We start from the raw sequence: 257,500 nt of genomic DNA on the forward strand, positions 1-257,500 counted from the left end.
CTTCACTACATGAACATCTCACGGATTATGACTTTAAGAGGCAAAACTGGAGTAAATTGCAGTTCGTTTCACAGTAAAGTCCCTCGTGATGTTCACTTCCTCCTCCGTCTAACAGCGTCCACGTTCACAGTCTTAATTAAACGCGGCTCAGGGAGGAAATGCGTTGCGGAGAAAAGAGGATGCGGAGAAGAAAAGGAGACGCAGGAGAGAATTTGAGACATATCTACACCTGACTGCACGGAAACAAGAGGCTCAGCAGAGGAAGACACTTTGGTTAATTGAGCTGAGGAGATCTGACGTCCCAGAGATCCACTCTTCGGGCCGAGGCCGTTACTGTCTGGCCCGGCTCCAGGGCTCCGCGGACGGATGATTTACAGCCGTAAGCGACACGATCGGAGGAGACAAACGGCCCTTTCACCTACTTTCTCCTGTCGCGGAGATTAAGCATCTATTAAGACGACACACCCGTCTCTTGGTTACGTCTGTCTGCGTCCCTCGCTCACAAAACCATGACGCAGGTGTTACAGAAGAGATTTCATCCATGCTAGAGCAGCCGTCCTGATATTTTGTGCGGACGTTCATGGTCCCCGGAGGCTGAATCCTCCTGACTTTAATGATACTCTGACTTCCCCTCTGGATACATTTTAAGGCCGCACTCCCACTGTGCCTCCGTCCCGTGCCCCGTGCTTTAGGGTCCTTGTCCCCCCCTCCAGGCCCGTTTGTACTCACACTACCTGGGCCTCGGAGAATGCTTCTTGCTGCCTATACGTCATCACGCCGTAACACGTCACACGCATTGATGACGTCATGGCGATGCGTGGCTTTGTTTCCAGATCTTTCCGTAGACCTCTGAGTTTTTGTGCGTCTTGTCGACTGTTTTTGAATCTTTTCATCGACCAAATCTGCAGTAAACACTCCACCTCCGCATCACACCAACGTGAACCTTTCACCGCCATTGTTTGAAATGTCCGCGCATGGTCCCTCCTTCTTTTTTCTACGTCCCAACAGGCGCACAGGAAATGACCTCAGAACCGCCGTAGGCCTCATGCTCGTACACGTGCGCACGCTCGTGCTCGTACACGTGCAAACGTGCTTTACAAAAGCCCACCTCTCCCAAACGGGCCGTGGACGGCAAGTGGACGGCTCCTAGACGAAGTAGACTTTAGCTGTGAAACGTGCTTGGGCGCGGTACGGATGGACAGTGTGAGTGCGCCCAAAATGACTCTGGTGATGCCGTAAAGTCATAATCTGTCAGATTTGAGAGACGTCGACGGCCTCTTTGGCGGTAAAATGTAACTGCTGAAAATAACAGTAAACCTCTGCAGCAGCATGAGAAGAGTCCCTACACACAAATCAAAGCAGCAACAGCGTAGTTAGTGAACACAGAGTTTATTAAAAGAGTGTTTTAAAGACTTACCTACTGGCCCCTGTACCAGCTCCTCTCATAGTAAAGTCCATTACAGTGGATTACCAAAGTCAATCCCAAAGGAAGGAGCCCGTTGCTGCTTTGTTGTGTGTGTAGGGACTCTTCTCATGCTGCTGCAGAGGTTTGCTGTTATTTTCAGCAGCATTAGTGGTTAAAAAAGACCTTTGAATGCCTTCACTGTACTGCCCCGAGCTAATCACTGTTAGCCACGTCCGGTTGTTAGCGACTCTCCATGATGTGATGTATGTAAGTGCCAAAAAAGACCATTGGATGATTTTACGCTGGAATGACACTTTAAACAGAGCGCCTACGGAGACCGGCTCACTTGTGGAACCGGCCTCCAGTGGCCTTTGGAGGAACTGCAGTTTTCGCCGCTTGGTGCTGATGATCATGGTGTTAGCATTCCAGCACGCTAAACTGAGATGGCGAACATGTTGAAGAAAAGCCTTTTGAAAGCACGAGAGCGCGCCGGTGTGAGCTCAGAGCGCCACAGTCTGAGCTCAGAGGACGCGGACGCACAGAGATAACTTTTAACTAACGGAGTGACGCTCTAAGTGTCAGATAAGCCGGGCGCCGTGGCTCATCCATACCCCTGAACATGTGTGTGTGTGTGTGTGTGTGTGCGTCTGAATATTTGATGAGGACACAACGCCTCACTGGACCCGAACAAAGCCTGGGGATTGTTAATTAGAGTAAGTGCTCAAAGACGCCGCGTGAGCACCGCAAACGTGGCCAAACGTGACAGCTTTAGATTCCCAGGACAATCCCCCCCCCCGCGGAGCTGCCGGGGGCGTCCCGTAGGTATGGATCTATATTTAAAGCGCTCCTGCAAGGGCGCCATCTGACCGCCCGTCCTAAACCCTGACAATGTGAGTCTATATGCGGCGTGTTGTGTGCACATCAGAGGTGGGAGAAGTGCACGGCCGTCACTTTAGTGAGAAAGTATAAAAAGTAAAAGCTCAAATGTTTCTTAAAAGTACAGAATATTCTCAGCAAAGTGAACTTTAAGTATAAAAGCGTGAACTGTGTGTATGCGTGAGTGCGTATCACACGTATCGCATGTTCACCTTTGACCTCTTGTGGTATAATTTGATTTAATTGAATGACTTTTGTGGGGTTTTGTTTGTGTTTTTGCTGTTGTGAAGCACTTTGTACCTTTATTCTGAAAGGTGCTGAACTCCTCTGAGTGAGCGGCACGAATACAAAACAAACTTTACAGGAAAACACGGAATATTTCCAGGATATTTAACGTTTTCAATCATTTTCCAGGTGTTTCCAGGACGCACAGGAACCCCGTATGTGCAGAAAAGACTTTACGTTAAAGCACATTTGTAAAGTAAACAGCACACGAGTCAGTCATTCAAAGTGCTTAAAACACATAAAACATATGAAAGATTTAAAACACATTAAAGGTCGTTTAAAACATTTAAGTTCAGTGTTTATTTATTTTAAGTGCAAAATTGTTTCATTATTAGTTTGATGTCATTGATGTGGTATGACTTTTTACAGCATCATTTTATTGTTGTTGCACAAATAAAGTTATTATTATTATTATTATTATTATTTTTCAAATTACTATTATTCAAATTATTATCACAAATTATTAAGATCATTATTTGAATTATTAATATTTTTATTGTTATAATTATTTGGATTTTTATTATTATTATTTTTACAATTATTATTTTAATTATTATTATTATTATTATTAATTTTATAATTGAATTATTATTATTATTTAAATTATTATTATTGTTATGAAATTATTATTATTAGTATATTTGAATTATTATTATTATTTAAATTATTATTATTATTATTTAAATTATTATTTTTATTATTATTATTATTATATTATTTTTATTATTATTATTATTTTAATTATTATTATTATTTAAATTATTATTATTATTACTATTAGAATATTATAATTATTATTATTATTATTATTATTATTCCGTGGTGTAAAGTAACTAAGTACATTTACTTTTCTTTATTTGAGTAATTCCATTTTAATCTCTTTGATAATTTTACTCCTCTACATTAATGTGATAACTTTAATTAATATAATTATAATATTAATACAGAATATTATAATAACATGAACACAGTTCGACTACACAGCAGAATATGAAGTAAACCAGCCTCACCTTCATCAGCTGCAACGTTAAATATTTACATTAATCTGTTCATAATTATAATCTAATAATCTGAAACAAGCCTTTTGCTTAACGAGCACTTTTACTTTTGTACATTTTGATGCAGAAACGTTTGAACTTTGACTTCAGTCACACTTTGAATGCTGGTAACAGAGTATTTTCTACATTTACTGGAGTAAAATAGAGCATTTCTTCCGTCACTGTTGTTCTTTACGGTCACCTTCCTCCTCTGGCATGCTCCAGTTTGAGAGACGAGCATATGTGTTTGCATGTGAAGCACAGTGAGGAGGAGGAGGAGGAGGAGGAGGAGGAGGAGGAGGGGGAGAGCGTCAGACGGGGCTATTTGTGGCGCATGGTTCCTCCCTGAGGGGCGGAGGCGGTGGGAGGAGGAGGAGAGGGGAGTGACGGAGGAGGCAGACGGTCCGGACCAAACGCTGCTCGTTCACATGCGAGCGCGTCTGCAGCCTCCTGCACCGCCCTGACTGTGGAGCCGCCATCAGGGGGCTGGAATCCCTCTGTTTACGCTGCTAAAAATAGATTCCACACACTGGGATGACGTAGCAGCTCGTGACAAGACCCCCACCCCCACCACCACCACCACCACCTCCACCTCCACCCATCCCCCTCATCCACCCATCCTCCTCTCTCCTCCTCCCCCTCCTCCTCTCTGGTCCAGACTGTGCCGTTATATTGGTATGCAACGCTCACGCTCACGCTCGCCTCTTCTCCTCCCGTCTGACGGAGGGGGAAAAAACTGTGCCGGTGAGATGGAGAGAATTTCAAAAGGGTGAGATGAAGGAGAAGAGGAGGATGGATGAGGGTGGAGAGGAGAGAGAGAGAGAGAGAGAGAGAGAGAGAGAGAGATGGAGGGGAAGGCAATCAATACCATGACTCATTCTTTCTGCGGTGGCCACTTCCTGACAGCATTCATTAAAGCAAACCTAATCATTTTGGCTCCATGATCACATCCTGCGAGGCTGCGTCTTAGTTTAGGTCCAGTGTTGCACGCACGCGGTGCACGCCTTACACTCGTGCACACACGCCTTACACTCGTGCACACGCGTCTTACACTCGTGCACGCCTTACACTGGTGCACGCACACGGTATACTCGTGCACGCACTCCTTACACTCGTGCACACGGTACACTCGTGCACACAGGCCTTACACTGGTGCACACACGCCTTACACTGGTGCACACACGCCTTACACTCGTGCACACGTGCCTAACACTCGTGCACGCACGCCTTACACTGGTGCACACATGCCTAACACTCGTGCACGCACGCCTTACACTGGTGCACGCGCGCCTTACACTGGTGCACGCACGGCTTACACTGGTGCACGCGGTACACTCGTGCACACGCTTTACACTCTTGCCAGCACGCGTCACACCCGTGCGCACACGCCTTACACTCGTGCACGCACGCCTTACACTGGTGCACACACTTTACACTGGTGCACACACGCCTGACACTAAAGATATCAAAAATAAAAATATAAATATATAATATATAAAGTTGAGCAGAGTTAAGGAACGTTACGCTGAAAGGCGAGTTCGTTACTTGTGATATTCAGCCGTAAAATGTACTTTAAGAGATGAAGTGCAAAGGATTTTATTAAGTTAATCCAAAAGGTTAATTTTGTCATAATTAAGTGTCATTTTCTGCTCCTCTGTCAGTAAAACACAGAGTTCATGTTCACGTCCTTGCTGCACGTCCTGCGAACAATGCCGCAGCTATTCTCAGCCCCTGAAACACTAAAGAGGCGCCGCTGTGCGTGTGATCCACACCCACGCTGTAACTCATTCAGACGGATGCTGCAGCGGAGCCACAACTTTCTAGGAAGAGCGATTTAAACCTGGACAGAGTTTCTCAGCCGGCCTGAAGCCAGAGAGCTTTAAATGCTCAGCGTCAGCGTCCGGCTCGTGTGCAGATCAGGAGCTGGAAACACATCAGGGTCAGGGCGCGACCAACGCAGAGTCATCCAAGAGTCTGTTTCTGCACTTACACACATCAGATAATCCATGAGACAGTTTGTTTTCATGTAACAACTATTAACAGAGAAATCCCGGAGAGTCGCTAACAGCCGGACGTGGCTAACAGTGATTAGCTCGGGGCAGCACGGTGAAGGCATTCAAAGGTCTTTTTTAACCACTAATGCTGCTGAAAATAACAGCAAACCTCTGCAGCAGCATGAGAAGAGTCCCTACACACAAAACAAAGCACCAATGGGCTCCTTCCTTTGGGATTGACTTTGGTAATCCACTGTAATGGACTTTACTATGAGAGGAGCTGGTACAGGGGCCAGTAGGTAAGTCTTTAAAACACTCTTTAATAAACTCTGGCTTCACTAACTACGCTGTTGCTGCTTTGTTTTGTGTGTAGGGACTCTTCTCATGCTGCTGCAGAGGTTTGCTGTTATTTTCAGCAGCATTAGTGGTTAAAAAAGACCTTTGAATGCCTTCATTGTTTTAATCTGGAGAATGAGCAGAACACCGCCATCTAGTATCTCAAGACCGTCGTTGCAACAACAAAATATAACTCCAGCAGTCGGGTTGCCAGGTTGGTCAGACCCGGCCCAGTAGCTGTTTGAACCCGTCCCCTCCAGAAAATCACAGCATCAAAACAAGGTTTAGAGGAGTTTGACTGACAGTTAGCGTTAGCCGTTAACATTAGCCGTTCCAGCTAAGTGCAGATGAAAGTGATGTTAGCATCAGGGAGCAGCGTAGCCATGTGGGCGTGCGTTTGAATGGCGTTTCTCTCCTTTCTCTCAGTCCATGGAGTGAATGCTCGGCCTATAGTGACTCTGGTTGTTGCCCGTCTCCGCTCACTCAGCTGCTGGGACAAAGAACCATCTCACTTAGTGCCAGCCTACAGTAGCTGCACCCGACAACAGACAACCCTTGCAACCAGCAACGCCCAACGCTATTGGCTGCTACCATGGAATACTTTCATTCTGCACCCTTCAAAACACACCGTGGGTGCATTTTTGTTATGTTTTAAACATTTTTGGCAGTTTTTCAAGCCTTTATTATGAAGGACGGACAGGAAATGGGGTGAGAGAGAGAGAGAGAGGGGGAGACATGCACCAAAGGGCTGCGGGTTTGACTCCGACCTGCCTCGAAGACCTTCAGCCTCTTAAAGCTTTCAATAAAGATACTATTAAATATTTCTAATTTGCATAAATAAACACATTTTGCAGCATAAACTGCATTAAAAAAGTGTTTGATGCTCAACATTTTCTTTGGGGAGGAGCCCCAGGTTATAACTAACACACACACACACACACACACACACACACACACACACACACACACACACACAGGTATTGATCAGATGTTGTGATGGTAAAAAAAGGAAATGGACGCCTCCTGACCTCTGCAGCTCATTCAAACACCAGGATTAAAGGTGGGAATATTATTAAAATGTGCATTTTCCCTAATTTACTAACAACACTTAATGGCACGTGAGGGGTTATGAGTGGCGACACCTGCCTGGTGTCCTCGTGCACCATCACCGGAGACTCACCTGCGGCTGTGAGGGGGTGATTCAGCGGGATCTCCTCCGCATTAGACCGGTCAAAGGTGCATTTCCCCCGCGTCGGTGCTGCAGAGGAGGCTCCGTCCTGCTGCTGCTGCTGTTGTTGTTGTTGTTGTTGTTGCTGTTGTTGTTGTTGTTGTTGTTGTTGTCTCCCCCCATAACCCTCCGTGCGTCCCCCGGTGTGTCCGCCTGGTCACGGCCGCTGCACCTGCATCCTCCGGCGGCTCCTGTCAGGTGCTGCAGCCGCGGAGTGGAGCCGAGATCCAGGTTAACGCGGTTACATCAGAGCCCAGGAGGAGCTCCTTCTGCCGGGCACAGCAGCGAGGAAGGGCGCCCCCCAGCGGCGGAGCACGGCCCTGCAGGAGGTCAAGAGCTTCCCTCTTTATTTATTTATTTATTTATATTTAATTAGCTATTTATTTATTAGTCACACAAAGGAGAAGTTTCCTGCAGAGTGCAAACATATAAGAAACAATACATTTAAAAAATATATAAAAATATAATTAAAAACAATTAATTTCATAATAAATTAATGGTGAAATATTATTTTAAGCACTGGTGGAAGAAATAAATCTGCATCAGTTAATAACAATAAATTGTAGAAAAATATAAAAGATATAATAAAAAATAAAGAATTAGAAACAATAAATTGTAAAAAATATATTTTTTTATTTTTCAGGAAATGTATTTCAGCATTAATTTCATAATAAATTAATCTTTTTTTATTTTATTTTATTAGAAATACTCTGCATTATTAGAAACAAACTGTAGAAAAACATAAAAGAATATATATTTCCCTATATTTTAGGGGGAAAAATTAATAATAATAAAAAAATAATGTCATAATAAATTAATGCAGAAATAAAACTTTAATCAGTGGTGAAGAAATGCTCTGTTTCAAAGTCTATTACACCTGTTTTATTTAGTTTATTTGTTTATTTATTCATGTATTTGTTTGCTATTGTTTATTTATTTATGTATTTATTTGTTTATGTATGTATTAGTCCCACAAAGGAGAAATATTCCTTTTTACAGCAGCAAAGTGCAAAGCAAACATATAATAAACAATAAATTGTACAAAAACATAAAAATCTAATAAAAAGAAACATTGATTAGAAACTGGAAATGTATTAAATTAATGTTTTTTTATTTTATTTTATTAGAAACACTCTGCATTAATTGGAAACAATAATCTGTAGAAAAATATAAAAATATGTATTTATTTTTTTAAGAAAATGTATTTCTTAATAAATTAATTCAAAAATTTAACTTTAATCACTTGTGGAAGAAATAATCTGCATTTATTAGAAACAATAAATTATAACAAACAATAAAACCTCAATAATATAAAATCCGAGCATCAAAAATATATTTAAAGTACCAAAAAAGTGGATTATTAGAATATTTGTTTATTTATCTATGAATTTCTTTATTTATTGAACTTTAATTCGTATTTAATCTCCATAAATGATGATTTTAAAGAACCTCCCAGTTAAATTAGGTTATTTTCATCAGTGCCACAGAGATTTAATTTATGAAAACGATAATTAATTACATTTTAAATGAACCGTATAATTAAAGGTGTAGTGCTGCCACCTGGTGCCGTCCTGTGGGTCACAAAGGTGCAGAGCTGCAGTCCCACCGAGCTCCAGACGAGTGAACAGGAGGCGAGTGTCGACGTTTAACAGATTATCTAAAGACACAAACCTGAAGTTTATCATTTATGAATCATCTTGTTTGAGTTTTGCCTCCTTTGTTTATTAAAGACCTGTTTTTTTTGTCTCTAATGTTTAAAGAGGGAAGAATAAACGACACGCTGGCGTCTGAATCTGTTACTGCACAAAATATCCACATTTACAAACGTGGTTCAGGACGTGTTTGATGGGCAGGGGCACACGTTTTGACTCCTAGAGGGCACTTTAACAAACATATTTGGCTCCTAGAGAACACTTTAGCACATGTTTTGGCTCCTAGAGGACACTTTAGCACACATTTTGGCTCCTAGAGGACACTTTAGCACATGTTTTGGCTCCTAGAGGACACTTTAGCACACGTTTTGGCTCCTAGAGGGCACTTTAACACACGTTTTGGCTCCTAGAGGGCACTTTAGCACATGTTTAGGCTCCTAGAGGACACTTTAGCACACGTTTTGGCTCCAAGAGGACACTTTAGCACACGTTTTGGCTCCTAGAGGGCACTTTAGCACACGTTTATGCTCCTAGAGGACACTTTAACACATGTTTAGGCTTCTAGAGGGCACTTTAGCACATGTTTTGGCTCCTAGAGGACACTTTAGCACATGTTTAGGCTCCTAGAGGACACTTAAGCACACGTTTAGGCTTCTAGAGGACACTTTAGCACATGTTTTGGCTCCTAGAGGACACTTTAGCACACATTTTGGCTCCTAGAGGACACTTTAGCACATGTTTTGGCTCCTAGAGGACACTTTAGCACACGTTTTGGCTCCTAGAGGGCACTTTAACACATGTTTTGGCTCCAAGAGGACACTTTAGCACACGTTTTGGCTCCTAGAGGGCACTTTAGCACACGTTTATGCTCCTAGAGGACACTTTAACACATGTTTAGGCTTCTAGAGGGCACTTTAGCACATGTTTTGGCTCCTAGAGGACACTTTAGCACATGTTTAGGCTCCTAGAGGACACTTAAGCACACGTTTAGGCTTCTAGAGGACACTTTAGCACATGTTTTGGCTCCTAGAGGGCACTTTAGCACACGTTTAGGCTTCTAGAGGACACTTTAACACACGTTTAGGCTCCTAGAGGACACTTAAGCACACGTTTAGGCTCCTAGAGGGCACTTTAGCACACGTTTATGCTCCTAGAGGACACTTTAGCACACGTTTAGGCTTCTAGAGGACACTTTAACACACGTTTAGGCTTCTAGAGGACACTTTAACACACGTTTAGGCTCCTAGAGGACACTTAAGCACACGTTTAGACTCTTAGAGGGCACTTTAGCACACGTTTATGCTCCTAGAGGACACTTAAGCACACGTTTAGGCTTCTAGAGGACACTTTAGCACATGTTTAGGCTTCTAGAGGGCACTTTAGCACATGTTTTGGCTCCTAGAGGACACTTTAGCACATGTTTTGGCTCCTAGAGGACACTTTAGCACATGTTTTGGCTCCTAGAGGACACTTTAGCACATGTTTTGGCTTCTAGAGGGCACTTTAGCACATGTTTTGGCTCCTAGAGGACACTTTAGCACACAGTTGGCTCCTAGAGGACACTTTAGCACACAGTTGGCTCCTAGAGGACACTTTAGCACACGTTTTGGCTCCTAAAGGACACTTTAGCACACGTTTATGCTCCTAGAGGACACTTTAGCACATGTTTTGGCTCCTAGAGGACACTTTAGCACATGTTGTGGCTCCTAGAGGACACTTCCAACACTTGGGCCACCCCCCCGTGCACGCCACTGTTGATGGGACCAGTGCAGCTTTCTTTTAATTATATAAAAAGTATATGCAATTACTTGTCTTGTGTGAACATTGCATTTATACTTTTGATTATTTGTTTGTGTTTTACTACGGGAAAAATTAACTCGTCATTCATAAAAAAGGAGCAGAAAAACAAAAAAAGCTTCATTTATTGTGCAACAACAATTTTATAGTTCCAGTGACGTTCAGGTAGAAAAACTGCATGGCAAAAGGAGCAGTGCAAGAATGTCCATGCACAAAGAGTGTGTGTGTGTGTGTGTGTGTGTGCGTGTGTGCATGTGTGTGTGTGTGTGGACTGTAAAAGTGTAGCAGAGCAGAAAGTGACGGCGTTGATGGAAAGTAAACAAAAGAAAAAAAGGCGATTTCATTCAAGTAAACAAACATTTTCCTTCAAGTTCGACACGTTTGGCAACAAACAGGAAACAAATACTTAAATAAAAGGAACAAACGAGTAAAAAACGTATAAAAACATAAATTAATGCGTCAAAAAAAGATAAAAATGGCAGTGATCTTCCCCAAGTGGATGAATGTCTCTGCGGTAAAAGTTCACGTCGCAGATTTAAAAACCTGAATATGGCGAGAAAAACACATCGTTTTAATTTTTCCGTGGCTAAAAAAGTAACTTTACAAATCTGTGAATTACTAAAAATATATCTTTCAAGACATGTAAGAAAATATCCCAGAGTAACACGTATAAAAACAGACGCTGTACAGATGAAGGAGCGGTGCAGGGTATAAACCCAGGACACACGTCGCAGCGTCTACGCTGTCACGCAAAGAGACGTTAAGACGCTAAATGTTGGCGGAGGAGCGGAGCACGTGGAACCTCTTCAGAGTCATGCGGATGGATCCCAGCTCACGGTTCAGACGCTCCAGACGACTCTCTAAGGCCACCTGAGGAGGAGGAGGAGGAGGAGGAGGAGGAGGAGGAGGAAGAAGAGGAGGAGGGAGAGGGGGAGAAGGAGGAGGAAGAAGAGGAGGAGGAGGAGGTGGTGAGGAGGAGGGGGAGGAGGAGGGGGAGGAGGAATAGGGGGAGAAGGAGGAGGAGGAGGAAGAGGAGGAGGAGGTGGTGAGGAGGAGGGGGAGGAGGAGGTGGAGGAGGAAGAGGAGGAGGAGGTGGTGAGGAGGAGGAAGTGGGGGAGGAGGAGGAGGAGGAGGGGGAGGAGGAGGAAGAGAGGGAGGAGGATGAAGAGGGAGGAGGAGGAGGAAGAGGGGGAGAAGGAGGAGGAGGAAGAGGAGGAGGAGGTGGTGAGGAGGAGGGGGAGGAGGAGGTGGAGGAGGAAGAGGAGGAGGAGGGGGAGAAGGAGGAGGAGGAAGAGGAGGAGGAATAGGAAGAGGGGGAGAAGGAGGAGGAGGAGGAAGAGGGGGAGGAAGAGGAGGAGGAGGAAGAGGGGGAGGAGGAGGAAGAGGGGGAGGAGGAGGAAGAGGGGGAGGAGGAGGAGGAAGAGGAGGAGGAGGAGGGGGAGAAGGAGGAAGAGGGGGAGAAGGAGGAGGAGGAGGAGGAAGAGGGGGAGGAGGAGGAGAAGGAGGAGGAAGAGGCGATGTTATTACAGGACGATAGTAAGTGATGAGTGATGACGTCTGGATGCTGCGTCATCACGTACGATAATTCGGTTCTTACCTCGTCTAACCGGGTCTGGAGCGTCACTCTGCCGCCTGAGCCGGGCATCCGGCTCAACGCTGCCTCAATCTACACACACACACACACGAAGAGATACACACACAAAGAGACACACACACAAAGAGATACACATACACACATAAAAGGTTAAATATTTATTGACATAAACAAATCACATAGATGAAAAAACCTGCAAGCAAACACTTTGACTGGACTCATCAGTGTGTGTGTCAGAGGTCAGGCTAGGATCAGAGTCGTCCCGTTCAGATCTCACACACACACACACACACACACACACACACACACACACACACACACACACACACACACACACACACACACACACACACACACACACACACACACACACACACACACACACACACACACACACACACACACACACACACACACACACACACACACACACACACACACACACACACACACACACACACACACACACACACACACACACACACACACACACACACACCTGCAGCTTCTCCTGCGTCAGCTCGTCGAACAGTTTCTCCGCCTCAGCCAGCGAGTAGAGTCTGTCCAGGAGAAGTGGAGCCGAGTCCTCGCCGCCGTCCTGCGGGTCCGATCCGCCGCAGACGCCCTGCTCCTCCCAGGCCAGCTGGGAGTTCCCCTCGGGTGGGTTGGCGCCGCCGGAGGACTCTGGCTGCTGGAGGTCTGAGGGAGAAGCAGCTCAACATTTAGATGCACCTTCACTTCTCCACCTCTGTCACTTTGGTTTCTGTCAGAGCGTGAATGTAAACACTACCGTCGTCTCTGTCCACGGATGGGAACTGGAGTCTCTTCCTGGGGCTGCTGCTGTGGAATGAATGGCGCCTCTGGTCGACTTCTCCTTCAAATCTGTGGAAGCACACAGTCGTTTACAGTCACATCAGTAACCCGTACAATGGTCTTTCCCCAGCTAAGGGAATATTGAAGTTCCCCTCGTAGGCATGAAAGAGGGTAACGCTCTATTGTTTTGTGTTTTCACGGTGTTTTCTGCGCAGTTGCTTCCTGGTTTGTTCTGTTTCCCTCACTCTATACAGTTCAGTTCATGCTCAGACTACAGCCACACGATCTCCGTCCTCACCAGTGTTTTAGCAAAGTTTTAAGCCCTTTTCAAACGGTTTTGGTTTAACGATGGGTAAAATAAAACCCCAGGACGTCTGTAATTTAATTGGCCAATTGAGAAATCCCTGTATTCTACCAGAAGTGTCGCCATGTGCGTGCTACTCACTTCCTGTGAGTAACAGAGTGCTTCTTCAAGCACCTCCACGCTAAAAAAAAACGCGGAAACTAAGTTTTAAAAAGTTATAACCATAGATTGAATAAAAAATGGACGTAGCGTCTCCTTCGAGGTCCGTTCTCTCTACTTGATCCAGTCGTCCTCGCCTACAGGAGTCGCCATCTTGTCAGACTTTGACTCCGCCTCATTTCCTCTGACCAAAAAAGGGCATGTATGTGACGTTGGGGGGAGGGGCGTACGTCCATCTGGCTGACGTTTACCTCCGAGGAGAAGTGAGGCCCAGAGGCTAGCTGTCACTCAAGAGGCCACGCCCCTAATTATTCATAAACTTTAACCTCCAGTAAAATAAAAACTAGCCCCTCCCCCTCAGTGTTGTCATGGAGATCTGAGCTAAACACACAGACTAGAATGTTCTTTTGTCCTTAAACAGGTTTAATGATGCTGTGTAAACGGCCTGTTTAACATGAATTGCTGCAAATCTCGTCTCTAACAGCTGACGTCCTCGTGCATGACGGCAGTAGCAGCATTATAAAGCCCACAGTTTAACTTAAGAGTCTTAGCGTCTTTCAATGAGAACTGTACCTTTAACGCTGGTCCTGGTTCAGAGGACACGTTCGTGGCTCACCTGTTGTGCAGGTGTGCCTCTCTGGGCATCAGGTGACCAAAGGCGGTGGAGTAGTTCTCCGTGGGGCAGCGTTTGGGGCTGGACTTTGCCGACATGGGCGTGATTAAAGTTCCTCTCTTGGCTGGAGGGAGCAGAAAAGCACACCATTCATTAACAACCACATTTTCTCTAAGTTAGAATCACATCAGGGTTATACAAAAATATATATATCAAGTAAACACTCCTCCCCATCTTTGGACTGTGGGAGGAAACCGGAGAACCCGGAGAAAACCCACGCAGACACGGGGACAACATGCAGACACCACACAGGGAGTATGAGGGGAGTGTGATGAGTCGGGGGGACGTACTCGGTGTAGTCGCGGGTTTGTTTCGATGTTCTGGAGGAGGCAGTGAGGAGGATCTGTGTCCCTCTGGAGACAAACTCCTCTGAGCTTTCAGCAGGGCCGCAGCTCTTTGCCCTCCTCCTCCTCCTCCTCCTCCGCCTCCTCCTCCTCCTCCTCGCTCAGCTCTGGTCACGACTCCTCCGGGTTTGACCACCTCCCAGTCCGCCTGAAGCCCGACTCGCTCTTGAATCACCTCTTTGTGTCGCCGCTCCACGAACCCGACGGTGGTCCTCTGATTGCCGACCCCTGTGGAGAGAAACCACACGGATGTGATTAGGTCCAATTCAAGAACACGTGCGGTGCTTTCAGCACGAGGGCGGAGGTGTTTCAAACGCAGATGTTCAGATCCGGGAGTTTGAGCAGCGCATCATTAACTCACAAAATCATTTAAAGCAGAAAGGAACGGTCGATTGATTACAGAATTTTGAATTTCTGTGTTTTGGACGGTTTAAAAGACGTAATTTTCAGATTTTTTTGACACTTTCAACAAATATTCTGACATCTAAAGAACCGAGAAAGTAACTGGAGGATTAACTGATAATGAAAATAAACTATGTAGTATATTTAGTTGAGTTTTGTTGTTTAATTCAAGGTCTTGGTCGCCCGTCACATCCTCTTTGTGCATGTGTCAGCGTTGTGCGTCTGCCAGAAGCTTCCTGAATGTTCTTTTATGCAGTTTTAAGCCCCTTTGAAACCACACACTTTAGATCTTGGTAGTTTTTAACACTATATTTGAAGGATTTCAGTCATCAGACGTCTGGATCTTCAGCTCAGCCTGCCGCCCCTTCACCAACGAGCCCAACAGCGTCAGACAAACACTCCTTTTTAACGTGAAACTGCTTTATTTTAACACCCTTTCTTCATCTATACTGAGAAAAAAGTCAGTTATTGCTGCGAGCGACCGCTGTGAGCGCGGAGAATAGTGTCCTGATTGAGACTTCACATCAGTCACACACTGTAGAAGTGATTGCAGCCATTGTTCGCTTCTTCTCCTGCTGGTGTTGCAGCCAGTTACTCACTTCACAGTTTCCTCTCCTGTACACTTTCACATCGTAGTCCTGCAACGACTTCAGCAGAGTTTGTCTCAAAAGGTTGTCAAACTTTGTAGTGAGTTTAATTTAAATATCAAAATCATCCCATGGTCTTTTTCAGGTCTTACATTCATCAAATACGGCATCAAGTTTTCTTCGTGTAACAACTATTAACTGAGAAATCCAGAGAGTCGCTAACAGCCGGACAGTGATTAGCTCGGGGCAGCACGGTGAAGGCATTCAAAGGTCTTTTTTAACCACTAATGCTGCTGAAAATAACAGCAAACCTCTGCAGCAGCATGAGAAGAGTCCCTACACACACAACAAAGCACCAACAGCGTAGTTAGTGAAGCCAGAGTTTATTAAAAGAGTGTTTTAAAGAATTACCTACTGGCCCCTGTACCAGCTCCTCTCATAGTCAAGTCCATTACAGTGGATTACCAAAGTCAATCCCAAAGGAAGGAGCCCATTTATTCAAGCAAAACTTGCAAATGTGGTAGTTTGTGGCAGTTTGATGAAATTTAAGTTAATAATACATGTAAAAGGTTCGGAAAAGTCCCAGACAGCAACTTTACCTGCAGCACCGAAGTGTCACATAAGGGCCTGCAGGTGGGGCTAGCATCAGACAGAGCATCAGTCTCGGTGTGCGGGGATTTTTTGGTGAGCCTCTGGGTACTGTGAGCACAACGGCACCGAACAAGAATGTTAATGGTGCCAAAAGAGGGAGATTTTTCACCGTGGCCTGGAATCATTGAATGACGCAATACGCTGTGTGACTGCTCTGGAGGATTCCCCATCCCTCATCAACCGCACCGTACTGGACACAGTTTCCCATGTCCCCAGAACAAAGCACCAATGGGCTCCTTCCTTTGGGATTGACTTTGGTAATCCACTGTGATGGACTTTACTATGAGAGGAGCTGGTACAGGGGCCAGTAGGTAAGTCTTTAAAACACTCTTTAATAAACTCTGGGTTCACTAACTACGCTGTTGCTGCTTTGTTTTGTGTGTAGGGACTCTTCTCATGCTGCTGCAGAGGTTTGCTATTATTTTCAGCAGCATTAGTGGTTAAAAAAGACCTTTGAATGCCTTCATCGTGCTGCCCCGAGCTAATCACTGTTAGCTACATCCGGCTGTTAGTCTCGATGGCTTATTTGAAGAATGTAAGTGCAGAAAAAGACCATGTAATGAGTTTGTGCCTGAATAACACTTTGACGCTCCCCTGTGTGTAAGAGTACAGTCTCTTGATATTTGAGGTGTTTGCTCTGTTATTATGCATGAAATCAGGTAATTCATCATGTTGGTCACGTCTGGTGGGTGAGTGAGAGTCATACTGTGGGTGGTGGGGCTGTTCTTACAGGGGGCCCGGCTCTCCGTCGCTCTGGTCTCCTCCAGCTCTATCAGGGCTCTCATCATGGGGGTCATGGCACACGACCCCTCCCTGCGTCCGGCCTCCCGCTGGCTCTGCTCCTGGTGTCTGTGCTGAGGCGGAGACTGCTCACACTCCGGGGGAGACGCACACCTGCAGAAAAGGAGCTCAGTTTTTTTAAATCACCTAAAATCTTCACTACCCTAAACATCCACAACATTTAAAAACAACCACCTCCAGCTCCCTCTAACTGAAGAAGTGTCCACAGAGCTTCCAGTTCCTGACGACTGATCGTTTAATGGATGATGTGACTTCTTGTGGAAACTCGATTGATTGGTTTGAGGGAACGGGGATTTTCTGCCGCCGTTCAGCTGGTCAGACTTCCTGCGGGTGACGTCCGGCTCCGCTCTGCATTGACTGGGTGACAGCAGCAGGTCAGGATGGTGGAAGAGACTGTGGACGTGATCAGAGGAAACGTAGAAATAATTCAGTCAGAATTAAACAGCCACAGATACAATCAGCCTATTCAGCTATTAAGTCGTGACATAACACCCTTTCAAAATAAGATTTCCAGGTCAGAGCCTCGTAGTTCTCCAACGCAGCAGTGCCGTGTTCCCCGTTGTTTGAAAAGGTTTAAAAAAACAACGTAATCGTCATTTCACCTCTTTCTTATCGATGAAAAAGCATCTAACTGATAAAAGAGGTGATTGTAATTGTTCATGTTCGGCCGTTGTTGGACACAGAAATCTTTTTGAAAGGGTGTCACGTCAGCCTGAACAGCCAGATTAAAGCCGCTGTAGAGACGGCGGAGACACAGATCATCAGTGCTTACCCAGCCCCGGAGGGTTGTGTGTTATTGTGGGAAGAATAACGCGCCCTGGCCTGGTTCTCGTGCTCCAGCTGCTTCACCTGAGACTCCAGTTTGGAGATCACTCTGAAGGAGGACAGACAGAGAGATTCAAAGACACAGAGAGAGACGGGCGACTTCACGTGACAGACGGAGAAAAGAGATCTCTGAAGCCTCTGACTGGTGAACGTTACGTCAGTGGTCTCGAAGTATCCCGCGGTACTCTTTCTCTCTGCACTTGTAGAGCAGTACCATGACCCAAAGCGGACCTTTATCCCAACACTTTGTCTCCTGAGGAGGATTTAAATTCTCTCCGCGGTCATGATCTGACTTTAATATGAGCCTCCTGTGTTGGTGACAGGCCTCCGTAACCATCTTTGAACATCTCCTGCAGCTTCTGTGGCTCCATCACAGTAAGATGTGCGTGAACCTTTCCTGCTCCAGGCTGCGTTTTACACCCTTTTTTCCATTTCGATGGTCTAATATCGACTTTGTGCTCTGGCATTTTTGACTGATAGCACCTCACGTCTCAACCCAAGTGTTTTCTGTGTTGGGTCCTAGTTGTAGGCCGGTGCAGGTTTCGTGGCTTTCCCTTCCAGGTAAGTGTCAGTGCTAACGCCCTTGTCTGACACAGACATTGATGTTCTGCGAGCTGCACTTTACTCTCCGCTGAATCGACTCGACACACTTCATCAGTGCAGGGTCCATGTCGCTGCCTCTATTGGTGCCAATTTGCAGGCAGCGCTGAAGCTGTAATGGAAAAGTTTCTGCGCGGTGTCATCCAACGCAATGATCTATTTTGTTCCGACCGCACAGAGACCATCATTAGGCTCTATCGATTGATCCTCTCCCTCTCTCTCTCCCCGCTGTCTTGCCCCGCTGCAGCTGCTCTTTTACAAAATTGCTGGAGCCGGCCAACGACGACGTGACAGAGCTGAAGCAAATAACCTCACGACAGCTGTGATGTCACATCTCTGCTATGCGTTTGCTTGTGTTTTGTGACCAAAGATACGTGAAGAGACGGGTTGAAACTTCATGTCCGTAACCTGCCAGTTTACACCAAAGCGAAGAGACGAGAAGGCGGATAACAACGACTCTCTGTACATCCGTTTTTCCGTAGCTGGATGTAATTTGTAGCATCATAAAATATAAATGAGGACGGAGAAGGGGAGATACTTGCTACAGCTGCATTTTAAAAGCGATGAAACTCCGTAGGTAAAGTTTTATGTCTCTGATTAACTGCTTTGTTCTCTATGACAGCGCTCCCTTCCTCATTTATCCTCTTGCTCCCTCAACCCTCTTTCCCTTTCTCTCTCACGCTTGTTGACTCTCCGTCCAAAACGCTGCCATTTCAACCACCTGACAGTCTGTACCTGACTCAACCAGGGGACTTTACTATGAGCTGAGTCGCTGTTCCTCTAGCCTCCTCTGTACCTCAGGTCTCGCTGCTCCGGCCATGTCTCTGTAGTGACAGCTAGTGTTTGTCTAGGTGTGAGTGTGTGTGTCTGTGTGTCAGCGTGGCTGTGTGTATGTGTGAATGTGTGTATGAACGTATACATATGTGTGTGTGTCTCTGTGCATGACTGTGGGAGGGTTGGGTTCTTTTTACTTGTTTCTCTTTTTCTGTACGTCTCTGTAACTCGGCACTTTGCGATACTTTCTGTATGAAAAGCGCCGTAAAGATAAAGGTTGATTTGATTTGATTTGATTTGTTGAAACAGGTGACGTTGGGTTTGAAAAGCAGCTGCTGCTCATTGGTCTGTGTTTTCTGTTTGCTTTGTCAAACTGCTCAGAAACTGCATAAACCTAACGGAGGGTCAAATGATGCATCACATAACAGGTATTTGAGATTTACCAGAATAACAAGAGCTGGAAATTAAGAGTTTTAAGAACCTCAACTGATGCAAAAAGTAGAATTTATGAAATTCATACAACACCCAACTGCCAGTTGGTGTTGTTACACCGGATCAGTGCACTCACCTCTTCAGGTCTGATATCTGATCGGTGGCATCGACGAGCTTGTTCTCCGTTGACACCGCGTTGTTCTGTAGATGTAGAAGAATGAAGACAGGACATGAAGGACTTTGTTTGTCCCTGCGGAAACATGTTTTGACAATGATGAAAATATATCTGTTCCAGTTAAGAGCGATTACCTTCAGCGCCTCGTGCTCCTTCACCAGAGAGTCGTATTCTCCGAGCAGCTGGGGAAAGAAAACAGAAGTCAGTCGTGAAGACCTTCAGTGTCGACAGAGAGATACGTAAACGGGAATAAGGATGCACCTATCGACCTTTTCTCTCCTGATAAGATCCGAGTATCTCCAAACACAGTCTCTTTCCCTACTTTAACATCTGAATAACGGTTCCTCGCTGTGGGCTTGTGATGGTCTCAGGTCTTAATGGTATAAAACAGTGAATGGGGCAGCACGGTAGTGGGGTGGTTAGCACTGTGGCCTCACAGCAAGGGGGTTCCTGGTTCGAATCTTTCTGTATGGGGTTTGCATGTTCTCCCCGTGTCTGCGTGGGTTTTCTCCGGGTTCTCCGGTTTCCTCCCACAGTCCAAAGACGTGCAGGTGTTCGGTTCATTGATGACTCTGAATCACCCGTAGGTGTGAATGGTTGTCTGTCTCTGTTTGTCTCTATGTGTCCTGTGATAGACTGGCGTCCTGTCCAGGGTGGACCCCGCCTCACGCCCGATGTCAGCTGGGATTGGCTCCAGCCCCCCGCGAGGGACTAGAGGTTGAAGATGAATGAATGAATATTAAAAATGTATTTCTAAATATGACTTTGGCCTGTTCTTTAAGCATGTACTGCTCTATAACACGGTTATCTCAATGAAAAGTACTGAAACAGACGGATATGCAACAAAATGAGGCAATTCTTCCATCCTTTCATCTTCCCAGGTGAGACAGAAAGTTGGTTCACAGCCCTGATCGGGGTTATTTTCTACACACGGACCGTCCTGGGATCTGTAATAATGATGTGAGACGAGCATATCGCCAAACGCACTGCATCAAACACTAAATAAAGTCAACAAATGTGCATTATGAGATTGTCACCTGATCAAAAAGGCCTTGAATATTGCATATATCAGCAGAATGATGCAATCAGGCTCAGACTGACACTCTGACACTCTGACACTCTGACACTCACGTCCTGCAGCATCTTGTACTCTCTCTCCCTCCTCGCCTCCCTCTCGTCCGCCTCCCTGCAGGCTTTCTGCGCCGACTCCTCCAGCTGCCGCACGTGGGTCTTCAACCGCGCTGCCAGGGCGTCCTTCTCTTTGCCCGAGCGTTTGCTCTCCTCAAGTCGCTGCTGCAGGGATTTCACAGTAGCGCCCGCTACAGCGTACCGCTCCGGCCATTCTGCCTAAAAAGGGAAAAGTCAAGGTACTGGTAAAAGTATTTCATTTCATATAGACTCTCCCGCTGCGTCCGCTCTCTTCCCCCCGAGCTGCGACACACTGTCCGGCCCCACTGACGTGCTGTCACCATAAAAACGGACAACAGTCATTCTTGTTAGTTCAAAAACCCCGACGACAACCGTACGTTTTCATGACTTTACAACAAAGACTGACCGCGCACTTCCTGACTCAGAACACACAAAACATTCGCTCATGCGCGGGGGGAAAAGTAGCACAACACAAGCGTTTTCTTTCGTACTCGTCACATAACCACTGAAAACAGTTCGATGTCCTTCCATTGTCTAGAGAGAAGTTCCACACTTCAGACTTGATGACGTCCCCAATTCAAGATTTAGCGCGAGAGTCAATGTTTACTAATGTTTTTGGACTGTCTGCAGGGTTCGTGCACCTTTTACGGGGTCAAATTCAAGCTCAAGGTCCATTTTCAAGCTTTTCCAGGACCTTATAATTGTGGTAAATTACATATTTCTACATTGAAAGTTATTATTTCACTCTGTTGTTTTACTAACATCAAATTAGAATAGATGGTATTACGCTATAAACAACTAAAATTGATCATAGTACCAGAAGGATAAGATATTAAATTAAATTTCTATTCTAAAACTATTTGTTGTGAAACAATTTCAAGCATTTTCAAGTAGTTTATCCAAAATTCAAGCACCTGTACGAGCCCTGTGTGTTGAACCACGTGAATAACATGAATGCATTTTAAAAATGGGTGTAGTTCCCCTTTAATTGCAGAGTTTGTTTAATGGAGCCACAACATGAGAGGGGAGCAAACGTATACATAAATATAAGTACTTGTTCAAGTATAACTGCTTCTATCTGCCCAACAACAATGTCTACGTTGAAATTCAGACTTTATAAATTAAAACCTGACGATAAAAGATGATTTTTTTCTTAAATATTAATTAAACAAAGTCAATTTAAGGCGCTGAACGCTCTTAAGACACTGTGTAGTAAGAAAACGATCACTAACTGACCACGTGAAGCCGCTCTGGGTTTTATATTTTTTGACTTCCCCTTTAAAAAAGTAATTTTTAAATCTCATCTCTTCACAGATTTACACGCAAACACAACATTTACTGTTTGCTACGTTAAGACGAACGACTCATCAGGAGGATTTATGTAAAAAAAATCAAATAAATCTGAGGAATTGTACCAGTTTCTTCTCCAGCGAGCTGTTTGTTGCCTCCAGTCCTTGAACGTGACTGTTGGCCTCAGCCAGAGCTTCCTCCAGGTGCAGACACCTGCGCACAAACAAGGAAATCACAATAACACGGATTTAGAAAACATTATAAAATGGACCCAAAGTGAAGTCTGATGTCATGCTGGGGAAATCAATCAAACAGGACAGAATGTGAATCATCTGTATCCTAAAAAACACAGAAATAACTGTTCTGTTTAAAGGGTTTGGACACAAATTTAAGCAATTTTCAGGCACTTTTAGGTGCATTTGCAAGCTTTTCAGCACCTCACAGTTGTGCTAAATCTAAATAAATGTAAACTGCACCTCTCTGTGAGGACCTGGTTGCTCTTCTCTAGATCCTGGGGCAGATCTCGGACTCTCAGTTTGTCTCTCAGTGTGTGGATCTCGGCCTCGTAATAAGCTTTCAGGTCAGCTACGTGTCGGGAGTGCTTCTCTCTCAGGTTCTGCCTCAGGCTGAGGAGGAAAAGAAGGAAAGATGAAGAATGAAAGTGCTGAAAGGGGATGGATTTTTTAGCTTAGGACTTTTTTCCCCCTTTTTTCCGTGGTATCGGCATCACATCAAAGTTTAAAATTGTGGTGTTGTGATAACCTTGCTAACACCAGGACCGGCTCTATGTAACACTCACAGAGACACGACGACAGGATCCTCCAGTGATGAAGCTCTCTCCATGTGCGGACTGACTGCAGGCCGCGGCGTGGCACCAGAGGCTGAACAAGGCTTCAGGGTGCTGGTGTGGGTGTGACTGCCCTCCTCCTCGCTGGCTAACGGGGCGCTGGCTCTGCGTTGCTGGCTGGATGTGTGGGAGCAGGGCTGGGTCTTATTCTGGGAGGTAAACAGGACAGCCTGGTTTTCCCACGAGCTTTGCACCTTAGAGGGAGAAGGTCCGGCGGCTGACACACTGGAGCCGTCAGAGATGGCGCTGCACTCCACCATGCTGTCGGGCGTTACAGGCGTCCCCACTCTGGGGTAGAGGTGGGGCTGAGCGGCGAACGAAGGGCTGCTGAAGTGAGAAGGCGAAGTGAAGCCAGAGGTACGATCGGACTGCCGCTGGTGAGCTGCTGGGTCCAAGGTCAACACCTAGAGCAAAACAATATGGGTTAGAGGCTCAGCAGAGGACTGGATTGATCGCAGACGAGCCGCGTGACGTACCTGCGGTGACGGAGGACCGGACGCGACAGAGCCTTCCCAGTCTGTTCTTTGCTTGTTCTGATAGATCTCTCTGAGAGACAGACGAGGCTCCTGAGATGGAGTCTGCAAGAGACGAAGATCAGACATTTAACCAGAAACGCCAGGCGGTTCTGACCATAACCAGTTGATGACCTGATGTATACAGGTAGTCGGCCCCGTCTCAGGAGTCTTTTTCCAACCCGGGACCTGGTTCTAGTGCTGGGCTGGTGCCGGTTCACCGTCCTTGGAACCTGTTTTATTACGTCCTTACGTCACTGTATACGTCTGAGATTTCCACAGAAATGCTAACACCAACATCGAGCATCATAACAACAACAACAACAACAACAACGGTGGACTACAACACACTTGTACTGCTCGTCTGGATGGAGATTTCGTTTGAGAAGAAAGGTAATTATCGAACACGTTTTGAGTCTTATTAACACTGACTGTAAGATGCTAATGTTAGCCTTTGTTGGAAGCTAATGTTAGCTAGCCTTACCTAGCACAGATTACCTGGTATTAATGATCCATTTATGGTTTTACAGGCACTGAAGCTGGAGGTGCGTTCAGTGAAAACTGCTGTTACACCAGACATGTAAATGTAACGTTTGCTGAGTTGTTAATAGTTCTTTGATTTTCTGAAAGGAGCTGTGTATAAGTATTGTGCAGAACTGTGGAACTTAAACCCTGTTTTTCTGTTGATTAAGCAAACTAAAGACGACACGTCTCTCTAGAAAAGTTGTTAATTTGACGAAAAAAAAAAAAATGAAATACACAAATTGTAAAATGGAAACGTTTTTTAAAGCAGACTTTGTTGGGGAAAGATTTGGTGCCGCTCTGGAACCAGTTTTCCTGACCCAGAGTCAGTTCTTTGTATCAGGAGTTGAAATAAACAGTCAGAGCGGTCACAGGTGACACGGTGAACTGTAGTTGTTACTCACGAGACTCATGGATGCCTCTTGCAGGAGAAGGTAAGCGCCACTGTCAAAGCTGTCGGGTAGGGGGTGATACAGTTCACTCTCATTCAGACGCCAGTAAGTGAGGCCTAGGACGGAGAGAAGAAACTGGTGTGAGTTAATCTACTAACACACTAACACGTCTTTGTGACAGCCGCAGTGACGGCCACTTTAATAAACTCCATTTTAAAGGAAAAGTCTGGTGATTTTCCAGATTTTTCTCACAGTCAAAAAATGTGAAACAGTGAATGTATCGACTTATGAGGATGAACAGGGGCGTGACATTTCAGGTGACACCCATTAAAGTTGGTACTCACACACACACACACACACACACACACACACACACACACACACACACACACACACACACACACACACACACACACACACACACACACACACACACACACACACACACACACACACACACACACACACACACACACACACACACACACACACACACACACACACACACACACACACACACACACACACACACACACACACACACACACACACACACACACACACACACACACACACACACACATATATAGTTGTGAAAAGAAGAATAAAACATGTAACTGATTTTATTCCTCATAATAAAGCAGTCGGTGGTGCAACAGTGCCATCCTACTGTCAGCTGTGGTAACTGCAACAGAGCTCCGTCTTCCATAAAACCATGTGTGTGTAGTTTATTCTATGAAAGTAAAAATAGCTCGCACATCCAAGAAGATACGCAAGAAGTGGGTGCTGGACTAAAAAGCAGCACAAGGTATAAACAGCGAGTCCGCACACCAGACTCTGCTCCTAACAGCGTCTCATGATATATCACACCATGTTGTATGCTGATGATTTGCTTGTTATCAAGCAGCTGAAGCTTGTCACAGTGTGATCACTGTTAGACTCAGGTGTGTTAGAGCAGGGAGAAACCTAAGACCTGCAGGACAGTGGCCCTCCAGGACCGGAATTGCCCACCCCTGTAACGTTTCAGGCCCCAGCCCTTCACCAGACACGGAACAAAAGGGAGACACACCTCCTTATGAGCACTCATGACAGGTGATCAATCATCTTAAAATGTAAATATGAAGTATATGTGCTTTATCAGAATTATCATATAGGTAAGAAAAGACCCGCAGAGCCTAAAGCCTGACCTAAACATCTCATCTCATCTCATCTTCAGCCTCTTGTCCGGGGTCAGGTCTCAGGGGCAGCAGCTTTAGCAGGGGACCCCAAACTTCCCTTTCCCGGGCCACATTAACCAGCTCTAACTGGGGGATCCTGAGGCGTTCCCAGGCCAGTGTGGAGATCTAATCTCTCCACCTGGTCCTGGGTCTTCCCCGAGGCCTCCTCCCAGCTAAACATCTTGAATATAAATGTCTGGAACATCACGTAAACCGTCATAATGAGATGCAATATCAAGGAGAACCTCTTTAATATAGAGGCGCCCCTACTACTATAAAAAGAAATCCTAATAAATACTAAACAATGAAATATTAACACAGAAAAAAAGACATAAGAGCCTACCACAGAGGTGTGTTTCCCTAGTCTAAGAAGAAGAAGAAGAAGAAGAAGAATTACGGGGAAATTGAATTTTTTCACTCTCTTATTATTAATCATGTTACACACACAGGCCCGAAATACACACATGCACAAACAGGACCTATATACATGCAATTGAGGAGAGATGTCAGAGCGAGGGGGCTGCCAGTGACCAGCGCCCCGAGCAGTTGGGGGTTCGGTGCCTTGCTCAACAGCACCTCGGCAGTGCCCAGGAGATAACCTGGCACCTCTCCCGCCACCAGTCCACGCTCCATTCATGGTCCACACAGGAACTTGAACCAGCGACTCTACGGTTCCCAGCCAAGTCACCTATGGACTGAGCTACTGCCAACCCCCCTAGAGTAACATTTATAGTGGTAGGGGCGCTTTTGTACTGGTTTTTGTACTTTTGATGTCTTGGTATGATAACATTTTACATTTTTTATACATGTACTTATATTTGTATTTTTGTATTTGCACTTTAAGATGATTGATCACCTGTCAGGGATGCTCATAAGGAGGCGTCTCCCTATTTTTTTCATGTCCCGGGCCTGACACGTTACAACATGGTGTGAGAGATCATTGAACTGGTGCGCGGACTCGCTGTTTATACCTCATAGTTCATTCTATCACAGTCACACAGTCGGGGATTTGTTCATACTGTCTAAGCCTTCCTCTTCTTCTTTTGTCTGAGTCAGTGAATTGTTACCTGATGCCTCGGACATCAGGCTGTCGCTCCTCCTCAGGGGGAACGAGCTGGACGACGGCCCGGCCGGTCGCTGCTGGAACCCGATAAGAGATAAGAGCGGATTAGACTCAGCAGAGCGGAGGGAGTGTAATCAACCACAACAGACACGGAGAAAACAAAAACACCACGGATGCAGAGCAGCATTTGCGATCTGTTAACGCTCGGTGAGTGAGTCGTACCTGGTCCTGGAAGTCTGAGCTCTCCGCGGGGTTCTGTCCGTGGGAGTCTCTGCCTGGCTGCTCCTGGTACTCGGGGATTTGGGACGAAGCGAGTCCTGCTTTGCTCTTCTTAGCTCGGAGTTTCTGCCTCTGGGCCCAGGAGGTCAACAGCTGGCTGGTGCTGCCAACAGAACAGGTCCTTTTGAGCAATAGCATTTCTCAAATGGAAGAAATGGATGAGAAATACTGATGGACCAACTGATGAATACAACTTTTGTACGCATCTTTCTTCAGGGTTCGTACACCTTTCATATACCGTGTCCGAGGTCAAATTCAAGCGTTTCCAGCAACTTACAGTTGTGGTAAATTACATATTTCTACGAATACAGACTTGGCGAAAACACAAGCGCATTACTTGGAGCCTGATGAGAGGGATTTCCGTGTGATATGTGAACTTGATTCTCGTGTGATCTCGTGTTATCGCGAGAATCCGACTTCTGCGCAGCGTAAGCAATCAGTGGCAGCCACTTTTTAACACTTTTTTATAAATGTAGGAACACCAAAAGTGCAAAAATAAATACATTTTTACTTTAAAGCAGACGCTCTGACGCAGTGTGCAATTGTAGTACCTTTCTCTGCCTGTCTGCAAAAGTTCAATAAAGAAATTTGGAATAAGAAAAATAAGAAATACATACGTTTTTCTCACTTCTTTGTGATTGGCGCTACATTCAGAGCCAGAACAAGAACCAAAAAGGACTGTATATAGACGTAGACACGCAAACGATGCATCCTGTCTTGATGGGTTAAAAGAGATCCTTGGTCTCAACGGGACAAACCAGGTTAAATAAATTAATTAATTAATTACCCCGTCTTTAAGGTTGTGGAGACTTACCCAGAAGTTATCTGCTGGTAGACTGACGGGTTACTTTCATCCACCCCGATGGTCCTCTCATGAGAAAAATCCCGCTGGCACCCAATCCCGGTTGTCTCTGCGTCTTCCTGGAAGTTAGGGGACCAGCGATGCTTCTCCCTCCGGTGACCCCCATCCTCATCCTGCCCCGGAGACCCAGCAGGTTCCAGACCTGTTTCCCAGGCAGACAGAGTCCCGTACCCACTGCTGAGCACTGTGGTCGCACGCTCCTCCCCCTGGTTCGCGGGCTCGGATCTCTGCAGCGGAGGTGAAGGGGAGCTAAACGGGGTATGGGCCGGGGCTGCCAGGCTGTCATTGTCGCAGGCCGCGTTTTTGGAGAGCGTGCAGTCACTGGAGATGAGGGGGAAGATATAGTCCTTTGTGTTTGGGGTAGATTTGGTCGCCGAGGTTGGAGAGAACTCTGTGTGTGGCTGGGCGCTGGCCTGGCGGTTCTGGAGCTGAACCAGGGCCTTAATTTCATCCTGAATCAACTGGGGGGAAAGCAAATCATTGTTTTACTGCGTGATAAAACAGATTTTATCGCCGTGACAACACTAATAGCAGACTTACCTGTATTTGGCACTGGTATTGTTCTTGCTGTGCGAGTATTTGCTCTTGGTATTGCTTCTCAACCAGCTGAAACAGATGCAACCATCGACCCTGACGCAGAGAAAAAGCAAATCAAGTGTCATGTAGCACCCCTACTACCATGCTAAATTCTTTAATTACAGTATTACATCATTCCTCATCTGCCTTTGACTTGTCTTTTTCATCTTTACGCTGCAGTGTGAAGTGAAAACACAGCGTCTGGTTACCATTTTAATTTCTAATCATCATTAAAAGCGTGTGTGATTAGACGCACTTTGAAAAACTCGTGGGAGATACTGTTCAGCATCACCTAAAGCTGACAACAGTCTCCCAGACGCAGGTGCAGCAACGTGGGTTTGTTGTACGTCAATGAAAACATGATTTTTCAATGAGAGTGAAGGAGTATGTGCCATTTAAGAGTGCTTTTGTGTCCTGGAGGGGATATTTTAACTGCTGTAGTGATATAATACGCTGCTCTGTCCAGACAGGCATTTCATTATCTACCCACAGCCCCGGGGATCCGTCTCGTGTGCAGTCCAACGTGTGCGAACAGGTTTTTGTTCGCAGAGGAAAAATGCAGAACCGTGTTCGTCAACTACATCCTCTCTATTACTCCTGAACTTCTCCAGAAGCAATCTACAGTAGATGGTAATTCTCTAATCTCATGGTCGATTACAGTCACCGGTTTTCTACCTTAAATAACATTTAAGAATCAAATTACTGCAGAAATCCCAAATCTGACTCGGTTGCTTAAAGTGTAATTAAGGCGCAAAATCATCCCACGGTCTTCTTTCACATTTACACACATCAAATAATCCATCGAGACAGTTTTTTTATGCAACAACTATTAACAGAGAAATCCCGGAGACTCGCTAACAGCCGGACGTGGCTAACAGTGATTAGCTCGGGGCAGTACCGTGAAGGCATTCAAAGGTCTTTTTTTAACCACTAATGCTGCTGAAAATAACAGCAACCCTCTGCAGCAGCATGAGAAGAGTCCCTACACACACAACAAAGCACCAATGGGCTCCTTCCACTGTAATGGACTTTACTATGAGAGGAGCTGGTACAGGGGCCAGTAGGTAAGTCTTTAAAACACTCTTGTGCTCGTACACGTGCAAACGTGCTTTACTAAAGCCCACCTCTCCCAAACGGGCTGTGGCCGGCAACCGTGCCGTGCCTAGAGGCGGTACGGTTGCACTCACACTGGTCAAAGGAACCAGACTTTACCCGTGAAACCTGTTTGGGCACGGTACGGATGGACAGTGTGAGTGCGTCCTAACATGCCTCAAGTCTAGTGAACCGTGCAGTGATGTGTCTCTGTGTTGTAGCACTTCCCAGTTGTCTGTTCCCTGTAAATCACATCCTGTGTCTGAAAGGATCAGCTGCAGTGTGGTGCTGTGTTTGTGCCTGTGTGTGTGTGTGTGTGTGTGTGTGTGTGTGTGTGTGTGTGTGTTTTACTGTCAGGTGTGATCTGCACAAAAAAATAAAAGTGACAGCTCAGAAACGAGGCTGCCAGCTGCCAAATGCAGAAGCACAAGAACTGTCACAGCAGCTGACCCCAACTTCCCTTCCAACATCATCGGCGTACACGTGCGCTCTCCTTTCCACACTCTACAATAACGGGCGCCTCTCGGGCTCTGTGGCGTTTCCCCACCTCGCAATCCTTCCAGATCTCAGGGTCGGTCTCTCCGCTGCTCTGGATCTCCTGCACCAGAGCCCTGAGGGTCTCAAGGGAGCTCGGGTTGATGAACGGGAGGCTCTTTCCTTGTTCAAACGCTTCATCTGTGCTCAAACACAGGCTCCTGCAATACAATCACATAATGTGTTAATTCACATGCAGTAACTACTGTGATATATGTACAGGGTATAAGTAATATACATGGCATACAATAGGCTGAATCCACACAGACTCAGGTGGATCCAGCAAATTGCTGCAGGGTGTCACAAATGCCCGTTTGTGTTTTTTATCCCCCTGTGAAGCACAAGTAGACTCAGGGTTCGTCCACACGATCAAAAACAACCTTTTTTTCTACGTTGTTAAAAACGGAGAAAAAAGACCACTCGGCCTCGACTCCTAAATCTCTGCGTCCACAGGAAACCAGGTGCAGCGACTCCAAACGCTGCAGTAGCCTTGCCAGGCCTGGAGGTGGCGCTGTAACTGCCACAGAAATACACCAACAACGGAGAAGAAGAGACGGGGAGACGCTGTGGAGAATCCAAACACCGGAGAGTTCCTCTCCAAATCCTCCTCCATCCTAGAGACAAACGTGTCCCTGGTTCTGGTCTTAGTGGAGACTTTGGTGCTGTTCTGGACTCTGATGCACCCATCACTCTGCAGTTAGTGTCCTCACTGAGCAGAGGGGGCTGCTGGGAGCCCCTTCACTCTGCAGTTAGTGTCCTCACTGAGCAGAGGGTGCTGCTGGGAGCCCCTTCACTCTGCAGTTAGTGTCCTCACTGAGCAGAGGGTGCTGCTGGGAGCCCCTTCACTCTGCAGTTAGTGTCCTCACTGAGCAGAGGGTGCTGCTGGGAGCCCCTTCACTCTGCAGTTAGTGTCCTCACTGAGCAGAGGGTGCTGCTGGGAGCCCCATCACTCTGCAGTTAGTGTCCTCACTGAGCAGAGAGGGCTGCTGGGAGCCCCTTCACTCTGCAGTTAGTGTCCTCACTGAGCAGAGGGGGCTGCTGGGAGCCCCTTCACTCTGCAGTTAGTGTCCTCACTGAGCAGAGGGTGCTGCTGGGAGCCCCTTCACTCTGCAGTTAGTGTCCTCACTGAGCAGAGGGTGCTGCTGGGAGCCCCATCACTCTGCAGTTAGTGTCCTCACTGAGCAGAGGGGGCTGCTGGGAGCCCCTTCCCCGTCCCAAAGCGCTCCCAGGCGCCACTTTCTCTCTACATTTAGAGACTTTTCACACCTTCTTAGAACTGGATTTAGAAACAGAGCCTAGAGCAGTTGAGCTCCTTATTCAGAGCATCAGGGAAAAGGGAGACATCTGTGCTGGGCCTCATTCAGTCCCATGCATGTGGCTGTGGTCCTGGTCCCAGTCCTGGATCCTAAATCTGTGCTGGGCCTCATTCAGTCCCATGCATGTGGCTCGGAGTCCAGTTCAGTAAACAGTCTCTGGGTCCGTCTCTGTCCTCTCACGCAGCAGCACTGTTGTTGCAATGTGACGGAGCAGGGTTAGAGGTCAGAGGTGGGGCCGTGACGTCGTCCTTTAACAAAGTCTGAAGTTTCACCGTCCAGACCACAACGCCATGGGGGGTGGTTTCAAATCTTCGTTTTCCCCGGATTCTAAAGATCCTGTTTTCAGGCTCCGATAACGCCGGCTGCTGTGGGTGGTCGACTAAACTCTCAATCTCCTAATTTGGTCTGAATGAAGCCTAAAACATCCTTTAAATGAGGACAGCACAACAGTAACTACAGTCTTTTAGTTTCTATAAACAGTAGTGTGTCTACGGTTGTGATCCTACTTCTTATATATAGCCTGCTTGTTACTAATTTGTACTTTTATAGTATTACTGTATGTAAAGAGTCTTTGGGTACCTTTGAAAAGCGCTACACTAATAAAATGTATTATTATGATTATTATTATAGTGTGTCACTGCACCTGATCTTGTTGCACGCTGGTGTGATGTCCACGGGCCGGCTCTCCACAGTGCCTCCTGTTGTTTGGGAGGTTGTGCGTCTGTCCTCTGAGACCGCCAGCCCCGAGGCCGATGTCCCCTCAGAGGACACCAAAGAGGTCTCGCTCTCCTTACCCACATCCCCGTCAGCGCTGGCATGACAATGGCTCAAAGCCCCCGAGCTGGACACGTCCTCAGAGATACTGTCATCTGTGGACATGTTTATGGGCCCGTGCAGAGGGGGTCGGTCTGACGGCTGCAAACCAGGAGAGGGGAGAGAGGCTGTCAGACAGGTGGAAATCTCCGGGTAAAACATAAGGAAGTTTAGCAAAACAAATCATTAAAAAAATGAATTATTCAAAAACAAATCTTGTGACACATGAGGAATATTAGTCTTTACGTTGCACACGTGGTTTGACATAATTCAATTAAATGGTTTAAATGCAGAATAGAAAAATCATTAAAAAATAATATCATTTTAAAACAAGCCTTGTGATACATGAGGAATATTAATATTTAAGATGCACAAATGGTTTTACATCTTCAGGTAAAAAGATAAGGAAGCATAATAGATTTAAGTTTTCCAAAAAATCATAATAAACCATTAAAATGATTGTATTCAAAAACAATGTGACACATGAGGATTATTAGTCTTTGTATTACACATGTGATTTGACATAATTCACTAAAATGGTTTAAATGCATAATAAAAAAATCATTAAAATATATATTTTATTCAAAAACGAGCCTTGTGATACATGAGGAATATTATTATTATATAAAAACATAAGGAAGCATAATAGATTAAAATATTCCAACAAATCATAATAAATCATAAAAATATAATATTCAAAAACAATGTGATACATGAGGGATATTAGTCTTTATGTTGCAAAAGTGGTTTGATAAGATAAGGAAGCATAATAGATTAAAGTTTGTAAAAACAAATCCCATTTTATTTGGTAAATGATAAAAAATATATATATTTTATCCTTTTTATAAAAAACAAGCCTTGTGATACATGAGGAATATATATATTTAAGATGCACAAGTGGTTTGACATCTCCAGGTCAAAAGATAAGGAAGCATAATAGATTTAATATTAGCCAAAAATCATAATGAATCATTAAAAATATATTATTCAAAAACAATGTGACACGAGGAATATTAGTCTTTATGTTGCAAAAGTAGTTTGAGATAATTCAATGAAATGGTTTAAAAGCATAGTAAAAAAAATCATTAAAAATCAAAAAATTATATATATATTTTTCAAAAACAAACCTTGTTATGCATGAGGAATATTAGTCTTTATGTTGCACAAGTAGTTTGACATCTCCAGGTCAAAAGATAAGGAAGCTTAATAGATTTAAGTTTTCCATAAAAATCATAATAAACCATGACATATATAATATTCTAAAACAATGTGACACATGAGGAATATTAGTCTTTATGTTGCAAAAGTGGTTTGACATCTCCAGGTAAAAAGATAAGGACGCATAATAGATTTTATTTTAGCCAAAAATCATGGTTTGACATAATTCAATGAGATGGTTTAAATGCATAATAGTTTTTTTAATCTTAATATTAAATAAATGTTGAATATGAACCAGACTCAACACTGCTTGTTTCCTGGGAGCCTGACAGCTTGTCTGAACTGTCCCTGTTTGACTGAAAAAGCTAATTCACCATCACCTTTAGCAGCAAAGCACAACCAGCAAAGCACAACACAGACAGCAGTGAATTATTAAATCAAAATGCATGAATTAGCAGCAGCTACATTAGCATCTTTAGCCGCTGCAGCCCGTTGAAGTTCCTGTCAGTTAGGCTAAGCTAACGTGCTAGCTACAACTACCTCACACTGACAAGCCGTTGGTCGAGCTAAGTTGTGTTATAACAGGTTTGTACACACAGCGGGTGAGTTTATAACACCCATATAAACAGTTATAAAGGATTAATAATGTCGCAGATACGTCACGTAACCGTTAACGTACCGGTTGAGTTGGTTCATGGTCCCGTCCATATTTGTGTTTAGCAGACGGTTCACTGCAGTGATCAACGGCTGCTCCAACGTTCGCAGCGCCGCAACGCTATTGGACGAGCTGGGAATCAAAAATACTCACCTGTGATTGGTCCTTACGCTCGCTCCGCGTTTCTATTGGCTGTTCAGGGGGAAAGGGGCGTGTACTTCGGAGGACTATACCGAGGTCTCGATAAATAAATAAATAAATAAATAAATGTATAAATAAATACAGGAATAAATATATATATATATATAAATAAATAAATACAGGAATAAATAAATAAATGTATAAATAAATACAGGAATAAATAAATAAAAGAATAAAAAATAAATAAAAGAATAAAAGAATAAATACATAAATATAAATAAATACAGGAATTAATAAATAAATCTATGAAAAAATACAGGAACAAATAAATAAATGAATAAATAAATAAATGCTGAAATAAATACAAAAACAAATAAATAAATGCACGAGTACCTAGATAAATAAATACAGGAATAAATAAATGAATATATACATAAATAAAGGAATTCATTAATAAATAAATACAGGAATAAATAACTAAATGCTGAAATTAATACAGGAATAAATAGAAGAATAAATATATAAATAAATACAGGAATAAAATAAACAAATGCTGAAATAAATACAGGAATAAATAAATGCATGAGTAAATAAATAAATGCATGAGTAAATAGATAAATACAGGAATAAATAAACAAATAAATGTATAAATACAGGAATAAATAAATAAACGTATAAATAAATACAGGAATAAATTAATTAATTAATGTATAAATACAGGAATAAATAAATAAATGTATGTATGAATAAATACAGGAATAAACAAATAAATGGATAATTCATAATAGAAACATTTGCTTTTCCACCTGGAAATAAAGTGCAGTATCTGGTAAACAATCTGTCACTACATGGCGTTTCATAAACCCAAACGTGACGAGCATACCAAACATTATCATGTGCACTGCAAATTCAAATCATTCACCACAGCAGAGCCATAGTATAGGTCATGTGCTTTGCATGCATGTCCTTTTTATAGATTGTTCCATTTTCAATTGTAGTGGTTTATAGAGAACTACTTTCCCAAAATCACCGCACAAGTTCAGCATCCGTGAGGAACTCAGAGTAGAGCCGCTGCTCCTTTGTGTTGAAAGGAGCCAGTTGAGGTGGTTCAGGATCATCTGGTAAGGATGAACCCTGGGCGCCTCCCTAGGGAGGAGTTCCAGGCACGTCCAGCTGGGAGGAGGCCTCGGGGAAGACCCAGGACCAGGTGGAGAGATTAGATCTCCACACTGGCCTGGGAACGCCTCAGGATCCCCCAGTTAGAGCTGGTTAATGTGGCCCGGGAAAGGGAAGTTTGTGGTCCCCTGCTAAAGCTGCTGCCCCCGAGACCTGACCCCGGATAAGAGGCTGAAGATGAGATGCCTCCACTCCAAGTTCAGTATCTTCACATAAATCACACGGTGACAACTATATTGAAAATACAATTTATTACACTGAGTAATAAATACATACAAAGATGAAAGTAACAGCATTTTCCTTTTCTTTTTTTTTTTTTTTTAATACCAAAACCAACCTCAACACGAATGAACTGATGCCTCTCTGCCCCTCTCTCACTCAGTCATGTGTGTTTAAGGGTCTGAAAAACAGACCGAATACTATCAAAAACAAGTCGTCTCCATCTAAACCCTGTACAAGCCATGCACTGTCTACAATTAACCCCCGGGCCCGTCCGCATGCAAAAATCAATGTTTTTAAATATGAAGTCGAAACTAAGATCCCAAAAAGTGGGGCGTAAAAACACATGATTCTCATCCTTTCATATGAATTCAAGTCACCCACGCGTGATTTAAATGATCGTCCAGGAGTCATGAATTCTGTTACGGTATTTTTTTTTTCCTCTCTAGGAGCTCGCTCGTCCCCCGTCCTTTTGTTCATTTACTTCCTCTTCTCAGAGGAAATGCCATGCAAGTTGTTTTTTTTTTGTTTGTTTGTTTTTAGACGCACACTGGTGGTTCTTCTTGCAGGGAGGAATGTGTGTTTGGAGCTAGGACCTGGCGTTCCTCTCCGTCTCGGCCAAACATTCACGCACCAGCCCTCGGGCGTGGATTATCCCTTTGGAGAGAAACAAATGAAAAATCACATTAACACACTTTGCTGTAGAGACGAACAGAGACAGACAACCATTCACACCTACGGGTGATTTAGAGTCATCAATGAACCGAACACCTGCACGTCTTTGGACTGTGGGAGGAAACCGGAGAACCCGGAGAAAACCCACGCAGACACGGGGACAACATGCAAACTCCACACAGAAGGACCCCAGCTGGGATTCGAACCTGGAACCTTCGCGCTGTGTGCTAATCACTACACCACCGTGTAGCCTGTTGCGTGTAGCGCATTGTCTGTCTCTGTTTGTCTCTATGTGTCTTGTGATAGACTGGCGTCCTGTCCAGGGTGGACCCCGCCTCACGCCCGATGTCAGCTGGGATCGGCTCCAGCCCCCCCGCGACTTCGACAGGGACAAGAGGCTGAAGATGAATGAATGAAACTTTTCTGTAGTGTTTGCACTTGAATTTTTCTGCGTATCCAGCGGTGGAAGAAGGATTCATATCATTTACTTAAGGGAAAAAATACTCAAACACAAGTGAAAGTCCTGCAACCTTAGTTAAGTACTTAAGTATCATCATCAGTGTGTAGATTTGCTGGAGTGTGCGGCTGAGCGACTGGGTGGAGCTTTTACTTTTTAATGAGATGGAGTTACACCCATCTCTAAAAAGTCAAATATATTCATGATGTCAGGAAAAAAAATACGCTTCTCAACACTCCAAGGAACATTTCATCCTTCATCACAAACATTCAACATCAACACATCCGGGTGTACGTGGTGGTGCCTGCTGCCGTGGTCCTGCATGACGCTTCCTGCTGCTGTTATAATCTATCACCTTAGCTGTGCTTGCTTCTACTATTCTGCTGTATTAATGAGTCATATTCACATTACTATAGATATTATTATAGTTACTGGAAGTGTGTCTGTCTCTGTCTTTGTGTCTGTCTCTGTCTCTCTCTGTCCATCTGTCCGTCTTTTCTCTCTCTCTCTCTCTCTCCTTCTCTTCCTCTCTCCGGTGCAGACAGATGTCCGTCCTCCACAGAGCTGGGTCTGTCTGACGTTCCTGTCTGTTATAGTGAAGGTTTTCAACGCCACCGTACTCTACGGGGGAATTGTTGGGTCTCTGTAAATCATAAATAAGTCATAGAGTGTGGTCTTTACCTACTCTGTAAAGTGTCCTGAGATAACTTTTGTTAGGATTTGGCACTGTAAATAAAACTGAATTGAATTGTACGAGGGCACCGGCCGGGTGAAGTCTGGTCCGACTGAATCAGATATTTGCGTTCTCACACGTCGGTTAATATCTGGATCATTTCAGGTTTTCCGTGCATGTGTGAAAGGGGCTTTGGCTGCACATCAAGTGTTCACTGTTACCTCTTTTCAGTCTCTCCATCGCGCTCTTACTTCCAGCGTACGTGGGCCTGATCTCCTTCCCGAGCTCTTCGATGATGGCCAGCAGCTCTGCGTATTTGTTCTGAGGCACTTGGCTGCCGCTGGAGCCCTGACGTTCAGAGCAAACAGAACAAGATTAAACAACACATCTCACATCGTTACAATGTTATTTCAGAGAATTTTACAGTGAAAGAGAGAAAAAGAGCAACGTTCAACTGTTCAAGGCTGAAAGGGATAGAGTGGTTATTTTGAAGTGTGGTTGTACGAGGTTCAAATCGAGGGTCAGTGTATTATTATTATTATTATAGCACGCCGCTAATGTGGAGACGCAGACATTGGTCCCGACACAGAGGGTAAGAAATGCTGCTGTGGACGGTTAAACACAGTTTGTAGCTGCCGCTGAAATACTGCAATGTGTTACCGTGGCAACACTGGAAGTTAGTGAAGTTATCATATTGATTTCTAATTGTTTTTTTTATTATGTTTACGTAAATTTGTGATGAAACCTAAATTAAGTTTAATTAATTTAGTTCTGCTGTAAAAATGTATCGAAATGTTTCAATTAAAATAGTGTGTGAGGTCACTTCCTGGCCAAGTGATGTCAGACGTGAGCCTTAGGGCGCACTCCCACTGTCCATCCGTACCGTGCCCGAACAGGTTCCACGGCTAAAGTCTGGTTCCTTTGACCAGTGAGAGTGCAACGGTTGCCGTCCACGGCCCGTTTGGGAGAGGTGGGCTTTTGTAAAGAGCGTTTGCACATGTACGAGCACGAGCGTGCGCACGTGTACGAGCACGAGGCCTACGGCGGTTCTGAGGTCATTTCCTGTGCGCCTGTTGGGACATAGAAAAAAGAAGGAGGGGCCATGCGCGGACATTTCAAACAATGGCGGTGAAAGGTTCACGTTGGTGTGATGCGGAGGTGGAGTGTTTACTGCAGATTTGGTCGATGAAAAGATTCAAAAACAGTCGACAAGACGCACAAAAACTCCGAGGTCTACGGAAAGATCTGGAAACAAAGCCACGCATCGCCATGACGTCATCAATGCGTGTGACGTGTTACGGCGTGATGACGTATAGGCAGCTAGAAGCATTCTCCGAGGCCCAGGTAGTGTGAGTACAAACGGGCCTGGAGGGGGGGACAAGGACCCTAAAGCCCGGGGCACGGGACGGAGGCACAGTGGGAGGGCGCCTTAAAGTTGTGCGGTTACAGGGAAACGCATCTCCGTGTGGATGAACACTTATTCTGTCTCTTGCAAGTCTCCCCTGCACTTTATGGAAGTACGACACATCCATTCAAACAGAAATAAGCTTGTTTACCTGTGAGAATCCCAAAGACGGAGGTCCATAGTCGCTCAGCAGAGGCCTGTAGGACTGCAACGTGGCCAGGTTGGCTGCTGAGGGAGACTGGAGGCTTCCAACTGTTCAGAAATCACAAGCACAGCAGGAAAACAGTCACATGGACAGTCTGTCAGTGTCTGTCAGTGTCTGTCAGTGGAGAATAATTAACTTTACGACTCCCTGGAACCCAGGTTAAGAGCTTCACATCGCTTGTTTTGTCTAAAATCCAAGAATATTTCATTTGCAACACAAGAATAATTAAAATGATCATATTTGAGAAGCTGCATGCTGAGCTTTTGTTGCGTGATAGATGATTAAAACGAGAACGTGATTAGAAAAACTGATGCAGATTCAGTTTCTGTCGATTAACAAGTCGATAAATTGATGCAGTTGTAATTTATTTCTTTAGTTTGTTGAACTAAAAATGTTTCATGATTCGGTCCAAAAATAAACAAATACTGGAATCGTCCAAAGATTCAAGTGTTTTTTCCCTTTAAATAAAAAGTGACGAAGCACGTTTACATTTAATACAACACTGATATTTTTACATTTCCTCTGTAAAACTGATTTTACATTAATTAGACTTTTAATACAGGAGTTTTCCTTCAAACAGAGTATTTTTAAACTGCAGTATTAGTACTTTTACTCATAATTAAAGTACTTTAACATCACTTAAATAAAAGACCATAACACTACAACTGATAGTGAATACTTTTACTCAAGTAAGATTTTGAATGCAGAAGTTTTACTCTTAAATTTTTTTAAATTACTATATTTACTCCCAACGCAAGTATATTTTTCCCTTTCACTTCAACAATCATCATTTATTTTGACAAAGTATTTTTAAATTGTGATATTAGCCTAATATAGTCATTTTAAATTGTTAAAAACTACCATCTTATTTTGAAATTGTTAAATTAAAATGATTTTGAAAAAAAATGCTTTAACCCCACTTTAGTATTTTTTTAAATATTATAGTATTGTTTAAAAATACTATAATATTATAAAAATAGTACAGTATTTTTAAATTGTGTTATTAGCTAAATTAAAAGTATGTTTACATTTTCTTCATAATAATAACAATAATAATAATAATAATAATGATAATACAGACTTTTTAAACGCAGGAGTTTATATTTAACGGAATATTTTCAAAATAAGGCAGCTACGGTTTTTTTTAACACATGAGATTTAGTCGTCACCGAGTAGATATTTAAAATAAAAATTATATATTTATATTATTTTAAAAAATTGTAGTAAAAAATGTATAAAACTAAAGCTCCGTGAACAGTGAACCGTCGCAAATTAAGGTAGCTACTTCTTTATTTTAAATACTGTTATATTAAAAAAATTAATCATTTTAAATTACTCCTTAAAAGTACTTTTTTGATTGTTAAAAATATAATTCATTTTTAAAAAAAAAAAATAATAATATTTTAAAAAGTACTACAGTATTTTTAAATGGTGTTATTAGATAAGTTAAAAGTACGTTTACATTTTTTTAAATAATAATAAAAATAATAACAGACTTTTTGAATGCAGGAATATTTTCAAAATAAGGCAGCTACTGTTATTTTATTTTTTTAACACAGCAGATTTGGTCGTCACCGAGTGTATTTATAATAAAAATTATATATATATATTATTTAAAAAATTGTAGTAAAAAAAGTATAAAACTAAAACTCAGTGAACAGTGAACCGTCGCAAATTAAGGTAGCTACTTCTTTATTTTAAATACTGTTATATTAAAGAAAAAATCATTTTAAATTACTCCTTAAAAGTACTTTTTTGATTGTTAAAAATATTAAAAAAAAATAAAAAAATACTATAATATTTTAAAAAGTACTTTAGGATTTTTAAATGGTGTTATTAGATAAGTTAAAAGTACGTTTACATTTTTTTTAATAATAATAATAATAATAATACAGACTTTTTGAATCGGGCATATTTTCAAATTAAGGTAGCTACTGTCATTTTTTTAAAAATACTGTTATATTAAAAAAATTAAATCATTTTAAATTACTCCTTAAAAGTACTTTTTTGATTGTTAAAAATGTAATATATAATATATATAATTTTTAAAAAATACTATAATATTAAAAAAGTACTATAGTATTTTTAAATGGTGTTATTAGATAAGTTAAAAGTACGTTTACATTTTCTTAATAATAATAATAATAATAATAATAATAATAATAATAATAATACAGACTTTTTAAACGCAGGAGTTTTATATTTAACGGGATATTTTCAAAATAAGGCAGCTACTGTTATTTTTATTTTGTAACACAGCAGATTTAGTCGTCACCGAGTGTGTATTTATAATAAAAATTATATATATTATTTTATAAAAGTATAATTCGTCCAAAACCAAAACTCCGTGAACAACAGTGCACCGCCCCGGTGTCCGTCCTCCACCCTCGCCGCTCCCCTGCTGCCTCTGCTCGGCTGCAATGTTCCCGCTCCGTCGCGAGATGTCCTCGAAGAGCCGTTGAAACACCCAGAGGCAGATCAATCAGCAGCTCCGACCGAGGAGCATCATGGAGGAAACGGAACACGGCTCAAGAAGAAGAAGACACACACAAGTGATACAATTTTCCCGTCCCGGTGTTAACGGCTCCCGACCGGCGGCACCGGGACGCCCTCGCGACGGATAACCACGTTCGAAGAACCGTTACCTTCACGTTCGAAATCCTAACCGTCGTTCTCCACCAACGGTTATCGCGGATGGCGCTCTTTTACATTAGTAATAATGGCGGATATGAATTAGCCTAGCTCCCAGGATCTGACCCTATATATATAACTGGACAAAAACTACAGACGCGGTTCTTTCTCCAGGTATTCTCCGAGACCCCGAATTTAACACTCGATTTACCGCGCGGATACTCTGATTTTCCGCCGTTTTTCTTCCTTACCCTGGTTCCCAGAAGTTCCCGGAATGTGCTGATGGACATTGGGTTTATAAGACATTCCCAGAGACATTGTAAATGAAAGAAATAAAAATGACCCGAAATTCAGTGAAGCGTCTGTCTCTCACTTTTTGTTTACAACAGCGGCACCGGCAAATATGGCCGTCACTTTATATTGACACCCACTGTGCTTTGGAACAGGGCTCCTAACCGTTACGGCTCAGCAACGGCACAACGGTTAGAAACGGTTAAAAACGGTTATTAACGGCTTTAGACGGTCAAAGCACCGGATTAACTCCCGGTTTTTACACGTTTGACGCGTTTACTCGACACCAGCGTGATGCTTTAACCGCTTTTTACACACTTTGGTTCAAAAAGGTGGTTTCAAAGTGAACAGCTTTTTATGCTTTTTACATATTTATCCAACAAAGATGATACTTTTTACACACTTTGCTGCTTTTTTTTCAAAAAGGTGATTAAAAAGTGAACAGCTTTTTATGCTTTTTACATATTTACTCAACACGAATCTGATACTTTTTAAACACTTTGTTGCTTTTTTTTCAAAAATGTGAATAAAAAGTCAACATCTTTTTAGACTTTTTACATATTTACTCAACATGAATCTCATATTTTAACCTTTTTAAACACTTTTTTTCAAAAAGGTGAATAAAAAGTGAACATGTTTTTAGACTTTTTACATATTTACTCAACATGAATCTGATACTTTTTACACACTTTGCTGCTTTTTTTTCAAAAAGGTGATTTAAAAGTGAACAGCTTTTTATGCTTTTTACATATTTACTGAACACAAACATGATACTTTTACCTTTTTAAACACTTTTTTTCAAAAATGTGATTTAAAAGTGAACAGCTTTTTATGCTTTTTACATATTTACTCAACACGAATCTGATACTTTTACCTTTTTAAACACTTTGTTGTTGTTTTTTTCAAAAAGTTCTTTAAAAAGTGAACGTTTTTACACTTTTTCGACATATTTTTGAACCCAAATATGAAACTTTAACCTTTTTTAACACTTTGTTGTTGTTTTTTATTCAGAAGTGATAACATTTGTGTCCTGTTTTTAAAAAGTCAACATGTTTTTATAATTTGTAACATTTATTGAACACGAATCTGATACTTTTTACTCTTTTTAAACACTTCAAAAAGGTGTTTAAAAAGTGAACATGTTAAAGTGTTTATACTTTTTCCTTACTTTGACATTTTTAACCACATTAAAAGACAAAAACCTCAAATTTAAAAGCTGTATTTCTAATTTAGTGTTTGTATAATGAACCAAACTTTAAATATAACACTAACTCACACGAGTTAAGAGGAAAAAGCTTAAGTTTCAGTTAAACAGAAACACTTTAACACTCATAAAGAGACAAAATGAATATTTGCAAATACCTGTCTTTGTCTGTGGGGGAGCGTCCATTGTGAGAAGTCACATTAATCCCAAAAATAAGGAAAATTAGAGTTTATAAAAAGGAGCCACTGTTGTTTGGGAGGCATGTGTTTCTGCTCCTCTTCCTTTCAAAGTGAGCAGCTAAAGCCTCCTGGGGCCCATGAGGCCTCCTCTTCACCACATGGTTGGACAACACAGGCACAGTTTGGCCCAATCCTGGCCCAGAGTCGTGACCTGTGACCTGGGTAAAGGAGTGGGATGACCCCCCACCCCCAACTCTCTCTCTCTCTCTCTCTCTCACACACACACATTCTCTCACTCTCTCACTCTCTCACACACACACACACACACACACACACACACACACACACACACACACACACACACACACACACACACACACACACACTAAATTTACTGCTTTGTTTCAAAGGATTTTGATGTGAAAATACTTTTATTTAATTAGATTAATTATGCAAAAGTATAAGTACTGATCTATTGTTTACTTTATTTCTCTGTTTCCATTATTCTGTCACTTTACTTTTTTATGATATTTCAGATTTTCTTGTGTTAAAATATAATATATATGAAAATATACTTGTTTTTGGGGCGGCAGTCGCTCAGTCCATAGGTGACTTGGCTGGGAACCGGAGGGTTGTAGGTTCGAGTCCCTGTGTGGACCATGAATGGAGCGTGGACTGGTGGCTGGAGAGGTGCCAGTTCATCTCCTGGGCACTGCCGAGGTGCTGTTGAGCAAGGCAAACCCCCACCTTTTTGGGGCGCTGGTCACTGTCAGCCCCCTCGCTCTGAGTGAAAATTGAGTTTCCCCATTTTGGGACAAATAAAGGAATTTTTCTTATTTTGTCTTTTTCAAAAATGTTTTTATGTTTTCTGCAAATGAAGCTGCTTCTCAAAATACTCTGGAGTTTAAATAAAGGTTATAAATATATTGAATCTTATGTTTTATTTTATATTTTTGCTATTTAAAAAATATTGAAAGCTGATTTCGTTGTCCTTTAAAACAATGACAATATATATTGTTTTAATTCTAATAAGTAGTCGTTTAATACGTATGTGTGAATGTGCGACAAAAACACTAAATATAATCAATAAATACATTATGACGTATTATTATGCATAAAGATAAGAGTTGTTTACATTCACAGCAGTATAAAAAAACATGAACGCAATGTAGATGAATGCACCAGTAATTTTAATTTAATAAAATAAAATGAGCCACTCTGCATGTGTTGTTTCCTTTATTTCCTGTACTTTGACTTTTCATTTATAAATATATATAAAATAAAACAAACGTTACATAGAGGCAACCGGGACTTCATCACTTTAATGCTGCAGCTGGGAAACGTCGCAGCTCGGTTTAATTATTTTATATACTTCAGTTAGTTTAATTTACAATAATGCATCATTGTTTTTTAGTGGATTATATTTGTTTTAATGTGAAATGTGGAGAAATGAAAGACAATATTTCTCTCTGAGATGTCGTAACTAGACGAATATTTCCATTTTACATGAATTTAAACAAGTATTGTTCCAAAAATTGATTATTTAGTGTTTAAATTCTACTTTTTCTTACATAAAAGGACTGAAAATCCTTCCACCACTGCAGAAAACCCTAAAACTTCACTGGAGAAAGCTTCAAAGTGACTTTTTTTATTTCTAAAACAGGAATCTGAGCTCGGGTTTTGTTAATTAAGTGCCAAAAACCTGTAAAAATAAATCAGAAATGGGTCCTGATTGATGCAAATGAGCAGTGTTTTGTGGATTATTTGTCCCAAATCTTAAAATACGTTTATAATCGTGTGTTTCCCAGCAGGATGTCGGTGTGTTGGGTAATCAGCAGACAAATATTTCAATTTCACATGAATTTATACAAGTATTGTTCCAAAAAAGGGATTATTTAGTGTTTAAATGCTACTTTTTCTTACGTAAAAGGACTGAAAATCCTTCCACCACTGCAAGAAAACCCTAAAACTTCACTAGAGAAAGCTTCAAAGTGACTTTTTTATTTATAAAACAGGAATCTGAGCTTTGATTTTGTTAAAAAAGTGACAAAAAGTCCCAAAAACCTGTAAAAATAAGTCAGAAATGGATCAAAATTGATGAAAATGATCTGAGTTTTGTCCCAAATCTGTTTCCCAGCAGGATGTCAGTGTGTTGGGTAATCAGCAGCACCTGGAGGTAGAAGTATACCAAGCTTTATTAAGCATCACACTCATTCATGTACACGTCAGGTTCAATGTTTGTACAGCTCTGTCAGTAGTGCAACTCGTGCAGTGATGAAAGGAGGAGAAACAAAAAGTCCTTCAAGTGTTTTTAAGCTTCAGAAGAGTCAAAAACAACGTTACCGAGTCAGCATCCCGCATATACGTGTGTGTGTGTGTGTGTGTGTGTAACATCTCAAAAAGACTCAATGAAAACAGGAGTTGTTGATTTTTATAACGCAGGACATTCAATTCATCGATTTCCAATTAGAGAGCAGACTTCCTGTCCGTGTCCCTGCGTCCAGATTTGCTTTTAATCCTTTTACAAAGTGTAATAAACGCACGTTGGTATGACTCAAAGACCTCTTCCTTCCCGTTTCACGTGTTTCTAAATGCAACAGAAAAGCAAACACAGGTATAACGTCAGCTGATCCACAGGTAAACGATGGGTCTGAGCGTACGGAGTCGGATATTTGGTGCGTCCCCTCCAGTGCAGAGATGTGGGACTGAGGTGCAGCAGCCGTGTGTTTAAATCACGAGAGAGAGAGAGAGAGAGAGAGAGAGAGAGAGAGAGAGAGAGAGAGAGAGAGAGAGAGAGAGAGAGAGAGAGAGAGAGAGAGAGAGAGAGAGAGAGAGAGAGAGAGAGAGAGAGAGAGAGAGAGAGAGAGAGAGAGAGAGAGAGAGAGACACGTGTTTGAGACAAGTACGTCTCCTCCGTGACGTCGCCGAGGAGACGACCGTCACCGAGGAGACGGGTGCTGAAGGAGCATTTGGAGTTACGGTCGTGCGTGTCATCGACTCTGGAAGAAGTCCGTTTAAAAGAGGAAACTAAATTAAAATAATAAAATAACGCGTTTGAAAACGTTTACGCTTACGTTTCTCACAACTCCTCGACGGTTTGACATTAATGTGGATGTGAGGGACGCACCGGTTTATCGGCCGACTACGGTTTAGAGGTGAAGTCGAATTCCGCGGAACTTTATTCTGGAAAAAATACGTACGTTAGTAAACGAGAGACAAATTAGGTTTTGATCCTGTTTGAATAGTACCATGAATTAAACACACATGATATATTTAAACATAAAAGATCATTTTGCAGGTCAATAAAGTCACGATTTGTCGTAAGACTGTTTCAGTGTAAGACTGAAAACGCGTAATTAGAAATGACTTCGCACTCGAGCAAAAAGGTCTCGATGTTTTGGTAGAAAGCAAAAAAAAAAACAGTGTTGATCGAACACATTAGGGAAGATAATTTAGTTAGCTAGCGAGGTGCCGCTTGTGTGTGTGTGTGTGTTCAAGAGACACGAGCGTTTTCACACAAAACTAAGTGGTGCTGCGATAAAAAACCGCGACTTGACTTGCAAACTTATCTCATATTTAGACAAACGTGTGAAACTCACGGCACGATTCAAATGATCTCAAAGAAATGAATCGTCTCTCGTCGTTCACCAACATATCCTCCGTATACCCATCAGTTTTTAACGCAACACGCCTGTCGACAAACAAGATTCACAGTTTGCAGTGTTCGTAGTTTATCTGTTGAGTTGCATTGATGTTGTGTAAAATGTTAAAAAGGCTTTGAAGCAGATCTTTCCCCCAAAATCAAACATATCTTTTTAACGGTTGTTTGTACGATTAAGGGGCGCTGAATGCCTTTAAAGCTGTTTCTTAATTAATGTTTATGGTTTGTTTCCCTGGCACAAAAGAAACAAGATGAAATAAACACCAACACATCGGTGTCGGTGCATCCGTCACACGCTTCCTGTCCTTTGAGTCGGCTGAGATTTGACTCGGACGTAAGTCGAGGGAACGACCGAAGGTGGGTTTGAACCTGCAACAGTAGAAGTAGTTTCTTTAACAGGGGAAGAGGGAGAAGTGGAGTCTCTAATGAGCATTTAGAGGCAGTAACTAAACATTCAACACGTGTTTGTAACGTACTATAAACCCCCTGCAGGCGCTCGCTGCTGCAGGCTCCTGTACAAACACGTGTTGATGTCTTGATGGTTCAACGGCACAGAGGGGAGTTTTGTTTATATGTTTCAATTTAGCAGAAAAGTGCGTTAAAGTGGGCTTTACATATTTTGCATATGTTGAATAGTTCAATTCTGTGTAGAAGTGGCACCTTTATAGTGTTATAAACCATTTAAAAAGGTTTAACTCTGCGTATGAATGCTGAATAAGGGACTTGATATAGAGTTTAACCACCGTTTCATTTGTGATAAAACTGCGCTGAAGTCTGACAAAAAGCCGGTTTGTCAATAATGCAAAGTTGATTCACTCGTCAGGGTGTTTTTGCCGTTTCAAAGACGTCTCTGGGAAACATTTTCTCTCTCATGTGCTATAAATAGAAGTCACCAGACCAGCTGACACCAAAATAACCAAATCTTTCACAAGTCAGAGTCTGACTGCGACTGTCTGCGTGGATACGAAGGCTCGTTCTCCTGCTGTTAAAGGAGCGATTCACAGTTTTCCAAGTCTCCACCGACGTCAGGCGCCTGTTTGAACACTGAAACAGGTTTAAGTCGCTTTAATCCTTCCTCCTGTTTAGTGAGAGGTGCCAATTTAAAGTGTCTTTCAAAGTAAGAGACGAGGGACGTGATCACAGTCCTTACTCTGTGCAGAGACGTGTTTAAAGTTTAGCTGAAACCACACGTTCTTTGGGACTGACGGGTAATTCACAGGCTGTCGTATTAAAGAATAAATAAGTACAATTAGAGAAGTGTGTGTTTGATCTGTACCTCAAGAGACGTGTGGCACAGATCAGAGAAGAGGTGGATGCAGAACCAACAACAACCAGTTGCAGAGACTGAAAGTTTGACATAAGGTGGACTTGAGGTGTTCAACAAAGTAAGAGAGTCCCATCGAAAAAGGACTTTACGTTCATCTGTAAATGATCTTTTATTGATGACGTTCTGCGTCAGGAAAGAATTTAAATAAAAAGCTAAATTAAAAGGTTTAATTAGAGGCTCCAGGCGTCTTAGTGAGGCTGCGTTCAGGCAGGTTTTAGGTGCTCTCACGTCAGACAGATGCAACTTTTGCAGTGAGAAGTTCCCTCTGAAGCCTCAAATTACCTTCAGATAAACATTTGGGCACTAAAAGCAGATTTTGTCCTCTATCACTTCCACCGAGAGCACGTCAGGGAGCGATCTCTGAAAGTCCAGTAGGAACGGGAGGAATCACAACAAGAAAAACCTGTTTTAATGACAGCGTGTGCGCCTGACGACGGTTTAGAGACTGTGAAACAACCGTGCACCTGTGTTTTAATGTCAGCGCGTGGACAAAGAGGAACAAAGGGATGAAAACAAAACAAGGAACGTTGATTTATTTGAGACTCAACGTGCAAAACAAACAGGTCTGCGACACCATGACGGTGAATCTGACAATGACTCTTTGTTTTATTGTCTAGAGCAGGGGTGTCAAAGTGATCCAGTAAAGAGTCGCTGTGGCTGCAGGTTTTCATTCAAACCAAGCAAAAACACACCTGACTCGACTCATTCAATCACCTGAACTGTCTTCACACAGTTGATTTGTTGGCGCAGGTGTGTTTTTGATTGGTTTGAATGAAAACCTGCAGCCACAGCGACTCTTTACTGGATCAGTTTGACACCCTTTATCTAGAGGACCAGAAGTTGATCAGCACATGTCAGGTTTCCTTAACTAGGACTCTCCCTGCACCACTTTTCCTACTTTTCAAACTACTCATCATCTCTCTGCATCATGTCTGAGGAGCGATATACTCAATGTTAACATGGGGTCGTAGTTTCGCATTTAATGCTCTTTTCTTTCTTTGTGAATGACTCAGACTTTAAAAGACGTGGCGGTCTTTGTCTCATTCACCTTTGGTCTGAACCGAGGAAAAAGTCTTTGCTTCATACCAGGTAGTCCGCGCTGAACGTAAGCGTAAATCACGGGACGAGGAGCGGAGGGGGAAACTCAACAGCCACGGCGCCAACACGCCCTCTAAGTTTCAACTCTGTCGCGTTGAATATATCACAAATCTTTTCACTCTGAATGTCAGAGGACGAAAAACATCACCCATCAAAATCTCTCGAGGTGAAAACAAGAGTCTCTGGAGATTTAAAAAAAAAAAAAAGAAGAACCCTGAAATCTTTTCTCTGTACAACCGCCGCTTTACATCGGAGGATCATCACAGCTTGGCGCGACACCGCTGACCCCTCACAGACAACAGGGGAGGGAGGGAGGGTGCAGGGCGAGGAACAGCGGTCCTGGAGCCTGCAGTGCAGAGATAGACACTGATGGTTCAGATCCCCGTAGGTCGGGACGTGAACTCGAGAGGGTGGAGACGGGCTTTAAACGTGGTCCACCTCAAACTATGTGTTGGGTGCGTGACTGAGACTTTGGGGGTGGAGCTGCTGCCGTTTCTGCAGCTCCTGCACAGCGAGCTGCTGGCACTGGTCCGACGTCGAGAGCTTGTGACTTAATGGAGACACGCAGTTCGCTGGAATGATCAGCCCTGTGGAAGAGAGAGAGAGGGTTGGTCATGAGCGGTGAGCCTTTACGGAGCCTGTAAGATCAGTGACGTCAGCATTTATAAAAGTATACTCAGAGAGATATACGTCGCCACGACAGCGACCTGGACTCAAATGTGTAATGTGGGCTTTGTGTTCAGTGGAACGCTGTTTGGTCTGTCTCTATCAGGCTGTTCAGTCTGACGTAACACCCTTTCAAAATAAGATTTCTGGGTCCAAAGGCTACGTTAAAAACAGACAACGGCCGAACATGAACAATTAGGATCACCTCTTTCGTCAGTTAGATGCTTTTTCATCCGTAAGAAAGAGGTAAAATGACAATTATGTTGTTTTTTAAAAACTAAGATGTGTTCAAGGAACTATGAACAAGGCACTGCTTTCAGCTTGGAGCGGAAATCGTATTTTGAAAGGGCGTTACGTCACGACTTAACAGAAGCATTAGCGAAATCCATCCGCGGGGACTTCTGCCATAGAGACGGACCAAACAGCGTTCACATGAACACAGCGCCAACATGACGCTGGCACAGACGAGGTACTGAAATGTGTAAAAAGGAAAAACGTTTTGACACTTTTGGAAATCTGGTAAAACTTTCTTGCAAGAGTTCGATGAGAAGATCTGAACCACTCATGTCTGTTCAGTTTATATGAAGCTGGAGACACAACGAGCCAAGACATAGTTAGTTAGTCCACAGCCAGTGTCTTCAGTGGCTATGGGCATGTAAATTCATGGGTCTGGAGCGCCCAGAAGTTCAAACAAAGGGCGTTCAACGCGGCCTTGTGTCTGAAAGAGGACTATAAGGACGTTCCGTCTACTTACCAACTATCCTCTGTCCGTCTTCCGTCCTGAGGCGGACGATCTGCACCTTCACATTGGTTCCACTGACCGGAGTGAGCACTTCCTCCAGCTCGTTCCACACGCTGAGCACCGAGCCGCACAGAACGTAGTACGTCCGACACCGCAGACCGACTTCACACTGAAGACCCACCATCGCTTTCTTACAGTTACCGCGCCTGTGGGCAGAAACAAGCGTATCCGCAGTGGACTGATCAGCTCACATTTAAGCATTAAATGGATAAACGCAGGTGATATTTGGCATTTTTGATATTGTAAATAAACCCTGTGACATTCTGACTTCCTCCTTTGTGACTTTGAACCACACCTGGGACTTTTAGCCTTTGTGTATGTGGCGCCCGCTCTACCAGCGGAGCTACAGGGCGCCAGTTTAAAGTAAAAATGAGATCCACAGCGGACGTACCAATAAGCATGAGAGCAGATCCTTGCTGACAACTTGTGCTGGTCCGTCCAGTGCTGCTTCGCATCTTCTGACAAAACCTAACAAGGAAAAGAAAGATGGAGGATTTAGGTCGTGGAATATGAAAGGCTTCCACAAAGTGATGGATCTTTATGAAGATGGAGTTTTGCTTTTCCTTTGATCAGGTGTGTCTGAGATAAACACCCAAAACAAACACGTCTTAAAAAAGTCAAAACAACCTGAGCAGATAATGTTTGTACCACTTGTAGACTTGCAAATTTAGGAGGGAAAGGACTTATGTTCAGATATTACAACATCATCATCTCATCTCATCTTCAGCCGCTCGGTCGGGTCTCGGGGGCAGCAGCTTTAGCAGGGGACCCCAAACTTCCCTTTCCCGGGCCACATTAACCAGCTCTAACTGGGGGATCCTGAGGCGTTCCCAGGCCAGTGTGGAGATCTAATCTCTCCACCTGGTCCTGGGTCTTCCCCGAGGCCTTGCAAATAGTCCTGAATCAGCACACGACAAATTGAACGCTTGAAAGCTGGAGATAAAGGAAGATAAAGACGAATTTGGTGCGGTGGCGTCTCCCTCCAGTACACGCACGATTGAATGGGAGCTTTCATTAAAAGTGCACCTTTTCTACAACCTTCGATAACTTTTACCTCAGGCTGAGCTTGTAATTATTTACCTCCATCACTGATGAACTCAGATACTCGACGTTTACATTGTGCTCATTAGGTTGCCCTAGTTACAGCAACTTACGTCATATTTCACAATAACAGCACATTGAGTTACTGTGTGCGACCACGGCAGCCTTGATAGAGGCGTCTAACGTGAGCTTATTGCGCTGTGCTGGAAGTACGGAGGCAGCATCACTACGGATGTAGATAAAGGAACGATCCCAGCACTTTGTTTGGCTTCAGGAAACATAAATTAACATAATTAAAGATGGAAAGTTGGGCTCCACCTGACAGAAAATTGTAAATGATGGAAAATGTGTGTCTGGGTAATGTGACTGTGTGTAGCTTTAAATCATATTGTTTCTGTACGTTTCACTGTTGGGTTGATGTAAGAAAATGAAAAACAATAATAATAAAGCATTAAGTGTTATTATAATAAAGCAGAAGGACGCGTGACCTTCTTAAACTTCTTCTTGATGTCCGTGTACGTCTCCAGTTTCAGCTGTCGGCCGGTGTTCGGCCTGTAAACCAGGAAGAGCCTCTTCTTGGTGTTCACCTCTTTGACCAGAATGGCCGTTTTCTTGTTGTTCCTCATCTGGAAACAAAAACACACTTTGTATTTTAAAAAAAAAAGGGGAACGCCACCGGTTTTACAAATGCAGATCTGTTTACTCGTCACGAGCAGTTCAGTTAAAACAGTCGAATGATGTCGCTTATTAAAGTCTGACAAATATTAATTTTAACCTGGAGATTTTGTTCCTGCATCGCAAACTGAGGACAAGAGACGCACCAAACTATCAGCTGGTATTGTTGACCGTAGTGACCGATGTTTACCCGTCGTGTTAAAAGGTTAAAAATAATCTCTTTGAAACGTGAAGGAAGGTTTTATTAAAGGTTGTTTGGAGGAGTGACTGTGCTCCTTCAAAGATGACGTGATGAAAGACTTTAAAACTGTTCAGTTATCTTATTATTATTATTATTATTATTATTGAGATGATTCGTTTCCTCGGCACACACAGGGGATTAAACAATAAAGACGAAATAAACAACAACAAAAGCATCAACAATTGGCCAGATTATACTATAACTGTACTCGCATAACGCAAATCTAAGATGTGTGTATTAAGAAAACGTACATGGTGTTTTGTTATTCTTATTAGTAGCAGTAGTAGTTAGTAGTAGTGGTAGTAGTTACTCTGATTGCTCTGTACCGCTGCTACGATGACCTAATTTCCCCTCAGGGATAAATAAAGTTATCTATCTAGTAATTAAGCATTTAGCTTGTTGGTTCTTTAATATCACAGAGAAATATGTTCCACGACAGCTGGGCAGATGACAATATTAAATGTTGACTGTGTATATTTTCTATATTGTTTCTATTGCAGTGTTGATAAAAGCAGAATCCAAACAGTGTTAAAGTAACATTACCTTCATTTGGAAGAAGCTTTACGTTCTGATCCTTGCATTTAATGATTATTTTGCACTAAAGTTCTTAGTAAAATGAGTGAATTTTTGCATGCAAATGAGTTTCTAATCCACACTAAATATTTATAAATCTTATGGATGACTCCATTAAGGCTTCTGCTAAAAAGCAAAGTTATGTTGACCAAAGTTTACGGAGCTGTTCCAGTTTCATACCTGGACATAGAAACCGTCATCTGGTCCATTCTGATCGGCCCAAACATGCGTGGCTTCCTCCCACGACATCCCCCGCTCCACACTCACCTGTGGAGAGAGACACACAATAGATGTTTTCACAAATAAACTCGGAACAATGTCAGAAGATCCAGGTGCGGAGTTTGTCTTTCACACATGCAGCAACGCAACAGGAGAGTTTAGGTTTAGGCTTAGGGTGCAGCCTGGGGAGAGCGTGCTGAAGGGAGGACATGGCACAAACTGCACAGCGCCGACGGAGCTGATTCTTAATCTGACCAACAGAAGATCCTGAATCTTGTCGTCCGCCGGGTAATAAATAAAAAGCAACTACGTCATTTTAGGTTTTCAGTGCATGTGAAAGAAACTTAAAGTGTAATTCTGGCGTAAAATCATTCCACGGTCTTCTTTCACACTTACATTCATCTAATTAACCATCAAGACAGTTTTTTTTTCGTGTATGAACTGTTAATCCAGGAGAGTCGCTAACAGGCGGATGTGGCTAACAGTGATTAGCTCGGGGCAGTACGGTGAAGGCATTCAAAGGTCTTTTTTAACCACTAATGCTGCTGAAAATAACAGCAAACCTCTGCAGCAGCATGAGAAGAGTCCCTACACACACAACAAAGCAGCAATGGGCTCCTTCCTTTGGGGTTGACTTTGGTAATCCATTGTAATGGACTTACCTACTGTACAGGGGCCAGTAGGTAAGTCTTTAAAACACTCTTTAATAAACTCTGGCTTCACTAACTACGCTGTTGGTGCTTTGTTTTGTGTGTAGGGACTCTTCTCATGCTGCTGCAGAGGTTTGCTGTTATTTTCAGCAGCATTAGTGGTTAAAAAAGACCTTTGAATGCCTTCACCGTACTGCCCCGAGCTAATCACTGTTAGCCACGTCCGGCTGTTAGCGACTCTCCCTTTCTCTGGGTTATTTGATGAATGTATTTGTTTATTCGCCGGAGTTACACTTTAAGTCAGATAATGTTAATGCATTGGAGCCATTTCCTTAAGGACGAGCGAGGAAAGCGTGGCAAATAGACATAAATACAAATATATGAACATACGGTGAAGAGCTCCACGTGTCCTGATGTGGTGTAGCCCGGTGTTAGGAATTTCCTGCAGTCCACCTTCTTCACCTTCTCATCACCAGAGCCCAGATCTAATAAAAGACAGGCAGGGAATGATTTTACCTTAAAGGGTAAACAGATAATTAAAACTCCTCTGATTTTCTCCTGGAGGAAAGCGCCTTGAATAATTTAACACAGTAAAATTGTTTCTGTCCCAGTTTTGCTTCTGTGTTTGTGAAAGCGGTTGAAAGGTAACCCTCTTACCAAGAATGCCCATGTCGTATCTGCCGTTCTTCTTGGCCTCCTGAATAACTGCGGCCAGCGTGTCAGAGAAATACTGGAACAAGGCGTTTTGCTGCTGGACCTCCATGCCCAAAATACGGTTCAGGAATTTCCCCATGTTGTTGTAGTCTGCAGCAGAAACAGAGGAGATGCATTACATTACTGTGGATATTCAAACAAAAGTGTGCCTGCAGAGTGTTTCCTTCAATTTGTGAAGAAATTTTGTTGCATGCAATATTTACTTTATTGTTCACCAGCCAAATGGCTACTGAATGTTCAAATTTTACCAGCCACTAAACAGATGACCATTGTTTTTGTGGCTGGTGAGTGAAGCAAATGTAACTAAACTAAATGGTGCAAATGTTGTTTCCTGTGCCACAATGAACAGAGAATTCAAAAAACAGAAGAAATTAAATGAAGGTCCACGTTAAACTCCAAATTTATATTAAACCATCTGTTTACAAACTCAAACCCAACTTGTGCAGTATGATCCAAGTCTCATTTACCCATAAAAACCTCACTTTTTACAACATTTAGGGCGCACACACACTGCTCATCCGTACCGTGTCCAAACAGGGTAAAGTCTAGTTCGTTTGACCAGTGTGAGTGCAAGCGTACCGCTCCTAGCTGTAGCACGTTTGCCGTCCACAGCCCGTTTGGGAGAGGTGGGCTTTTGTAAAGCACGTTTGCAGATGTACGAGCACGAGCACGAGGCCTACGGCTATTCTGACGTCCTTATGTGCGCCTGTTCGGACATAGAAAAAAGAAAGAGGGACCATGCGCGGACATTTAAAACAAGTCGTCGCCTTGCAACGTTGACTAAACGGGGTCGCGCTGCATCACAACGAGTCCAAAAAAAACACAAAGCTAAAAACGTTGGTGTGATGCGGAGGTGGAGTGTTTACTGCAGATTTGGTCGATGAAAAGATTCAAAAACAGTCGACAAGACGCACAAAAACTCTGAGGTCTACGGAAAGATCTGGAAACAAAGCCACGCATCGCCATGACGTCATCAATGCGTGTGACGTGTTACGGCGTGATGACGTATAGGCAGCAAGAAGCATTCTCCGAGGCCCAGGTAGTGTGAGTACAAACGGGCCTGGAGGGGGGGACAAGGACCCTAAAGCACGGGGCACGGGACGGAGGCACAGTGGGAGGGCGCCCTTAGAGTCTCCTCTTGTGAAGGCAGTAGTGGGAAGTTTTGTAAACAGCAAAGTCTAAGAGGAAATGTGTGTTCAGGAAGTACCGAGCATACGACTATATTTGGATTAAAGTACAGAAGTTGTGTGTGAGTTTGTAAACTGATGTTTCGACAGCTTTGCTGTTAACGTGGGGGCATGCAATGTTCAGTATTCAAGGAGACACTTGGTGAGTTACTCGTTAGAATAGTTGTTTCTCCTTTCAACAACTTTAAAATTACCTTTGTCCAGTGACATCGTTCCACATCTGTCCTCCACATTTATGAGGCCCACACCTATTAATCCACTTTGAATTTCTGCAGAATGAAAACAGTGTTGTCAGACGAGAACCATCAATTAAAACAGAAGATGCATAAATCAATAAGGTATTCAGTAATTACACAGACATCTACAGGGCCAACCGGTTGTAATACATACAATACAAACAACACTGTGGGAGTGCTGGTGCGTGAGGCAAACAGAAAGTACCTTTGAAGAAATCTCCCTTAAAGTGAGAGGGTGGAGACACTAACGGAGAATCCAGCTTCACGATCGACTTCATCACAATTTCCAGAGCGTTTCTTCCGTACTGTGGAGCAGATAACAAGTGATTCACTGGCAAACAAAGACAACAATGACAACTTCTGAGGCAAACACGGTTTTTCTTACTTTGTTGTCAAAATTAAACCTGCTGAGATCTCGAGTCTCTGTCGCTCTTCTGTCTCCGTGAGTGAGCGCCCCCTGTTACAAAGATGAAACACAGACCGTTGTTATTTACCTTAAAACGTTCCTTAAAGTACGTACGTTCTTGATTACACGTTCATCCGCCATTACCAGGCTTTCTAGTCTTTTGGCAACGATGGATGCAAATCTCTGCTCTCCTGCGAGCTCCGATATGAGGAAGACGTATTCTGGGGCTGTGACCTGGTTTGACCGGTGAGTTCTCCCTGTGACCAAACAAACAGAGCAGAGCTTTAAAACACATTGTTATTGCGTGAAGGTCAGGCGTCAGGTCCAAATTCTGAATAACCGCCCTTAGGTCTGGTTGTGCCTTCATAGGGAGATGAATATCCACTGACCGAACTGCTGTATAGCTCTGTCTGCGCTCCACGGCAGCTCCAGCGTCATGTGGACTCTCCGCCGCTGGTTCTTCACCCGACGGTCGGCCTGCAGGGATATTCCTGAGCTGGCAGCTTCTGAGATGATGGCGATGTTCTGATGCAAAGAAAGACAAATAATATTACTGCTCACGTTAGGGCGGCAATTAACGAATATTTGCATTGTTGATTAATCTGTCGACTCTTTTCTCGATTGATCAATTAGTTGTTTGGACGAAACGATGTCAGATGACGTCCTCAAATGTCTTGTTTTGTCCACAACTCAAAAAATATTCAGTTTACAGTCACAGAGGAAAGAAACCAGGAAATATTCACATTTAAAAAGCTGCAATCAGAGAAATTTCTTCTTAAAAAAACTGACGATTGAAGCGATTTTCAAAATAAGTGGCGGTTAATTTAATAATGCAGCTCTAAGGGTCTACTCACATTCGGCCTAGATGATGATCGTCCCCAATGCTTAAGCACGGTACTGTCGCTCTAACACCAGTCAAACAAACTACACTTTAGCTGTGAAACGTGCTTGGGCGCTGTACAAATGGTAAGTGTGAGTAGACCCCAAGTCACATACAAAAGTGGAATTAGCAGCGGTTAGTCTTTATTATTTATGAAAGTCAGTCAGTCTTCTCTAAAGTTTTAGATTTACTACATCAAATTAAATCACTCGCTTGACTGGTGCCCAATTTTTTTTAAATTGTACATGTAACACTGCATGAGTAAAGAAAACTGAAGTTGTTCTTTTTTACTACTGCTGCAAAATCAAACACTGGAGCCATTAGTTTGTTGTGTGAAAGAAAAGGTGACCCACCACAGGGTGTTTTGAGATGTGAGATGCAAACATGAATCAAAAAGTTAAATTACTACCTATGTTTGCTTCCTCAGTCCAGACCACATGCATCTTAAATCATGGTTTAAGTAATTAGTGTTTACCTTCTCTCCGTCCATGAACCTCTGCTTCTCTGTGAGATTGAGGATTTCCACCGGGACGTCCAGCTCAGAGCGAGACTCGTATGTGATGGTGCCATCGTCGTTGCTAACCACGCGACCTTTGCGGCCAGTCATCTGAAGAACAGTTGAAGAAACATGGAAGGGATTTAAGACATAAATCAAATACTGATCCATCTTTAAAAACACTTAGAGGCCGTGTTTATACCTCAGCTACGTTCTCGGGTCCTCCCAGTTCATCGATTAGCTCGTCCAGAGTGTTGGGAGGGAGATCCTCAGCGAGATCCTCCAGTTGTTCCAGCAGATCTTTCTTCATTTTCTGGGCGTGTTCCACTGCGTCCTGACTTGTTAGGCAGCTATCCTGACTCTCTGCCTTGACTTATGTTTGAACAAGTGAAAACAAGGAATTCATTAACCCTCTAAAGGCCGAATCAGAGTGCTGTGTTCCTGCTTCGCCGTGTTTATTGTTCTTACCTATGGCAGGTGTGCTGGGGGGGTTAACTGGGGCAGTGAAAGCCGGCCTGGTGGAGCCCAGCCCCGAGGCTAACAAGGCACTTTGAATCGAGTCTGGATCGATACCCTTCCTTCTCTTTTTCTTCTTCTTCTCTTTCCCCTTCTTTGGTTCCTTTCTGATGAGCCACGGATCTTAAAACAAATGGAAGGAATAGAGATTTCCTGTAAGCAGTGATTTGGATGTAGAAACCTTAACCTTAACCTCTCAGAAGTCTCACCATCTTCGTCGTCGTCATCGGACTCGTCTCTGAACGGGTTGAAATCGTCGTCTTCGTCCCCCGAGCTGATGGATTTGAAGCTGTCGTCGCTGTCTTTACCGGACTCTGCGTCCGACTCATCCGACTGGCTCTCCTCCGAGCTGGTACCCGACAGACCACCGTGCTTGCGAGGCTTCTTTTTCGGCTGCTTTTTAACCTCTGAACCTGGAGAGTTGATCGGAGAATAACATCAAGTTTAACCTGTTCTTCCCTGAGTCCCTTTTTGAGGTTCCTGCTCGAAAATGACATGCTCAGAATAAATAGGATATATCTCTGTAATTACAAGCTTTATGTGCATTATCACAGGTTAACAGCCTATAATCCATAAAACTGAGCTCAGACAGTCGCCACTAAATCGTAATCTCGATTCGGGCACGTAGGCAATCTCATTTCTGACAGACAACGTTTCTGCATCGTTTCGTTGCAGAAAGAAATAGGACAGGATGAAAACTGATTTGGTACAGGAGTTAAAAAGAAGAAACTCTGCTTTAGGGTTAGGGTTAGCGACAAAATGAAACCTACTGCACGTTCAACATCAGCACAGACGTGTGAAAGCAGACGCTGGTATTAACCGTCAGAGTGATGTTCAAACGGCAACAGTGTCCCGTGGAGGGAGACTACTTTTTAACATTACATTTGCGTTCCTACATAGAGCCCCGTCGGGTAATATCCAAATAGTTTCAGTGCAGTGCGTGTGTGAAAGAGGCTGGAGGGTGAATACAGGTAAATTCAGACAAACTGTGAGAAAAATATATTTTTTTAACATGAAAGCATGGAGACATGTTCTAGCAGAAACTCAAAATATGCGTATGAACCTGAAAACGAGCGCCATACTGAAGTATTCTGGAAAAGGCAAGTTCTGTTTTAATAAGTATTAATGTAACGTATTTATTACCTTTCCTTTTCTTGCCCTTCTGTTCCTGTTGTGTTGCAGTCTCACTGGGAGAGGGGGTCTTTTTAGCTGGGAGGTCGAGACCTAGCAGGCTGTAGAGCTTCTGTCGATCAGGAGCTGGAAAGTGCTTCTCAACCAGGGACTGCAGCACACCTCTACAACAAAAACAGTTTGTTACAGCGACACAGATGCATCATCCAGTTTAAAACAGCGTGAGGAAAAAAAACATTTTAGTCGGACCGTACTTTGCAGTTGAGACAAAGTCGTTGAGCTCTCCTCCTCCTTCCTCCAAGGCCTCGAGTGTTCTCGCTTCTCCGGTGGACTGAAGACCGATCACCACGCACTGCAGAGGAAGAGTGAATAACGTTAGAGCAGGAAGCACAACGTGAACTTTTTCAGGACAGCGGGTTAAGCCTAACATCAAGTAGCTTTTATCTTGCAAAAACAATCCCTTGTTGACCGGTGTCATAAAGGCAAAAGACGCACTGCGGTCGAGTCGTGTGCACGGAGATGAAGGGCTGCTGTCTGCTGGGGAGGCAGTGTGACTGAGAGGGACACCAGAGGGCTGGATAAACTGATCCGGAAAGCAGGCTCAGTGCTGGGTAGGTGCCTAGACACACTGGGGGCCATGGTGGAGAGGAGGATGTGGACTAAGTCGTCTTACATCATGGACAATACCAACCACCCCCTCCACCACACCCTGATGGAGCAGAGCCACAGCGGGCGGCTAACTGCGCTGCGCTCGAGGACTGAGCGCCACAGGAGGTCCTTCGTCCCTGACCTTGGCTCTGGTGCCAGGCCCAACCCAATCCACCCTCCACCTCCTCACTTCTTTTATTACTGTATCATTCTTTATTTATATTGTTATTTATTCATATTTCTTTTATTGTTGAATGACTGCCTTTATAAGGTGTACGTATTATGGGTACTGTGAGCTATGGGACACACAGAATTTCCCTGAGGGGATGAATAAAGTATCTATCTCTATATATATATAAAACTCTTCTTCCATGCTTGTGGGCATTGTTCTTCTTTAGCGTTTAACAGCAAACAACAACACTTGTAGGTGTTCATGTTTTCCCCCCGTAAGAAAACAAGTACAGTCACGTTTTCATAATTTTGGCATTGACTTGTCCACTACTACGATAATATTTCAAGTTTAATCTCACCTTTCCGTTTTGGACCTCCTCTCGGGCCAGCTGGACAACCCTGCGCACTTTGGAGGCAATGCAGAGGTATTTGAAGAACCTCTGGTGAGCGGACCAGAACTGGCCCCACATGGACTTCTTCATGCGTTGCTCCGCGTCCATCAGGTTTGCAGCCTGCTGAAACTTTTCACGCGCTTTCACCCACTGGGAGAAGCAGGAGCGCACAATGACTCGTTATTAAACAGCAAGGACAAGTAAAAGAACCGCAGCGATGAGTTTAAGTTCATTTCTACACACGTGTTCTTGTACTCACCAGCCTCACGGATTTGTTGTACATGTGGATGTATTTCTGAGTCAGGGGAACCTCCTCGATCTTAAACGTCACACCTGTAAAACTCAACTGCCTTGCGATGTACATCCCCCTCAGCTTCATGTCCATAGCTACAATCTCCATGGCGCCAACACCTCTGAAATTCACGGCAAAGAAACCCTGTCAGGACATTTTCCAACCACCGGCCAAGCCTTTTAACATTTGTTTGTCTTTTGTCACCTGCAGAAATAGAAACTTACCGGCGCTCGACGGCTTGGATAAAGTTGCCAAACTCTCTGAAGGGTGTTTTATGTCCCCAGATGCCCAGACGATTCATATACGCCATATTTCGCGGTTCAGATGCACCTAATCAGAAAAAGTACATTGTCAGTATTCACGGTGTTTGACTAGTGAGATTCAACGCCTTCACCTGAGTTTACATGCCAATCCATTCAAACAGCAAACTTCCTCTGATTGTGTCTACTAACCTGTAGCACTGGCATACACAACCCGAGCCTTGGGGAGTTTGTTCTGCAGCTCCAACACTGCAAGCCCCGTTTTTGTAGGTTTGGATGATCCGATCGGACACACGTTCTTGGCTTTGTGACACTCGTCGTACACAATCTAAAGACATTCGGTTAAGGAACGCTACACGTGGAAAAGACAAAGTAACATCCATTCTACCACCTGATAGTTAAAAAGGATACAGCTCCATCAAAGTCCTCCCCACACCAGTGGAGAAGCTGCTGAAATCTGGTCTTGTACTTCCCCCCTGATTGGCTCTCTCCTATCAAGGAAGAGTAGGTGGCGAATATCACACCTTTCTTCACGCTCCCGTTGTGTTTTGAGGAGATTTTTCCATATTTGAACTGAAAAGATAAAACATGCAATTGACACACTTTGACAGCATCAAACCAGGAAACACTTCTCGCCGTTTTCACCTTTTTCTATGTTCACATTACAGGGTTTAACGCTCAATTCTGATTATTTTTCCTGTTCACGTTCATATTTGATGTGACCCATGTCTGATATTAGTGCGTCTACGCTGTGAACTGATCTCTGCCCTGAAACACCGCACATGCAACCAATAATGTCACGGGCACGTGGCAGGTAAAGCACAGATGTAAACTGAAAGTCCATCTCCTCTCTCCGGGAGCTGCCGCCCGTCCACTCTCCGCCCAGCGAAGGAGGTGGAGGCACCGGTGCTTCCGCTGGCCAACAGCTAGCTACCTCGCCAGCTGCTAACTGAGCCAAATTTAACAATGTAATGCTTCATCCACAAACGCTTGTCTTAGATTAGAAAGCACATTACTGTCGCCTGAAGAGTGACAGTTTTGACGCAAGGCTAGTGTTTGGATGTGCAGCGGATTTAGGGCCATATGTGCAAGTTAATCAGATCTGAGTGGGAAACAAATATCTGATTGTTGCGTCTACATTTCTCTCTAGACAACAAAAAAGGATTTTAGCCACATTTGCTTGTAATGTGAACGTAGCCACGCATCATACAAGTATCTTACCTTGTTCAGTGAGTGAACCTGGATGTTTTTCGCTCCGATGTCCCTTAAATCCCTTTCAGCGTCGTACTTTAAGTCGTTCGAGACACTAAACCTGAACAAAAACGAGGAGAATGTATCAGAAGAGGTCATGCTGTTTGTTAATCTGTGTTAATTATATAATGTTAAAGGTTTGGGGGCATTTACCAAAGTGATCTCTTTCTGCCTAAAAGGTAATTCTCGTAGATGATCCCTGCAATGGTGCGGCCTTTTCCCACACCAGCTCCGTCTCCAATCAAATAGGCAGCTCGATCGCCGCTGGGGAGGAATGTCTCGTGTTGCTGTGATACAAAAAAATGCAGAATTAAAACTTTTGAAGTCTAACAAAGAGTATTTTAGTTTTTATCACATTTTAGCGATTTGATTATTGACGGTTTGTCAATAAATCACTTATAGAGAACTTAAATCCATTCAAAACGAACCATAAAAGTGCAGAGTAATGCAGGAAATGTGGTTAAATATAATATATAGTGTGATTTTTCAGTTCTTTACACAGTAATTTAATTTTTGTGTGTTGTAACATTTCATTATAGTTGTCATTTTCATAGACTACTTTTATTGTTTGAATTAATTTGTTGCTCTCTCACTGCGCGTACCTGAGCTGCGTATGTTATGGCCTCCAGCTGCAGGGCAGACAGGCAGCCGCGGTCGATGGTTTCTTCTGGGATGGACAGTCTGTACCACACATCTGGAGGGTTAACACTGGACAGGGAACTGGTCTCCACAACAGGATCGGGATGCCGCAGGCCGATCTTTACTGCAGACAAACAGTGCATGATGTGTTTGTATGTTTGGTTTGAGTTGGTGCCATCAAACGAGGGTGACACAGTGCACGGCTGTTGTCACTCAATTAGGGATGCAAAGTCCCAGTTCACCGTTGCATGTTCGAGACGCCATGTTTTTTCTCTTCCTGGCTCTCGTGACCGTTTGCTGGGAAGGGAAGTGTGGTTGCACGTCCCCCCCTGAGTATTGATATTTTATTTATAAATAATATATCTTTTTAAGTGTTAAACTGATAAAAATCAGTCGAAATGATTTGTCGGTTAATGGTTAAACGGTCAAAAACCGGTGTAACGATGCACGTATTCACATCGAACCGTCACGATACGGGCACTTCTGGACGGGTACAGAGATGGATCGCGTTCCGTAAATATTGGAGACATAGTGTTAATATGGCAAACGTAAAGTCTTGCTTTGTGGTGCGGAGCTTAAAACTTGAAGTCGAAGTTCCCTCTGGACCGTTTGGCCTCCTGTTCAGCTCGCACGTGTGCAGTAGCAGAGAGCAAGTGAGAGTAGCAGAGCAGGCAGCTGCAGCACAGGACGCCCCACGCCCCCGAGAGTGCAGCTGTGTAGATGGAAGGCGAGCGAAAAGAGAGCGAACTGCCGAACGACAACATGAAACCGGAGCTTGCAGACGACGTCCTGTCATTCAAATCCCAAGTGTGGGAAAACTTTAGCCTCCAGGTTAATTATGAACATGCACACGCATTTAAAGGGCTCCATCCAGGTGTTACTATGGTTACGGTCACCGAAAAAACAGCTCCAGACCCTATTTCAAAAACCCAAACCTGGGAATTCAGAACAGGCAAATGCCAAAACCCAAGTTAATGCTGCAGTTATACTTTTATTTAAGAAGTATTTCATTTATTGGATAATTGCAGTAGTATGTTTTTTATATTTGTTTGTTTCATACTGACCGCTAAAACTGTTTAACTGTTTCAATATGCTGCTAAACTCTACGGTGCGTATTGTTGGATATTGTATATACCTACGTTAGCTTATTGTTACTCGGACCCTTTCCCATCGTTGTATTGAAACCGTTGCACAATCATTTCCCTCGGGATAAATAAAGCTTCTTGAATCTTGAACCTTGTGTTTAATTGTTTACTAATAAACTTATGTTCGTTCTGTCAAACAAGCAGTTTTTTTCCATTTCCCCCGTAACTATGAACCGTACCGTCTTGTACCGTACCGTGACTTTGGTGCATCGTTCGGCTACACAATCGATTCATATACTTGGAATGATCCTGACAAGCCGTTATCCAGATCTTTGTTGTTGTGCCTTCATGTTATTAGGAAACAAAGTATTCTTCAATATAATGATGATGTTGCGAACCAACACAACAGTCATACTTACATTTCATTGGCATGTACTCTGCATACGTCTCCGCATGACCCAAGATGTCTTCCTCTTCCTCCTCAGGCTCATCCTCCTCCTTCATCCCTGGGATTTTCTGTCGACAGATTGACGTGAGCGTAAATACTAACTCGCCAATCGTGCCTTTAACAGATCGACACATTTATCAGCATTCAGCAGCTGCCTAAAAATCTGTGGTTTAATACTTACCAGAGAATGTGAGAAGGTTTGCACTTTAATGTCGTCATTAATCCAGATCCTGGCCGGATCTTTGCCCAATACTTCCTTTTTGATCCCATTGTTCATTTCACCTGAAGCACCAACAGAAACAACAGGCGTTACCGACATTAGCTATACACATATTACCTATATTACCTTTATTTTAAAGTAATACTATTAGGATTAACTATGCTGTTGACATTAATTATTGTGTTTCTTCTTAAGTGTAAGAACGTGATGCTTTTCTTTGAGTTATGTGAATAATTGGCCTTTATTTCTCCGTCTTTCAGACCAAACTATAAATGGATTTAATAGGTTTGCAATGATAATAATAGTAAGTTGCAGGTTTAGTACATAAAATTCTCATTTATGTTTTAAACCAATAATGAAATGTGGATGAGAGTCAGCTTCTGAGATCATAAAAAGTTCTGACATTAGTCGGAGTTGTCACACAGAGAGACAAGCGGAGGTGTGAGACATAAATTTCTCTTTATTTCGTGGTAATTTTGTAGTGTTTTGCTCGAACTAAACACAGACAGCAAGTCCCAGATGCTCTCTGCAATGATGTAAACCTACATTAAAACTATTTTTTTTAGATTTAACACCAAACTCCACAGCTTTTAGCAGATTAATTTGAGCTTTTCTGAACTCTGTGTTCTTATAACTTCTTTAAATGGGGATGATTAAAACCGTACATCACTATTGTTTGCTAATTGTTAATAACTGTAAAGACATTGCTAATCCCCAACAGGTAAAAAAAAAAAAAAACACCAGTCTAATACGTACATTTAAATAATAATAATGTGAAGTACCTGTGGCTGTGGCTGTCGCTACTGGTGGAGCGATGTTGGGTGGAGGCTTGAGCTTCATGAGCTCCATCAGACTGTTGCCCTTTAGACCAGTGGTCTTCACATTTCCAGTCCTAAGGAGGTCTTTCAACTGAATCTGCTAAAGGAAAATATATAAAATCAGCAAAACCAAGGGAAACGTTCTTTCTGTGTGTCATAAAACATACTGAACCCCCGACAGACTACATCAAATACAGCCTCAGTACTTCCAGTTTTGCCCAAGATGCAAATCAGGAGTAGCATTGTTGGTAAAAATGTTTTGGACTTTGTCTCAAAGTGCTTAATGATGTTAACGGATGAAGGCAACGTCATGATTCTGTCACTTTCTGACCAAACAGCTTAATGCTAATTATATATTCATATTCTTAATTTAACAAACTAAAGAAATTATTTAAAACAAGTCATTTGGTGCCTTTAACGTCCAGATATAAATATATGGCAAGTTCCTGTTGATATGAGTCACCTGCAGACAGAAGCACCTCTCTCTCTTTTATTATTACTCTCATCTTCCCTCTGAACTCTACGATGGCTCGGTGTTTGCAGTTATTCATCAGTTCGTTTTGTGCTTTTAAAGTGATTTCAGAAGCGCTGTGGGGAGCGAGCAGAGAGGATCAACACGGTCTCTCACAGAGATGAGAGAGGACACGGTCCACCTCTACGGCCACGAAGAACCTCCTGTTTTTTGCTGTTAACTTTTGAATCAACCTCCTGTTTTTTGCTGCTGTTACGTTTTGTGGAAGGTGAAGGCTTCAGCGAGCGGATTACTTTTATGGAGCCTGAGTTCAAGCCACCGTCACGGCAAACAACACCAACAAGGGTGGAGAAAATGCATCATGACGGAGCGGAAACACTGAGGGCTAATTTTGAACATGTGTGAAAAGGAAACAGCAGCTCCTCACCGCTGTGGAGAGAATGGATTCAAGCAGCGTTGTCCCCGCGTATCATGCATAGGGGGACTCCCTCTTTTATAGCATACGCAGCGCAAATAATGACAAATTACTCGAATAGTGACGTCAACAACGGGCATTCGGGTACTCGTGCCCTTCCCTAGTGTTTACTCTAACTCATTTGACTTGGTACACACTGCAGGAATGTATGGGCGGACCTGTAGGGGTGCGTTGAGTGGGAGTCTGGGATGGGCTGAGCTGGTGCCTACTTGATATATTTTTGTAGCTTATCATTTCATTTGGTGGTTATGTAAAAAAGTCCAATAAAGATAGTGTTAAAAAAATAAAGAATGTTTCAATTTGGAGCAGGGAAAACATTATTTCAACCCAACGTACCTGATCTCTGTTAGAAGGCACGACTGTGGACGCTGAAGGAGGAAAACTTGTGGATGAGGGGCTCGAAGATCCTCGCAGGGCTGATTTAGTGACATGGACCACTTTGGTGACGGTTATCGTGTGTTTGATAGGGTTTGTAACTGATTGTTTGGTCACAGAAGCTCCGAGTGACGGCAACTGATTCAGCTGATTTAAGACAAACGTGGTGGTTGATGGCTGAGGTTTGTGCTGTTGGAGACGAGCAGAGAGAAAATTGATTTGAATTCATACACCAAAAACAAAACGTCAGCTGAAACATCACATTATGTCTTCAATAATTAATGAAGGGAACGTAATGCTCTGTAATCTCACCCTGATAGTAACTATAGGGACTGGAGCTGGAGGTTCAGCACGAACAACATCCACCGACTCCGTCCCCACACCAACATCCAGGGCACTGATAGAGATAGACTGGAACAAAGCACAACATCAATGTAGTTAGGGAAACATTGAGGGCGCACTCACACTGTCCATCCGTACCGTGCCCAAGCACGTTTCACAGGTAAAGTCTAGTTCCTTTGACCAGTGCAAGTGCAACTGTACCGCGCCTAAGAGCGGCACGCTTGCCGTCCACTGCCCGTTTGGGAGAGGTGGGCTTTTGTAAAGCATGTTTGGACGTGTACGAGCACGAGGCCTACGGTGGTTCTGAGGTCATTTCCTGTGCGCCTGTTGGGACGTAGAAAAAAGAAGGAGGGACCATGCGCGGACATTTAAAACAATGGCGGCGAAAGGTTCACGTTGGTGTGATGCGGAGGTGGAGTGTTTACTGCAGATTTGGTCGATGAAAAGATTCAAAAACAGTCGACAAGACGCACAAAAACTCAGAGGTCTACGGAAAGATTTGTAAACAAAGCCACGCATCGCCATGACGTCATCAATGCGTGTGACGTGTTGCGGCGTGATGACGTATAGGCAGCAAGAAGCATTCTCCGAGGCCCAGGTAGTGTGAGTACAAACGGGCCTGGAGGGGGGGACAAGGACCCTAAAGCACGGGGCACGGGACGGAGGCACAGTGGGAGTGCGCCCTAAGAAGTTGACGTCTATTCCATAAGAAGAAATATGGTCTTACTTGCTGGGTTGTAGAGGGCTGTGCAACATCCTGAGAATCAACATCAAATATGCCAATGTCGTTTGGACAAATGCCACTCTCGCTCAGGGCAGCGAGGAGTAAATCCTGTCCAGGATCCATCTGCAACACAAACACAAACATATTAAATTAAAAATATATTCTCTCAAGTGTGAGGATTTACAGCTTCGTACACCTTTTCCATGGTCATATTTAAGCACTTTCAGGGTCAATTTTCAAGCTTTTCCAGCATCTTACAGCTGCGGTAAAATCACATTTTTCTATGAATACACACTCAAAACAAGTATTTCATGTTTTCATTTCAGGCTCTCTTCTTGTGAAATAAAATGCAGATACAATTTCAAGCATCTTTAACCACTTTATCAAAAATTCAAGCACTTTTAAAATCTTGAAAAATCAACATTGAAAGCATTTTTAAGGATTTCACGCACCCGTACGCACCATTTTTAACATATGTGACATTAAATTTAGTCTCTCGTGGAAAAAAAGGAGAGAAAGGTCTGGCTTTAAAATAAAATGTTGGCTTTAAAAGCACATTTACACATCGACAGAGGTGTTCACTCACACACACACACACCCACCCACCCACACACACGCTACTCTCACAACATAATGTAAAACTTGGGAGCTCAAGATTTAACGCAGAGACAAAAACACTCATCTCTTCCTGCCCTTCTGAACGGACTGGACACAGCTAACGATCATAAGCACATAACTATAGTCTAATTTCTTTCTGGGGAGTTGATTAGCAAACAGATGACACTGCTTTACCACAAAAAGACACAAAGACGGAAATGTTGGGCTGGGAGATTAATCAAATTTTATTTTTAATAACATTTTTTTCTTTTAAATATTATAAAAAAATAGATGATCGAGATAAAAATTAGTATGATGCAACATTTAAGAATGAAGCTACTGATTTGTCTTGTATTATAAACGCAGTGCAACCAAAACCAGTGATAGACCGAGACATCAACGTCCGATGTTTGCATTTTTACGTGTATCGTATCGGCTGCTGCGCTCAACGATAGTTTTCCCCCGGCATCATTTACAGACAGGCGTCCACAAACAGCTCTGTGTTGCTGGAGACGGCGTTTTAAATTCAATTAATATTTCTTTATTTTAAAGATTGAGACTCATTTGTTTTCATCATTGTGTTTAATTTTTATGAAGTTAATTGAGGAAGCAAAAGTAGAAAAACGGCAGTTTATATGGAAAAAAAATGCACAATGGTCGACACCTAAAAAAAACCCTAATTTGGTTTTCAGTAGGTAACAAATAATAAATTAATAAATGAATTGATCTAGTTTATTTTGGTCCCATTTATTAATTTCATATGAATCATTTAAAGGCATATATATACAAACACATTTATATTATTATGTATCTAATTTTTGTCGGTTTAATTATATTTTAAGTTCAAGAAAACCCAGTTAAAAACATTTTCCAAAGAGTTTTTTTAAGTTTTAACGTCAATGAGTGACCACACTGAATAATCCTTACCTGTATATTAACCTAAAATAATCGTGTTTATGTTAAATGTTGAAATAATCGGACAGCTCTGGAGGAATGTGACCCGAAACAAAAAAGCATGAAGCACAAATGTGGGATATTAGCACCCACATGGATCGCACACACGCATGGGCTCAAACACGGCGAGTGAAACGTGAAATATCCAGATAAAAACAAAAACACAAACCCTGCAAAACATTAAAACTGTCTGTGTAAAAAGCCCAAACATCTGTAGTTCAACTGCAACACACAAGTCAGTGAAATCCAACATGAGCAGCATAATCCACCCAGTTACGACCTCGTTACACAGCGAAAAAACCCAAAACACAGACTGGATTTAGCGTAATTTACCTACATTTACTCGTAATCAAGAGCTCCGATATAAGAAGGAGAAGGTGACATTTCTCCCGGGGGCGCAGGCACACGCAGGTCGGGTCCGAGGCTGGCTCCAAAGTGACCCAAAACAAGACACGTGTTTGCAGTGCCCTGCTTCGGTGCGTGCAACTTCCTGGTCCCTCCGACTCAAACGTAGCTTCCCCCCCTCCCTCCTCTCCGCGTTTAGCTCCCAAGTTAATGTTTAAACAAACAAGCGGAGGTTGTAATGAAGTTTGAAGGGAGCAGACAGGTCGATTTAAGTGTTTAGCACGGGTAAAAGCCTCCTGACACACATGCATCTGGCCCCGGTTGAAGCAGCAGGGTGACGCGGCTCAACCGTGCTAAGCGAAAGCTAGCAGCTCCAAAGACAGTTTCACATTCACTTCAAAGGCACCGCAGCGAAAACACACTTTTTATTTAATAAATTATGTTAAAATAACGTGCACATAACTTACTTTAGCTTATATAATGTTTGATTTAAGTCACATGTATTTAAACAAACATGTAAACAGGAAATAATACATAACTAGAAAGCAGAGAAACACTTATTTAACACTTATATAATATTTAATATCTCCACTTCTCCGTGTTGTATTGCTACTTAACAGCTTCTTCTAATATATTTAATTTATTTTTGTTGCCAAACTCAAACAAATGGTTTTTAACTTGCATGTGTAATTTATTGTATTTATTTTATTTAAAATTATAAACTTATTGATATCATTTTGTTTCCAAAATACACACTAATTCAGAATATTAAAATAATATATAAACAAACAAATAATATCAGTTATCTATAAACGTAAGATATGAATTGTATTTATACTGAGGGGGAATTGTTGATGCTGCATAAAAATATGATATAATATAATTAAAATGGTGCAAAGGTGCTGCAACTTTTTGTTGTTTTCATCTGTTAAATTGTAAATAATTCGTTTTTTCATATTTCTTATGGTATTTTTTCTAATACATTCTTGACTGCAGTACTTTGTTTTATTTTTAATTTATTTTTAATTATTGTTCGCATTTTTTGAGACGTCCAAAAAGTTGTTGGAATAAGTAAACACTTATATTTAATATCAACACTTCTCCATATTGTATTGTTGGTTAACAGCTTCCTCTGTCTTACATTTATTATTATTATTTTTCAAACTCAACCTAGTTGTTTTTTTTTACTGTACGTAGCAAGTATCTTACCATATATTATTTATTTCTAATATGTTGTTATCACACAGACTGTAAATAAATATAAAAATAATATATACGTTTGTATATTTTAACAAAAATTAGTTTCCAGAATATATAAAAATAAACAAATTACAAAATATCAGTTAGCTTCGAACATTAGGCTAAATTAAATGTAAGATAATTGTTTTTATAGTGAGGGGAAATTGGTTATGCAGCATTAAAAATATGATATAATATAATAAAAATGTTGCAAAGGTGCTGCAACTTTTTCTTGTTTTTATCTGTTAAATTGTACATAATGCTTTTTCCATATTTCTTCTATGATATTCTTGACTGCAGTACTTATTTTTATTTTTAATTTATTTTTAATTATTCTACGCATTTTTTGAGACGTCCAAAAAGTAGTTGGAATAAGTAAACACTTTTATTTAATATCACCACTTCTCCATATTGTATTGTTAGTTAACAGCTTCCTCTGTCTCACATTTATTAGGCTAAATTAAATGTAAGATGATGTTTTTTATACTGAGGGAAAATTGTTGATGCAGCATTAAAAATATGATATAATATAATAAAAATGGTGCAAAGGTGCTGCAACTTTTTCTTGATTTTATCTGTTAAATTGTACATAATTTGTTTATTTTTTTATATTTTTTACGGTATTTTTTCTATGATATTCTCGACTGCAGTACTTTGTTTAATTGTTTATTTATTTTTAATTATTCTACGTAATTTCCTTACATGTGGAAATGTGCAGTAAACGCATTTCTGACTCACAAAGACAGAAACGCAGTCAGATTAACGTCAAGTGTCGTTTATACATAAACCCGGTAACGGTGAGTTAACGTGCCCTCAGTTGGGCAAATAAATAAAACAGGTTGATCCAGAGCTAGCTTGTTTTAGCTAACGTTACACTAGCTTGGTGCGCTGGTCAAGAAGTAGCTGTTAAATGACGTTAGCCGGATTAAAAAGCCCCAAACAGTGAGTTTAAAACAGAAACACGTAATTAACCTTTACTCTCAGCGGTGTCCTTCCCCCAACCTTTCCACCTGGACTCCGCGGCGGGGTTTCAGCTAACCGCAGCCTCGCATTGTTGTGATGTTGTTGACGGTGTCATTGCTGTCGCTAAGCTAATGTGTCAACAGTCGGACGCCGTTAGCTGGTGTTACCCCTAACCGGACGGATCCGGTCTGCCGCAGTTTCCGGTATTTTTGTAATGTGTGCAAGTAGAATTAATTTACACACTTCTAAGAATCTACAAGTGAAGTTTCATATTTGTGATTTAACATTTTCATTCCAAATTAGTAAATTAAAGTGACGCATTTTATTTTGGAGCTGTTGAAGCATGTGATTTTATTGTGAAGGAGCTGTTGCAGCATGTCATTTTATTGTGAAGGGCTGAAGTATGGTCCCGGGTGTTTTGACAGCATTGATGTCAATGTGGACGACCAGCAGCTTCAAGTGTTAGTGTTATTTTAACCACTTTTATTTTAAAACAATAAGATAAATTAACAGATGTGTGTCTCCAGTCGGACAGTTTGTTTAAATTAGATCAAACTTTCTGTTGAACCTACAAATATAAATGATAGTGTGATGTTTAGAGTTAATTTAATGGTGTTAAACTAAAGTCTAACTTCTTATTTTTGTCACCAAATATCATTTTAAAAGCCTCATTTATCCTTGTGTTTACAAGAGTCCTTGAAAGGATGCTAATACCGGTGAATAAGTAGCACTGACAGTGGGAGCTGCTGGTCGTCCACATTAACTTCAATGCTTTCAAAACATCCGGGCCCATAATCCAGTCCTTCACAATAAAAGTCCATGCTTTAACAGCTTCAAAATAAACCTTAAAGTCATTTAAATGTCCATTTTTAATGTTAACCACCACCTGAGCGTCACCCAGAACGATCCCACTGTTGTGTCATATCAACGTCACTTCCCTTTAATAATTTAACACGTAAATGTTAAAGTAAAAATATGAAATTTCACTTGTAGTTTCTTAAAAGTGTGTAAATTAATTCTATTACGAGTAAAAGCACCACGAAAAGACCGGAAACTGCGGCAGACCGGATCCGTCCTAATAGGGATAACACCAGCCAACGGCGTCCGACCGGTGATGTAGTTACGTTAAGCTGTTAAAACGATATTTAGTTACAAAAATAAGAAGTTGGATTATAATTTTACACCTTTGAATTGGCTCTAAACATCACACCTTTAGTTATATTTGTAGATTAAACAGAAAGTTTGACAGAATTTAGACAAAAACTGTCCGACGGGTGACACAGTTCCGTACCTAACGGCTGTTAAAGCCTGAAAAACAATTAAAACACCTTAATTTAAGTGTAACAACGCAACGGCCGGTTTGTGTTTTGATTAACGGTTAAACCGACAGATTTAAACGTCTGAAATTAACTTACTTGACGGTTCAAACGGCCGCTGTCGTCGCTCCCGGTCGTCGGTTCGGCGGTTGGTCGTCCTGTTCGCTCTTTTTTTTTAACAGACGCTCGAGCCGCATGCTGGTCACGTGACGTGCAGGCCCGTTTTTTCGCAGTCAAACGTCTCCTCCGGTGTCGGTAAAAACGGGGCTCCGAGCGGCACCGGGGCGTCCCACCGGCCGCGAAACACCGACAAAAGCGACAAAGTTAACATTTCATAAAAAACGGTAAAAACACAAACGACAAAACAAAGCAAGAGTCAGCGAGAGCTAATGCAGAGTCACGTGATCCCGCGAGATCTTGGGAGGAAGTGACGAGACAACATTTCTTCTTCGTTTGTTGGTCTCTTCCTTTTTTTACTTCTTCTGTTTTCTAAATAAATGCATGAATAAAAGTACATTTATTAATAAATACAGGAATAAATCATTAAATGCATGAATAAAAGTACATTTATTAATAAATACATGCATGAATAAAAGTACATTTATAAATAAATACAGGAATTAATAATTAAATGCATTAATAATTCTAAAGGTATTAATACATACAGGAATAAATAAATACAGGAATAAATAAATACAGAAATTAATAAATAAATGCATGAATACAAGCACATTTATTAATTAATACAGGAATAAATAATTAAATGCATGAATAAAAGTACATTTATTAATAAATACAGGAATAAATAAATGCATGGATGAATCTAAATCTATTAATAAATACAGAAATTATGAAATTAATTTATCAATAAATACAGAAATGAATAAATAAATAAATACAGGAATAAATCAATCAACAAATACAGAAATTAATACATTAATACAGATATTAATAGATGAATGTAGAAATGTATAAATACATGCTGAAATCAATAAATAAAATCATCAATAAATACAAAAATTAATAAATCAATAAATAAAATTAATAAATAAATTACAGAAGGGAATGAAATAAATGCTGGAATGAATGGATGAATAAATAATGAATAAAGAAACGCTTAAATAAATAAATAAATAATAAATGGGACATTAGAAACTTTCTACTTTGTTGTTTCTGTATGTTTTATATGTTTCTGCATTTATTTATTTACTAATTCATATGTTTATTTACAGGAATAAATAAATGTAGAAATTAATAAATAAATAAATAAATACAGGAATAAATAAATAAATGCTGAAATAAATAAATAAATGGGACCCCTAGATCATTAACATATAGACACATAAATAAATAAATGAAAAATGTATTTATTTACAGGAATACATGTCTCAATAAATAAATGCAGAAATTAATAAATAAACGCTGAAATTAATGAATGACTAAATGTATAAATAAAAACAGGTATTCATTCAATTAAATAACCCTCCATAAAGTAACATGTTTTTAGTTATATTTTTATTTTATTGTAATATTATTATTATTATTAAACTATAACCCTCCATGAATAAACTTATATATTTTTTAATTATATATATATATATTATTATTATTATTATCATTAATAAAATATAACCCTCCATAAAGGAATACATATATTTTAATGATATATATTTATTATTATTATTATTATTATTATTATTATTATTATGAATAATAAACTATAACCCTCCATAAAGGAACACATATATTTTAATGATATATATTTATTATTATTATTATTATTATTATTATTATTATTATGAATAATAAACTATAACCCTCCATAAAGGAACACATATATTTTAATGATATATATTTATTATTATTATTATTATTATTATTATTATGAATAATAAGCTATAACCCTCCATAAAGTAACACATATATTTTAATGATATATATTTATTATTATTATAATTATTATTATAAATATTATTTATATTATTATTATTATTATTAATATTATTATTATTATTAATAAACTGTAACCCTCCATAAAGTAACATGTTTTTTAAATAATATTTTTATTTTTATGTATTAATATTAGTATTATTATTATTAATAATATTAAACTATAACCCTCCATAAAGTAACATGTTTTTTTTTAAATAATATTTTTATTTTATTGTATTAATATTATTATTATTATATATTATTATTATTATTAATATTATTATTGTTAACCCTCCATAAAGTAACACGGTGGCTGTGCTGCGCTGCTGCCGTCCGCCTGCAGGGGGCGCCGTTGCTTCGCGTCCGTCTCCTTCATTGCCGTGAAGAAAGATGGCGGCGCGGAGCTGTGGAGGCTGCATCGGTTGAGCTGCTGGCAGTTTAAAACAACAACAGACGGGCTCTCAGTCACCGGGGAAGGGGCCTGAGGACCGGGGAGGACACCGCCGAATGAACGGGACGGACTCGATCAGTGAACCGGGGGAAACGTTAATTTACCGTCCGTCCTCGAAACGAGCGGGAGCCACGAAAACACGTCGGACATGAACGGGGTAACGTTAAGTTTGGGTCCGCTTTGCACGCGCTTTAACGGGCCTCACCATGGTAACCGCCGGTAATAACACCCAGGAAAGACGTTTAATTTATTTTAAGGTTGTTTAATAGTCTTAAAAAGCAGCTGCTTCCGTTAGTTTGTGATTTAAGAGTGTTTTTAGAGGTGGAGGCGGGGACTGAGTGGTGAGGCCTGCGGGGTTAAAGGGACTGGAGAGTGGGTGTGGAGCCAGCATGGTCCCCTCCCACACCGCCGTCTGTTTTTATTTTTTATTATAAATATTCAGTATAAATATTAACTTTCTAACATGTTTTAGAGTTTTACACAATATCAGGAATTAATTTTATTAAAAAGGAATTAAGAAAAATAAAATATACCCTTTCATTTATTTTATTATGATTTTATTTTGATTTTTAATGTAAATATTCAGTATAAATATTAGTTTTCTGACATGTTTTAGAGTTTTACACAATACCAGGAATTTATTTTATTATAAAGGAATTAAGAAAAACAAAAATATACCCTTTATTTTGATTTTATTTTTATTTTTATTATAATTATTCAGTATAAATATTAACTTTCTAACATGTTTTAGAGTTTTACACAAAACCAAGAATTTTTTATTATAAAGGAATTAAGAAAAACTAAAATATACCCTTTAATTTATTTTTATTTATATTGTAAATATTCAGTATAAATATTGCTTTACTAACATGTTTTAGAGTTTTACACAATATCAGGAATTTATTTTATTAAAAAGGAATTAAGAAAAACAAAAATATACCCTTTATTTTATTTAGATTTTTACTGAAAACGTTATTTTACAAAAAAACAAGAACATGACCTTTATTTTTTTTATTATTTGATTTTGAAATTATTTTGATTTTTTATTGTAATATAAACATTACTTTTCTAACATGTCTTAGAGTTTTACACAATACCAGACATTTATTTCTAAATGTAGAAATAATAAAAACATAAATTAAAATGTACAAAGAAGGTAGGACATTAAAAACAAAATTGAAGAATAACAAAAAATACCCTTATTTTATTTCTTATTGTAAAACATTTCTAAATTCCAAATAGTGCAGAGAAATAGAAAACACTAAAAACAGAAGAGTGCAGAGAAATTAAAAAAAACAGAAGATGAAAATGTGCAATGTAATGGACAAACTGTGCAATATAAGAACTATATAAAATAAAATAATAAAACTGAAACAACAGTTAAAGGCACTTACGCCGCTAAGAGAAACACCTGCGTTTAAAGATTCATTGTCCGTCTTCTAGGAAAACTAAAGACCCAGAAGCACATGAAAATACGTTTGTGCGGAGGTGAATGTGACTAAAAAGGTGGATTTTTCCGTCTGCATTTACAGGAGGTCGTGTGCAGCAGCCATTCGGTCACTGTCTTGCGGTGCACCAAGTCCATGTCACCGGTCCGCGGTGAAATCACGCTGACGCAGGAGGGACGGTGCTCTCCAGTGTGCTTCCAGCTGAACGATGCTCAGAGGCAGGGAGAGGGTGAGTCCAGTGTCCAGACTTTTTATCTTAATATCGCAGTGGATTATGTCATATATCGAGTAAATGGACTTTTACTTAGGGCGCACTCACACTGTCCATCCGTACCGTGCCCGAGCACGTTTCACGGCTAAAGTCTGGTTCCTTTGACCAGTTTGAGTGCAACCGTACCGCGTCTAGAGCGGTACGCTTGCCGTCCACGGCCCGTTTGGGAGAGGTGGGCTTTAGTAAAGAATGTTTGCACATGTACGAGCACGAGCGTGTGCACGTGTACGCGCACGAGGCCTACGGCGGTTCTGAGGTCATTTCCTGTGCGCCTGTTGGGACGTAGAAAAAAGAAGGAGGGACCATGCACGGACATTTAAAACAATGGCGGTGAAAGGTTCACGTTGGTGTGATGCGGAGGTGGAGTGTTTACTGCAGATTTGGTCGATGAAAAGATTCAAAAACAGTCGACAAGACGCACAAAAACTCTGAGGTCTACGGAAAGATCTGGAAACAAAGCCACGCATCGCCATGACGTCATCAATGCGTGTGACGTGTTATGGCGTGATGACGTATAGGCAGCAAGAAGCATTCTCCGAGGCCCAGGTAGTGTGAGTACAAACGGGCCTGGCTGTAGAATAGAAATTTTATTTAATTTCTCATCCTTCTGGTGTTACGCAACACAATTTTAGTTGTTTATAGCATAATGACATCTCTCTCAATGGGTTAAAAGGTGAAATAATCATTAAATATGTATTTGTTGGAATATTTAATCCATCACAGCCGTAAGGTGCAGCAAAAGCTTCAAAATGGACCTGAAACGTGCCTGAAAGTGATTGAATTTGATCTTGGAAAAGGTGCACGAACTGTGAAAGCAGGTCAACTTACTTGTATTAATTAATGTCCTGCAGAGAAATAATAACTATAATAATAATAATAATGTGTTTTTTTCCTCTCAGGCAGGAGAACAAACACCATCAGCACGACCCCAAAAGACTCAAAGACAGATTTCCCGGCGATGGAGAGCAGCTACAGCCAGTGTTCACCCTGCTGGTCAGATGAACAGCCGTCGCCTCCGCGGCTCCACTGCGCTCAGACCTGCCGTCGCTCCCCCACCGAGCTCCCCCTGCCTCTGGGGAACAGCTTCTCTCACGCCCCCCTCCACTCCAACAACAACAACAACAGCAGCGGCGGCAGCAGCAGCAGCAGCGGCGGCGCTCTCCACAGCCTGCAGAGGAGAGGAGTCCGCCTCAAGGTCAAAGGAAAGAAGTCCGCGCTGAGACTGTACGTGCACTTTTCTGGTTGTTCCTGCTTTCTTTTAGGAGGAAATCTCATCAAACAACATGACATCGTGATAATTATTCATGAGGTTGTAATAGTTCGTTGTTGTTGATTCTGTTTTTTTTTCGCTACAGTGCAGCCGGGAAAAACTCCCAAAATCGGAAAGTTACCGACTACTTTCCAATAAGAAGAAGCTCCAGAAAAAGCGAGACTGAGCTGAAGGTAGGACAAAATCACCACAGCATATATAAACTACAGCATGTTATATATTCATACATATACGGATGGCTCGAATCAAGCAATCTGATTGGTTGTTAGCCGGGGTATAAATCCCGTAAACCGTGACGTCCAGTTCCTTTGACTCAGGAGCTGAATCTGTCCACAGAGAAATGATCTTCTTCTGCAGATATCTTTCAGAGTCGTGTTTATGTTAGGGCTGGGACTTTAACACCTTAATTACGAACGTTGCTCATTGCACGAGTTCCCGCCCGGCCCGTAATCCTGACGCACAGGACGCAACACGAGAGAAATGAAACGATGAGAAGCAGACGATGAGTTGTTGCGTTGTTGCGTTCAGTCGCATTTGAGTTCTGAGAAACGTCCGAGTGGAAACACGGACAAGAGCACGGCTGAACACGCTGCAGCTAACGTTAGCACAGACGACACTGAACATGCTGCAGCTAACGTTAGCACAGACGACGCTGAACATGCTGCAGCTAACGTTGGCACAGACGACACTGAACATGCTGCAGCTCACGTTGGCACAGACGACACTGAACACGCTGCAGCTAACATTGGCACAGACAACACTGAACATGCTGCAGCTAACGTTAGTACAGACGACGCTGAACACGCTGCAGCTAACGTTAGCTAACAGGGCAGCAACAGGCTAAGTTAGATCCGATAGGGAGGAGCGCCTCTTTCTTTGTAAGAACAATAATTTATCAATGATTTTTGTTACTAAAACGGTTTCACTTAAAATACGTCCATCACTTTAATATTCTGCCACATTGAACTTTTATCAAACAGCAGGTGTTGAAGGTACTCGTGTAATCCAGGATATTAGAACTGTGATTGCTCTGATTCTGCCTGTGTGGAAGTCTGTGTTTTTGTGTCTGATGTGAGAGAGAGAGAGAGAGAGAGAAAGGCAACTCTCCGTCGGTAACGCCGTCTCTCACGTTTGTTTTTGTTCCAGTGTGAAGAAAAGAAACTCATCGATGAGCTCATCACAAAGGGAATAGAAGAAGGAATGGAGGTTTGTTTTCCCGCTCCTTTGATCAGGTTCACCGAGCGCTTTGGTTAAAATGAACGGTTGTTAATCAGCTTCACACACGCTCTCACTTTAAACAACGTGCAAATTCAATTAAGAAATGAAAGTTTGTCTGCGTTAGAGGAACATTTGAGTGCACGATTAATCACATTTATAGTTTTGACAGAGTCATTTGATTGGACTTTGTTCTGCAGATCAACATCACTCTGCTTTAGGACGCACTTACACTGTTCCTCCGTACCGCGCCCAAACAGGTTCCACGGGTAAAGTCTGGTTCCTTTGACCAGTGTGAGTGCAACCGTACCACGTCTAGGAGTGCCCGCTTGCCGTCCACGGCCTGTTTGAGAGAGGTGGGCTTTTGTAAAGCATGTTTCTTGTTTTTGTAGGTGCGGCACATAGAAGGAAAGGGGAGAGCGGTGTTCGCCACCCGGTGTTTCCAGAAAGGCGAGTACGTGGTGGAGTACCACGGAGACCTGCTGCAGATCACCGACGCCAAAAAGAGGGAGGCCGAGTACGCGCAAAACCCCGCCACCGGCTGCTACATGTACTACTTCCAGCACCTCTGCAAAACGTACTGGTACGACAACCCGGCGCACGTCTGCTTTTCTAATGAATCACCACAACGTTTAAATCTGTTGCTGCTGCGGAGATGTTTAGTGTTTAACAGTGTTCACTGAAGACTTACAGAGACGGACGAAGCTGCCGTGACGTCACCCGTCGGTGTGTTGACGATAGTCTTGTTGTTGTTTTTATCTTTAGCTTTTATTCTGCCTGTCATCGTCGCTCCGTTGCACTTGCGCTGACATGGGAAGTCTAAAGTTTCGGACCTCCAACTAGGCAAAGTGCACCGGGATTCCTGTCAAAGCGGAACCTCCTTACTTACTCACTTGCAACAGGAACTCAAATCTCCACTGGTTAAACAGAGGAATGCAGGAGAGCATCTGTGAACGCACAACACCACCGACTTTCTACAGAGAGGGAACAGCAGCAGAAAACCACACTGACTCTTTATTAAGCAGCAGGTGTGCCTAATAAAGTGGCCGCTGAGTGTAGTCCAGCAACAGAGCACTTGCAAGTCTGGAAATTAAAGTGAGGTGGGGGGGTCAAGGGAGAACTCCTCGTTCGACATTGACACCAACCGTTGTTCCCATCTTGCATAGTAGAAGTCTCTTTAGTCTGAGTGTGAAGGTTCGGTCCATGTGGTGAATTTCTTTTATGACATCTCACCAGTTGGAGGTAGAGCGTGAGTCCGACTGCAGCCACTGACAGGTGATTGCTTCTTGTGCTGCTGCTGCCATTCTTTTGAAGAGATATCTTTCATTTGCTTCCATCCCTTCTGGTAAATCACCAAGATAAAGCGTTTTAAATGATAAAGGAACCTGTTGTCTCAGTATTCACTGTAGCTTCCACAATATCGTTCCAAAATGGCCGCCGTCCGGGGCAGCTCCGAATACGCTGCTGTACTTTAACACTGGTCTCTGTGGTGGTACTCGAGAGCTTGGTAGTTTCTGAGGTGGTACGTCATGAACAAAGTTTGAGAACCACTGGATGTTTTCCTCCAGTGGTGTTTGAGGAGAGCGGGAATCGTGTAAGAAGAAGAATAATAATAATAAGTCTCGGCTCATTTAAGGAAGATTAAACTTTGAATGAGTGAATGAACAGGAGCTGCGCGCTGATGCACAAAGACTGACTGTGTTTGTTTTTGTGTTTCCACAGCGTGGACGCCACGAGAGAGAGCGGCCGAATGGGTAGGTTGATCAATCACAGTAAAAACGGAAACTGCCAAACCAAACTCCACGACATCGACGGGGTCCCCCACCTCATCCTCGTCGCGTCCCGAGACATCGACGGGGGCGAGGAGCTGCTCTACGACTACGGCGACCGCAGCAAAGCCTCCATCGCAGCTCACCCGTGGCTCAAATATTAAAAACACGACAAAAAGAAAAGGGAAGCGCACGGTGACGCCTGTGTTTCTCACTCGCTAGTGTACAAAATGCCTTAGAAACAGAATGTGAACCCTCTTCGTTCCAAGATGGAGGAGCGGGGGTCGGGTTACGTGTCGACCGGGTACTTATCACATTTGGATTTGCGTCTGCCTGCCTCGTCAGAAGACACCTGTACTTTTATTTATGTGTAACATTCTGGTTGTTTTGCAGCACATTTCTTTTGTACATTTTGTATTCCCTCTAGACCCGTGCTCCTACAGCGCGCAGGTGGTGATTAGTGCTCTGCATTTTTATACTGCGGTTTTTCTTAATTACGACTTAGATACTTAGCAATACGTACACGCCCTTTTTGGATCAGCGACAACGATGAGATGCAAACTACAGAAATAGGTTCTGTTGGAGATGAATTTGATTTCAAACCATCGAAACACACAGTCTACTCATTAGTGGAGGTGTAATCGTTCACCAAACTCATGCTTCAGTCGGTGTTTCGGGATGTTTATGACAAGAAAACACGACTTGACACTGGATCAAAGTGTTCCTGTTGGACATGCGGACTTTAAGGATTATATAGGAATAAAGAATTCAATATTTTCCTCTTTTTTTAAACATCTATTGTATTTTTTAATATGTAAGACGCACAAACATTGGGATTACCATGTAAAGCTTTCTGCAGATACCTTCAGTGTATCCTTTTTCAATAGAGATGTACATTAGTTTAATAGTAAAGATTATAAATAGACTAATAATGATTAAAAGACAGTTTCAGCTTCTGGCTTTTTATCACGTAGCGTCCCTTTTTTCACCTAAATCTTCCAACTCTGTAAATTTCTGCTCTGTGTAAATATATTTATTGGCTCCGTTGCAAAGTTGAGGTCGGTTTAAGGAATAGTTTTGACGCTTTTGGGGAATAAGTTTAACTTTCTGGAGAAGATTGATGTGAGCGAGTGATTAAAACATGTTTTCTTTTACATTTTACATCTTAAACTCAGTGTAACTAACGAACCCCGTCGTGTTCTGTGGATGAATCACTTGAGAAAAGAGGGAAAATTAAGCGTTTGGTCCAAAAATCCAAACAAAAAACGGCAAATTTAATGAACTGATGAAAGATATCACGAGGGTTTAATCACAAAACAATAACAAACTGATAATTTGACTTAAAATGTTCCAGCGTCGTCGTAATGACCTGAAATGTCACCAGTTTGATGGTCGTTTATTGCATTTCAAACTCACCAAACTGAGGCTACATCCGCGCTACGTAACGCACAACCTGTGATACATTTACGCCTCTCGTCCGCGTTTCCGAGCCTCTAAAACGGAGATGTTTGTAAACGCTGCTGAGCTCGTTTATCTCCACTCCCAATCTGTCTTTTCCACCGCCATTAACCGCCTTATACTCGTGTAATTTTTGAGTAAAGCTAATCTCCATCTTTACTCTTTTGTTTCCGTTCTTCTGCCAAATTATTTTGAACTATTCTTGATTTTTTTAACCGCAGCGTCACATAAGACAATCTTCTTCCTGTTTTCACCGGCACCCATGTGCGTTTTGACGCGTGTTAATATGTATGCAGGTTATGAAACCCATTTCACGTTCTCTTCTTATTCGTCCCATTTGTATTATTGCTTAAATTATAATCGATTTTTATACATTTTATTATAGGTTTGGTATATTTGTCCATCTAAAAGGAACAGTTGGACGTTTGCTTTCTTGTCGAGAGTTTGCTGAGAAGATCGAGCCCACACACGTATACTTTTGTTGGATATGAAGCTACAGCTACAACATGGTTAGCTTAGCTGAGCTTAGCTTAGCATAAAGACTGGAAATCGGGGGAAACAGCTAGCCTGGCTGTGTCCAAACAACAACAACAGACATCACCACCTCTGATACTCTCTGATTTACACGTTATATGTCGTGTTTATTATTTTAAGGATGTTTTTTAAAGAAGTCTAATGCTAGCCCGTTTTCCAGTCGCTATGCTAAGCTAAGCTAATTACTACCTGGCTGTTAGCAAATTCAACAGGCAGATATGAAAGTAGTGTCAATCTTCTCATCTAATGCTCGACAAGAACCCAAAGAAATACAGAATTATTTCTTTGAGCCTTTTATATCAATTGTTTTTTTAATTTATTTACTTAATGTTTCAAAATTATGCTAACCGCTAGGCTCAAACGTTATACCTCATCTCAAGAAATCTCTCTGTGGCGGGCTAGGTCGTACAGATTTTCCAGAACACTTCTCGGACGCAGATTATTTCTGATATGGAGCTAAAAGCGATTGCGTGGGCGGAGATCGTGTTTGGATTTGAAACGCCGTTGTAGAAGGCCAATGTCGTAGCTTCAGTCGCGTTGTCATTGTAGGACAGTGGACGCAGAAACAAGGTCCAAAAGGCCCCAAACGGAAACTGAAACTGAACCAAATGAAATAGAAAAGGAGCTCAGTCTGGTGCCTGACATTACTGATAGATTGTTGTTATCCTCTGACGGAGCCAGGCTAGCTGTTTCCAGTCTTTATGCTAAGCTAAGCTAAGCTAATAGTCATAGCTAATAATGTTTATTATTTATATTGTAGCATCGATCTTCTCGTTTCACTCTCAACAGGCCATGAATTAATGTATTTCCTAACTCTTCCTTTAAAATACAAACAAAAAAACACCAGATTAAAGCGTCTGCGGGGAAATTATCCCGTATTTTCTGTTTTTTACACACACACACACACACACACACACACACACACACACACACACACACACACACACACACACACACACACACACACACACACACACACACACACACACACACACACACACACACACACACACACACACACACACACACACACACACACACACACACACACACACACACACACACACACACACACACACACACACACACACACACACCAGCCTGGACCGTGTCTTTGGTGAACTGGTTACACTCCTGCTGTTTATCGTAGATCTTTGCAGGTTTTCTACACGTCCGTTCTTCCCGCTCATTAAAATATTGTTCATATTGTGAAAGTGTTCAACAGCTGAAACGCCAACAGGTCATTTTTTTACTTCTTGTTTTAGCAGCTTTTTCTTTATCAAATGTGTGTTTTTTTTATTCATGAATTGAAATATACTCCAACAATGCTCCTGTTTATCTCTATTTGTGTTAATTAATCCTCATCTAGACGCAATATTATTAATATTCCTGTAGATAATTGGTCTTAAGTATATACAGTAGTTTTAAATTCTGAGCATTTTATGTTTTTTCCATACAAATAAATCACATTTGCAAACCTTATATCTAATTAAAAATACAGAATTGTTGTCATAATCACACTACTTTGGTTAAATCACTAATTATAATTTAAAGGTACCACAAAAACAACAATTCAGGCAACAATTTAATTTGTTAGATGTTATATTGTACTGTTATATTTTTGTTGCTTTCAACGATTTTGCATGAAATACACCACGACCAATGATGATAACGCTTCAAAAACATACATAGTTATGACTATTTACTGTCTTGCCGAGAGTTTGCTGAGAAGATCGAGACCTCACACGTATACTTTTGTTGGATATGAAGCTACAGCTACAACATGGTTAGCTTAGCTTAGCTTAGCATAAAGACTGGAAACGGGGAACAGCTAGCCTTGCTGTGTCCAAAGTTAACAAACATCACCACCTCTGACGCGCTCTGATTTACACGTTATATGTCGTGTTAATTACTTAAAGGATGTTTTTTTATTTTAACAAAGCCTAATACTAGCCCGTTTTCCAGTCGCTATGCTAAGCTAAGCTAATTGCTGCCTGGCTGTTAGCATCAAATTCAACAGGCAGATACGAGTGGTGTCGATATTCACGTCTAATGCTCGACAAGAACAATAATGAGCATTTTTTCCCTCATAGAAATGTTGAATTATTTCTTTTAAGCCTTTTGAATCAATTGTTTTTCTAACTTATTATTTTCTTATTGTTTCAGAATGATGCTAACCGCTAGGCTCAAACGTTACACCTCATCTCACGAAATCTCTTTTTGGCTGTTTAGGTTTTACAGATTTTCCAGAAAAGTTTGTAAAGTTTCCAAAATATTCAGTATATTATTGAGTCCCAGGATTCTTTTGATTCCCTGTTTTATTGTTATTCAAATACCAAGGAAACAAAAACATCAGTGTTGACACTTAAGAGCCCAGAGTCGCGTATACGTGTGATTAAAGTGCGTTTCAGGAAACACGTTCACATTTGACCTTCCCCTTCCACCACAGTAGCATTGTGTCACGTCTGCCTAAACTTAAACACGTTACATTTTGGATATTCCATTTTTTTAATACTTAAAGTGGCGAAAGTGACCTGTTGGCCATTTTTAGGACTTAAAGATCTTTGCTGTTGTAGCGTTGAATAAATCTGAGTGCTGGGGTTTAGGCATCGATCAATAAAGATGTAATATGCAAGGAGCAGGAGTCGGCATCTGATTTTGTTCTGTTAAAAAGGAATTCTTACTTTTGTTGGTTTTGGAGTAAAAAAGTTGCATGAAAGTGTCATTTATTATGAATAAAGAGTCAAGCACCATTCATTTTGTCATTTGTGCATCGTTAGTTGGATAAAACATGCTGAATTATTAAAGTAGAGACTGAAAAGGATATTTATATCTCTCTCTATATCCAGTAGTATATCTAGATATCCAGGAAAAGTCATGCATTCAAAATTTTAGTTAAGTTAAAGTACAAATGTATGAAAATGTACTAAATTAAAAATGAGTAAATACACTAGAGACTCTAAATGAAACACAAAGAGACACAAAACATTCACATACTGACTACAGAAGACCCAAAATGACCACAAGGGGACGGTAAAAGACAAAAAAAATAGATGCAAACCGACAACAGGAGACCATTAAATGACCACAAACAAACTTTAAATGACCAGAAAGAGACTCTAAATATCTAAAGCAATCATCCAAAAGGACCACGGCGACTTAAAATGACCACAAACATACACACAATGATGCCTAATGATGTAAAATAGATGCAAAATGACCACAAAGACACTAAATTACTAAAACAATCATCCAAAAGGACTACAAAGACCCAAAATGACCACAAGGAGACGCTAAATGAATTAAAATAGATGCAAAACAACTACAAAAGAACCAAAAAGTGACACAAAACAAGCCAAAACTATACAAATGCATTATAGGAAATGCTAAATGACAAAAATAGATGCAAAACGACCACAAAGAGACTTTAAATGACCACAAAGAGACACTAAATTACTAAAACAATCATCCAAAAGGACTACAAAGACCCAAAATGACCACAAAGAGACTTTAAACGACTACAAACACACAGTTAACGGCTGCTCCTGTCATTCAGCATTCCTGAAAATGATTTCTTATAATATGAATGTGTCCGTGAAACATTTGTATTTGTTGAAACGTTTCTTATTTTATTGTTTGTTTAAAAAAAAGGTGCAAACCTGACAGTGTTGACTCTTTAAGTTTGGTTATTTCTTCCACAGACGAAGAAACTTTCAACAAAAACACAGATTTTAGTGTGAAAAGGAGAGAAAAGTTCAATATTTACCTCTGAAACGCGGTGAAACAGACGTAGAAAGCAGCAGAAATGTACAGAACTTCCACACAAACACCACATGAACACGACAGACGTTTAATTATTGAGGAGTCGTTTTAATAAAAGCACTGATCCATTCATTATATCTTTAAATAAATCTGCTTTAATCAGGGAAACACATCAACACACAGCTTCGTTTTCACCACATCCCCCTTTTTAAATGTGTCTGCGTCTAAAATGCTCAGACTTCAGGACATAATCCAGAGTATGAAGCCGTGTCATTATAGTTTTACATTCATTTAATCCAGAATAAATAAGAGATGAACAAGCGACGCTGCCGTTAAAACACGCGGATCACACCGCAAACAAACAATCTGAGGAATATTCTTAATGTTTTTAAGAGACGACATGATTTTACACGTTTCATTCTACTGTGCAACTTTGAAAAACGCGTTTATATTTGAGGCTTTTGCATAAATGACGCATAAAAACTCGTTATTTTCCATAGGTTTTTACACTTTACTGCATTTTGCATGATGTATATTATAAATAAAAGCATTTGTAAGTGTTTTTTCTGTATATATCTTCCCGCAGACGTCTTTTAAACTGTGTTTCTATGCAACGTTTGACACAAGAAGCCCTGAAAACTCTTTAAATCTGCGGCTCTGCTGACGGACCAATGAGCCGCTCACACGAACAAGGGAGAGAGATTTAAAACAAATGAAAGTGTTGCTCTGCGGGGATCATACGGTGTTTTTCTGCAGGTTTACGGTGAGTACGTAAAGAATCCAGGCGTCCTTAAATGCATCACTCTTTGTTCATTTGCAGCCATTTACTAAAACCATTTAACTTGAATTTTTACGTCTTTAAAGTGAAATTCAAGCGCAAAATCATCCCCGGGCTTTTTCCATTCATCAAATAATCAAACACGACAGTTTTTTGTGCATTTAAAGGTCTTTTTTAACCACTAATGCTGCTGAAAATAACAGCAAACCTCTGCAGCAGCATGAGAAGAGTCCCTACACACACAACAAAGCAGCAACAGCGTAGTTAGTGAAGCCAGAGTTTATTAAAAGAGTGTTTTAAAGACTTACCTACTGGCCCCTGTACCAGCTCCTCTCATAGTGAAGTCCATTACAGTGGAAGGAGCCCATTGGTGCTTTGTTTTGTGTGTGTGTGTGTGTGTGTGTGTGTGTGTGTGTGTGTGTGTGTGTGTGTGTGTGCATCATTTCTGTCTGAACTCATGATGCTCCTTTGCTCTGGCTGCACTGTGGTGTTTGCTTTCCCTAATCGAGTCCAATCAGTTTGATTAAACGCAGCTGGACTCCAGTAAAGGTAGAAGAACCATCTCAGGGACGATCAGAAGAAATGGACACAGCTGAGTGTGTGCGCGTGTGTGTGTGTGTGCATGTGTGTGTGTGTGTGTGTGTGTGTGTGTGTGTGTGTCGTTTTAAATGTGTCTTTTAAAGGTGTACTGTAAATGTCGTCGTACTGGAGCAACGACATTAAAGACGATTCTGCAAAAAATCAACTTAAATGATTTGAGCAAACGAACAAAGAGTGAAACTCTAAGGACCTCTGAATGCGCTCCGTACACGCCGCGTCCTGGAAGACCTCGGTAAACCTTCACCGACACTCAAACATCTGGGACGCAGCTGGAGTCTGCAGCACTTTCGAGTCCCAAACCTTCGTCTTTGTCGTCTTTTCCACCAACAAACGAACCAACTTTCCACTTCCCATCTCAAAACTCCCCCTCTTCCTCTTCCTCTCCCTCTTCCTCTCCCTCCTCCTCTCCCTCTTCCTCTCCCTCTCCCTCTCCCTCCTCCTCTTCCTCTCCCTCTCCCTCTTCCTCTCCCTCCTCCTCTCCCTCTTCCTCTCCCTCTTCCTCTCCCTCTCCCTCTCCCTCCTCCTCTTCCTCTCCCTCTTCCTCTCCCTCCTCCTCTCCCTCCTCCTCTCCCTCTTCCTCCCCCTCTCCCTCCTCCTCTCCCTCTTCCTCTCCCTCTTCCTCTCCCTCCTCCTCTTCCTCTCCCTCTTCCTCTTCCTCTCCCTCCTCCTCTCCCTCTCCCTCTTCCTCTCCCTCTTCCTCTCCCTCTCCCTCTTCCTCCTCCTCTCCCTCTCCCTCTTCCTCTCCCTCCTCCTCTCCCTCTTCCTCCTCCTCTCCCTCTTCCTCTCCCTCTTCCTCTCCCTCTTCCTCTCCCTCCTCCTCTCCCTCCTCCTCTCCCTCTTCCTCTCCCTCTTCCTCTTCCTCTCCCTCCTCCTCTCCCTCTTCCTCTTCCTCTCCCTCCTCCTCTCCCTCTTCCTCTTCCTCTCCCTCCTCCTCTCCCTCTTCCTCTCCCTCTTCCTCTTCCTCTCCCTCTCCACGTCCGACTTCCTCTCTCACCTCTGTATTGCTCGTTGAGTCATACGCTCTGCATGTAGAAGCATCCTCAGGTGATAAATCGACCTCCCTCTCTTCCTTCTCTCTCACCTCAAGCGCTCGGTACATTTTCAGTGTCTAGCGGTGGCTTTGGTGCGGGCGCTTCCTCCGCGCCGGCCTCGAGTGATGGACACGGGAGTGATGAAGGAGTGTTCGGGTAGTGTCCTCCTCTCCCTACTGGTGCTGGAACGCCTCCTGCGCCTGTTCCGTGTACACGTCGTCCTTCCCCGTCCACGAGCCGAGGCCGGCGTCGAACTGGCCGCTCCGCTGCGAGCTCCGCTGCTTATCCCGGGAGAAGAAACTAAACCTGAGGGACGAGAGGGAGGAGAGGGGGGGGAGGAGACAGGAGGCTTTAATGTGACGGTGCGCGTGACGGCGTCAGCATCTGTCCTCTGTGAAGAAGCGTTAGCGGCTTCACACTGTGTTATTGTTTTATGGGAGGAAACGGTTTAAGAGAGAAATTCACTTTATCAAAGAATATTTAATAATGTTATAAATGCAATAAATAAATAAAATAAAGACTACACGATTAGCTTTATCTCAAGCATCGTTGTATCTGCGTTATATTCTGTTAAAAAGGTTTGTCTGCACTTTATTTTTGCAGTTTTGCACGAACGTCTCATACTGTTAGTTTAGCTTTTTATAATAAACAAAATTATACAAATAAAATGAATAAGAATAACAACAGGAAAAAAAAATAAAAAAATAAAATAAATAATAACAAAAAATAAAAAATGAAGAATGACAACAGACAAATAATAAAAATTAAATTAAATTAATTAAAAAAAATTAAAATAAAATAAATAAGAATAACAAAAATAAATAAATGTAAATAAAATAAACAAAAATAACAACAAAAAATAAATAATGTAAATAAAAATAACAACAAAAAATAAATAATGTAAATAAAAATAACAACAAAAAATAAATAATGTAAATAAAAATAACAAAAAATAAATAATGTAAATAAAATAAATAATAACAACAACAAAATATAAAAATAAAATAAATAAGAATAACAGGAAAATAATAAAAATAAAATAAAATAAATAAGAATAACAAAAAATAAATAATGTAAATAAAATAAACAAAAATAACAACAAAAAATAAATAATGTAAAAAAAATAACTAAGAAAAACTTTTTTTGCAAAGAATAAAACAACAAACAAAATAAACCAAAAACAATATTTAATCAGTTTAATCACTCAAACTAAACTTCAGGACGGATTTTACAGGAAGCAAAACTGTATTTTGCATTTGTAGCGTTTTCTATTTCTGGAGATTTGACATGTTTGGCTTTTGTACATGTTGTTTCCCAGCGTGCAGAGCGTGACCACAGATCTGATCAGTGCAGTGAAGGTGAATTGAACATGATGAGTTCACTGTTACAGGACTAACTACTGCAAAAAGAGCTGAAAGCACTTTAGAGTTCATTAAAACTAAACCAGAGGTGTGAGTTTAGAGGTGCAGACGTTACTGTGTTACTGTGTTACTGTGGTCAGGAGACGAGACGACGACACACGACATGGAGATTCTGACTGGCTGATTGTTTTATTATACGCAATCATCCCATTGGACAGCGATGACACAGACAGCCCCACCATCAGCCAATCAGAATGCTTCAAAAGGTGGAAAATAAAGCGTGGAGAGAGCGAGCCGGCACATGCAAAGGGAGGGAGGCTGTTAGCGGAGAGAGAAGTCGAGTCATACAAGCGACACGAGACGTCTGATTGGCTGTAAAGTGGGGTCATCTGAGATCAGACCAGCCGCCACCATCGGCATAATGGCTGTGAAGATCCTGTCACACAGAAGGTAGAAGACACCAAAGGCACAAACAGGAAGAGATGTGCAGAGGAAGGGGAGGAGGGGGGAGACGGACAGGGGGGAGACGGAGAGGGGGGAGACAGGGACCACATCAACCTCTGTTTTACCCAAAAATGTGTGTGTGTGTGTGTGTGTGTGTGTGTGTGTGTGTGTGTGTGTGTGTGTGTGTGTGTGGTTAGAGCGGGCGCCCCATGTACCAGCGTTAGAAGTCCTCACTGCAGCAGCCCAGCATCGAATACTACCTGCGGCCCTTTGCTGCACGTCGCCCCCCCCCCCTGTTTCCTGTTATTCTCCGAGCCGTCCCGCCCAATAAAGGCGTGAAAAAGCCCCAAAAAATAAATCTTTCTGGTCTCAGGAGCCCACAACTGCGGTTCCGTGTGGATGAAAGTCCAAACCGTGCTGAGAAACACGCAGTTTACCGCCGTGCAGTGCGTGAAAAAGCCTCAAAGCGATGCTGCAAATTCTGCTGGAAGGATCTGATCAGTGCAGTGAAGAAGAATAAAACGTGACGTTATTACGCTGTTTTAATCACTAACTACTGATTAAGGGCGCACTCCCACTGTGCCTCCGTCCCGTGCCCCGTGCTTTAGGGTCCTTGTCCCCCCCTCCAGGCCCGTTTGTACTCACACTACCTGGGCCTCGGAGAATGCTTCTTGCTGCCTATACGTCATCACGCCGTAACACGTCACACGCATTGATGACGTCATGGCGATGCGTGGCTTTGTTTCCAGATCTTTCCGTAGACCTCTGAGTTTTTGTGCGTCTTGTCGACTGTTTTTGAATCTTTTCATCGACCAAATCTGCAGTAAACACTCCACCTCCGCATCACACCAACGTGAACCTTTCACCGCCATTGTTTTAGATGTCCGCGCATGGTCCCTCCTTCTTTTCTCTATGTCCCAACAGGCGCACAGGAAATGACCTCAGAACCGCCGTAGGCCTCGTGCGCACGCTCGTGCACGTGCGCACGCTCGTGCTCGTACATGTGCAAACGTGCTTTACAAAAGCCCACCTCTCTCAGACGGGCCGTGGACGGCAATCTGGCCGCAGTTATGCGCGGAGCGGTTGCACTCACACTGGTTAAAGCAACTAGACTTTACCCGTAAAACCTGTTTTGGCGCGGTGCGGAAGGACAGTGTGAGTGCGCCCTTAGATTGTAAATGAAAATAAAAACACCCGAGTTCGTGTGGTCGGAGTCTTAATTGTGAGTTCGTGGAACATGAAACGAGAGTATAACGTGTCCCCATTAAGAGAAATGTTTGCGCATGCAGGGACCAGTTTAACAGGCGTTTCCTCAGCACATGCGAAGCAATCAGAGGGTTTTTCTCTGACTAATCTTAAGTCGGAGTGTGATATGTGAGGGTAACATACAGGCGTTTGATTCCTGACTCCGGCTGGGCAGAAGAACGGGAGCGACTCCTCAGTTCAGGTGAAGGAGACGGAGACGGAGTAACGATCTCATCTTCTGTCTCGTCACTGCGAAAACAAACAACATGACTTTACTGATGAAGCGCCGAGACGCACCCTCCTCACGCCGACACTCGTGTCCCTGTGAGCACCTTTTGTAGTAGGCCAGCTCCTCCTGCAGCAGGAAGACTTTGGCCTTCAGCTCGTTCCTCTCGTGGAGGACGTCCCTCAGCTCCTGCAGGGTGAAACGGGGCCTGTTGGGGTCCTTCGGGTCCAGGCCGCCCGTCTCCTCCTCGCACAGCGCCTCCTGCGAGAGAGACAAACGCATCACAGGAAGGAAACGCAAAGGAAGGAAGGAAGGAAGGCGGCAAGGAAGTGAGGATACCTTTGTAAAGTATTGGAACACAGCAGGCATGTCCTCATCGCACATCGCCTCCTGGTGGCAAACGGTGAACGCTAAGTCAGACATCGGGCCTTGTTCCAATACGTTTGATCGCCCTTCCCTCCTCCCTTTCAGCTAAAACGCTTTTGTTTTTAAACTCAGCAGCATTCACCGTCACTGTTACCAACACATGCAGCTGACAGAGGACGTCATGCACTGAGCAAAACCAAAAACAGACCCTAATTCTTATTAATGTGTTTTCTAAAGTCCAACTGAAATCACGCTTAGTTTCCTCTTTTCGCAGTCGAACATAAAAGCACTTCCTGTTTCAACTGTTTCAACTGTTTTAACTGTTTTGTTTCAAAAGGGAGATTCAAAGGTTCCTTGGGAAAATATCGGAAAAGCTGCTTTTCCTCTCGGCCTTCGGGAATAAATAGAGTAAACAAACTGCAGCCTCCTACAGATCATATCTGATATCTGACCAGACCGAAGAGACGCTGTTTAACACTCGACAGCACATTTCCACATCATCCCAACCTTTTCAAAATGCTCTCATCCATAAAGTGACGGCACCACGTGAACGTTAACATAATCCTGAACAGAAGATTTTCCAGGACATTTGACATTTTCTCTCGTTTCCCACGACTGGAAAATTGTCCCGCTGTCTTCCAGGTTTCCCAGGACACGTGGGGACCCTGTGATGTCGTAGGCAGGTTTGAGGAAACAGAAGTCTGTTTTTAGTCGTAGCTGAGAGATTTCTCCCTGCTAACGAAATAACAGCAGCGATCAAAGCCCAACTCTGAGGGGGAGTTTGATGAAGACGTGCTGCAACGTTGGCGGATTCTGAATCTTGCTGGAGTTGTTTTGCTGGTCCGGCTCGCTTGAAATCAAATAATGTGTCCCAGCAACTAAAATGACTTTAAAGTGCAATTACGGCGCAAAATCATCCTGTGGTCTTCTTCGGCTCGTACGTCAAATGAGCCAGAGACAGTTTTTTTAGTGTAACAACTATTAACGGAAAAATCCAGGAGAGACGCTAACAGGCGGATGTAGCTAACAGTGATTAGCTCGGGGCAGTACTGTGAAGGCATTCAAAGGTCTTTTTTAACCACTAATACTGCTGAAAATAACAGCAAACCTCTGCAGCAGCATGAGAAGAGTCCCTACACACACAACAAAGCAGCAACAACGTAGTTAGTGAACCCGGAGTTTATTAAAAGAGTGTTTTAAAGACTTACCTACTGGCCCCTGTACCAGCTCCTCTCATAGTAAAGTCCATTCAAGTGGATTACCAAAGTCAATCCCAAAGGAAGGAGCCCATTGCTGCTTTGTTGTGTGTGTAGGGACTCTTCTCATGCTGCTGCAGAGGTTTGCTGTTATTTTCAGCAGCATTAGTGGTTAAAAAAGACCTTTGAATGCCTTCACCGTACTGCCCCGAGCTAATCAGTGTTAGCCACGTCCGGCTGTTAGCATCTCTCCTGGATTTCTCAGTTAATAGTTGTGAAAAAAAACTGTCTCTTGGGATTATTTGATGTTTGTAAGTGCAGAAAAAGACCATGGGATGATTTTACACCAGAATTCCACTTTAAATTATTAACGACTCACACAAACATTGCGTGCAGCAGTCGCCCGAAAGACCAAGGGATGATACTGCGCCTGTATTACACTTCCACAAACCTCTGAGAAATGACAGGATTTTTACGAATGAATGCAAAGATCCATCCTGAAACCAGGAAATATGAATGTCTCCCCTCTGAAAACACATGGGACATTACTCACAGAGCAGATACGTTCTGTGTGATGGAAGATTTAATTTCAGTTGGACTCTAAACTACCACTTCTACCACTTCTACTCAGAGTTTCAGGATCACGGTGCATTAAAGGACAACTTCAAGTGCCGTTAGAAGCCGAGCTGTCGAGGCGATCTATATTTAGAAAGGTCGACCCCAAAGTCTCACCCAGTTGGCCGAGGAGCCACAAATCCTCCTGACACACTCGGTTAGTTTCAGCGCTCCTCGTGGGCCGCGCTGATGTTAGTCTGCTAGCTTTAATTGTGTTTCTACTGATGCTTGTTCCTCAGGGGGGGGGGGGTGCAGGTTTGGAGTTAGTGTCGGGTACAAACACACCACCAGCACTCTGGTTCTCTAAACTAGCACTTCTGTATTACCCAGAGCAACACCGCCTCGTCTTCAGCCTCCTCGTCCCCGTCCTCGTGTCCCTCTGGGCTGAGGGAACCGGGCAGGGGGCGGAGGGGAAGGTCAAACCCCCCCGACATCAGCTCAGAGGGGTCAGGCGTGTCTGACCCGCCCTCAGCCCCCAACACCAGTGTAGCAGCTTTACCAAGCTGGTGGAGTAAAACACACTCAATTATACGTTTACAAACCAATCCTTGTTGTTATTGTCTCGTTTTGTCAGACGGTTTTAATTAATTATGCACCTGCAATTTGGGTTAAAGCCAAATAACTTTGGTGGAATATCATTAGTTATCATTCATGTTGCGTAAGGCCCTGTTTAGACGTAAAGGTAACGCAAAAGTGGCGTTGTGTTCCCACTTTTTATTCCACGTTTAGACGAGTGTCTTTGGGGGAAGTCTGCGTGGACACGGTGATGCAAAAGTGTGTAAACTGGATGTAGTGTGCACGTCAGGTGTGTAGGTGGAGCTGTGAAGCGCTGCCACACAACAGCACCCAGAGCTGGTGCATGCTGGGAAACGTCCTTCTCCTCCTCTCCCCAACAGCGGAGAAGCAGGACGCCGTACAGTGTGACAGGGATCTGCAGCACGGTCTGCAGCCTCCCACCGCCTCGGCTCCACCCAGGACACTTGAACGTCCCACTGATGCAAACAGTCCCACATGTTTGTTGTTGTTTACCTGAACTCTGCACACGGATGTTACAGAAACACACACGCCACGTGAGCCAGCGTGAGCCAGCGTGAGCAGACCAGAGCTCACTTTAGTGTTTTTACCTTTACACGCAAACACAACGCTGGAGCAGATCAGAGCTCACTTTAGTGTTTTTACCTTTACACGCAAACGCGACGCCGGAGCAGATCAGAGCTCACTTTAGTGTTTTTACCTTTACACGCACACACAACGCCGGAGCAGATCAGAGCTCACTTTAGTGTTTTTACTTCTTTACACAGAAACATAACGGTGGAGCGTTATTAGGCATTCCACTCTGAAGGGTTAAGCCTCAAAAACACTGTCGCTGTTTAAACGAAAGTCTCACTCGCGAGCGTTATCGTGTAAACAGGGCCTAAAAGTGATAAGACCTCTTTAAAACGTCCTGTTTTTAAGACTTTTTTTGGCGGTTTAACCTTTTTAGAGAAGAAACAATGAAGAAAGATTAGGGGAGAAGGGAGATAAATGTACAACAGACCGGATTTGAACATTGTACTCGATGCATTTAAAGTCCACATGTGAAGAAAATGATCTATTATCTATTAAAAAAAACATTTCCATATTAAAGTCTGACGTGACGTTGTAGCTGCGTACCTCTGCAGGTGAGGGGGGCTGAGGAGGGGGTTCCTCGGGGTTCCTCAGGTCTCCTTGAAGCCGTTCCCTTAAGCGTGTGACTTCCTGCCGCAGGGCGCCGACTTCCTGCCCCCGCGCCTGAGCCCCGGCCTCCAGTTCCACCTTCTGTTCGATCAGAGCTTTGCCTTGAGCCTCCACCACGGAGATCTTGTGGCGCAGGTCGTGGTTGATTTTCATGAGGCGAGACTGCTGCTGCTGGAGCTGCACAAACACACAGAATTGTGGGTAAATTATAAAAAATAAGTCCAGAGTATGAGAAGACAGGGATGAGAGGAAACACCCGAGGAGCTCAAGACTAAATATCGACCTTAAATATAAACTCTATTCATAAATAAAGCCGTGTTAAGGATGTTTTTTGGGATTTAACTCCTGTTTCGCGCCGAAAAGAGAGCTGAGGAAGGCAAAGCTCTGGATCTACCGGTCAATCTTGGTTCCTACCCTCACCTGTGGTCATGAAAGCTGGGTCAGGACCCAAAGAACCAGGTCGAGGGTACAAGCGGCCGAATTGGGTTTCCTCAGGAGGGGGGCTGGAGTCTCCCTTAGGGCGTACCCACACTGTCCTACTGCACCGGCCCAAACCCGGTTTTTCGGGTAAAGCCTAGTGCGTTTGAGCAGTGTGAGTGCAACCGCTCTGCGCATAACTGCGGCCAGCTGGCCGTCCACGGCCTGTCTGAGAGAGGTGGGCTTTTGTAAAGCACGTTTGCACATGTGTGTGCGTGTACGAGCACAAGTACCCTAAAGCCCGGGGCGCGGTGCGGAAGGAAAGTGTGAGTGCGCCCTTAGAGAGAGGGGGAGAAGTTCAGCATCCGTGAGGAACTCGGAGTAGAGCCGCTGCTCCTTTGTGTTGAAAGGAGCCAGTTGAGGTGGTTCAGGATCATCTGGTAAGGATGAACCCTGGGCGCCTCCCTAGGGAGGTGTTCCAGGCACGTCCAGCTGGGAGGAGGCCGCGGGGAAGACCCAGGACCAGGTGGAGAGATTAGATCTCCACACTGGCCTGGGAACGCCTCGGGATCCCCCAGTTAGAGCTGGTTAATGTGGCCCGGGAAAGGGAAGTTTGGGGTCCCCTGCTGGAGCTGCTGCCCCCGCGACCTGACCCCGGATAAGAGGCTGAAGATGAGATGAGATCTTACGTGCACGTGTTGTGCCCAGATTTCAACTCATCCATTAAGCTGTGACATCTCTGTGAACTGATCAGAAAGCATCAGTGTGCGCTGCTGCATGTCGCCTTACTGCTTCTATGTCCTCGTTCTTCAGTGTGAGCTCACGGTCCTTGGCACGAATCTCGTCCCTCTGCTTGTCCACCACTTCTTTCAGCTTCTTCATCACCTGCCTCTCCCGCTCCGTCATACCTGGAGACGGAGACGGACAAAACAGAAACAACCAAGGAAAAGAGGAGTTAGAGCAGAAAAGGTCTGAATTAATTTATATTCTTTTGTTTTTTATTAGGAGAGAATATTCAAGAAAACAGAGGGAACCCTGATTCATATGCAAGCATGCGTCTGTGTGTGTGTGTGTGTGTGCGTGTGTGTGTGTGTCTCTAGCAGGTGTGCTCGTACACTGAGGCTGGTCTGTCCCCAGTGTGTCAGAGTGACTGTGTCCTCTGTGTGAAACCTCGAAAGAGCCTCTGATGCAGAGACGAGACTGGCTCGCCGTCAGACACAAGAGAAGGCCTCCTTTGTGTGTGTGTGTGTGTGTGTGTGTGTGTGTGTGTGTGTGTGTGTGTGTGTGTGTGTGTGTGTGTGTGTGTGTGTGTGTGTGTGTGTGTGTGTGTGACTGACTGTGTGTATAACGTAGAGAGAGAGAGACGGGGGATGAGACACAGTCAGTATCAGTGAAACACAAACAGCAGGTGTACCCTTCTCTAAGCCCCAATACGTTGTTTTCCGCAGTATCGGTGTGTGTGTGTGTGTGTGTGTGTGTGTGTGTGTGTGTGTGTGTGTGTGTGTGTGTGTGTGTGTGTGTGTGTGTGTGTTTTGTGCGCGCGCTCACCCTCGTGCCTCTGCAGGTCCTCCTCACTCATGGGGTCTTTGTTGGACATGTTGGTGAGGAGGGACTGGTTCTCCTCCTGCAGCTGAGCGATCTGGGTGAGCAGGTCCTGAGCTTCTCCTCTCCACACGTCCTCCACCAGCTCCAGCTCCTGGACTCAAACACAAACGTTACTCCATCAGGGACCCGTTTATTATTATTATTTATTATTGTGGATAAAACGCGTCAGCTGCTGTCTCTGTAAAACATTCAGGGTGAACCTCGTAGAACTGGAGTCACATCCAGGTCACGACTACACGTCCGCACCAGATGGAGGCGATTGTCTCCAACACGTCACCTTTGGTTTTGGTCACAATCTCAAAATATTACCACTTTTTTTAAACAATCCAATTCCAACGTTTTTAGTCAAAATATTACGACTTTTTGGTAACAATCGTCCGACGTTTTTCTCTAAAATATTACGACTTTTTTTCGAAATCGTCAGACTTTTTCAGTAAATTTTACGACTCATAAAATTGTCACAATCTCATAATATTATGTCTCTTTTGTCAAAATCTTCCAACTTTTTTTTCGCAAAAATATTACGATTTTTCCGACCTTTTTGTCAAAATATTGAAACGTTTTTAGTAAAATTTTGCAACTTTTTTTGTCACAATCTTCTCTTTTTTTTCTCAAAATATCACAAGTTTTAGACTTTGTTTGTAACAATCATCCAACTTTTTTCTCTAAATATTACAATTTTTTGACACAATCTTCCCCTTTTACCTTAAGATATTACAAGTTCTATTCTCAAAGTATTACGACTTTTTTCATAACAATCATCCGACTTTTTTCTCTAAATATTTCAACTTCTTTGTCACGCTCTTGCGACTTTTGTAGTGAAAATATTGCGACTTTGTCTCACAATCTTCCAACTTTTTTCCCTCAAAATATTTACGATTTGTTTGACACAGTCTCTTTTACTTCTCCAACAGCTCCCTGCTCATTTTGGACACACACTAAATGCTCCACGCTGCAGATTTAGGGAGCTTTAAGGCGACATAAGGCTAAATGTCAGTTCTTTCTGACATTTCTACAGCTATTCTTTTTCTTCTTCAGCTGAATGAACTCTTTAAAAAGATCAGATGTGAAAAATCATCGTCACAAACCTGAAAACATGAACTTTTTTAGAGATACGTGGCCAGTGACGCCTGTTGTGTGTGTGTGTGTGTGTGTGTGTGTGTGTGTGTGTGTGTGTGTTTATTTTCTGGTTTAATCCGAGTTTTTCCTTTTAATGCGCCACCCCTCTGCGCGTGGAGAAAAGCTCGACTGTGCTCTTGAATGTGTCACTTTGACGATGTTACATGCCTGCTGACCATTCTGCGGAGAAACCTGTTTACATGCGGTGTTCATAAAAAAACAAGCAGAAAAACAGGTGAAGTCCACGGGTCTAACGCTGGAAACGTTGCATTATTGACCAAATAATTGATATTAAGTTGTGTTGTGATGAAACGGACGAAGAAAGAAGGTGTTTCCTGTGTTGATGTGTCATTTTTTCCCGTGTCAAAGTCGTGAAACCTGCAGAAACGTCCGCGTGGTCACACTCACGAGTCCCAGTTAATCAGTGACCCGGTGACCGCGCTTCACTCACCGTCACATGGAAACTTACACATGCACGTTGTTTTTATGAGTCTGAGCTTTAATCCTGGTTTAAAACCACCGTAATTTCCCTCCTGTGTGATTCTGGAAGTTTAAAGGTTTATAAAAACACACGTTAAAGATTAAACCTGTGTGAGCTTAAAAACAGCGTCTTAACGTCCGTGTGGTGTCGATATAATGTCCTGAGAAACGCCCTAAATACATCAGTTATAACTGTTTTTAATATGTTTATTTAATCAATATAATGTTATATATATAAATATATATATATATGTATGTGTATCTGTGTGAATGCACGCATGTGTGTACTGAATATCCAGGGTTCTACTGTCGTCAACGTTGTTTTTAATTAATAATTTATGTATTTATTGTTCTATTTCTATTCTATTTTTTATTGTTTTAACACCTTTAGATAAGTTTGCTTTGTGCAGCGTTCATTCACCTTTTCCACGGTCAAATTCAAGCACTTTAAAGCATTTTTAAGCACTTTTAAATACTTTTAAGGTCCATTTTAAAGCTTTTCCAGCACCTTAGGGTTGTGATAAATTACATATCTCTACGAATACACTTTAAAAATAATTATTTCACCTTTTTTTATCCCATTAAAAGAGATCGTTTCACGCTATAAACAACGAAAATTGTGATTTGTGACCCCAGAAAAATAAGAAATTAAACTAAATTTCTAATCTAAAGCTATTTGTTGTGAAAAAAATGCAATAAAAACACAATTTCAAGCACGTTTCATGTCTTGAAAACACGTTAAATTCAAGCATTTTTAAGGATTTCAAGCACCTGCACGAGCCGTTATTATCATTACTCATTTATACTATGATTAGTTTAATAAATTATATAATTTATAGCCATAAAAACATTATCAGTCATATTTTCTCCTTTTGTTAGCACACCACGACTCATTATTGATCACATTTACCACCATATTTATTATTATTGTCATGTTCTGTCTCCTCAGCTGTGCTTGTTTCTACTGTTCTGCTGTTTTAACTGTTATAACATATACGTTTTATTCACATTAATTTAATTATTATTATAGATACTGTTACTTTTGTGGTTATTTTACAGTAGTTTTGTAGCTTTTTACAGTGGTATTAAGTAAGTAGCATGTAAATAAAAAACTCAAGTAAAGAAAAAGCGCCTCAAACTTTGACTTTAGTCCAATAATTAATAATAATTATTTAACAAGGATTGTTTTTGACAAGCTTGTTGCACTTTGAGGCCTATGACTAATATTTGTGTTGATAAAATAAAGGCAATATACTGCATGTACTCCTATCCCACATTAAATGAATGGCCCTGCTGTATATAATAACTATAATTATAAATATCATTGTTATTAACACTAGTGTGACTTGTTGCTGCTCAAGGGGGAATTGTTGTGTCTCTGTAAATCATGAATACATGGTGTGTTCTTTACCGTCTCTTTATGTAAAATGCCGTAAAATAGAACTTTTGCCACTGTAAATAAAATAAAATTGAACGTAATCGTGACTTTCTGTTTGATTTGCGAACAAAAACTAAGAAGAGCGTGTGAGCGGCTGCGTCTGCTGAGCTGCTGCGTCTCCTCGTCGTGTTTCACATGTTCATGGATCGACTCATGGAAGAGACTTTGCTGACTAACTGGAAACTCATCACACATTCGACACATCTGACAAATATAACAGAGCGTGCAGAGTTTCCTGCTGAGTCAGAGACAAAGTTACGTCCATTAACCAGGTAGTTTAAGGGTTTTAGGCTTCCTGATGTGACCGTATGCTGCTTTTTATTGTCTTAAATGAAAGAAAACTGGATCATTTGAAGGTTGAGAGGGTTTGAGCAGACAAAACAAGATGAAGGTGTCACTCTGAGGTACCTGTGATGTTTCTCACTATTAATGTATTTCTCTTGTTTAATATAAAACAATTATGCTGCTTAAACATTAATGCAGGAGTAACAATAAGCTGATGGTGTACAGTGTATCATCGGATATGCCCTCACGTCAGACGTTACCCTGCATTAGTATAATAATGAATATTTCAGATAATAACTGACTTTTTTAATGTTAAATGTTGTATTCAGGTCGTTTACTTGTATTTATAAAGGTCGTATCATTGCTACCGTAACTTAAAATGGTGGTCTTCTTCTTGTAATGGAGGGTTTTTACAGTAATACAGGTGCTTTTACTAGAGTAACAGTTTAATTGCGGACTTTTGCATTTTAATGGAGTATTTTTACAGCAGTATTAATAATTTAACTATTTAGTTTGGTAGTTTTTTACAGTGGTATTTGTATTTTTACTTTAGTACATTTTTAAATTCAGGACTTTTACTTGTAATGGAGCATTTTTTCAGTAATATTGATTAATTTTACCCTTTTCCAGGACTTTAACTTGTATATTTACAGTAGTATAAATACTTTTACTTGAGTAATATTTTCAATTGAGGACCTGTAACAGTGTAAGTAAGAGTATTTCCGCAATAACATTGATAATTTTACTATTTTGGACTATCCTGGACTTTGATACCACTGTAAATATAAAGTTAATGTGTTTACTTGAGTAATAGTTTCAATTATGGACCTGTAACAGAGTATTTCTACAATAATATTGATAATTTTACTACTTTTCAGCACATTTACTTGTATTTTAACAGTGGTATTAATACTTTTACTCTAGTACATTTTTAAATTCAGGACTTTTACTTGTAATGTAGCATTTTTACAGTAATATTGATGAGTTTACTCTTTTTCAGGACTTTAACTTGTATATTTAAAGTTGTATTAATACGTTTACTTATGTAATACTTTCAATTGATGACCCCTAACAGAGTATTTCTACAATAATACTGATAATTTTACTCTTAACTTGTATTTTAACATTAGTATTAATACTTTGATTTGGGTATATTATTTAATTCAGTATTTTTTCAGTAATATTGATGAGTTTACCCTTTATCAGGAATTTAACTTGTATATTTACAGTGGTATTAATGTGTTTACTTAAGTAATACTTTATATTGAGTACCTGTAATGGAGTATTTTTACAATAATATTGATAATTTTACTCTTTTTCAGGACATTTACTTGTACTTTAACAGTAGTTTTTTATTTTACTTTAGTACATTTTTAAATTCAGGACTTTTACTTATAATGGAGCATTTTTACAGTAATATTGATTAATTTTACTCTTTTTCAGAACACTTACTTGTATATTAACAGTGGTATTCATGTGTTTACTTGAGTAATACTGTCAATTGAGGACCTGTAATGGAGTATTTCTTCAATAACATTGATAATTTTACTCTTTACTTTTATTTTAACAGTAGTATTAATACTTTTACATTAGTACATTTTTAAATTCAGTATTTTTACAGTAACAATGATAATTTTACTCTTTTTCAGAACACTTACTTGTATTTTAACAGTGGTATTGATACTTTTATTTGGGTATATTTTTAAATTCAGTATTTCTACAGTAATATTGATGATTTCACTCTTTTTCAGGACATTTACTTGTATTTTAACAGTGGTATTGATACTTTTATTAGGGTACATGTTTAAATTCAGTATTTTTACAGTAATATTGATCATTTTAACCTTTTTCAGGACATTTACTTGTATTTTAACAGTGTTATTAATACTTTTATCTTGGTATATTATATAATTCAGTATTTTTACAGTAAAACTTTTGCTTTAACTTGAGTAAAATGTGAATATCCTCGGGTTAAACCACAGTAACTTAGTGGGCCTGTCACATTTAGTCTGTTTGTTTGTTTATTAATAATAAAATAATAATAAAAAACATAATCAGTGTCATATCGAGACCTTCCGGTGCTTCTTCTCCTTCTCCAGCCGCTCCATCCGCTCCAGCCGCAGCTTGTCCAGCTCCAGCCGCAGCTCCTCGGTCTCGGGGCCGATGCTGTTGCGGCTCACCATCACCTCCAGGATCTCCAGCACCCGCACCACCTTGGGCATCAGCCGGGACAGAGCCTCGCAGCCGTACTGGTCTATGATCCGCTCGAACTCCTGACCCACCACGGCGGCGATGTCGTACACGTCCATCACCGTGAGGTCGGCGACGTTCTTCTCCAGGGCCGAGCCGGAGTCCTCCATGATGACCGGGGCAGTCCGGGGCAGTCCGGGACGGTTCGGCCCTCTCCCCGGTTTCCTCTTATCTCTCCTCCGCCACAGCAAACTTCCTCCCGTTGGTGAAACAACCGTGTCAAGTTATCTAAATTACCGCTACACTTTTATAAACTAACCTAAAACACCGTGAAACACCGTAAAAACACCGTGACTACCGTTCACCCATCACTAACGGCTGAGTCCGGCCGTTAGTTCGGGTTGTTCGGGGTAAATGTCGGCTGTGGCCCATCGCTGCTCCTAGGTTCTGTCCCTTCTGTTCGCTCCCGGCCACCGTAATCAAGGCAGCCATTTTGTAGCATACTGCATCCGGTTACGTGTTTCAAAATAAGAGCAGTGTTGACGAATGTGTTGTAACGGTTTTTTTATTTTAATATTCAAATGTTTTTGTTTGTGGAGGATTATAAGGGCCAGGCTTAAGGTAAAACATGTGAAAATAGGAGCGTTAACTGTTAATTTGTTTTTTTTTACTGTGTACATAAACAAAACCAATGCTAAAGTGCCCTCTACGAACCAAAACATGCGCTTAAGTGCCCTCTTGGAGCAAAAAAGTGTGCTAAAGTGCCCTCTAGGAGCTAAAACATGTGCTAAAGTGCCCTCTTGGAAGCCAAAGCGTGTGCTAAAGTGTCCTCTAGGAGCCAAAATATGTGCTAAAGTGCACGCTTGAACCAAAATGTGTGCTAAAGTGCCCTCTAGGAGCCAAAACGTGTGGTAAAGTGCCTTCTAGAAACCAAAATGTGTGCTAAAGTGCCCCCTGAGAGCCAAAACATGTGCTTAAGTGTCCTCTAGGAGCCAAAACATGTGCTAAAGTGCCCTCTAGGAGCTAAAAACGTGTGCTAAAGTGCCCTCTTGGAAGCCAAAACATGTGCTAAAGTGCCCTCTAAAAGCCAAAACGCGTGCTCAAGTGCCCTATATGAACTACATTGTGTGCTAAAGTGCTCTCTAGGAGCCAAAACAAGTGCTTAAGTGTCTTCTAGGAGCCAAAACGTGTGCTAAAATGCCCTCTGAGATCCAAAACGTGTGCTAAAGTTTCCTCTAGGATCCAAAAAGTGTCCTTAAGTGCCCTCTAGGAGCCAAAACATGTGCTAACATCTTCTCTAGGAGTCAAAACGTGTGCTAAAGTACCTTCTACGAACCAAAATGCATCCTAAAGTGCCCTCTTGGAAGCCAAAATGTTTGCTAAAGTGCCCTCTACGACCCAAAACATGGCTAAAGTGTTCTCTTGGAAGCCAAAAGTGTGCTAAAGTGAAAGATGTAACATACTAACAGACTAAAGATTAATATCACACTTTTCTTTTTTTTAACATCTACAAACTTGCATTGTGCTTTTAATTTGAAAGCAATTGAGATGTAAATCCGGTCTGACCTTGTTGAAACTGGACCCTCCTCTGGTCCCCTGAGGGGGAACCACAGCTTTGACCACAGTGGTGAGACTGCAGTTTGTAGTGCGCATGACATAAATAACAGACTGATGAGGTCGCTGTGAGAATATATTATCATATATTATAATAATAAATTATAATATATTATAATATATTATTATTATATTATAATATATTACAGCTTAAAGAGCCCTCAACACAAACACACACTGCAAAACACTGCAGTACAAAGAAAACCCCATATTCAGGGTTCATACAGCTTTTCCATGGTCAAATTCAAGCACTTTTTAAGCATTTTCAAGCACTTTCAAGCACTTTTCGAGCACTTTTAAGCACTTTACAGCACTTTTCAGCACTATTCAAGCACTTTTCAAGCACTTTTCAAGCACTTTAAAGCACTTTTCAAGCACTATTTGAGCACTTTCAAGCACATTTAAGCACTTTTAAGCGCTTTCAAGCACTTTTAAGCACTTTTCAAGCATTTAAAAACACTTTTCAAGTACTTCAAAGCACTTTCAAGCACTAGTCAAGCACTTTCAAGCACTTTCAAGCACTTTCAAGTACTATTCGAGCACTTTTAAGCACTTTTCAAGCACTTTTAAGGACTTTAAAGCACTTTTCAAGCACTATTTGAGCACTTTCAAGCACTTTAGAGCACTTTTAAGGTGCATTTTCAAGCTTTTCCAGCACCTCACAGCTGTGGTAAATTACATACTTCTACATAGTACATACAGGTGTTGAAAATGATTATTTATTTTTCCATTAAAACAACATGAAAGAGACGGTGTTACGCTATAAACACCAAGCATGTTTTGTAAAGCAGACGGATAAAATATAAATCAAATGGTATTTCTGTTTGTTGTGAAAGAAATGAGGAAACATTTTCAACCATTTTCAGGCACTTTATCCAAAATTCAAGCACTTTTTAAACCTGCTTTTCCAGGACAAACCCTGCAGTCTCAGGATTTTTGACTAACCTTTAAATAAGGACGGGAGGAAAGAAAGACAGGAAGCAAAGAAGGAAGGAAATGAAGCGACTGGACCCAGAATAGATTCTTTCCACAGTTGTTGAACCAAAGAAAGCTGGAAAATAAACACATGCTCGGGACTTTTCTCCACTTAAATAAAAAACTAAAACATTTACGCGCTGTGGCTCCACGGGACTGACATCCTGTCCCATAACTCAGAGACATTATAATTAAAACAATGTGGATAATGTGACAAATATGTTCCTTTTATTCTGCCTCAAGATGATTTTATTACTTATAATAAATCAACTTGATACACAAGAGCAGTTAGTAACATATCAAACGCTTCAGTACTGTTAAAAAATAACCTTTAAATGAGAAAAAATAGATTAAACGCAGTGTTTTAAAGTTAAACTTCCAGTGATTTTAAAATAAAATGTCAGATTCTTCTTCAGTCCGGCTTCACGACTCCCCCGTTCCAGTTTCACCTCGTTTGAACTGTAATTAAAAACAGAAAAGACTCGTTTATACACCATTCAGTTCATTATTCGCATTCTGTGAGGTAAAATTACTCGCCCCCTTTCACGCGGTCTGTTCATTACGGCAACGAATGTGGTCGCAGAGCTGCACCCGGGTCGTCTGTGTGAACACGATTTGACCCACAGGAGGGTTTAATAAGTGACAAAGCAGCGTTTAAGTGTAAGTCCTGCGCAAAATCATCCTATGGTCTTTTTCAGCACTTACATACATCAAATAATCCATTGTGTAACAACTTTTAACGGAAAAATCCAGGAGAGTCGCTAACAGCCGGACGGGGCTAACAGTGGTTAGCTCGGGGCAGCACGGTGAAGGCATTCAAAGGTCTTTTTTAACCACTAATGCTGCTGAAAATAACAGCAAACCTCTGCAGCAGCATGAGAAGAGTCCCTACACACACAACAAAGCACCAATGGGCTCCTTCCTTTGGGATTGACTTTGGTAATCCACTGTAATGGACTTTACTATGAGAGGAGCTGGTACAGGGGCCAGTAGGTAAGTCTTTAAAACACTCTTTTAATAAACTCTGGCTTCACTAACTACGCTGTTGCTGCTTTGTTTTCTAAAACGCGTTTAGCTGTTGCCCTCGTTCCATCTCTTATTCTCTGTGTCTGTTACTACGGTGTCTAATGTGAATAAGGGTGCCCTCCCACTGTGCCTCCGTCCCGTGCCCCGTGCTTTAGGGTCCTTGTCCCCCCCCTCCAGGCCCGTTTGTACTCACACTCCCTGGGCCTCGGAGAATGCTTCTTGCTGCCTATACGTCATCACGTCGTAACACGTCACACGCATTGATGACGTCATGGCGATGCGTGGCTTTGTTTCCAGATCTTTCCGTAGACCTGGGAGTTTTTGTGCGTCTTGTCGACTGTTTTTGAATCTTTTCATCGACCAAATCTGCAGTAAACACTCCACCTCCGCATCACACCAACGTGAACCTTTCACCGCCATTGTTTGAAATGTCCGCGCATGGTCCCTCCTTCTTTTTTCTATGTCCCAACAGGCGCACAGGAAATGACCTCAGAACCGCCGTAGGCCTTGTGCTCGTACACGTGCGCACGCTCGTGCTCGTGCTCGTACATGTGCAAACGTGCTTTACTAAAGCCCACCTCTCCCAAACGGGCCGTGGACGGCAACCCGCTCCTAGGCGTGGTACGGTTGCACTCACACTGGTCAAACGAACCAGACTTGAATCTAGCTTGGGCACGGTACGGAGGCACAGTGTGAGTGGGCCATAACACACTGACTACATTGAAGTACATCACACTTTTCTTCTTCTTCAAAAAAAACTCCCCCTTTAAGCATCTATGATGATGAATACTCAGCTCTAACACTTACCGCGTTCTTCAGCAAGTTTCCAGATTTGGTAAAAATGTTGGGTTTCCTCTGGGCCGGTTTGGCGGGCTCTGAGTTGTTCTGCGGCGCCGCCCGGGACAGAGAAGGCGACTGACGCGGGGAGAGGCCGGGGGTGTGTGACGAGGGCAGCTGTGACAGTGAGTGGGACTGAGGTTGTAAGTAAGTTTGGGTTGGGTTTGCTGTGTAGGGCTGAGATGGGATGAAAGGCAGAGACGGGGAGTAGGTTTGGGACGGGGTGGGAGTTTGAGACGGCGTGTAGGTTTGAGACGGGGTGTAGGTCTGAGACGGGGTGTAGGTTTGGGACGGGGTGTAGGTTTGGGAGGGGGTGTAGGTTTGGGACGGGGTGTAGGTTTGGGACGGGGTGTAGGTTTGGGAGGGGGTGTACGTCTGCGTCGGTGTTGCCGCCGGTGCAAACGGGTTGTTCGGTGCAAAGCTCTGGGTGTGCAGGTAAGGCTGCGTCTGCGAGAAGGACTGAGGTGATGCCGCGGAGTCCAGAAGATTCGGCGGCGGCGGAGGAGGGAAGCTGTCGGCTCCGTCCTCCGCGTCGACCCCGGGGGCGTCGAGCTCGTAGTGCCTCTTCCTCAGCTCGCCCAGGCGGACTCGCTCCCGCTCCAGCTCGCTCTCCAGCTGCAGCACCTTCACCTGAGACGTCCAGAGAGACAACGTCCTCGTCAGATAAAATACCAGCGGTATTCAGATGTTTACTTTAGTAAAAGTCATAATACCACACAGGAAAAAGGGTCAAAAACACGCTAAAGTCCTGCACTGAAGTGCGTAAGTGTCTCCTGTGGCTGTTAAACTATTATATATTCAGTCATCAGATTATTTTCTCTCATGCTCATGGATTTCGTTGTTGTAGTGGGTTGAGGTGGAGCTCATTTTGAATTATTAGTTCATTATTATTATTATTATCGATACATTATTGTGTTTTTTAACATGCACTGATATAAACAGAACAAGTAATGCAGAGAATCATTTAGAAACTGTGTCATTATTTGATCTATGCTTATTGTTACTCTGATTCTTTCCCACCTTTGTATTGAAACTGTTGCACAATCATTTCCCTCGGGAAAAATAAAGCTTCTTGAATCTTGAACTTCTTTACGTGTCTGACGGGGAACTGAAAAGACTGTGAAGACTCCTTCGTCAAATGCGGTTATTTGACCTCTCTAAACACGGGAGTTGCTGCTCTAACCAGAAAGATAACCCTTTAAAACACCAAAGACATAATAACACCAAAAAACACCGGTGGTAGTCGAGCAACTCCCGTATCCTGTGAGGTAAAATTACTCGCCCCCTTTCACACGCTCTGTTCATTACGGCAACGATTGTGGTCGCAGAGCTGCACCCGGGTCGTCTGTGTGAACACGATTTGACCCACAGGAGGGTTTAATAAGTGACAAAGCAGCGTTTAAATGTAATTCAGGCGCAAAATCATTCCATGGTCTTTTTCTGCACTTACATACATCAATTAAACGATCGTTTAACAACTTTTAACCTACAAATGCTGCTGAAAATAACAGCGAACCTCTGCAGCAGCATGAGAAGAGTCCCTACACACACAACAAAGCACCAATGGGCTCCTTCCACTGTAATGGACTTTACTATGAGAGGAGCTGGTACAGGGGCCAGTAGGTAAGTCTTTAAAACACTCTTTAATAAACTCTGGCTTCACTAACTACGCTGTTGATGCTTTGTTACTCTGTATTTTCTCAGAGTTCATTTCTAGAATTAGTCGACAATGTTGTCTGTTGTTCAGCCGCCTTCTGAGTACTTTTGCAGAGTCATATATCTCAAAAACTGATTTTCATTTTGATAATTTTCTCCGTTAATCATTTGCAAAAAGAGTTAAAATACTGAGAAATGGCGTCACAATTACCCCAGAGCCTAAAGTGACACCTTCACAACGCTCCAAACATCAACATCATTAGTAAAACATTAACTTTAACAACAATAATAAAGAGGAAAAGCACCAAATCTCCACATTCATGACACGTTTTTACATGAAAATGCCTATAAACATGAATTTTCAATATAATAAACTAAGTACGAGCATCTTAAATGTGTACCTAAGTGCAGTACTGGTAAGATGACAAACGTTGGGAGTTGACAGACTCACCTGAGCTTCCATCTCCTCTGTTTTCAGTTTGATCAGAGAGAGTCCAGAGAAGTCCATCGCACCTGCAAAGACACCGCAGAGTTAAAGACGGAAGCAATTGTTTTGTTTATTGCTGAGGAGTTTTATTGCAGACGTTCATTATTGTCTATTGTCTGTGTTGATCCGCGGAGCTTTTTTCTCTAGCACCACCACTTTAAATAGTTTTTATGTGCGTTGATGGCAAATATACATTAAAATGGTATAAATAAAAACCAGTTACTGTGAAAACAATCATGTTATGAGTTATAACTTTAAGCCTTTCTCTTTTTCTCTTCTGGTTTTAAAACTCCCAGAAAAATCTCTCCACATGTTTTAGTTGTTGTCCTAACTAACGTTAACTTCACTACGCTGGGCGCGTAGCAGGTGGTTGTATGACACGTAACGACACAGTGTTCATGGGAAATGTAGGATTAGTTCTACAGACGGTGTCGTAAAGATTACGTAAGAGTCCCAGACATAAACACACAAAACTGCTCCAGTTTCTTGGTGGAAAACAGGTCAGGAAGCACGTGGCATCGTTTCTGCAGCCTGCCGATTCTGCTGGTCACTTTAAATTTAAAGCAGTGGTCACAACCGTTAAATGGGTTTGCACGAAACAAGAGCTTCAGGCTAGTTAGCGGTGAAAGACAGCATGTTAGGAAAATGCATAAAAGATACAGATCCGGTGGACGGGGGAAAAAGTTGCAAATGTACGAGAAAAAAAGTAAAAAAATGTGTGTTTCGTGGAGAAAAAGGTGGCGAATCTACGAAAACAAAGTAGCAGATTTATGAAGAAAAAATGTTGAAATAAATGGTAAATATACAAAAAAAAAGTGGAAGATTCATGAGGAAAAAAGTGGCAAATCTAGGAAATCAAAGTAGCAGATTTATGAGGAAAAAAAGTCGAAACAATTGTGTTTAGTGGATAAAAAATTGACAAAGTGACGAGGAAAAAGAAGCAAATTTATGAGGAAAAAATGTCGAAAAAATAAGCGTTTTGTGGAGAAAAAAATGGCGAATCTACAAGAAAAAAAACATCAGATGCATGAGAAAATGTGGCACATCTACGAAAACAAAGGAGCAGATTTATGAGGAAAAAAAGTCGGAGCAATAGCGTTTTGTGGATTAAAAAAGTGTCAAATCTACGAGAAAAAGTAGCAAATTTATGAGGAAAGAAATTCGAAAAAATAAATGTTTTGTGGAGAGAAAAAGTGGCAGATTCATGATAAAAAAGTGGCAGATTTATGATAAAAAAAGGAGAAAATTTATGAGGAGAAAAGTGGAATAAATAGGTGTTTTGTGGATAAAAAAAGTGGCTAACTACAAAAACAAAGTAGCAAATTTATGAGGAAAAAAAGTGGAATAAATAGGTGATTTGTGGCAAATCAACGAGAAAAAAGTGGCAGATTTATAAGGAAAAATGGCGTATCTATGAGAACAAAGTAGCAGATTCATGAGAAAAAAAGTCGGAACAATAGTGTTTTGTGGATCACCACAGACGTGCGTGCATGCCGTGTGACATGTCTTCAGCAAACTCTGCAAAAACACTGTTTTGAAGTTTAGAAAGAACGAAAAACGCGGGTGTCGATTTAAATCAGTGCTCTCAACCGTTGAGCAAACGCGTTCCCCTCCAGCGTCTCTCACCTTGATCAGAGATCTTCAGCTGCCCGTGTTTGGTGGAGGTGACGACCACGGCGGCCATGTCGTTGACGTGCCGTGACGCCTGCTTCAGGGTGTGCAGCTTCTTGTTGTTGCGGTCGGCCTTCACCTGCAAGAACACGGACACTGTAACTAACGGCGTCGCTTTCTTTTCCACCGCTACGCCTACCTGCTGGAAGATGTGTCTTCAGCGTAATGTGGTTGTTTTTTATTTCTAAACATCATAAAAAAGTATTTATGACGTCACAGAACCCACTGAGAGCGAATCTGGTGTCACAGGTGTCACTTTCATGCTGTCGGCGGCGTCGTGTTCTCTTACTGTGTTCCTGCTCTGATCACCGGATGTCTGGAGCGCAGCGGGCCGCCGTCTTCCGGTAAAAGGTTGTGACGTCGACACCGAGGTCCACCGCTCGACAATAACCTTATTTTAAGTTTCATAAAATGTGCGCAAATTCACGAATATGTGGGATATAACATCAGACATTCCTTGTTCTTGCGCCGCCGCCGCCGCTGCTGCTGAACTTAAAAGGCGGTAAACCCGAGGAGCGGGTGCAAAACAGCACACAAACATTTAATTTCCTACAGAAACTTCACAATAAAAGTCCTCAAAGCAATTTCAGTCCAAAGCAACTGGACTTGGTTATTTGTCAGGAAGACGTTTCACCTCTCATCCAAGAGGCTTCATCAGTTCATGTACGTATCTGACCAGGACCAGGACCAGGACCAGGACCAGGACCAGGACCAGGACCAGGCTGGGACTGGACCAGGACCAGGACCAGGACCAGGCTGGGGCTGGGACTGGACCAGGACCAGGACCAGCCTGGGACTGGTCCAACTAACTGGTGTGAGATCCAGGTATTTAACCTCTCACAAGGCCGATGATGTCACTGACACCCTTTGTGCTCCAAGTGTCAACGAGCCGTTGGTGGGAAGTAGGTTTGGACTTTGTTAGTGCTCTATTGAGTCTTAATGACTTTCATGCTGTCCAATGCAACGAGGAACGCAAAGATCTCTACATTGGAGAAACAAAATAACCACTGCATAAACGCACGGCCCAACACAGGAGAGCTAACTCCTCAGGCCTGGACTCTGCTGCCCACTCACACCTCAAGGAGAAAGCCCACTCCTTTGATGACAACAACGTCCAAATCCTGGACAGAGAGGACAGATGGTTTGAAAGAGGAGGAAAAGAAGCATCTATGCAAAAGTAGAGAAACCATCGCTAAACAGAGGAGGGGGTCTGAGACACCACTTATCTCCAATTTACAATGCTGCCCTTTCATCCCTTCATCCAACGATCCAACTTTAAAGAATGACTGTTCACAAACGTCCTCCTGTGACTCCAACGACTGTCGTTAAGACTCAACAGAGCACTAACCAAGTCCAGACCTACTTCCCAAAAGCTTCCCACCAACAACTGGACCAGGACCAGGACCAGGACCAGGCTGGGACTGGACCAGCACCAACGAAGTCCAAACCAACTTCCCACCAACGACTGTCATTGGCACTTGGAGCACAAAGGGTTTCAGTGACATTATCAGTCTGTGAGAGGTTAAATACCAGGATCTCACACCAGTTAGTTGGACCAGTCCCAGCCTGGTCCTGGTCCTGGTCCTTGTCCAGTCCCAACCTGGTCCTGGTCAGATGCGTACATGGATGAGAGGTGAAACGTCTTCCTGACAAAGAAACAAGTCCAGTTGCTTTGGACTGAAATGGCTTTGAGGAGAACGACGACCTGGACACATGAGAACATTCACAGGCCACAATAAAAGTCCTCTGTTGTTTGTGAGTGTGCACTTAAACTGACATTGAGTTTTTTAAAGTGTGTAAAATCAGTTTAGCTGCTGCCCTCGTCCACAGCAGTGCATTTCTCAGCTTCTGCGTCAGTGCACACTTCTATAAAGCGGGGGCGTGCCGACCATCATCTCCTGCAGGAAACACGCTCACTGTGCATAACAGCCTCACACGACCGCACTTCAAAACACCTGGAAACATCCCTTTAACATCATCATCACACTTTAGCATCATCAGACAGCGTCACAAGCCCACAGGAGGATGATCTGACTTGAGTTTGTACCTTTGAGGCGGCGACGAGCTGAGCGGTGCTCGCAGCGATCTCATGCGAGGAGGCGATGAGCTCCTCGTACGTCCCGTTGTCGCCCACCACGCGGTCGGCTGAGTCTCTGACAGCAAAGAGAGGAGGTCATTTTAGTGTTTGATATTCAAGAACGTGCATCAAATAGTCCCGTAAATGCTCAAACAGTGGGCGACGCACTTAATGCAAACATGTCTATGGAGGCAGGAGGTCTTTCAACTTTTAAATTATTAATTTCTCGCTGAATTTTCAAGAGATTTTCCAGCCGTTTGTTTCGTTATAAATGTCAGACATGTGTTTATGATACAGGATCTCATCTCATCTTCAGCCTCTTATCTGGGGTTGGGTCTCGGGGGCAGCAGCTCCAGCAGGGGACCCCAAACTTCCCTTTCCCGGGCCACATTAACCAGCTCTAACTGGGGGATCCTGAGGCGTTCCCAGGCCAGTGTGGAGATCTAATCTCTCCACCTGGTCCTGGGTCTTCCCCGAGGCCTCCTCCCAGCTGGACGTGCCTGGAACACCTCCCTAGGGAGGCGCCCAGGGTTCATCCTTACCAGATGATCCTGAACCACCTCAACTGGCTCCTTTCAACACAAAGGAGCAGCGGCTCTACTCCGAGTTCCTCACGGATGCTGAACTTCTCACCCTCTCTCTAAGGGAGACTCCAGACCCCCTCCTGAGGAAACACATTTCGGCCGCTTGTACCTGCGACCTCGTTCTTTGGGTCATGACCCAGCATGATACAGGACATTTGGTTAAATCAAAATAGCCCATCTTTGGTTGAGAGTAATCTAAGGTAAAAATGTAGCTCCAGTGCAGTTATCGTGTATTCATGAACGGGGAAATCTCCAGAAACCAACATTTCTTTTGTATAAATGTTCATTTCTGCTGTAAAGTTGGTCATTATAACACAGTCTCTATTGGGACTGATGTGTGTTTGCGCTGATGTCTGGATACTCACAGCAGCTGCGTGGCGCCCCAGCCCACGGCTTTGGAGGCGGAGATGAGGCCGTTTGTCCAGCGAGAGTTTTTGGCATAAAATTCAGTGACAGACGCTGCCCCCTGCAGGAAGGACGGTTACAAACACGTCAGCACACGATACAACAGTTAACTGTGTTCTTTCAAAGGGTTTAATCCAGGGCTGCTGCAGTGTTCATTTATGACCACATAGAAAACAATTTAATACTTCTTTTACTGTCATACTGGTCAAAGAGTGAAGGAACACCTGAACAGGGCATAGATATGTATATATATATATATTTATACGTCTTTGTCAGCGCCTTCAAGCAACAATATTCCTAATTAATCAATTAACTGACACCGTTGGATTGACTTTAATTAACTCCAACAACTTTCACATCTAAATTAAAAACTCTGTTCTTCTCCTTCGCCTCTGACCGACTAAACCTTTATTTTCCTTTGTTGCATTTGGGTCGATTTACATCTTATTCCTGCACATTAACTGTGTTTCTAACTATAACATTTGTATTTTATTATATTTTATTTGAGTTATTTTAGTTTTTAAAATAAATGGATGTTCAAAATGTGCTGCCATGATTTAACAACAATTTATTAATGAAAGTAAATTTTAAGTTTTGCAAAAATGAACACTTTATGATAGATGATGAGCTTCAGGATCGTTTGTATTAAAGCAGTTTACGACATAATATTAGGACCAATATAGATAATTTTTTTTTAATCACGGACCCGGTGGACAGGGTCAAAATGTCAAATCTGTGAGGAAACAGTTGTATATTTATGAGAAAAAGTCCGAAAAATAGTGTTTTTTGGAGAAAATGTCGCAGATTTATGAAAAAAAAGTTAAAATCGTGTATTGTGGAGAAAAAAGTGGCAAAAATCTATACGAAAAAGTTGCAAATCTACAAAAAAAAGTGGCAAATCTAGTCATAAAAATAGCGTTTTGTGGATCACCACACATGAATACAGAAAAACTCTGTGTTTTGACGTCTAGAGAGAACGAAGAACACGTAAAAAGGTCCGTTATCGTCGTGCATAATAAGTAACCACGTGGATTTTTCTTTGGTAGAGACGGCTGGTTGAACAGATACAGACAGCTTTCGTTTTAACTTGTTTCTATAATTCGCTAATTAAGTCGGAGCGTCTCGGAAAGTTGAGGAAACTTTTATATTAATTCACGTGCTGCATATAAATTCTTTGCTCACATGTAATTTGTAGCATTGTTTGTAACTATAAGTTTCTGTCCACGCACAGTGACCTGGATAAGTCAGAGAAGTTCTTTTTCAGCATTAACCCTGATAATAATAAGGAACTTCAGGTGACTCACCCTTCCTCCTTCCACGATGTCTTTCTGCAGGTCCGTAGAAGCCGTCACCAGCATGTGCACCGCCTGCAGAGAAGCAGAGCAGAAGAGGAGAGGGTGAAAAACGAGTCACGGACGTTCACACTAATGTATCTGAAGAGTGGACAGACTTCTCACCTTCATCAGGTCCGAACAGGAGCCCAGGATACTGCGATGAGACGGAGAAAAGGTCACACACACACACACACACACACAAACATCGCAGGTGAGAAAGTGACGCAGAGAAGCTTAAAAAAACAAATCTGTGATATTCATCTCACCTCTGGTTGACCTCCAGCTTGACCCCAGATGTGTCTCTCTTTGCCTGATTCAGTATCTCCTGAAAAGAAAAGAAGATAAAATAGTGTTTTTGAGAAAAAAGAGGCAAATCTACAAGAGAAAAGAGGTAAATCCATGAGAAAAAGTTGCAAATCCATGAGAAAAAGTGGCAAATCTATGAGAAAAAGTTGCAAATCCATGAGAAAAAGTGGCAAATCTATGAGAAAAAGTTGCAAATCCATGAGAAAAAGAGGCAAAACTACGAGAAAAGTTGCAAATCTATGAGAAAAAGTTGCAAATCCATGAGAAAAAGAGGCAAAACTACGAGAAAAGTTGCAAATCCATGAGAAAAAGAGGCAAAACTACGAGAAAAGTTGCAAATCTATGAGAAAAAGTTGCAAATCCATGAGAAAAAGTGGCAAAACTACGAGAAAATGGCAAAACTATGAGAAAAAGTTGTAGATTCATGAGAAAAAGTCAGAAAAATAGTGTTTTGTGGAGAAAATGTTGCAGAGCTATGAAAAAGAAGTTAGAAAATTGTGTTTTGTGGAGGGAAAAGTATGAAAATCTATAAGAAAAAGTTGGAAATCTACAAGAAAATGTCGCAGATTTATGAAAACAAATTTAAAATAGTGTGTTTTTGAGGAAAAAGTAGCAAATATACAAGAAAAAAGAGGCAAAACTATGAGGAAAAGTTGCAAATCTATGAAAAAAAGTAGTAGATTTGTGAGAAAAAAGTCAGAAAATAGTGTTTTGTGGAGAATAAAGTGGCAAATTTATGAGGAAAAGTTAGTATCTCCTAAAAAAATGGAAACATTTGAAATATTAAGCATCAGCAGGTGTGTGTGTGTGTGTGTGTGTGTGTGTGTGTGTGTGTGTGTGTGTGTGTGTGTGTGTGTGTGTGTGTGTGTGTGTGTGTGTGTGCGCGTGTGCATGCATGTGTGCGTGTGCGTGTGTGTGTGTTCCTCACGTCCATCCGCAGCACAGCCTCCTCGATGGCGGTGGACGTGGCGATCATCTCTTTGTCCACCATGTGTCCCAGCTCCTCCGCCTGCACGTCCTGACCTTTGGGACGCAGATCCTGAACACGCAGCGTGAAAAACACAAATTCAGAACGACAGCAGACGTTACCGAGCGCAAACACCTGCAAACAACGATGTTACACGTGAATAAATGCATAAATTTACAGTTTTTCCTCTTCACTTTTATCCCCTTAATTTCCTTCCTGTTTAAAGGTGAAGGTAAAGGTAAAGGTGCGCCTCACCTGCCCCAGAGCGAGGATGCGTTGGACGGTGTAACGCACGGCGGAGGGATCTGCTCTCGGTAAACTGGCCTGAAGCTTCAGATCCTTTAAGTACTGCAGGCAGTGATTCGCACAATCCCGACAGCTGTCCGTCAAACCTGCACAAAGAGGAGGAGAATAACGTCTTCAGTTTGTGTGTGTGTGTGTGTGTGTGTGTGTGCGTGTGTGTGTGTGTGTGTGTGTGTGTGTGTGTGTGTGTGAACAGTTACAGTGAGAGTATGTGTGACGTGTGAGCAGTGACAGTGAGAGTGTGTGTGTGACGTGTGAACAGTGACAGTGAGAGTGTGTGTGTGACGTGTGAACAGTGACAGTGAGAGTGTGTGTGTGACGTGTGAACAGTTACAGTGAGAGTGTGTGTGACGTGTGAACAGTGACAGTGAGAGTGTGTGTGACGTGTGAACAGTGACAGTGTGTGTGAACAGTTACAGTGAGAGTGTGTGTGAACAGTTACAGTGAGAGTGTGTGTGAACAGTTACAGTGAGAGTGTGTGACGAGTGAACAGTGACAGTGAGAGTGTGTGTGAACAGTTACAGTGAGTGTGTGTGTGACGTGTGAACAGTTACAGTGTGTGTGTGACGTGTGAACAGTTACAGTGAGAGTGTGTGACGAGTGAACAGTGACAATGAGAGTGTGTGTGAACAGTTACAGTGAGAGTGTGTGTGACGTGTGAACAGTTACAGTGAGAGTGTGTGTGAACAGTTACAGTGAGAGTGTGTGACGAGTGAACAGTGACAGTGAGAGTGTGTGTGAACAGTGACAGTGAGAGTGTGTGTGACGTGTGAACAGTTACAGTGTGTGTGTGACGTGTGAACAGTTACAGTGAGAGTGTGTGACGAGTGAACAGTTACAGTGAGAGTGTGTGTGACGTGTGAACAGTGACAGTGAGAGTGTGTGTGTGACGTGTGAACAGTGACAGTGAGAGTGTGTGTGAACAGTGACAGTGAGATTGTGTGTGAACAGTGACAGTGAGTGTGTGTGTGAACAGTGACAGTGAGAGTGTGTGTGAACAGTGACAGTGAGAGTGTGTGTGAACAGTGACAGTGAGATTGTGTGTGAACAGTGACAGTGAGTGTGTGTGTGAACAGTGACAGTGAGAGTGTGTGTGAACAGTGACAGTGAGAGTGTGTGTGTGACGTGTGAACAGTGACAGTGAGAATGTGTGTGTGTGACGTGTGAACAGTGACAGTGAGAATGTGTGTGTGTGACGTGTGAACAGTGACAGTGAGAATGTGTGTGTGTGACGTGTGAACAGTGACAGTGAGAGTGTGTGTGAACAGTGACAGTGAGAGTGTGTGAACAGTTACAGTGAGAGTGTGTGTGTGACGTGTGAACAGTGACAGTGAGAGTGTGTGTGTGACGTGTGAACAGTTACAGTGAGAGTGTGTGTGTGACGTGTGAACAGTTACAGTGAGAGTGTGTGTGTGTGACGTGTGAACAGTTACAGTGAGAGTGTGTGTGAACAGTGACAGTGAGATTGTGTGTGAACAGTGACAGTGAGAGTGTGTGTGAACAGTGACAGTGAGAGTGTGTGTGTGACGTGTGAACCGTTACAGTGTGTGTGTGTGTGTGTGTGTGTGTGTGTGTGTGTGTGTGTGTCTTACGGTCGGCCTGGTCCGTGGGAGCAGAGTGAGACGTCGCTGCTCCGTTGACGATGGTGTCGGCGGCGAGGTGAGAGAACTGTGTGACCGCCCTCAACAAACCACTGGCGTCTAAACACAGGAGGAGGAGGAAAATGAACATTTTACTGCATAATCAGTAACAATCAACGTATATGCTGATGTTGAGATGAGCACCACACTCATCATCTAAACACAATCTCCACACACACACACACACACACACACACACACACACACACACACACACACACATACAGACACACGCCTGACTCACCGTTCCTGTCTCCCAGGTAGACGACGTGACTCTGCTGCATTTTGTCGATGGAGCTCAGCGTGATTTCAGCTCGATTCACCAAATAATCTGAGAAACAGCACGAAACAAGCAGAATAACAACACTTTAGTTCAACCTTCCCTTCGTACTGGACCATTTAAAACAGGGATGTCAAAGTCAAACACATCAGAGGGACAAAAAAACTAATCTGCTACAAGCCGAGGGCCGGACTGGTTCAATGTTTATTAAAACATATTGAAATGATGAATATAACCTGTTGAACCAAGATCTAACACAGTGTACCGTATTTTATTTAATGATTAAATGAACAATCCAATATTTTTGTACGGCTCCGTCCTTCAAAAATAAAACGTGTTCCTTAACAGCAAGATAAAGACACAGCGTTGTGAACATGTGCTTGAAACACCCTGTTCTCGTTGTCCACCTTCCCTTTAGCCGTTATTGGGGGGGGGGCTGAAAGTTGACTTCTGCCCTGAATGCTGATGAATAATGAAACCCATCTGCGGCGCTGCAGTGAGTTCACGGACTACCGTTGCATTGTGGGTAATGTAGTTTTGATGCGTGGAAAACACCAGCAGGCGGCTGTGGCGTGCAAGCCAGTTCGAATCCTAACCAATTATCATCCTGGGGGCCAAGATCATTCATTCGCGGGCCGGATCTGGCCCGCGGGCCTTGACTTTGACACCCATGATTTAAAAGCAGTTTATAAACAATGCATACATGTTTTTAATGCACTATAATGTAGCTGTAAGAAAACATATTTGTAGGTGTTTATAAAAGGCTGTCAACACCAAGAACTTATATTATTATGATCACAGGAGCACGGGATAATAACTCAACGTTTAGCGCCTGTGTAAGACGTTAACCTGGCATTTCTCAGTATTTTCTGACAGTTTTCTGACTGATAATGGAAAATAATCATTCCTTAAAGCCCTCGTATTAAAGTAAATCCCATGTAATGGATGTGTTTTTGTGAGGGGGGGTTAATGACAGAGGTCTTACCAGGTGAGCTGATGCAGCTGACGTGTATGGGGTCGTCCAGTTTGGCCACAGCGTCCAGTATGATGCCCTCGGCCTCCACCACGGCGCACTGCAGCAGACAGAACTGCTCCTCCTGCAGCTTCTTGGCCAGCTCGCCTTCACGACACGCCTGGTGTCACGCAGACGCACGTAAACTCATCAGCAAAATGAAGTCATAGCAGCTTCCCTGTGCATTTAGTGTGTGTGTGTGTGTGTGTGTGTGTGTGTTACCTGTTGCTGCAACTGAGCGTGGAGGTTTCCCAGCTCCATGCTGCTGCGCTGCCGCTCCTGCTCCAGGGAGCTCTGGTGGAGCTGATTCTGCTGCCTGAGGGAGTTCAGCTCGGCCTCCTGGTCCCTCGCAGAGCGCAGCAGCACCTCCCTCTCCGCCTGCAGCCCCGCCAGCGAGCTGCTCAGCTGGGAACCACTCTGAGGGACCGGAAAAACATGCATCAATGAGTGTTTTCTACTTCTACTACGATGCGAGAAAAGCTACTGGAACTATTCCGACCATCTCTTTGCTCTGCAGGGCGCTGTTTGCACGATTCAGCTCCGCCCGCGTCGAGTCCAGCTCTCGTCTCAGCCTGTCCATCTCCAGCTTCTGCTCCGCGTTGATGGCGAGCTTTGGAAAGGCAAGTTTAGTTGTTTAGCAACAAGGACATTCAAAGGGCTTTACAGAAGACTTCACAGATACAACAGTACTGGACCTGCTGTGCGTATTAAATGTGAGAAGGAAAAACATTTTTCCATTGTTTTTGGTACAAATGTAAAGAAATACAAAAGTTCTGGCAGGAAATCAAACTATGTATTCAAAATATTTTACAGATTAAATCACCCTTAGCCCCACAGTTGATTATATTAGGTCTATATCCAGAAAATGTGTTTGTTCAAGGAAGTTAATTGTATTTCTTTGTGTTTGTGTCATGTTGTAAACACAATGAAAAGAATGCATTGGTGCCTGACAGTGAGAAATATCGTCTCAAATGTATTTTAAAAAGGAAGATATCAAAAGGGCGCACTCCCACTGTCCGCCCTGCACCGTGCCCCGTGCTTTAGGGTCCTTGTCCCCCCCTCCAGGCCCGTTTGTACTCACTCTACCTGGGCCTCGGAGAATGCTTCTTGCTGCCTATACGTCATCACGCCGTAACACGTCACACGCATTGATGACGTCATGGCGATGCGTGGCTTTGTTTCCAGATCTTTCCGTAGACCTCAGAGTTTTTGTGTGTTTTGTCGACTGTTTTTGAATCTTTTCATCGACCAAATCTGCAGTAAACACTCCACCTCCGCATCACACCAACGTGAACCTTTCACCGCCATTGTTTGAAATGTCCGCGCATGGTCCCTCCTTCTTTTTTCTATGTCCCAACAGGCGCACAGGAAATGACCTCAGAAACCGCCGTAGGCCTCGTGCTCGTACACGTGCGCACGCTCGTGCTCGTACACGTGCAGACGTGCTTTACAAAAGCCCACCTCTCCCAAATGGACCGTGGACGGCCAGCGTGCCGCTCCTAGGCGTGGTACGGTTGCACTCACACTGGTCAAAGGGACCAGACTCTAGCCGTGAAACGTGCTTGGGCACAGTACGGATGGACAGTGTGAGTGCGACCAAAAATATAACCAAGTAGTATTGTGCTCTAGATGATTTCAGAGATTCATGATGGAGCTCAGAGCGTCTCTGTGTGCACGTTGCTCCGTCATGAGTGCGTACCTGCTGCTGCAGCTGAGCCCTCAGGGACTCCAGCTCTCGTAGGAGCCGGTCTCTCTCCAGGTCCAGCGAGCCCTGCTGCTGCTGGGCCTGTTGTCTCAGCGAGGACAGCTCCGCGTCTTTGTCTCTGGCGGAGCGCAGCAGCACATCTCGCTCAGCCTGCAGGGCGGCCAGGCTGCTGCTCACCTGAGCGCCCTCCTGGAGAAGACATACATGAACACATTAAGCCTCTGAAGTCCCCACTAAACATGGGACAGGTCTGCTCTGTGTCCCCAGAGTCAGGACTAAACATGGGACAGGTCTGCTCCATGTCCCCAGAGTCAGGACTAAACATGGGACAGGTCTGCTCTGTGTCCTCAGAGTCAGGACTAAACATGGGACAGGTCTGCTCTGTGTCCCCAGAGTCAGGACTAAACATGGGACAGGTCTGCTCCGTGTCCTCAGAGTCAGGACTAAACATGGGACAGGTCTGCTCTGTGTCCCCAGAGTCAGGACTAAACATGGGACAGGTCTGCTCTGTGTCCCCAGAGTCAGGACTAAACCTGGGACAGGTCTGCTCTGTGTCCCCAGAGTCAGGACTAAACATGGGACAGGTCTGCTCTGTGTCCCCAGAGTCAGGACTAAACCTGGGACAGGTCTGCTCTGTGTCCCCAGAGTCAGGACTAAACATGGGACAGGTCTGCTCTGTGTCCCCAGAGTCAGGACTAAACATGGGACAGGTCTGCTCCGTGTCCCCAGAGTCAGGACTAAACATGGGACAGGTCTGCTCTGTGTCCCCAGAGTCAGGACTAAACATGGGACAGGTCTGCTCTGTGTCCCCAGAGTCAGGACTAAACATGGGACAGGTCTGCTCTGTGTCCCCAGAGTCAGGACTAAACATGGGACAGGTCTGCTCAGTGTCCCCAGAGTCAGGACTAAACATGGGACAGGTCTGCTCTGTGTCCCCAGAGTCAGGACTAAACATGGGACAGTTCTGCTCTGTGTCCCCAGAGTCAGGACTAAACATGGGACAGGTCTGCTCCGTGTCCCCAGAGTCAAATTCAGTCTCACCATCTGTTTATTGTCCAGAGTGCTGCGCAGGAGAGCCAGCTCCGCCCTCTGCTCCAGTAGCTCAGTGTTGAGACGCTGGACCTCGTGCTGCTGCTGGTTCACCTGACGGGGAGAGGAGACACCTGATCAACATCCACAACATTTTTTGTTTATGTCAGCACTGAAGACAAAACGTCAGAGGGCGTTCTTCGTTGCAGTGCTTCTCTTCTCACCGTGTTTCTTTTCTCCTGCCGTAGATTTTCCAGCTCATTTTCCAGCTGCTGTTTGTGTCTCAGCAGGTCGTCTTGACCGTGTTTTGCGCCCGACAGCGACTTCACTGTTTCTGCGTTCTGCACAAAGAAAACACACACATGCAAACGTTTCATTCAGTCACTAAACCGGCGTAGCAACTCCGGTCTTACAGCAGGTTTCACTGAAAATCAAATCAAAGCATCTTAACACATAGGTACAACCATTCAGTGGACCCTCGTTCCCAAAAGGAAGAATACATGAACAGAAACAACAACAACGGGGCGGTTTACCTTCTTCATTAGGTCAGCGTGACTGGTGATCAGCTCGGCGTGCCTCTCTTTGAGTTGAGCGAAACGAAGCTCGGCCGCCTGAGCTCTGTCTGCGCGTGGACGACGAGGGATAAAGAGGACACGTAAGAATCAGCTCCGATCGTTATTTTTACCTGGATCACACAACTCACTGTTATGACTGCAGTCATTTTTTAGCCAAAGTGCTGTGTGTGTGTGTGTGTGTGTGTGTGCCCTGTTATATTGCAAATAGGTGTGTGCCATAGCCGTGCCGTTAATGGTGGAGTGGTTCCAGGCCCTGGCTCTTGATTGGCTGCATGCTGAAAACTACCTAGTTTACAAAGAGCCAAGATGGCGGACATTTGACGGCAGCAGACGTCCCTCATCCTCCTCATCTCCCAACAAGCCGCACTTCAGCTCAGCTTTGTCGTCCTTTTGAGTAGTTTCAGTTTCTTTGAGTAGTTTAGTGTCTTTGAATAGTTTCAGTTTCTTTAAGTAGTTTAGTGTCTTTGAGTAGTTTCGGTTTCTTTGAGTAGTTTAGTTTCTTTGAGTAGTTTAGTGTCTTTGAGTAGTTTCAGTTTCTTTGAGTAGTTTCAGTGTCTTTGAGTAGTTTCAGTTTCTTTAAGTAGTTTAGTGTCTTTGAGTAGTTTCAGTTTCTTTGAGTAGTTTCAGTTTCTTTGAGTAGTTTCAGTTTCTTTGAGTAGTTTCAGTTTCTTTGGGTAGTTTCAGTTTCTTTGAGTAGTTTAGTTATTATTATTATTTTACTATTTTTGTAAATAAAACCTTTTTCTTAGTATTCAACTAAATCATTGTTTGTGGCCTTGGGACTCGGGGAAGATGGGGCCCCCTGGAGTGGGACATAACACTCACGGTCGGCCTCCTTGAATCCGATCTGAGCCCCGACGTTGGCGACGTTAGAGCACCGCAGAGCTTCCACTTCCATCCGCAGCTGCTCCTTTTCCACCAGGGCCATCTGTTTGTGGGTGCGCTGGTCCTCGAGCTCGGCCTCCAGACGGTTCACCTGAGACTTTAACTCAGTCACGCACCGCTGAGCCTGAGGACAGATGTGTACGCAGGAAATGAGAGCTACAAACATGAGATATTCGTCCCCAATGTGATTAGTATTTGTTATTTTTGTGTCTCTATGCTCTCTAGTTGTGTAATACTGTTATTTTTGTTCTTCTTTGCTGTTTCACATGTTGAAAATGAATCCAAATTAAATCGAACCGCCCGCTTCACCTCCGTCTTGATGAGCTGCAGCTCCGGCTTCAGCACCTGCAGCTCTCTCTTCAGACTCTCGTTCTCCGTTTCCCTCTGCTCCGCTGAAGCGTCCGGCGTTCCCATCTGGCTGAGCAGGAAGTACTGCCGTGAAATAAAGAAGGTCAGTCAGTCGTGTCACCAAAGAGTTGGAACGTTACTCATCTTCTTCTTCGTCCTCTTTGACTTCTTTGCATGTTACCTGGGGCATCTGCGGCGCCTCCCGAACCTCCGGATGCGGCTCCGCTTCCTCCTCCTCATGGCGCTCCTCGTTAGGCATCACCACCACCGGCCGCTTGTACTCGCCCCACGCAGCGGCACGGAGGAAGTTTGGAGGACCCTGATGTGAGGAATCAAAACACACACGCATGAAGAAACAGAAGTGCTGCAGGATTAGAGGAAAACAAAGAAGATAGAAGTTACTGAATATTGCGATAAATTAAACAGATGTAGGAAATGTGTAAAACAAGATTGGATTGATAACAACAATCAATATTTCTGCACACAGAGCACATATAAGGGTGTAAATATTTTCTGTTTTCTTATAAATCAAACTCCCTAAGAGTCTATTGTTATGATTAATACGATTAGCTGATTCATCTGCTGACAGAAAATGGAGTAAACATGGTTTTTTTAGGCAAAAATGCCAGATTTTTAATGCTTCCACCTTCACAAATGAGAATATATTCTGCTTTTCATGTAAATAATGTTAATGTATGAGGTATAATGTTGACTTTTGGACAAAGCAAACACTGTGAAAGTGTCACTTTGGGCTCAATCAATCGATTAATGGAGAAAATAATCATCAGATTAATCCGTAATGAAAATAATCATGAGTTAATGGTTCAAAAAGAGCTTCAACTCAACAAAACACGACTTTAAACTCCTGCTTTTACATTAATGCATGAGAGATAATGATCTAATGATGGAATAGATCGTGAATACTGATGGAAAAATGGCACGAATCCTGGACTCACGTCGGGGAGATCTGGGATCAGGATGATGCTTTTGAAGAACTCCACTTCTCTGGCTCTGTCGAAGAACTGCGTGAGGCTGCAGGAGAGGACACAGCGTCACACACAGAACCGCAGAGAGACATTTAAACGCGTGTTCCTGCGTCACGACACTGATAACCCACCTGTTGAATAGATCGCGGAACCGCTCTCGATGTCCAAGAAGAACATCTGGAGCGATGCCTGCAAACCAGAGGATGTTGCGGTTAAATCCAACACTCTACGGTTTGATTTGAACAGGAAACAACACGTTTGCGTGACTCACGGCTGTGGAGCTTGAACAGCAGCAGGACGGAGAAGTGGTAGAGGAAGCTGCAGTCCAGGATGAGGGGGATCAGAGGAGTCAGGCGGCACTGACCGGCTGCAGTCGTGGATTTGGCGCCGTTGGCATCGAGCTGACGAAGAACTTTGAACGAGAGAAAAGACGGATTTAAAAGGGAAGTATGGTGTTGTTCTGTATTTGAGAGAAGAGACGAAAGGAGAGGAAGAGGAGAGAAAAGAGAGGAGGAGAGGAGAGACAAGGGAGGAGAGGAAGAGGAAAGGAAGAGCAGAGGAGAGGAAGATGAGAGAGGAGAAGAAGAGGAGAGACAAGAGAGGAGAGATGAGAGGAAATGAGAGGAAGATGAAGAGGAGAGACAAGGGGAGAAGAGGAAGAGGAGAGACAAGAGAGGAGAGGAAGAGGAGAGACAAGAGAGGAGAGACAAAGGGGAGAGGAAGAGGAGAGACAAGAGAGGAGAGGAAGAGGAAGAGGAAAGAGAGGAAGAGGAAGAGGAGAGACAAGAAAATAGAGGAAGAGGAGATACAAGAGAGGAGAGGAAGAGGAGAGACAAGAGAGGAGAGGAAGAGGAGAGACAAGAGAGGAGAGACAAGAGAAGAGAGGAAGAGGAGAGACAAGAGAGGAGAGGAGATGAAGAGGAGAGGCAAGAGAGGAGAGGAAGAGGGGGAGGAGAGCTGGAGAAGAGAGGAAGAGGAGAGACAAAGGAAGAGAGGAAACGAGAGGAAGAAGAAGAGGAGAGACAGATGAAGGGGAAGATGAAGGAGAGACAAGAGGAGAGGAAGAGGATGAAGAGAGACAAGAGGAGAGGAAGAGGAAGAGGAGGAGGACAAAGAGGATAGAAAGAGGAAGAGGAGGAGGACAAAGAGGAGAGAAAGAGGAAGAGGAAGAGGAGGAGGACAAAGAGGAGAGAAAGAGGAAGAGGAAGAGGAGGAGGACAAAGAGAGGAAGACGAGAGACAAGAGAGAAGAAGAGAGGAAGACGAGAGACAAGAGAGAAGAAGAGAGGAAGAAGAGGAGGTTAATGCGAGGAGAGGAAGAGCAGATGTCACGTCCCCTCCCTGTGGACTCACCCGTCTCCTCCATCTTCAGCCCAGCGTCCCAGTAATCCATCAGCTCCTGAGTCACGTCCAACCTGCAGAACATCACACACGCGTTAATGAGGCGCGCCCCCGTTAAGGAGACCGAACACGCCGCTGAGGGCGGGACACTCACACTTTGGTCATGTCGTTTCCTGCTTCCCTCTCCATCACCTCGTCACTCGCCTCCAGGTTCCCGGGGATCGCTTTGTGCTGTGAATTAGTTTTGTAGTTAGATGTTTTTATTCATCCTTCACATCTTTGCATAAACCGTAAAACTGATGTGTTACCTTCGCGTGAAACTCCATTTTGAGGCAGAGGTATTTGGCCGACAGGGCAACGATGTGGCCGTAACGATCGTGCAAGTTTCCCTGGAATTAACATTAAAAGATCAGTTTGTTTGTTCGCACAAATGTCAGAAAGAGAAAAACAGGTTAAAACTAAAAAAAGGATTCAGTAACAACAGCTGATCAGAGTGATTTCTCTCAACGACTGATCGGATAACGCCGACGCTGGGAGGCACAACGCCAAAACGAGGGCAACAGATGCTCATCGTCTGCAACGGCCGGCTGTCGGACTTAAGTTTTATTTAACTGTTATTGTTACAGGTGCCACAGAAAAGTTACACTCTGCCTTTAATGTTATTCAGAGTTTTTACTCTTAAAGTTGGCATCGAGCTGACGAAGAACAAGAACGAGAAAAAAGACGAATTAAAAAGGGAAGTATGGTGTTGTTCTGTATTTTGAGATAAGAGACGAAAGGAGAGGAAGAGGAGAGAGGAGAGAAGAGAGACAAGAGAGGAGAGGAAGAAGAGAGGAGAGGAAGAGGAGAGGAAGAGGAGAGATAAGAGAGGAGAGGAAGAGGAGAGACAAGAGAGGAAGAAGAGGAGAGATGAGAGAGGAGAGGAAGAAGAGAGGAGAGGAAGAGAGGAGAGGAAGAGGAAAGACAAGAGAGGAGAGGAAGATTAGAGACCACAGAGGAGAGGAAGAGGAAGAGGAGAGACAAGAGAGGAAGAGGAGAGGAAGAGGAGATGTCATGTAGACAAGAGACGAGAGGAAATAAGAGGAAGAGGAGGAGGACAAAGAGAGGTGAGGAAGAGGAAACCGGCGCACATAAAATGACCTCAGAACCGCCGTAGGCCTCGTGCTCGTACACGTGCGCACGCTCGTGCTCGTACATGTGCAAACGTGCTTTACAAAAGCCCACCTCTCCCAAACGGGCCGTGGACGGCAACCGTACCGCTCCTAGACGTGGTACGGTTGCACTCACACTGGTCAAAGGAACCAGACTTTAGCCGTGGAACGTGTTTGGGCACGGTACGGAGGCACAGTGTGAGTGCGCCCTTAATCATGTGACGACCCCTCAGATTTGTCTGGTGACCCTTACCAGGGGCACGACCCTTAGGTTGGGAACCAAGGCACCAAACTATCTAACTGTATATAAAGCATTTAAAACGTAGCTCCAACTGGAGAATTAAATATCTAATAATATCTCACAGAATCAGACGTTTCACGTGCAAAAGATGAGTTTTACATTATTATTATTATTGCATCAGTGCTGTAACTTAAGTAAAAGATCTCCATCAGTGCCACTCACCCAGAGGACGCCCATGTCCTTAACGTTGCGGCAGTATCTGTGGGAGTCTCTGACGGCCTGCAGGCGGGACAGAGAAGAGGGGGATTACAAACGGGCGAGACAAAGACAAAAAGAGGTAAAGACTGAGGGTTAAACTCACGTTTCTGTGCCCGTCCCGCAGCACTTTGTGCAGCAGGTAGCAGAACTTCCAGCTGATCATGGAGTTGCTGGACAGAGGCAGGTTGAGGGTGTAGGACCAGAAGGTGGAGGCTCCTCCCTCCTTGTGTGTTCCCATGATGATGTCTGCACGGCTGTGAAGGAAAGCTCCAGAGCACCAGGACGTGCGTGACATTAACGCTTGTGTCTGTGCAAGGTTCGGACATTAGTACAATGTGATTAATAACGTTTATTTATATTTATTATTTTATATTATTTATATTTATTTATGTATATTTATAAAGTTTATTTATATTTATTATTTTATACTATTTAAATATATTTATCTATATATTTATAAAGTTTATTCATATTTATTATTTATATTTATTTATGTATATTTATAAGTCTATTTTTATTTATTATCTTATTATATTATTTATATATATATAAAACATTTCTATTCATACTATTTATTTTGTATATATTTATAAAGTTCATTTATATTAATTATTTTATATTATTTATTTAAAAAGTGTATTTATGTTTATTATTAAATATTATTTATTATTTATATTTATTCATGTTTATAAAGTTTATTTATATTTATATTTTATATTATTTATTTATAACGTTGATTTTTATTTATTATTTTATGTTATTTATTATATATTTATAAAGCTAATTTATATGTATTATTTTATATTATTTATCATTTATATTTATTTATTTATTATATATTTATAAAGCTTATTTATATGTATTATTTTATATTATTTATTTATAATTTTATATTTTTATATTTATAAAGTTTATTTATATTTATTATTTTACATTATTTATAATTTATATATAAAGTTTATTTAGAAAGCATGGAGCTCAAAGTTCTTTTAAAAAACTAAAATATTATTATTATTATTGTCAGTAATATTATCACCATAATTAGTATTTTTATTGTTATGCTATTTCGTATTAATATTGTAATTATTAACCTTTTTGTTTTCATTTAATGTAGATAATTTTGTAATCTTTTTATATATCATTTATTCTTTTTTGTTAGATTTTTAATTTATTTTTAACTCATTTATTTTCCTCCTTGTTGTTGAAAAAAGGGAGGAAGGGAATTTCCTGTTATTGTTTGTTTTTATTGTGTTTTGTTTATTAATAACAACCAAAAACTCAATAAAAAGGTTTTAAAAAAACAAAAACAAAGATAAAATCTATTACTAAACATTGTAACAAACCAAGTTCATAATAAGCTTTTATAAAAAGCCATGAAACAAGTGTGAGTCACATCAAACACGGACTTCAAAGTGTCAGAAGTGTTGTTTTTTAGGCTGCTGTTGGATGTCAAAAGGATACTGCGCACATATTTCTCTTTGAGCGGCGTTTCCCCGGAGATGAGAGTTTTGCTGATGCTGTGGAGCTGAAAGAAAAGAGACTGTGGTTAGAAAACACCAGGAAACACAGAGGACAGAGGACAGAGGACAGGGAACACAGAGGACCGAGAGGACAGAGGACAGAGAGGACAGAGGGCAGAGGACAGAGGACAGAGAGGACAGAGGGCAGAGGACAGAGGACAGAGAGCACAGAGGACAGAGGACAGGAAACACAGAGGACCGAGGACAGAGAGCACAGAGGACAGAGAGCACCGAGGACCGAGAGCACAGAGGACAGAGGACAGAGGACAGAGAGCACAGAGCACCGAGGACCGAGAGCACAGAGGACAGAGGACAGAGGACAGAGAGCACAGAGGACAGAGGACAGAGAGCACAGAGGACAGAGAGCACAGAGGACAGAGAGCACAGAGGACCGAGGACAGAGAGCACAGAGGACAGGAAACACAGAGGACCGAGAGCACAGAGGACCGAGAACAGAGGACAGAGGACAGGAAACACAGAGGACCGAGAGCACAGAGGACAGAGGACAGAGGACAGAGAGCACAGAGGACCGAGAGCACAGAGGACAGAGGACAGAGGACAGGAAACACAGAGGACCGAGGACAGAGAGCACAGAGGACAGAGAGCACCGAGGACCGAGAGCACAGAGGACAGAGGACCGAGGACAGAGAGCACAGAGGACAGGAAACACAGAGGACCGAGAGCACAGAGGACCGAGAACAGAGGACAGAGGACAGGAAACACAGAGGACCGAGAGCACAGAGGACAGAGGACAGAGGACAGAGAGCACAGAGGACCGAGAGCACAGAGGACAGAGGACAGAGGACAGGAAACACAGAGGACCGAGAGCACAGAGGACAGAGGACAGAGGACAGGAAACACAGAGGACCGAGAGCACAGAGGACAGAGGACAGAGAGCACAGAGGACTGAGGACAGAGCACAGAGGACAGAGAGCACAGAGGACAGAGAGCACAGAGGACAGAGAGCACAGAGGACCGAGGACAGAGAGCACAGAGGACCGAGGACAGAGAGCACAGAGGACCGAGAACAGAGGACAGAGGACAGGAAACACAGAGGACCGAGGACAGAGAGCACAGAGGACAGAGAGCACCGAGGACCGAGAGCACAGAGGACAGAGAGCACAGAGAACTGAGGACAGAGAGCACAGAGGACTGAGGACAGAGAGCACAGAGGACAGAGCACAGAGAGCACAGAGGACAGAGAGCACAGAGGACAGAGAGCACAGAGAACTGAGGACAGAGAGCACAGAGGACTGAGGACAGAGAGCACAGAGGACAGAGAGCACAGAGAACTGAGGACAGAGGACAGAGAGCACAGAGGACTGAGGACAGAGGACAGAGAGCACAGAGGACAGAGGGCACAGAGGACCGAGAGCACAGAGGACCGAGGACAGGAAACACAGAGAACAGATACAAATCAAACACACGGAGCTGGAGTCACCTCAGCCAAGAGGGCGAAGCTTTAAAACATGAAAACAATACTTTTTTATTAAACTTTAAACGTTACTTTTTATTTTCTGAGTCTTTAACAATTTAACTAACAGTCACCAAATGTTCCATAACGAGGCAGCACTCTAACAAACTATTAAACCAAACTATTAAACCATGGAAGGACTCGTTAAAGGTAATTTCATCCAGGGATAAAAGTTGACTTTTAATAAATAATAAAACGTACCTGTTGTTTACCGAACTGCTCTTTCTCCGCGGCCAAAGCCTTTTCCGTCTTATTGTCGCTCTTGTTCTTGGTTTTGCTCATGTTGTTGCTGTAACTCCACGCAAACAACCGTGTCTCTGAATCCGCGGCGCTCGAGCTGCGCGTCTCGGCTCACCTGCGCTCTCGTGCCTCTTTAAAACAATGATAGGTGCGTCAGAAGCGGCGCGCGCACGTCCCCCAAAAAGATCCCACCTTTGATTCGCTTCTTCAACTCAAAACGTCGCAGTTTTCCTGAAGTTAAGATGAAGCACGTGTAAACGCAGCCGCTTCCTCTTGTGCGTAAAAGCTCTCCAAATGCGTAAAAGCGCAAAAGAAAACCGCGCTAAATCAAAACTTCCACAGGCAATAAAACACCACTGACATGTCGTTTGCATATAAATATTTTTTTTAATCAAAAGGTAAATGACCAAGGTAGAAACGTACAAAAAAAAATATGATCAGCTATCAACATTTCCTCCTGAGTCACCGAGTAAATGTGGAGGCAGTGGAACTGGAAAGACCACTCAGCAGCCCAGTAGGACTGGTTTCAACTCTCACCCACTCCGCACAATACTGCCTTCAAAAATCTGAAACAGGGCTTTAAAACAACACACATCTGCATCCTTCAAATAACTATACAGAGTAGTGTATCAGCACCAAATAAAAAACTAGAATTAGGGCATAAAAAGTTGCAAATTCATGACATAAATGTATTTTTATCACTTCATCCTTTGCCTGAGAGGCAGTTCCACCTTCAGCCGTGTGCGTTCAGGTTCAGGTTCTGCAGTAACACTGATTTGTTTTTAACTCCTGTGCTAAATTTAGCTTTAGCACAGGCAGCCACTTTGGGAAATCCAGAAGTTTCACGTCCACATGTCTGGATGGTGCCGAGGGCAGGCTTTGGGTGGAGTCTCACCGGCCTGTTAGGGAGGAAAATAATAACAACAACAACAGTCGTGACTTAACACACCCAAACAGCTCGACTGAACATTTAACACCGCCGATGCCACACCTCATGAATACAAATGGAGGGAGAGAGAGCACCATGAAACTCCTCTATACCTTGGGTGTCGGGGGGTTTTGGTGGTGGAGGTGGAGGTGGTGTTGGTGGTGGTGGGGGGGTGTCTGGCAGCTATGAGAGTAAAGAGGGTCAGTGGCAGGGTTACTGTGCACAGAGCTGTGGGGTCTCAAGCTGCTGCGCTCTGAACTGATGAGCTGCCTGGACTCATCCAACAGCTGCTGCAGAGAACAGCTGGACAGAGGATCGTCACCCTGGGGAGAGAGAGAGAGAGAGAGAGAGAGAGAGAGAGAGAGAGAGAGAGAGAGAGAGAGAGAGAGAGAGAGAGAGAGAGAGAGAGAGAGAGAGAGAGAGAGAGAGAGTAGGCTTTAAAGTGTATGTCCTGTAAAAATGGACCCATGCTCTTTTTCCGCATGAAAATACATCAATGAACCCATGGAGACGTTTTTTTTGGTTCATCAACCACGTACAGAGAGTTGCTAACAGACTTGTAAAACACTCTTTTAATAAACTCTGGCTTCACTAACTTCGCTGTTGGTGCTTCGTTTTATGTGTAGGGACTCTTCTCATGCTGCTGCAGAGGTTTGCTGTTATTTTCAGCAGTATTGAAAGTCTTGGATGCATTCAGCGCACCGTCCCGAGCTAATCAGTGTTAGCCCTTTGGGGCTGTTAGCGTCTCTCCGGGCATTCTCTATACTTTGATGATCAACGACTAAAACCGTCTCCATCGCTTATTTGATTTGTTTTCATGCCGAAAAAGAACATGAGGTCCATTTTTGCCAGATTTACACTTTAAGGCTCCATCCACACTTAATCAATAAAGAGAAGTCTAAGTCTAATGTTCTAAACGCATATCTTTAGCTACGTTTACGCCTCGTGTCCACACTACTCGGCGTTTCTGAGCCCCCAAAACGGAGTCGTTTGGAACGCTGCTGAGCCCATTACAGTTTGAAAACTCCTGGGTTGTGTTTCAGTCTGGACGGGCGAAAGCACAGAGACGCAGACACCCACGGCCACGTCAGTCTTATCAGTAAAAGATAAGCTGACAAACCTTTTTCACCCTTCTTGTGTGGGTGCCATGGCTTCCTCCGGTGATGGATAACGCTCCCAGTACTGCTCTAATATGTCGCTGTATTTGCTTTATAACTCTGATCTGTGTTTTCCACTGCTGTTGCCGAGTTTAGGAGGAGCTGGTAGTCTGATTTTATTGCCTTTGGACTGAGCCAGGCGAGCAGATTCCCTGTTTCTAGTCTTTATGCTAAGCTAAGCTAACTGCGTGCTGGCTGTAGCTTTATATTTAAAATAAAGATATGAGCGTTGTATCAATCTTCTTATCTCTGACTCGCTGCAGGGAAGTGAATACACGTCAAACTATTCCTTTAAAATTTAGGTTACTTTAATTTTCCATTATGACTTAAAGGCCGTCCACACCCAGAACTATAACTATAAATTAGGGCTGTTGAAGTTGACGAGTTAATGCAAATTCCTCTCTACGCCACTAATTCTGTGAGTATGACCCTTGGCCCGACCCGTAGTTTGGGAAAATGAGGAAGCAATGCAGCAGTAACCTTGCGGATGGCGAGCAGGAACAAACCTCCTTGAGTAGAAATGAATAAAGAGGCTCGGTTTCTGTCTTACATCGATCGAGTGTGTGGAGAAGACTCTCAGGTCACCGCCGACTGTGGCGTGCAGATTGGCAGCAGGAGGAGAAGTGGCGTCGTGTGAAGGTCTGACGTTCTTCACTCTGAGTGACGGCGGTGACCCGTGGTCCAGACAGACGCATCTTAACTCCTCCTGACTGAGACACAAACAAATCATTTAGATTTCCTGTTCTTGGAAATCCTACAAGACTTCGATCAACATCGCCCTTCTTCTTCTTCTACTTCCAGAGAGCTGAGAAGGAGCCATAGTTTGGTTTTCCGAGTTCAGGCAAGGCTAGAGGAAAGAGGCTGAGTCACAAGAAGAAAAGAGGCTGAGCATTGTGGTATGACACGTGCAGTTTAATGTCACTCACTCATCTTCAGCCTCTTATCTGTAGTCGGGTCGCGGGGGCAGCAGCTCCAGCGGGGGACCCCAAACTTCCCTTTCCCGGGCCACATTAACCAGCTCTAACTGGGGGATCCTGAGGCGTTCCCAGGCCAGTGTGGAGATCTAATCTCTCCACCTGGTCCTGGGTCTTCCCCGAGGCCTCCTCCCAGCTGGACGTGCCTGGAACACCTCCCTAGGGAGGCGCCCAGGGTTCATCCTTACCAGATGATCCTGAACCACCTCAACTGGCTCCTTTCAATGCAAAGGAGCAGCGGCTCCAGACCCCCTTGAGCGCTTGCTTTTTTTCGAGCCATGTATTTCTTGTGCACAACTCACACTCACACACTCATCTTCAGCCTCTTATCCGGGGTCGCGTCGCGGGGGCGGAAGCTCGAGCAGGGGACCCCAAACTTCCCTTTCCCGAGCACAACTCACCTGCCAGGTAATCCCTGCCCGGACTTCTCACGCAGGTTTTCACGTGCACTTTCCAGGTTCAACTGCAGAAGCTGCAGGTCATTCCTCTGATTCTCACACACCTGTAGAAACACACACACACACACACACACACATAAATCATTTATTTATTTACATTTCACATCGTCGGACACAAACTATCAAACACTTAAAGTCACAGTGAAACGGCAGTTCTTTATTATTTTTGTGAGCGTGGTTTCGGGACTCCATCTCCGCCTAAACCTCCATCACCAGGAGGACGAGGGAGAAATCACTACATTAAACCGCATTTCCATCCCACAAACAGCAAACGTACGTGCACTGAATAATGCTTAAATAAAAATAAATACATTCACATTTAACTGCATCTCATTTCCAAGCACCTTAAAAGAGAGGGAAATAAAGTTGCACTACTAAACAACTGGACAACATTAATGTGTGATACCTTTTACCTCAGCTGCTGCTTCTTGTTATTCATCTGTATATTTTATTCTTATTTGTATATTCTTTATGTCTGGATGACTCTTAGATTTCATTGTACTACATGCAATGACAATAAAGAGATTCTGAGATTCATTCTTTGGAAACGGAAATATAGTTTGTGCAAACTGAGATTCACAGATCACTGCGACTCAAAGGTTAACTTCTAAGTGTACTTTTATACAAAATGAATAAATAAATAATGTACTTAAATGTAAAAATATGATTATACACCAGAAAATGGTGTAGAGAGGAACCTCCCACTTTGAGAAACTGGCTGGTAGTAGTCGAGGAGAAACTCACGTATATATTGATTAAGAAATGCAAAAAATAGACAGAATACCACCAAAACCTTCCATGTGAGAGACCTCTGAGTGTTATTACTAAGAACATGTCCCCAACTGATGCTGTTCTGTGTTCTTTATTTTAGGGCGCACTCCCACTGTCCATCCGTACCGTGCCGAAGCACGTTTAACGGCTGAAGTCTGGTTCCTTTGACCAGTGTGAGTGCAACCGTACAGCTTCTACGAGCGGCACGCTTTCCGTCCACGGCCCGTTTGGAGAGTTGGGCTTTTGTAAAGATTGTTTGCACATGTACGAGCACGAGCACTCTGAGGTATGCTGCCAAACCAGAAAGGCTCCATCAGTGTGAGCAGCAGGAATGAGGAAAGACACATTTAACCGAACAAGTGTCTTTTCTGCAGTAGGTTTAGTTTCTGCGTTTCCTCAACTATCTCGTGAAGCTGAGGGAAAGTGTTTTTTACATCCCTCAGTGTGAGACACATGTGAGACTGTGTACCTGTCGTAGGCAGCGGAGCTCCGACGTGGTGCGCTCCTGTTTAGAGCGAGCCAGATCCAGCAGCTCGTCTCTCCAGCTGTCGCCCTCCCCTGGTGACAAACATCAAATGCTGCACTTATCTCAGCAGGAAGGACATTTGTTTTTCAGGCTGTCTGAAAACAGCGACCTCACAGATCAAAATCAAGAGGAGTGAACTGCGGAGACATTAACACAGGTTAACTACGCTACGGTTTAGTGCTGGAATGATTAGCCCGTCTGATAATCAATTAATAATACGAATAAAATGCCAAATATTCGGTTTCCAGTTTCTTAAATCAGTGATTTTAATGAAACAGCTGTTGATTTTGCTGCCGTTATGCAGTGGATTAAAAAAAATCTAAGTAATAAATACATAAAATGGACAAATGAAAGCCTCCAAACATTTCAAATAATCAGTTTTGAAGCGCCGACAGAAAGAGGATGTGTGTTTTGTGGTGCTGTAGTTGAACGTACCTGACAGGGCCAGATCTCTGTGAAGCAGCTGGAGCTCCTGTTTGAGCCGGATGATCTCTTCTCTCTGAGTGCTGCTCTGTGTCACCTGCTGCTGCAGCTCCTCTACGACCACGGCACGACACGACACGGGACAGAGAACGACACCATTAGAAGCTCAATGAATGAGTCAAATCGACAGAAAATTAACAGGTAACCAGGGTGAGATATTACACGGGCAAATGTTTTTGTGTAACAACTATTAGGTTACACACACACAGGCCCGAAATACACACACATGCACAACCAGGGCCTATATGCATGTGATTAATGGAAAGATGTCAGAGCGAGGGGGCTGCCAATGGCTCAGCGCCCCGAGCAGTTGGGGGTTGGTCGCCTTGCTCCACGGTGCCTCTGAACTGGCACCTCTCCAGCCACCAGTCCACGCTCCATTCATGGTCCACACAGGGACTCGAACACCTATGGACGGAGTCACCTATGGACTTAGCCACTGCCGCCCCTACTGTTGAAGGGTCATGTGAAAAAGGGCCGTGCTCGTCCGAGTGTCAGTTTCAGAAAGATAAAAATTGTAAGACGAAGCTTTTCTTTACTGTGACGTAGGAAATGTGTGGGCGGAGAAAGGTTTAAATGCTGTTCAATGACCGGAAAAGCACATATGGATGTCTTAACTCTACACGTTGAGACCCAGGAGTGCGACTGTAGCCTTATTCAGTAAAAGAGTTTTAAGATGTTTGATTTTAACACACCATATCCTGTACGTGTGGAGGTTTTACTCGTGTACCTTTAAGGTGTGTGATCTCATGCTTGGCCTCTCTGTAACGGCGTTTATTTTCCTCAGAGTCTCTCGCCAGTTTGCTTTCTCTTGAGCGACTCTCCGTCAGCGATGTCTCCAGGTCTCGCAGTCTCTCCGTGAGGTCGACTAGATGACCAGAGGCCTCTGTCACATCTTTGTCCTGACCGGAGACATAAAACAAAATCACGTTAATCAACTAACAGAATATCAGAAAACCATTAAAAGTGATAAAAACTTCTTATTAACAGCAGTTTCCTTTAATGCAAAAATGTTTTAAACTTTACTTAATTGATTCAGATAAATATTACTGAGAAGTTAAACAGAGTTAAGTGACATTTACTTCATTTCTTCACAAATGTTACGTTTAGATGCAAGTACATCAAACTTGATATTCACCAGTGAAATTAACTTGTAAAAAATGGTTGCAAATTGAAATTTAGAGTTTCTTCTAGTCGGACAAATTAGTTATATGGTAAGGACGTCCTCTCACCTTTTCTTGCTCCCACACACCTGCTGTGCACCGTTCTCTGCCAGCGGCACCAGGGCGTGGAACGGACACAACCGGGTCGGGGAACTTTATTTTGAAGTTTCCCGGTTTTCATAACTAATACCCGGAGTTCGCCCGAAACTGTCAGCTAAGAAAAGGTAAGAGGACGTCTTTACCATAGAACTAATTTGTCTGACTAGAAGAAACTTTAATTTTCAAAATGGATGAAGAAGACTTTAGGAACACATCGATCTTGAGTGCAAATTGTTTAGATTAAGATTTTATGAAGTAAATCCTAAAAATTGTATAAAATCTGAGTCGAGTTTAGGCGACACAGTGGTGTGGTGGTTAGCACTGTCGCCTCACAGCAAGAGGGTTCCTGGTTCGTATCCCTGCCTGTCTGGAGTTTGCATGTTGTCCCCGTGTCTGCGTGGGTTTTCTCCGGGTTCTCCGGTTTCCTCCCACAGTCCAAAGACGTGCAGGTGTTCGGTTCATTGATGACTCTAAATCACCCGTAGGTGTGAATGGTTGTCTGTCTCTGTTCGTCTCTATGTGTCCTGTGATAGACTGGCGTCCTGTCCAGGGTGGACCCCGCCTCACAGCGAGAGGGTTCCTTGTTCGAATCCCGGCTGGGGCCCTTCTGTGTGGAGTTTGCATGTTGTCCCCGTGTCTGCGTGGGTTTTCTCCGGGTTCTCCGGTTTCCTCCCACAGTCCAAAGACGTGCAGGTGTTCGGTTCATTGATGACTCTAAATCACCCGTAGGTGTGAATGGTTGTCTGTCTCTGTTCGTCTCTATGTGTCCTGTGATAGACTGGCGTCCTGTCCAGGGTGGACCCCGCCTCACGCCCGATGTCAGCTGGGATCGGCTCCAGCCCCCCACGACCCCGACAGAGACAAGAGGATGAAGATGAATTAATGAATGAATGAATGAGTGGAGTTTACCTTGAGTTTGAGCATGGAGCTCAGTTCTTCCTCTCTGACCTGCAGAGAGCCGACTTGAGTGGACAGAGCCGTGACCGTGGAGTTCAGACTCTGGTTCTTCTCCTAAGAGACACAACAACACACTTCAAACTAAAAGCAAAATGAAAAGATTCAAAAACAGTCGACAAGACGCACAAAAACTCAGAGGTCTACGGAAAGATCTGGAAACAAAGCCACGCATCGCCATGACGTCATCAATGCGTGTGACGTGTTACGGCGTGATGACGTATAGGCAGCAAGAAGCATTCTCCGAGGCCCAGGTAGTGTGAGTACAAACGGGCCTGGAGGGGGGGACAAGGACCCTAAAGCACGGGGCACGGGACGGACGCACAGTGGGAGTGCGCCCTGATTGAGGCAACTTTTATGTCAGTTTTAGATTACGGGGACATTTTCTACATGCACGCATCAGCTACAACTCTACAAAACTTGACACCGTAGATCCTCCAGCCCTGAGATTTATTCCAGGCGACGGCTCCAACACTCATCACTGTGACCTGTAGTCTAAAGTTGAATGGCCCTCGCTTCCTAACAGGCGTGATTGACACTGGATTTGATTTGTTTAAAAGCTCTCACTGGTCTCTTACCAACCTTTATCAGTTCTTTAGTGTCTTTTAATGCAAGTCTTCATCAAACACGCTCAAAGGGCTCGATCGCACTGAAGAAAACCTTGATTTTCTTCCTGTGCACCTGCAAAACTCACCATACTCTTATCATCAGGAGAATTTAAATCCATAACTGCATCTGATTTTACTTCCAACGGCTCCTGTTTTTAACTTGATTTCTCTGTTTTCATTATTCTGTGTCACTTTACTTTTCTGATATTTCAGATTTGCCGATGTATTTTTCAAATGTTTTGTGTTTTGTCTTGTCCGAAAAAGTGTTTTTGGTGTTTTTATCTCTGCTATTTTGCAAATGAGGTTGCTCCTTAATATATTCTAGAGTTTAAATAAAGGTTACAAATATACAAAAGCCGTCTTTTTTATATATAAATATATATATTTACAGTAGAGAGAGAGTGTAAATGTGTATTAATGTGATAATGGCACCTCAAAGTCTTGACATCTCTGGCTGATGTCCTGCTGTTTCTGTTGGAGCTCACAGAGCTGCTGTTGAGCTGCGCTGAGCTCCTTCTGGACCTCCTCCTCCCTGGTTTCCACCACCCACACACGTCTCGTCAGGACTCGGATCACCTCATTACGCTTCTGCAACTCATCTGCACACACAACAGTCATGGACATTGACTTGATAGACAAACTCAAGCAAAGTAAACGCACATTCATGCGTTCATAATTTGCAGTTTTGACGCAAAAACGTGGAAGCTAAAAAATGGTAAAGGACGACAGATTCTGTATCAAATCAAGATCTCCTTTCTGAGTGGCTTCTGCGTCCTCACCGTCCAGGCGGGCACACCTCTGCTCCGATGCGAGCACCCTCTGGCGGTCTTGTTCCCAAGCGTGGAGCTGCCTGTGATGGGAGGCGGCCATGATGTTCAGCTCCCTGTCCCTGTCCTTCAGCTCAGCCATCAGCAGCTGCAGCTCCCTGCGCTGCCTCTGGATGGTGGAGCTGCTCGAGTCGTTCGCAGGAAACTTCTGCAAAGCACAAAGAAAGACGCATTAAAGCAAATATCACCATAATAATGATTATTTATAGTGGGTATACTATTAGTTTACTTTTTAGTTCATGAAGGTATACTTAGGAGATTACTAGAGGTAGCCAATTAATCTGCAGATGCTATTTTTAAATAAACTGTATCGGCCGACACATGAGCAGGTTTTGCCGATTATCACGTCTGCTTAGTTTAGTGCACGCTCATCACATTTGTGTTAAGTTGTTAATACTATGATAACTATATCCCCAAAGCAATTTCAGACCAAGTCCAGTTGCTTTTGACTGAAATTGCTTTGGGGATAACGACGATCTGGACACATGAGAACATTCACAGGCTTATGAGAACTATAATTTCTGTTTTCAGTCACTTAGATTATGGACATTTGCCTTGTTTCAGTGTCACAAACAAACAAAAAACATGCTTCAGGGCCGTTTTGGGAAGATGTTTAAAAGGTTTTGAGTCCTGAACTATTACCACTATTAACTATTATGTAACTTGGCTACTATAAACATTTCCCCAAATTCCCTCAATCATTTGTGTTCAAAATATATTAGATTGTAATGGAACTGAAGAATAAGATATGTATATATATCCAGGGGTGAATGTACGCAGACACGGGGAGAACATGCAAACTCCACACAGAAGGGCCCCAGCCGGGATTCGAACCCTAACCCTCTTGCTGTGAGGCGACAGTTCCAACCACCACACCACCGTGCCTCTCTAACACTCTAACAAGCTTCTTTTTGGTAACATCACCTCAGTGTCCTGTGAGCCGGGGGGGCAGGTGGTGTCTCCTGGGACGGGAGGTGAACCTCTGGCCCACTGTCTTGCAGTGCTGCCCATACTGAAGCCGCTCAGGATAGACGTTTGGCTAGCATCCAGTGAAGCACCACCATTTTTCTGAAGAGTGGCATACACACACTACACATCACCACGCTGAATAAACTGTTATCCATCATAGACAAAGACCTGCACCCGATCCATCACACAGTGGTCGGACAGTGTCACTGTACAATAACAGCTTAAACTCTGTTCATAACAACACAGTCTCCAATCACCTCATATGGTTTTACATTATCTGTTCACTATATTATTATACGTTTACTTTGCACTAGGATCAGACCGCTTACTTATACATGTTTTATGTATCTTATTATACAAGCATTTAAATCACTGTTTTAATGTGTCTGTGTGTTGTTAATGTGTGTAATGCTGCTGCTGTGCTACACTGCAATTTCGCAGCTTGGGATCAATTAAGTCCATCTATCTATCTACCTATTTATGTATTTACCTACATATCCATCTACCTATCTATCTATGTATCTACCTAACTATATATCTATCTGTTTATCCATCTACCAACAATTCATCTACCTACCTATTTGTTTTTTCTACCTACCTACCTAAATACATATCTATCTATCAATTAATCAAACTATCTACCTTACTATCCATCTATCTATCTATCTATCTATCTATCTATCTACCTATCTATCTATCTACCCAACTATCCATCTACCTAACTATCCATCTATCTCCCTAACTATCTACCCAACTATCTATCTACCTAACTATCTATCTATCTATCTATCTATCTATCTATCTATCTATCCATCTATCAATCAATCAATCAATCAATCAATCAATCAATCAATCAATCAATCAATCAATCAATCAATCAATCAATCAATCAATCAATCTATCTATCTATCTATCTATCTATCTATCTATCTATCTATCTATCTATCAATCAATCTACCTAACTATCTATCTATCTATCTATCTATCTATCTATCTACCTAACTATCCATCTATCTCCCTAACTATCTACCTAACTATCTATCTACCTAACTATCTATCTATCTATCTATCTACCTATCTATCTATCAATCAATCTACCTAACTATCCATCTATCTCCCTAACTATCTACCTAACTATCTATCTACCTAACTATCTATCTATCTATCTATCTACCTATCTATCTATCAATCAATCTCCCTAACTATCTATCTATCTACCTATCTACAACACTATCCATCTACCTAACTATCCATCTATCTCCCGAACTATCTATCTATCCATCTACCTAACTATCCATCTACCTAACTATCTATCTATCTATCTACCTATCTATCTGTCTATCTATCTATCCATCTACCTAACTATCCATCTACCTAACTATCTATCTATCTATCTATCTACCTATCTATCTGTCTATCTATCTATCTATCTACCTAACTATCTATATATCTATCTACCTAACTATCTACCTATCTACCAAACTATCAATCTATCTATCCATCTATCTATCTACCTACCTATCTATCTATCTAACTATCTATCTATCTATCTACCTAACTATCTATCTATCTACCTACCTAACTATCTATCTATCTACCTACCTAACTATCTATCTATCTACCTACCTAACTATCTATCTATCAACCTATCTACCAAACTATCTATCTATCTACCTACCTAACTGTCTATCTACCTACCTAACTATCTATCTATCTACCTACCTAACTATCTATCTATCTACCAAACTATCTATCTACCTACCTAACTATCTATCTATCTACCTATCTACCAAACTATCTATCTATCTACCTAACTATCTATCTATCCATCTACCTAACTATCCATCTACCTATCTATCTATCTATCTATCTATCTATCCATCTACCTAACTATTTATCTATCAATCTATCTATCTATCCATCTACCTAACTATTTATCTATCTCTCTATCTCTCTATCTACCTAACTATCTATCTATCCATCTACCTTACTATCTATCTATCTATCTATCTACCAACCCAACTATCTCTTTATCTATGAATCAATGGATTCCTCTGAAACGTCACTGACCTTCTTAACCGGGGTGCTGTGCCAGAGTTGAGCTGAAGTATCTGAAACAAAGTTGGAGGGTTGAAACTTTCCCTTACACATTTCACATTTCAAACAACAGACTTTAATGGTGCTGTGAGTGTTTACCTTGGTTTAAAAAGAGGGAACAGGCTCCTCCGTTTGAAGGGGACCGTCCTTTCCCTCCGTCCATCACATCATAACATAAACCCCCTGATATTACACCCAGCGCCCGCTTGTTCTGTCACTACTAACCCTCTGTGTTGCTGTTGTGGTGACATGCCAGTAAGCTAGCGCAGGTTAGCAAGGCTAACGCTAGCTTACTTAAACCTAACTTTAACTTAACTTATAAACTTAACTGACACTCAAAAACAACTTTAACGCTTCGGTAACCTAGCAACACGACCCGGAAGTAACGTAAAATCGCGGCTGAAGATAAAAAGTTGATCTAAAACACTTAAAATGTTAGCCGGCTAACGTTAGCTCCAAGGAGTTTAACGGCTGAAGTTGGGTGAAGTTTTTTTTTAAACTTTATTTAAAATTAAATTTAAAAACAGTCATTAACGTAAATATACATATATAAATAAAAGTCACGTAATACTAAAGTTAAAAAAAATATTTAAACAAAAACATTTGTCAATATCTTTATAACTCTCCTCTACACTCCACCTGAGCCTGGATCATCTGGAGAGGAATAACACCCACGTGCGTATGCTGTTTCTGGACTTCAGCTCAGCATTTAACACGAATATCCCCCAGCATCTGGTGAGCAAACTGGCCCCCCTTGGACTCAACACCCCCCTTTGCAACTGGCTGCTAGATTTCCTCACAGACAGGCCCCAGTCTGTGCGGGTCGGCAGAAACACCTCCAGCATCATCTCCCTCAGCACAGGCTCCCCCCAGGGCTGTGTCCTGAGCCCACTGCTCTTCACCCTGATGACCCATGACTGCCGTGCCAGGTTCAGCACGAACCACATCATTAAGTATGCGGACGACACGACAGTGGTGGGCCTCATCAGGGACAACGACGAACTGGCCTACAGAGAGGAGGTGAAACATCTGGTGGACTGGTGTGACATGAACAATTTGATCCTGAATGTCAACAAAACAAAAGAGATCGTCGTTGACTTCAGGAAAAAACAGCCCAGTCACACCCCCCTCCTCATCTACAACGCCGCAGTGGAGCGGGTCAGTAGCACCAGATTCCTGGGGGTGCAGATCACCGACACTTTGACCTGGTCCCTTCACACCTCTGCTCTCGTGAAGAGAGCACAGCAGCGTCTGCACTTTCTGCGTCGGATGAGAAGAGCATTCCTTCCCCCTCCCATTCTCACCACCTTCTACAAAGGGACAATAGAGAGCATTTTAACCAGCTGCATCTCTCTCTGGTCTGGGGCCTGCAACGCCTCAGACTGGAAACGTGTAGATAGAGTGGTGAGAACAGCGGAGGGTATCATCTGTACAGCTCTTCCTGCCATCCAGGAGACTGCACGCAGACGCTGCCTGACCAGGGCAGAGTCCATCATCAAGGACCCCTCTCACCCCCATCATGATCTGTTCTCCCTGCTGCCCTCTGGTAAGAGGTTCAGCAGCTTCAAGAGCAGAACATCCAGACTCCACAACAGCTTCATCCCCCACGTAATAAGGCTTTTAAACTCCAAATAACCCCCCCCCCCCACACACACACACACACACTCACTTGTCACTTTACTGGACACTGCGTCACTTTACTGGACACTATGCACTACCTCATTCCATTCTGTTACTCTCTGTTTATATTCACCGTTCACTGTTTATTTATTATTTATACTTAATATTCTGCTGCTAATACTCACTCAAACAGCTGTCAACTTAGATGTTATATTATATTTTATTTTATTTTATATTTTATTTGTTGTAGATATGTATATATCTTGCCTCCTTTTATATTTTATATTTACCTTTTATATTGTATATTTTTTGGTGGTTTCTGGAGCCTTGCAACGGAATTTCGTTTGTATACATGAAAATGTGTGTGAATGACAATAAAGTTTGTCTAAGTCTAAAAGTCTAAGTCTTTATTTAAAATTAAATTTAAAAACAGTCATTAACGTAAAATATACACATAAAAATAAAAGTCACATAATACTTAAGTTCAAAAAATATTTAAACAAAGAAATGATGTAATTTTTAAAAAACTTTATTTAAAGCATTTACGTATAATACAACTTTTTGCAGGAATCTGTCCCATTTAGTTATTGTTTGATTTATTTTATGTCAGCTTTATTTTTATCTGATTTATGTTTTTATGCTCATTGTTACTCTGATCCTTTCCCATCTTTATATCGAAACTGTTGCACAATCATTTCCCTCGGGATAAATAAAGATTCTTGAATCTTGAATCTAACATACAAAGGGTTTTAATGACTCGTGCTTCAAGTGTAATATATTTTTTCACATGTTTGAAATAAAGCATCATTCATTCATGCATTAATTTTACTGTAATAAGGAAATTTCCCCTTTTGTGGGACTAATACAGGAATATCTTATTTTTAATTCTGGGAAAACACCAGAGTGGCTTGTGTTCCTGTCTGACAGTACAACATGTTTTGATATCTTGCAGAAAACATGAACGCCAAAGACAAGACCTTCTTAGAGAATTGCAAAAAATTGGATTAAAAGGAATACCCCCTAAAAGTATTTTGGAAGTGGGGTCAAGCAGGAGGGGGAAAAGCTGTTTTTTCAGATTCTTAAAGGACACTGGGCTGTATAGAAGAGTATAGAGCACTAAGGTGCGAGCGGCAGTAGCTCAGTCCAAAGGAGACTTGGCTGGAAACCGGAGGGACGCTGGTTCGAGGTCCCTGCGAGGACCATGAATGGAGCTTGGACTGGTGGCTGGAGAGGTGCCAGTTCATCTCCTGGGCACTGCTGAGGTGCTGTTGAGCAAGGCACTAGATCCCCAACTGCTCGGGGTGCCTGTCACTGTCAGCCCCCTCGCTCTAACATCTCTCCATTAGTTGCATGTATATAGGTCGTGTGTGTGTGTGTGTGTGTGTGTGTGTGTTTGTGTGTGTGTGTGTGTGTGTTAAATTTCCCCATTGTGGGACAAATAAAGGAATTCTTCTTCTTCTAGTCCCATAGGTGGCAGCAATGCAACTTTAATTTTGGAGGGTGTGTGTTCGTCCTCCGGCCTCCAGGGGGCGCCTGTGGCACAGCAGCGCCGCGTACCGGCCACTTTCCCCACCGCTAAAGCAAGAAGGGCGCTACTAGGCGTGCTCAAAGTACGCTGCCAACTAAACCTTTATTCAATAAGAATGGTTTTCTAAAAGTCACACGGACTTTAATAATGCGAGCGGATCTACTGAGCAGACACCAGTTTTAAGAGTATATATTCTGCGGGGTACGTAACTCGACATTTCTTCTGTGGTTTTTCAGTTTATCCAGCAGCAGAAGCCCGTTCGGGTCAGTTAGCGGTGCGCTAGCTGCTTTAGCATGCTAAGCTAGGCTAAGCTAAGCTAAGCTAAGCTAAGGCGCCGTTAAAGTGGAGGTGAGGTGACAGCTGGGTGAGTCAACGGTACCTCATGAATGCAGCCACTGAAACTACATTTAGGGATATATTTAGGGCGTGGTACGGTGTGTCTCCATGGTGATAGTGTCCGGTGGTAACCATGGGGATTTAAATCATAGATATTTACAACAATTAATGAAGATAAACGGTGTATTTAATAAAACAGCCGCATGTGTTAGCCGGCTAAAGCTAGCTCCTCTGCTGACTACCAAGCCAACTGTAAACTTCACTGCTGCTGCTGCTGTGCATTAAATCAGCCCTCAGTGCAGGAGATCCTTTAAACACTGGGGTTTTACTGCTGTGTCTGGAAAGAGCTTAGAATATTAATGAAGTGCCTGAAATTATGGACAGTTAAACAAGATTTAAGTCTGAATAAATAAGTAGAGGATTAAATTAATGCATAAGTAAATAGAGGAATTAATTAATGCATAAGTAAATGAATAAATAAATGCTGAAATAAATGAATACTTAAATAAATGCATAAACAACTGTATAAATAAATACAATAATAAACAAATGCAACATAATTGTAGATAACAAATAAATGGATAAATGATTATAAATAAATACAATTATAAATAAATGCATAAATAACTATAAATAAATCAAATAACAAATAAATGCATAGATAACTATAAATAAGTCAAATGACAAATGAATGCATAAATAACTATAAATAAAAAAATAATAAATAAGTGCATAAATAACTATTAATAAATAAAATAAAAAATAAATGCATAAATAACTATAAATAAATAAAATAATAAATAAATGCATAAATAACTATAAATAAATAAAATAACAAATAAATGCATAAATAACTATAAATAAATAAATGCATAAAAACCTGTAGAAATAAATACAATAAAATGCATAAATAAGTGTAGAAATAAATAAATGCATAAATAAGTGTAGAAATAAATAAATGCATAAATAAGTGTAGAAATAAATAAAATAATATATACATTCTTTACATTTATTTATACATTTTTGTTTAGATGTATTTATTTATTTCTGTGCCCATATTTGAATGAGGTTGCATTATTTATTCATTTTATTTATTCATCATTTATTTTTTATTTTTATTTTGACTGAGGTCCCATTTAGTTATGCATTTACTTATTTATTCATTTATTTCTGTAGCTTTTTATTTATTCCTGTATTTCTTCATTTATTTATTGAGACTTAAATAAAGTTCACTCCTCCATATGAAACTGTTTTAAATGTTCTGTTATATGATGATGGCATATATGATTCAATAACACAGAGAAAAGAAAATCTGCATATTTGAGCGACTGAAAACAATATTTCTGTCATTTTTGCATGAAAATGACTTTTTAATGATTAACAGATTATTAGAATAGTTGGTGATTATATTTCTGTTGACATATTAGTCGAGTTGTTTTCATTTCTGTCGTCGTCCTTCAGTAGAAAACTGTCTCAAAACATGAAGTTGGTTGTTTACAGCACAATAACATTTAATTAATGTGAGGAACAAGTGCAATAATAACTCTACCAAACACTGAGTATTGTTCTGTATATGAATATGCAGTTTCCACAGCTGTGAGGTGCTGGAACAGCATGAAAAGTGCTTGAATTTGACTTTGGAGAAGGTGCAGGGACCCGCCTGTTGGACGGACCTGTGATCTATTTCAGTGCGTCATGCTGTTCGCCGGCGTGCTGCTGCTCATGTTACTGATCTGTGGCGGCCGGGGCGGGCTGCATGATGACATATTGGCAGGACCCTTGTCCATTCATGCCCACAGTTGAGGCTGATAAGACGTAGACGTCTCTTTATTGATCCTTTGGGATGAACTCCTGCAAGGAAATTGAGATTCCAGCGGCTCACAAAAGACACAAGGTTTAAAACAATACAGTAGAAGATAAATAATAAACTATAAGTTAAATAAACACAGAAAGTATGAAAACACAATAAACTCTTAGTAAATAAACACAGAACGTATAAAAAAACAATAAATTCTTAGTTAAATAAATACAGAAAGTATAAAAACAACATTAAACTCTTAGTAAATAAACACAGAAAGTATAAAAAACACAATAAACTCTTAGTAAATAAATACAGAAAGTATAAAAACACAATAAATTCTTAGTAAATAAACACAGAAAGTATAAAAACACAATAAATGGCAGTAGTCCATAGGTGACTCGGCTGGGAACCGGAGGGTCGCCGGTTCGAGTCCCTGTGTGAACCATGAATGGAGTGTGGACAGATTGATAAAGTAATTCTTCTTCTTAAACAGTAAACAAGTTAAATATATGTGAGGTAGATGTGAGAATACAGGTCACAGAAAATTCCCAGAATGTTAAATCAGAAAAGTTAAATGTAGAGGAAATATATGTTTGACTGTTTGTGACAGAAACGAGCGGTAGATTAAATTATTGCTCTTAAGTGGTGAATAAAGTTATTGCACAGTTATTCCTCTTTATTTCCTCCTCCCTAATGACACGTCTGAAGACGTTTTATCTGTTTTTCAGGGTCAGATGTGGAGCGGAAGCTTTTAACCGTATGTTCTTATTCACACCAACCTTTCTGTACCCTGTGTATTTGAAGTGTGTCCATGTTCTGTGTGTTATGTCCAGATCATTTGTGATGGCTACTACTGAGATGGAAAGTGGTTCTTTGGAAAGCAGACCAGAACATGGGACGATTGACTCCGACTCAAATTACCCTCTGAAAGTACTTTACTGTGGAGGTACAGTATACGGCATTTTACTTTTACATGTTCACTACAGCACAGACACATGCACAGACTCCACAGTAACAGATGAACAGCACATACACAGACACAGACTCCACAGTAACAGATGAACAGCACATACACATGCAGGACTCCACCGTAACAGATGAACAGCACATACACAGACTCCACCGTAACAGATGAACAGCACAGACACAGACACAGACTCCACAGTAACAGATGAACAGCACAGACACAGACTCCACAGTAACAGATGAACAGCACATACACATGCAGGACTCCACCGTAACAGATGAACAGCACATACACAGACTCCACCGTAACAGATGAACAGCACACACACAGACACAGACTCCACCGTAACAGATGAACAGCACAGACACAGACTCCACAGTAACAGATGAACAGCACATACACAGACACAGACTCCACAGTAACAGATCAACAGCACAGACACATACACAGACTCCACAGTAACAGATCAACAGCACATGCACATGCACAGACTCCACAGTAACAGATCAACAGCACAGACACAGGCACAGACTCCACAGTAACAGATGAACAGCACAGACACAGACTCCACAGTAACAGATCAACAGCACAGACACAGGCACAGACTCCACAGTAACAGATGAACAGCACATACACATACACAGACTGCACAGTAACAGATCAACAGCACAGACACAGGCACAGACTCCACAGTAACAGATCAACAGCACAGACACAGGCACAGACTCCACAGTAACAGATCAACAGCACAGACACAGGCACAGACTCCACAGTAACAGATCAACAGCACAGACACAGGCACAGACTCCACAGTAACAGATGAACAGCACAGACACAGACTCCACAGTAACAGATGAACAGCACAGACACAGACTCCACCGTAACAGATGAACAGCACATTCAGTCAGACAACGCTACACTTGCATCTGTGCGTTTACTCTCGTCTGCGCAGGCATCTGGGTTTTTTTTTAGGAACAATGGTGTGAAAATTAAGTTGTTTGACTGTGGAAAGAACTTAGGGCGCACTCACACTGTCCATCCGTACCGTGCCCGAGCACGTTTCACGGCTAAAGTCTGGTTCCTTTGACCAGTGTGAGTGCAACCGTACTCCGCCTAGGAGCAGTACACTTGCCGTCCAAGGTCCGTTTGGGAGAGGTGGGCTTTAGTAAAGCACGTTTGCACGTGTACGAGCACGAGCAAGCGTGCGCACGTGTACGAGCACGAGGCCTACGGCGGTTCTGAGGTCATTTCCTGTGCGCCTGTTGGGACGTAGAAAAAAGAAGGAGGGACCATGCGCGGACATTTCAAACAATGGCGGTGAAAGGTTCACGTTGGTGTGATGCGGAGGTGTACGAGCACGAGCGTGCGGAGGTGCACGAGCGTGCGGAGGTGTACGAGCACGAATGTCCACACGTGTACGAGCACGAGACTTACGGTGGTTCTGACGTCATAAAATATTTTGTTATACATATTTTATTGACCGTTTTTATATCACGACCCCATTAACAAGGTTTTTGCACTATTCTTATCCGGCTTCCAGTGTTTTAAACACTATTACTCTTAGTTGTTTGATTAATTTGCACATTAATTGACTGACAGAGTGATTACACTTTAATTTCACCGTATTTAAATGCTCTTTTTACAAACATGCGACTTATAAAACTCTGAATTTGAGCCTAAGCTGTAAAGTGCTGCACAACTGAGTGTTGAAATCGTACTTAATCACGTTGGGGCGGGGTGATGTGACACCGTTCACGTCGTAATTACCTCGTCTAACACAACTGTGGGTCACTATATTACCCCGATATTTATTCAAATATGCTTCAGACTCTTTAAAACCTACTGGAATTGCTTTACTTTCAATTTAGTAAAGGAAAAAATATTGTTTTATTGAACCACAGATAAGACGCGCTCATAAACAAGGCGACCGTGACTCGTACGGGCCCCGTTATTAAAATGTCGTAAAATATTCACAGTAAAGTACGTCATAAAAAAATCACATCGGAACGGACGTGAGCGATCAGAGACAGGAATTCATGATGTTGTGTTCCATAAACACACGCACACGAGTGTGAAACGTACACACACTTTAAATCAGCATCAGATTAAAGGGGATTTTCTGTAAACTAATATTAATTATACTTGATTTTTGTGATTTTTAAGCCACAACTGGAGGAAAAACTGACGTAAACTGCAGTTAATTTGCAGGTTCAGTCACTTGTGATATTAATTATTAACCCTGATGAATGGAAATTAATCAAAATCAACGTATTGAGTGTTTTTTTTAATCACGATCCTTGTTAAAAGCGATTATTACCAAAATCTTGTATCCTGATAATTTCACATCTTTCTACTTTTTTCTGGTAATTCAATAAATAAACAGTCTCTATGCAGTAAACACGTATAAAGCCTGATTTTTTTATTCTCCTGTGTGAATTAAAAACACTTGCAAACGCAAAATGATCTCTAATTTTATAAAGAAGCAAAGAAAAAGAATTACTTTATTAATCCCGCAACAGGAAATTACACATTTACACACACACAGGCCCGAAATACACACACATATGCACACACAAATGAACATAACGTGACAGGATCAAAGCGTCCAAATTATGTAAATATTGCTGTTTTCCAGATATAAATGATGTAGAAAAATATACAAGATAGACATTTTTTATTTAGTTCTGACAATAATTATCTATCACCCAGCCCTTTGTTATATTCCTTCTTTCTTTATATACACTTTATTATATTTGCATGTTATATTATTAAATCAAACAACACTAAGTAGAAGAAGAAGAATTCCTTTATTAGTCCCACAAATGGGGAAATTCAATTTTCACTCTTATTATTAATCCTGTTACACACACACACACACACACACACACACACACACACACACACACACACACACACACACACAGGCCTGAAATACACACACATGCACAAACAGGACCTATATACATGCAATTAAGGAGAGATGTTAGAGCGAGGGGGCTGCCAGTGACCGGCACCCCGAGCAGTTGGGAGTTCGGTGCCTTGCTCAACAGCACCTCGGCAGTGCCCAGGAGATGAACTGGCACCTCTCCAGCCACCAGTCCACGCTCCATTCATGGTCCACACAGGGACTCGAAACAGCAACCTTCGGGTTCCCAGCCCAGTCACCTATGGACTGAGCATTAGTAGCATTAATTAATCACATTATGTATTATTGGTGGCGCTTCTTACATAAACACGTAATGACTCGCTGTTAACTATTGCCTTTAATTGTCTTTAATTGCTCTTTTTATAGTTTCTATTTATATTATAGTTGTGTATATTATCATTATTATTATTAATATGTATATATGAATGTTTTAAATGTATCTATTTTCTGTCATTTCGCTGCTGCAACACCTGAAATTTCCCTCTGGGGATCAAAAAGAGCTTATTTTATTTTATATTATCTTCACTTTTGTGTGTTTTGGTGCCTTTTTAAAATGTTAATGTTGCTTTTTATGTTTGTTTCTTTGCAGTGTGCTCTCTGCCTTCAGAGGTAAGTTTTAATGATCAAACACCAGCTGTTGTAAATGCGTCCTATGGTGTGACATAAAATATATAAAACAATTAAAATATATAATAAATCAAGAAAAAAGTCTTGATAAATATAAAAACATACATGAAACAGATTCATCTGCATTGTTAGACACTTATTTTCATATACTGTTATTTATTTGATGTGACATTTTGAATAATACCTTTTTTTACTTGGATTTAATTAAATACTGAACTGTTTTATTGAAGATATTTAAGATAAACACACATTTTTGGTTCTTTTATGCACGCCACACTAAAGGACATTGCATCACACTAAAGGATAGAAATGACATATAACATGTAAACATAGCTCCGGTGTATACACACACATATATGTGTGTTTAAGCTGTTGTTGAAGGTGTAACTGAGTGACTCTTGTGTCTGCAGTACTGTGAGTACATGCCTGAGCCCGCCAAGTGTAGGCACTGGCTTGAGAAGAACTTCCCAGATGTCTTTGCCAGGATGACTGTAGGTGAGTGTCTCTGCAGATTTTACTCTCAGTGTTTATAAAGTGTAGATGTTTGTGTCTTTAAAGGTGTGCGCCCAAATGTATGAATGTTTGTGAGTCTTTGAATTTTATCGACAGAGTGAGAAATTACTTCATATGAGGTGTGTTTCCATTTCAAATACCCGGAGGGACACCCTTCATTTGCATGAGTCACTGGAGCGGCCGGTTTTCTCCCCTGAGAGAAACCCTCTTGCTGATTTGGGGCGCACTCCCACTGTGCCTCCGTCCCGTGCCCCGTGCTTTAGGGTCCTTGTCCCCCCCTCCAGGCCCGTTTGTACCCACTCTACCTGGGCCTCGGAGAATGCTTCTTGCTGCCTATACGTCATCACGCCGTAACACGTCACACGCATTGATGACGTCATGGCGATGCGTGGCTTTGTTTCCAGATCTTTCCGTAGACCTCGGAGTTTTTGTGCGTCTTGTCGACTGTTTTTGAATCTTTTCATCGACCAAATCTGCAGTAAACACTCCACCTCCGCATCACACCAACGTGAACCTTTCACCGCCATTGTTTTAAATGTCCGCGCATGGTCCCTCCTTCTTTTTTCTACGTCCCAACAGGCGCACAGGAAATGACCTCAGAACCGCCGTAGGCCTCGTGCTCGTACACGTGCGCACGCGCTTTACAAAAGCCCACCTCTCCCTCCTAGGCGTGGTACGGTTGCACTCACACTGGTCAAACGAACTAGACTTTACCCGTGAAAGGTGCTGGGACACGGTACGGATGGACAGTGTGAGTGCGCTCTGATTGTAAATCTTTCTGCAAGCCTGTCTGTCAGAGTGTTTTCTTTCATGTTACTTCTACATATCGGACACTTTATTAGGTGCACCTGTCCAACTGCTCAGTTACACAAATTTCTAATCGGCCAATCACACGGCAGCAGCTCAGTGCATTCATGCATGTGGACATGGTGAAGAGGATGTGCTGCAGTTCAAAGCAGCATCAGAACGTGGAAGAAAGGTTATTGAAGTGACTTTGAACGTGGCGTGGTTGTTGGTGCCAGACGGGCTGCTCTACCCTAACCCTGAAAGTTACTTAAAGTATAAAAACATGCACATGTAACAGTCGTGAAAGGCGTAAGAAGCTTTGTTGCAGGATTGGTTTTAATATTTTCCTCCTGTCTTTCTGAACTACTGGCCCGGCATCGAACGCACCCAAGCAAGACCTCGGCACAGGAGAAGCTCCCCCTGCAGGCGAGGAGGAGGAGAAGAAGAAACAGAAGAGAGGTGTGTTGTTGGGTGTTTACGTTTCAGACCCTTTATTACATTATTATAGAGCGCTGCAGTAGGGATGTAGATGGTATCGGACCATACTGACTTTAAAATGTGTTATCGGATATTCGATATCGAACACGACGATCTAATAAACCGATAAATAAACAGGCTGCTGCTTCCTTGATTACTTCAGATTAAATGCACGACGTGATGCATAGGATGTATCTTACCTGGTTTTTTAGTATCTCCCTCTTTACAATACAACAAATATCTGATAAAGAACACAACTTGGGGTGTTTAGTGTCTCTGGACACAAAACACATCACGGTTTGAAGACTGAGAAATAGCACAGTGTGAAACATCTAATAGCACATTGCCATTAGGGTGTTATGACACGTGCACCTAGCAGGATTTAACAGATATCCCCGATCTTTGAAATTCTCCAAATGATTTCAATCATCTTCTGTTTATTCTCACTGGTGGAGGGGGTCAGCACCAAGGCAGTTTTTTATTTTACATGATGGGGTTCAGCCGTAACGGAAAACAAAATGGAGTCTTCTCAGCGAGCAAACGCACATCTCAGACACAGGAAGCGGGGCCGGGGGGCACACAGACACCGCTCTAACATTTACTTCTTGCCCGAGGCTCGAGGTCCTTTTCCTCAAGCTTTGGCTTTCAACGCTTCCAGGGCTTTGGCGTCTTCCTTTTGTCTCTGCTTGAAGGCAACATCATCTTCATCCATGTCCTTGTTCGGTTTCTCGGGCGCCTTCAGTGGCTTCTTTTTGCCTCCTTCTCTGCCAGACATGTTTCAAAAGTCGTCACCGGGGTCTGAAGAAAAAGAAAACACGTTTCTATTGTTGCGGACGGAGCGGGTTGTCTGGGTGTCTTTCCAATGCCTTAACTGTTTATGGCAGGGCTGCCCAACCCTGCTCCTGCATGTTTTAGGTTTCTCTCTGCTCCAACACACCTGAATCTAATGATAATAATGATGACAGTGGCCCTCCAGGAGCAGGGTTGGCCAGCCCTGGTTTATGGCATATATAACATAAATTTAAGGGACGCAGGTGTTTTCTCTGTTTCACGGTTCATCCTTTCGTCCGCACGTAAACGCAGTTATTGCTCCTGAAACGGAGTTTTCTTTGTAACCGGAAATATTAATAATACAGAAAAGGTAAATGAATGAAATGTCCTAATAAAATAAATAAATAGATAAACAGCAAATTACTGAGCAATAAATAATAAAATACATGAATAAAAGAATCCTCTAAAATAACAATAATCAGTTCGTATAAAGGTCTTTTATAAATGTAGCTGTGTTGGTTAATGGTATGGTTGTAATGACACTATAAGAGGTTTAAAAGGCTTTAGTTAATATTCATTTTTACCTTTTCTTAGGTGGACGCGGGCAGATCAAACAGAAAAAGAAGACCGTGCCGCAGAAAGTCACGATAGCAAAAATCCCAAGAGCCAAGAAAAAATACGTGACGCGGGTGTGTGGCCTGGCAACGTTCGGTGAGTTTTCTTTAATGTTTCTTATTCTTGCTGTTGTTTCTCCTTCTCTTAACGCTTTCATTAACATAAGTTCCTTTTTGACTCTTGCAGACATTGAACTTAAAGAGGCTCAACGATTCTTTGCCCAGAAATTCTCTTGTGGTGCCTCAGTTACAGCCGACGACGAAATAATCATTCAGGGAGATTTTACAGACGACATCATCGACGTCATTCAAGAGAAGTGGCCCGAGGTGAGCGCTCCGAGTTTGGGTCTTCAGTGATTCTTCTCTTGTTCGTTTATGTCCTCGTTTCTCTGTGTGTACCTGCACCTGCACAGTGATTTAAAGAAAGATCTCATCTTCAGCCTCTTATCCGGGGTGGGGTCTCGGGGGCAGCAGCTTTAGCAGGGGACCCCAAACTTCCCTTTCCCGGGCCACATTAACCAGCTCTAACTGGGGGATCCTGAGGCGTTCCCAGGCCAGTGTGGAGATCTAATCTCTCCACCTGGTCCTGGGTCTTCCCCGAGGCCTCCTCCCAGCTGGACGTGCCTGGAACACCTCCCTAGGGAGGCGCCCAGGGTTCATCCTTACCAGATGATCCTGAACCACCTCAACTGGCTCCTTTCAACACAAAGGAGCAGCGGCTCTACTCCGAGTTCCTCACGGATGCTGAACTTCTCCCCCTCTCTCTAAGGGAGACTCCAGACCCCCCCCCCCCTGAGAAAACACATTTCGGTCGCTTGTACCCGCGACCTCGTTCTTTTGGTCATGACCCAGCTTTCATGACCACAGGTGAGGGTAGGAACCAAGATTGACCCGTAGATTGAGAGCTTTGCCTTCCTCAGCTCAGATCTTAGAACAATTAAAATATCCAACTGCACTTTAGCTGCCCACTGAAAGATCAGAGTAAGATAATTACAGATGCTGTCAGCTGAACACCAGTTGACATGACGCTTTAATAAATATTTTACAACTGAACTAACGGCATCATCAAAGTAACAGCATACAGAAGTGGGATTAGTTTAATCCGCCCGAGAACTTTGACTTTACTCGACTGGAGCGGTTTCAGCGACACTGAGGGGCTACAAAGCTAAACACGGAGTCTGGGACTCAACGGCTAATGCTAGCTATCTTTTTTTTTTGTTGTTGTTTATTGCACATTTGTTATTTGCAAACAGTGAACAGGGGACAAATCTACCAATCAGATCAATGAAGCGTATGACGGCGTCGAGGCAAAGCTCAGAAAGGAAACAACATGTGGGTAAAGGAGATTTTCCCTTTGTGTTTAACGTGAATTTACGGATCAAAGGCCCAATTTCAGGAGCCCGGTCCATATTCAACAGAAGGATCCAGAGAACAAAGAGTTAGTGAGCGTCTGACAGAATTAGGACTTTCAGTGTCTGAAAATGTGTCTAGCTCAGGTTGGATTTGCATTCTTTGCGTCTCACTTAAACCCGCCTGAAAACCAACGCTGATTGGACGCTCGCTTGGCAAACGGCTCCAAATTTTCTCCTTTGCACGCTCCCAGACTGATCTGCGAGTAAAAGACAATGGAGCTCACAAGATCAGGATGGTCTACGAGGCTATTTAACTGCTGCGTGTATACAAATGATGTAATTTTGTTGCCCATAAATGCAAATTATTTTTTAGTAGTTCCTTAGAAACCAGCGTGTTTAGCATTTGATGCATCCAGGACTTCAGAGTGGCACTCGCCCAGGGTTGGCAGATCTGCTTTCAATAGTTTTTTGGACAATAGACCTCTGTCTATCTGACCTTTGTCAAATAGGAAGAAGCTAAATATATCAGGCTTTGATCTGACTCACCAGATAGGCAGTGCCGGGATGCAGCGGGACATCAGGGCAGGTCTGCTATCTCTGCGAGCCTCTCCAAGAAGATTGTGATGGTTTTAAAGAAATACAAAGGAGCAGAGTGTTTCCTAGTATGATGCAGAGGAGACAGGTCTTTGCAAGACTAGACTTTGATATACACACAATTGTTGTAAGTAGGTTACGTCATCTCAAAGGTAAAAGTACAGTCCTGGTCCTAGTCAAGTCCCAGCCTGGTCCTGGTCCTGGTCCTGGTCCTGGTCCTGGTCCAGTCCCAGCCTGGTCCTGGTCCTGGTCCTGGTCCTGGTCCTGATCCTGGTCAGATACGTTCATGAACTGATGAAGCCTCTTGGATGAGAGGTGAAACATCTTCCTGGACAAATAACCAAGTCCAGTTGCTTTTGACTGAAATTGCTTTGAGGATAACGACGACCTGGACACATGAGAACATTCACAGGCTGAACCTAAGTACAATACTTGTGTGTAGGTTCAGTTCACTGTCACTTTTTGGTCTTTTCACGGGAGTGATTACATCTGAAACAGATACAGAATATCACTGAGACTTCTTGGATGTTAAACAACCTCAATTCCTCAGTTACCATTCGAAAAAATGTGCTCTGAAATGACAAACACATTGAATTTGGTGTGTGTGTGTGTGTGTGTGTGTGTCTGTTGCAGGTGGATGACGACAGCATCGACGATCTGGGCGAAGTCAAGAAGTGAAGACCAAATATGCACTTTTACTGAAATGGATGTGACCTGTAACAACGACAACCTGGCCAAATGTACACATTAAGTCATTTTATACCTATTTTATTTACTGTTCATAAAAAGCTGCGGACTTGGCCACTCACTTGGCTTCTTTTTTTTTTTTTTTATTAGTCAATAGCTGCTCTCTCTCTCGTTTGCCAAAGGTGTGGTATGACGTGAATCCCTCCCAAATGTTCTTCACTAAAGCAAAACTGTAGGCTAATAAATTTCAGTCTCCTTCGCCTGTACGGTCTTCTTTGTATGTGTCTATGTAAAAAGGTTGTAAGGATGTAGTCGCCTGCTTTATCGGAGCCACTTAAATGTCCGCAGGTTACTTGTTTTTCAGCCAGCCTCGTGGGTAAACCTACTCCCCTGCATAATAGTTTTATAATGAAGCCACACTCCCCAGACAGATAACATTTACCGATGTTTCCATGCTCCTCTGGGTCAATCCCACTTCCCCACAGATAACGCATAGTGCACAGATGTTTGCTCCACTTGTGAATTAGCATGTTTATCTTAGATTCGTTTGCATGAGCGCAAACAAACTTCCCTGCCAAAGGAGTCACCTGGTGCGGCATATCTTATCTGGACACCGTATAGAGCAGCAGGTCGGTGTTGTGCGCTCCACAACGATGAACGTCACTCCTGCGGACGTGTGCTGCGCCTTCGAGTCCTCCATCCTGGACCAGGTTTTGCCTCCGATACTGATCTTGGAGTTCATGTTCGGACTGATGGGCAACGTTGTCGCCCTGTGGATGTTCATCTTTCACATGGACACGTGGAAGCCCAACTCCGTGTACCTGACTCACCTGGCTGTTGCCGACTCCATCGTGCTGTTCTGCCTCCCCTTCAGGGCCGACTACTACCGGCGCGGGAAGAACTGGCTTTACGGCGATGCCCTGTGTCGTATCCTGCTCTTTCTGCTGGCAGCCAACCGCGCCGCAGGGATCTTCTTCCTCACGGCCGTGGCTGTCGACCGTTACTTCAAGATCGTCCACCCGCTGAACCGGATCAACCGAATGGGCCTGGGCTACGCTCTCTGGGTCTCCCTCGGTCTCTGGGGTCTGATTTTTCTCGCCACGGGGTATCTTCTCGCCAACGAGCACTTCTTCTACAACAGCAACCGCACGCAATGTGAGAGCTTCAACATCTGCATGGGCTTCAGTCCCCTCTCCACCTGGCACAACACTTTCTACGTCACCCAGTTCTTCCTCCCCACCACGATCGTGGCTTTCTGCACCATCAGAATAACGTGGCAGCTGAGAGCCAGAACCATCGACAAGCAGGGGAAGATCAAACGGGCCGTTCAGTTCGTCCTGGCTGTGGCTTTGATTTTCATCGTCTGCTTCTTTCCCAGCACTGTCTCACGCATTGCTGTCTGGATCCTCAAGGTATGGTACGATGAATGCAAATACTTCCAAAAGGCCAACTTGGCGTTCTACACGTCGGTGTGTTTCACCTACTTCAACAGCGTCCTCAACCCAGTTGTGTATTATTTCTCGAGCCCCGCCTTCAGTGGCACCTTCGACAAGCTCCTGAATAAACTGCTGAGAAGGAAGGACAACGCGGAGCAGATGGAGTCAACCGAGGATGGCGTTGCCACCATCGAGTGTAGAAGGGTGTAAAGCTGCTAACACTGAAGGGATTCTCTCGAGTGCACAATGCAAGTTAAAGGCCTGATTACTGATATAATTGCTATTGTGTGAGTTTATAAGGGCGATAAAGTGCAGAATATAGTTTTGCTGATGTCGTGAACAACAAAATGACCCACTTAAAATAATAATTAGCAGCTTAGATCTGTGTACTTTCATATAATTAACTCTTGAGTGTGTGTAATTAGAGTAATTATGAGCCATTAACAATGAAAAAAAGACTTTAAATGTAAGTGACCAAGTCAAATGTGCACTGCAAATGCTTTTAAAGGTGACAATATCTATCAATTATGTCGTGTGTATATCTGCTTTTTCTTGGCTTGGTAGATCATATAATACTTTCACATCCACTGTGAACGTAAACATTGATTTTCTAGCATGCGATAAAATAATATTTACAGTAAAAATCAGTTTAACAGCCAGAGGGAAGTCTGGATCACTGTATGGAAGCACATTTCTGTCAAATGTGAGGTGGAAAAATGTCAAAATAATGAGAAATGATCACCTATCTAGAGACGGTTGCACGTTATTTTGAGAAAGTTTCTTATTTTAATGATGAACTTGAATGCGTTTTTCATTAAATGGGTAGAAAAGGGCTTCCTCTCCATAGTGCTGCTGTTTAACTGTCAATAAAAACACAACCAATAATGTAAAAGCAGTGTGTTTATCATCATTAATATTATTTATTTAGCATTATCTGTCTTTTGTCTTCTGTGTGCAGATATTTAAGCACATTTCCAGTTGTATCCTGTCACATTTTGTCTCCGATAAATAAATTAAAGCATTAGAATAGTGAAGATAAATCACATTTTACTGTCAGATTGTGTTTGTGTCTTTTCCGAGTCGAGAAATCGTATTTTAATAAATATATATAAAGTGTCTTTTGTCTCAGCAGGATTTGGAAAACCTTGTCCATGCATTTATCTTGAATACTGTAACAGTGTCTTTACAGGTGTCCCTAAAAAGTCCATCAGACAGCTGCAGTTAATCCAGATACTTAGGACAGGTCTGCTCTGTGTCCCCAGAGTCAGGACTAAACATGGGACGGGTCTGCTCTGTGTCCCCAGAGTCAGGACTAAACATGGGACGGGTCTGCTCTGTGTCCCCAGAGTCAGGACTAAACATGGGACGGGTCTGCTCTGTGTCCCCAGAGTCAGGACTAAACATGGGACAGGTCTGCTCTGTGTCCCCAGAGTCAGGACTAAACATGGGACAGGTCTGCTCCGTGTCCCCAGAGTCAGGACTAAACATGGGACAGGTCTGCTCCGTGTCCCCAGAGTCAGGACTAAACATGGGACAGGTCTGCTCTGTGTCCCCAGAGTCAGGACTAAACATGGGACAGGTCTGCTCTGTGTCCCCAGAGTCAGGACTTAACATGGGACAGGTCTGCTCTGTGTCCCCAGAGTCAGGACTAAACATGGGACAGGTCTGCTCTGTGTCCCCAGAGTCAGGACTAAACATGGAGAGGCAGCGTTCAGTGTTTACGCTCCACATATCTGGAACAAACTCCCAGAAAACTGAAGATCTGCTGCAACTCGTAATTCTTTGAAATCTAGATTGAAGACTTTTCTGTTTGCCGCTGCTTTCCAGTAAACAAAATAATTAATTAAACTGCTTTTACTGCACTTTATCTTCCATTACATATCTTGAAATGATACTTCATTGACAATTAATGCTTTTAATGATCTTTTTTTCCGAAACTTTCCTTTAAAATTGTAATAATTGTACTTGAATGTCTTTGTATATGTGTTTTCAAATGCCATTTTACTTGCGTTTCTTTCCAAGGCTTTAAATGTTTAATATAAAGCAGTTTAAATTACATTTGTTGTTGAATTGTGCTATTAAAAAAAACAAACTTGCCTCGTCACTCTGATGTCCGAGTTCACGGTCGGGTCCGTGAACGCAGCAGCAGTTCCCAGGGTGACGTCAGCGCTGGAGCTGGAAAACCATGTAACGGTGTTCAGAGATACGCAGCACCCACCCACGGCACCCTGTACTGGGACTCAATTCACCGACAGACACCAAGTAAGCGCCCACGGGAACTCTCCAAACACCTGTCTGCTTTTACCACCTCAATATCAACAATTTTAGCCGCTACTTTTTACGTTAGCCCACTAGTTTATGCTTTTATGCTAATGTGAAAAGCTAGCTAGCTTTGGCAGTTGGAGCCGTTGGTGACACAAAATATGACATCAACGAAAAGCACCGAGACTCTCCGTCAGTCCGAGGACGTGTTAGGGTAAAATAACATGACATTTTTTAATTAAATTAAATTAAATTAAATGCGTTTTATGTTTAGAAATAAAAGTCCACACCTCTAAGTTATTACCAAGTAGGATGAGCTCATCCCAGACACAAACAACGCGGGCCGGTGTCATCATCCTTTGGGCGTGTAAACAGTGCATCAGCACGGATTGTTTTTAATACATTTTAAATAAGTTTATATGTGGTTGTGTTAAAGTTAAATATAAAATATAATAGTGCTGAGGTGGATGGGGTCTGACAGCTCTAAGGAGGGCTCGTTGTTTTGCTCTGGCACCAGTAATAAGTCAGTTTGATATTCACTTTCATATTATATTCAGAGTAAAAAACTATTTTGCATTTAAAACATTTTAGTGAATTATATCAAAACACGTGTGCAACGTAAATACTAATATTCCTCATGTATCACAAGGGTTGTTTTTGAATAATATTATTATATTAAGTCAAGTCAAGTCAGTTTTATTGTCAAAAATTGCAATATGCATGACATACAAAATGCAAAAAATGAAATTACAGTCCTCTCAGACCCAGTGCAATCGGCATATACATACAACATAATAAAAATACTAAAAAAAATACAAAGAGTAAAAATATACAAAGAGTAAAAAAATGTAAAGTGGCAGTGGATTGTAAAGTGAATAGATAATAATAATAAATAGACAGTAACAGTGCAATGACATTTGTTGAATTGAGGTAGACCGGTATTGTTCATTAAAGTGAGGTAGTGCAGTGAAGTGCAAATAGCAGTTCGAAATATTATATTATGCTTCCTTATCTTTGGACCAGGAGATGTCAAACCACTTGTGCAACGTAAATACTTATAATAATATAATATTCCTCATGTATCACAAGGGTTGTTTTTGAATAATACACTTTTTATGATTTATTATGATTTATTGGAAAACTTAAATCTATTATGCTTCATTATCTTTGGACCTGGAGATGTCAAACCATTTGTGCAACGTAGATTTAAGTTTTGTAAAGATAAAATCCTGAAAAATCAAAAAACCTAATTATTTATTAATTATTATAATTAACAAACCCTGCGATACATGAGGAATATTAGTATTTATGTTGCACAAGTGGTTTGACATCTCCAGGTCAAAGGATAAGGAAGCTTAACGGATTAAAGTTTTCAGAAAACATTATTCACATCAAACCCTGTGATACATGAGGAATATTAGTCTTTACGTTGCACAAGTGTTATGACATAGTTCAATGAAATGTTTTAAACGCATAATAGTTTTTATTCTGAATATAAAATGATTGTTGAATATCAAACTGACTTATTACTGCTCATGTTGTGGGCGTGTAAACAGTGCATCAGCACGGATTGTTTTTAATACATTTTAAATAAGTTTACATGTGGTTGTGTTAAAGTTAAATATAAAATATAATAGTGCTGAGATGGATGGGGTTTGACAGCTCTAAGGGGGGCTCGTTGTTTTGGTCTGGCACCAGTAATAAGTCAGTTTAATGTTCAACATTTATTATATATTATATCTTTATATATATTTCCTACTCCTTTTCAAACATACAAAGGGTTTTAATGACTAGTTCTTCAGGTGTAATATATTTTCAAATGCATTCTGTCAATATATTCAGAGTAAAAAACTATTTTGCATTTAAACCATTTCATTGAATTATGTAAAACCACTTGTGCAACATAAAGACTAATATTCCTCATGTATCATAAGGCTTGTTTTTGAATACTATATTTTTTATGATTTATTTATTTATTAAACCAAACCAACCAAATGCTGGGGAGCCTGTTTGTTTACTTTTTAAACTACAGTAATGCTGATCTTTAATTCATTCTCATTCATATCTGCGATACTGTACTGTACTTTTATTTTATTGTTGTTCATATTTATTTTATTATTTATTTATTGTATTCTATATTTTATCTTATTTATAGTATTTCTGATTGCTTTGTACCGCTGCTACGATGACCTAATTTCCCCTCAGGGATGAATAAAGTTATCTATCTATCTATCTATTCTTACATCTTCTGAGTCTCTGAAGTTTCCGTACAGTACTAAAGCTGCTTCAGTTGGGTTCAAGTACACTATTCAGGTTCTTTACGGTTTGTATATCCTTTATAAAATAGTCCCGCAGCCGTAGAAATCTGAAATGGTCTCTGTTTTCAAAGCCGTAGTCCGCTCCTGGAAGCTCATTGCATCTCATAACCGGACCAGCTATTGACATTAATCACTAATGTTTGTGCACTTTTCCATCAAAATGTTGTTTTATTTTTCACTGGATTCAAGAGACGTTTGTTTGTGTTGTTGTCCAGTTCCCTTCCATCACATTGGGACTTTATGGGGTGGTGGGGAAGGCCTATTCCCCCGCCGTGATCAGGCCCGACCTGACCCGACCTGACCCTGCTCCTGGACCAACAAGGAGTCATGAGTACATCGGGCAAGGTCAGCGGGCTCAAACCCCCCAGCAAAATAGTCCGTCCATCTGGGGTGCCACCAAAGACGTCTCCATCCTCCGGTGGGAAATGATTGAAATTACTTTTGCTTTCAACCACGTATGTTATGTTGTTTGCACTGAATAACTATTTGTGCGGCTTTAAACCACAGCAGGGTGTCAGTGTGTTTACAGAGCCCTTGTGGACATCATGGACCCTATCCTCCAACCTCCATGTGACGGGGGAAACAACATTTATCTCTGCTTTAAGGGATTAAAAGAGTATTTTATGGAGATTAAAAAGGATGACTGTTAAACTATCATAGTTCACCAGAATCTGTGTACTGAAAGTTTGAGCTGGATATCGTTTCTCATTGCTTCTTAAGTATTTAAGTAGAATTTAAACCGTATTTTTCATTTTTGATACTTGTCAAACTGCTTTTCTACAGCAGTTTTGTCTGAATGATCAATAGTGTTAAATGTTTGTATAAACCATCAAACAGAGACATTTTTCTAATGACTGAAACAACCAAATTCACTTTATTCTCTTACGAAATTATCTATTGAACTATTTTGATAATCAGTCAAAAATTCATTGCTCGCAGCTTCTCAAATATCTTCAAATATTGACTGTTTTTTTTTTTTTAATCTTCTATGATTGTAAACTGAATGTCTTTGGGTTTTGGACACAGACTGTATAAAAAAGGACGTAGTGTCTCCGTCGAGGTCCGTTCTCTCAACTTGATCCAGTCGTCCTCGCCTACAGGAGTCTCCATCTTGTCAGACTTTGACTCCGCCTCATTTCCTCTGACCCAAAAGGGCATGTATGTGACGTTGGGGGGAGGGGCATACATCCATCTGGCTGACGTTTACCTCCGAGGAGAAGTGAGGGCCAGAGGCTAGCTGTCACTCAAGAGGCCACGCCCCTAATTATTCATAAACTTTAACCTCCAATAAAATAAAAACTAGCCTGGTACAAAAAAAATTCAGTCCCCTCAGTGTTGTCATGGAGATTTGATCTAAACACACAGACTAGAATGTTCTTTTGTCCTTAAACAGGTTTAATGATGCTGTGTAAACGGCCTGTTTAACATGGGGCTCAATGAGAAACTGCTCTGTTATGGAACCTGCCCCTAGTGGACACTCAGAGAACTGCAGTTCCATGTTAAATCCGACTGTTAAATCGTGACGTAACACCCTTTCAAAATATGATTTCCGGGTTCGAGACTCGTATTTCTCCAACACAGCAGTGCCGTGTTCCCGTTGTTTGAACGGAAAAACAACATAATTCTCATTTTAAATCTTTCTTACCGTTGAAAAAGACGTCTAACTGACGAAAGAGGTGATCGTAATTGTTCACACGTTCGTCTGTTTTGTTTCAACGGAGCGTTTGGACACAGAAATCTTATTTTGAAAGGGTGTTACGTCAGACTGCACAGCCGGATTTAACATGGGAGTCAATGAGAAACTGCTCTGTTATGAAACCTGCCCCTAGTGGACACTCAGAGAACTGACGCTTTTGGCACTTCCTGATTGGATCAAACAGGAAGTTGCTGTGGTCGGGGCTTGGTTTTGGACTGTTGGTCAGACTGAACATGCGCACTGTAAACCTGTGATGGGACTTCTTTGCTATTTTCTGATGTTCTGTAGACTAGAGTCCATTAAAGCTGTGGTATTTGTTTAGTATTAGGCCTGATGTCAGATGTGACGGTAAAGAGCAGTGACTGCAGGTTAGTAAAGCATAATTGTGTCTGCAGGTGCTCCAAAGACAGTTTCTCCAGAGAAGCCCCCCGGTGGTGTGACCTCGCCGACCCAGGATGGAAGTGCGGACTTCCAGGTCGGAGAGAGGGTCTGGGTCAACGGCAACAAGCCCGGCTACGTGCAGTTCATCGGGGGCACGCAGTTTGCTCCCGGGCAGTGGGCGGGGATCGTGCTGGATGAGCCTATCGGGAAGAACGACGGGTCTGTGGCAGGGGTCCGGTACTTCCAGTGTGAGGATGGGAAAGGGATATTCACGCGGCCCTCAAAGCTATCCAAGACTGCACTGCCAGAGAAGGAGGCAAACGGGGGACAGGCCAGTCCGGCACCAGGAGCCTCCTCAACAAGTGAACCTGCACCTGCCGGCACTACCTCAACTGGTAACATCCAAGTTTTTATCAGTGTAATCTTTGATATTTACTGTTTTTTAGTAAAGTTAAAGTGTAATCATGGCGCAAAATCATCCGATCGTCTTTTAATGCACTTACATCAAAACAGGCGGACGTGGCTAACAGTGGCTAGCTCGGGGCAGTACGGTGAAGGCATTCAAAGGTCTTTTTTAACCACTAATACTGCTGAAAATAACAGCAAACCTCTGCAGCAGCATGAGAAGAGTCCCTACACACACAACAAAGCAGCAATGGGCTCCTTCCTTTGGGATTGACTTTGGTAATCCACTGTAATGGACTTTACTATGAGAGGAGCTGGTACAGGGGCCAGTAGGTAAGTCTTTAAAACACTCTTTAATAAACTCTGGCTTCACTAACTACGCTGTTGCTGCTTTGTTTTGTGTGTAGGGATTCTTCTCATTCTACCGCAGAGGTTTGCTGTATTAGTGGTTAAAAAAGACCTTTTAATGCCGAAAAAGACCATTGGATGATTTTACGCTGGAATTACACTTTAAGGGCTCTTTTCTTTGTTCAGCTCAGGGCACCGGCATAAAGACAAGTGCTGCACTTAACCGGATGCTCACATCCAGCGAGTCAGTGTCTAACGTCTCCGACACCGAATCCATGAAGAAGAGGAGGGAGCTGAGGCTCGGGGACCGTGTGCTGGTAATGTACTACAGTCGATGATCCTACAGTCATTTTATTCTTTTCTTATCATAAAACAAGTGCAATTTCCAAGTCAGATTCTGCAAAGTCTTAACTGCACAAACTTGCTGATTTCAACACCTGTTCATGACTGCGTGCATGTTTGTCAGATTTGATCATTAACATAATCCTTTGGTGGATAAAGTTTCCTGTTCTGCTCCATTTTCGGCAAAGTTTCGCCCACAAATATATCACCAAAGAGTAAAAAGAAGAAATTGACTTGAAGTCTTTCTGTCGGACATCAGTAGACTAAAACATCAGCATTGTCTGTAAGTCGTATAAGGGGGCTCTTCAGTCTTCCCCGTATCTAAAGCAACATGTCAACTTCCATGGATATTTTGTATCATAACTGTGTGTAACTGGAATTCAACAACAGTTTCTTTTACTGGTGTATTTAGATTCTGTTTTGTGTGTAGGTTGGTGGTAACAAGGCGGGGGTAGTGAGGTTTCTGGGAGAGGCCGACTTTGCCAAAGGAGAGTGGTGCGGAGTGGAACTAGATGAACCACTTGGCAAGAACGATGGAGCCGTAGCAGGGACCAGGTGAAGACCACACACGATAATTCAGCAGCCTGTAAAAAAAATGTTCCTAAACCACCTGTCATTGCTGACGGTTCAGGTTCTGTTTTTTCTCTCAGATACTTTCAGTGCATGCCAAGGTACGGCCTGTTTGCTCCGGCCCATAAGGTGACACGTATCGGCTTCCCGTGCACCACACCGACCAAGGCTAAGAGCTCACGGAGGAAGTCCACCCTCAAGAGGAGCCCGAGTGCGTCCTCCATCAGCTCACTCAGCTCCGCCACCTCCTCCATCAGCGGCAAACCCAGCCGAGCAGGACTGGTACGACTTGTTTATGCTTAACGCTCATGCAACAATCTTCCCCAGACCACACTACACCCCAGACCTCTGACACAGTTTAAACACTAGCTGTTGTTTGTTCTGCAAAACAGTATCAGAAACGTGAATGTGTCTGTCGCTTTGTCCTTGCAGCTGACAGAGACATCTGCTCGGTATGCCCGTAAGATCTCTGGCACCACGGCGCTGCAGGAGGCTCTGAAGGAGAAGCAGCAGCACATCGAGCAGCTGCTGGTGGAGAGAGACCTGGAGAGATGTGAGATGGCGAAGGCTACGAACCACGCAGGAGAGGTGCAGCAGGAGATGGTTCAGATGAGAAAAGGACGGGATCAGGTCAGATACGTGCACACGTGTGTTAACTGCAGTCAAACAAGAACACAAGCAAATAATACTCATAACGACAATTCAGCAGTAAATATACTTTATTTATTCATCCATCCGTCCGTCATCTTCAACTGTTTGTCCCCTGTCGCGAGGGCTGGACTCGATCCCAGCTAACACTGGGCGTGAGGCGGGGGAACACCCAAACCACACAAACAGAGACAGACAACCATCCACACTCACATTCACACCTTTAGAGTCATCACTTACCCTAACACGTGCATGTCTTTGGACTGTGGGAGGAAGCTGGAGAACCCGAGCAGACACACAGAAGGGCCCCAGCCGGGATTAGAACCAGGCCCCCTTTTGCTGTGATGCAACGGTGCTAACCACTACACTCTTAGGGCCTGTTTACACAACAATGCTCGCGGGTGAAAACGACAAATTATTTTTAGCATATGTGCCTTTCGCTTAGACGGCAACGGCGTTTTTGAGGCTTAAAAACGCAAAAAAGTGAAACCACCCTTCAGAGTGGAAATCTTAATAACGCTCCACGGTTGTGTTTCCGTCTAAAGAGTTAAAAACGTAAAAGTGTGCTCGGATCTGCTCACGCCGGCTCACGTTGAGTACGCGTTTATGTAACATCCATCCAGACAGACAACAACAAACATGTGGGACTGTTCCCATCAATCGGACATTCAAGTGTCCTGGGTGGGAGGCTGCAGACCGTGCAGCAGATCCCTGTCACACTGTACGGCGTCCTGCTTCTCCGCTGTTAGGGAGAGAAGGGGAAGGAAGCCTGGCGTGCACACTACATCGAATTTCACACACTTTTGCGTCACCGTATGCACGCAGATATCCTCCCAAAGACGCTCGTCTAAACCAGGAATAAAAAGTGAGAACGCAACACCACTTTGGCGTTTTCTTTCTAGATCGTCTCCGTCTCAACCGGGCCTTAGCGACCGCTCAAAGGGCTTTACACTTTAATCAGCATTCACCTATTTACAAGGTGAGACCTGCTTTTGGCGTGCAACTGTGCATTCCCCGAGTCCTGGCTGAGTGTTCTTCATTCTGTGTGTTTATAGTACGCTGTGGAGATGGAGGCAAAGTTGGATCAGCTGCGTTCACTGGTGGAGGCAGCAGATCGAGACAAAGTGGAGCTGCTCAACCAGCTGGAGGAGGAGAAGAGGTGAGTCTGACTCTACGTGACCAGGGGCTGAAACCATTCTCCAAACCTGAAATAGTCCGACTAATGTTTTAATGGTTGTCCCCGTTTGACAGAAAAGTGGAGGACCTGCAGTTTAGTGTGGAAGAGGCCTGCATCACCAGAGGAGACCTGGAGGTAACTTGCGTTTATACGATCTGGTTCTCAATTAAACATATCCTCTAACTCACTCCAGCTTTAAATCTCCCGCTTGTCAGGCTGAATTTATCTCTGAAATTCACGTGTGTGTTATTGACTTACTTATTTTACTCGATCACTTCCACTTGTCAGCCTTAAGCACGTCTGTATACAAGCTTCTAATGAACACCTGAGTTCGATCTCTCTAGTTTTTACGTGCTCTGTTCATATTTTGCTAAGCGAGCTTTGCGTTTTCCTCTAAAAAGTAAGAACTGATGATTCAATCACTCATTCTGTCTCAGGTTTTTCCTTTTCATGCACTCTTTGAATCCTCCATTCAAGTCTTTCTTCCTGCTCCTTTAATGTATTCATTCATGCTTAATTCACTCACCCTGCCTCTGAGATATTTTCACCCCTCTGCAGCACTTACATGACCATCCTCTCGTCATCCTTTCATCCACGTGCTTGCATCTTGAAAGCTGTTTTTGTCTCGCCTTGCCATTCAGTCTTCTTCACATGCTTTCATCTTCCTCTCTTGCCTGCATCTTCTTCACTCTTCAGAGGAAATGACTGCCTGAGTTAGTCTCCAAGTACTGGAACTAGGGGATAAGTAAAAGTGAGCAATCTGAGAGTCCGAATGAGATGATTGAAATACATAACTGCTGATATTCCTCACTGCAGAATGAGCGAATAACAATCTTTTCCTTTGTTCGCAACCGAGTGAAATGCTAGAAAACCATCAGTGCTTTCTTACTTACTGGCCTTTTTCTTCTAAAGTCTTGTCTCACTTCTGTCCGTGGCACACGAAGCTGGCATGTCAGTGTTGCATTGGTGTTTGTTCTCCTTCTCTTCCTGCTCTCTCTTACTAACAGACGCAGACCCGACTGGAGCATGCCCACATAAAGGAGCTTGAGCAGAGCCTGCTCTTTGAAAAGACCAAAGCTGAGAAACTCCAGAGGGATTTAGAGGACACTAGGGTAATGCTGGCAGTCCCAGTCCCCCAGCAGGACTGAGTAATGTGCTTTTCGCCTACTGGGTTTAATAACGATGACGCCGAATATACTGAAGGAACCACAGCGTGCAAACACGATGCAAATTGTCAGATTTATCACGTTGTTTGCTTCGTGGCCACTATAATCGCTGACATGGTGACATTAACCTCTCGTTTGGCTTGAGCTTTTCTGATAACCAGGTCTATCGCACTGGAAATTATGCATGTGTGCATGAAGGTTAAAAAAAAACAAAACAAAGATGAATGCCTGTGCTTTTCAGCCGTCATTTTTCTTCTTCAACAAATCTCATAAAAAGACCAAAACCAACCAATCACTTTCCAACTCCTCTACACCGTCTGGTGTCATCCCCAGAGCCACTGGTTTCTACTGAAGACGCAAATAAAACAAACAAACTCACAAATATATCGTTTCAGCAGCTGGTCACTGTAGTTTTTAGCACAGTGGAAAATCGTGCATTTGTTGGGGATTATTATCAGCGGCGGATTAATCCACATTTGGTGCTCTAGTCTAGTGAGTTTTTTGGGCAGCGGGACGGGGTCAAAATAAAACCACACATGGTTTCCACACGTCCTTTAAATCCTTTAATGTGTGTGAATGTGAAGAGGGGAAACTAAAGGATTTGACCTCTTTGGAAAATAGACATCAAATGTTTGAACTTGTATATTTTGTACGAGAATAGAAAGTAAAAAAAAATGTAATACTCAACTTTAGTAAAAAAAAATAAGTCTTCGCTCCTCCTGCAGTTGCATCATCGTTTCACACGCACGTCTGTTAGTTTTCACTGTAAAATATCTCGGTGTTGTAGTTACAGCCAGAGCGATATGGGATTTTAAAAACTATAATAACTATTAACTTTATTAAAAACTATTTTTTTTTAACTGGAATAAAAATAGACCTTTTCTGTGTGAATTTTTAGTACAGATCTGGATCTGCAAAAGTGCCCAGAAAGCTGCTTTCCTGAACAAATAACTTGACATTATGATATATTATTATAAGAATATTTAATACCTAACATTTTTCAATGTATTGCATTGTCAACCAATTCTAAATGAACCCTGAGGAAATTAAAAAATAAATATAAATAGCTTAACAAACATCATGTTCAGTATCAATCAGTTACTGAACATTTTAATAAATAAATAAAAACATCTATAAAAAAATCACTCCAAGTATCATTTTTATCATCTTTGACCGGTATATTGTTCTGGCTGTGGCGATTACAGTAGTTAACCTTGATCCCGATCTCAAACTCTGCCGTGTTGGGTCCTTGTATTTGAGGAAATTGTTTTTTTAAATTCTTTTAATTTAAACTTTATTTAACCAGGAAAGTCCCATTGACATCCATTCTTGTTTTTGGTCTTTTCGTGGGATTTATCGACAGTAAGAAAAATGCAGAACTGCTGTTTTTTATTCCTTTAACCAAAAAGTCCAAGCTTGGACCTTTTTCTGTCTCCTGGATTCAAACGGTGAATCCAGGCGTGCACCAGATTCTCTGCTGGTGGTGGAAACTTCGGTCCTTCTGTGGAGTTTGAGGTTTATTTTGGTTTACATATGAGGTCTAAAGGACAACCTTGATTTGTTTAAATTCCACAAGAAATGTTTGAATGTCAAACTTCTAAAGCTATACCCTCTGAGACGCCGGTCCGTTCTGAATAAGACTGAACCGTCCAGATTTAATGGTGTTTGTCGTTTATGATATTACACTATTCACAAGTCATAAATAAACAGTTTTATTCTAATATAAAAAAGTAGGAAACTCCTTTAATCAAACATCCAAACTTTATCTGTGACATTCAGATGTTTGACAAGTAAACACTTAAATTCTTTGTCATGTTAACATGTATAATTAAAGGTTAATGATATAATTTTGACTTTGATTAGGAATAACTAGGTAACTGCATAATTACTTCAGTAACGTGGTCAAGTCCATTTTATCTAGAGCAAAATATCACAAATTTGACTTAACAATCCGTAAACCCTCTCTCCTTTCCAGCCGTCACTCCGGATAAGGACAAATAAAAGCAGATAATATGAAAATAATTAAGATAATAATATGAGGTAATGAGATAATTCATTACTCTTTAAAGTCTTTTATTTTACTGAAGCTAAAATACCCCAAAAATGCCCTGTTAGCTTTATTAATTTGAGGATTTGCTGCTTTTCCTTTGTTATGTAATAGTAGATTTTATATCTTTTGATTTGTTCAGACAAAACGAACATGTAGACGTCACTTTTCACGTATTTTCTAAAGCTTTACAGACAAAAATAAACTATAATGAAAATAATTATTAGTTTCAGCCTTATGATGTTTATGGTGGATCAAAAATACATCTCAGTGCCTTAAACTTTACTAATTTTAAGTTAATTCGATGCAGTTGAGTCCCAGATCAGCTCTTCTGTCTCTGTACCCTCATGTCTCCTTTTTCTACATTCTCCGCTGCAGGTGGCCACGGTGTCTGAGCGCTCCAGGATCATGGAGCTGGAGAGGGAGGTGGCAGACCTCCAGCTCAGGCTGCGGGCGTCCCAGCAGAAGGAGGACGCCGCGTCTCTGTCCCAGCAACAGATCAGCAGCCTCAAGGCCCAGGCACAGTCTCAGGAGAAAAGGGTTTGTGGAAAGACGTCAGCGTCAGAGCCTGAGCAGCAGCTACACGATACTCTCTGCTTATAAAATGGATAATTCATCATTGTCATTATCGTTTCATTTATGGCACGATGTAAAACTGGAAGAACTGTCATTTCTATTTACAGCCCTCCATTTACGCCCTAGTGTAAATAGGCATATGTTCCCTATGTGTGTGGTTTGTTAAAGCTGCTGTGATGATGCATAATTTATGGCTCTCCTCAGGTGTACATGCGTATATACCGTATGTTCTATACCGTGTGTCCACAACAGATCAGTGAGCTGAGTGTCGACTTGGAGAGCAAACAGAAAGAGCTTCAGTCTGTGCAGCAAGATAAGAGCTCGCTGGAGCAGCAGCTAACCAGCCTGGTAAGAAAGGAGGAAAACTCCGTACATCATAATCACAAATGAAGACAAAAGAGTCGAGAGATGATGTGAAGTTTAAAAAGTCACGACAGGAATCCTGCTGTGAACTCTTCAAACCAGCCTCTCTGCTGATTTGAGTCTTGTATAATGTTCATTTTCCACATTTTTCTTCCACTTTACTCCTGTTAGTCTTAAAAGGTGTCAGTTTCTCCATTAAAGCTGAAGTCGATAAGATACTCACTGAAATTGTCACTGTATCCCGACAACACGAGAGGCAGACAATCTGTGAAACAGTCATGTGTCTTTACCTCCATCTGCTGTTCCTGTCTGCTCCCAGAGTCCCTCTCTGTGCGCTCCAAACATCATCTGCTACATGATCAGCTAGCTCCCATACTTTCAGAGTTTTCTTTTAATCTTCACTCTTTTCACTTTTTTATGTGCCACTTGAAAATGTGCACGGACACGTCTTCTGTCAACAGCTGGCAGTTTGAGTGTTATTCTGGTGCAGAATCACCCCAAATAAGACAACATCTCTGTTTCTGCTGTTTTTGTTCCTAACATTCAACCTTGAGTCCGACTTTTAAAGCCCAAAGATGGCTGTGAAACCCACTTATCCGGTTTCACATAAACGTCACATTAGTATTGCTTATGATCAGCGATGGAAGAAGTGGTCTGACACTTCATTGAGTAGCAAAACCAATCACGGCGCAAAATCATCCAATGATCTTTTACTGCACTTACATCAAAACAGTCGGACGTGGCTAACAGTGATTAGCTCGGGGCAGCACGGTGAAGGCATTCAAAGGTCTTTTTTAACCACTAATGCTGCTGAAAATAACAGCAAACCTCTGCAGCAGCATGAGAAGAGTCCCTACACACAAAACAAAGCACCAATGGGCTCCTTCCTTTGGGATTGACTTTGGTAATCCACTTGAATTGACTTTACTATGAGAGGAGCTGGTACAGGGGCCAGTAGGTAAGTCTTTCAAACACTCTTTTAATAAACTCTGGGTTCACTAACTACGCTGTTGGTGCTTTGTTGTGTGTGTAGGGACTCTTCTCATGCTGCTGCAGAGGTTTGCTGTTGTTTCATCCTGAAAACATGGACATAAAACATACAGTGTTATAATCTATTGAATGTTCTTTAATTGAAGTGTAGAGCTAATTAGTCCTCAAATTTTGGCATCGTTTATTTAAATCCAGTATCAAAATAGTTGATTATCCAGTAAGCCACTCCTTCTTTCAGCTCCAGAAGTGTCACAGAAATGATTTTAGGTCTGAAAAGTGACTTTTGTGATGAAGTGCACGTCTGTGAGGGTCCGATCTTAACTGTAGTTTTGCTTAATTTGTCTTTTTTTTTCCCCATGTGAGGTGTTTTGCTCCTGGGCATCGTGAAAGCGGACTCATTAAGAGAGAGCTCTTTATCCACATACTCGCATGTTTTCTGGGGCCAGTCATTATTAGCTCAAGGTACAAGAATGTGAGTGATAATAGCTCGTAGTCACGCCGATTGTTTTCTCCATTTCAGAGACAAGAGCTCGAGACAGCTGAGGAGGAGAACAGTAGGACAGCGAAGAACATGCAAGGTCGACACATCCGATTGTTATCTCCACTGACTGTGCACTCATTAGAAAGTCATGTAATGATGTGAAGACGATTCTTAGAGTTGATGTCGTCCTTGTGTTTTCTGTCAGACGTGGAGCAGAGTGTGGAGCAGGCAAAGAAAGAGATCCAGACCCTGAGAGAGGAGAGAGAGAGCAGAGAGAGAGCGCTGACACAGGTACGTTTACACATGCAGTCACTGAGTATTTCCATTTAAACTTCATCTCAGAGGTAAATATTGTACTTTCTACTCCTTAGTTTAGTTGCTTCCTGTCCAGTGAAAACCACGTATCCCCAGATGTGTTGAATGTTTGTGATGAACTGAAGGATAAAGTGTTCCTTTGTTCTCCTTTTAAGATAAAGATTAGAGAGACATGGTTCTCACAGGACGGCCACCCTACAAACACATGATGATCTCATAGAATATGATGCACTGATGAAGGATATAAAGGAGTTAAAGTAGGTTTGGGCGACAATTCATTAATTCAATTCATTCATTTTTATTTAAAGTGCCACATCATAACAAAGGTTATCTCAGGACACTTTACAGAGTAGGTAAAGACCACACTCTATGACTTATTGATGATTTACAGAGACCCAACAATTCCCCCGTAGAGTACGGTGGAGACGAAAACCTTCACTATAACAGACAGGAACGATCATATACTGTCTTTCAGTGGAATCGTGAAACACAATGACTTCATCTAAATGGGTAAAAAGCACATTAATTACATTTCTTTTTCAGAAAATCTGCTGTGAAATATTTCTTGTTTATATCTTCAACTAAATTCTTAATAAAATGACAAAAACACTCATTATTTTTTAATTTGTAACGTATTAAATTCACACAGGAGTATGCAAAAATAGGCTTTACCTGTGGTTATTTCATACGGACTATTTATTTATTGAAGAAAACATAAGGAAACATATCTTTATCAAGATTTGAAATGATCTTTATCAGGATAGATTTTGACCATATCCAGCCTCAAGTTAAAATGAGCACATCCACAGTGCTATAATGCAAAATACACATTAACACACGTTACAAACGCATGATGATCTCATAGAATATGATGCATTGATGAAGATTAAACTACCCGACAGGATTTATGCAGTTAAAATGAGCTCAACTTTAAACATCTACAGCAGGAAAATGCAGCAAACACAATAATGCAGCAGGAAGATTCATCCACAAATTGATACTTACACACTTTTACTTAAGTAATACTTGAATACAGCACACTTAAAAGCATCAGTGTTACGTCACAGCTCTACTTCATGTAACCAGTCTACTTGTTGTTGTGAAAACACTGCACACGAATGAGCCTGAACATCTCTGAGTAGAGTTGAAGTCACGGCTCTTGACTGCAGCTCACAGCCCCAGAACGCCGCACGGAGACCATGAATCAGCGTGTTGGCATGCGCGGATTCTCACCCAGATAGCTCAGTGTGCTTCTGGCTGTCGACACATTTCAACACACTGTTTACGGTAATCTTGGTTGTGCTGAAAATGTCCCAACTCGGTGACCTCTCTTCCGGACAAGTCTTAACGGACTGTGGCTTCAGGCAAATTGTTCATGTTGTTAAAATGACAAACACACACATGCACACGTTACTCTGATTGACGAAGTTATTGTTGAAGCTTCACAGGTTTGCAAAGTCTACATGATACTCTGCTTGTGCAATAGAGGGTGACACAGGAGTGAAGGCCCCTTTACACGGTGTGATTTTGGGCTATATCCATAACATAATCAGCAGGAGCCTAATTGAAGTGATTTATGCTTTAATATTTTTAAAAAGACTCAGTAGAAGTTACAGTGTTACGGTTTGTGTTTGATCAGGACCCAAATGCGCGACTCGACTCTGGTTCAAAGTGCAACAAACGATCTTTAATGTTCAAAAGGGTGCAAGCATAGGTGCGAGGTGGAGGGGTGGTGCGAGGTCCCAGGATCCTGATGTGGTAGGTGAAGTCACCGAGGAGTGCGTGGATGCAGGTGGCGTGATGTGAGGTCCGCTGTAGGGGAATGGGGATGCAGTGAGAGAGCTCCGGGGAGCTGGCAGCAGGCGGCCAGGTCCACAGGCAGGTCCACAGGCAGGCAGGTCCACAGGCAGGCAGGTCCACAGGCAGGTCCACAGGCAGGTCCGCAGGCAGGGAGGTCCATAAGCAGGTCCACAGGCAGGTCCACAGGCAGGCAGGGAGGAAGCAACGCTCAGGACTGCACAGCAAAGCACAGTAAACTGAAGCAAGGCAGCAAAAACACAAGGAGATTAGCTTCACAAGCTAAACACAGAGCACAGGGCCAAACTACAAAGAAGCCAGGATCCAAACCACCACGTAGACCGACGAACGATCTGGCGATGAGCAGGAGAGGAACCAGTGGCTTTATGGGAGGCTTGATTGTAGAGTGAGTTCACCTGCCTCACCTGTGGAGCAGAAGCCACGCCCACATGCACACACAGCACAAACAGGAGGAATAACACAGACAGGGACACAAACACACACACAAGGAAAACTCAGGGCTGCCGCGGTGGAATCATGACATACAGTTTGCACTCATCAGGGTGTGTTTTGTTCTCTTTCCCCTAAAGTCAAAGCTTTTTTACTCTCGCTTCGTTGGACTCAACAAATGGATGTAGAAGTTGAAACAGCTGAACGAGCTCGAGGCCGACGCAGTGAAGAGCCGTCTTTCCCTTTTTTCCCCCAGCCATGGTTTTTAATGACCTCTGATCTCTACGCTCTATTTATGGAACAAAGGGCTAATGTTCGTTTTGACTTGAGCCTCAACTTCAGAGTGACTTTGATGTAGAATCTGAATCACATTAGCTGATTTTAAGCTTTTGTAATTGATTTATTTATATTAACAATGGACCCAGTGACTGTGTGTCATATCCCTTTTTCAACCAAACTTGGTAAGAGTGTATATGTTGGTATTTAAACGTGGGAAAACACGCTTAAAACAGGCCATGGACTCCTTTTTCATTGTGTGAAGTTCAAAATCACAAAGGCTTCATGTTCTCATGTTGTCCGTCTGTGCGTACGTATGTTTGCATGCACGTCCATCCCGCTCTTGTGAACGCGAGATCTCAGGAGCGCCTGTGTGGCACAAACGTCCGCCTGGACTTGAAGATTAACTGATTATACTTTGGAGGTCGTTTTCATTCATATCTCAAGAATAATTCTGACATTTGTCACGTTCAAAGTCACGAACACGACACTAGAAAGTTATTTATTTACAGAGTTAACAATCACAGACACGACACACTGAACTAGTCCCTGAAACAGATGCATTATAAAATAAAAAAACAGATAATGCACAGGAACAGTGAGGACACATGTGCATTGTTTTTCTGTTTTTTTGTGTGTCTGGTTTTCCTGTGAACATACAAAATAATGATTCCATGATCATGAGAGAAGAAGCTCGTTTGGACAGCGTTTGCATGTCGAGATCAGGCAAAAATAATAAATCAGTTTTCAGTTGATCACGAAATATTCTCAGGGAAATAAGCTTGTTATGTAGTAAATGAAGCTGTATTTTTGCGCCTGTATACTACGATACCATGTGGAGCTAAATATTATTCATATGTTTTTCAGGCTGCAGAGACGTCGGAGAGGAACGCACGGTCGCTTGAGCAGCTGACCGGTGAGAATAAGACACTGGAGACACAGGTGAGCAGAAATATAACATATGTGTGGTTTGTTTCGTACTTTTTGTTGTGGAAAGGTTAAAAACTCTTTCAAATCTTATTAAACGAGCTCAGACGACAGGAGCTTCGTTCCAACTTAAACCTGATTCACCCTTCCTGACAATCCGTGGAGAAATCTGGTCTGGATCTTTCATCTGTACCGATGGTTAGGCCTGTCGCCATAAATCAATTAATCAGTTAGTCCGTTAATCGCATGCTAACTTTTAATGAGCTCGATAACTTTGCCAGCCGTGATAATTCCCATTTTTCCGTTTCCCTGGTTTCCCTCTGTCAAAGAGACTGGATGAGTGGACAGTTTTCACTCCAGTGCATCTGTTTCCACTGAGCGCTCTCTCTTCCTCAGCGTAATGAGGAGTTAACCCTCGTCTCGTGTCGTGTCAGTCACTTGTCAGCAGCACTGTCTCTGTGTGTGTGGTGGGGACGGACCCCTGGCGTTACCCAGAGTGCAGCAGGAGAGGACACGCTAGTTGAGATTCGGAGGAATAAAAAGAAAAATGGAGTTTGTTTCAAAGCCGAGCGCCGCAGCTGCTGTTGGAGCACTTGGCAGCGGTGAACCACTTCACCTGAGAGAGCCGCTGTCGCATTTGAACAGTAGAAACTAAGCGCCAAGGTGTTAAAATAGACTGAGAGTCCATTTTATTCATCGTTTTTGATTTTTTTGTTTATTTATTTTGGATATTTCGAATGTCTCTGAGGTCTAGTGTAAAATATTCTTTAGAAATAAATGTTCATTGATCTTTTAAAGGGTGTACATGCGTTATTACGCCATTATCATTACAGTTGAAAATGGTCTTAAAACAGCGATAATATCGCTTGTCGTAATAATTTCAGGCCCAATATATCACCCAGCAAAATGTGTTATCGTGACAGGCCTACTCATGGTTGTAGCTGTAGCTCCTGGTGTGGACGGCCCTTGAGTCCATCTTCACAGCAGCACCAAGCTCACTGCTTCAGCACGTGGAGAAATCCAGAGCTTGTCGTACTCTTGCTTGTGTGTGTGTGTGTGTGTGTGTGTGTGTGTTTGTTTGTGCGTCCATGACCCTGTGCAGAAAGGATTCACACATGCACATACATAAGTTTAGCATTGGTAGCCTGCAGGGTTTTCTTCATGCATTCAGGATTTCCACGCTGACCACATGTGACTGTGCAAGTCCGAGTCATCGCTTTTAATCAGCCACGCATGAACTACCGTAGGCCATCTCCTTCCCTTTGTGTTCCCTCCCTCTCAGCTTGATATTTTTATCATCTCATACTCAGTCTAAGCTGTTCCCCCGATCTGTGGTCCACCTGCAGCCGTGCACTCCGTCACAGTCCGCGGCTCTCTGGTGCTCCCCTGCTTTCACTCTTGGCTCCGGCTGTTTGTGAGCTCCAGATGTTCGCTCTCATGGGAGCGAGGGGAGACGGAGATATGAGATTAGAGACGCAGCGTAAACATGCTTTCTGTTCGGTCGTTTCTATTTTAGGCATAAACCTTTTTCATGCAGCATATTTCAGCGCTGCAACATAAACTCAGAGTACTCGACCTGATGGTTTTAAGGTGGAATAAGATCATTAAATCGTTCATTTCTAGATTAAATCCTCATCATATACACAAGCATATACACACAGCCATAATATAAACATGTTCAAACTCACTGAAACAGGGTGAAAGATAACAACAGTATTAAACGACAGACAATATAATAAAGTTAAATGCCTTCAGGAAGCTGAATCGGCACCACGTGACCGTCATCAAAAATGAAAAATGTTTTTGCAGCAACAACAGAGCGAACAGGAGTTTAGTCTCAGCGGAGGAAAACTGAGGTTGTGATCTATTCAGCAGGGACGCGCTTACATCTGCTGTTCGCTCAGCCGCGCTGCTGTAGATCGTGATGTAATCCTGCACATGTTACTGTGTGTGTGTGTGTGTGTGTGTGTGTGTGTGTGTGTGTGTGTGTGTGTGTGTGTGTGTGTGTGTGTGTGTGTGTGTGTGTGTGTGTGTGTGTGTGTGTGTGTGTGTGTGTGTGTGTGTGTGTGTGTGTGTGTGTGTGTGTGTGTGTGTGTGTGTGTGTGTGTGTGTGTGTGTGTGTGTGTGTGTGTGTGTGAGACACAACATTGCTTAAGATCAGAAGCTGTTTACTTGAGATCAGTGCTGTCACACATCTGAGACTTTGATAATGGATTAATTGTCAGCCGTTGTCGGAGGCTTTATGATTTCAGGTTGTCCGTCCGTCTGTCCGTACGTGTGTTTGTGCGCACGTCCGTCCCGCTCTTGTGAACGCGAGATCTCAGGAACGCCTTGAGGGAATTTCTTCAGGATAAAGTTATGAAGCGATGACATTTTCTAACCCAAAGGTCAAAGGTCAACTTCACCGTGACATCATAACGTGTCATAACTCAGGGACAGAAGTGGAGAAGACCTTTATTCTTTACGGAGGTCCCGTCTTAGTCAATCATCAAGTCAACTAAGATTTCTTTAAGCCTGTGAATGTTCTCATTTGTCCAGGTCGTCGTGGGGATGAGATTTCTTTAGTTGAGTAGAATTTTTTGATGTTTTTATTTTTATGCTGAATGACTTGAAACTTACGAGCACATCTCTGGTTAACACAAGATTTAAAGTGGAGTTTTTACACGATTCTTTGTGGAGGAACTCAGTTTTACAGATCCCCCCATAAACTAATAAACTAACTAAACAATTAGGTGATAAAATTGTGTTTAAGTCGACTTAATATTTCTTTAGTAAGGACAGCCCTGCTCATCTTGAAACTGTTGAAACTGTGTTGATTGTCAGGGTGAAACATCTACGTTTGTCCTAAAAATCAGAATCAGAATCAACTTTATTGCCATCAGTAAACAGATTACAAACCAGGAATTTAACATGGTGATTTTGTGCTTAGTGGATACAATTATACAAATTTTACACATAAAATACAGAAAGAAAACACAGAATTGAGCATTAACGACTAAATAAAAGACATTAAGAGGTTATAGGTTATAAATATACTTCCTACATTTTCTATTAGATACCTTTAAAGTCATCACTTACATATACTATGTAAGTCTGGACAATTCTAGCTTATATTGTTGTTATTTTGTGCAATTTTTACGCTTTAATTGATGAAAAGATGAGAATGAAATCAGGACAACAGATGCAAAAAGGTGCCAGTTCAGCCTCGGTTGGTGGTCGATCTTAATTATTTGTTTTTATTCTTCTTCTTTTTTAATAGTAAATATTTCTGGTTTGGAGTCTGAATGAAAGGTGCATCTTTTAGAGGAGTGTGTACATGTGGTGTTGGAGAGTTAGGAAACAAGAGTGTGAGTAGCAGAAGGCTGAGGAGGTTGGGTGGGAGGAGCTTATCCTGGTCGGCTTACATAATGGAAGTGCTCAGCGTCTTTAACACAACTGTGAGAGAGAGAGAGAGAGAGAGCGAGCGAGGCTGCTGAGGCGACACGCGCTCCATTTCCCTCTCGCAGCCGCACGGCGGGGGATGAGAGCTGATGGTTTATTGATGTTCCGCTTGTTTTAGCGCATGTGATGCTGTAGAGAGAGCGTGACATAGAACGACGCTGCTGTTGTTAAGCAGGTGAACAGAGGTTGACATCCAGCAGCGGTTCAGCTGTGAAGGTATGGACATAGCCGCTCTGCATCAGGGTTACTCCAGTAACATCTACTCGCCTCACTACCAGGTAGAGTGGTCTGTTTTGGTTTTTAGCTCTTTGGCACGGGATTCAAACCTGATCCGTGCAGCAGATACAAAGGCATTTAACCGTCAGTGTACCGCAGGAAGACTTGCTGTAATTGTGTCTTTAATCAGCTTTTGTTAATTATGTTTTTCTTGATGTAAGATAGTGACCAGAGCAGATATAACCTGTGTGTAATCTGCATGTTTGAGTTTATTTATGTTTGTTTACATGCGTGTGTGAGAGACTAGATCTCACTTTGGAGGTGTAGATTAATATCAAGATGCTTAAAAAGTCCGAACCTCACATGCAAACGCATCCAAAACACAGTTGAAGACACACTTGACGACGTGTTAATGTGCAAACACAAACACGCTGCAGACTCTTTTACACTTTTTTAAAATTTGATCAGATGTGTCACCAACTGCAGAGAGAGATGCATTGATTTCAACGTCGTACTTGTTAATTAATTATTGACTATTGCTATTTTTAAGCTGCGCGGATCGCAGCGCCGCACGTGCGGATTTGATGATTTATGAGATTCCAGACGTCTGATTCGGATCAGAAACTTTGCATGAGGTGAAGTCGGAGGCAGTGACGTCTCCCGGGGCTTTTATTTTTAGTTTCACGTGGATTGAGCCCGTTCTTCTCTCTGCTGACTCATCATGGATATATTAAGGCGTTGTGTATTTTAGGAATTAACTGCAGTTTCACTCTTAATGACCCAGAATATCTCCTGTGTGCCTGCAGCTTTTCCTCTGATGGGACAGTTGATATGATGCTGACTATGTGTTCATGGTGTGTACTAGAGGAATGATGTATTGATGATCGATTAGTGGGTCAGTGGAGAGTTTGTCGTCTACTTTTATAAGTAGTGTAGCTTTTTTTGTACAGTATAGAGATGAGAAAAAGATGTTAAACAGGTCTCCGTCTCTGTCATTCATCTTGTCATCCAGATGTTTTCAAAGAGTGATTGTTTACCTTTATTAAAGTACGTAATCTTTTGCTGAAGTAGAGTTTGTGGACAGTTCTTTTATGCGATTTATGAACTTTGGTTTACTGTGTGTTAAACGTGAGCCCAGTTTATTCTCCAGTGGTCATTTAATCTGACACAGCACAATTAAAAAAGGTCAGTGTGACAACTGTTTAGATGTGAATGTATTATTAAGATAAGCAAAAGCCTCCTGTAATGTTCTTTATTGTTGTAACGCGGTTTGTAACATGGTATGCATGCTTGTTTTCTGACCCTGTGTCCTTCTCTGCGTCTGTTCCTCTTCAGCTCGACGCTTTAAAACAGCAGAACTCCAAATACCAGGAGGAGCTCAGTGTGTCGAAGGAGCGGAGCAGCTCAGAAAGCCAGCGGATCGGAGTCCTCTGCAAGGAAATGTGAGTACTAACGATAACTAATGTGTTTCTTCCTGCCCCCAGAGGTGACCCCGGCCAGCCAGTTCATTAGACTGGTGCGGTGAAATGTGTCCGTCGGGTCTGAACTGATGATTAAAAACCCAGCCTGCATTTTCAGTTGAGCACAAAGAGAGGACTGTGCAAACGTGGCTCGATTTAATCACATTTAGACACTTAAATAAACATGTAAAAACGACATTATCGCTGAAATGTCAAATGTGCTATTAAAGTATCTCCATCTGTAGCTCTCCAGAGAGGTGCTCCCACTTGTAAATACTCTATAAAGTGTTGTGTAAAGCCCATAATGGGTGCTATTATGTGATTATGGATATGATGCCGGAGTACAACGCACACCAACTCGTAACCACAGTATGAATAAAGCCTCCTGGGTAAAACTGCTTCCATTGAAAACACCACAATCATTGTTTAGAGTTTTGAGACTTTTGTGATTTACTTTTCCTTCCTCGTTCATTTCTGTTGAAAATCAAGTCGAGGATTCTTGAAACCGTCTTAAGTTGTTTCAAGTTCATCGATTTCAAGCTACATTATATTATTATGTGGTAACCAGTGTAGATACTCGAGGTTTAACACTTTCGATTTTTGATGCTCTTGTGTGCATCCAAAGAAAACAACATAACACACAGCATCCATTACCCGTGCAGCTAAAGACACAGGCTAACGTTAGCTTACCGGTAGCCTAGAGCTGCACTTTTTGAGACACCAACCCGAAGTCTCAAGATGGGTTTTGATTAGATTTTATTCAATCTTCGTTCCTGCCCTCACCTATGGTCATGAAAGCTGGGTCACGACCATAGGTGAAAGAATGAGGTCACGGGGCAGGAGGGGGGCTGGAGTCTCCCTTAGAGATGGGGGGGGGGGGGGGTAAATTCACGTTAAACACAAAGGGAAAATCTCCTTTACCCACATGCTGTTTCCTTTCTGAGCTTTGCCTCCACGCTGTTAGCACGTCACACGCTTCACTCATCTGATTGGTTGATTTGGCCCGTGTGTTGGTGACAGACAGATGGTTTATCCAATCAGAAACCAGTATTTTCACCCCTTCCCAAAAGATCTTTAAACCAGAGTTCAGACGGATCTGCTGAGCAAATGAGACTCCATCCATCTGGAGGAGTCGGGTTAGTGAATCCGGCTGAAGACCCAGTGGTACGGCCCTTTGAGACGTCTGATGAGAGCAAAACATGATAAGGCAAAATTTATTACCGACTACTTTCATAGCTTTCCACTGTGTTGGCATAGCAACAAACTCATTAAAAATGTCATTACTAGCAGAGCTTTGACTGATCGTTCATCTGAAACAGGTTCTGATGCAGGTTAAAAAATACTCCGCCTTTAAACAGCATTTTTTCACTTTGTTGTATTTGGGTCGACCTCCAGGCTGATGTCTATTTATAACCTCTGTGTGTGTGTGTGTATGTGTGTGTGTGTGTGTGTGTGTGTGTGTGTGTGAGTCTTTACGTCATACTGCCACACCTCCCCTGACGTCAGAGCTCCAGTTTGATGTAATTGGCTGAATTATAGTCATCAATCTGTAGCGTCCTGAAGCAGGAGCAGCAGATGGAGATGTCAACAAATATCTTTAGTCACAGTGAAACAAAAGCCGCCTCATCCTCCATCAGAAGCGTCGGCTTTTGTACGAACGCCTAATTAAAAACCCGGGTTCCTTCCCTCCATCCTGTCTCATCTCCACAATGTGCTCCTCCATCCTTCCTCCCTCTGCTGCTGTTATGTAATCGCTTCGTCTCTCCTCCTAGGACCGCCTGGCTCCGACATGGCGGCTCTTCTCACTATGACATCATGAGAGAGAGCGTGTGTGTGTGTGTGTGTGTGTGGAATCAATGTGGCTTTTGTGGCGTCTGAGAGAGCAGCTGTGAGCACCACAGCTCACACAGCTTGTTTTTGGCGCTTCTTTGGGTCAAATCCTGGTCGGTTTGTCCGTTAAAACCTTCCGTTAATCAAAACATATCTCCTGTTCACTTAAGGTTCTGTGTGTTTATCATTTTGTTTTGTAACGTGACTTAAAAAACGAGACCTTCCCGACTTTCTCGATTGCCCGTGGGTGAAATTCCAGCAATGCTTTACTGTCAATTTGATTTTAACTTCAATTTAAACATTTTTTTCACGGCTATAGTAAGACTCTCGGGTCCGTGTAGAAAGCAAAAGAAGAGCAACGCACCGGCTGAAATCCAATCTCTGAACCCTTCTGCTCTCCTCTTCAGCTTTTAATGAGCTTTTTATAATTTATCTCCACACACCTTTATTTGCAGACATCTGTTTATAGAGACGTCTGCTCTTCAGCTGCTGAACTTCATTCTCATCTCATCTCATCTCATCTTCATCCGCTTATCCGGGGTCGGGTCTCGGGGGCAGCAGCTTTAGCAGGGGACCCCAAACTTCCCTTTCCCGGGCCACATTAACCAGCTCTAACTGGGGGATCCTGAGGCGTTCCCAGGCCAGTGTGGAGATCTAATCTCTCCACCTGGTCCTGGGTCTTCCCCGAGGCCTCCTCCCAGCTGGACGTGCCTGGAACACCTCCCTAGGGAGGCGCCCAGGGTTCATCCTTACCAGATGATCCTGAACCACCTCAACTGGCTCCTTTCAACACAAAGGAGCAGCGGCTCTACTCCGAGTTCCTCACGGATGCTGAACTTCTCCCCCTCTCTCTAAGGGAGACTCCAGACCCCCTCCTGAGGAAACACATTTCACACGCTTGGACCTGCGACCTGGTTCTTTTGGTCATGACCCAGCTTTCATGACCACAGGTGAGGGTAGGAACCAGGACTGAGCGGTTAACTCCATTCTCATGTCTCAAATTGGACCGTAAACAATTAAAACGTCGCTCAGAGGAGAAAGTCTTGGTCCAGGTTTCAGTGGAAATCCCAAAACATTCGCTGTTAACCTCAGAGGCTAAACCATATATAGATATTTAAATATATTCGTGACGCATGAAGGAATTTCCCAAGTAAAATGGGAGAAGCTGCTGTTGTTTCTGTTTACACTCGGACAGAGCATACAGTTATGTTTCATTCACACAGTATATGTAATAAACCATATTTTTTATTGTGCTGTTTCCCTTTAACTCCTTCTTGTTGTGTTACAGTGAAGTGGATGTTTTAGAGGCACGGCCGATGTAATTATTCAGCAGGCAGCCAAACATTTCACCCAGCTGGTGCTCAGACGAAGCTATTAGTCACACATTGCTTCTTCCTCTGACACAAATCCTAAGAGTGACCCACATGAAGCTAATTTCAATTCCTCACAGCAAATCATTCGGTTCCAGCATCCAAAAATATCCACATTCATGAATTCACAGAAACAACGCGGTCTGTGACGTCGTCTCTGCGTCTCAATTCGACCGTACGCTGAAGGTATGTTTCACTCGTGCATGTGAGCGTAGTGTATCACTACTGTATCTGTGTAGCACTGCAGAGTGAATAAACCGCTGCAGGCTTTACAGATGTCAAATCCTTTAAGATGTTTAAAATAGGACGATGTAGTAGACCGCATAAGCAGCAGATATACGCCAACAGATGGCTTTGAGTGCGTGGATTATGTCAGTGTCAATGCAAGATAGATAGAAAGTCTTTACTACGGATTACAAATAAAAGAAGACTATACAAAGACACATACGACATAAAAAAACACCATTTTGATTTTAAAACACGTACAGACTCCTGTTCCAGTGTCTCCAAAGACCTGATTTCGTATCACTGTGTGTAACTGGTGAGAAGTTCAGCATCCGTGAGGAACTCGGAGTAGAGCCGCTGCTCCTTTGCGTTGAAAGGAGCCAGTTGAGGTGGTTCAGGATCATCTGGTAAGGATGAACCCTGGGCGCCTCCCTAGGGAGGTGTTCCAGGCACGTCCAGCTGGGAGGAGGCCTCGGGGAAGACCCAGGACCAGGTGGAGAGATTAGATCTCCACACTGGCCTGGGAACGCCTCAGGATCCCCCAGTTAGAGCTGGTTAATGTGGCCCGGGAAAGGGAAGTTTGGGGTCCCCTGCTGGAGCTGCTGCCCCCGAGACCCGACCCCGGATAAGAGGCTGAAGATGAGATGAAATGAGATGCATACTGTAACAGACAATAACACAGTCGCCCAGTGTAAAATGTCGGTGTTGTACCTTTCACAGACACGATAAATATTCATGTTTTTGAACCGCTGCTCGTCACGTACGACGCTAGAGTCTCCAGGATCGCAGTTTTCAACACGCAGGGCTTAAAGCTCTCAGGCACCAGGTCTGATATCAGGCAAAGAGCAACTTTAACTTCATATAAAACACTTTTCCTTGACAAACACTGACTGACACTTTTATACGCTTATATACAAAGTGGCTTTTGCTGTATTTCTAAAGGTAGATGTGTTTGTACACATTGACACACTTATTTTTATTGAGTAAAAGGTCAAACCTTTACTATTGATGAAAAATTAATTGATTGTTTAGTTTGTAAAATGTCCAAAAATATCCTTCAATCCCAATTTCAATCCAAGGTGACGTCTTCAAACGTCATCTTTTGTCTTCAAACGTCTTCTTTCGTCTCATCAACCTTCAAACATCCAAAGATATTCACTGTATGATGACGTGAAACAGACAAAAGCATCTTTATATTTGTTTTAAAACAGCAAAATTAAGTGTTTTTTTCTTTTTTGCTTCCAAAATTAGTTGTTTTCTCATGAACGGTTTATAAATAAACACGTTAATCTCAGCAGATCTAAGTGGAGCCATAAAAGCTTGTGAGTGACTTTCTCTTTTCAGGCTCGAGTTTATCTTTACAGCTTATAATCAAATCTGAAATAAACACGTTTAATGACATTTTTGCACCTGAAATCAAAGCAGGGGAAACATTAACTTCATTTGTGGGTGCATCATGCCAGTGTGTGTGTGTGTTTGTGTGTATGTTTGGGTGCTTGTTTACCAGATTTATCAGATTTAACCGACTCTTTTTTAAGTTTCTCACCTCTTCTTTCTTCCTCTTCCCTCTCAGTGAGGAGCTGAAGCTGGCTTCCCAGAAGTCCCAGCATCTTGAGGAGGTAAGGACCTTTCAAAAATGTATTATTACGTAATCGTAATTGTTAAGTCAGAAACGGTGAATTGATTTATTGGTTCTGGCACAGCGAGGATTTACTTCCTGCTGTGACCGAAAATCTTAAAGCTCAGACGGGTTTAGCTTCTATTTAAATGCCTCACCCTGTGTGTGTGTGTGTGTGTGTGTGTATCTGTGTGTGTTGTGTGTGTGTGTGTGTGTGTGTGTGTGTGTGTGTGTGTGTGTGTGTGTGTGTGTGTGTGTGTGTGTGTGTGTGTGTGTGTGTGTGTGTGTGTGTGTGTGTGTGTGTGTGTGTGTGTGTGTGTGTGTGTGTGTGTGTGTGTGTGTGTGTGTGTGTGTGTGTGTGTGCGCGTCTGTGTGTGTGTGTGTGTGTTTCAGCACAATGAGGACCGTAACAGTCAACAGTCAGACATGAAGACCAGGTAAGAAACATGTTCCTTATACGTCTGTACTCCTTATTTTTCTCATGTTCAGACTCTTTAACGCACTGTGACGTTCTCTGGCTTTGATTTTAATCGTAAAGTCACTTTTAGTTGAAACCTAAAAGTGTTAAACTGGTGTTTTTTAAAATATTGTTGTGGGATTTTATTGATAATCACAGATCTGTGTTCATTGAGAGTCAGTTAATAGTTAGTTAACTGATTAAACACTAATTGAATCCCTGTTTAGCACTAACAAACAGCATATACACCGTTAATAAATGATTATAACACACTATAATGTTACAGATTTAAGGATATATTTGTGTATATACTTGTGTGTTTATCAATGCATCCCTCAATCATCTATAACTACGTGTTTGCATTATACTTTCAGTCATTTATCTGCTGATTCGTTTCTCGATTTAATGTTTGTAGATATGTAATTTGTTGTTTTCAGTGGTGGAAGAAGGGTTTAATTTGAATTTACTGAAATAAAAAGTGGAAAATATAAAAGTATCTTTCCAACAACAACAAAATGCCCTTAAAGTATCAAAAGAAATAAGTGTTAATGAGGCATAATTGCCCCTGTTAATGTTATATTATTGGATCAGCGTTCATCTGTAAATAGGTAAGTAACTATATCTGTTATTTCAATGCAGTGCAGTAAAATAAAGTACAATATTTGTCTCTGAAATGTCGTGGGGCGGAAGTAAAAGACTGAAATAGAAAGTACAAGTGCAGACGACACTACAGTTTATCCCTGACGGACTTTTCTACGTTTTAAACATCTATTCGTTGCGTCTGTTTGGTCTGATTTTAATCCCTCACTAAGTCTGGAAGCAGAAGAAAGTTTGTGTTGTCTCACCTCCGCAATCAGAGGATTAGAACGCCGAGTCGAGAGCGAACGTTAGATGAAGTAGCGATGCAGGTCGTATCTGACGTGAGATCAGAGCGGCGACGTGAAGGAGAAGGGACGCGGCGAGCAGGTGACGGCTCCGCGGTGTCGGGCCGGAGGGAGAGGAAGAGGTGACGCGCGACAATTAGAGCAGAAATAATAGATCTGGAGGGTGAGTGAGTGAGTGTTCACGGGAGATGTGATTCAGTGAAACGACCTGCTGCACGTCCAGTTTGATTTCTCAGGGATGCAGAAGCGTTTGTCAGCCGGGCGTCAGCGATCGGATACAAGAGACTTTCAAGATTCAAGATTCAAGACTCAAGGAGCTTCAACAGTTTCAATACAAAGATGGGAAAGGGTCAGAGTAACAATAATAAACATAAAATATTTTAAACAATTAACTAAATGGCAGGTGGTTCAAAATCTACAGTGACCGCTCACTTTTCACGTGAAGGGAGGTGAAGACACGGACTATATACACATGAAGGGAGGGAAGACACGGACTATATACACATGAAGGGAGGGGAAGACTCGGACTATATACACATGAAGGGAGGGGAAGACACGGACTATATACACATGAAGGGAGGGGAAGACTCGGACTATATACACATGAAGGGAGGGAAGACACGGACTATATACACATGAAGGGAGGGGAAGACTCGGACTATATACACATGAAGGGAGGGGAAGACACGGACTATATACACATGAAGGGAGGGGAAGACACGGACTATATACACATGAAGGGAGGGGAAGACACAGACTTTATACACATGAAGGGAGGTGAAGACACAGACTATATACACATGAAGGGAGGTGAAGACACGGACTTTATACACATGAAGGGAGGGGAAGACACAGACTTTATACACATGAAGGGAGGTGAAGACACAGACTTTATACACATGAAGGGAGGGGAAGACACGGACTATATACACATGAAGGAGGGGAAGACACGGACTTTATACACATGAAGGGAGGGGAAGACACGGACTTTATACACATGAGGGAGGTGAAGACACAGACTTTATACACATGAAGGGAGGTGAAGACACGGACTTTATACACATGAAGGGAGGTGAAGACACGGACTTTATACACATGAAGGGAGGGGAAGACAGGCGGAAACAATCAAGGATCAGGGGAGGACGTCAGACCGGTGACACAAGAGGAAGGACAAGTGACCTGGAACGAGAGGAGAGTTACCTTTCAAAATAAAACAGGAAATTCACAAGGCGGTAAAACCCAGAGACAGGACAGACCTCACCGCGGCGTGACATCCAGAAGTTTCATAAAATCCCCATTTAAAGAGTTTTAAGCCTGGAAATCCAAACTACGAGATAAACCATGACCATTGAACATTTGATTTGACAAAAGAAGAGGAAAAAAAGGCACAAGACTGCAAACACAGGGTTGTCTTTAGTGGAGTAGGTCTCCGATAAAATGTTTTTTTTCCTTAAAACATGTAGATATAATCCAGACTTCCACAGGAGCGTAAACCATCGCTTCACCATCTCGTAGCTCGTTAGAAGTCTTCATTTGATGGTTGAGACATTATGGCTGATAATCAAAAGTCCTGATGCAGAAAATAAATGTGATTTTTAACTTCTGGAACTTCACTGTTGAGCTCTTTTATTCCACTGAGCTTGAATCTTTGGCTTCTCGATGCTTTTTTACTAAATTGATGTAAAATCCAGCATCATTTTTGCATTAAAATTGTAGTCGTGCTAGAACCAGGCTCCTGTTTTACAGAGTAAACTAAATATAACACGCCGTATTTGCACGCATTTATATTAAAGGTAAAGGAGTTTTTTGACCACTAGTAGTGCTACGGAGCCAGTCCTGATTCTGACACCGCGAACGCTGTTAACGATTACGCAAAATAACATGTGCCAGTAAGCAGGGGAAGTGAAGAAGACGAGCTCACAAACATGTGAAACCATAAACTAAACTTGGGAACGGTGTTAAAAATATAGACACTGTAGAGACGACGGGTGACTGATGAGAGATGGAAACTCCTCCAGCAACAACGCAGAATTTAGAAAAATTAAACTGGTTTTGAAGATATTGATGGGGAAGGAAATGCATTAAACTCTGCGTACCACATAGTTTATCTTTAAATCAGCAAATAACACGTTATTGTCAAACTGGCCCTCGTGCAGAAAATGTTAAATATGTCCTCAAATTTCCTTCATCACGTTCTCAAGAAAACAAAAGTACTTGAAACACTTTCTTGGTAAATAGAAGAGACGATAGACATCACTCCTATCTGTCCACTTAAAGTGAAACTCTGGTGTAAAATCATCTTTTTAGGCAAATTGAGTTATTAAAAAAGCCATTGAGACAATTTTTCGTGTAACAACTATTAATGTAGATTTCCAGGTAGTTGCTAACAACCTGCTAACACTGATAAGCTCGGGCGGCGATTTGGACGCATTCAAACGTCTTTTTTAACCAGTAATGCTGCTCAAAATAACCCCAAACGTCTGCAGCAGCATGAGAAGAGTCCCTTGTTTTAAAGACGTGAAGCAGGAGACAGTTAGCGTAGCTTAGCATGAAGACTGAGAACAGGGGGAAACAGCTAGCATGGCTCTGTTCAAAGGTAACAGAGCATTTGGGTTCAGCGACGATGACCTCAGTCAGTGTGTTGGTTCTCTCTAAATCTCTCCATTCTTCTGCAGAGAAACAGAAAACTTCCAGAAATCCACTGGAGCCTTAATCTCAGACAAAGACCGGGAGCTGGAAACTCTGAGGAATGAGGTACTCGCGCACGGATCTCACATCGTCTCTTTTCAAACTTGTCTTCTGAGCCGTTTAAAGGACTCGTCCGTTTGCTCCGTCACTGCAGATCGCCGTGCTACGAGGAGAGAACGCCGTGGCCAAGACGCTGCAGTCGGCCGTGGAGACGTTGGAACGAGACAAGTCTCAGCTGCAGAGCCGCGTTCACAGTCTAGAGCAAAGACTCATGGGAACGCCGGCGTCAGACGGAGAAGACAGGGAAGTTCAAGCTTCAGGTGAGAAGATGACGAGCGTTCACACGAGTGTTTTCCTGCAACGGATGTTTTTTTTATATTTACGTCAACCTGTTTTCTGATTCTCCCGCAGGCGACGCAGCTCTGGAGCAGCTGAGGGAAGAGAAGGAGTTCGCTGAGGGGCAGGTAGGACTTTACCGATCATGTTCAGAGTTCAGAGAGCTTTATCGTGCCGCGAGGGGAAATCTGACTTACATGAAGAAATCACAACATACAAGAGGACACGGGACGCCAGTCACAACAGTTAAGAGTCAGACTATTGGAGCGGTAGCAGTGAAAGTGCAGTCAGGATTCAGTGCAGGTTGATTCTTTTAATGACCACACAGCCAGGATGGTGGAGTTAGTTATCAGTAAAGCTCGGTACAGGTTCCAACATGACATGGTAAATGGACTTGTACTTATAAAGCGCCTTTCTAGTCTTCTTACCACTCAAGGTGCTTTCACAGTGTTTGTCACATTCACCCGTTCACACAGACATTCACACTGATGGCAGTGGACATCTACAGACCATCTAATCTAACCAATGGAGCGTTTGGACCAGGTAATCTTATTTTGAAAGGGTGTTACATCAGACTGAACAGACTGATATCTCCACCTAGAGGGGAAAAGAGCAAATTCCTCCAAGAGTGTGTGGTCAGAGCTGGCTGAGATCGACCGTGTCTCCGTAACAGTTGCCTCTCATCGATCTTTGTTACGGAAAGCTGCTGCGTGCCGGGGATTTTACCGGCTACCTTAACAATGTCGGACAAGTTGTTTTTGTTTTGCGCTGTGAGGTTCCCGCACTCAATAAAAGATTCATTTAAAAAAAGCCAACAGTGTCAGCATTGAAAGTATTCAGTCTACGCAGAAGGTAAAGTCTCTGCGTTTGTGTTCAGGTCATGGTTCAGTTTCTCATCTGTGCCCACCTGAACCTGATCACTGTCCCGCTTCGTCTCCGTCAGATCAACTTCCTGAACAGCGTGATTGTGGACCTGCAGAGGAAGAACGAGGAGCTGAAGATCAAACTGAAGAAGCTCGCTCTGGCCGAGTTCAACGGCAACGGCAACGACGGGACGGACGGGTAAGAAACACAGATGAGAACCGGGCGTTCGCCTCTGAGCTTTTCAGATGCTTTTATAAATGCAGACGTGTTCGACGACTATATAAGTTCGTTGTTTCACCTCCAACTCTCTCTTCTCCGTCCCAGGTTTGTCGAAGGTTCGTCAAAGCGGGAAAAGAAGGCGACTCCGCGTCTGTTCTGCGACATCTGCGACTGCTTCGACCTCCACGACACAGAGGACTGCCCCACTCAGGCCCAGAGCCCCGACTCGGTGCCGCACACCACCTACCACGGCAACCCGGCCACCGAGAGGCCGTACTGCGACATCTGCGAGGCCTTCGGACACGCCACGGACTCCTGCAACGACGACCAGACCTTCTAGGAGCTCCAGAGGCCTGCGTTTGGGATCCCTCTCCTCTCCTTCTTAAACACTACTCACCTCTTTCTCTCCTGCGATCTAAAGTCCCCTCATATTTCCCCATATTGTATTTTTATACTGTATTTATGCATATCACTGGTCGCCGCCGTCCGGGTCTGAGTCCTTTCCTCCGCAGCTCGTTTCTCTAAAATAATGCACAAACACTCGTCCAAATATGCTACTTTGGTGCAATATTGATGTTTGTAACACAAAGGAATCCGTCCTCTGCACTCGTCGTTTTCTATCGTTTTGCATTTAAGTTTGTTTCTAATTTTGTATTTTTTGGGGGCTTTAATTGTTATTTAGCCGAAAATGATGCAACTTAATTAAGCACAGTTCAAACTGAAGGGAAAATGAAGCACATTCCTGTCTCCTGTGTCATAAAACTCAACTTTTTTTACACTTTCTTTTATGTTTTTAAGCAAATTTTACAAAATAAAACAACCTACGACAGAGTTTTGGGGTCAAACCGTAAGATTTTAATAAATAAGAAAGAGAAAAGTCCAAAAACCATCACAGCAGCAAAACAATATTTAATTAAATTAACTTTAATACAAAGTAAACGTAGAAATGAAAGTAACTATTATTGTTCAGTTCTTCTTTTCCAGGATTTTGAGACAAATTCTCATTTTTGTTTTACGTCAGAATATTTCAGGTTTAGTCGAATCATTTTATGGTAAATCTGCTTTTTTCTAACTATTTATTCTTTTATTCTTTATTTTATTTTAATAATAAATTAGAATTTATTCTTGAACTATGACGACTTTTGTCACGTTCAAAATATTATGACTAACGCTTAAAAAAATTACATCTTTATTCTCTAAATATTACTTTATTTTGAGAATATTACAATTTAAATTTGTCAAATATTATGAATTTATTCTTGAATATTGTGACTTTATTTTGAAAGTATTACAACTTTATTTTGGAAATGTTCCAACTTTAATTTGTCAAATATTTTGATTTTATTCTGAAAATATTTCGACTTTATTCCTGAAATATTTCAGCTATTACAACGACTTTATTTTGGAAATATTATGAATTTATTCTTGAAATATTATGACTTTATTTTGGAAATGTTTCAATAATATATATATATATAATTTGTTAAATATTTCGACTTTATTCTGAAAATATTTCGACTTTATTACTGAGATATTACAACAACTTTAATTTGGAACTATTACGACTTTAATTTGTCAAATACTATGAATTTGTTCTTGAAATATTGTGACTTTATTTTGAAAGTATTACAACTTTATTTTTGAAATATTACAATTTAAATTTGTCAAATATTGTGACTTTATTTTGGAAATATTTCCATTTTATTCTGGAAATATTACGACTTTAATTTGTCAAATATTTTGATTTTATTCTGAAAATATCTCAACTTTATTCCTGAAATATTACAGCTATTACAACGACTTTAATAATTTGATTGATATTTGATATTAATCAAATATTATGACTTTAATTTGAAAATATTACAGTTTTAATCTTGAAACATTCCGACTTTATTCTCTAAATATTACCTTTAATCCTCAACAGATTCTGACCTTTAAGTATTTCACCTTTATTCTGATAACAAACTTAAATCTGTGGTGACTTTAATGCTCTGTCGTAGAAAAACAGTCGTAACGAACCTGAACGTTGAAACCAGTAAAACTCTGTGAGTGAGTGAAGTTCAGTCGTGACCTCGGAGCTTTCTCTTTATTCCAGAGCTTTCAGCTGCATCTCACTGTCCTCTGCACTCAAACACCCTGAGATTAACCGTCTGCTGCTGAGGAGGAGGAGGAGGAGGATGAGATGCAAGTGAAGACTGCAGCAGAAGCTCAGTAAGTGGAACTCAAAGTAACGTTCAGGGCGCACTCCCACTGTGCCTCCGTCCCGTGCCCCGGGCTTTAGGGTCCTTGTCCCCCCCTCCAGGCCCGTTTGGACTCACACTACCTGGGCCTCGGAGAATGCTTCTTGCTGCCTATACGTCATCACGCCGTAACACGTCACACGCATTGATGACGTCATGGCGATGCGTGGCTTTGTTTCCAGATCTTTCCGTAGACCTCGGAGTTTTTGTGCGTCTTGTCGACTGTTTTTGAATCTTTTCATCGACCAAATCTGCAGTAAACACTCCACCTCCGCATCACACCAACGTGAACCTTTCACCGCCATTGTTTGAAATGTCCGCGCATGGTCCCTCCTTCTTTTTTCTACGTCCCAACAGGCGCACAGGAAATGACCTCAGAACCGCCGTAGGCCTCGTGCTCGTACACGTGCGCACGCTGGTGCTCGTACATGTGCAAACGTGCTTTACTAAAGCCCACCTCTCCCAAACGGGCCGTGGACGGCAAGCGTGCTGCTCCTAGACGTGGTACGGTTGCACTCACACTGGTCAAAGGAACCAGACTTTAGCCGTGAAACGTGCTGGGGCACGGTACGGAGGCACAGTGGGAGTGCGCCCTCAGTTTAGTTCATTTGTTTTTCACTATGAAGTAACTTTAAAACATTTGGACGTCCTTTTACGTCACAATCTTAAACTTCATCAGGAGTTCCCAAGAGTTTTAGGCGTTAAAGTTTAAAGATTAACGGTTTAAACGTCCTCTACGCTCAGAAAGCTCCAGAGCGGCGACTGAATGGACCTCGAGACGAGATTGTTTAGTTTGGTCTCAACATTCTGGTGTTTTTACGTCACGTCAAGGTTTAAAATCCTCGACTGACGCCACTGAACGTCACGGAGGGTTCATAGTTAATGAAGAAGTCACATGTTGTTATTTATTGATCTCTCACTCACTCCCACAGCGACGCACGCTCAGCACTGATGAGGGTGCGCGGTCTGCACGGGACGACCGTCGCACGGCCTCCGATCACTTAGTTCTGCACCGTCCACTTTAAAGATTCAGCACAAACAAAACGGCGCTTTAACGTCACGACTCCAAACTAAAGTGAGTTCTGTCGTGATTTCAGACGGCCCTCTTTAGAGAGAACGTGTCACGCTGTGGGAAACACGCTTCTGACGCCGTCTGCAGGAGAATTAGACGATGGTTCACGCTCCGAACTCCTCGAACGTGTCCACACAAAATCTGTGTTCACGCTCCGTGGACGTGACGGAGATTATTTGTTTACGCTTGTTCGTGTTTTCAAACGCTGTTTTAGAAGGAAAATTTAGATGTGACTTAATTCTGAATATTACCCCTTTATTCTGGAAATAATACTCCTTTATTTTGAAAATATTGTGAGAATAAAGTCATAATTTTTCCAAAGTATTATGACTTTATTCTGGAAATATTGCGACTTTATTTTGAAAATATTACCCCTTAATTCTGGTAATACTACTCCTTGATTCTGGAAATATTCACCCTTTATTTTGAAAATATTACCGCTTTATTTTAAAAATATTACCCCTTTATTCTGGTAATAATACAATTTAATTTGGGAAGTATTGTGATAATAAAGTCATAATATTTCCAAAATATTACTCTTTTATTCTGGTAATATTACCCCTTTATTTTGAAAATATTACCTCTTTATTTTGAAGATATTACTCTTTTATTCTGGTAATAATACAAATTAATTTGAAACTAATTAAAACTTAATTAAAACTTTATTTTGGAAATATTAAAACTTTATTTTCTAAATATTATGACTTTATTCTGAAAGTATTACAACTTAATTCTGAAAAATATTACGAGAATAAAGTGATAATATTTTTAAAACATTATGACTTCATTTTGGAAGAATTACTCCTTTTTTCTGGTAATATTGCGAGAATAAAGTCGCAATATTTCCCAAAATATTGCGACTTTATTCTGAAAATATCGTGAGAATAAAGGGGTAATATTGCGACTTTATTCTGAAAATATTGTGAGAATAAAGGGGTAATATTGCGACTTTATTCTGAAAATATTGTGAGAATAAAGGGGTAATATTGCGACTTTATTCTGAAAATATTGCGATTTGATTCGTCAGATATCAGACTTTGTATTCCTGTAATATTTCACTCAGACAGACGAGAGTTTAAATATAAAATATAAATATTTTCAGCGCGTCTCCGAACGACCAGGACCAAACCTCCAGACGCCAACTTCAGTCGCTCATCAGCGTTTTTTTGCGTCTTTCCTCGTTTTGATCTGAGATTTTTTACAAAAGTGTTTTTAATAATATAATAATAATAATAATAAAAAAGAGTAAATAAATAAATAAATCTTTCAGGTTTCTGCGTTTTAAAAAAGATGAGAAACGTCCCCAGAGCGTTGACCCGTCCCCCGTCACAGCGCCGACCCGTCCCCCGTCACAGCGTGGACCCGTCCTCCGTCACAGCGTGGACCCGTCCCCCGTCACAGCGTGGACCCGTCCCCCGTCACAGCGTGGACCCGTCCTCCGTCACAGCGTGGACCCGTCCCCCGTCACAGCGTGGACCCGTCCCCCGTCACAGCGTGGACCCGTTCCCCCGTCACAGCGGGGACCCGTCCCCCGTCACAGCGTGGACCCGTCCCCCGTCACAGCGGGGACCCGTCCCCCGTCACAGCGTGGACCCGTCCCCCGTCACAGCGGGGACCCGTCCCCCATCACAGCGTGGACCCGTCCCCGTCACAGCGTGGACCCGTCCCCCGTCACAGCGTGGACCCGTCCCCGTCACAGCGGGGACCCGTCCCCCGTCACAGCGTGGACCCGTCCCCCGTCACAGCGTGGACCCGTCCCCCGTCACAGCGGGGACCCGTCCCCGTCACAGCGTGGACCCGTCCTCCGTCACAGCGTGGACCCGTCCCCGTCACAGCGGGGACCCGTCCCCCGTCACAGCGTGGACCCGTCCCCCGTCACAGCGTGGCGTCTTTGCCTCTCCCTGTTCTGCAGCACCGTGTTTGGATCATATTGAATCTTCCAGTGTAACGTTGTTTTTTATAACACGACTCAGCACAAACGCGTCTGTAAATACTGATCTGATGAACGTGTTCACGTCACGGCGCCACGACATAAAAGAGCCACAGGTTATTTTTCAGACGGAAGACGAGGAAAAAAAATCCTGTTTGTAAAAAACTTTAAAACGCTGTTTTCTTTAAACGTGCTGCGTCTGATTCTGCGTGTTCTGTTTTATATCTGTGGCGTTTAAAACTCTTTTACGGATGTGACGTTTAAAACTCTTTTACGGATGTGACGTTTAAAACTCTTTTACGGATGTGACGTTTAAAACTCTTTTACGGATGTGACGTGGTGTAAATGTCGCTGTTTTCTATGTTCTGTAAACGAAAGACTCAAAAACAAACGTGTGTTCATGTTTTTATTTTATTAGAAACACAAAGAAGAAAAGAACAAAGTAGAAAAACTCACAATTAAAAGTCCTGCATTCAGTTTTTTACCACAATAAAAGCATCAAAATAAACTTTAAATACCAGTTAAATACTGATTATACACTGATAATATATTATTTAATTATAATTATTAATTTAAATAACTGCGTATACTCGATCTGCTGAGAAGCTCAATAAAGTTTTATTTAAATCTATAACCTCAGAATTAATTTGCTGCTTTTTCCCAATTATTTCTTTATTATTTTACCAAATTTAATAATTTCGGACATTTAAACAAATACGAAATATAATAAGTAATAATAATAAACCCCTAAAAAATGTATAATGAATAAATACATTAAAAATAATTAAGTAAAAATAAATAAAACTGTTTAATTTGCTTTTTTTCCCAATTATGTCTATTATTTTACATTTGTAACAATTCCAGAGATTTAAATAATAAAAATTTGTTTAAATAATAAAACCAAAAATAAATGTATAATAAATAAATAAGTAAAAAATGTATAAAAAGATTATTAATAATATAATAAAAACCTACTTTATGAAACAGTTTTATTTATGGAAGCTCATAAATCCTGCAAATCATTGAGACATTCTCAAATTAATGAGTTAATATTTTAAAATAATGATAATGTCACTATATTATTGTTAGTATCCTTTTTAATAAATATTTTTTTTAAATTAGCATCTGAAAACATCTTAAAATGACTTAGTTTTTCAGAAATAATGAGTTATTTATTGATTATTTAATGAATTAAAGTATTTCTAAAAGTTAGTATCTTTAAATAAGATCTCATAAATAACGAGTATCTCAGAATATCTCAAAAAATCTTAAAATAACAAGTTTCTCAACCTTTTATTTCTAAATAATGAGAATTATATATTAAATAATATAATTACATATATAATAGAATCTCAAAGTTCCCTCTTTATCTTTTGTTAGTGTCAGAAATCGTGAAGTGAAAACTTTTTAATGACTGAAACCAACACAAACTTTTTCCTTTTGTGACTTTTATTAAGAAACAAAACCACTGACATGATAAAAACCGATTCACTATCGATGGAATAAATAAACCAAACCAGCGTCTGTACACGAGCAAAGAGAAACTAAATGGTCCCGAGGAAAGAACAAAAAACAGAGTCGAAGAAACGGGCTCATTCCTGTGAAAGCTACGACAGAAGTGAATCTTTACTTATTAAAAACTGAAAACGTGATGATTTAAAACGGTTAATGTCGATACGATAGCATTTTAAGTGCCAGCACGGCTGGACTGGGAATGAGGTATATGCTAATCCACCCTCGAAACTGAGACGAGCGCCGCCGCCTTCTTCTCCGTCCGCGTGAACGCGCGTCTGCGTGAATCCCATCGAGTCGCTCTGCGTCATGATTCTTGAAGCGCGCCGCGTCACCGGGGTCGGGCCGTTTGCGGTGATTCGATTGATTCCGATCCGTGTTCGCGAGTAAATATGGATGAAACTGAACGTGTGTGTGAGGTTTTACATTAGAGGTCACAGGTTCTGAATCCGCGCTCGGATATAAAGTTCAAGTAAATTGCACAAATCTGCAGAAATAAAGGAAATAAGGGGGCGGTCGTTGATGCGCGTGTGTGGAACAGCACCTTAGAGGAGGATCAGAACGACGTTTGCTTTTAACGAGCGGACGCTTCTGTCAGAGACGAGACGGGATTCGATTAAAAGTCACAGTTTGTTTCTGCTGTTAAAACAAACTTCCACCTGAAGCGACCGCGAAACTCTGGGCGATGACGTTTGCGGATGTTTAAATGTCCGGGAGATGAAACTAAACGTCCTCTAGTGTTCGGATCTCCAGCTGCTGTAAAGGAACGATCGCACGTTTGGGGGAAAAGTTCCGCGTTTGTACGTTGAATAAAGACTGGAAACAGGTGGAACGTAAATCTACCTTTGAAGCTCAGACTTCAGATTATATTAAATACAGATTTTCAAAGTAAAAGCACTTTTCAAACTCTACAGAAGTGTCCTGGCTGTCATCACACGTGACGATCGACCGCTCTGCTCTGCTCCCGGCGTGAGACGCAAACGCCGTTTAACTTCACACGATAAAAGATTTTACACGAGTTGAATCCGTTTACGTGATCGTGTCGATGAAACGAAGGATTATGTTTCAATCAAAGCGAAGAATTTTCAAATCAAAGCGTAATGACAACCCTGAAAACATCACGGGTTAAAGATGAAGCTTAACTTTTTAACGTCCGAGAACAAAACCGCACCGAAAAATCACAATTTGTCATTTTTAGACTTAGTTTCTTTTATAGTTAAATCGTTAATCAGTGATTTTATACACTTCACTGGCAGATTATTGTCTTGTTTGTTTAATCTGCATAAAAATAGAAGCAGGCTAGCAGTTTCCCTTTGTTTCCAGTCTTTATGCTAAGCTAAGCTAGGCTAAGCTAAGCTAAGCTAAGCTAAGCGTCTAACAGGCAGAACGTTATTCCCCAAAATGTTGAATTATTCCTTCAAATAAAGAAGTGTTGAGTATAAATATTGTGTAATATTAATTAGTGATGATTATAAAAAGGCAAAAATTAAAAAAAGGTGAAAAATAAACCTGCGTTGACCTAAAACGTGTATTTACTCGCAGCGACTCAAGGCACACCTTCACGTCTTCACTACTTAGTCTTGAGCGGTACCGTCTCCTTCTACGCAACACAAACTAACGCACTTTAAAAACAAAACAAACACAAAAACGTGTGACTGGAGAACTTTTCATGGGTAGAGGAAAAAAAAAGAGACTTCCACGACAGCAGCAAATCTATCTGTGATCGATTGTGACAAACCATAACAGTGCTTTGACCCTCCTGAGAAAAAAACCCTAAACGTTCCCTAAACAAACACAGAACATTAGTCTAACAGGAGGCGGATCGGAGGAGGGTTGAAGTGACGCGACGTGGTCTTAGGGTGGAGGCCCCCCCTCGCAGCCGCTGGTCTGAGATCGGGTTAGCCCCTGAGCTAATCCGTTAGCAGTATCTTAAAAAACGGTCTCAGAGCAGCGGCCGGGATCGACCTCGTCCTCACGTCAGATCCCCAGTGTTAACTCTCTTCAGTCACAGATGCAGGTCAGGGTTTGTCGTCTGGCCTGGTGGAGGTGGAGGAGGAGGAGGTGGAGGTGGAGGTGGAGGAGGAGGTGGAGGTGGGGGTGGAGGAGGTGGTGGTGGCGCCCCCTGGTCACGGAGGCGACTGCGGCCCCTTCAGAGCCTTCTCTTGGCATTAGTGAAAAAGTCTGGAGAACTGGAAGGAAGCACGGAGGGGACCGGTGAATAGAGGTAATATCCATTCTCCCTCTGTGGCAGAGGAGTGTTAGAAGAGGAGGAGGAGGAGGAAGAAGAAGAGGAAGAGAGACGTCCATTCTCCCTTTGGTACTGAGGAGGGGAGGTGGGGGAGTGAGAGGAGAGCCGGTGCAGCCATTAGCCCTAAATCATCTAGAGTTAATGGAGGGAGGGAGGGTGAAGGAGCGGAGCGACGCAAACATTTAACTCTCCTCAAAGTCCTGAGACGAGGACTCCGCTTTGCTCTTCTTGCTGGGCGGGGCCTCCTCCTCTGGGTCCTGCAGGGAAACGGGGAAATAAGTAAAAAACGCGTGAGCAACAGTCTTCAGGAGGCAAACACACGTCTACTGTGAAAACATCAGGGTCTCAGATTTAAGAGGGAGTCAAATTTAAGACTTTAATGTCATTTAAGACCAAAAACACTGAATATAAACTCTGTCTGCGTCTCTGTTCTGGCTCAGTTTTTTCTAAACCAGCACAAATATTTCACACATTATCATTTAACCATTACCAGAAGGTGCTCTAATGAATTATTTGTGTATTTCTGTCATTTACACTTATTACTGAATCAATATCCAAGCAGTTATATATGAAACATAATTCTCATGTATTTCTGAACCGTCTCTACTTCCCCACTGTCCGCGTGACGTCACACAGCGTGTTCACGTCTGTGTTCACGTCTGTGCACCTGAGACACGGCTGACCGGGAAACGCTCGTCAGAGAAAACGGTGAAGTAAACCAACAATAATATAATAATATAATAATCTAGACAGCTGATGAGCAGCGTCTGCTTCAACTTCATGAAGTCGAGGTAACAACTAAGAAATAAGTCTGTAGTTATTTACTCAGCGGGGTTAGAAACAGGTTTAGGGTTTAAAGCACGATCTTACTCACGTTAAACAGCATCAGATAATTACTTCTCTGTTATTTCACAAAAATCTTCTAAAGTTTTGTTTTCATTAAACCAAATTATGGAGAGTAGAATCCAGAAAATCCTAAGTTTACCTGTAGAATCTGCTCTAATCTATTTTTATTTACACTCAGCGGCCACTTTATTAGGCACACCTGTCCACTGCTCGTTAACACACATTTCTAATCAGCCAATCACACGGCAGCAACTCATTCGGGTGTGTAGACAAGGTGAAGAGTGTGTGTGTGTAGACGTGGTGAAGAGGATGTGATGCAGGTCAAACCAGCATCAGAACGGGGAAGAAAGGTGATTTACGTGACTTTGAACGTGGCGTGGTTGTTGGTGCCTACTGGGATTTTCACGCACAACCATCTCTAGTGTTTACAGAGAATGTGGCCGCTGAGTGTACGTTCCTGTTCCTGTTGTTAATTATCTTTGCTCATCAAACGTGCGAGTGGCGAGTGCAGTTTGCAGACGTGTTGGTACCTGAGTGGCTTTGCTGTCTGAAGAGTCCTTGTCCCCTGAGGACGCGCTGTCTCTCTTGGCACTTTGTCCTCTCTCTGAGGTCTCTGATGACGGGGTGGTCTTACCTGAGGACCGTAAAGCACAATCAGAACTGGAGCACGTTTGTTCATCAGTGTTTGCTCTGAGAGACTCAAAGTAAAGCTCAGTTTAGTTTCTCATCAAATTTACACAACGCTCCAAACGAGAGTCTTTCACTCCTGGTTCAATAAAAACAACATTTTTACTGTTAATTTTACATTATTTTAAAACCACACAACCAAACATCTGTTTAAGTGACGGTTTTGTGGCTTTATTTCTAGTTCCCTCTTTAATCAGTCATATTTTAATAAGACTGCTGTAAATACAAACTCAGCACTTCCTGTTTCGGTTTCAAATTAAAAGCACAACAAGGTGTTGATGCATGATTACACTGTTGAATTTATTTAATTAAAGTGATGGAAATGTACATTATTCTTCGTTAGCACCAAGCCCCCACCACAGTGACTTCCTGGTTGATCCAATCAGGAACGTCAGTTCTCTGAGTCTCCACTAGGGGCAGGTTTGATAACAGAGCAGTTTCTCATTGAGCCCCATGTTAAACAGGCCGTTTACACAGCATCATTAAACCTGTTTAAGGACAAAAGAACATTCTAGTCTGTGTGTTTAGCTCATATCTCCATGACAACACTGAGGGGGAGGGGCTAGTTTTTATTTTACTGGAGGTTAAGGTGTATGAATAATTAGGGGCGTGGCCTCTTGAGTGACAGCTAGCCTCTGGCCCTCACTTCTCCTAGGAGGTAAACGTCGGCCAGATGGACGTACGCCCCTCCCCCCAACGCCACATACATGAGGCGTAGTCAAAGTCTGACAACATGGAGACTCCAGTAGGCGAGGACGACTGGATCAAGGGGAGAGATCGGACCTGACGGAGACGCTACGTCCATTTTTACACAGTCTGTTAGCACGCACAGAATATGATTCCCCCTCGTTTGTGTCCAGTTAACAGATTTGTTGCCGTGCTCTTAATAAGGAGTATAAGACGTGCTCTTTGTTTGGTTGTTGTGCTGCCGTGTTTGAAAGTAAGTAAGTCCCGTAAAGAAGAGTGTAATGCTTATTCAGACCGGAGACCAGCTTGTTAAATCGCCGCCTGGAGCTTTCGGGCGGGTTAAAGTTGTGTTTAATCACGAGGAAGTAGTCGTTTTCTCTCAGATTACAGGAGCAAAACAAAAACAGGAAGTGGCTGTCATCCACCTGCTCTCTGTCCCATGGACGTTGTTTTACGTGTGTGTGTGTGTGTGCGTGTGTGTGTGTGTGTTAGTGTCTGACCCCTCTTGCTGTCCGGGCTCTGGTCAGTCTTGCCCTCGCTGCTCTCGCGGTGAGACGTGGCGGTGGGCTCTGGGGCGGGGCTGGTGCTACAACTGTTTTCCTGCTTCACCGGGGACGAGTCGGCGATGGAGCTCTGATTGCTGTTGTCATCTAGAAAAGACGGAGAGAAGGAAACACTTTAGTCGATAATGTGAGAATGATTTTAGACAAAAGAGCAGACCCTTAAACATATTCATCGTTGGTCTTTTCATGGGATTTGTTGACAAGAATAAAAAAATACGGAATAACCACGACGGTATTCCTCTGAGGCTCTTACCGAACGTACCGTGCATGTCCATCATCCCCGGGGAGGAGCTGTTCTCTGGAGTCGTCAGCTCGGAGCCGTACTTCTCATCTTTACCCTTCTTCTTGTTTTTGTTCTTCTGCGGTGAGAAAAATCACAAAATGTTCCTTTTTTCATATAAAAGCGAAACAAACGTGCGCTTTGGACACTTAAATATTTCTGAACTCACGTCGTCTGATTTGGGCTCCGTCACTGGCACCCACTTGTAGATGCGGAGGGACGTGTCGCCGACCGTCACCCATTTCTTCTCCCTGTTTACAAAAAAACAACAACAAAAACAATAAAAAAAACAACAAAAACAAGCTGAGGCGTCAGAAAATTAAGACCCTCTGCATAAAAACTACCCGCAGATCCCCGTCACAAAGGATTGTAGTATTTTTATGAATTATACGGCTTAAAAACTACAAATAATGTCAAATTAATTCATTAAACAGTCCAAACAAATGAAGCAGACAAGAACAATCATATATTTAATGACTGTATCTGTGTGATGTTAATGAACAGACGCTAAAACTTCTACTGGATCGAAAAAGGCTCGTTATGTGTCTCAATACAACGACACTAATGTAAATAAAAGACGTTTAAAGACTTTAACTTTTGGGCTTCAGGAGGTTTTATGACCTTTTTTTAGACAGGCAAATTAAATAATAATAAAAATACTTGAGAGCTGCAGCCTTAAATCATTTGTTCTGTAAAATCTAATTTAATAGTAAAAAACATGTTTAAATGTCTTATTTTGTCCTGGTATTTAATATATATATATATATATATATATATATATATATATATATATATATATATATATATATATATAATGATCAAAATAAGTGTCTTTTTCTTATTTACAGCAGCAAAGTGGACAGAAAACACAGAAGCATCAATCAATTCTGGAAAAACATATATTGTATATTCAGATGTCTTGTTGAGATGATTTACAGATTTTTTTCTGTTTAAAAACTAATTAATAAATAAACAAAATGATTTCTGATCAACTTGACTAATTGTTTAAGCTCCAAAATGATGATTTTGAGACAAAGGCCCAATTAAAGTGACAACATATAATATAAAATAAACATAATTCAGATTTGGACGGAAACCAACGTATATTTTTCATTATTGGTTATTTTTCTTATTATTAATTGACACTATTTTAATGACTTTGACCTGAGGAGAAAACAAATAAACCCTCCCAATTAAAATAATATAAATAAATAAAATTGTATATTTATACACTAATATTTTCAAATTAGTTTCATAATTTTTCAATATAATTAAAAAACAAAAAAGAGACCGTTAAATTGACGTTATGTTCAAACTTCCAACTGACTGTGACCTGGGGAGAAAACAAATAAACCACCCAAATAAAATAATAAAAAAAAAAAAATGTATATTTGTACCATAAAGCTTTCAATTAACTTTAAATATTTCATTAATTATAAAAAAAATGTTTAAATAATTTTAAAAGCGACCGTTAAATTGACGTTATGTTCAAACGTCCAACTGACTTTGACCTGAGGAGAAAACCATAGACTGTAAAGAAAAGAAATAAACCACCCAAATAAAATAATATAAATAAATAAAATTGTATATTTGTACCCTAAAGCTTTCAATTAACTGTCAATTTTAACTATAAATGTTAATAAAAAAGTAACCGTTAAATTGACGTTATGTTCAAACTGCCAACTGCCTCTGACCCGGGGAGAAAACAACAAAAACACCAAAATTAAAATAATATAAATAAATAAAATTGTATATTTATACACTAATGTTTTAAAATTAGTTTCATAATTTTTCAATATAATAAAAAAAAATAAAAAAAGCGACCGTTAAATAGACGTTATGTTCAAACTGCCAACTGCCTCTGACCCGGGGAGAAAACCATAGACTGTATATAAAATAAATAAAAATAAATCATATTGAATTATTGTACCATAAAGCTTTCAATTAACTTTAAAAAATATTTAATTATAAATACATTTTTAAAAAGCGACCGTTAAATAGACGTTATGTTCAAACTGCCAACTGCCTGTGACCCGGGGACGTTTGATTAAACCATCTGATAAAAAACAACAAAAACACACCGTATCGATTCCGCCGCGGGCGGGGTTACGAACCTAAAACCGACACTTTTCGACACAAACACACTAAAATAAAAAATATAAAGTGTGTTAAACGCTTTACAGTCGCTCCGTGTCCGGCCATGCACTCCCAGCGAGCCGTGCTTCCCCTCTCCCCACCCCCACCGAGCTCCCCTTCTCCCCCGGACCTACAGGGCGACTCAAAGCGCTTAATTTAAAACTCCACACGGACCAAACTCCTCCGACTCGAGAGCGCCGTCGTCAAAATGTCTCCCCGTCGACAGTTAATGTCACTTTCTACCCTATTTTTAAATTAAATTTAACAAAAATACCTCGTCTGGAAGCTTTCAAACAAGCGGCAGCAATGGCTTCATGTGACTGCATCGAAATGGCTTCTGGGTTTCTGGCCGTTCACAGAGAAGGGGAGAAAAAAAAACGGCTCCCCGGTTCGAGTGTGCGGTAGAACGGCGGGCTGTGGCGGTGCACCGCGCCAGTGCTCCCCGGTGCACCTGAGCCGGGAGTACATCCGTGTGTGTGTGTGTGTGTATTTTTAAAAAATCACCCTTTTCTTTCCGTTTCATCCTCCTTCCCTCTCCTCCCCCAACAAGCCGAAGCCTTTTTCTCGTGTTAGATAACGAAGCCCGCTGTTTTGCCCTCCTTCTTCTTACCATTTTCGTACTTTCTCGATCGCGGCCATGACCCTCTTGATGTCATCCTTCGCCCTGCTCCGGGTCTCAGCTCGGACCGACCTGCCCGACATTGCCGCGGTGGGTATAATATTTTTTTAAAGCTCGCCGGCAGTTCAGACACAATGCAAACAGTAGAGCGCACAGAGGAGCCACTGCGCATGCGCGGAGCCTGGCTGCAGCTGCACTATGAAGACGGATCTTCCTGCACACTGTGTGTGTGTGTGTGTGTGTGTGTGTGTGTGTGTGTGTGTGTGTGTGTGTGTGTGTGTGTGTGTGTGTGTGTGTGTGTGTGTGTGTGTGTGTGTGTGTGTGTGTGTGTGTGTGTGTGTGTGTGTGTGTGTGAAAGAACAAAGAGGCTGCTGATTTTCTTTCATAAAACTATTAAAAACTGAAAAACTACAAGAAGTTTGGTTTGAAAATTAATTCAGGGTCTGCTGTCAGAGCCGTGGTAGAGGAATTACTCCTGGTTATTTACTTCAGTGATACTTCAGTAAAAGTACCCAGAGGTAGAAGAAATACTCTGGTTATTTACTAAAGTAATACTTCAGTAAAACTTCAGTAAAAGTACCCAGCAGTAGAGGGAATACTTTGATTAATACTAAAGTAATACTTCAATAAAAGTACCCAGAGGTAGAAGAAATACTCTGATTATTAACTAAAGTAATACTTCATTAAAAGTACCCAGAGGTAGAAGAAATACTCTGATTATTTACTTAAGTAATACTTCAGTAAAAGTACCCAGAGGTAGAAGAAATACTCTGATTATTAACTAAAGTAATACTTCAGTATTACTTCAGTAAAAGTACCCAGAGGTAGAGGTACTCTGAATATTTACTACAGTAATACTTCATACTTCTACGTACTCTACGGGGGAATTGTTGGGTCTCTGTAAATCATAAATAAGTCATAGAGTGTGGTCTTTACCTACTCTGTAAAGTGTCCTGAGACAACTTTTGTTATGATTTTGCACTGTAAATAAAATTGAATTGAATTGAATTAAAAGTACCCAGTGGTAGAAGAAATACTCTGATTATTTATTAAAGTAATACTTCATTAATACTTCAGTAATACTTCAGTAATACTTCATTAAAAGTACCCAGCAGTAGAAGAAATACTCTGATTATTTACTTCATTAATGCTTAAGTAAAAGGCTACTTTGTTAGAATTAACAGTCCTGCAGTCGTACTTATTTACGTAAAAAAAATACTACTGTTGTACATACCCAATCTTTTACTTAAAACCACAACGTAAAATACCCTTTTTAATAAATAAATTTCCTGCAGGGGTTGAAGAAGAACAGGTGCTTCAGTAAAAATACAAAAACCCAGAGGTGGAAAAAGTATTTAAACATTTGACCCAAACCCACAGTGTAAAAATACTCTTTAATGAGTAAAAGTCCTGCAGAAGTACTCAGAGAATTTAGACTTAAGTTAAAGTTTTAACACCACACTGTGAAAATACTCCACTATAGTTAAATTATTGCATTTAAAGCTTACTTAAGTAGAAGTGTGTAAGTATTATCAGCAAAATACACTTAAAATATGAAAAAAAAAATTAATGTGTTGCATTTTTGTGCTGTAGACGTTTACGGTTGCGCTCATTTTAACTACTTTAAATACATTTTCTTGTTAATAAAACATCATAAATCTGACAAAATAAATGAGAAAAGTGAGTGAAACATAAATGAAAACGTGTTTACAAAAATCACTCTTTTTTTTAGCCTTTTTCTTTTCAACAAAATCCATCAAATGCCAAAGTTTTATAATTTCCGACAGCACCTGAAGGGGGCGCGACGCTGGGACAAACGTACTGCGTCATCTCTCCGCGACACGTCACAACACAACACGCAGCTCGTTCTGGATGCGCTGATTCAGTGCAGTTGTGATAAAACAGCTTCCCAGACTGATTTCCGCAGTTTTTTTATGGCAGGGTGTTTAAAAGTTTATCTGAAATAGTTTATTTAAAAGTGTTATTTAATATTTAGTGTTTAGTTTTGATTTGAAGGCTGTAGAGACAGAGTTTCCAGCTGCATGTGTCAGTGTCTTTGGGCTGTAACTCAGTAAACATCCACTCTTTTTTAGTTTTAACAGGAAACATTAAAGCTTTTAGGCTTTTCTGTGAGTTTCAGGATGAATGAAGAAGGTGAGTAGTTCACAGTTTTCTGTTTCCTGTCATGTTTAGTTGTTAGTGTCGTTCATTAACCGTGCTAACTGTGTCCCGGGTCAGTGCTGGTGGAGTATTTCAGGGCTCAGATGAGCAAAGACCCGGACATGGCCTCTGCTGTGGCCGCTATCCGCACCCTGCTGGAGTTCCTCAAGAGAGACAAAGGTCTGTGTTCATTCAAAACCATTTTATTTGACCTGTGAAGAGATGATAAATGACTGAAAACAGACAAAAAACGACCACATAGAGACACACAATGATGACAGACACGCAGAATGATTAATAATACATGTGATATCACCAAAACATATCAAAATGTAGAGGAATAGATGCAAAACCATCACATAAAGATGCAAAATGACTAAAAACAGATGCAAAACAATCAGAAAAAGAGGTACAATGACTAAAGATAGATGCAAAATGACTAAAAATAGATGCAAAAACAAGCAAAATGTCTAAAATGTAATGCAAAACCAGCAAAAAAGATGCAAAATGACTAAGAATAGATGCTAAATGTCTAAAAATGTATGCAAAACCACCACAAAAAGATGTAAAATGACTAAAAAGGGGCAAAATAGCACAGAACATACAAAAACCACTATAAAATAAACGTATAATAACCACAAAGAGACCAGAAAGACTACACAATGACTTAAAGTCGACTCTGTGAATGTGTGTGTGTGTGTGTGTGTGTGTGTGTGTCTTGTTGCTGTGTACACACAGTGGGGGGGCCTCACAGGTCTGTGCCCAGGGGCCTGTTGGCTCTGAATACGTCTATGAGTCCAAGTGAAAGCCCTGCGTTCAAACCTTGCTATGGATCAGAAGAATTAACTTAAACGTATCAAAAGTGAAAGTCGTTGTTTTACTGTTATAAACACTCAGTGATGGAGCGACCACATCTTTTACTCAAAGTACAAATGATACAGTGTAGAAATACTCTGTTACAAGTGAATGTAGTGGAGTAAGAACAACATTCACTTCTTGAGAACGTATCGTGTGTAACCTGTGCTGATAAACGGCTCCTGCCCCCTCAGGGGAGACGATCCTGGGCCTGAGGGAGAGCCTGACGTGGGCCACGGACTGCCTGACGGGAGTGGACTCCTCTGTGGCCGTGTCCTCGGGAGGAGAGCTCTTCCTGCGCTTCATCAGTCTGACGTCACTGGAGCACGAGGTGAGTGGCGTCCTCGTGACACCAGCGGGCACCAAAACAACACCACAACACATTGAAAACATTATTTTAAACACTCAAAGAGAGGCTGTGGTTTCAGGTCGTGATCAGGACGTTGGATTCATCTCGTTGATCAAATTCTGAGTTCTCCTAGACGACGGGAGAACCAGTGGGAGTATTCGATTGTGTGCTTATTTAATGATTAACTGTTGCCGCTGTGTGTGTGTGTGTGTGTGTGTGTGTGTGTCAGGATCTGTCTCGCTGTAAGAAGGTGATGGAGGAGAGAGGAGAACTGTTCCTGGAGAAGATCTCGATGTCCCGGGCCAAAGTCGCTAAACTCTGTCACACCTTCATCAAAGACGGTGCTGTAAGTATTTACTTTACACGCGTGTGTGTTGCCTCCTGTTTACTGTTAGTTCAGCTTTATTCATTTAAATTATTTCCCCCTGGGATTATTGTTTAAGTATTTCTGATTTAGGAAGTCTCATTTCAATTTCATCAAGTTCTTTTTATACACAACAGCGCCCTCTGCTGCCCAGGAGGCTCAGGATGTCCCTTTGGTTTCTGCGCTGCACCACACGTTTAAACGGATCTTTAATTACTGTTGAACTCAGATAAAACAAAACACACGTCGTTCTCTATGAAACTGACTGAATACTTCTCTTAATAAGACGCCAACTAAAAGTTATAAATACTGTGGTTTCAAAGCACACGTTATTGAACTAAGTCCCTAAAAAAAGCAAATGGAAAAATCTGAAGAAACGGCAGCTTTTTTCAGCTTGATCCAGTGATGCTCTCTTGGCGACAGTGTCAAAACCACCAAAAAAGATACAAAATAGATGCAAAACCAACACAAAAAGATGCAAAATGACTAAAAATAGATGCAAAACAACCACAAAAAGATGCAAAATGAATAAAAATAGATGCAAAACCACCACAAAAAGATGCAAAATGACTAAAAATAGATGCAAAACCACCACAAAAAGATGCAAAATGAATAAAAATAGATGCAAAACCAGCACAAAAAGATGCAAAATGACTAAAAATAGATGCAAAACCACCACAAAAAGATGCAAAATGAATAAAAATGGATGCAAAACCACCACAAAATGATGCAAAATGACTAAAAATAGATGCAAAACCACCACAAAAAGATGCAAAATGACTAAAAATAGATGCAAAACTACCACAAAATGATGCAAAATTACTAAAAATAGATGCAAAACCAGCACAAAAAGATGCTAAATGACTAAAAATAGATGCAAAACCAGCACAAAAAGATGCAAAATGTCTAAAAATTGATGCAAAACCACCACAAAAAGATGCAAAATGACTAAAAATAGATGCAAAATCACCACAAAAAGATGCTAAATGACTAAAAATAGACACTATTCCAGCTGCCATATCAGTCGGTCCTAATCTGAATTACACACACACACACACACACACACACACACACACACACACACACACACACACACACACACACATAAGATTCCTTGCTGTTGTCATTGATTTATTATATAAAAGCATAATAAAGAGTGTGTGCAGGTCTAAACGTGACTGAAGGTCGTCGTTAACCTCCAGAACGACACACACACACTCATGAGTTTAGATACACACAGACATGCAGCAGTGAACTGTTTGCTCACACAGTGTTTGAGGACGTAAAATGACTCAGTTGTGTTCCTCACAGAAAATCCTGACGCACTCGTACTCCAGAGTCGTCCTGCGGGTGCTGGAAAAAGCTGCAGCTGAGAAGAAACGCTTCTCTGTGTATGTGACTGAATCACAGCCCGACTCAGCGGGGTGAGTGCACCGTGGGCTCAGGCTTTTATTCTGAAGGGACACACACACACACACACACACACACACACACACACACACACACACACACACACACACACACACACACACACACACACACACACACACACACACACACACACACACACACACACACACACACAGGCTGAATCAGACTTACTTTGCTCAGGAGACAGATGGCTGACGCTCTGAGGAAACTCAATGTTCCAGTAACGGTGGTTCTGGATGCAGCTGTGGGGTAAATACGTTCCTTATTCATCACCGTGCTTTTAAAAAGTGTCGCTCGTTGTCGACACGAACATTTGAGCCGTTTGTTTTGGTCGTGTTCTGCAGGTACGTGCTGGAGAAAGTGGACCTCGTCATCGTCGGTGCAGAGGGCGTCGTGGAGAGCGGAGGCATCATCAACAAGGCGAGTGTCAGAATAAGACGACTTCTCTGTTTCTGCTGTTTTAAACATTCGATCGTGAGTCCGACGACGGCTGTGAAAGTTTCACGTGAAGGAAACATTTACACTGCTCGTGATCAGTGGGGGAACAAGTGTCCAGACACCAACTCAGTGGTGTCAAACTCCAACTCACAGAGGGCCAAATTTAAAAACTGGGACAAAGTTGTGAGACAAACTCAATATTTACTATTATTTACTATTTATTTTTAGTCGTTTTGTCATGTTTTTGTGGTGTTTTCATCTGTTTTTGGTAATTTTGTCACGTTTTTGTGGTGTTTTGTGTCTGGTTTTAGTATTTTTGGTAATTTTGTCATGTTTTTGTGGTGTTTTTAGTGTTTTTGTGGTGTTTTTCATCTGTTTTTAGTCGTTTTGTCATGTTTTTGTGGTGTTTTATGTCTTTTTTTAGTCATTTTGTCACATTTTTGTGGCGTTTTGTGTCTGTTTTCAGTCATTTTGTCGTGTTTTCATCTTTCTTTATCAAAAAAAGAAGAAGACTGCAAATGTTGCATGTGTTCCTTCTCTCCAGATGTGTAACGTTGAACCTTTCCAGTGCAGCTCCTTGTTCTTGTCGTGGTGTTTCTTCTGTTTGATTCTTTGGTCACAGCCACGGTGACAAACAGCTCTTTACCTTCAGACACAGATCCTCTGCTGAAAGCTCCTGTCCTCCATCTTTCTTTGGGTCGTTTTAGGGAGTGTTTACATCTGTTTTTAGTCGTATTGTCGTGTTTTTGTGTTGTTTTTCATCTGTTTTTAGTGTTTTTGTGGTGTTTTCATCTGTTTTTGGTAATTTTGTCACGTTTTTGTGGTGTTTTCATCTGTTTTTGGTCATTTTTCGGGTGTTTTATGTCTGTTTTTAGTAATTTTGTCAGGTTTTTGTGGTGTTTTCATGTTTTTCTGGTGTTTTACGTCTGTTTTTAGTAATTTTGTCACGTTTTTGTGGTGTTTTCATCTGTTTTTGGTCATTTTTCGGGTGTTTTACGTCTGTTTTTAGTAATTTTGTCATGTTTTTGTGGTGTTTTCATCTTTCTTTACTAAAAGAAGACTGCAAACGTGCATGTTTCCATGTTTCCCTTCTCTCCAGATGTGTAACGTTGAACCTTTCCAGTGCAGCTCCTTGTTCTTGTCGTGGTGTTTCTCATGTTTGATTCTTTGGTTACAGCCACGGTGACAAACAGCTCTTTACCTTCAGACACAGATCATCTGCTGAAAGCTCCTGTCCTCCATCTTTCTTTGGGGCGTTTTTGGGGAGGGGTGGATTCAGTGTGTCTGCAGAGACTGGTAGCATGGATGCTCATGTGTGTGAACAGAAAAGTAGACGTGTATGTGCTTTAAACTCGCGGGCCAGCTCTCACAGAACCTGGATATGATCTTAGGGGCCAAATATAATTACACCGCGGGCAAGATTTGTCCCACGAGCCTGAGTTTGACACCCCTGCACTAACTTGAATAGCAAAATCACTGCATGGACATATTAAAGTGTGAGTCCGGCTAAAATGGACCTCAGGGTCTTTTTCAGAATGAAAATACGTCAAATAATTCATGGAGACAGTTTTTTTTGTTGATCAAAATCTGTATAGAGAATTCAAGGAGTCGCTAACATCCAGACGTGGCTAACAGTGATTAGCTCAGGGCCCTACACACAAAACAAAGCAGCAACAGCGTAGTTAGTGAAGCCAGAGTTTATTAAAGAGTGTTTTAAAGACTTACCTACTGGCTCCTGTACCAGCTCCTCTCATAGTAAAGTCCATTACAGTGGAAGGAGCCCATTGCTGCTTTGTTGTGTGTGTAGGGACTCTTCTCATGCTGCTGCAGAGGTTTGCTGTTATTTTCAGCAGCATTAGTGGTTAAAAAAGACCTTTGAATGCCTTCACCTGCAACGTTTGATTAGAGAAAGTCAATTTCACGCAAAAATGCTGTTTTTCAGCCTCTCAAATATGTAAATGTTCTATGTTTCATATCATTAAACTGAATATCTTTGGGGTTTGGACAAACTTGAGACATTTCAAGACATCACCTTGGATTTTGAGAAACTGGAATGGACATTTTTCAACATTTTATTGACAAAACAACTAATCGATTAAGGGTTAGTCGCATGCTCGCTCGCCAGGAAGACGAGAGGTGAAGTCTAGATGGGGATCAACACTGTCCGGTCCAAAATGCTAAGGGATGCGGACAGCAGGGGGGCACTCACACGGGCTTTAAATGGATGTAAAAAAAACCCTAATCCTCCTGAATTATGTCGTTCTGATGCAGCGGTCTAAAGCGTCACTGCTGTATTTAACGTTTCACCTCTTTGTTCTTGCAGATCGGCACTTATCAGACGGCCGTGTGCTCTAAAGCGCATAACAAGCCGTTCTACGTCGTGGCTGAGAGTTTCAAATTCGTCCGCCTCTACCCGCTCAACCAGCAGGACGTGCCCGATAAATTTAAGGTACGACAGCAGAGGAAACAACAAATCTCGTTACTCTTTTCTTCTTCTGCTGCTGTAAAAGTCTTCCCCTGCCTCCCACAGTACAAAGCAGACACCCTGAAGACGGTCCAGAACCTGTCGGAGGAGCATCCCATGATCGACTACACGCCTCCCTCCCTCATCACCCTCCTCTTCACCGACCTGGGCGTCCTCACCCCGTCTGCCGTCAGCGACGAACTCATCAAGCTTTATTTATAACTCAATAAAAGAAAAATCCAGTTGATCAAAAAAAAGGTAAACAAACTGTCACGGGTTTAATTGGATTCTGCTTCTTTTTAAACATCACGCCTCGGCCTCGACCTCGGCCTCGTCCCCGCCGTGCGATGGTCCTTCTGTTTTGTGTTTGGACTTGGGTCCGCTCGTGACCTGTTTCTCAAAGTCCTCCTCGCTGATCTGACCTCTCTTTAGCTTCTTTAGGAGGCGAGTGTCGTTCAGAAGCTCCTTCATGTCCTCGTCGTCCACGTCCGAGCCCTGCACACAATATTTGACAGAAATAAGTCGCAGCACGCACTAATAACTTCCTTTTTGAGGGTCTGATTTTAAAAAAAGAGCCAATCTGTGGCTTTAACTTCTCTATGAACTCGTCTCTTACATGCTTAAAATCATTAAGACACATTTTATTGTATTAGTTTAACCCAGGGGGTGGGTTATCCCGGTCCTGCAGAGCCACTGTCCTGCATGTTTTAGGTTCCTCTCTGCTCTAACACACCTGAGTCTGATGATGTGCTCGTTATCAAGCAGCTGATGCTCGTCACAGTGTGATCATTGTTAGACTCAGGTGTGTTAGGGTAGGGAGGAACCTAAAACAGCAGCTACGACGGCGTATTAGGGCCTAAATACGTTACGAACCTGAGGACAATAGTTTGAGAAAAAAGATGCAGATTTGAGCTAAAAATGGGCAAATCTGGAAGAAAATAAAGTTGCAGATGAAGGAAGTGTAGAGGCCCTTGATTTTACTAACTTCAGGACATCACTAGTTTCTCTCACTGCTCTGGTTTGAGGTGCGTCCGTTCTGACTCAGTCTCTAAAACAGTTCAGTAACTGTAGTGGGTTTCTTAGACTTTACTTCGTCACCGAGGATTTTCCAGAGATTCTCTATGGGGTTACAGATTAACGCCACCTACTGGCACAAACGTGCACTTAACAAACAATCTAAATAATCTGCTGTGTTAGTCATGTCGTCATCGGACCTTGTAGCGTTCTTCATTCTTTCTAAGCTTTAAAACACTGAAGTTTCCAACATTTAATCTCATTAATCTGTGACTTTCTCGTATATTTGTTGCTTTAAATCGCGTAAATCTACTTTTTCTCGTAGATTTGTTGCTTTAAATCTCATAAATCTGTTTTTTTCTTGTAGATTTGTTGCTTTAAATCTCAAATCTGCAACGTTTTTCCTGAAATGTTACCCCGTCCCCTGTGTTAGTAAGTTGTTTAGTTTCTCATACTTTGCTTACTAAAAAGAAACTCAATCAATACAAATCAGATATTTTTGATGCACACACTCCGTAGTGGTGTGTGCTGCCTAGAGTTGTTTTGATATTAAAGCAGTAACAGAAATGCCTCAGATACTGGATCAGGCATCGGTGACTGCACTGATCCGATTTCACTTAATTTAGCCCCGGAAATAAAAAGTTTCACTCCGATAAAACACTAATTCTTCTTCAGTTTCTCCAACACAAACATGGTAAAAATACTGAACTCAGTGTTGGTGTCACACCCGTGAGTGGAGTCTGTTTCGAGGAGCTCTGACAGAAAGCCTCGTGGTTGAGAAGTGAAAGTACCTCGTCGTGCTTCCTCTTGGCCGTCCTCTTTTTCTTGCGCTCCTTCTTGGTCTTCTGTTTGGACCAGGCCTTGTTCTTGACGAAGGTCCTTTTGGGAAACGGGTTCTTTTCCCTCTCTTCTCTCAGCTCCACGAGCATCTTCTGTCTCTGCTTCTCCCTGTGCTTGTCCTTGTAGCGGATCGTCTCCGTGTCCACCGTCGTCGCGGTGAAGCCCGGGAACATCTTCCCCTTCAGCTCGGGCATCTTTGGCATGCGGAGGAGGGCGAAGCCGCGGGCTAACGTGGCAAAGTCCAGATCTAGACGCAGAAACGCAGCACAAAGAGTTTTCCTTTATGCACACCGACCCTCCAAACCGCAAACACGACTTTATACATTTGCATCCAGCAGCTAAACTTAATTTAAATTAAAATGACTTTCTGTTTTTCACCTTTGATCCTGAAGATGAGACTGCACTCGTGTTTGGCGTAGGCCTGGACGAACGACACGAACGCTCTCATGCTTCGGTCGAACATGGCGCGGTCGGCCAGAGACATGGCCTTCACTTTGGGCAGCACGTCCACGACTTCACCTGTGAGGAGCAGCTTCTCCAGAGGACACTGAGGACACGACAAAAGATGAATATCTCATCCTGTGTCCACTTTAGAAACCACTCAGTATCTAAACAGTAACAAACATCATCATACGTTGGCATCAGGGAGTGACCTTAAGACTCAGGTGGTCAACGGACACGTGTCTTTAAAATGCTCACATGAAGAGCTGCACATTTAATCACGTATTAACCAAATTAAGTGTGGGGCAGAAGATGAAGAGCTCGTCCCTTTTGGGTACAATTTGAATTCATATTCTACTTCCAGGAGATGAATTCAGGTGAAAAAGAAGAAGCTTATTTTAAATCTTATTTTGATGCAAAGACTTTTACGTTAGCAGGTGAAAACATCATCGACATCGGGCGTGAGGCGGGGTCCACCCTGGACAGGACGCCAGTCTATCACAGGACACATAGAGACGAACAGAGACAGACAACCATTCACACCTACGGGTGATTTAGAGTCATCAATGAACCCAACACCTGCACGTCTTTGGACTGTGGGAGGAAACCGGAGAACCCGGAGAAAACCCACGCAGACACGGGGACAACACGCAGGAATCCTGTCACTGTGAGGCAATAGTGCTAACCACCAAACCACCTTGATAAAAGTACCGTGCCGCCCTGCTCGTAAGTAGTTGTAGCTGCCATAAAAAGTGACTTGCGACAAATAACGTAAAACGACTCACTTTCTGGTTGATGGACAGAAAGTTGACGTACGTCTCCTCCATCGGCAGCAGGAAGACGAGGGCGTTCCCCTGATTTCCGATCCGTGCCGTACGTCCACAGCGATGCACAAACGCGCTGAAACAAAGACGAGAGAACAGAAGTAACACAGCTGCGTTTGTAAAAGAAGAAGAATCACGATTCATTACTCATTCAGTTAAACGTGGTCGCTCGCTCACCTGGCACTGCTGGGAGGATCGTACTGCAGCACCCAGTTAACGTCGGGGATGTCGATGCCTCGGGCCATGACGTCCGTGCACACCAAGATCCCGCTGCGGAAAAAGAGAACGCGCAAAAATGACACACGGGTCCTCCACCGGATTTATCGCAGCGGCGCGTGCACGCCGAGTCTCATGCCGAGGCTCACCTCTTCAGGGCCCGGAAGTCGGCGAAGATCTTGTTGCGTTTGTTCTTCATCTTGCCGTGGATGCAGTGGACGCTGACCTTCTTGACCAGGGTCTCCAGAGCGCGACCGTAGTACTCCACGCACGCACACGTGCTGAAGACGAGACAACGACAAGTCAGTGACTGCAGTCTGGAGCCAGACCGCCGTGGGGATTTCTGAGACCGATACTGAGTTTAGAGGGAGAAATTCAGCGATATGATTTTTCGACTGTGGCTCGTCCTCCACTCGAGAGATTGGCGGTTCGATCCCCACCTCCCCCGGTCCACATGTCGAAGTGTCTTTGGGCAAGACACTGAACCCGGAGTTGCTCCCCGTGCTGCTCATGGGTGTGTGAATGTGGTGTGAATGGTTAGATCAGATGGTCTATAGATGTCCACTGCCAATCTCTCGTGTGTAGGACGACCCACTCTAGCACTGAGCCACAGTTGCCCGACTTTTCTTTTCTTTATTGTCGTTCTATAATTTCAAAAATGCAAAAAGTATAAGCACTATAGTTTTTTTGTGTTTATCATGTAAATACATATCCAACTTTATAAGCTGGGCGGCTCAGGACACATTTTATCTGGTGGAACAGGGGGACGATGGCTCTTTTGGTAGTAAAGGTTGCAGACCCCTAAGAAAAAGACCTTTTCACAGAGATTCTGCAGGAGAAACTTGGTGCAACCCTGAGACTCAAACTTGTAGAAATACATCCTGCATGTACGGAAATGGAGAGTGAGGGAAACACAGAGGTGTGAACATGTTTTTCAGGTCAAGTTTACGAGAAGAGAGAGAGAAAAGCGTGTAAACGGCAAATTCTCCTCTGACTCTGCTGCTCTGAGACCCGCTGAAACATCTCCCGTCTCAAACTAACTTTGGGAAAGTGAAACGTGCCGCGGCGTCTGAACCAACCTGAAGAAGACCAGGTGCTTCTCTTGTTTGCGTTGCCTTAGAAACGCCACCAGGTTGTTGAACTTGTTTTCTGATCGACAAATCTGAAACAACAACAACGACGACGACGTAAGTCCCAGCCCTAATATTTTACATAAATTAATAACAGAAAAATAGCAGAAAATAACTGAGAAACACCCCAAAAAAACATATTTTCCAAAAAAATGAAGAAATAAAATAATACTAGATTATAACAGGGATCAGGGGGTGGGAGTGGAACCTCTTTACCACAGATCTTTGGGATAAAAAGTTAATTTCTAGTCTTTGTTTGGGGAAAGATCTCTGATTTAAAAGTTCCCTCATTAAAAACCACGACTTTAGTTTGGGATGTGTCTGTTCCTCGTGTCTAAGTGCGTTAAAAAGACAGATTTTTAACCTTCCTAGTAAACGAATATATTGTACGTTAGGGTTTTTCTGTGTGTGTGTGTGTGTGTGTGTGTGTGTGTGTGTGTGTGTGTGTGTGAGACTCACAGTGTAGTAGTTGGAGAGTCTGGAGGGAGTCTTCTGGACGGCGGCGGTGGAGGCCACGCCCTTTTCTTTGACCGTGATGCGTACGGGGTTCCTGAGGCCGGCCCTCACCAGCTTCTCCAGCTCCTGAGTCTGAGTGGCTGAAAACAGGCCTGTACGCCTCTGTTTGGGCAGGTAGTCCAGGATGGTGTTCAGACTACACACACACAAACACACACACACACACACACGCACACACGAACGCACACGAACGCACACACACACAGACTCTGTTAGCTGAAATATTAATGAAAATATTAATAGTACGTGATGATGAAAGTATCCGTTCGTGTTTTTTTAAGGGTTCACGCTGAAATAAACGTCCATCCTGTTCCGTACCTGGCCTCGAAGCCCATGTCCAGCAGCCTGTCGGCCTCATCCAGAACCAGAACATCGAGGCTCCGGACCGAGCTGGCCAAGTCCAGACCGTCCGACTTCCTCCTGAACATGTCCTCCAGGCGGCCCGGGGTCGCGATCACGATGTTCGCCCTGAAACACACACACGCTAATGTAACAACTGCTCTCTCAATCAGACAAAGACCAAACAAAACTGATGCTTTATTGTGTTTTATTGTGAACGTTTGCAGCTATTTTATATCAGGGATTGTTCCGGATTATCCTCCTGTCCGGCGCCCGACTCTTACTTTAAAAATCTAGGATTAAACTGTGCTAAAATGTCACTTTCTCCCCGAGATTTAGACGAGAAGATTCTTATTTATGTCTGTAAATATGAAGCTACGGCCACAGATTAGTATACAGACTGCAGACAGTGAGCCTGGTTCTGCCCACAGGTAAAACCCCCTCTTCTTACCTCTACCTTTAAAGGTATAACTCACGTGCTCTGGTACGTACCCTTGATCCTTGAACTTCTCCACGTCATCGATGGGGTTGCTGCCGCCAATCAGTAAAATCTGCCTGAAACACAAACGCACGCGACAGATTTGAATCCAAAACAAACGCGTGATTAACGGACACGGACTTACAATCGTGTTTCTCTTGTGACTGAAACAAGTTGGTTGTTGCTTGTAAAAAAATGTGTGTCATATAAATGTCGACCAAGCAGAAATAGGCAACAAATAAGGACGCACTCCCACTGTGGCTTTGTTTCCAGATCTTTCCGTAGACCTCGGAGTTTTTGTGCGTCTTGTCGACTGTTTTTGAATCTTTTCATCGACCAAATCTGCAGTAAACACTCCACCTCCGCATCACACCAACGTGAACCTTTCACCGCCATTGTTTGAAATGTCCGCGCATGGTCCCTCCTTCTTTTTTCTACGTCCCAACAGGCGCACAGGAAATGACCTCAGAACCGCCGTAGGCCTCGTGCCCGCACACGTGCACACGCTCGTGCTCGTACATGTGCAAACGTGCTTTACAAAAGCCCACCTCTCCCAAACGGGCCGTGGACGGCAAGCGTGCCGCTCCTAGACGCGGTACTGTTGCACTCACACTGGTCAAAGGAACCAGACTTTAGCCGTGAAACGTGCTCGGGCACGGTACGGAGGCACAGTGTGAGTGCGCCCTAAGAGCCAGTCAGAGGCAGAGTTGGGCGGGTCTTTGTGATTGTGGTTGAAAAGCTCCAGAAAGGGAAAAAAAGGTTCAGGAATTACGTTTTTTTTTTTTTTTTTTGGATCCAAATTCAGCGACTTTGCACTTACGTGAACTGTGGAAACCTCTGGAGAAACTGCTGCATCACCTCGCTGATCTGCAGAGCCAGCTCTCTTGTGGGCGTGATCACCAGAGCTCCGACCTGCAGAAGAGGAAACAGAAACGCTCTCAGCATCCGGGAGACTTCGAAAGCTCTGCGGTGAACGTAAAAAACTCCCGGCGGAAGGAGAAAAAGCAAACGCTCACCTGCATCTTCTTGAGCTTCTCCTCTCTCTTCAGCAGCAGCTCGATGATGGGGATCACAAAGGCCAGCGTCTTTCCGCTCCCCGTCACCTGCGAGGATAAACGCTGTTCAGTGAGCCGACGAGGACGCGCGGAACATCCTCCAGAAGGTAAGTGTAATCATTCAGCCGACAGACAGAGCTTTAACTGGCATTTATTGGAGGTTTTTCAAAGTAAAAGCAGACTTTTTAAATGAAATATTCACGTTTTTCGCACAAAAAAGTCACGGATGTTTCTAAGATTTGATGCTTTTCTTTGACATTTTTAAACTTTTCTTTTCATATTCAACATTATTAATAAAAGAATCATGTTAAAAGTATAAAGTAGCATTAAATGGGACGTAGCTACACTCACCGCCTCGGCAGCCACGTCTTTGTTGCTCATGAACAGCGGGATACAGGCAGCCTGAAACAACAACCATCAGGAAACAGACGCTGTTTACACACAACGAGGCTGATTAATGAAGGTTTAAAGGGTTAATGTTAATTAATAATCTTTATATTGTTATTAATGTTTAATATTTTACCTGTAACTTTACAGGGTTAAAGTCAATACAGGCTTATTAATATAGAATAACAACATTTATATTACATGTATCTACAGTGTTAATAATGTTTATAATGTTAATAATGCTTAATCAATATTAATAAAACACCTGTAACTGCAGTTTAATAGTGTTAATAATGTATATTAGATGTTATTAAATCACCTGTTACTACAGTGGTAATGTTAATAATATTAATAATGTTAAATAAATATTAATAAATCAGCTGTAACTGCAGTTTAATAATGTAAATAATGTTAATAATATGTATTAGATGTTAATAAATGACCTGTTACTACAGTGTTAATGTTAATAATTAATAATCTTTCATAAACGTTAATAATGTTAAATAAATGTAAATAAATCACCTGTTACTGCAGTGTTAATGTTAACAATGTTTAATAACTGTAAATAATGTAAATAAATGTTAATAAATCACATGTAGCTGCAGTGTTAATGTTTATAATGTAAATAATGTTAAATAAATGGAAATAAATGTAAAAAATTCACCTGTACCTGCAGTTTGATAATGTAAATAATGTAAATAATGTTTATTAAATGTAAATAAATCACCTGTAACTGCAGCGTTAATGTAAATAATGTTAATAATGTTTATTAAATATAAATAAATCACCTGCACAGGCGTTTGTTAGTGTTAATAATGTTTAATAAATGTAAATAAATATTATTAAATGCTAATAAATCACCTGTACAGGCGTTTGATAATGTAAATAGTGTAAATAATGTTAAATAAATGTAAATAACTCACCTGCACAGGCGTCATGTGCGTGAACTTCACTTCTCGCAGAGTTTGTAAAATCCCGTCGTTGAGTCTCAGCGGTAAACTTCCCCAGGTCCCTTCCGTCGAGTCCTCCATGTTTCAAAGTGTGTTAAAGTGACTTTAATCTCATTTAATAAGGATTAATTAACCCTGTTAGCCTGTTAGCATGCTAGCTGCTGCTGCTGCTGCCGATCCACGCTGCTCCCGCTTCCGGGTGCGCTGATGTTTACGGCCCGGTAGGAACCAAAGCCGCGTCATTAGAATCGTTCCGGTGTAACTTTGTTTTTCCGTTTTTCATTTATTAATTTACTACAAACAGATACAATAAGTGTAAAATAACATTAAGTTCTTCATTTAAGAAGACTACAAGTTATTTGTTGTTGTTTTTATTTATTTCATTCATTAAAATAACAGAATATAGATATTAATAATAATAATAATAAAAAGGGTATATCTCACTTGACAAACATAATATAACACATACAGATCAAATGTCTTGGTTGCCTCAACATCCCTCAGTAAAACAACAAAATAAGCTTTTATTGCAACATTTACATTTAGGATTTTTCTTTAAAAAACATTATTTTCAAATGTATTATTAAAGAATATAATTTCTTGGGGTTTTGAAAAAACAAAAATAACATTTTCCTTCCATTTTAATTCTGTATTATTGTCTGAATGTATCTCGTAGTAGTCCTGACATGTATTGTACTGTTAGTGTATAAATGTAGTTTATTATTCAGAATCAGGTTTATTGCCAGGCAATTTTCATTACAAGGAATCTGACTTGATTTGACGGCGCCTACATAAATATAAACATGAACACAAGCAAACTAAACATAAAGCATTGAATTATATACATGAAATATAAGTGAGTGTGTTTGTATGACCAGTGCAGGTGGGAGTGTGCAAGTTAAAGTGTCCAGTGAAAGGGGGGGGGGGGGGGGGGGTGTTACTATAACATTACCACAGTGAAACAATTCTTCATAACAGGTCAAAGTCCTGCATAAATATTACTTTTACTATTAATTATCCTGATTATTTCTCCTGCAATTATTAATTGGGCGGCTGTGGCTTGGTGGCAGAGTGGGTCATCCTCTGTTTGAGAGATTGGTGGTTCGATCCCCATCTCCCCCCCCCCCACACGTCGAAGTGTCCTTTGGCAAGACACTGAACCCTGAATTGCTCCCCGTGCTGCTCATGGGTGTGTAAATGTGGTGTGAATGGTTAGATTAGATGGTCTGTAGATGTCCACTGCCATCAGTGTGAATGTCTGTGTGAACGGGTGAATGTGACAAACACTGTGAAAGCACCTTGAGTAGTCAGAAGACTAGAAAGGCGCTTTATAAGTACAAGTTCATTTAATTGGAAGTTTGAAATATTGAATACATAAATAAAAGATGACAAGAATATTCAATGTGATTAACTCTGGCTTTAACAGGATAGGGATACGTTTATATTTTAATCGAATATCACCTTAAAAAATACTTAGACAACAAATCCTGCAGTCTAAAGTGTACGGTAAAATATATTTATATACACCTTTGACAGTACTGTTCTTTTAAATGTTGTATTATTACTGATGCATCATCATTTATGAGTTACGCAGATTTTTCTAATTCTAATTAATCTAATTATGTTGATCATTTTCTGCATAAATCAGTAAATAGTTTGATCTAAACAATGAGAAAAAAATGTGAAAAATGTAAGACGACGTACTCAAATGTATTTCGTTCACAACTCAAAGATGTTCAGTTTTTTGTCACAGAGGAGGAAAAGAAACTGAGAATATTCACATTTAAGAAGCTGAAATCAGAGAATTTAGATTTTTCTTTCTTAAAAAAACGACTCAAAACAAATCATTAATCAAAAATATATAAAAACAATATAAACTAAGCGATTAAAAGTCTGATCCAAGCACATTTCAAAGCATTCAGACACTGAGACCCGTTTCAAAAAGACAAGCAAGTGTTCGTACAGAATATCGGCTTTATTATGAAACCTGGGGCGTTTCTCCACAGACGACCGTTCCACACGTGTACAGATCAGTTTATCAGATGTAGTAGTTTGTAAATCACAAAAAGGAGAGACCGTGTACAGAGCAGTTCACCTGCCAGAGCTCACCAACGATTGTGTTTTTATATTTTAATACAAAACCGGAGCATATTCAGTGACGTGCGACACTCGTGACGCTGCAGCTGAGCGCTCGGCGTGAAGCCTCGGACGTATGGTTGTTTGTTTTTAACCTTGATGAGGAAGGAAACGGGTAAAAGATCCACGGTTGCATGTCACAGGATATGCTCTGGGAAAGAAGCAGTTCAAAATTGTATACAATCATATAATTTAAAATCCCTAACCCCGACGAAAGAACTAAAAAGGTAGAAGCAACTAAAGCACACAGCAGTCATTAGGTGTGAGACCCCGACCCCACCGACCCCACCGACCCCCCCACAGCCTCGATCAACATGTAACATGGATTTCAGTATTCCTCCGCACTTCGCTTCAGAGTTTCCCTCCAAGTACTTCACGTTAAAACCCAACCCTGCCTCGGCTCTTCACGTCTTACTCCTGAGGCGGAAGATTTGAAATTTAAGTGTAAAAATTAAATCATAGCCCGAGACGCCACTCGCCTGTCGCCGTTTTTTCTGAACTACAAAGGGAGTCGCGCCGTTCCCCTGCAAAAGAAGTCCACAGAAGCCCCGCCTCCTCCTCCCCCCGCAGCACGGATCGCTATGAACCAACAAACAAGAGCTAGAAGCTGAACAGTTTCCCTTAAAAGGACCCGCGGAGACACGCAAGTCCTTCAGATATTTAGATGTTCTCATCAGGAGTGCAGTGTTTGTGTGAGAGCATGAACGCGGCGTGCAGATAACACATATCATGTCTGACGTGGCTGAGACACTGGAAAGAACACCTTTTTTTAAATTTATTTTTAAATATTTTATCATTTGAATAGAGTCACATTTAAATCCTTTACATTCTCCTGTGGAAACTCCGCGCGCCGACGCATTTATGTGCACGTCTAAGTGTTTTTCATCTGCTGCCTTTCCTTCAAATTAAGAGCGTCACAGTCGTTCACACAGGTACACCTCTACGGGGAACGTATTTGTACTTAACTGTAATTATAGAACAATATCGAACAAAAATAATAATAATCTGTTAAACAAAACGGCACTCTATCTATCTATCCCAGAATCCTTTTGACCATTTGTTCCAAACAAACACTAATGACATTTATAAAGAGGGGAGCAAACGGGTAACAGGACGAACAGCTGAGATCCGATCGTATGAAGGCTGCGCTCAAATCTGCCAGTCTCGTCTCCAGAGTGTAAAGAAACCGTCTTGGTGTTGGAGAAAAACAGCGGAGGACACGGAGGGATCACGTAAAATGGCACTAAACCACTCGCCGTACTTCAAAAAATCTCTTCAGGTAGTAAATCTGTCCGAGCGTCATCGCCACCAGAACCAGGGCTTCGAAGAACGACCACAGCACCACTCTGCTGTTCGTGTTGTCGTTGACTGGATAGAGAAGAAGAAGAGTTTTTAGATTTACACTCAAACATTTTAAGTGTTATTCCGGCATAAAATCTTCCAATGGTCTTTTTCTGCACTTATATACATCAAATAAACCATCAAGTCAGTTTTTTAGTATAACAACTATAAACAGAGAAATCCAGACAGTCGCTAACAGCCGTACGTGGCTAACATTGATTAGCTCGGGGCAGCACGGTGAAGGCATTCAAAGGTCTTTTTTAACCACTAATGCTGCTGAAAATAACAGCAAACCTCTGCAGCAGCATGAGAAGAGTCCCTACACACAAAACAAAGCACCAATGGGCTCCTTCCACTGTAATGACTTTACTATGAGAGGAGCTGGTACAGGGGCCAGTAGGTAAGTCTTTAAAACACTCTTAATAAACTCTGGCTTCAGTAACTACGCTGTTGCTGCTTTGTTTTGTGTGTAGGGACTCTTCTCATGCTGCTGCAGAGGTTTGCTGTTATTTTCAGCAGCATTAGTGGTTAAAAAAGACCTTTGAATGCCTTCACCGTGCTGCCCCGAGCTAATCAGTGTTAGCGACTCTCCGGATTTCTCTGTTAAAAGTTGTTACACGAAGAAAAACCTCTTGATGGCTTATTTCATGTATGTAAGTACTGAAAAAGTAACCTGACTCTCTCCGCCTTGCCTCCGCCTCGCTCCACTCAACCACCTCGAGTTGCTCCGTAGGAAAGTGATTTCAGGTGGTCAAGCCAATCAGGACGTAGCGGAGAAGCGACTGTTGTGATTCAGACAACAATGGCGGCTCACATCGAGGAAGCAGGCACCAACATGGTTGCTGCTGTTTCATCCCTGTTTCCGATCCAGAGAATCTTTCTTCTTTAAAAGAACCAGAGAACGGCTCTGAAGGCGTTTGTTGGTGGAAACTACGTCGGCTTCTCCCTGCGTCGCTCTCATCAGCGTCACAGGTTGGTTTCCATGTGAGCGGTTGAAGTAGCCCGTCGATAAAGATGACGGACAAGTGGTTTATCCAATCATACGCAAGGATTTGTGATAAGCCTCCTGAAATCACTTTGCTGTGGAGCGATCCCAGACGGACGAGTGAAGCAGGAGGAACCAAACTCATCTGGTTACCGAAAGACCGTGGGATGATTTTGCACCGGAGTTCCACTTTTAAAAACGCCAAACTTAATCTGGGTACATGTTCTCATCTACAGGACTCACTTGCTCTGTGTATCCTCTCGCGAACCTCCATGTACTCCTGCTCGTGCTTCACCGCCGTCATAGCGACTGCCAGCTCGTTGATCATCTCCTCCAGCTTGTTTTGGTGGGCTGAAAACGGAGAAAGTAACCGTGAGCAACTGCGCCGCATCACAGTTGACGTGCACACAACAAAAGTAAAACAAACATGCGTGAGGTATGCGACACATGCACAACAGTTTTAAAACTGTGACTTATGTCGCAGGTGAGGGCGCCCCATCACCGGAGACATTTATAGTTCCGACACTGTGCAAATAGTCAAGCCATTCACAAACATCACAACTTCCTGTGTTGCAGACATTAGTTGATACTAAGGAAACAACGCTGGTTAGAGGAAAACTCTGCGGTGCATCACAAACTCAAAGGTCTATGTCACAACAGTAGTTCTGCCCTGAGCCCTACCATCCCAGCTGTCGCCACCTACACAGAGGAACAGAGCGCCCAGAATAAAGTCAAAGGGGGAGAGAAAGTATCACAAACAGTGACACAAGAGCAGCAGAACAAAGGAGGAACTGGTGTGCGTGATCTATCTGCTGACATTTAGGATTTCTGCGTTCTGCACACAGACTCGCGCCCTCCTCCGTACCTTCTGTCTCCATGTCCTGGCCTTTAGGGGCCTCTCCGATATCAATCGTGAACATGACGATCTTGGGTGTCATGGTGGACATCTTGTTGCTGAAGCAGAACTTGTAGGTTCCGTCCATGTGCGCCGCCACAGAGTATTTCCCGCTGGACTCCCGGTCGCCTTTGTAGATCTGCTTACCGTCGGGACCCGTTATCTGGGGGAAAGGAGACAAAGATGACAAAAGATCTAGAGTATTCCACCAGCACGCAAACTTTTCAACTCCTCCTTCAGAGTGTCAGACACTCAGCTTATTTCACCCCTCCCCGTTTTTTGTGCCTTTATTAGAGGAGTGCAAGACGCAGCAAAGGGTTCGAACCTGGGCCGCTCCATCTACGGTTTGAACCCAGAATTATTCATTCAGATCTGCAACGATTAGTCGATTTATAGAAATATAATCGCCAACTACTTTGATGATTGAGTTATCTTAGCTGTTAGTTTCAATTTATTTTTATTACTCGTTGTTAATGTTTAAAAGCGTCCTCTCGTTCATCTTGCTTTGCTAGAGTATGCATATGCATGTGTATGAAATTGTTCCTCCTTTAGTCTATGCTTTGTCTATCTAATCACTTTGTAAACTTTAAAAAAAAGATGCTTTATAAATACATAAAGTTAATCATTAAAAGTCATTTTTCATACACAAATGACAGCAAATGTTGTTTAACGACAGATTAACTGCTTGATATCATAATACACTGAAGATTTTTGAGTTTTGGACAAAAAAACGAGACGTAACCTCGGACTTAAAGAAACTTGGACGGTCATAATTATTGGAAATATGGAAATAATTGTTAGCAGCAGCCCTTATTTATTATTTTAAGTCTTCATCAAAGCAAAATTTACTATGCTAACACTGCAACTTGTTATTGTAGCATTTATATTCCTACATATTCCTTATATCTATGTTTCTATATTGTATTATAATTTTTACAGTCATTTATTGCATCTATTTTTCTTCATATAGAGAGTTGCTTGAGTTGGATGTACAAATGTTCACATATTTCTTATTCTATTTTATCTTGTATACATTTGTTTACAGATGCTTTTTAAAAAGACCTTAAAACATTCCTGTTCAAAGCACTTTGATAAATGTCTTTTAGAGTTTCTCCTTTTAACTTATTTTTCATTTTACCTTTTATTTCTTTATGTGTTTATGTTCTGTTATATTATTTATATTCTGTTCTGCAGCAGAATGAGATTGCTGAACGTAAAGAGCAATACAGATAAAATGCATTATAATATTTCTAGTCTAGAAAGGTGCAGAAATGTAACAAAACCAATGAATTACTTCTGATTTTGCCAAAGATGTGACTTCATAAATGACATGTTGACACTCGGGTTGTAACATATGGCAGCAACATCTGGACACACAGCACACTCAGTATGCACTTTAAACTACAGCAGAACTTCTACTGCAAACAAATCAAAGAAAAGATATTAAATGTTATATTTTACATGATGTGCAAACACCTTTTTTAGGGCTAACGTTGCATAGTTAGCTTCAGCTAGCATAACCGGTGTATCGGTTTGACTGGTGACCGGGTTAACGGGTGACTTCCTCACATTTTAAGATACATTACGAGCAGTTAACACAATTAAACTTATATCAATGTTAGAAACGTACATATTAAAGACAGATTAAACAGTATTAATCTATAAAATCATTTTTAGGAGAACGCCTCTGTGACAGTCACCAGTTAAACCGAAACACCGGGCGTTATGCTAGCACTTCCTGTGTCCTTATGAATAATTCAGTAACATTAACCCGCACCTGATAACCAAACACAGCCTGAATCATAACATTTTATCCAGATATTAAAAATGTTTAAATTAAAATGAGTTAATTTACATCAACTAGTTTAGTTGACGTTACGCAGAGAGATGGCGGCAGTTAGCAGCTAGCTAGCAAAGGCCTTCCGTGCCACAAATGCACGTTAAGTTTAAAACAACGCACATTTATGCCTTTTATATGGCTTATTTATCATCTAATTAAAGTATCTCACCTCCACATCGATGTCCAGGAAGCCTCCCTCGGCCACCTCGAACATGAGGCCCATCTTGGTGCCGGAGTTGACCCGCTCGTAGAAGCACTCCTCGGCATGGGCGTCGATGCTAACGAAGTAGCCGGACGCGGTGGCGCACAGGACGGCCATCAAAACAGCCAGCTCCGACACGGTAAACATGTTTAGATGTGTCTTAGACAGCGAGGAGACAACAACAAAGTCTGCTGGTGTGTGTGTCTACAGAGGTGTCTCCTGTAGGAGGCAGGATGTCGGTGTGTGTGAGGGAATTGTTGCAGGAGCCGCACCAGCCGCTGCAGCTGTGACGCTCTCTGACTGCCACGTACAGGTTTAAACGGCGACCGCAGAGGGACAAACTGCACCGCAGCGCGCAAACGCTGTCAAAGGAAGCTGAGTGTGTCCCTTCACATCTACCTAGTTAGTGTTTATATTACTTTATTTAGTGTTTATATCACTTTATTTAGTATTTATATCACTTTATTTAGTGTTTATATCACTTTATTTAGTATTTATATCACTTTATTTAGTATTTAGATCATTTTATTTAGTACTTATATCACTTTATTTAGTATTTACATTATTTTCCTGAGTATTTACATCATTTTATTTAGTTTTTACATCATTTTATTCAGTATTTACATCATTTCCTTCAGTATTTAAATCATTTTATTTAGTATTTAGATCATTTTATTTAGTGTTTATATCACTTTATTTAGTGTTTATATCACCTTATTTAGTGTTTATATCATTTTATTTAGTGTTTATATCACTTTATTTAGTGTTTATATCACTTTATTTAGTATTTATATCACTTTATTTAGTGTTTATATCACTGTATTTAGTGTTTATATCACTGTATTTAGTATTTATATCACTTTATTTAGTATTTATATCATCTTATTTAGTATTTACATCATTTATTCCGTATTTACATAATTTTCTTCAGTATTTACATAATTTTCTTCAGTATTTACATCATTTTATTCAGTATTTAGATCATTTATTCAGTATTTACATGATTTCCTTCAGTATTTAAATCATTTTATTTAGTATTTAGATCATTTTCTTCAGTATTTACATCATTTATTCCGTATTTACATCATTTTATTCAGTATTTAGATCATTTATTCAGTATTTACATCATTTCCTTCAGTATTTAAATCATTTTATTTAGTATTTAGATCATTTTCTTCAGTATTTACATCATTTATTCCGTATTTACATCATTTTCTTCAGTATTTACATAATTTTCTTCTGTATTTACATAATTTTCTTCAGTATTTAAATCATTTTCCTCAGTATTTAGATCATTTTCTTCACTATTTAGATCATTTTATTCAGTATTTAGATAATTTTCTTCAGTATTGAGATCATTCTCTTCAGTTAAAGTACTAAAAGCACACTGTGAAATACTCCACTACAAAAAAAGTTTCACTTCTCTTTATTTATCCTTTGGGATGAACTTCTGCAAGATAATTGAAGCTTGCAAAAACACAAGGGAGGTATAAAAAAACAACTTTGCATTATTAAATGTATAAATAAAATCATAAATAAATAAAATAATGAATTAACAATGCTGGAATAAATTATAAATATATAACTGTATAAATAAAATCATAAATAAATAAAATAAGTAATTGATTCATGTTTAAATACATTACTAAATATATAAATGTATTATTAAATGTATAAATAAATACAAATGTACATAAATGTCGTTTTCCTGCTGTGATTGTGTGATGACGTGATTTGTCCGCGGTGTCCGCGGTGGGATGCGGAATGTTTCGCTTTTGACGCTAGAGCGGCGAACTTTCCGGACACGCTCCTCCACCGCTTTACCGCACCGCTTCACCGTTTTTCCGCTTGTGTTAGCTGTAATAATAAAACACGCTTCTAAAACGAGCATGCGCGAAGATAAAGTGATAGAAGTGCTTTAATTTAACCCTCTCTGTCGGTTTACCGGAGGGGCCGAGCTCCGGTGTTTTTCTTTCTATCCAAAAGCGACGAAGCGGCAGCGGAGAGCGGAACGGCCGCGCGGGGTGAAAAAATCCGCGCACCCTCTATTTTGTCGCATGTTTGGTGACGACTTTGCTAGTTGAAGTCTCCGGGGCCGAGGCCTAGAGACTTCTTTATTTTTTACGGTTATAACGTATAAACATTTTCCGTTTCCATGCCTGGATCCCGGTGCCCGTTTTGACCGGGTGTGAAACCGATGAAGAAGCATTTTTATTCTGTGAGCGACGCGGAAAAACGGTTGGGAAACGTTAGCCAGCTAAGCTAACTGGAGCTAACTGCTAACTGCCAACGCGAGGAAGTGGGGAGCCAGACAAAATGACATCACGGAGGTAAAACTGTGTCTTATTATGTTTATGTTTACTGATGATATTAAACTAAACTCAGCTGTTTGGGTGTTTGTGTAAACAAGCTGTGAGCGGAAACAGCCGAAGAGCTAGTTAGCTTCGTGTTAGCATACACCGGCAACTTAACGCCAGCCAACGGCTGTTTATGTTGGTAAACACCGTTACTATCTGCCGTGTTTACAGGGTAAAATACAGAGAAACTCAATAATAATAATATTAGGTCATTAAAGCACAAACATGTGGTTTTAATAAACAATCATTTAAAGCTAAAGAGCACAAAACCGCCTCTGTACAATGAATCAGAATCAGGTTTATTGACAAGTTTTCAAATGCAATAAATCAGTGGTTCAATGTAACTGTTACTTTTACTTTAGTACAGTTTGTAAAGTGTTTACTTTAGTATTTACACTTTCTGCTATTTCCTTCTTCTACATCCTCAATGTCCACAAACTCTGTTTAATGTCCATAAACTCTGTTTAATGTCCAGAAACTCTGTTGAATGTCCACAAAGTCTGTTTAATGTCCACAAAGTCTGTTTAATGTCAACAAACTCTGTTTAATGTCCACAAACTCTGTTTAATGTCCACAAACTCTGTTTAATGTCAACAAACTCTGTTTAATGTCCACAAACTGTATTTAATGTCCACAAACTGTATTTAATGTCCACAAGCTGTATTTAATGTCCACAAGCTGTATTTAATGTCCACAAACTGTATTTAATGTCAACAAACTCTGTTTAATGTCCACAAACTGTATTTAATGTCCACAAACTTTATTTAATGTCCACAAACTCTGTTTAATGTCCACAAACTCTGTTTAATGTCCACAAACTGTATTTAATGTCCACAAACTGTATTTAATGTCCACAAACTTTATTTAATGTCCACAAAGTCTGTTTAATGTCCACAAACTTTATTTAATGTCCACAAACTTTATTTAATGTCCACAAAGTCTGTTTAATGTCCACAAACTTTATTTAATGTCCACAAACTTTATTTAATGTCCACAAACTTAATTTAATGTCCACAAACTGTATTTAATGTCCACAAACTGTATTTAATGTCCACAAACTCTGTTTAATGTCCACAAACTCTGTTTAATGTCCACAAACTCTGTTTAATGTCCACAAACTTTATTTAATGTCCACAAAGTCTGTTTAATGTCCACAAACTTAATTTAATGTCCACAAACTTAATTTAATGTCCACAAACTGTATTTAATGTCCACAAACTCTGTTTAATGTCCACAAACTCTGTTTAATGTCCACAAACTTTATTTAATGTCCACAAACTTTATTTAATGTCCACAAAGTCTGTTTAATGTCCACAAACTTTATTTAATGTCCACAAACTTTATTTAATGTCCACAAACTTAATTTAATGTCCACAAACTGTATTTAATGTCCACAAACTTTATTTAATGTCCACAAACTGTATTTAATGTCCACAAACTTTATTTAATGTCCACAAACTGTATTTAATGTCCACAAACTCTGTTTAATGTCCACAAACTCTGTTTAATGTCCACAAACTCTGTTTAATGTCCACAAACTTAATTTAATGTCCACAAACTTAATTTAATGTCCACAAACTGTATTTAATGTCCACAAACTCTGTTTAATGTCCACAAACTCTGTTTAATGTCCACAAACTCTGTTTAATGTCCACAAACTTTATTTAATGTCCACAAGCTTTATTTAATGTCCACAAACTTTATTTAATGTCCACAAGCTTTATTTAATGTCCACAAACTTTATTTAATGTCCACAAGCTTTATTTAATGTCCACAAACTCTGTTTAATGTCCACAAACTCTGTTTAATGTCCACAAACTGTGTTTAATGTCCACAAACTGTATTTAATGTCCACAAAGTCTGTTTAATGTCAACAAACTCTGTTTAATGTCCACAAACTCTGTTTAATGTCCACAAACTCTGTTTAATGTCCACAAACTCTGTTTAATGTCCACAAACTGTATTTAATGTCCACAAACTGTATTTAATGTCCACAAACTTTATTTAATGTCCACAAAGTCTGTTTAATGTCCACAAACTTTATTTAATGTCCACAAACTTTATTTAATGTCCACAAAGTCTGTTTAATGTCCACAAACTTTATTTAATGTCCACAAACTTTATTTAATGTCCACAAACTTAATTTAATGTCCACAAACTGTATTTAATGTCCACAAACTGTATTTAATGTCCACAAACTCTGTTTAATGTCCACAAACTCTGTTTAATGTCCACAAACTTTATTTAATGTCCACAAAGTCTGTTTAATGTCCACAAACTTAATTTAATGTCCACAAACTTAATTTAATGTCCACAAACTGTATTTAATGTCCACAAACTCTGTTTAATGTCCACAAACTCTGTTTAATGTCCACAAACTTTATTTAATGTCCACAAACTTTATTTAATGTCCACAAAGTCTGTTTAATGTCCACAAACTTTATTTAATGTCCACAAACTTTATTTAATGTCCACAAACTTAATTTAATGTCCACAAACTGTATTTAATGTCCACAAACTGTATTTAATGTCCACAAACTGTATTTAATGTCCACAAACTCTGTTTAATGTCCACAAACTCTGTTTAATGTCCACAAACTCTGTTTAATGTCCACAAACTGTGTTTAATGTCCACAAACTGTATTTAATGTCCACAAACTCTGTTTAATGTCCACAAACTCTGTTTAATGTCCACAAACTCTGTTTAATGTCCACAAACTGTATTTAATGTCCACAAACTCTGTTTAATGTCCACAAACTCTATTTAATGTCCACAAAATCTGTTTAATGTCCACAAACTTTATTTAATGTCCACAAACTCTATTTAACGTCCACAAACTTTATTTAATGTCCACAAACTCTATTTAACGTCCACAAACTTTATTTAATGTCCACAAACTCTATTTAACGTCCACAAACTGTATTTAATGTCCACAAACTCTGTTTAATGTCCACAAACTCTATTTAACGTCCACAAAGTCTGTTTAATGTCCACAAACTTTATTTAATGTCCACAAACTTTATTTAATGTCCACAAAGTTTGTTTAACGTCCACAAACTCTGTTTAATGTCCACAAACTCTGTTTAATGTCCTCAAACTCTGTTTAATGTCCTCAAACTCTGTTTAATGTCCACAAACTGTACTTAATGTCCACAAACTGTATTTAATGTCCCCAAACTGTATTTAATGTCCACAAACTCTATTTAATGTCCACAAACTGTGTTTAATGTCCACAAACTCTGTTTAATGTCCACAAACTCTATTTAATGTCCACAAACTCTGTTTAATATCCACAAACTCTATTTAATGTCCACAAACTCTGTTTAATGTCCACAAACTCTATTTAATGTCCACAAACTCTGTTTAATATCCACAAACTCTATTAAATGTCCACAAACTCTATTTAATATCCACAAACTCTATTAAATGTCCACAAACTGTATTTAATGTCCACAAACTCTGTTTAATGTTAAGTGTAATTAATCCCCCAGTGCAGTATTTCCCTTAATGCATGCTTTCTTATGCACTTATTATATTTTTATACCCTTTATTTTAGCTGGAAACGATGTCATTTTTACTCCATTAAATGTATTTGATAACTTGAGTTATTAGTTACTGCAGATTTAGATTAACAGTACAAAATTGAATCAACAAATAAATGATTATAGATTAAGATGAAACTGTATTGATCCAGTAACGCATCAATTATAACCAAACTATATATGTTATTCATGCTTAATGAGTACGTTTGGTACTTTGAGTATATTTAAATGCTAATGCTTTGATTTCAAATGCAGGATTTTCACTTCTTCTTGCTGTTTTTGTTCTTCCACCACCGATAAACACCGTTAGACAGAGTAGAAAGTAGTTAAAGTAGTAGAATTACGATATGGAGAAACACAAAGATAATATTAGGGAAATAAAACACAAACATGTGAATTTAGTCAATATTTTTTTAATATGTGTTAAAGACCACAACATCTCCGAAGTAACATGAATCAGAATTAAAGACGAAAGTAGGTTTTCACCCCAGAAATCACAACAAATCTGCGTCTGTATCTTTGTGCATAAGAATGAAACAGAGAAAATGTGGGAAGAAGACAGGTTTTGTTTTACGCACTATATTCACATAAAGGCAGATGAACACTGGCTCTTGGAGGATATGAACCGATATAAACACACAGGCAGTCAGGGAAGAAAGGGTCCTCACAACGCTGATGATGCAGCACAAAGGAGCCTCAATTCTGCACAAGAGAGAGAATGAGAAAGAGAAACGCAGACAGAGTTCGCACACATGATACGTTTCATGTGTGGACGTTTGTTTTCTGTGTTTGCTGATGTTTTGTGTTCAGGTTTATGTGCGTTTGGACACTTTTGTCCTCTGGATAGAGCAGGACGATACTTCTATCCTGATATAGATCATGTCATATCACGCATGTTCTCTGGTAGCTCGTCTTAGGGCGCTCTCCCACTGTGCCTCCGTCCCGTGCCCCGTGCTTTAGGGTCCTTGTCCCCCCCTCCAGGCCCGTTTGTACTCACACTACCTGGGCCTCGGAGAATGCTTCTTGCTGCCTATACGTCATCACGCCGTAACACGTGCACACGCATTGATGACGTCATGGCGATGCGTGGCTTTGTTTCCAGATCTTTCCGTAGACCTCGGAGTTTTTGTGCGTCTTGTCGACTGTTTTTGAATCTTTTCATCGACCAAATCTGCAGTAAACACTCCACCTCCACATCACACCAACGTGAACCTTTCACCGCCATTGTTTGAAATGTCCGCGCATGGTCCCTCCTTCTTTTTTCTACGTCCCAACAGGCGCACAGGAAATGACCTCAGAACCGCCGTAGGCCTCGTGCTCGTACACGTGCGCACGCTCGTGCTCGTACATGTGCAAACGTGCTTTACTAAAGCCCACCTCTCCCAAACGGGCCGTGGACGGCAAGCGTGCCGCTCCTAGACGCGGTACGGTTGCACTCACACTGGTCAAACGAACCAGACTTTAGCCTTGAAACGTGCTCGGGCACTGTACGGATGGACAGTGTGAGTGCGCCCTTAATGAAAAAATACTAGTGATAGCCCGTAACATTGGTCAGTCGTTGCGTTTTTTAGGCGTATCAGCCGATGCGGGCCGCTGCGTTCTCTGTTTTTTCCTGTCATTATTTACAGACAGGTGTCCACAGGTTCAATAAATGTTCCTCTTTTAAAATTGAGACTAGTCACATTTGTTATCATTAAATATTATTATTTCTTTTTTAAAGATTATTTTTTGGCCCTTTTCATGTCTTTTATTTGATAGTGACAGCTTTGAAGAGTGACAGATAGATAGACAGATAATGACTTTATTCATCCCACAAGGGAATTTAATTTGTTGCAGCAATCTGGTACAACTGAATATGATACAATAGAGTAAAAATAAGATAAAATAAGAATATTTGGGTATAAGAAATGAGTAGAAACACAGAACGGAACATGGGCACTTTGACATAAGCACGAGATAAAGAGATAAATGAATATTACGGTGCAGTGGCAGGATGATGGTAAAATAAAATACTAATGTATATGTGCATGCAATATATGATATGTATGGGAAATGTAGTATGGGTATAATAAACATACTGATAATACAAAATACTATATATATGTGGACAGAGAATGTGCAAGAACTCACAGATCTAATCACCGTGCAGGTCGATCATCGGTCAAACCCTAAAAACAGTAAAAGCCTGTTTTACTAAACTGCTGTGTGAGTGAAATGCGGTGCGTCTCTAGTGGAAAGTGAGCACGGTACAGGTTTTGCCCTCTGCTCTGAAGCTGATGGTTGCTTTTCTCCTCTTTCAGGTGGTTCCACCCCAACATCACAGGTGTGGAGGCTGAAAACCTCCTGCTGACTCGTGGAGTGGACGGGAGCTTTTTAGCCAGACCCAGCAAAAGTAATCCAGGAGACTTCACCCTCTCAGTACGGTGAGTCGGTGCCTTTACACGCGCAGCAGGAACCGGGGGGTGGTCTTACCTCGGTTAAGGGAATAATCGGGCTGTGCCACCTCTCCCCGTATACATGAGCGTGGAAGAAAGTAAAGAATGGCCGAGTAACTCTTCCTCCGGTGCAGTAGGTGTCGCTCACGGACGACTTTTGGGCAGAGTTACGACAGAAACGGGTCTTCTTGGTAACTGGGGATGGGCACGATTACTCGAGTACTCATTGGTGACGCAACTATTCGAGTAACTGAGCGCTATTTGCCTTGCGCAGGCTATAATAGAGTGAGTCCCCCTATGCATGATACACGGGAAAAACGCCGCTCCATTGTTTGAATCCATCCTCTCCACAGCGGCGTGGAGCTGCTGTTTCCTTTTCCCACATGTTCCAGATCAGCCCTCAGTGTTGCCGCTCCGTCATGATGTATTTTCTCCACCCTTGTTGGTGACCGGCAAGGGTGCTGCTCCTAGACGTGGTACGGTTGCACTCACACTGGTCAAAGGAACCAGACTTTAGCCGTGAAACCTGTTTGGGCACGGTACGGATGGACAGTGTGAGTGCGCCCTAAGAGTACTCAATACTCGTTCGCCAGGTAATGCGAGTATTCGAATATTGAAATGACTGAAAACGTCCATCCCTCCCTAGTAGTAACGTTAGTTTCCATGGTGAAGTCCTCACTGGGTTTAAAGGTAAAGCTCGTGTTGTTGCTGTTGTTTTTGGCGCCGTTGCTTCCTGATCTTTTCTATTACCGGGTCAAAAACAGCCGCTGAGGAGTGGGGAGGGGCGGTTATAACCCTCTGACCTCAATTAACGTGTTTACATGCACCAATACTCTGGTTACTAAAGGCGTTCCCAGGCCAGTGTGGAGATCTAATCTCTCCACCTGGTCCTGGGTCTTCCCCGAGGCCTCCTCCCAGCTGGACGTGCCTGGAACACCTCCCTAGGGAGGCGCCCAGGGTTCATCCTTACCAGATGATCCTGAACCACCTCAACTGTAACTTAACAGACAGTAAACTAGATGACTGTTGTTGCCTCCTGACAGCACATTCCTCTTAATGCTTGTGCCGTTTTTCTTCTGCAGGCGAAATGGAGCCGTCACCCACATTAAGATCCAGAACACAGGCGACTACTACGACCTTTATGGCGGGGAGAAGTTTGCCACTCTGGCGGAGCTGGTGCAGTACTACATGGAGCATCACGGCCAACTGAAGGAGAAAAACGGAGATGTTATTGAGCTCAAGTATCCACTCAACTGTGCCGACCCCACCTCGGAGAGGCGAGTGATAACGCTGGATATTGGCGTGTGGTGCTTGAATGTTTTCCCGCTAACTTAGATGTTCACATTTCTACATTTCTTAGCTTTTGTGCTGCAGCTGTTACCTACGGATTAGCTTTAATTGGACATTTATGATAAAAAGGCAAGAGATTAAACCTTTTTTTAACAGATCTGTGTCTCCAGTCGGACGGTTTTTGGCGAAATTCTGTCAAACTTTCTGTTGAACCTACAAATATAAATGATGGTGTAATGTTTAGAGTTCATTTAATTGAGTTAAACTTAAGTTTAACGTCTTATCTTTGTTGCCAAATTTGGTTTTAACGTCCTGATTTATCTTTGTGTGAACCAGAGGGGTCAAAAGGACGCTAACACGCTGAATTAGCCGTGTGCTAACTCTTTATATCTCCTCTCCGTAAACACTGGAGCTGCTGAACGTCCACATCAACATCAATGTAGTCCAAACTTCAGTCCTTCACAATAAAAGCACATGCTTTAACAGCTCCAAAATAAACCGTAAAGTCTTCTTCATTTACATTTTTAATGTAAACCAGCACCTGAGCCGCTCAGACGTCGCCCAAACGTTCTTTTTGCTTTCTAACATCAACGTCCCTTTTGTATTCTAGTTTGACATGTAAATGTTTATTTACAAATATGAAATTTGACCTGCAGATTCTTAGAAGTGTGCAAATAAATTCTACTTGCACTTCGGTGGCGATCACCCAGTAAAAGAAACACAAAAAGACTGGAAACTGCGTCAGACCGGATCCGTCATGATAGGGATAAAACTACGACTGGTGACACAATTACATTAAATATTATGTTCAACAGGCTGATGTAACTCCCAGCAAAACATTCTTCATTCTAGTCCGGTAGAAATATGATTTACAGTTCTGTGTCTTCTTCCAGATGGTTCCACGGACATCTGTCGGGCCGGGAGGCCGAGAAGCTGCTGACGGAGAAAGGGAAGAACGGCAGCTTCCTGGTGAGAGAGAGCCAGAGCCACCCCGGGGATTTTGTCCTGTCGGTCCGGACGGGAGACGACAAGACGGACAGCAGCGACAGCAAACCCAAAGTCACTCACGTCATGATCCGCTGCCAGGTAAATGTTCGTTCCCTCTGCCTTCCTACGTGTAACGCAAGGAAAACAACAGAAACAGAAGAGCAGCAGATAATAACGATATAAAGACGCCGTATTCTGTGTCAGTACTTCTGTCATACAACCACAGTATATCCCTTAAAGCTACAGATCATTATGTTCCCGTAGTAGAAGAGGCCTGAACATTTAACATTTGAGGTTCAGGAACCAGGTCGCCACAGTTGCACATCTGTGATTCTCATTTATTGATTTTTTTTCCCATACATGACATTTAATTTATGATTTATTTCTATTTATCATTATTTTAGTTATTTGTTTACTTCGTCTGAAGCTGATGAAGCACAGACTCATGTTTTCTTCTGTAGTTCCTGGTTAATTATCCGTCTCTACTGTTACTTCTGTAGTTTAACAGATTCACAGTTATTTATTTTACTCTTTTAGCGTTTAGCTTGAATAAAGTGTGTTGAACATGCCTCAATTTGAAGATCATTCACTCATCATGAGCGACAATACGTAGGTAAAAATGATTACTTGGCAACATAATGGCATACAGAGTCAGAATTTAACCTACATGTTAAAAGTTGGATATTAAAATCATTTATTTACACAATGCGCATCTAACAATTGTTATTCAGATGTTTATTATTGACTGAGAAGTCTGGAAACTGTGTAGGAACCCTGTATTTTATTGTCTTGAGACGTTGAGAGTGTGCTTCGCTCATGTTGCTTCTTCTTCAGGGTGACCTGAAGTACGACGTGGGCGGAGGGGAGAAGTTTGACTCCCTCACCGACTTGGTGGAGCACTACAAAAAGAACCCCATGGTGGAAACTCTGGGCACCGTGCTTCAGCTCAAACAGGTACGTCTCGCTCTTCACTGTGAGCTAAAATGGCATTCTCACGGATTTGTAATGTCTGTGCTGACTCCGGATCTCCTCCCACAGCCCCTGAACACCACTCGGATTAACGCTGCAGAGATCGAAAGTCGAGTCCGGGAGCTGAGCAAACTAGCGGAGGCCACAGACAAGGTCAAACAAGGCTTCTGGGAAGAGTTTGAGGTGAGTCGTTCTGTTGATGTGTCCTCCTGCAGCTCACCTGTGCGAGTTAGCTTTAAAATGCACCTTGAAATGCTTGAATAGAGCTTGAACTTGGCCCCTGTTGAATATCTGCAGTCTTTCCTACTCTGTACTGCAGCTGCTGCACAACTATAACTAAATATCAAGTATTGTTGGTTGGAACCGGCACGCTGGGGTTTGACTCCCTCCTCTCTCTTGTTTCCACGCAGACGTTGCAGCAACAAGAGTGCAAACTGCTGTACAGTCGCAAAGAGGGCCAGAGAGCAGAGAACAAAAACAAGAACAGATACAAGAACATCCTGCCTTGTGAGAAACCCCCTGACTGCTCTTTCACTGTGACGACCTTTTCACTTTCACCTGAGGGGGTTTTAAGAACTCTGCTGTTTTCTGTTTCCAGTCGACCACACACGCGTGGTGCTGAATGACCGGGACCCAAACGAGCCGGGCTCCGACTACATCAACGCCAATATCATCAACGTAGCATCTGCTGCCGTGGTAAACCTACTTTATCCTCGGACGGACACACACACACACACACACACACACACACACACACACACACACACACACACACACACATTCTGATAATGAAGTAGAAGATGTAATATGTTTATTTTTAGTCTGCGCTCTTGTGTTGTCTCCATGTATAAAAGTGTAATTACAGTCATCAAATAAGTCATCGAGACAGTTTTTTTAGTGCAACAACTATTAACGGAGAAATCCGAGAGAGTCACTGACAGTCGGACGTGGGTAACAGTGAAAAGCTCTGGGCAGTACAGTGAAGGCATTCAAAGGTCTTTTTTAACCACTAATGCTGCTGAAAATAACAGCAAACCTCTGCAGCAGCATGAGAAGAGTCCCTACACACACAACAAAGCAGCAACAGCGTAGTTAGTGAAGACAGAGTTTATTAAAGAGTGTTTTAAAGACTTACCTACTGGCCCCTGTACCAGCTCCTCTCATAGTAAAGTCCATTACAGTGGATTACCAAAGTCAATCCCAAAGGAAGGAGCCCATTGGTGCTTTGTTGTGTGTGTAGGGACTCTTCTCATGCTGCTGCAGAGGTTTGATGTTATTTTCAGCAGCATTAGTGGTTAAAAAAGACCTTTGAATGCCTTCACCGTACTGCCCCGAGCGAATCATCGTTAGCCACGTCCGGCTGTTAGCGACTCTCTGGATTTCTCCGTTAATAGTTGTGACAAGAAAAAAACTGTCTGGATGGTTTATTTGATGAAAAAAGAACATGGGATGATTTTGTGCCAACATTACACTTGTATTGAGCTGTGTGTTTGTGTGTGTGTGTGTGTTTGCGTGCGCAGCCGGAGCTGGACCAGAAGTGTAACAGTACAAAGGCGAAGAAGAGCTACATCGCCACTCAGGGCTGTCTGCAGAACACCATCAGTGACTTCTGGAGGATGGTGTTTCAGGAGAACTCGCGCGTCATCGTCATGACGACCAAGGAGGTGGAGAGAGGAAAGGTGAGCAAAGATAACGACACGCTGAACTGAGACTTTGTGTCAGTCAAACCTTTTTTAAACTCTGCATCAGGTTTTGGTGTCATTCACCAGATTTGACCGAAGTACTCCTAAAAATGCTCCTTTTACAAGTTAAAAGACCTGAATGAAAAATGATTTATTATAAATATCATAAATAAGTCATAGAGTGTGGTCTTTACCTACTCTGTAAAGTGTCCTGAGATAACTTTGGTTATGATTTGGCACTGTAAATAAAACTGAATTGAATTGAATTGCAACAATTAAGATCATCCAGCGATAACGTGCAGATCCCCCCCCCCCCATTGATCACCTGATCGGTCCTCCGGTTGTCTGCAGCCCTGCACTTTTACTGTGTGTTGTTACACTGTGGTATTCCTACTTTTCCATCATTCAAAGACCTGAGTTCTTCCACCGCTGCTCACTGAACCGCAGCATCAGAGGAAATGTTCTTGTGTCTCTTCAGAGCAAATGTGTGAAGTACTGGCCGGACATGTCGGCTCTGAAGGAGTACGGTGCGATGCGCGTTCGCAACGTCAGGGAGACGGCTGCACACGACTACATCTTAAGAGAACTCAAATTGTCTAAAGTTGGACAGGTAAGTTGTGTTTGTGTGTGTGTGTGTGTGTGTGAACATGGTTACACTCACAGCTGTCACAGTCAGGGTCCGTACGGGGGCAGGGAATCCTTGAGAACACTTGAATTTTAAATGTGGTGTTTTCAAGGTTTGAAAGGTGCTTTGATTTTAAATAAAGTGCTTGAAATGTTCTGTTTTATGGGATGGTGCATATGATATAACACGGAGAAAAGAAGATCTGCAAATTTGAGACTGAAAATAAAAGAAACTTGACATTTTTGCACAAAAAAAAAAAACTTATGACGATGAGCAGTTCATCAAAATTTGACCATTAACTACCTCTGGTCATTTTTACCTTATTTGACCTGCTTTTTGTTGTTGTTTTCATAGTAAAGTGTTAAATTTTGTTTATTTTCTTCTATTTTTAACCTTTACTCTCTTTGTATTGTTTTAACAAGTGGGTCTTATTCATGTGAGATGTATTTTATTGTTACCTTGTTTTACTTATATTTTTTTATCTGTGGGTTTTATCTTTATCTTATCTTCATAGTATTGTTATGTTGTAATAACATGGTCACACTGTGATACGTGGGGTTTGCTGTATGTTGCTAATTAGTGGTTAAGGGACCTTTTAAGAGACTGTGATTATTATGGGATGCTACGTTACGAGTGGAGCACGTGAAAACAAAAACAAGGGAGTGTTGACGGAGACGTGAGGCTGAAGTAAAACGTCTGTGCGTGTCGGTCTTTTACACACAAGTATGTTCTTGTTGTATCCTTATAAGAGCCTATTAAGGTTTTATCTCAACTGAACTGAATCTGGTTTCCAGGGCAACACAGAACGCACAGTTTGGCAGTACCACTTCAGGGCCTGGCCGGACCACGGGGTGCCCACCGACCCGGGTGGCGTACTGGACTTCCTAGAGGAGGTCAACCTGAAACAGGAGAGCATACTGGATGCTGGGCCTATAGCAGTACACTGCAGGTACACGCACACACACACACACACACACACACACACACACACACACTTAAAACACTTGAATAAATGAGCCATGAACCCTCTGTGATAAGTGTGCATGGATCAAACTCACCTTCTCTCTCGTCCTTCAGTGCAGGGATCGGACGGACAGGAACGTTTATAGTGATTGACATCCTGATCGACGTGATCAGAGAAAAAGGTGAGTTCTGTGAATGTGCACTTTTCAATTCAAGTGTTGGTCGTTTCCGAGTAATATCCAGACCCAGGCGGTACCCAGCGTGTTTGGTTCATCTTCCCTAGGGTGCTGAGGATGTCTCCAGTGTAAAATGTTGTTCTCCTGCTGCAGGCGTGGACTGTGACATCGACGTGCCAAAGACCATCCAGATGGTGCGCTCTCAGCGCTCGGGGATGGTGCAGACTGAGGCGCAGTACAGATTCATCTACATGGCTGTGCAGCACTACATCGAAACACTGCAGAGACGCATAGAAGAGGAGCAGGTGTGCAGCAGATATGACACCTCACCGTTTCTCCGTCCCTGTTCCCGTTGCTCTCGTCTCTAACCTTCCTCTGTTTTCTCCTCTGCAGAAGAGTAAGATTAAAGGGCGCGAGTACACCAACATTAAGTACTCTTTGCCGGACCTGACCGGAGGAGAGCAGAGCCCTTTGCCTCCCTGCACTCCCATCCCTACTCCCACCTGCACAGAGTAAGTAAAAGGGCCGCGGCTTGACTGCTTTATGTCACATTGAAACCACCTGTGAAGGCCTCGTCAGTAGTTTTTCATGAGTGTATGTGTTGGCAGGATGAGGGAGGACAGCTCCAGAGTGTATGAGAACGTGGGCCTGATGCAGCAGCAGCAGAAGAGCTACAGATGAGATTCACCTTTGACCCCAGTGCTCTATCAGTTCCGGGTAAATGAAATAACATGCTGCTCATGTAGAGAACAATATGAGACATTCGCTGGCTGGGGAAAACCAGAGGGCGACCATTGATAAAAGCACGGAGGCAACATTTTCTTTCCTTCCTGATACCAATTCAAATACTCAAACTTGTGCTTAGGGCGACTCTGACTACCGATCCAATACCAGTATTATTAAAAACTCTTGTTTTTTTAATGTTATGGATGAGATAGGATTGCTATCATTGCTGTGTAGCCTGACTCAGGTTAAACCTTTGGTAAAACATGAACAAATGTAACGAGAGCTGCAGCAAAAGAAGGAAAAAAAAGTCCAAATTCTCTGATTCCAGCTTCTTAAATGTGAATATCTTCTGGTTTCTTTCCTTCTCTATGACAGTAAACTCTATATATGTTGAGTTGTGGACAAAATGAGACATTTGAGGGCGTTGTCTTGGGCTTTTGGGAGACGCTGATCCGCATTTTGATCGACCATTTTTCACCTGATCGAGAAAATACACGACAGATTGATCGACAGTGGAAATAATCTTAGCTTGCAGCCCGAATACACACAGAGAATGAATGCCTCTTCACTCGTCCCGTGTGAAGAGGCTGAAGGTCCTTGAGGCAGCAGCCACGGGTTCGAGTCCGACATACGGCCCTTTGCTGCACGTCTCCCCCTCTCTCTCACCCCATTTCCTGTCTGTCCTTCACAATAAAGGCTTGGAAAAATAAGAAAAAAGGTGCCTCCAAAAGGTGTCTGATCACTTTTCCAACCCTGCTATTTTAGTTTTTCATTTTTTATTAATTTACAGAAATTTTGAAAAAACAAATTTCACTTGAATGTTGTAAAGCAAAAATGCAGGGAAATATATATTTTCTTATCATTTCAGGCTGTAAAACTAAAAAAGTGACTATTTCAAAATGATATCATGACTTTCTACAGGCACTGAAACAAACACACAAACAAACAGACGTATATGTGCTTGTGTATCCTCGGGGCCAGGCGATAATTTGAGGTTATCGTTGATCATATGGTGATGAAATCATATGTCATGACACACAATCACGTCATTTAAACTGATGATAACGAGCACATGAACTCAAATTCTTTATATTTTGCCCTGAAGTTTTTAATAAACATGAGAAAGTACTCGTCCTGACTTCTATCGGGGTAGAACTTAGTGGTGTGTTCAAGTGTTCAGGGTCGGTGGTGTCGGCTCGGTGCGCCCCCCCTGCCTTTAGAAGAAGATTTAAGGTCCTTAGCCTGAGTGCTTTCATGCAGCTCTGCAGGTGTGAGGTAAATAAAGTACCAGTTAAGTATCATTAATACCACATTTCCAATTGTACGTGTCTCTCTGTCTCCTCCAGGATCTTGATACCTGACAGTTTATTCGCCAGCCACACCTTGACGCCAGAGACTTGACCGTAATGACACGGAACGACGGAAAAAACACCCACGAGAGAGCCCAGACACCCGGGTCCTCCTGTTCTCGCTCATCCTCACATGAACATTTGCCCTCTAGTTGAATTCTGAACCACTGTGACGATCATCAGAAGAGCCTTTGAGACGCCCAACGCGCTAAATCCTGCGACCAAACCGCAGTTTCGGGTTTGGTAGTTTGTAAATCTCTCCCCAACAAGGGCTGCAAGCAGCGGGCGCTCTCCTCACGGGGAGCCAACCTTTGCTCATCTCTCCTTCTCTGTTTCTTTTCCATTCGCCAAACGAAGGTGACGTAGATTGTTTGCAGGCCTGTGCCAAAAACCACAAATGATCTTATCCACATTTCTCCGCCAGTTAAAAGTCTCCGGTCGACGTGTTCGACGCGGTGGGAGACAAGACCTTATTCCTGGACTAAAAACGGGCGAAATTCCCCCCGATTATCGTCTAGTTTTCACTTTTATTTAGAGTAATGTCTCAGAAGGAAGAGCTACGGCGTTGTAGTGTAATAACATATTTACTGTTGATTTGTAATCCACTGACTTCTAAACATGAATTCCTTATTTTTTACGCGCCATAACTGCCTCGAAGAGAAACTTCCGAGTGTGAATTAACGTCTTTGTTGTGTCGTCCACGTGGTTTAACATGCTTTTTTTGTTTTTAGGGGGGGGGGGGGGGTACACGGTGTCTGTTAGTTAACCATTCCTGAGCTCAAGCCGAACGCCCTTATTGCTGCACTTTTATTTAGCAGCATTAACAGTTACAGTCACGCCTCGGTGCTCCGGGGTGGATTTTAAATAATCTAATCCGGGGGTCAGAGAGGAGTTCCTTCAGGCGTGCACGTCGATGTCAGAGCCGGTGTGAGGACGTGTTCAGATTTCAGGGGAGTGCGTCGTGTATCTCAGTCGCAGGCATCGCCGCAGACGCACGGCTGCCAAAAAAACTTTGTTTTTTAAGGTTTTTTTTAAAGTGCATATTACTTTTCTTCATTCTTTCTTGTTTTTTTTTAAACAAATGCCTTTTTTTGTGTACCATTGCCTATTTTGAGCACCATATGTACTTAATTTTTACTGTTTTAAACAGCTTTGGCACTATAGATCGTCATCGCTGTGGTTAGTAGATTGTCGGCCCTGTGATAGTCAGCTGGATTCAGTAGTTTATACACACACACACGCACTCACACACTCACATATACACACTTTTGTCGGTTTTGTTATAACGTTAATCAAAGTAAAACATTTGAAGGATTATCGCGCCATTTTGGGACATTTGCTCGTTTACTTTGTTGCAAAGAGTTCATGAGAAGTGTGAACCGTCTTAAGCTCAGAGAATCCTGATTAAAGTGCATTTCTGTTTATGTTTAAAGTGCCGGTATCTGGCGACCGTAGTAATGACGGGGCGCCAAAGTGGACGTCAGGTCACGCAGGAGAAAGAGCGACAAAGTTTGTCAAAATGACTTTAACCCAGGGAACCAGAGTTTGTTCCTGAGTCACTTTAATTTCCTTTAAAGTGAAATCCCGTGGTCTTTTTCAACTCTTGCACACATCAAATAATTGAGACAGAGACTATTAACAGAGATGTCACAGAGAGTCGCTAACAGCCGGACGTGGCTAACACTGATTAGCATTGAAGGCATTCAAAGGTCTTTTTTAACCACTAATGCTGCTGAAAATAACAGCAAACCTCTGCAGCAGCATGAGAAGAGTCCCTACACACACAACAAAGCACCAACAGCGTAGTTTGTGAAGCCAGAGTTTATTAAAAGAGTGTTTTAAAGACTTACCTACCGGCCCCTGTACCAGCTCCTCTCATAGTAAAGTCCATTACAGTGGATTACCAAAGTCAATCCCAAAGGAAGGAGCCCATTGGTGCTTTGTTTTGTGTGTAGGGACTCTTCTCATGCTGCTGCAGAGGTTTGTGTTATTTTGAGCAGCGTTAGTGGTTAAAAAAGACCTTTGAATGCCTTCACCGTACTGCCCCGAGCTAATCACTGTTAGCCACGTCTGGCTGTTAGCCACTCTCCTGGAATTCTCCGTTAATAGTTGTTACACGAAAAAAACCATGGGCCCGAATTTCACTTTAGGTGTTCTGACGTACGGATATGAGGCTGAAACAGGTGATGAGTGAAATGTCCCAAAGTGTCAAACGCCTCCTTCAGCTTCGTCTTCACAATCAGTCGCAGTATTTCGTGAACTCTGAATGTCTCGCGTCTGCGTTGCCCCACAGTGAGAACCCACGGCTCTCATTTCAAACGTGCGGCCTGAGTCGTTTCCTCCCATCTTCGCGCCTCGAGAACCCGCGGTTCTCAACAACCACTGATCCACGATGGAACAGCTTCTTTCTGTCACGTTGGTTTTTGGAGAAAATCATGAAATCAGTGTTTTATTCGGGGGGGCTGCTTCCTCCCGCCCGGAGGACTCCGCGAACGCCCGGCTGCTGCTTCACAGCAAGTGTTCTTGGACATGGTTCCTCGCCATCCACTGACGGAGATCCTCTGTCGTGTGGAGTACTGTACGCGGTTTTATCCTCCAAACCAATGAGTTTGTACTCGTCTCATGTTTCGCGGAGCACTCGCTTTGTGGTGTTTCGTGTCCTGTGGTGTGTGCAAGGGTGTGTGTGTGTGTGTGTGTGTGTGTTGTGAGAGTGCAATGTCCTTTTCTTTTCTTCCCAGATGATAAAACTGCTTTTCATTTATCATGTAAGCAATTTAGACGCATAGACGTGCCTTCTGTGCACATGCCTATGTGTATGTGATCGCTATTAAAAACACAAAATGCTCTTTAGTTCCACCGCCATTCAAGAACCTGTAACACTTAAATGTGAATTATTTCATCCTGAACAAAAAAAAGGACAAGAAACGGTGATCGCAATGCAAACAAACTCTATTTTTGAACATGTATATTGTACATGAGTACCTGGTAGAGGAGAATGTACCTACTAAAACATATCTACTTGCCAATAAGATATACTGTGTGTATATTCCTGCAGCTTTCTCCCTGTGACGCAGAGAGGCACCTCTCACAAAGCGTAAGAAGAGGTTTATTGTATGACTTTCAGTGCAGTTAACCATGTTAACTTCCTCAGTAACAATAAATGGCAGGCTCACGCCTCATTAAGACTGTTTGTTTCCTTTTTTGTTGTGTGGGATTTACATATTTGTTTGTGATTGATGATTGTGCTGCAGACAAAGTTCTGGGTTCAGGGGAAGGATCAAGTTCAAATGTACACGTTTAATCACATAAATCAGGGTTTTTGCTGTTTTTAAATGGTCGGCAGACATTCACGCAGGCTCATCTGCTTAGTTAAATATGTGTATTAAGAGTAAACAAAGTTATTATTATGATTACTATTTATTTCATTCTCTTAGATTAAAGACATTTTTTTTTTTTTACTTTTTCATTCATTCATTCATCTTCAACTGCTTATCCCGGGGTCGGGGTCGCGGAGGGGCTGGAGCCGATCCCAGCTGACATCGGGCGTGAGGCGGGGTCCACCCTGGACAGGACGCCAGTCTATCACAGGACACATAGAGACGAACAGAGACAGACAACCATTCACACCTACGGGTGATTTAGAGTCATCAATGAACCCAACACCTGCATTACTATTAATTAGTATGTACCTATAATTATTATTGCCATGGCTCTCAGCAGGAAACCGGTGGATCGTTACTCCAGGTAGGGAATGAGTCCTGACCTC

The 257,500-nt window shown here is 42.1% G+C and overlaps 14 protein-coding genes and 1 pseudogene across 34 annotated transcripts; 6 read left to right on the top strand and 9 right to left on the bottom strand.

Annotated features, from left to right (window-relative positions):
- Nucleotides 1–10,770: 10,770 nt before the first annotated feature.
- On the bottom strand, nt 10,771–34,063 carry mphosph9 (M-phase phosphoprotein 9). Of its 3 annotated transcripts, none has more exons than XM_083930031.1 (24): nt 34,046–34,063; nt 32,039–32,310; nt 30,093–30,240; nt 28,418–28,507; nt 27,830–28,338; nt 26,959–27,118; nt 26,741–26,810; nt 24,469–24,572; nt 23,507–23,608; nt 22,983–23,434; nt 22,660–22,809; nt 22,309–22,396; nt 20,876–21,091; nt 19,879–19,926; nt 19,706–19,770; nt 17,711–17,812; nt 17,113–17,331; nt 16,844–17,031; nt 14,444–14,725; nt 14,097–14,217; nt 12,995–13,086; nt 12,704–12,903; nt 12,208–12,276; nt 10,771–11,480 (listed from the first exon to the last, which is right to left on the bottom strand). In XM_083930031.1, the coding sequence occupies exons 2-24, from the start codon at nt 32,272–32,274 to the stop codon at nt 11,379–11,381; spliced, it is 3,813 nt and encodes a 1,270-aa protein (XP_083786157.1). In that variant the 5' UTR covers nt 32,275–32,310; nt 34,046–34,063; the 3' UTR covers nt 10,771–11,378. The 3 variants fall into 3 exon arrangements, with proteins under 3 accessions (XP_083786157.1, XP_083786158.1, XP_083786156.1); XM_083930032.1 differs by having other exon boundaries at nt 16,868–17,031; nt 26,741–26,813; XM_083930030.1 differs by having other exon boundaries at nt 26,741–26,813.
- A 1,623-nt stretch (nt 34,064–35,686) lies between these two features.
- Nucleotides 35,687–74,045, bottom strand: sbno1 (strawberry notch homolog 1). Of its 6 annotated transcripts, XM_083930029.1 has the most exons (35): nt 72,516–72,648; nt 68,412–68,531; nt 67,655–67,753; nt 67,304–67,531; nt 65,985–66,117; nt 65,164–65,264; nt 64,954–65,050; nt 63,413–63,573; nt 62,964–63,097; nt 62,781–62,871; nt 61,971–62,132; nt 61,752–61,887; nt 61,524–61,629; nt 61,267–61,420; nt 60,975–61,157; nt 60,051–60,148; nt 59,809–59,960; nt 58,875–59,078; nt 58,618–58,788; nt 58,352–58,521; nt 58,129–58,260; nt 57,163–57,298; nt 56,918–57,030; nt 56,753–56,824; nt 56,573–56,672; nt 56,326–56,400; nt 54,888–55,034; nt 54,621–54,715; nt 53,542–53,628; nt 52,361–52,498; nt 51,223–51,299; nt 50,784–50,977; nt 38,919–39,019; nt 37,584–37,710; nt 35,687–36,214 (listed from the first exon to the last, which is right to left on the bottom strand). In XM_083930029.1, exons 2-35 carry the CDS (start codon nt 68,529–68,531, stop codon nt 36,147–36,149), a joined length of 4,362 nt encoding a protein of 1,453 aa, XP_083786155.1. In that variant the 5' UTR covers nt 72,516–72,648; the 3' UTR covers nt 35,687–36,146. The 6 variants fall into 6 exon arrangements, with proteins under 6 accessions (XP_083786155.1, XP_083786154.1, XP_083786151.1 ...); XM_083930025.1 differs by lacking the exons at nt 35,687–36,214; nt 37,584–37,710; nt 38,919–39,019; nt 72,516–72,648 and adding exons at nt 46,171–49,950; nt 73,922–74,045 and having other exon boundaries at nt 65,985–66,120; XM_083930027.1 differs by lacking the exons at nt 35,687–36,214; nt 37,584–37,710; nt 38,919–39,019 and adding an exon at nt 46,171–49,950.
- Nucleotides 74,046–76,144: 2,099 nt separating this feature from the next.
- On the top strand, nt 76,145–86,805 carry kmt5aa (lysine methyltransferase 5Aa). 2 transcript variants are annotated; one of them, XR_014593547.1, is made up of 8 exons: nt 76,145–76,362; nt 77,738–77,882; nt 78,824–79,148; nt 79,280–79,367; nt 80,341–80,400; nt 80,802–80,992; nt 82,132–84,071; nt 85,863–86,805. XR_014593547.1 is itself a non-coding variant. In XM_083929610.1 (7 exons), the coding sequence occupies exons 1-7, from the start codon at nt 76,354–76,356 to the stop codon at nt 82,340–82,342; spliced, it is 1,029 nt and encodes a 342-aa protein (XP_083785736.1). In that variant the 5' UTR covers nt 76,145–76,353; the 3' UTR covers nt 82,343–86,805. The 2 variants fall into 2 exon arrangements, 1 of the variants encoding a protein (XP_083785736.1); XM_083929610.1 differs by having other exon boundaries at nt 82,132–86,805.
- A 3,490-nt stretch (nt 86,806–90,295) lies between these two features.
- Nucleotides 90,296–105,486, bottom strand: rilpl1 (Rab interacting lysosomal protein-like 1; the record flags this gene model as incomplete). Of its 5 annotated transcripts, none has more annotated exons than XM_083929835.1 (9): nt 104,927–105,486; nt 99,476–99,623; nt 98,717–98,835; nt 97,448–97,687; nt 96,121–96,297; nt 93,957–94,007; nt 93,724–93,878; nt 93,536–93,640; nt 90,296–90,647 (listed from the first exon to the last, which is right to left on the bottom strand). In XM_083929835.1, exons 1-9 carry the CDS (start codon nt 105,212–105,214, stop codon nt 90,515–90,517), a joined length of 1,416 nt encoding a protein of 471 aa, XP_083785961.1. In that variant the 5' UTR covers nt 105,215–105,486. The 5 variants fall into 5 exon arrangements, with proteins under 5 accessions (XP_083785961.1, XP_083785963.1, XP_083785964.1 ...); XM_083929836.1 differs by lacking the exon at nt 90,296–90,647 and adding an exon at nt 92,045–92,138; XM_083929837.1 differs by lacking the exon at nt 93,957–94,007.
- A 1,998-nt stretch (nt 105,487–107,484) lies between these two features.
- hip1r (huntingtin interacting protein 1 related) lies at nt 107,485–134,183 on the bottom strand. Its single transcript, XM_083929892.1, has 33 exons — nt 133,932–134,183; nt 132,198–132,261; nt 130,840–130,982; nt 130,701–130,757; nt 129,395–129,475; nt 129,241–129,317; nt 129,099–129,160; nt 128,018–128,158; nt 127,878–127,935; nt 127,717–127,792; nt 126,942–127,079; nt 126,722–126,844; nt 126,353–126,536; nt 125,486–125,574; nt 125,177–125,293; nt 124,965–125,066; nt 123,918–124,112; nt 122,718–122,828; nt 122,441–122,635; nt 122,192–122,339; nt 121,171–121,257; nt 120,879–120,986; nt 119,239–119,375; nt 118,945–119,055; nt 117,977–118,035; nt 117,834–117,864; nt 117,681–117,743; nt 116,337–116,437; nt 115,358–115,463; nt 113,266–113,389; nt 111,604–111,665; nt 109,467–110,126; nt 107,485–108,092 (listed from the first exon to the last, which is right to left on the bottom strand). Exons 1-33 carry the CDS (start codon nt 134,010–134,012, stop codon nt 108,057–108,059), a joined length of 3,927 nt encoding a protein of 1,308 aa, XP_083786018.1. The 5' UTR covers nt 134,013–134,183; the 3' UTR covers nt 107,485–108,056.
- Nucleotides 134,184–134,187: 4 nt separating this feature from the next.
- Nucleotides 134,188–146,439, bottom strand: ccdc62 (coiled-coil domain containing 62). Of its 3 annotated transcripts, XM_083929893.1 has the most exons (13): nt 146,084–146,439; nt 145,958–145,998; nt 143,843–143,986; nt 142,871–143,066; nt 142,524–142,690; nt 141,439–141,540; nt 139,998–140,169; nt 139,220–139,321; nt 138,728–138,816; nt 137,431–137,531; nt 136,606–136,765; nt 135,012–135,221; nt 134,188–134,869 (listed from the first exon to the last, which is right to left on the bottom strand). In XM_083929893.1, exons 1-13 carry the CDS (start codon nt 146,145–146,147, stop codon nt 134,813–134,815), a joined length of 1,605 nt encoding a protein of 534 aa, XP_083786019.1. In that variant the 5' UTR covers nt 146,148–146,439; the 3' UTR covers nt 134,188–134,812. The 3 variants fall into 3 exon arrangements, with proteins under 3 accessions (XP_083786019.1, XP_083786020.1, XP_083786021.1); XM_083929894.1 differs by lacking the exon at nt 143,843–143,986; XM_083929895.1 differs by lacking the exons at nt 134,188–134,869; nt 136,606–136,765 and having other exon boundaries at nt 135,044–135,221.
- A 2,751-nt stretch (nt 146,440–149,190) lies between these two features.
- Nucleotides 149,191–161,845, top strand: denr (density-regulated protein). 2 transcript variants are annotated; one of them, XM_083930207.1, is made up of 8 exons: nt 149,191–149,333; nt 152,103–152,215; nt 155,752–155,771; nt 156,200–156,283; nt 157,457–157,547; nt 158,931–159,047; nt 159,138–159,277; nt 161,530–161,845. In XM_083930207.1, the coding sequence occupies exons 2-8, from the start codon at nt 152,113–152,115 to the stop codon at nt 161,572–161,574; spliced, it is 600 nt and encodes a 199-aa protein (XP_083786333.1). In that variant the 5' UTR covers nt 149,191–149,333; nt 152,103–152,112; the 3' UTR covers nt 161,575–161,845. The 2 variants fall into 2 exon arrangements, with proteins under 2 accessions (XP_083786333.1, XP_083786334.1); XM_083930208.1 differs by lacking the exon at nt 149,191–149,333 and adding an exon at nt 149,442–149,496.
- Nucleotides 158,164–158,340, bottom strand: LOC310958927 (translation machinery-associated protein 7-like; annotated as a pseudogene). The gene has a single exon. The product of its transcript is annotated as a translation machinery-associated protein 7-like (transcript).
- Nucleotides 161,846–162,236: 391 nt separating the features above from the next.
- LOC310958552 (hydroxycarboxylic acid receptor 3-like) lies at nt 162,237–163,229 on the top strand (the record flags this gene model as incomplete). Its single annotated transcript, XM_083929529.1, has 1 exon — nt 162,237–163,229. The coding sequence occupies one exon, from the start codon at nt 162,237–162,239 to the stop codon at nt 163,227–163,229; it is 993 nt and encodes a 330-aa protein (XP_083785655.1).
- A 1,980-nt stretch (nt 163,230–165,209) lies between these two features.
- On the top strand, nt 165,210–199,134 carry clip1b (CAP-GLY domain containing linker protein 1b). The gene is made up of 22 exons (XM_083929326.1): nt 165,210–165,281; nt 167,815–168,017; nt 169,691–170,071; nt 170,616–170,746; nt 171,202–171,326; nt 171,422–171,623; nt 171,774–171,971; nt 173,045–173,148; nt 173,241–173,301; nt 176,758–176,919; nt 177,208–177,303; nt 178,829–178,886; nt 178,995–179,080; nt 182,495–182,569; nt 187,547–187,653; nt 192,670–192,715; nt 193,108–193,151; nt 196,731–196,809; nt 196,898–197,063; nt 197,155–197,207; nt 198,023–198,141; nt 198,268–199,134. Exons 2-22 carry the CDS (start codon nt 167,927–167,929, stop codon nt 198,500–198,502), a joined length of 2,619 nt encoding a protein of 872 aa, XP_083785452.1. The 5' UTR covers nt 165,210–165,281; nt 167,815–167,926; the 3' UTR covers nt 198,503–199,134.
- Nucleotides 199,135–204,854: 5,720 nt separating this feature from the next.
- On the bottom strand, nt 204,855–213,082 carry bcl7a (BAF chromatin remodeling complex subunit BCL7A; the record flags this gene model as incomplete). 2 transcript variants are annotated; one of them, XM_083929411.1, is made up of 6 exons in its annotated part: nt 204,855–207,421; nt 208,541–208,644; nt 209,885–210,034; nt 210,210–210,306; nt 210,397–210,478; nt 212,974–213,082. In XM_083929411.1, the coding sequence occupies 6 exons, from the start codon at nt 213,063–213,065 to the stop codon at nt 207,347–207,349; spliced, it is 600 nt and encodes a 199-aa protein (XP_083785537.1). In that variant the 3' UTR covers nt 204,855–207,346. The 2 variants fall into 2 exon arrangements, with proteins under 2 accessions (XP_083785537.1, XP_083785538.1); XM_083929412.1 differs by having other exon boundaries at nt 210,201–210,306; nt 212,974–213,065.
- A 1,801-nt stretch (nt 213,083–214,883) lies between these two features.
- eif2b1 (eukaryotic translation initiation factor 2B, subunit 1 alpha) lies at nt 214,884–221,265 on the top strand (the record flags this gene model as incomplete). Of its 3 annotated transcripts, XM_083930175.1 has the most annotated exons (9): nt 214,884–215,136; nt 215,221–215,322; nt 216,192–216,328; nt 216,576–216,692; nt 218,022–218,134; nt 218,322–218,390; nt 218,486–218,561; nt 220,903–221,028; nt 221,110–221,265. In XM_083930175.1, the coding sequence occupies exons 1-9, from the start codon at nt 215,124–215,126 to the stop codon at nt 221,263–221,265; spliced, it is 909 nt and encodes a 302-aa protein (XP_083786301.1). In that variant the 5' UTR covers nt 214,884–215,123. The 3 variants fall into 3 exon arrangements, with proteins under 3 accessions (XP_083786301.1, XP_083786299.1, XP_083786300.1); XM_083930173.1 differs by having other exon boundaries at nt 220,903–221,265; XM_083930174.1 differs by lacking the exon at nt 218,322–218,390 and having other exon boundaries at nt 220,903–221,265.
- An 84-nt stretch (nt 221,266–221,349) lies between these two features.
- ddx55 (DEAD (Asp-Glu-Ala-Asp) box polypeptide 55) lies at nt 221,350–229,410 on the bottom strand (the record flags this gene model as incomplete). The annotated part of the gene is made up of 14 exons (XM_083930172.1): nt 229,207–229,410; nt 228,248–228,298; nt 227,858–227,944; nt 227,662–227,753; nt 226,856–226,918; nt 226,343–226,492; nt 225,968–226,160; nt 225,458–225,540; nt 224,528–224,659; nt 224,340–224,432; nt 224,124–224,238; nt 223,276–223,444; nt 222,849–223,144; nt 221,350–221,538 (listed from the first exon to the last, which is right to left on the bottom strand). Exons 1-14 carry the CDS (start codon nt 229,312–229,314, stop codon nt 221,350–221,352), a joined length of 1,821 nt encoding a protein of 606 aa, XP_083786298.1. The 5' UTR covers nt 229,315–229,410.
- Nucleotides 229,411–231,202: 1,792 nt separating this feature from the next.
- tmed2 (transmembrane p24 trafficking protein 2) lies at nt 231,203–236,927 on the bottom strand. Of its 2 annotated transcripts, XM_083930205.1 has the most exons (5): nt 236,600–236,927; nt 234,561–234,753; nt 234,377–234,394; nt 233,939–234,046; nt 231,203–232,737 (listed from the first exon to the last, which is right to left on the bottom strand). In XM_083930205.1, exons 1-5 carry the CDS (start codon nt 236,777–236,779, stop codon nt 232,613–232,615), a joined length of 624 nt encoding a protein of 207 aa, XP_083786331.1. In that variant the 5' UTR covers nt 236,780–236,927; the 3' UTR covers nt 231,203–232,612. The 2 variants fall into 2 exon arrangements, with proteins under 2 accessions (XP_083786331.1, XP_083786332.1); XM_083930206.1 differs by lacking the exon at nt 234,377–234,394.
- Nucleotides 236,928–238,579: 1,652 nt separating this feature from the next.
- On the top strand, nt 238,580–256,922 carry ptpn11a (protein tyrosine phosphatase non-receptor type 11a). The gene is made up of 16 exons (XM_083929466.1): nt 238,580–238,962; nt 244,833–244,955; nt 246,050–246,244; nt 247,151–247,343; nt 248,079–248,198; nt 248,283–248,396; nt 248,624–248,720; nt 248,812–248,909; nt 249,734–249,892; nt 250,374–250,505; nt 251,315–251,469; nt 251,598–251,665; nt 251,813–251,964; nt 252,053–252,171; nt 252,268–252,376; nt 253,732–256,922. The coding sequence occupies exons 1-15, from the start codon at nt 238,949–238,951 to the stop codon at nt 252,338–252,340; spliced, it is 1,812 nt and encodes a 603-aa protein (XP_083785592.1). The 5' UTR covers nt 238,580–238,948; the 3' UTR covers nt 252,341–252,376; nt 253,732–256,922.
- The last annotated feature ends 578 nt before the right edge of the window (nt 256,923–257,500 follow it).

This window comes from Echiichthys vipera (genome assembly GCF_963691815.1).
Source record: "Echiichthys vipera genome assembly, chromosome: 16".
Taxonomy (NCBI): Eukaryota; Metazoa; Chordata; class Actinopteri; order Perciformes; family Trachinidae; genus Echiichthys; species Echiichthys vipera.

Coding starts and splice junctions, on each gene's coding strand:
- mphosph9 (XM_083930030.1), bottom strand. CDS start 32,274: ATGTCCACAGATGACAGTATCTCTGAGGACGTGTCCAGCTCGGGGGCT. Junction 19,771..19,878: donor AGGAGCACGAGGCGCTGAAG/GTAATCGCTCTT, acceptor CTACATCTACAG/AACAACGCGGTGTCAACGGA. Junction 14,726..16,843: donor GAACAGCCCCACCACCCACA/GTATGACTCTCA, acceptor TTCTCTCCACAG/GGGTCGGCAATCAGAGGACC.
- sbno1 (XM_083930029.1), bottom strand. CDS start 68,531: ATGGATCCTGGACAGGATTTACTCCTCGCTGCCCTGAGCGAGAGTGGC. Junction 56,825..56,917: donor CCAAAAGACTAGAAAGCCTG/GTAATGGCGGAT, acceptor TCTTTGTAACAG/GGGGCGCTCACTCACGGAGA. Junction 53,629..54,620: donor GACACGTGGAGCTCTTCACC/GTATGTTCATAT, acceptor CTCTCTCCACAG/GTGAGTGTGGAGCGGGGGAT.
- kmt5aa (XM_083929610.1), top strand. Junction 79,149..79,279: donor AAGAAGTCCGCGCTGAGACT/GTACGTGCACTT, acceptor TTTTCGCTACAG/TGCAGCCGGGAAAAACTCCC. Junction 80,401..80,801: donor GAATAGAAGAAGGAATGGAG/GTTTGTTTTCCC, acceptor TTGTTTTTGTAG/GTGCGGCACATAGAAGGAAA.
- hip1r (XM_083929892.1), bottom strand. CDS start 134,012: ATGAGCAAAACCAAGAACAAGAGCGACAATAAGACGGAAAAGGCTTTG. Junction 129,318..129,394: donor AAATGGAGTTTCACGCGAAG/GTAACACATCAG, acceptor ACTAATTCACAG/CACAAAGCGATCCCCGGGAA. Junction 111,666..113,265: donor GCTGAAGATCTCTGATCAAG/GTGAGAGACGCT, acceptor GTGTCTTTGCAG/GTGCGATGGACTTCTCTGGA.
- ccdc62 (XM_083929893.1), bottom strand. CDS start 146,147: ATGGACGGAGGGAAAGGACGGTCCCCTTCAAACGGAGGAGCCTGTTCC. Junction 141,541..142,523: donor AGAGATGTCAAGACTTTGAG/GTGCCATTATCA, acceptor TGTGTCTCTTAG/GAGAAGAACCAGAGTCTGAA. Junction 135,222..136,605: donor TCTCCACACACTCGATCGAT/GTAAGACAGAAA, acceptor CTCTCTCCCCAG/GGTGACGATCCTCTGTCCAG.
- denr (XM_083930207.1), top strand. CDS start 152,113: ATGGCTACTACTGAGATGGAAAGTGGTTCTTTGGAAAGCAGACCAGAA. Junction 152,216..155,751: donor GAAAGTACTTTACTGTGGAG/GTACAGTATACG, acceptor GTTTCTTTGCAG/TGTGCTCTCTGCCTTCAGAG. Junction 159,048..159,137: donor GTGTGGCCTGGCAACGTTCG/GTGAGTTTTCTT, acceptor TGACTCTTGCAG/ACATTGAACTTAAAGAGGCT.
- clip1b (XM_083929326.1), top strand. CDS start 167,927: ATGAGTACATCGGGCAAGGTCAGCGGGCTCAAACCCCCCAGCAAAATA. Junction 170,072..170,615: donor TGCCGGCACTACCTCAACTG/GTAACATCCAAG, acceptor TTCTTTGTTCAG/CTCAGGGCACCGGCATAAAG. Junction 192,716..193,107: donor AGTCCCAGCATCTTGAGGAG/GTAAGGACCTTT, acceptor TGTGTGTTTCAG/CACAATGAGGACCGTAACAG.
- tmed2 (XM_083930205.1), bottom strand. CDS start 236,779: ATGTTTACCGTGTCGGAGCTGGCTGTTTTGATGGCCGTCCTGTGCGCC. Junction 234,754..236,599: donor TCCTGGACATCGATGTGGAG/GTGAGATACTTT, acceptor CCTTTCCCCCAG/ATAACGGGTCCCGACGGTAA. Junction 232,738..233,938: donor CGAGAGGATACACAGAGCAA/GTGAGTCCTGTA, acceptor TTCTCTATCCAG/TCAACGACAACACGAACAGC.
- ptpn11a (XM_083929466.1), top strand. Junction 248,721..248,811: donor ATACAAGAACATCCTGCCTT/GTGAGAAACCCC, acceptor TTCTGTTTCCAG/TCGACCACACACGCGTGGTG. Junction 250,506..251,314: donor AATTGTCTAAAGTTGGACAG/GTAAGTTGTGTT, acceptor TCTGGTTTCCAG/GGCAACACAGAACGCACAGT.